Source organism: Strix uralensis, chromosome 3 (assembly GCF_047716275.1).
Source record: "Strix uralensis isolate ZFMK-TIS-50842 chromosome 3, bStrUra1, whole genome shotgun sequence".
In the NCBI taxonomy this organism is placed as follows: domain Eukaryota; kingdom Metazoa; phylum Chordata; class Aves; order Strigiformes; family Strigidae; genus Strix; species Strix uralensis.
Genome location: NC_133974.1, coordinates 101,537,576 through 101,825,933, shown reverse-complemented (window position 1 = coordinate 101,825,933; position 288,358 = coordinate 101,537,576). Strand labels below are relative to the sequence as shown.

At 39.8% G+C, this 288,358-nt stretch overlaps 1 protein-coding gene across 6 annotated transcripts; it reads left to right on the top strand.

Annotated features, from left to right (window-relative positions):
* The first annotated feature begins 104,199 nt into the window (after positions 1–104,199).
* Positions 104,200–269,486, top strand: EML4 (EMAP like 4). 6 transcript variants are annotated; one of them, XM_074863605.1, is made up of 24 exons: positions 104,200–104,402; positions 194,480–194,662; positions 205,944–206,073; positions 211,577–211,750; positions 213,857–213,985; positions 217,095–217,120; positions 217,572–217,604; positions 230,496–230,619; positions 235,718–235,867; positions 237,338–237,407; positions 238,769–238,879; positions 241,246–241,341; positions 243,471–243,605; positions 243,830–243,965; positions 245,789–245,940; positions 247,066–247,191; positions 247,309–247,440; positions 248,061–248,128; positions 254,305–254,393; positions 255,558–255,655; positions 260,260–260,347; positions 261,573–261,671; positions 266,022–266,152; positions 266,645–269,486. In XM_074863605.1, the coding sequence occupies exons 1-24, from the start codon at positions 104,378–104,380 to the stop codon at positions 267,107–267,109; spliced, it is 2,970 nt and encodes a 989-aa protein (XP_074719706.1). In that variant the 5' UTR covers positions 104,200–104,377; the 3' UTR covers positions 267,110–269,486. The 6 variants fall into 6 exon arrangements, with proteins under 6 accessions (XP_074719706.1, XP_074719703.1, XP_074719705.1 ...); XM_074863602.1 differs by lacking the exon at positions 104,200–104,402 and adding an exon at positions 173,361–173,586; XM_074863603.1 differs by lacking the exon at positions 104,200–104,402 and adding an exon at positions 174,606–174,675.
* Positions 269,487–288,358: the final 18,872 nt, after the last annotated feature.

Below are 288,358 nucleotides of genomic sequence, written 5' to 3'. Positions count from 1 at the left end.
GTGTGAGTGAGTGAAAACAGTTTTGGTTAAGGTCAGATTCCTCTTTCCCACTTGCAAAGTCTCATGGTTCAGCTTTCCATATTGCTACTATAATCCTGTAATACTAATTGCTATACAGGTAGCGTATTTGAGCTCATATCCTGAATGGCAAAGACATAATCTAATATGCCGTGAGACTCCTGAATAGAAAGAAAGGGGGAAAAAAAAGGGATATGATTTTGTTCTGCTCTTTTGGCAGCTTGAAACAAAGGAGGGAAGTTTCTTTGATACTTCTCTTCATCTTTAGATGTTACTTGTGGGCAAGATACCAGCTCACTATGAAAACAATACAATAAAAAGTATTGTCTATTAGCCAAGAATGAGCCCTGAGCCCAGCCATTAATCCAGAGAGGGGTGAAGCACCTGAAATGGCTAACAGTTCAATTGTTCTCTATGCAAATAGTTTGTTGGCCCTCAGAATATCAATAAAAGTACCTCTGTCTAAACATACGCAAACACACAAGAAAAGAATCTGTAATTTAATTGTTGCTCCCAGGAACTCAGTTATACATTGATTTAAATTTAAAATTCTAGGTTGCAGGTAACGCAAAATTACATGTAAGAACTGCCAGATGGTTTATAGAAAACCAAAGCTGAATATAAAAGAAAATGGTAAATTTTCAAGAAAATTCTTAAATGTCCTGTAGCTTTCCACAGCAATGCTGGAATTTGTTAGGATTACACAAGAGATTGGCAGACTTCAGCACACAGCATTTTGGTTGAGTAACTCTAAACTTGGGGTGCCGAGCCCTCCACATATTATCCTGAGTGATCAGTGCCAAGTCATGCTATCAAGCGGCTCCAGCCAGCCCCTACCAGGACAACGGCACCACACACATCTTGTGGGATCTTTAAAAGGGCAAACGCAGGGGAAAACTCTAGGCCTCTGATTATACCGCGTGTATCAATAAATCCATATTCAAAGAAAAATCCTGCATTTTGAATTTCAGGTTTGAAGCCCTCTCTCTCTGAGATTGATAGCCCCAGGGAAAGCTGCAGCTGGTGGGGGAGGCATCCCCCCCCCATCAGCCTGTGGCCACTGGGACCTGACTTTGGGAGTGGAGTAGTATGGGGTGATGGCAGAGCAGAAATAGTAGGGAAGAGCAGCCACTGTCCTTGGTCTGTGTGCACCACAGGCAGGGATGCAAGGAGAGAGGCTGCCTGCCCCGGAATGGTGGGTGACTCTGACCTCTCTGTGTCCAGCAAAACCCCAAGACTCCCTTAGAAAATCTGCTGCTGGTAACTCAGCCCACTGACTTGTGGTTTAAAAAGTTAATGATATAAAGAATATTATCCTCTCCTATTTTTGTTGTAACCTGTACTAGGACCCTTCCACTGTTCATTTCAAAAGCCAGTACGTCAGGACAGGTAACAATCTGAACTTTCATCTATGTTTCCTGTTATCTATAAATCTTTAAGGGAAGGCTATATCTGCAAACCCACATTGCAGGCAGTGTTATACATACCAATACATAAAGTATAAACTGTCTGCACTCTTTGTTTAGGACTTTTTGCAAATCGCGAATCCTATGAAACCACCTCAGCTTGCTGGAGAACATACACTTGCTGTGATGAATACCACATCCTCTGAGTGACCTGGGATGTTTGTTTTTGTTGGCTGGATGACAATACATGGGAGATAATGAATACTGACCACACTGTATAATGATTTGGTCCAACTACAAGGTTCTCTTTTTTCTCTTCAGGAGAAGCAGGAAAAAGTTTTTAGACCTTTCACTTTATGGCAAAGACTGTCTGAGTTCAAACTGAAGCGTCATCATAAATTCAGTGAGATGACTCTCTTTTCTCCATCCCACTGGTATACTTGAAATACTGTAGAGGGAAGAAAATATGTAAAGAACATACAATCTTTTGAAGACAATTATCTTTTAGCCTGTTTAAAAAATGTTTTTCATTAAAAATCATTGGGGTGTTTTTGTGGTTCCTCCCCTTTTGAATTACATCTTTGATACTAACCCCTGCTGGGGTATAGCTCTTTTTCATGCAATAACCTAAGATGGAATTTATTCTAAAATGACATCCATGAATGTTATATCCTCTTTGCTATTATCTCATAGTTTACTCTTATCTAATCTGAAAGGTATCAAAAAATGAAACTTGCTGAAGTCCATTCAATTATGCTTAATAGATACTCTTTTGTACTCCAAATAGCATTCTACTTGCATAAAAAGCAGTGTGTCTATCATCTTTATCTGTTTGTCTAGTTCACTTCAATATGCTGAGACATTTACTAAATCTTTCTTGTGAAAAATTCTTGCTCTCTGGATAATGTGATCTGCCTGTGGGTACTGTTATATATTATTATTCTATTACAACAATAGTCAAAACGTACTAGGTATTTTTCCAAATGTGTCACAGTGATGATTTCTGTCCCCAAAACCTGCAAGTTTGGGAAAGTTAATTTGATATCCAAAATGCAAGGCATGCTTGGCAAATGGGACATACCAATCACATAAGGGGGTCCCCTTGCATTTACAACTTCAGGACCCTGTTATCCACTTCTGTCAGCAAATTAATCTGCTAGATATTCATAAGAGGCTACCTCAAACCAGCACAAAGTCCACCTTCAAATTCACAGACTCTCATTCTTCTGAAATACAAATTAATCATCTCAGTTTTAATAACTCCTCACCAATCTGTTGTCTCCTGCACAGAGAAGCAAAGTTAAGTACACAGCACAGGCAAAGATGGTGACATCAGCATATCTGTTTTAGAAGATCTCACAGGAGCAATAGACGTTGGTTTAAGAGGATATTCTTGGACCATAAGTCTGGAAAAAAATGGTACACGTCAGTTACTGACACATTTATAGTTGGATGCAAGTGGACAAGGCAAAAGTGATAGAAGCAAAGTCACAGCACTAGGAGAAAAGCCATGGGCAGGAAGGAGACCCTACAGAGCAAAGCTGATCCCTACTGCTAGTGTGTAACTGAAATAAAAAAGGAAAAAGCTACTATCAGTTGTAATTTTCCTGCTTTGAAATACATATTACCAAAGTAAATACACACTGAAAGCACAATGGAGGAGTGAGGAGCCAAAGGATGGAGGAAAAATTTAAAGGTTCTTCAAGGAGACAGGGAACACAGTGCAGGAGATCTGATTATTTGTGCTCCTGGAAAAGTTCCTCTTGTCCTAAGATGGAGGCTGAATGAGAGGCAAGGTGAACTGTCAGAAGACCAGCAGAAAGGATACACTTCCCCATCACTGAAGGTGATAAAGTAAACTTCTTGACAATGTACGGAGCAGAGATTAAATAAATAAGTGATATTTTTTACTACCTGCAAGAAGTAAGACCCTAGGAGAGATAGCTTATGCCCAGTATTTTTCCCATGTCTGGCAGATGCCATGGGAAAACGGAGCACTGACATAGATTCAAGACCTATCTCTGAAGAGGCCCCACTTTCTCAATCTGTTGCTCGGCTGTGTTTTGCACTCAAGGTGTTTCACCAGAAACTAGCTTTTACTCCTAGTGGTACAGAGAGTAGAAAGGAGTACACAGTGGCTGCCTTGATTCTGAGCAGCCAGCACAAAGTACAACCAGCCATAAACAATTTATAGCTATGATCAAAAGGAGTTGGGTATGTACCTTTCAGACAGTGCAGTTTTAGCTACAAATCCTTAATTTGCAAGTTAAATATAAAGGTATGGACATGCAGGTCAGGCAACTAGGTTCTTACCTTCCCTTTGTGGTCCTCTTTTCCCCATTCATCCCTACCTAACCCTCAATGGAGTCAAGGCAACATACCTGGGCAAACTTATGTGTACTTGCCCATGAAGATATATGGGAAAACAAAACAAATTCCATCCCATCCCTTACACATTATTAAGGAGATTTATATCAGCTACAAAACTCCAGTTATGCTTGCCCTAAATCTACACTGCCTTGCACAAAAAAAGTCTGTGTTTTCCCTAAATTGCTTTACTTGCCTGTGCACTTGGAAAATGGACTGGTAGGGGAAGTCCCAAATTTATCACCACTTTGTAGTTCACAAAGATGGTGTTGACAGGTTTTTCCCCTGCTGGAATGAGCTGAGCAGTCTGCCTACCCTGCCCAGCCAGGCTTTGTGCATTTTCAACCATGTCTCTGCTGTGGAGCACCCACAAATAACAGGTCTCATTCTTTGACAGAAAGGAGTATAGCTGACTGGTGTCCAATGTGCTGCTCCATGTCTGCATGAAAATAAAATCGTAAGAAAGAAAGTTGATGCATGTGGTCAGAAGAAGCAAATGTCCAGGCCTCCGCTACCTGAAAGAAAGATGGCAAGTTGCATTCCAAATAAGTTTTAAAATATTGTTCGCATTCCCTACCCTCCCAGAGAATGACTGGAATAACTTATTACACCGGTGATTTACAGGATAATAACTGTAATAATTTTTCATCTATGTTAATAAATAGGCTGCCTGTATTCAAGTTAACAAAGTATGAGCAGTAATAGCTTTGATTTAACAACCTTATTCTTAGGATCACACACCTTAAGTATAGAGCTTTTTTAATTTTGCCTTGAAAATGATGCATCCACCCAAGGAAAGAAATAATTTGATTTTTAGTTGGTTAGGAGAAAATCACAGAATAACTATGTCCTTAGAAAGGCTTTTGATGCTGTATTAAATAAATTAAAATAGATTATAGTGGAATTGTCGTATTGGCAGTGAACAGATGAGTGAAATATTACTTTTAAATAGTAATTAGCCATTGCCCAGTCTTAAAAATATGGAATTGTTCAAGCATTATCTACCCAGGCCCAGTTTTCTTCAAAAGTTAATGTTTGGATAATGGACTGGAATACTATATTCTGAAAGGTGTCACAAAAGCTTTTGAAGGACTAAATTAGAATTCAAAGGATCTTGACAAATTGGAGAAATGGTCTAAAATCTGAAGGAAACAATTAGTACAGGTAGATGCACATGAGGTTCATGGTGGATTATGGATTAAACGTGAGTCAACAATGTGAGGCTACAGCAAACAGAAAAGTTATATGCAAGCTATGGGACATGATTATTATACTCTCCTCACTGTTGGCCAGATCTGAGCTGGTGCTTTTGGCACTTCATTTGAAAGAGATGGAGATAACTGGGGAAGGACCCCAAGGAGAGCAGCACGTATAGAGAGGGTTTAATGTGCATATTAATGAGATGGAAAAGCTGAAGGTTCTCTACCATGTCTATTCTAAAAGAGGAGATTGAAAGGAGGTAAACTGACAACTTTCCAGTGAGGGATGGCACATGCTCAGTTGTTCCTCCTGACCACAATAGAAAGAAAAAGAAGTCTGCTGAATTTGCATCAAAAGCCATTCAAATTAGACAGTAGGAAAAGTTTGTCTGCCTGCAAAAATACTGGAAAATATGGGAGGTCATGGAATTTCCCTTTTTAAAATGTTTTCAGTAGATATTAAAGCATCACTGACAGATGTCTGTCCTTGTCACTTTGAATTTATCCTTCTGCAGAAGTATAGACCAGATGACCTCTAGAGGTCTCTTCCAGTTCTTCATTTCTGTGAAGCTATAGGGAGCTCTCAACTAGCAGGCAAAGGAAACAGCAACAGCTACTGAGTAACAGCTCACTTCGTTGAAATATTTTTTCATCCCCGCCACTGGCATACATCCATGTTCTGAATTTACACACTGCTGAATTGCATCCAAATAAGTGTCTACACATAGTTACAAATATGTCCTGTAAGCCAAAATAATTGTTTCTTTTAATATGAATCATCTTGAAAAGCATTTTATTATTATAAATGAGAAAGTTTCTAAAAATATATTATGCCCTATTTGGCATGGTATTATAAAAATACCATGGTACTGGATTTGAAAATGACCCCTCCATGCCAAGTCTTACCCAAGTTGACTGGTGTATCTGAGGGCAGAATTTGGCCTACTGTAATTAAATCCAAATGTTGCATCAGAGTTCAACTAGTGCAAGACCTTGATTTTTGGTTAAAGACAGTGAAAATTTCTATTGTCTTTATTTCAGTGTTTCTGGGCTGCAACAGCCCTTCCATAGGTTTTAATCATATGATGGACACAATTCAAAAGTAATGTATCTTCCCAGCATGAAAGAATAATCATGGGTCAGTGGGATTAGAAAGACAGAATTTCCATCTAGAACTGAGCTCTCCCTCCCTACTCTCTGCTTTCCATGTTTAGAAAGAACAGAGCATGATGGTAGCTGATAGGGAAATACGCCTGAAATGTGTTGATAATGCCTAATACGAATTCTGAATCACCACATGTGGGTTCATCCACGAGTGCTTATACATTTCTTGGCTGTTACTCTAAAGGTAATTGCAGACCTTACAGTAGCTTGCTGTCAGTGGAACACACAGGGCTGGATTCTCCATCTGCTAAGTTCATTTTGCGAGCCTTACAGATTGCAAAACAGAATTTTCTTTGGGAACTTCATCCCATGCTTTTGGAAATTTTTTAGTGTAACACTGGTAGAAGGCTGTTATGGGATAATTACTCAATGTTAGCTAGAAAGAGATTTTTTTGATTAGCATTACAAAAAGGTAAATAGGTGGAGTAAGAAAAGAAGGGCAGGGAAGAGATAAAGATATGTGAAGGTAACAATGAAAAGAAAATTTGGAAGAGTGAAGCTCCACTCTGTTACAATCCCCACTTTGAGCTAGTTTGAGGTCCCAAAAATCTCTGCCATTTAAACTTGAAGCATAATACAGTAAGTTAGAATAAGGGATGTCTTTCCCCTTGAGTGTCTTTGTGCTTGGAAAGGAGTCTCCTTTTCGGGATTTAACAGGGCAAACTTACACTGAGTACAAAGAGAAGGGCAGACCCCTTCCATTGTATATTATTTATTTGTTCCATCAGGAGGGTTGAATCTGCTGAGTGAATGAGGAAATGATCCCTGGGGACCATAGGACCTCTCATCAGAAATTATATCCTAACATCTGCTTGGCATGGTTTTCCCATGGGCTGTGTCATTGCCCTTATTGGGGAGTTTTCCACAACCCTGTGGAGAATAAGAATAGGCTTGGTGATGTTTGGTTGAAAGTATACTCCCAGCACTGCCATGGCTTGGGCTTGGCTCAAAAGAATAAGTTTCAATGGGACTGACTTTTGAGAACTGCATCTTTACGTTTGGAAAAGTATATCTGGAGGCATTATCCAAGTACTTTTTTTCATGGAGGATAGCTGTTGGAAGCAAGTTGGCCCACGACATGGCTCTGTTTTGTTGACTTACAAAACCACTTTCCTCAGTACCCAGTATGGGTGGCAAATCAGGTAGAAGACTGTGGGATAAAAGCTGTAAAAGTTATAACATTTGGTCCACTGTGAGATAGAATTTCATAAAGGAATATTATAGGAATTGTTCTTCAAGCTGAAAACCAGATTCTGCTTTCAAAATAGGTGTCAGTTTGACATTCAAGTGAGCAGCAAACGTCATTGTGAATACACTGCAACTGTGAAGACAATCAAAGTCATGTGCTAAATGATAAACAGAGACTATTCACAAAAATTTCTATGGTACATGCCAATTTTCAAACCAGTTCTAGAACTTTATTATAATTTGTTTTCATAGCCTGAAAAAAAAAAAGGTTTAGCAAGCCAATTAGTGTATCATTCACCTTGTATACAGCAAAAAATGGTAACTCAGTAGAATAGAATAGAATAGAATAGAATAGAATAGAATAGAATAGAATAGAATAGAATAGAATAGAATAGAATAGAATAGAATAGAATAGAATAGAACAGACCAGACTATTTCAGTTGGAAGGGACCTACAATGATCATCTAGTAAACTGCAAAATCTGACTAAATCCAAACGCACCTATTCAAAGTGTTTGCCTTTTCATGGATCACCTCTATGTTTCAGAAACAATCCAGATCATAAAACTTAATTTAAATTTTGCCTGTTTTGTCACTCTTGTATGAAAAGTATTTAAACAGACAGCAGAACTAAGGTTATTGGCCTGCGATATTATTAGATGTACCCATTCATAACAAAGAGAAGTAAAAAAGTTAAATGATACTGTATGTTCCTGTTTCTATTCTGTATTGTTTATGAGAAGGCCAAGTCCTCATTCAAAAAATTTCTCTCAGAAGAGCTGATGGACGAAAGTCGACAGGTAAAAAAAAGGCTGTGTGGGAAACAAATGAGGCACTCACACTAACAGACTATTAAATCCTTAAAGATAAACAGAGACTGATATCAGAAACTGATAAAAGAATTTGACTAGTAGTACAAATACAGCACCACTTAAGGAATTCAAAAGAATTCCTGAATCCCCTGGATATATGTAAAAGGATATGCCAGGCAATGTAGGGTGTCCGTATCCCATACATTGAACTAGGAGTGCTAGAAGATCGAAGGAGAGGGGAAGTGGAGGAGGATGAGAAGGTTCAGCAGTAGATTATATTAAGACTTGGAAAGATGCCTCTTCTAAGTCATATTAAATACAGAAAAGGTCAAAATTTTTGGCATTCAGGCCAAACCTAAATGAGAAGGGTTCAGTACTGTGCAACCCCTGTAATATTCTGTCAGCTCTTTAGCAGCTAGAAAAGATGTTATCAGTAGAGGCAAGAATGCAGAGGAATGTTCTTGGAGGCTTAGGGCAGATAAAAGCAAGGAATAAGATGTCACATCATTTTTTTTTTTTTTCTCCTGAGGTCAAAAAGATCTAGCAAATACACAAATTTTATCAAATAGGTGCCGGAACAGAAAATTTTATTCTGAAGGGAATGAAAAAGAAAACCAAAAGATATCCTTTGAAATAGCTAGTCAGTCCATCAAAACTATTTCTCTCTTGTTCTTTCAGTCAGGATGCCAGTGACGTGCAGCATTAATTAGTATAAACACACAACTGGCCATGTGATATTCAGATGCGATAGTCTAGTCATAGTAAACTGAGAGGTGTAAAGAAGACACAGAAGAACATAAGACAGAATTAACCAAGACCTGCAGATTTATACTTCTGTGTAGACTTAAATGAAAATCATATATTTAAATGGCACCTTTGTGCAAGCCTGGAGATATAAGGCAAAGGTAACACTGTCAGCCTATATCCTTTATCAGAGCATGTGGAAGTGTCTTGGTTCACAGTAACTAACCAAGGCTCACTGAAAGAAGCAGCAGTTAACAGCTGCTTTACTAGGATAATAATCATCCTAATTACAGAAAAAAAAAAAAAGTATTTAAATTGTCTAGTTAGCACAAAAGTGGCCCAGAGTCTGGAACTATACTTCAGCCACTGCCCTTAAATGGACTGCATAGTAGGTTACAACAGCTAAACCTTTGCTTCTATTTTATTGCCTCAGTCACAAGGTTTTAAGCTCTATTTATACAAGTGGTTTCAGTTATAAAACACACATTATTACTTATAAGTAATTGAAAATAGCCTCCCAGACAAACAGAGATCTGGCCACCTGAACTGTAAGTTTGCCTAGCAAAACTATAATTTGATAGGTGTGCGACAAATGGTAGATATCCGGCACTAATTCTTCTGCATGTCATTTGATACAAAGATGTAAGGAAAACAGTAGCAGAGTATACACAGTTATTTCGAGTTTAAGTCACTAGGAAAATTATTGGGAAATTGCAAATGTCTCCCATTAACTTTTTAACTTTATTAGTATGTTTTCAATTTAGCTGACAAGCTCCTCCTTTCTAGGTCCTCCAGGAATCTGTAGAAAAATAAGGTACTTGATAAAATGTTTCCATGCAGAATTTGGTTTCAGCTATGCAGTAAAATGTACACACTCGAGGGCAGACTTAGCCTTTTCCCTCTTTAGGCTGATGGGAGCTGGAAAAGTTAGAGAAAAACTGCTTTGCTCTCCTAAAGATAGGCTTTTTTAATAATGTCCCTTACATACCTAAAGAGAAGTAAGTATGGAAGCTAAAATTCTCAAGAAAGAAAAATATTCACATTAAAAGGGGTAAAGAAATTTCTGAGTCTTCTACCGACAAATGACGCAGGACTTAATCCTGCTGCCGACGAAGTCAAAGCAAATTGTTTAAATCAAATTGGACCTCCTTCTAACACAGGAATAAGGGCAAGTACATCTGGAGTAACTCAAATAAAACCTATCCCAAAAGTGTAGAATTTTCTGTGGCTACAGAGGATTGCAGCCAACTTTAAGTCATCTTCTGTTTCTGGTAAGCCTGGATAAAATTTTCAAAGTCAACTGAGTGTCCTTGAAGTCTCACTCCTTGAAGGGACATAGGCACTTCAGAAACTTTTACTCCATACCTCTTTCCAAACCACTTTTGTATGTTTGCCTCCAACATATGCCCTTTAAATTGACGCCATGAGTGCACTTTGTACTGGAATGCAGCCGGCAGCCGGCAGTATAAATAGCTGCTCTGCTTAATTACAAAAGGAACATTGCTTTCTTTTAGACTCCTAGCATCAGTATAAAAATCCCATTTCAGAAAGTTTCAAATCTGAGCTTTAGGCGTTCATTTAAATACTTTCAAATAGGTATTCTAGGAGATGAAGCATGAATTTAAGTTAAATGTCAAAAAACCAGTATTTCTGTTTTCTTTGGTGTAGGGAGTGGTTTTCAGTAAAAACTAGGATAATAGGTCTAAATTTCCATAATCAGCATGGTTGCATGTCATGCTAGCAATTGTTTTAAGTGGAACTTCCCTTCAACTTCAAAGGAAAAGCCTGCTTTCAAGTTTTTATCATGATATTGCTCTACCCCAGTTAATACTGCCCACCACGAGTATTGCAAGCTGTGCTATAGAAGGCAACCAGCTAAGCCTTAGAACAGCCTGGAAGGGAAATGCTGCTGTTATGACTTTACAGATGGCTGAACGGAGTCAGAGAACAAGCTATATCCCTTTATGCTCTCTGTCAGATCATACTGAACACCACAGAGGTGACTGTTCTGCTCTGGGTAACAGAATTCTGTGCATATGTGCACACAGCCCATGACCCCTTAAAACCTAATTAAGATGCTTCACTCACTGAAAATAAACATTTTAGGTTTTGACCATCCTAAGCATTTCTCAGGCTACGGAACAAGTAAGACTTGAGCAGGGTTTGGCTAAGCAAGTACAGTTGGCACTAACATCAACTTTATTCTACCCTGTGGCAATAGATTAACATGGTATCCACATACCACTAACATCAAGCGGCAGATCTGGGGGCGACAGCCTGTTGTGCAGAGTGTTTCTTGGGCTGAAGCATCCATCCTGTTTGGAAGTGTTCAGGGCCAAACCTTGCAGCCCTCACTGAGGCACTGCTCCAGCTGGCTTCATCGGTGGTGTTGCCTGAGTCAGGGCTGCTGGGGCATTCTTGTTCATGGGAGCATTACCGCTAGCCCTTGCCCGCCGGAGCCCCCAGTAGGCAAATGTCTGCGGTCTTCAGGACCATGTAGGGGGCTCGACAATGGCACTGTTGCAACGTGTGTTACATGTTGCTTTTAATTAGTTGCAGGCAGACTTCTTCAAACAGAATGGGGTGAAATTTTCCCTCTTGGAAAAAACGCTGAAAAGTTCAACATTTCAAAAACTCTTTGGAGCCTCACTGAACTTTGGCAGAGCCCAAGTTTGAAAGGTGTGGTTTTCCTTCAGCAGTGCAAACATCTGAGACAAGGAGGCACTGAAGCTTGATTTCCAGACCAATTATTTCCCAATAAGCATCTGAATGTGTTAGTTGAACAAACCCTTTTAGCCTTTTAAAGTTTGCCCATCCATCCCTCAACTGATCTGCTCTTCAAAGTTCCGTGGTTATTTAATACAGTAGCATTCTGAAATCAGGCCAGTGAAGCAGGGCAGGATGCCTTAGTCACCACATGGTGACCAAAACTGTACTGCGCATGAAAGAGCACACACACCAGAACCACATTTTCTATTTGGGGTATTTTGTTTCAGAAATCAAACTGTGTCATTGAGCTCAGTCTCCTATCATCAGTACCTAATCTTAAAAAGACTACTAAATGGTCTGGACAGCTCTGAACATCAGAGCTGGGGTTACACCATGCTATGCAGCCAGCACCTGGGGACACGGGCAGCCAGGGCAAGTGGCACCACAGCTCTGGAGCTGAAGTCCTTCACCAAGTTCTAGATCTTTTTCACTGATGAGAGAGAGCATAATTTGGATCCTCTAGAGATTAGTTGTGCAGGACATGGTTTTTCTAGCCTAAATCACAGACCACTTTGCAGATGTTGTATCTGAGCTAACAATCTGCATTCTCTTTGTAGTCAATAGAGAAAAGAGGAACTTTATCATGATTTGTCTGTGATTTACTTTACATGACTACTTCATGGGGGCATTAACCATGCCCTCAGACTACCTCTTCTTCTGTACTGACTATAAAGTCCATGACTAGGTCATAGGTTGACAACTAGAAAGCAGTTGTGTGAAGTTATGAGCGAGGAATACATCCTCTCTGAGTAATTGTTTGAGAATGCCCCATTAAGGAGGCTGACTAGTTCAGAGATTGACACCTACAGTGAAGACATCTATATTTAGCCAGATTAATCTGTTCCATGTTTGGCCACATTCACCACTTTTCCTCATCGTCCACACCCTTGCAGCTTCTCCTTCCAGATTTTTTCCCCATGTCAAAACTCCACCTCCTGCTTAGGAAGCACAGACTACATATGCACATGATATATTCCTTGCTGTTGTTGTCAAAACCTCTTCCTTTCCTCCTTTGTCAGATTTATACCTCAGCTGATCTCTGAATTTAACAAAAGCTCTCCAAGACTTCATCTTTTGTCACTCTCAATCTCCATGGAGTACCATTCCTTCTAACACTTTGGACTACTTTGCTGTCATTAGCAAGCATTTTCTAGCTATTCAAAATCTTATTCACACACTCACTGGGACAAGTCACTACTGACAGGAGAATAAAATACCTTGGCTTTATGTTATCAGCTCTCAGAGTATACAATCACAGTTTACCCAAACTGATGCTTATGCATGGCTGCCACAAAGAATCACACTATGTAAGTTTTGGTGCCTGCTGAAGGCTATTCAGACCAAAAAAAAATCTCATTTTCTAGTCTTTTGACTAGAAGCAGTTTTGTTGCTACCTGTGGTACCTGGAGCTAGAAGAGATGTATTTGAGCCTTTGAGCCCTACTAGGTCAGACCTTCTTTGGATAAATATTCAATAGGACACTGAGGACAGAAGAAAGAGCTCTGACAGAAAACAAAAAAAAAGCTGTAGTCTCATTCTTTCTACTAATAGACAAGTACTAATTTTTCATCTATGGTTCCTCTCAGTTCAGGGAATGGACACAGCCTGGCAGGAATGGGGAACAGAAAGGCCACTTTGGGTACCACTGTCAGTCTCAGGATGAGTCACAGAGATGGAAAGAAACATCAGCAGAGTGTGATGGGGCATCCTGGGCCTCAGATCCTACTACAGCAGTTACAGGATCTGCATTTTTTCTTTAAAGAAAGGTACTGCTTTTAGTGGGGTGAGGAGGACAAACCCCACTCCCTCCCCCCAAAAAAATAGAATGTCAATGGCCAGAACTAATACAGCTTTTCTGGCTGTAAGGTAACTCTACAAATGGAGAAAGAAGGAATGATGCTGCTTATATTCATGCCATTGTGTCAAATGACTTTATCATACTCCCTTTATACAATGCATTACAAAAGGCTGCTGAGTAGCTTTTCGCAAATGTTATGCTATAGAGGAAGTTACAATGACTACAATAAAACCAGGAAAGATTTCTATGGAGAAAGGTGAGGTATTTGTAAATAATAAGAGAAAATAAAATCATGCTTACAATGAGAACTGGAACTTGGAAATAAGAGGTGCAGACACCTTCATCTAAAATATCAAGTCAAAGTATTTCTGACATTTTAGAAAGCCTAGATAACATAATTACACTTATTATTTGCCTATCCTGACATTTTAAAATTCTGGTGTGTTCAGGAAGTGACAAAATACCACAAAAGAGCTTATATCCTAATTTTTCTGGCTGATTGTGATCAGGGAAATACCAAAAATATCATGGGACATTTTTCTTACATTTGCAAACTGAAAAAGTAAAAAAAAGCAGCTCAACTTCTGCAGCTAGTCCTGAGTTAATACCTGTGATTTGAGGTTTCTTAGAGTTAAGCAGACAATTTCCTGATATTATTAATATAGAAAATCAAGATGAGAGATGGAAGATCTAACAGTAAAACGCCAGGGACTGTAAAACAGAAAGTCTGTGTTACTCTTCTTTTCCATCATTGTCTCGCTCTGTGACCTTGTGAAAGGGCACTTTCTCTCTTTGGTTAGCTCTCCTCTTGTGAAACAGGGACAATAACACTTTCCCACTCAACATAGAGAATGTTATTGCATGTAATGTACATCTTTTCATCAAATATGAGGATACTTGCAAATATTTTGATGAGTAAAAGATAATTAATCTTCTTGACCCAACTCTTGGATCATCTTGTTATTTGATTCGATGGCATTTTTTATGTAAGAAGCACTTGTTTTCAAATTGGACAGATTCAGTCATCCTATATGTTTATTGCTTCTGTAGTCACTTATCCCTGATTTTAATTACTGATGTCTCAAATATAAAATTTTAATAATGTCTGATAAATGCATGAGAAAAGAACTGATTTTAACCTAAAGTCAGCACAATAGGTATTTTTAATACAAGAATCTCTTTGCTAAAATCTCTCAATGTATGATATTTGTGTTCAGAGAACCTAGAGTCCCAGAGCCAAAATAACCTACCATTTGAGATGCAGCAGTCCAGGCTCGTTACTCAGAGAAACAACCACAAGGTGGAGATGTTAGAAGCTTTTACTAGCAAATATAAAGCATAGCGCCTAATACTGATTTTTCCAGTTTTTATCTAGGAAAATAGGATCGTATTTTAAATTAAAATTGTCTCTAGTTAACAATTATAGTGCAGTAAAATTAAAGGAAGTCTGTAATAGCAAAATAATGAAAAGCAAGGCCATATCTATCTTGACCTTGAAATTAGTTCCTTATATTTTATAAAATTTGATGATACTAACTTGATTATTTCTTTCTATGAAGGAACATGATTTATGATAGTGAAGTAAATTGTGTATTTGCTAATTATATAGATAGACTGCAAGTCAGATTTGCACAGTCATCCAAATATCCCTTAAGACCTTCACATGGCCATGCAGAAACTATCTCGACTTCAACTGTAGGAGGGAGAGTAGCAGAGAGAGAGTGAGAGCAGAAGCTGGAGTGCGCTGTATTTCAGCTCCTATGTATACATCTGTACGAGTGAATGCCACCACCTCTTGCCGTATCTGCACCATAGGAAGTGTGGCTAAGAATCGCATCAAGCTCAGGAAACATCCAAAAGAAGTAAAAGGCAAGATTCACAATCCATCACATTTGCAAGGATAAGGAAGAGAAAGAAATAATCCTGGCATGTTTATATTCTCTACCCAGTAGTCAGAGCACTATGTAGGCAAGGAAAATGTACATTCAGTTCCTTTCCTGAAATCTTTAAAGTAGAAATTTGAGTATGACATCCTGACCATCTGACCAGTTAGGAAATATTCTTACAAAATTGAAGATACAGATTCCAAACTCTCTTTGAATAAAAGACGAAGGTTGTCTAATTATTCTACTGGAATAGCGTAAAGGAGCAACCACCACCTTCTCCTGACCTACATGATTTTTAACTGCTCTTGTGAATTTAGAACCCAAATTTTAAATGAATCATCTTTATAATTTTCAGAAAAAATGATCTTTCATTGCTCACATTTTTGGTAGTACAAATATCAGAAGAGGTTTCTAAGATCACTCTAGAACACTGGAGTTTCTAGGAATTATAGGGTTTTGATACTCATAGTCTACCAATTTCTTTCCTCTTTTGCTCCATTTTCTAAATCCCTGCTTTTTGTATAGGCTATGGGGATACGTCCAGCAAGACTTTCCAAAATGCAACATACTCCTGTTGCCAGCAGTCTCAAGGTTTACAAATGCAATAAATGCTTTCTATAGGAGTGGAACTTAATCTGACTTGGAAAAGTATGACCTATCATCCTGAAGGGTTTTTACACCACTTTCTTGAGACAATTAAGTTGTATGAGGTATTTTGAGACATGAAAAAAATCTTTGGGGAGTAGTACTGGTGTTATCTACATCTGTTAAATTTAAAACTTCAGAGTCATTTAAACGTAGGCATAAGTCATCTATTCTTTTCCCAGAGATACAATCTGATACAGAAGGAACTAAGAAGTTCAAGAATCATCATAGTTCTACGTCTCCATAAAACATGTTACAATGCTATATAACTGTTGGCTAAAAGTTGTGTATATGTTACATATTCATTGGTAAGAGTTGTAAATTTATGTACAGCTATAACTTCTAGAGCCAACTTCTATCAAGCTCATCCTTCAAACTAGCAAAAAATATCCCTGTGGAGTTCTCATATTACAGAAATATTATAGCTATGTGTTATGGGAAGTAAAGAAATGGAAATTAAAAGAAATTTGCTTCTGTGTTTCACATATACTATTTGTGCCCCTCCATGTTCTTCCTCTGTAGTAATTAGGTGATTTTGAATTAGGATAATGTGGCTGTGTGTTTTATAAGTATATATTTATCTATATAAAAAGTTATTTCCCTGAATCATTTTTCAAAACAACTTTGTCATTCTTAGGATGTAAGAATCTTTATGTTGCAAGCACCTTGTAAAGCTTACGGTTCCCCTAACAGTAGTAGTATGTTACCACTGATAGTGTTAAAGCTTAGAAATCCCCCAGACTCACTGACTTCTAATTTAAAATGCTAGATTCTTACTTCTCCTTTATGGCCCTACTGTATACATTGGTTTGACTTTACAAACTGGATAATGGAGATAGAAGAATTGCACAATACCAAAACCAGGCTGTAAAATATTTACTTTAGGTGAAACACCCTTCCAGAAGCCAGAAGACAACTCATATATTGCTTAAGCGTATGGGCTGCAGCTGGCACTCCACACAAACTCTCTATCAAGCCCCAGAATGAAGTACTTAGGGCCAATCCAGACAAGTAAGGGATGGAAATAAGAAGAGGGTTACTGCAGGAGGAAGAAACATATTTGCTTTTTCTTCTTTTTCTGTTGGTCCCCATATCCACAGCATTTGCAAACACAATGGACCTAGTGGTGTCAATTTTTTCTTATTATCAGTACATAAACCCACAATTATGCATTCATTATGAGTCACTACACACTTCTGCATGAATAACTGTAGATAGACGTTGTTCTCTGGAAAATGTACCCACAGATATTTCTAGCCCAGTTAAGGAGGCCCACTGAATATATGTCTATGTGAGTTTAGATCAGCAAAGACCCTTACAAGGCAGCAAATCCTTAAAATCAACAAAAGTGTGAGCTGGTAGCTACTGTAATTGCTAGCAGTGAGTCATGTTAACAGAGAAATGGTGAAATATGGCCTGTTTTATTATTATTATGAGGGGCTATAGCTAAATTCAACTGAAGAATATAGGGCTCATGGGAAGCCTCATAAACACTAACATAATCAAGTATTGGTTTTAATACAAATTCATAAATTTTTATAGGTGTCGAGTTGTCAGGCAGATAATATATGACCAAACTCTGGATAAAGTATATGGAAAAAAAGCATTCCAGAAGGACTGCAAGTATAACATGATACAGTGCAATGCCACTGAGGACTGCAGCTTTGTTGGGACCACAGCTGTGAGTGAAGGGGTACATAAAGCGTTCTAGCCGGTGCCTTTGGAGGGCTGGCCTGCCTCCTGAAAGCCTTCTGTACTCAGGGAAAGCTTCCCTGAAACTGTTAACATAAGCTAGCAGAGAAACATAAGCAGTAAACGTACTGAGTGTATTATTCACAGAATTTCTTCATTTACTAAAGGCAACATTTCCCTTATAAAGAAATAAGAATAGGGATGGATGGGTTGGAAGATCTGCTGAAGGAAGAGATGGGGCGTTTCTCCATTAAGTCAGAAAGCTGGACTTGGTCCAGGGAAGTAGTGTTTTGTGTGAAGCTACTAGTGTTTTGTGTGCAGCTACTAGCTGTGTTTCCCCAGTCACCAGTGATGTATCACACACCGTGCGTGAAACACGCCTTGTAAAAGATGTCAGCAGAAGGAGCACAGATCACCTACCTCTCAGCTTTAGGAGCAGGCTCTCTAGCTCCACAGTCAACACATGCAATGAGTGAGTTGGAGGAAGCTTCAAACTGCTGCAGCTCACACTGGATAATGACTGGGGCAAAAAAAGAGCCTGAATGACCATTGTGGCAGCCAGTTTTACCATTGCAGAGTACATAAAGTGCCTAAGAGTACAGATGGCTGCAGCTTCTCCCTGACTCTCACATAGAAGAATGCAAGGCAGGGGCCCCTTTCCTCCTCTGCTCCATCACTGCTCTGCTTCCCTTGTAACCCCTCCTCGATACTGCAGTTTGCTGGCCATCAGCCACTCGCTGCTTCCCTATGGGCAACTACAACTGTAGTTGCAGGATGGGGGGGTGTCTTGCCAATTGTGAAATATTATATTCTGACATAATATAATCTCTCCATGTAAAATAAAAATGCATGCAATCAGCAAGCAGAATGGCTAATAAAATGAAAAGATGCAGGGGAGGGAGTCTAAGGAGAGAGAAATTCTAGCCTTGTTCAGACCAATGGCAGAATTCCCACTCTTTTCAGTGAGCCAAAATATTACCCTAGATATTCATAACCCTTTTTAGCTACATTTTAGATAGCTAGTTTGGCAAATTATACAGTGCTTCACGCTGTGTGTATAACTTCAGGATTCATATTCAAGATTAGGTTTGGAGCACTTTTACTTTGGTCACATATCAATTCTAGCCTAAAATTATTAGTGCATGTGACAAATTAGAGTTTTTCCTAAGAAATACTATCTTCTTGGTGCTTAGAAGAGGTAACATAGGTTTTGGGATGGCTACAAACAGTTTAAGGTGTTGGTACCCCAGGCTCATCATGAACTTCATGCAACCAAGGGCTTCTGTCTTGTCTTGTGTAGTTGATTGCCTTATGCCTGTCCCAGAGCAACCCAGTATAGTGGGTCCCTGACACGCCGAGACCCTGGATGCTACAAAGCAGCATCCACTCCAGTCTTCAGCCTTTTTGCCTCTTCTTCTGAATGCATTGTAAAGACCCATTTAAACACAGAAGTGATGCTGTAACTTCCTTCTGACAACTATTTTACATTTTGATCAATGTCAAAATTCATCTGCCATACACAAACCTCATCATGCACCGTGACAGTTCAGTGCATCCACCACATTGAGCTCTGCTGGTGCTCAGGGACATTAATAGATACATTTCAGGACAGCACACAGAGAGAGGGGCAGGGATCTCTGGAAGTTATTTGGTTCTATACAAATCCCACACTGTATTAAGTCAAAAGGAACTCAACTTTTAGAGCAAACGGTGCTTTCCACTCTTAGGAAGTTTGGTTGGAAAAAAACTGAGTCAAGTTACCAGATCCATTCTGCAATACATCACATGCCATAGTGCTGTCTTCAGTACAAAATTACCCTTCATCTCAGACTGGGAATGGTTAGCAGCAGCCTTTGAAAAACCTGAGGAGCAAATAATTCATATATAAGTTTGTGTTCCTTTAATAACTGAGTTTGTTTGATGAATTTGTCTACTTTGGACAGTGCTTTAATCATTTTTTGCTTCAGACTCTCTCTGAAACAACTTTATATTTTATACTCTTAAGGAGAGACAACCTTATAATTTATACCAGTTAAATATATATTACAGTACCTTATAGCTAACATAAGCCCTTTGTTTTCTCTCAGAACATTATAGCAATCCATATTATGAATCAATAAAATCTGTTGCCTTTTCCCCTTGTTCAACTGTATACACTTGGGGCCTGGGGCAGTGCCAAAAAAAATCAATACATACCAATGGAGGTCATAAAGAAAAAAATCTTGACATCTTCTCCTGCCACTCATTTTACCATAGTCTGGCTGGATGTATAATTTACTTTTCAGATAATGTGCTAGTTGATTACTATTGCTTACCTCTCAGCAGATATTTGGGTCAAATTTCCCAGCTCTCTCAGCCAATACTTCTATTGTGTGAATATTTGTGCTACAAAATCTTTCTTATAAAAAGGGCATTTTTTCCATTCTTAATTTGACCAGGAGTGAGAATTATGTACTCTGAACCCATTCTGCAGGGAAAACAGGGAAAAAAAAGCCATCAGTCAAAAGTTTTAACCCTTCAGGGATTTCTTATTGAAAGGTCATAAGAAATAGCATCATTTAGTTTAGGACTAAAGGAAAATCACTCACACAAAACATATGTTCCATGCCTAAACTGCAGCATTTATTAAATGTTGCCAACCATAGTTCATAGTGTATGTGCTTATTTTTATGGAGCACCACTTCTTCACACAAGGCTACGTTTTTGTAAGCAGACTGTCAACAGCAGAAGAATATTCACTTCTGAGTTTCATTTTCTAGACTGTTTATACTACGACTCCTCAGAAATTAACCAACTCTGTTCATGTTGGAGACGGTAACAAACATTGTATTTTCAACAGAAGCTGTTTGAAGGCTTAGCCAAGGTGAAAAACCGTCAAGAAAGCTGGATCTGATCTGAGACTGATTCCTACATTTCAACACTTCACAAGAAAACACTGAAGTTTCAGTGATTGGCCAAAGTGACTGATTTAACATCCCCTGAAGTCAGAGTCTTACTCTTGAATTCAATAGCATTGGACTCAGCCCATATGCCCTAATTCATAACTGCATCTCTAATTAGAAAAAAAACCATTGAAAAGTAAGTTTAAATAGTACTCTGGAAAGGTAGGCATTAACGTACATCTCTAAATGCTCCTTTGTATCACAGCTATGATAAGCAACCATATGAAGAACTATAGGAAACATGATTATAACTAAAATAATGTAATTCACAATTTTACAGTTTGGGGCATTTCTTTTTGGAAAATAAAGCATTATAAATTATCAAATCCAGAAACTTCAAAAAAATCTTCTTCCAGCAATGGCCTAACAGGGTACAGTAGTTATAATGTCTGATTTATAGATCTGATTCTGCAACAGAGCTACTACACAGCTGCTCACAGAATGGAGAAGTTATAGATGACCTTACTAAGTACAGTTCCTCTGTCACCTTGCCAGCACTTGCTGTATTTTTCTGTGGGTCCAGACCAGTCCTGTCATTGTGATACTCCTCCCATTGACTTTAACAGCATTGGAACAGCTCCATGCTAACAGGAAAAGTGCAACCAGAAGCGGGCCTTATGTTTGTAATACATTTCATCAATATTTCCTTTAAAAAACAAACCCCCATGAAAATGCAGAAAAAGTTCTTTTGATATGGTATGAAATATCAATAGAATAACTTCATTGCTTCCATTTGTAAATGTGGTTTGGTGGGTTTTTTAGACTGTAGTTGCACAAACAGTCCAGGTAGAGGTGAGTGAACAATTTGTTATAATGTTTTCCTGGGTTTTCATTCCCTCCCATTTCCCTTTTGTTAATTTTTCCAGTTGTTCCCATTCCACTGAAGTAGCTATAAATGGGTGCGTCCTTCTGCTTCTTTTGGGAGTGGACTCAGGCCCTTGAAGCACAAACCAATAAGGACACAGAAAGCCCTGAGCATACAAATAAACTGTTTTCTGACCAAATGACAGTGAGCTGCTCACCTTGACAATTCAAAAGGTTGTTTAGAACATGTTGCATTTTTCCTCTTTGCATTTTGTAATGCTGGTACACAAGAATATATGAGAAGCCACAGATGTGGTGCAGCCCTTCTCCCAGACAAGCAGCAGGGATCCATCTGGGTGCGGGGCTGCTTGTGAAGAGCTGCCTTCACCGCAGCAGACATGAGGAGCAACATCCCTGAGTCGATGAAGGCAGCTCCTTTGTCACTTCTGCAGCCTCCGTGAGACTGACAACCTTTTCCAGGAAAGCTCTTCATGTTTAAAATCTGCAAAAACAATACTATTGCGAGAAGGGGTAAATGCACTTTTTTTTTGTCCAGAAGAGCCGAATGTAAAGCAAAACATAGGATTTTAGCTGCTAGAGCGACTGCTGTTGGTCTGTATAACTGTGCGAAGGGTGCCTCGCTGATCTTTTTTGCAAGATGATATTTAGTTAATATACACCTCAGGATATTGCTCATGGCACCGTGATTACTTTGGAGCTGGCATCACACTACTCATTTCACACATGCTTATCTTGGTGCATTCACTGACTGGTCCTCAGACCATGCACCTCCCTCAAGGATATCACTGTTTTGATAAAAGGCATCTGGTAACAGGGCAATGGCAGGGACTAACCAGGCCAGGATTCTTCTGTGCTGAGAACACCAGCAGATGCCAAAAGCATCTTGGGTTTTTTAATAAACCAGGACTCAAATGATCGCAAGAGATAATTTTCTAATTACACCTAATTCTTACTGCTGATAGAAACAATTCCCACTGAACAGAAAGCACAATGTACAAGTGGATATTGAGCAGTAATTTATCTCCCAATCTTGCCTCTTCTCATTAAATAAATCATTTTTCCATTAATTAGTCAATGTAGGCTTTTGAATAACAAGTCTCTACATGTATTTGCCATTCTAAGTTTGCTGCACCTCATTAAAAAGGTTGAAGAAGCATAGCGCTTTTCTTCCTCTCCAATTTTCTCTTCAATAGCTGTCAATCTTCAGAGCCTCTTGGCAGCTGGCTCCTAGCCACACAAGTGCCAACTGCAGTTAAACTAACTGAAATGTTGCCTTCAAATGAGGGAACAGAAATTATAGAAAAACCTATCTTGACTTTTGAAAGCTGTGTTTCAAAGAGCTTTGTCTTTGTTTTAAAGAGATAGACATTCTTGGTTTATTTCAAAAAGTAACAAATTCTGAATTTGTTTTTCTCCCGTAATCAAGCATTTGGCCAAACAAATGTCATTAGTCGCACCAGGTTCCCCACGGTGGTCCCATGAAACAAGACACGTTTGGTATGATCCTTCAAGAGCAGGATCTCATGAAACTTTTTTTTCTGTTTCCCCCAGATCTTCCTCAGCTACAGCTTTATTGCTATAGGTAGCAATGAGAAAAGTTAACCTGATCCAAGGATGGGTTTTGTGCAACGTCCTTCTGTAAGCTGCCATTGCCGAAGGAACCTGGGGACAGTCCTGGTGAAGGGAAGCTCACTCTGGGTGGCACAACAGCTCAAGTCAGCACGCCCAGATCCCCGGCTGCCCACTGTCTCGTTTCCTCCCTGTCTCCAAGTGCCCAGGAGAGCTGCTTCCCATCCTTGCTCTCAGCCTGACGCGCTACTTCTTGCTCTGTTTCTGCAACTGCTGCATTTTGGGGTTGCTGCAAAAGTCCAGGGAGACTCAAAGACTAACAGCAGTAAAACTGGGCTGCTGCCTGTATGAAGGGCAGTATGCCACATATGTTCAAAACACATTTGTCAGATCTCCAAATGTCATCAGTTCTAGGAAAGCACTGGTGTGTCTGCCCTCAGGTGGGCACATGAAAAGTGTCTAATCAATGTTACCCTGCTGCCTTGCTGGTCTAGCGCAGCCAGCCCACAATAACTGAGACTCTGCAGAAGCTACCCACCATCTGGTCCTGTTCACCTTGAAGCAAATTTGAGTATTGCCTTTTGCTATGTGGAAGAATTGGAACATTCAACCTTATTAATCATTCTTTAAAATAAATTTCTAGTGCCAGAAGGTCTTATGGTGGATAACAAAGAATTCATATTGAATAAAATGTATATGTTTCCAAGAAGAATGAAAACATGTGTTCAGACAGGATAAGAAGTGTTCAGACAGGAGGAGAAATAGCATATTTTATTACCCACCCTAGCAAATAATTCAGTGCAAACCACTGAGAGAACTCTTGAAATGTATGTGCAACTTTTACCCCGCCGTAACTAAATGGCACTTCAGGACACTGTTTCTTGGTGCAGGATATCATTGTGATAGAAAATAAAGTCTGTTTTTCACTACTGATGAATGTAGGATATATTGGGCCATATTCCAATTCTTCATTTTCTCTGAACGGTACTATTTCGGTTAAGCTTTTTAGTCAAATTCTCTGTTTTCCCTGAAGTCTCCTGTGTTGTAAAATAAGAGTTATCCACCTAATTTTAAATTGATTGTTTAGAGGACTGGATTAATTGTGGAAGAGCAAGTTCTTTGCTTAATCTGCCAGTATGGAAAGAAAGCCCTGAAGATAAATGAGCTGTTGCAATTCCCCTGGGGCAAGATGGGACCCTTCCTTTCTCAGTTCTTTTCTTGTTGTTTTTGGAAAGGGTGCAACTTGGGCATTGCTTTGCATCACCTTATTGCAGCAGGCCTTTGGGGAAGAGGACTGGCAGGGGTGTGGCTGCAAGGATGTGCTTGCCAGATCCTGATGCACGGAGGTTCAGACGTCTGCAGGTTGGATAATGCCTTGGTGTCCAGGAAGCAGCTCTGCTGTTACCCTGTAACCGCAAAAGGAGATATCTTGCCTTGCTCTCCTCTGTCAGAGCTAGTTCATACACAAACAGAGATGGGAATTTGACTGCAACATTTCAGAAATCCTTAGAAGTGACTGATCTTTCATTTTCTCATCTAGTGCAACAATTGTTCTTAAACATATGGGCCAGTCCTATTGTAAATGTTAACTCTTAAAAATCGATCATTTGACTTCAGCAAATTCTTTGTATAGACAGCTTATTGTAATAATACTTGTGCTATTCTTTTAACGCGACTATGGCCACACACCCTGCACAAAACATTGTGGTACTATTTTTATAAGCTCTTTCTTTTTCGCAGCCAAAGACATTGGCCCTGGTTTGCACAGATAGTTGCGTAGGGCAGAGTCAAAGAAAAATCCTGCCAAGAATCTGCCTGTTTTAGCTCCAAATTTATTTTCATGCCTTGTAAAGCTAAGGATCATTTGAAGACTATCTCCAAACTCCCAGGAGAAAAGAAAGTGCCTGGTGGCTTGTAAATATAGCCTAGTAAAATAGATGGGATTTTTTTTTACACTCTGTAAACACGTGTACATTGTGCTCAGTTTGCAAACATGCAGCTGCATACTCGCTTTTTTTTCTTTAAATACTGGTGTTGGTTTAGACTGGAATAAGGCTGAGCAGTCAGATCTTCTATGTGGGCTGAAGTTTCTCCCAGAATCTGCTTTAAACCACACGACACAATTCCAGTGTGTCTGACAGAACGGTACGGGTCATGTTGGCTGCAACACTGTGAGAATAGGAAAAAATGAATTCAAGACAATCCTGATGATAACAAGGATAAAGCTTTATAACAACAACCATAAGAGCCACTGGATAAAGTGTAACTGGCTGTAACCTCGGGCCCATGTCACGTTACTACAGCCAGAAAAAAAAGATCATTTTGTTCCCAGTACTTCTGTGTGTCATAACATTATTAAAGACAGATTGCCTTACTTAAAAAGCACAGGATCCCTAAAAATTGAGCAAAAGGCAAGTCTTTTACCAGTGGGGTACCTACCACTTGCATCAGAGCTGTTTCTGCCTTTCAATGGAAAGCTCTGGGGCATAAATGTCCTTGCCAGGCAATCACAAAACAATCGCTTCAGAGACCAAATACATTTATTAAAAAATTTCTTGCCCTACAGCAGTCTTTTTACTTTCAAGACCCACGTACTGCCAACAAACCTGGGACTAACATAAAAGCCACCTCTATGCCTCAGGCTCGCTTTTTGGACAAAGTGCTGCACATGTCCCATGTCCAGTTTGGTCAACTGAAGAATGGACAAGCCTCACACCTTGCAATTCTCAGTGCTAAAGAAGTCTTTCTGGACAAACTGTGACTTTTGAATTAGATTTTCACCATCCTGCTCTTCGACTGCCACAGCAGCTCCCAGGTCAGAGGCAGCAATGACAAGCCCTCCTGAATACCACCTGAAGCGATTTATTTCCTCTCCAACTCTCCGCAGGGTAATATCACATTAACTTCGTCAGAAAACTCTGCATTTTTAAAAAAACCTCACCAACCACATACACAATGGCCTTCCAAAGCTGCTTTATGTTACTTCTGTAGGAACATAAGTCGTCTCCACACTCTGCAGCTATTTGTCGCTTTGCTATATGTAGGATCCACTGATACCCTCAGTTAAGACAACTTCATCTAAGCTTAACGGGACAGTTACCCCGGTTTTGAGAGTGCCAGCATCCTTACTTCATTCATGCCCTCTTATCGGTTCATGTCATTGTGCTTTGCTTAGTACTTGAGAAGCTTTGAAGGGCAGATTTAGAGTTGGTCCTTATTCATCTACTCTTGTACACCTTTTTCCTCTCTCTGAACTGCCAAAATGGAGATCTGGAAAGCAAATTGTTATTTTTATGCACTTGAAAATGAAGCACACACAGGAAATAATTTCTGGGGAAACAGTAATAGGCAAAAACTATCTGAAAGAATGCACCGGACCTCCTCCTGTTTTAAGTTTTTCCAGATGTTGGCCAGGTGTCCTTATCCATACATCACCAAGTGGATTAAAGCTCGATTCTGCATACTAGATATCAAATCACTTGCAGATATCCTCTATATCATGTAGCGCTTCAACATCCACCTAGAAATTCCTTCCAGGAATGGATCTGAGTGCTGCTCACTTCAAGCGCACATCAGGTTCTCACCCTTTTATCTTTCATTACTTTGTCCTTTCTTTAAGAATAACTTCATGAAAATTGTGAAGAATTTTCCAAATGTGCATTTTCATTTGTCTCTCTCTCCCCTTTTCCAGAAGTGACTCCTTTTGTGTTCAGAGAAGATTCATATTGGAAGGAATGGGAGGAAAAAATTTCTGCCCACACGTTCAGAAGGGGAATTGGCCTCTCTAGTATTGGAAGTGGCATGAGGATAAAGCAGAGCAGAGCAATGCTGTACAGAAGTCAAAGCTTTCTTGCTCTTCTGCCATTTTGCAATCATTGTCACCACCTACAATGGGAGCATTGAAGCTGCAGAAGGAGAACCGGGACATTTGCAGGGAGTGTTCCAACATCTCATCGTGGTTTCTGCTTTTCAAGTTTGTTTCCTTACTTATGCTGATCTCTATACTAGCACATTATTGTAAATAGGCATCATACTAACTTCACCAAAGTTCACCCATCACCACCAGGTCATTGTTTATCTTTCTCCCTTGCCTTGAACTTGGCTTCTTGCTGCAGTCGCTATGCCAGCTGGCTGAGTCAGAATGTTGCTGAAACCTTAATGTCTGTTTTGACTTCCTATCCCAAATATCATGTTTACAAAAACTGTTACCTTGCTTATTGTATCTCTAGGTTTGAATTAGCTGATGCACCATTTGCTGTTCAGTAACTTCTGCAAATGTCATCCAGCAGAAAGCACGTAGCTTGAACAAAATTGCGGGACAAAAAGAACAAAAATCTCATGGCTGCAATTTCACCTTTTGCCAAAAGAGTGGCCAGCTGTGAAATGGAGCTCTTCTTCCTTAGGAGAAAGTGTAGATTCAGATAGCCTAGAAAGGAACTGCCTTCAATCAATTCAGGTTAAGTGGGGAAAAGTGGAACATAATTGCTGATGAACAGCTAAGGACAAATCCAGAGAAAAACTGATTTAAAGGGCATTTTTAATGACTTGATCATAAAGACAGAAGTGTGACAGAAAACTTGGAACTTTCCATGTTTTTCACAGATAGACCATGAAAGCCATCCGCTTCTGTTTTGGCCATCATTATGATGAACCTCTCAGACTTTTCTGATGGGTTATTTCACCTGTACAATAGTTTCCAGGTCCTTACAGTGTAAGTTTCAGGTGCTCTACAATGTGTTCTTAGAATTACATGATGATTGCTTTTGCTTCATTTGCAAGACAAAAAAGGGTGCAGAAAATCTCTTTTCACTGAAGTTAAAATCCAGAAAGTTACCAATTTCTTCTTGCTCAAAGAGCTGCCATGTACTTGCACTCCAAATGACTTGTTTTAGATAAAATGGAGCATGTGAGAAAGGACAAATGTCAAAGGCCCCAAGAGGGAGTTCATTTCACACATTTCTTCTGGGACAGGCTGTCTCAGCTCTGTTGTGCAGCATACCAAACAAACATATTTCATTAAAGGGCTCAGTGTAGACAAAACAAAAGATGACCAATGATGAACAAAGCCCCACTGTGTAAGCTATATCTTACACATTGAAAGAGGTAAGAGACCTTGCCCCAAAGAGCTCACAGTCACAAAATATGTATAGTCACAGAAGTCTCCTTGTAGCACAAAACATTGCATGCTTTTCCAACAGAAAGAAGCAATTTTTCTCAAAAAATATCCTGTCTATAACAAAGTTTTCTACCCAGGTGATGTGTTAAAAAAAAAGAATGTAATCCAGACCTTGTGGAAGCACATTCCATAAGGTGTTCAGCAGGCAAAAAAATTTTCAGTAACAGCAGTGTTCTGGTATCTGTAAATCATCTCTGGCATGTTATCCTCCTAGCTCTTCCTGTTGTTAATTCAGCACTAATGCCCTTATTCTGTCATTTTGTGAGATATGTTATCCCTTTCACACCTTTGAGCAATCTTTTCTCATATGAAATGTCCTTGTAGCTGTACTAAACCACAGCCAAGAAATATCTTAGTCTCTTTTCAGATCAAATGTTTGTATACTTGATTTATCAATCATAATAGGTAGGTAGGTAGATAGATAGATAGATAGATAGACAGACAGACAGACAGACAGATGTATAAACATGATCTTTACATATAACACTAACAAAGCAATGTTAAAACATTACTCTCAAAGTCGAGAAATGAAAATCTAAGGCTTGGAGAGCAACATCTTTTAATCTGTATTTTTCATTACTATCTTATTTTATTCTCTCATGCTGTGGGACTGTAGGGACATGTTTCAAGGTACTTCTCAGAGAAGCAGTAATTCAAAATGCCACCCTGTCCCGTAAGAGGACACTGCAAGAGTCACAGACATTTTATTCTCTGGATTAAAATTTGAAGTTAGTATGTTGTAGACTGCACAGGTGTTGGCTAAGGTTTGAAGTCTCTCAGGTAAAACAGCTTGCTTAAAAAAAGCATTTGGCACTGATTTGGAATTTATAAAAATATCCATCAAGTATTTTATGCAAGAATTCCACATGAATTTGGCTTCACATAATGGAAAATCTTCTAAAAAGTCCAAAGTATCTGAAAATGGGTTAAAGGTACAACATGTCTTCAGCAGTTCTTAAGTGGCCTATATTTCTATAGGATTTTATATCCTGAAAGAGTCCAAAGTAATTTTAGAAATAATGGGAAGTTGTTGACTGTTTGGCCATTGGACCCTTTTGCCAATGTTATTCAGCATTTAGTCTAGCCACATGCCTAATGGAACCCCAGGTGAAACTTGGCCATTTGTGAGGTGACCCACATAGGAAAACTCAAGCTAATACAGGAATATCATGTACTGTTGAATAACTAGGAAGAATACAATACTTAGAATACAATAGCTCACATGGAAATTTGGGTAATACAATAAAATAATGATGACAATGAAATTTCTTCTTTTAAATGAAATTAAATTGATCTAAATGGATAGAATCTGGAGGTGCTGGCATTCCCTTTGCTGAGTGTGCAGACAGGAAGACTGATTTGATACTGTAGAGGTGGCCATTAGGTCACTCTCCAACATTTCAGAGTCCTGGTAGACTAGTTAATTCAGGTCAGCTGAAAAATGATACCCAAAGAAACTGCAAATCAGTTCAAACACTTCAGGTCACATTACACCAGCTGCAAATGCTGAGTGCAGATTCTGTGTGGGATCATTAACCAAGAAGTTTACAAAATTTTCATTAAACCAGAAAAAAATAAAGATTGACCTTGAGCTTCTGACAATGTTTCCTGGAGAAGTTGTTTTGAGTGTAGCTTTGTGACGACCAGATCGTGAAAATAACTTTGGATAACAGCAGTACTGCATCCACCAGTATCATGATGGAAAAGCAGTCAACAATTGCAGTTGGTCATGAGACAGTTCACTCTGCAAATCAAACCAAAGCACAGCCTGAACTTTATTAAATTTTAAAACGTAGAACATCAATTTGAAATTTTGCATGAAAGCAGATGTGATCACCCTTATATCACTTCTGCCATCAGAATCTGATGGAAAGTCTGTTTTCCTGTGCTCTCAAATAGGGATACTTAAAAAGAAAAAAAAAAAAGGTCAAAACATGTTTTCAGTTGGGGGTTTGGTTTTCCAGTTTAAGAATTTTCCGAAGCGGTATTCCCAAGGCTAGCACCAGCCATCCTGCACGACAGTCTCAGCCTAAAACTCTGTGTTAGCTCCAGCTACAAAATGTCCTGGGAACTGCTTCCCTTTAACACTGACTAGACACAGTGCCATGGAGGCCCAACCTCCTTCCTCCCATAACTCCCTTTTCTGTCTCTGTCTGGCTCTATTCACTAGACAATATATATGTATGAATGAAGGAATGATGAATGATAGTTTTTATCTCACTATCATATCCAGAGGTTATTGGGATCCTGCCTGCAACTAATGACTAAAAGGGAATTTTCTAAAAATGAAGAGGGCCTCATGTGGCAAAGTCACAGTCTGGAGTCACAGTAGCAGGTACTGGAGCACAAGGGCTATCTTTTGCTGCTATAAAAAGCTCTGGCCCATGCATACCTACACTGCTACTATATATATTATTTTGTTGCTTTTCCTTTGCTTGTGAAACTCCACTCACTTTACAGCCATGCAAGCTGCAACAAAGTTCTGCTCATACAATAATCCAGCTGCATCCCACTATGACAGTAATCCAAAAATCTAAGACCTCAAAACTTCAGCAGCCCTTGCCAGATTTTCCCTCGCCCTTCCTGGGTTAGTACTGCAGCCAGTTAAAACCACATTGAAATTACCTTTTAAACATGCCTTTAGGCACAGAGCTAAAGCAAAGGTTTGGCAAAGCTCATCCCGTTTTTAATGCTCTAATGCCATATTATTACTACTCACTGAAAAGCTTAATGCATTTAAACTCAACCATCATGCCAAAATACACTGACGTTATTTAAGAGTTTGCCATATAATTTGAACTGATTGCATATTTATTGTTGAAATAGTCTCAAACCGTAAAGCCTTCTGGTTTCCTCAGAAGCACTTACCCCTCTCATGCTTTGATAGTCTCTTCCTACACAATTGTTATTCACAGCAGGCTTCAGGGAATTCTTTATTTAATAAAGAATATTTACATTTCTTCTGCCTTCCATCACTAAAGTTTTAAATCTGGGGTTCAGAGATTTTTCTGCTAAAAAAGTGAGAACAGTCTGCTGCACCAAAAGATCTCAGATTCTTCTGCTTCAACACACTTCACCCCTGGCATGCCCCGAGGAGCAAAGGTGCCTGTACAACTGCATTTTGTGATGTGTCTATACATGCACTGCTAAGAGATTATCCCCTTTCTTTGTGGAAGCTGTTAAAAACAGTGTGAGCTGCAACAACTATGTTCTAGGGATATTTCTTTAATTCCTGATGCCATTTTTAATTTGAAAGACAGATACTGAGACACTGGATAACTGTCAATGGCCAGCCATTCTTTTAGAAAAACCCACAACCCAGACATCTGAAATAGAAAGGTGCATGTTCACACAAGATGAGAACATACAACAGAAGTCTCAGTATCAGTGTGAATAATATTTTTTTACCATTTCAGTTAAACTCCTCCTTGTCCTCATTTCGATACACATTTTACACTTCTGAGACAAATTCACAGTTGCTAGCAGAGTGCAGTCACAGAAAGATACACTTCTTGTAGCAATTATGGTAGATTAAGTACTGATAAATACCAGTTACACCCTCAAACTACACTTGGGTAGCATCCAGTGACAGTAGGTCCCTGCAAACCATTCAGTAGTATCTTCCCAGTTGACTCAGTCTCTCACAGAAGTGCTCCCCTCTTCCCTAGTTTTTCCCTTTACTTTCTGGTATCCCTACATATACTCCAGAACATCTAAGAATTGCTAACTACTGGATGCCTTTTCCCCATCTACTTTCAGGAAAGGCTTCTTTTCACTAAATTATTCTACTAGTTAATTTACTTGAAATACCCCAAAGTAAGCTAACTTGAAATAACAACGAAACACAGCCGTGCCTTGTATCATGGACATGAAAATAACTCTAGTATGGCAAAGACAGACAGGTTCAATAATATCTCTTCGCTCACTCAGAAAGGCCTCCATTTGGCTGTGTGTTTAAGGGGAGAGATATGGTCTGCAGCCAGCGAGAATAAGACCAGGTCTCAAGTGCCCATTGTCAGTTCACGAAGAGGTAAATGGCAGAAGGGAGAAGTGTGCTTTGTTACGCTAAAGCTCTCCAGCTGGCCTCTGTGAAGGAAGAGCAAGAGAAGCATTTGACCCTCTGTGTATTTTACAGCATCTGTGCCAGGAAAAAAAAAAAAAGAGCCCACACACAGACCACAAATTTATCAAGTAAGTTATCTTTCGAGAAGTTAGAAACAGTGAGTCTTTCTTGGGCGACAACTGTGTCTATGCTGCAAATCATCTCCTCCACAACAACATATTACAAAGAATTTGCATTTGTTTTCATTTTTCATTTCCTTCTAGGCTTGTAGTTCTCTTTGTGCCCTGCAAATGGCCAGCTCACAAGCAGCCACTGAGTCACCAAATCAGGCTTTGCTAACCGAATTTATTTTTCTTTAAAACTATTGATCAAGCAGGCTATACTATGCATGCGAAGATCTTTATGATGTGCCTTGTGCAAAAGTGAGATTATGAGAGTTAAACACCAAGGCCTTTAATTTTTCTGGATATTCCACTAATGGTGAAGTAAAATACATCTGCAGGCTGGGAGGTACTTTTAGATTGGAAGAGGATAGCGCTACTGAGGATAAGGGAGGCATGAAAAGAAACAAGACAGAAACCAGAACGTACTGAATCATGCTGGTCTATTAAAGAGTACAACACTGCCACCCAAATGGAGGGGAGCAGGAATCCACAAAACTCTCAGCTTCCACCGCATCCAAACAGGCGTATTTCACAATGAAAGCTTCTGTAGGGATCTGCAGTGAATCTGGAGCCACCCACGTATTGGGTATTTTGTTTGTTTTAAACTGACATGCTCCTTTCCTGGACTGATAAATGAATGGGAGATGGAAGTGAAAGGGAATAAATAAATCTCACATGTAGAAATAAATACATTTTCTCTCTTCATAGCATCAGGAAGAGAGTCCTTGCCAAACTCTGAAAAGTAGGATGGCAACTGTGTGTCATTTTATCATCTCTGAAGCTGATGGAGATGTTGTGAATTGGAAAAATAAATCAACTTTGTCACAAAGCCTCTTTCAGCTTGATTTCTTGGCACTATATTATCCAATACAAATGAACTTATGGTATCAATGCTCGAAAGTCAGAGGCCAAAAGCTACAACAATGGCCAAGAGATAGTATTTATTTAACATCTGGAAGTAAGGAACTACTCTTTTTCTTGAATGGCTTTTGTCAGACAGAACTGTTACTTGTGTCCCTCTTCCCACCCAGATGCCCCACTCTGCTGAATGCCTCTAGTATTATTTAACTTTCTCTTAACTAATCTCCTTCTCCTTCACATTCACGAAGGGCTCACATCTTCCTGCTCTCAACAAGGCAAGAGGTAGCCATCTACCCCTTAAAAGCACCAGAGAACAGATGTGGTTAAAACCAAACATTGGCAGGCAGTTCTTGGGGCGGGTAGCTGGGAGTCTCAGCATCAACCACGCTTGGAAGGAGATTTTTACTGACTCCTCAGTAAGGCAACTTTGTGCCTAGTGAAGAGATGTCATCCAAACAGCAACAGCACGTCGTGGATGAGTCCTCACATGTGAGAACAGAACCCATCTCCCTGGATCTTACAGCAGGAGCTAACAGCTCTGGTAAACCTGCTGCCATGAGCTCAACAAATTCTGTATTTTCCTTAACAGAGAGAGAAAATTACATTGGACAAGCATGTTAATACATTTGATTTTAAATGGTTCATCTGTGCAAGGACTGAAGAAAAGACTATGGATTTGGCCCATTTTCAGGATATTGTGATGATGACCTTATCATCATACTGTTTACTAAGCCATTTTCTGCACTCTGTGTGATTAACAAATTCCTCCCTCAGTGACTACCAATTCACATCCTATTTTTTAAGTTTCTTTTCCTTTGACAGATTTTCACAAAAAGCAAGTCATACCAACATTTCCCTGAGGTGATTTTTATTCCTGTTTCTTTACCTTCAGAACACACTACACAGTGTTTTGAGTTTCAGCAAATCATAAGAAAAGGAAGGATGGGATCTGCCATCTGGAAATGATTATGAAAACTTATTGTACTGCATAAATATGCTGCTTTTTTTCCCTGGTAATTCTAACACAAAGCAGTGATACTGAAACAGATGCCAGACTAAACAGTGGAGAAAACAATGCAAACATGAACTTTGTCACCATCAACCTAAGTACTCAGCTTGATCACAAAGAAAAGCACAAGCTGGAGTGCATGAATATTCTGAAGTGGGTGAAATGGTCTGCTAGGGAAAGCAAAGTGAAATTTAGGTAGGTATTTTTTTTGTTAACATAAGCAAAATTTGATATCACTGAAAACTAGCTGTTCTTAAGCTGCTGAAGTGTGAAATCACAGCAGAAAGATTTAGTTTCTAAAAAGGCTCTAGGAAAACATGCATCTCTAGCACAGAGGAAGTCAGAAGGAAATCAGCTACAAAGAATGTCTGCTCTATTTCCTCTGAGACAAAGGTATTTCTATCTCCAGAAAAGGGGAAACAATCGCAGCTTGCCTTGGGCCCCAGCTCCCTCAGCCAGCTCTTTTTTGGGTTTTGTAATTTTCCTTTTTGTTGTTGGGTTTTGAGAGATCTGGCATCACTATCAGTCTCTTTCTTAAAATATTTTTTTTTATTCAAAGAATCACTGATTCTTCCTTTAGCTGGTAATATGGCATTGAATTGCTTGAAGTTATTGAAAGTTTTTCCTGTGTCCTGCAAATACAAGTAATGTTTTGCGTATATTTATCTGACTTATTTATTCTTGATTCAATCAAAAACAAGTTACCAAGAATATCAACACCCTTCTAATGCCAACCACACAGCAGTCTGAAGCACAGACCAGGATCCACAGCATTCGGTGCAAACAGGTGCTCACCCCAAAGACTTTGTAATCATTGCATGTAGATGGGAGTGCACTGAGAGGGTGGGGAGAGAACAGCTGGGCTAAACATCTACCCAGGGTACAATCAGTTTACCAGGTATGCACTTAAAAGCACAGGGCTTTTAAACACTCCTTCCATTTGACACCTGATTTTTGTTCACACACAGTAAATGAATGTACCTTCATCTTACTGTCCCCTCTTACCAGTACAGAGATGTAGGCATGGCTGGCATGCAAAAGGCTGCATCTGCGCTTCTGATTTTCCCTTCAGCCTCTTTCTCCTCAGCCTCCATCTCCAGCACCTGCCACTGCCCTGCACACCGCTCAGCCCTGTAACCCCAGGGGACTTGCTGCTGCCCCAAAACTGTGGAGAGCCCTAGTAAAATAAGTTTACCACTGTTAATTAACTGAGGCTGTGCTTCTAGCTGTGGCACACCTCATTTGTAACATTGGCATACTTCTCCCATCACAATACCCATCTCCATAGTGGCAAACCGAGTCTAAAGGGGGAAGACCAAGCAACTCTTGTCCTGTTCAGTATCTGGTCCCCAGCATCAGGATGCTGTGTAACCAGCAAACACAAGACCCCCTCCTACCCATCTTTGTGTGACAGCTACACAGCAGCCCTCTATAATCTCTTTTGCCTGTGCCCCATGGGACAGCCCACATACACAAGATCTCTAGACTCTGTCCCTGCCTTTCACATAATCAGAAGCCGGACCTGCAATTCTACCCGTTATATTCAATTTTATGCACAGATTGAGGAGTTATTAACAACTCATAGGTGTAGAGTACTATAAGTCAGCTGACATAACAGCAATCTATAGATCATATGTATTAGGGTATAGGATATCTGTTTTTTTAAAGTATTGATATTAATCACGTGCATGTTAAAACTATCAGGTGGCTACTGACCTTATAAATCGTAAAAATTATGCCTCAGCTATTTATCACCTGAAATCCCTAGGATGTGATGTTATTCAATGTGATTTTCTATGTTTCACTGAAATGCCAGCATGAGAGAATTCTCTGAAAAGGTATAAAAAGTAGCAGATTATGAAAGCGTAAGAAAGCTATGAACATACAAATTTTCACTCTTGCTCCACTGCATTTTTCCAGTGTAGAAGGTAGTATCTAAATTTCGGAAATTGTTGTGGAAAGAGATGACATTGGTAAATAGACATGAAACAGCTCAGGAAATTGCTTGGCTAGGAGATGGCTATAAACCGAAGTCACACAAGCTATACCCCAGACTGTCCTCGTTAGCCGTGGCCAAGTGTGGCCTCAAGTCATTGGCCCAACCTGCCTAGAGTTCCTACTGCTTGGTTGGGGCATGGTTCAAGGTCAGGCTACTCCCCATGCGGGGCTTGATTTTTCCTGCCTGAGAAAACACAGTTGCTTTGCCTGCAGCCAAGCCGAAACATGAGCCAATAACAGGAAGCGAGGATGGTGGGAGAGCTTGGACTCAAGCCACCAGCCAACATGTAATTAGGCACAAATAGCGCCACGTCAGAAAGCACTGCTGAAACCAACATGTCAGCTCTGGCTGAAACCAACAGCCAGTTAGGTGTTATCAGGCAGTTATCTAGGCAGGTATTTTAACTGGAATCACATTATCATTTGACTTTTAATGCTGCATGAGGGAGGGGGTTGATTCCTTTTCTTTACAAATCTTTGGAGATGTCTGAATAAGACCCAGGAGTGAGCAGGTTCTCAGATGTTTCATCCTTAATATACTGACCCAAACCAGCAGGAATAGCTTGGAGGCAAGTTGCTTAATCTGGTCAGTCAAATATCCCCAAGTGCTGTATTGCTTTCATTGATCTGATCACAGAGAGGAGTTCAAGTGGGAATTTTCAACAATTAAGTGCTCCAAAAAATATGTTTTGAAATTGCTACTCAGCCTCTCTAGATTTCCAGCAAAGTCCCGCAACTTGTCAACCGCCAAAACTTCTGCATACATGCTTTTCTATTCCTGATGGCTTGTGGATACCAATTCTGCTATTGGCATCCAGGTGCCTGAATGGCCCACTGTCCTGATAATGTCTCAGAACTAGAGAGTATCTGGAGCTTCTGCCTTAAAGGGATGAATGAACTTTCAAACAAGAGCAAGCTAAGTACATGACCCTGAACAAGAAGGACGAATAGGCTCGGACAAACATCTCACGCTGAGCCCCAAAAGTGCCACAGCTGAATGGGAAACTGAGAAAGAAAAAGAAAGACATACACTGAGCAACATGTGAAAGAGGAGGAACGCCTGTGGATGAGTAAGGAGGACAAAAAGCAGAAAGCACAACACAGAGAAGGAAATTAAATTGGGACAAGAGGTGGCCAACGTGCTCCCAAGAACACTACTGCCAAAGACAAAACCTAATCCCAGAAAGGGCAGAGCAAATCTGAAGGAAAAGGTGGGTCAGCAGAAGTGAGGGAAAGCAAGCAAACTGAACCTTTAAAGCTTATACAGCAAATTGTGGTCTTGTAGTCCAATGAACTGTAAGACAAACGTTGTGCCTGAACACTGCTGGCACTTGAAACAAGTTTTAAACGCCACCCCACAAAACCAAACAGAGCAGCTCCCCTAGATCAGACAGCAATGGAGAACTCCTCCTGACTCCAAGCCCACAGTTTGCTGGTTCTGTTCAGTCCTAAAAATCCATTGCCAAGCATATCGAACATCTGCTTTGAGCTACTGCAGGCAAAAGTAGCAGGTCTGAAGTGTAGTCCAAAGTCTGTGGTCCCTTAGGAACAACTGTTTCTCTGCAAGCCTCTCAATCAGACACCTTCAGGGCTCTCCAACATAGGCAGTCCAAGCCTGGGCAGAAAGCTTTTCTACTACATACTGACTTTTAAACATGCAGCTTTATAATTCAAGCCCAGAAAACTACTGCCAGCCTAGTCATAGCCGATGCTACTATGAAGTGCAGCATCTGGTAAACAAATTCCAGCTCCTTAAGGGTATCTTGATAAGATTAGTGGCACCACACATGCCTGTCCTCCGGGGTCTGTACATTCACTGCTTAGCAGAGGCAATTTCAAAAGCATGTTGATAAATTAGAGAGGCTGCAAAGTGCTGAGGAAAACACTACAGTGAGAGCCGGTGAGTTCAATCTATACAGGTTATCAGACAAAAATGTGAAACACAAGCTGCTTGTCACATAAAAACTTTCAGAAAAGACAACAGCAGGCATTCAAGGGCTCTTCACTTTAAACATCAGAATGACTGAAACCTGCATGCAGCCACTGGAGCCAGTCAAAAATCAAATTAGATTGCTGGAGCACATTTTAATTGTGATGATGATTAACTACTGTGGCAAAACTTCAAAGGAAGTGGTGAGTTCCCCACGTCTTGCTATTTGTCATATCAAGGACAGATGCTTTTCTGGGGAAGATGATTTCAGTAAGCAAATTAAAAATTCAGTGCAGGTTTGGCTGAAACTCTGCAGCCTGTGCTATACAAAAGATCAGGCTAGATGATCTAATGGTCCCTTTTGGCCTCAGAATTATCTGTCTGTGGATGTATGAATCCCTCCCCTCAGCTCCAGTCGCTCTGTGCACGAACAGAAGAGAAATTCCAGTGCCTGCTGCAAACAGTACCAGTGTTTGCCCAGCGGCCCTACCTCCGCTGCCGGATCGCGGGCACCCCGCGCCCAGGGCCGCCGTTAACAACATGAACGCTGCCTACAGTCCCCCTTCCCCGGAGAGCCGGCCGGTGAGTGCTGCACAGCACCCTGCCGATAACCGGGAGCTGTGGGGGCCTACAGCTAACGGGGCGCTCCCTCTGCAGACCCGCCGGCCGTCAGTCCCCACCATCGACGGAGCTCACCGGACCAGAGCAGGAGAAATGCACGTAGAAAGCTTCCACATAATCTCACGCCAGTGCCCCAGCACACGGACGGGGTAAAAACTGGAGAGAGGTGGTTCTGAGCTCTGATCATTAGCTGGTATCAATCTTTACTGATTTGTAAAAACAGGCTCTTTACACCTAAAAACCACGAAGAGAGAACCGGTGGGATCGCCCTTTCCGGAAAAAAATCCAGCCCGCTCCCGGCGGGAGCTCAGCGCACCTGAGGAGGCGGGCGGCGGCCGCCGGGGCGGGGGACCCCGGCGGGGCCTTCCCGCCCGCCGCGGGGCTGCTGCGCGGCGCCGGCCGCCGGCGGTGAGCGGGGGCCGCGGGGCCGCCAGGGGGCAGCGCCGCGCCGCGCGGGCCGGGGCCGGGGCCGGGGCCGGGGCCGGGGCCGGGGCGAGGTGCTGGCGGCCCGGCGTCCCCCCGCAGCGCCGCCCGGGCCTCCCGCGCTGCGGGGAGGGCGCCGGAGGCGGTGGCTGGCGGGCGGGAGCACGGCTGGGCGCCTTCTTCAGCGCCTTCTTCCTCGAGCAAAGTTCCTCAACGGCTGTGGGCGCTGAGTGCACACCTGTTTCTTCCGCCATCGAGGCCTTAATTCGGAAACAAATAAGAAAGCAATGATAGGAGGGGGCAGTGCGGTTGTTTGCTCAGGAGGTGTTTAAAACCTGAACCTCAAATTCAACCGAAGAGCTGAAACCTGCAGTTTTTTCCCTGAACGTAGAGGCAGTGTAAGGCATGGGGTAGCAGAAGTCAACAAGGTGTCTCCGATTAACTCACACTTGCGGCATTTTAAAGTGATACAAGACACGAATGCGTTTGCTGTTGCTTTATATTTGCGCATACACGTACGCGAGGACAGGTTCCTGTGAGGAAAGCAACCGTCACACACACTGAGATTTATGTTCGTGGAGAATATCCATGGGGAAACAAAAGTTGTAAATGTCTAATTCTTCAGTTTAGCAACTAGTATGTTTTAGGAATTTACTATCCTTGTAAACTCGGAGGATTTGGAGCTTTCGTAAAACAACTGTTTGGAGAGCCAGACCTGCTGTCTGTGTCACGCTGAATTTACGTGCTAAGCGCCATTTCTGATCCCATAAATGCCAGTTCCAGAGTGCTTGCAAAACTCTGTAACAGGACAGTGGTTTTGCTCTGTTCCCTCTGAACACGGAAAACGTGCTATTTTAGTATAACATTAAATTTGGCCCTTATTTTTAGTGCATGCTGATAACTGGGCAGACATAGTGTGGCAATGAAAGTTTGCAGCAGAAACATCCATTGCCTTCCAAAGTGCTCAGTTGATTTCCAGAATTTGTACTTGATATATGGCAACACTTCAAGACGCAACTGACATGACACAGTTGTGATGGAAACATCCTAATTGCTCAGAAGATGAAGTTTGGCCTCTCTCTCTTTTTTTCCATGCTGTGACTTTTGTATTTATTAAGAGCAAGCTATCAGGAAATTAAATTTAAAATTACTGTGCACTCAATACCTATTACTGCAAAACCCAGTCATTAGACTTCTCACTGTTCCTCAGCTAAGGCAAAGTGAACGCTCTTTGCCATTGCCATTTTTCTTGTGCAGTCAAATCCACACCTTCCTCCCTAAATCCTGCCTGGCTGTTTCTCCTACACTGGTAAAAAGCATCAGGAGAATTGACTCAATTCTTTTACCTTAGGGTCCCTTATTTTCTTCAAATATGTTTATTCTTCATCCAAAAAGATACCACAAGAGTTGGACTACAATCTTCATGGGATAAGAATCGAGAAGAGGTCTTGCTTCTAACTTCATTTTCTTGTATCATGTCACTAAAGGTTAGTATTTTTTATGAAAGGTTAGTATTTTTTATGGCAAGTTTATAGTCAACAAAATAATTCCTTTTAATGAATAGTTTCTGATCGATGACAAGTTACATTCCCTGTGCTTGAAAGGGAAATGACAGCAAATAATTATTTTTAGAAGATAAAGTTAATTCAGCAGGAAAGAGCTATACTTCATGTGTCGTCTTTTTTTTTTTTTTTTAGTTTGTTGGTTATTTATTCCTTCTGACTGCAGCTGATGTGGAATAAAGGACTACATACAATATTTTCTAAATGAGTGGCTTCTTTAGTTTTTCTGGTATCTGTTGGAGATCCGACATCATGAATGAACAAAACAAAAACATCCATTTATTTTAAACAGTGTGAAGGGCCCTTCAGACTCTTATCTATTACTGTTACCTACTCACTGTCCCTTTGATACTGAAACAGTTAAAAATGTCTGAAATAGATTGGCTGGGCCAAATTTCTCTCTGGTGCAATTCCACAGAGTATATCAGGAATGAATTTAGCACCATTTCATCTGCATTATAAAAGCTACATTCAGTCGTTAGCCAGTTGATAAATTATTCAGATTTTCTTCCATGCAGCCCATTAGGGACAAAGAAAATCCTTTTTCAATCAGTCATTGTCTCCACTTTATTTTTGGTACTAATTTAAGAAAACACACCGTGTGAGCAAGTGATTAATAACATAGGCAGGCAGTCACCAACAGACCATTGCTCGTCTGTGTGCATGTGTAGGTGCAGCTAGAGCCTGTCCCATGTCCCACACCAAACACAAACAGCTCTGGGCTGAAAGTCAGACAGCCTAGAGTGTGCCCTCATTTACCAGCTCTGCCTGCCAGGAAGGTTTCGCCCCATGTAATCTGTGGAGTAGCCCCATGGTGCCCAGCTGCTCGCTCAGCTCTGGCAGCCTCTTTGGGGCTGCCAAGTGCTAATTAATGCCACTCGTGATGGGGAGCTCTGGTGAGCACAGATGTCTGCAGCAGCAAATCTGCACATGCCAAAACCTATAACTTTCCGTTACTACTGACAGAGGCCAGGGCTAAAGATGTGCGATGAAAACAAAAATGATGGTTGCATCATCGTGCATCCATCCACTCGGCTACACCCCAGCCTGTCATTATACTTTTTATCAGTGCTCATGATGAACTTTTTCTATTACCGACACTGTGAAGTGATGGGGCACTGGTCACTGAGCATGGCACACCTGGTTTTGTTGACAGTGAGGAGTGTGTGTGTCATTGCCACAGAATAGCTACACTAGTCACTATAGGCCATGCCTGTTAAAAGCACTCAGACATGCAGCCTTGACTTCAGGTGCGAAAATCCCACATTGCCGATTCTCCTGCTTCCCAAACTCCACAAATACCCATATTCTCTCAGCACCAGTTTCTGGCTGCAATGTCCCACAGAAGTACCCAAGGCCTGAATCCTTAGCTTGTTGAAGCCCTGTTACACATCCAAATGCTTTGGGGATTTCCCACTAGGACATTATGCCCATTTCCTTGTTATGCATGTTCTGAGAATAGCCAGTGAATGCAGTATACAGAGAAGGAGAGGGTGTTTTCCCCATTCCTCTCTCTCCAGCCATCAGCTCTTGAATGACTACAGCAATCGGCTAAACTGTCAGAGATGTCAGCTAAAATTTCTCTTCCACCAGCTGTTTCAGAACAGGACATCAAACTTTCATCTCCTATGGAAGACAGAAATGCCTCTCCCCTTTGTCTGCATCAAGTCTGTGGTGAACTAAACTCTTTGCTGAATATTTTTTGGTTTGTAGACATTTTTTAGATACAAATCAGAGGATGGGCAGGGATTGAGGTCTCCCAGCTGAATGTCCTGGACATGGGGCTATGGCCTCATTGTCCTTCAATGTAAATAGTTAACTGTATGGAGGATCTAGCATCAGACCCTACCATGAGCATCTGAGACACATCCTAAGCAGACAAGAGGGACAGAATTATTCATCATAGCCCAAGAACAATGGGATGAAGGTGGTTAAAGGTATTTTTCCATTTAACATCAAGAAAAAAACATGAAGAACTACACTTAACTGTAATCACAGAGTTTTATCTGGATCATTTAAAAGCAGGTCTGCCATGTAAATTAATATTGAATTGGTAAAATAGAATCATACAATTTATCTTTTCCTTAGTTCTATTGTTTCATGGTGTCTCTAAAAAGGAATGGAAAGTTTTTCATCTGCCTAGCAGGAATGTTGGGAAACTGATCTGCAGAAAATGGAAAAAAATCAAAACTATTCCTGAGTTCAGAAGTGCAGCAACTTGTAGGTCAAACATTCACATCCACCTGACATTTTAGGAGAACTCTTACAAAATGTGGGGAAGAATTACAGAAGTTTATAACAGGCATAAAGGGAAGTATGAACTGTACTAAAATTGTCTTTATAAAATGTCATTAGTTTTATCCCTACTTGAACTTGTGCAATTCTTTTCATATAGTCTCACCACAAGATGAATACCTGACCCATTCTCTCTTATAGGGAAAGAATAAGTAAAACCAACAGTTAGGATATGTCTGTCATACCAGTTTGGGCTCATTGCATCAGGGCCCAAAAGATAATGCCTAGCTCTGCAGCAAAATACTTGCTGCTCTGTCACGCGGGTGAAACTAATTCACATTAGGAGATAGAGTTACACACTCATAAAGCCAGTAACCATGCCAAAGCTTTGATGCGTTATATAAAAACTCAGTATCAGTTTTCACTCCCCTTCAGTTCTGCCTCACTTAAAAAATTCCCCACTCAGATCTGTTATTTCCAATCCATTCCAACACAAATTCTTTGCAATATAAGGGAGCACAGAGCACAGTCCTCTCCAAAACTAGATGATATTTAAATTAGCTTCATCTATTTGCTTATTTAAAGCAGCATGACAGCAGGGATAGCTGAGCTCCACCTTGATAGTATAATAAACTTGAACTTAGCGATATGTGCAGGGGATTGATTTGTGCCGTTGACAGATTCTAGGCTTAACAATGACTGTGTTAGAGGGGATGTAAAAGCAAATGGCCACATGGTTTCCTGAAGACATGAGTGCTCCCATGGTCTTATACTAATCACTTCCACATTTAACTCTTAGTTTTCTCTGTGTAAGCTCCCTGGTTTTCACAGAAAGGTTATGACCATCCAAACTGAATGCATTTATTCACCAGATCAAAGTCTTTTTGAGTAATAAGCACCAATTAAAAAAAAAAAAACACCACCAAAAAAACCCCCCAAAAAATTTCACTTTCAGATATATCCCTTGAACACACCTTCTAATATATGTGTTAGACCACAACCCTGACTAAATGCAAGCTGACATGGGGTAAAAATCAGTATAAAAAAGTCAACCTGTGTTTTCTGTGATGATATAGATACATTTGTACTCTTTTTTTCACCATCTCCAAAAAACTTCCATCAGAAACACACAACTGTGATGACAACTTAAATTTTTGCCAAAAGGTAGCATTGGTTTTCTCCCTTGTTTCACCAGACTTTGTCTCTCTCCCCTTCTCAAGAACCACAGGACAATCTTTAGTGCCTGCTCTCAGACTGGCTTCCAGAGCCTGGGTGTTTTGCTGCTGGCTTGCATTGAGCAAAAAAGTCCCAGAGATGTTGTTACCTTTCCCCAGAATTCTTGCCTTGCTTAAAACAAAACACAGATTTTGAGTTACAGAAAACCTGTTAAAAGAAGGAGGAAGAGGGGAAATCCTGATCCCTTAGCGTTACAATTGCCCATTGAAATATGACTCAGTTCTCATCAAGATAGCACAGGTATAGCCATGCTGACAGCGTGGTAGGAAACGCTCAGCTCCTTCAGCTTCCAGAGCCTAACACACCCACTTCACAGAGTACTGCATGCCACAGCGCACAGCTCCTTCCCAAAGCCTGTCTCATGCAAGCAGGCATCATCAGGGTTGGTCTTTTGAGGAAGGAAATGACCTTGCCTATGAAGGGGCAAGGTCGCAGGCAAACCACCAGCTGCAGTTTTGCAGAGGAAGTACCAAGTACGCAGCTGATGTTACCTTTTCTCTTCTTGATTCTTGCACCAAAGGAAACAGAAGCAAGACAAATTTAGAGGATTATCCTGGCCAGCAGTGAAGTAATTCTTGCAGTTTGAGCTTCTGCCACAGCTCCTGGCAACTTAAATGAAATATTAAACATGAAAGGCTTGACCTTGCATGTAACCGGTGTATGGTATTGTGAGAAAAAAAAGTAATGGAAGGACAGAGCTGTCCATACAACTCCAGCTTGGCAGGCAACAAATGCACATACCTGCTAGCTGATAATAGCCAGCAAGAGGTGCCCACAGTTTCCAGCGTAAGTTTATTTCCTTGTCTCTTTGTATTCAGCCTTGCCTCTAGCCCTGTCCTCTTCCCTTGTGCTCTGAAGGGAGCAAGTGCAAATGCAAGGCTTTTCCCAGTTTCTCTGTGGAATCAGTAGTCAAATCAGTGTTACAAATTTGTTGTTTGTCCAGGCTCTGCTCAGGAGCATTTTGTTGTCAGAATATAGAATACATCCTGGGCTCTGTTTGCCCTTGATTTTGAAACTGTTGGTGTTATTTTCAGCTTTCCCCTAGAGACATTTAAGCTAATATGAGTTTTTCTGATGTAGTGAAAGAAAGAAAGAGATTAATGCCAGGACTCCAGAAAATGGAGTCTTAAAGAAAAAAAAAGTCACAACTTTCTCACAGTACTCTTGGTAAACCTGAGGTGCTGCATGTCATGCAATAGCCTTGCAGTCTCTGCTGAGCTATGTAAAGACCCACATAAGCAAAGAGTTGGTTTAGCAACACCCAAATTACAAAAAGCCAACCTTCCAAAGCAAAACAGGAAATCAGGTCTCTCTACGCCCGCTACCTGACTCACAGCAGTGAAACCATTGGTAAAGTGCTGGTCCAACACCCAGTCAGTGAAGACCCTCTCACAAAAAGAAGTATCAATGACCCCAAAAAAATCACTACTTTTTTTCTTATTCTTTTTGCATTATGTCCTGGTTTTATTATTTAGGACAGATTTACTTTCAAAGATTTTTATGGGCTATGGGGAAGCCTATTAAACCATTACATTACACTTCCTAGTTCTTATGCATGTGCCTTTATAAACCTGAAACCTCACGATGTTCTCAAAGCAGGCTCTCTATTTCTGTTTTAGAGAGAGGGAAGTAAATTGGGTTGCCCCAGCCAAGGCTGGGAGTCGATGTCTGAGTCATGATTAGGACCCTGGACCTCAGTGTGTTGTTCAGCCCCAGGCAGGGCGGGTCTTTGATGGGCAGTTGTCCATCGTGGCAGACCTGGAGGGCAGCATTTCAAGCTTCAGCCAGAGGCTGCTGGCAAGGCGCAGTTCTCTATGCAACTGGGAGAAGGGTTCTAGGTTGCCAAAAGTTAAACTAAAATCAAAGTTATAACCCAAATGGAGAGTAAAATCACAATTTCATTAACCTCGGCTGTTTCTGAAAGACAGCATCAGCCTGGTGCTAGAGTATACCACAAGTTCAGTCACCTTAATAATGCCCAAAGAATTCATAGCTTGGTCGGCTTTAGAATTTAAAGGACTGTTGCTTGTGCAAACTCTGCTCAGAAGTGTTTTACTGTCAAAAGTTGGAAGATATCCTACAGACCGAAACTTCAGACGCTGGGTTCATTTCCCCAGAGCACAGTCCTGGATACGCTTTGTGTGACCCATCTGTTTGAAGCAGCATGTGCATCATTCTGCCTGGAAAGCAAAGCAGAGTCACAGAGGGTTAGGAGCTGGACAGTGTCAGAAGGGCAGGAAGTCAGTATCTGAACAACTGAATCACAGACACTGCGCTTCAGTAATTAAATTGAAAGAGCCAGCAGGACTGCTCTCCTACCAGAAGCTCTTCATAACAGGCAAGAGAGATGAGTAAAATACTTCATTTCAGATTTCATTCAGCTCTAGTGTTTCTTCTTCTAACTCCAACAGCCTGATCAACACTCAAAACTGTGCATTTAGCTATTGTCACTATTGCAAAGTATCTCAAAGTTGTGAATGCTTTGTATTAAGACATTTAGCATAGTCTAGTAATTCTTTGGCTAGAAAAAAAAATCCTCCTTTTCTAGCATGCTGCATTCAGCTTAAATTTTACATTCCTCTTAACTCTCGTTCACTGCATTGTAGCGTAATGGTGGAAAAGGATATAAAGCACCTCCTGGTATTTCAACTTCTCACCATCCTTGCTGTAAATTTCCACGTGGACAGCCTGGACCCTAGCACGTTGAGTACTGTGTTTTTAAAAATAACATATATCCTCACAGAAGAAGTTGCATATGCTCCTGAAGAAAGAAATTAGTTGAATACCCATGCCTACAAGGCTATCACTTTCCAAATATTTTTAATTTTATTTATGGCAATATCATACAGCTTCAGCAATTAATTACCTTGCTTAGCATTATACAGTTGCTTTGACTTAGGAACTGTTTGTTCATATTGTGGTCGCGGTCGAAACCCAAAACAGGTATCCCTAGAAGAGTCCAAGATTCCTGACCTTAACTGTAGGTGGCATTCTTCATCTGTGCGTCTGCGTTATTGCTCAAGAAACAGACAAGTGAGTAATTTTCATGTACCCCTGATTAATGTTATCAGCCCTCTCCTAACTTTAATTAAATTGTACTTTTAGTTGGAAGGAATGCAGGTTCATAAAATGTGAAGTTGCGTAACTATGTTACCTGGAAAGATTAAAACAATTTTCTGCTGTTCTTGCCCTAGAAGCTGAGGAAATGACATGTGTTTGAGTGATTTGGAGTGTTTCCAGAGAAATTCTTCCATCATGTGCTATGAAGAAGAAAAAAACGGTAATGCCCAAAGGTTTATCCATGGTCGAGAGACCATTTTCAATTACCTTGCAGCAATAGTGAGTAAATCCAACTACATTTTAAATTATCAGTGTTATCTCTGGAGAAATCTCAAACAATTTCCTTTAGTAGAGGGATTTTGGCATGCCCAGAATTCCTCCTGTGTACTGGGTTATCTGAGACAACTCTGAACTCTTCCAGCAGCTTTAAAAAGGTTGCAAGGAAAAAAAAAAGAGGAAATTTTCTTCTTCAGCTTAGTGAAAAATTTAGTGAGCTCGAAAAAGAGAAGTAATCATGCTCAGCTAGATCCAGACTGAACTACAAGCAAGCAAGTAAGTTATCTTTGAGTATCCCATGCAGCTCTAAGTACATTTTGCTTTCTGAGCTTTTCCAGCCTTGATCCTTCTTCTGAAGCAATGCCATCAGTGGTACCAGACTGTGTGCATCCTTCATTGATGCAGGCAAACGTCCACAAAGGAGTAGACTAAGGACACAGGGTTCATCTACACTTGTGACCTGAGAGAGTGCACAGCTTCTAATCCTGCAAATAAATCTTCCAAATAGAAATGCAATTCAATTAAATTATTCATTTCCCTTCTCAGCTTAATCAAAGATTAAACTACAAGAAATACGTACTTGTGCCAGATAACTGAAAACAGATGGCTAAGATTCATTTTGTTCATCACAGAAATTGGTAGGTCAAAGATACTGAGTCCTTCAAATAGTAGGCTTTCTTCTTTTTTAAAAAAAAGTCTTAGTTTGTGGGTGACTCATTTTCTTTTCTTATTTTTATTTCTGTCATGACAGTGAGGTGCAGTCAAAATTGTGAAATGAGCTGTTTATCCACGTGGCTGAGAGTATTACAGGAAACATTTCACAGGGATGTATTAATTTTTCCACATTTTTTCTGTGTGAAATGTGTTACCAAAATGTTAATTTCAGCCTTCTATATGACCGGGTTAAAACCAAATATTTTAGTCTTATCCAAGGGGGAACACTCAGATGAAGCTTAAATCAGATATTCTGGAAAGTCTGATTTTTTCAGTGACAGTTTGGGGCCCAATGCAATCAAAACAAAATACTGAATTCAGCTGCAGAACTGATATTATTTTTGATCAGTTCTAAATGTTATTGCTTTCTATTTCTACAGCACTTACTGGCAACAAACCTGAACGAATATGAATTTTTCAGAACTTACAAAAGTTTAGCTGGATGGAAGTGCTGTTGTATTTCCTTTGTAGAAAAATAAGTGATTGAAAGATAAAAATTATTTGACAAAGCCCTGTCCAGGAGTTGTGCCTAGATTTTACTTTACCTTGTGTGGATTTTCTGAAGACAGTGAAGGGACACTAAGTGAACTGTACTTACCTCTTTCCCCTGTCTCACATCCTCACTGCTTGGGTCAATGTGCCTTCACTGATACATGACAAAGAAGAAGATGTGATGAATCTTGTCCTTCCTATTCACATTGTTGCTGGGTTCAGCTTTAGCTGATAAGATCAGAAGTACAGATCAGTCACCACGAGAAAACTGTGAAAGCTGTTGTTATGGTTTAAACTTACCTGGTTGGCTGCTGGGGATCATAAGCAGAAGTATCTTTAATTAATGGGCAACTTTGCAGCTATTTGGACTCTACCTTGACAGATTTAAACTGCCTTGGTGTCTTTCCCATGAACTGTTAAAGGTCAAACTCATCTTCACATAAACATGACCAAGACCAAAGCAAAATCCAGCCTTACTGGGTATAGTTAAATCCCACCTCAGTCATATCCCTTGAAATTATGGTCATAGATTCCCCAGGATAGTCAAACGGTTGTAAAACCTCCCTATTCTGCACATAATGAAATGGAGATAAGATGGTCATGGATCCTCCACAGCAGCCCAGGGACTGAACTAACACATCAGGGCAGCTGCACTTCATGTTCTATGCCATGGCATCTGATCCTCACAGGTGGCTCTAGGAATTAGTTTCACAAATCCTTTTTCTTAGTTTTAATAAAAGGATTTGACTAAACCAAAGGTCACCATATAATCTGGAGAGAAACATTCAGAGAAATCCTCATCACGTTATGGATTTACTAATCAGAAGCTTCAGGTGACCCACCTGGACCACATCTTTGCAAACCTTGCTTTTTCCAAATCAAATTCATTCAGTGCTTTGGAAGAGTGCCTTGGAAAATGAAGTCCATGATGCTTCTTGTATCATGTGGACAGCGCGTAGGCATTTTTTCCCATACCATAAGAACAGATAGCACATTTTCCCAGTCCTCTAGAAACTGAGTTAATGCAGAATGACTAATGCATCTGTTTGGACTGTCAAAATGCTCATTGTAAACTCAATGCATCATTTAGCCTAAGTACATTGCAGCAAAGGATACAGTCCAAGGAACACAGTTTCTTTTCCCTTGATTAATAAAAGCTTGGAAATCATGCTTATGAGCATTCTGTGGTCCCTCAAGGTCAAGAAAAAGATGCAATACTTAGGAATTAGAAGTGGTTCACTAAGGCATTAAGCAGTACTTTAGCTCACCCTACATTGCTCAATAATTTACTTAAAAAACTTCCATGTGGCTTCATCTACCCTTCCCCTCTCGCTCTGCAATGTTTTGTTTTGTTTTGTTTCCCCTTCAGGACGGATAGTGCAAGACCCTAGGGCTGACCACTTAGTTTTCATGCCATGGGCAGCAGTAGTTTGGCAGAGCTGTTCATTCTTCTATGAAGTATCCACTTCATGGGAAATGTTGTGCAGACCCCTGACAGAAATTAGGACAACAACGCAGATTTATTCATCTTTTATGTATGATTTCTTGAGTTTGGAATTTGCCACCAGATAATGCAAGCTGACTTTGCAAGGTTGCTATAAAACATAAGGAAAGGTCAGGTTTTGTAGGAACTACAAGGTCAAGTTTTGTAGGAGCTATATGCAGCATCATCAAACATTTTCCTTACAGCCTCCTTCTCAGTGATTTATTTCCAAAATAAACTGCAGTGATTGTGTCGGTACATAAACGATCATTCCCCTGACTCGCCAGTGCTAATAAACTTTCTAATACACAAGGAACAGAGGGTGTTCAGGCAAAACTAATCAGTGTTTTCTGTCATAACACTGCTGAATAACAGCAAAGAGAAAGAAAATATTTATGAAGAAAGATATCAGACCAATGAACATCACTCGGGACCAACCCAACTGATGTAGGAGACAAAAGTTGGAGCAAGGCACAGTACACACAACTCATGGGGACACGGTGCTGTACCCAATAGCACTGGCAGAATTCAAAATTCTATACCTTCCTTATGCTGTTTTGGTGTTTTAGCCATTTTACAGAAAGACAGTGATAGTATGGTTCAACAAGGTCTCCTGTATGTTTGTTTTCCCTAACATCTTATATATAACTTAGTATAATACCTTTGAAGAACTTGGCTATAAATGCTTTCAAATGGTTTCTTCAAACAGCAATACACTGAAAGTACTATTTTTCTCTTGAGAAAAAAAAAAGACTTTGAACAGCTTATATAATATGCAGCATTGAATGTCTTGATTAATGAAACCCCAAGGGATATAGAATAGAGCTCATATCACAGGAGCAGTTCTAAGGCCCAGAAGCCTATTATTTTATAAGAATTACTATGGAAATACAAGCATTCATTGCAGCATGTTCATTAGGAGCATTTCGATTTTATCATCTTTGGAATACTCTAATATCTGCTAGTCAACTCAGGAATGTGAGATTGCTACAGGAGGGAAACTATTTTTAAAGGATGGAAGATACTCATTCGTCTATCTCAGGAGCCAGTTTGAACATATCAGGATAATATTGCTGTCTAGAAAGGAAGATGTTTGGAGCACTAGAAAAAAGATGAATGGCAGCTTCATGTTTGTCAACATAGCACCATAAAATCATGTATTTCAAGTACTCTGAATGGAGAAAAGGCCTGTGTATCTCACTTACCTTCTGTTCATCAATAGAAGAATAAAATTTTTAAAAATGGGGGAAGTGTTTTCACTGCAGTTATGAATTTGAAATATTGACTGACAGCAGCTCCAGTATATTTTTACTGCTCCTTCAGTAATTATCAATCAGCTTAAAAAGAAATTATAACCACAGCTTTGTGGTTAGAGTAACAGCTGTAACTGAGAAACAGTAAGAAAAATAGGTGTCAATAAATAAATTAATTTCACATTATAACAGTTCACTCTTATTTCCAATATATCTCTGTTGAAGCCCACAGTTACCTAATTATGTACAACTGAATCAAAAATAGAGACAGATGGTCTAACTAACTTTATCCAAAAAATACAAGGACTGGCAACAGCAAAATACTATGATCAAGGTAAGGAGAACAAACTGAAATACTGAAAAGTAAAGGAAGCTTTAGCAAAAGTATGCAGTGGAAAAGAATATAGGAAAGAAAATTTCAGGAAAAATACAGTAAAGGGGTATAGCTAAAACGAATGAGAAAGAAAAAAAACCCAAGGAAAATGTTGTTTAAAAAAACAGAGCATGAAATATAATATTCCACCTTCATTGAAAAGAAATCCAGTGTCTACTTCTTTTATGCATTGAAGCGTAAACACTGGCTAAAACATGCTGGCTTCCAAACACCATTGCCAACATAAATACCACCAGGAAACACAAGCTGTGTGTAGTGCTTGCCCCATAGTTAATTCTGTTGTTCTGACTTCTACGGGCATAAAACACTGCGCACGTTGTTCAGTAATGCTATACCTGAAAAATGTGCATTGAACAAAACACCACTGGTGCAGTCTCAGTGCGTGTGGGGGGTTGCTCAGCAAAGTGAGAGAAACATCCACCATGGGGCTCCTCCACGGTGCCCTGTGGGGCACCGGCCACAAACCCACGGGCTCCCTCGTTACTGCTTGTTAAGTTGTTCAAATAACGTATCTTTCAAATTTAGCATTTCATCTTTGAAATGCAGAAAACCTACACTGCATCATATTTTACATAGGTGTCCCTCCACAGCTAAGGATAATCTCATAGCTGCACCCTCAACAGCTGGAATCTGTGCTCGGCTCTGCGCTAGCTGTGTGACCCATTTCCCTAGCATCTACCCACACGTGGTTACAACAAACTACCTGTGACCAAGCTTCCCTACTGATTTCAATGGTTTATCATAAAATACTAGAGTGTGAGAACCATTGGGAAGTGTGAGGAATTTAAGCAGATCAGGTCAGTTAGAGGTGGCATGGTTGCTGAAGGTGGTGGACTACCTGAAAATCCTGCCCACTGGGGCACAGCTACCAGCATCTGCTGGGAGTGGACATGTCACCTTCTGAAGGCTTTCTGACTCTGGTGGTATCCTTTTGTTTGGTGACTTCTGCCCCTTGCTAAGGGAAGAGGCAGAGTGGTGAACAAGTGGTTCTTACAGTTTATAGACTCTGCATGGGACCCACAACATATGCCTGACGTACCACATACCTGTTCTTTCTGGGGCTGGCCTTATTCAGTGCTGACATCAGTTTATTTGCCCTCACTGTGACGAGTGAGTGAGATCATGTCTTTGCAGCTGAAGAAGACCCAGGTTGAGACAGCCCTCAGCGGGCCTTCCCAAGGCTGGCATGTGCTTGGTGCCAACAGTCTGTCCAGCAGTGCCCATGGGCCAGTCCATGTCTGCCAGTACTGTTGGGACAAGATTAAGTAAATACAAGGTTGTTTTAGGTTTAGAATATCACTGAGCCTGGATAAAAGTCATGTTTCTTTTCCCTTTCTGAAGAATTGCTGTGGCTCCCCCAACCCTTAAGACACTCATAATTATTTGGGGAGGAAAAGATATCATGTTTTCACTGGTTTAAAGAAAACCTTACATGTCATGGCTTTGCCTTAACTATTCTTCCTTTGATGTAGGAAAGAAAGGTAACATCATCCTGGAAGTGTTTTCATAGATGGATGTAAGATATACTGAATTTGTGTCAGGAACAAACATTTCTCCCCTTCTTTCTTGCCTCACCAATTAATTTTGCAATGAAATGACAACATTGTCCTTATTAAAATTTCTGAGTTTGTGGTACAGACTTATTTACAACTAAAAGTGTGAGTTAAAACAAACATATCTTGACTTAATCACTGTCTCCTATATATTTGAAAAGGTAGTCTATGAAGATACTCATTGAACCAAAAATACATAGTGAGCCATGGATCTCTCAAAGCGATTTTTCCCATAGTCTAGAATCTGGAAATTGGTTCAGGCTAGGAAACTCTTAGATACAGCATTTATATAGGTAGTAAGAACAACTCTCTCTAATGACCTTTTAAGGTTCACACACTGCTCAGTATTTTCTTACTCAAGAAACAATGTTCAGCTGTCTCAGCTCTTGCAATGAGGTAGCAAATTTCTGTTGACAACTATGAATGCACTTGCAACTCAGATTTCCCTGAAGGCCAAGTCTTGACCCCACGAAACTATGTCACAAGTGAATCAAGTAATTGATGTTAAATGTATAAAGGCAAGTGTTAGAAGTTTTCAAAAATGCAAATGTGCTATTAAGAAGCATAAAAGTATCAAGAAAAAACAGATAACAGTATGTTTCAATTAATCAGTTCACAGAAACAAAGTTCAGCTAATGTTTGAAATGTTGTGCAAACATTGCACGTTGACTGCCTTTTAAAGCAGAAAACTAGGGGGTGAGGTATCCTGCAGTTTTCATTTGAGTAGACACCAGTGATTTTTATGGTGGAGAAGATAAACAGAAGACCTATCTCAGGTATCTCAGGAAGGGACTGGCCAACCTGTTACTGAACAAAATTAGTGTCAAAGTGTCTTCCAGAATGATAGAATTATTTTCTTGTTTTTTTCCGTATCCTATCTTGGCAATGAACAACAGGCAACAAGAATGACATTTTTAAAACTGTCCAGTGCTAATGTTTTGAACATACCAAACTTCTGAACGTTAGAATTAAAATGCATGCATGCATACATACTTAGATGTTCTTAAGTGTAAAAATAGAGCACAAAATTAATGCATGACACACTATGCAGCCCCTGGGCAATTTTAGGAGAAAGGACATGAAGATCCCTGACTTTTTTCCATTTATCCTAAAATACATGAACAACATTTCATGAATTTTTCTTCTGCTTACTTGGTTATTGTTGTTTTCTTTAACTACTTCTACGTTTCATTCGTTAATAGGTAAGCATTCTACATTCCCCCCCCCCCCCCCCCTTTTTTTTTTAAAGCTAGGCAATGTAGACCATCATCAAAATAAGAGCTATTTGAAAAGAAATACAGGCTGGTTTAAGTCAGAAACTCAAGAGAGTCAGAGTAATGGTCTCCAGGTAGCAAATTCCAAATCTTTCTGCCTGCCCTCCGTGAAAAGTTAGTGGTTGCTATTTTCTCCTTTCCAAGCAGTCTGACAATAGGAACTTAGAACAGTGAAAATGCAGAGTAAATACTCCTGAGAGTGCATGACAGAAAAACAAGCCGTGTCTCTAATGGAAAGCTTAAAAATACATTTTTAAATGGCAGAGATTTTGCAAAAAGTTTGCTCTTATAAGCCAATGATTCAGTAGCATTTTCAAGATCAGGAAATCCTTTCTCTACAATGGCTACATTGTCATGCCAACAGACAGATCCAAAATTGCATTGTGACTCATTCATAAAGCATTCAAACATTTTTATTTTCTTCAAATGTCTGGAGTTTGAATCATCCAAATCTCCATGAAAAGCAGCAAGCAAGCACTTTCGCCTTTCAGAAGGGATGTTTTGAGGAGAGGCAATGCCTTTCGCTGGCCAGTGCGGACACGTGTGGCACTCAAAGGTCAGTAACAGCAGTCAGCGGTGTGTGCAGTATCCTGGGCGCTAAAGGGCTGCTTACCAACTTGTCTCTACAGATTTTTTCCTCTAATAGATCCTTTCAAAGAACAAAAGTAGTTTGGCTGTGGCAAGGTATGTGTACATCATAATGACTTTGTACAAGCTATGTACCGTTGAAATTAATCTGTTTAGACAAGTTCCTCATCTGATTCACAGCTTAAGTAATATACCCTGAAAAGGTTTTCATGGGGTTTTATTAATTTCCTGTGTTGCTTCTATTCAAGTATTGCTTATGTAACATTTTTTAGATGAACACAAGAACAGCAAGATCTTCATCACTGTCATTCATGGAACTCCACAAATTGCTTTCAAAAGTGATTTTATTCTCTGGAATATTCCAGAAAGCACCAATAATGAGTTCACAGGGGGTTTAAAGAATTAGTGCACAGATATTTTAAGTCAATGTTCACTTCTGAAATCTTACTAATAATCTGTGAGGGTTTTTTTAATTCCTGAGAAAGGCTGTCATGTTCATTTTGTTTCTCATTTGGATTATCTGCTGCACTGCTCACAGCTGAGCACTTTTCACTTCTGAGTAGTGGAAAATGGAGCCATAAGTGGAGAAAGATAGTTTTGGTGTCTTCTCCCTTTTTCTTTTATCTGAGAGTGATAGGGTTTTGGTCATAAATTTAAGTAATTACTGCATATAGTGAATTTAAGATGGGTATGAAAAGTACTACACAGGGTAAAGGATCAAAATTTTTGCTTTTTCAATCCAGTGCAAACCATACTATGCCATTTGCTAGTTGGGAACAAGTGCATCAGTCACAGGGAAAAACTAGTCAGCTCATACAGTTTGAACCAAATCAGTATTTGAAGGGGCTGGTAGAATTACTAACGGCACATAGTTAATCAGTGATTACTGAACTGTAGATTCAGTATCAATATTGATAATACAACAGATACCTCAATACCAGGCATTTATGAAATGTTAATAAATGTTAATACACACCTGAAAATTTCTAAACACATTTCTAGCACATCTGTGGTTACTGCTGTTTCCAGCCCAAGGTCTCAACACCAGCTACAAATCTTCGTGCTTCTTTATAGACCATCCACCTTTTCCAAAACTTATAATAACTATTAGTAGTTAAGAACTGTGAAATATCTAGGTTATTGCTTACAAGCCAAGAAAATTAACTACGTTGTTACGATTTATTCACTCAGCTGTCACTGAAACGAAATATAACACCTCAAATTTCAGACTCTGACCCTACAGGCTCCTACAAGCCCCTGTAGGACTGCCTAATTTTACCATGAGGGGCAGTTCCATTCGGTCACTGACATAAAGAGAATAATGCGAGTAAAGCAAACATATGAATGTACGCTAGATTGATACTTTATGTCTTAAAAATTGGTATATTGAAACAAAGGTATTCAGATTCATTTAAACCTGTTGATTACTTTGTCTTTATTTTAATGATAATTCAATTTTTAGTCTCTTCATTGCAATAGTGGTTCAGCAGCTGTTTGCTACAAGCTTTACAAACTTTCAGATTATCTAGAATTACACCATAGGTATTTATTTTTATTTTTCAGAAAATAGGTTGAATATTTGATTAGAAACAATTTGGTTCACAAAGTTTTAATGCACACAGAAAGATTAATCTGTAATGAGGAAATATAAAAAAACCCAGCTGCTCACACAGCCTGGGAGCTAGTATTTTCAAACTCAAAAACAGTGGCACAAAAAAGCATACTGGAGATTCCAAGCCTCAGCTTTTCAAGATTTCCAAGCATTCAACCTTAAAAAGCCTTATGAATAGAAAGTACTCCACATCCTCAATACCTGCTTCTGACTTTTGCAAAGCAGACACTCAAATGCTGTGAAGACTGGCATACACAATTGTCAGTTAATTGAACACATATGCCATGGCACCTATACCATGTATCTGTGTATTTCCACAAATGGCGTATATCTGGCTGTAGAAAGATTTTGGAGGTGCTAAATATGTAATTCCATATTTTGCAATCTAAAATTAGAGAAAATTTTTGCCATTTCTGTCAGTTATAATGGACTTTAAAAAAACTTTAATCTCCACAGTGTAGTTCTATCACATCTGTTTCACCATCAGCTAAAACATTGCAGAAAAATGCTCTACCTTTTTCTACATCAGACTATTAATCCAGCAGAATTTCCTTCTCAGATTTAGAGATATACATGCAATATAATATTTCCAGTCTTTGTTCACCTCTGTTCAGAGCTGGAACAAATCTATATAAGAACTGCCAACTGGAAAAATACTGGTAGGACAACAGATTTGCCACGGGCTGGATTACACTATGCAACCATAAAACCCCCAGGAGCATGTTTTAACCACTCTTTCTGGAATAATTTGTCCTTGTCTACTGTAGCAAGTCTTATTAAATATAGAGCTAGTTCAACAGCAGTGTTTACTGACACTCACCAGGAGCAGAAAGTGACATTTTAAGGTAGATCATGACTGTGAGCAAATCAGTCTCTCCCTCTGGAACGCCATTGACTCCAGTGGACAGAAGGCAAAAGAAGGTTTGAATCTAATTGCTATTTTTGGGAAAAAATTATATTTGAGAACTATTAAATGGCAAAGTAGGTTGTCACTTTTGCTTTAGATGCTGGTGTCAACCAGCATCAGGCAGCATTTTGACTTCCAAAGGAAAGTTACAGCCAATGAAAGTCACTACTACTTGCCACTGCCTTGCAGAGAAAACTGGCCCTTCCACAGTATTATGTACTCAAATGCCATCAGGGTGGATGTTTTCCTTTGTGTGCATTTGCAGCCCATACCTTTATGAATACTCACGCAATAGCAGATTGAAGCACGGCTTATTGAATTGAACTGTAAAACACAAACTTCCCTGGAACAGGATATCCATTAATATACCAATCCATCTTAGAGAGCTTATGAATGGCTGTCACTTTGAATAAGAAACAAATAACTTCTAAACACCCCTCCAGTGGAAGCCAACCATGAAGTCTACATAATAGTAAAGCAAACAAACAGAACCTACTGGGAAGGAGCTTAGGTTATCACAGTAAGCCATGTCACGTATTTTCCTTGCTATCAGCCCTGTGGACCCATGAAAAAGAAAGAAAACATGATTAATGCCTCTCTGCAGTCCACCTGTCACTATGTACCAGACTGTCCTTCTGCGCCTGTTGCTTGATAACACATGCTGGAGTGGAAGTCAGGATTATCTCAGTTATACCAAAAGAAAATCAACCATCCCACTGGAGGAGGGAAAACTACAGTCTGCACTATCTCTGCTCATCCTCCCCTGTTCCTACCAGCTTAGTCAAGAAAAGTCCTGTACTAATAGGATATGCAACGCAGAAGATTCTTTTTTGATTTGAAGCAAAATGTGATGGAGTATACCAGAGTATAGTTCAAGACAAACACAGAGCCCAGGAGTATTACTACTAAAATGCTCCTCCAAGGGGGACAGATGGGATTCTGCAGTTCTAAAATTAGTTATACACAGTATGAAAACACACATGCTAATGACCAGGAAGTTAAGTAAGAGACTAACTTTTCAAGCTCTTTGCTCAGTAGGAAATGTTTAATGCAACACAGTTACATTTACTGTTTTACTGCTAACAAGAGTGAGCTCTCTTCTGGGAGAAGACATTGGCAGTTTCTTTGGCCAAAAGACACATGACAGCAATTTCCTTCAAGTACTCCAGACTGCACAGTGATGCCCATTGACCTACCAGTCCTCCCAGCTTCAGTGTTACCCAAAACAAACTTCTCTAGGGATGTAGAATGGGAGACAGGGAGTGAGTGTCCACCCAGATCCAGCACAAAGCATCTCTTCTGAGCTGATATCAGCATAGGCAACTGGCAAGAGGTTTCCTGTTTTAGAGAGAGTAAGAAGATAACCAGAGGACTAAGAAAAATCAAAAGCAATTACTCATAAACCTGTCATCAGTCATTTACGGAATGAGATGGCCATGGAAAAAGTTACCTTTTACTGTATGCCTGTTTTGACCAAACTCTTATTTTAGAAGTCCTGTCATACTGTTTTAGAAGTAGGCATGACATGAAGAGCAGCTCTGGCTCCTACCCCCATGCACTTTGCCTGCGTAATTCAGTGGTGTCTGAAACACCCAGAGGCTGCTGATGCCTTCGTACCTACGCACACATCCATGTCCATTACAACACCCAGCAGTGCTTTCCTTTTGGGAAAGCAAAAAATACTCAGGTGAACATACTCAAACCAGGAGAGAGGAGGTAGAACATTTCGAGCATCACTTACTTTCCAGGTAGCCACTGCTGGTTACTGGTGACTATGGGCCATCTCAAACCAACACATAGTTTCAAATGGATTCATCTTCTTGTCAGACACAAGGCAACAGGTTAACAAGGGGCATATGAGAAACAGTGATGGGACTTCTTCAGCAACAGCCCTACTTAGGAAAAACATGTTTTTTCACTCATTCTTTCTTTGCATCTTATTATGAGTGCTAAAACTATCTGTTCTGTGAGCATCAGTAATTGCAAAGCAAACATGTCATGTAATCATGCTCGATGGCTCTGTTTCCTCCATGAATCTCAAAGTACATTACAAAGGACAAGATATATTGCTATTCCTATTTAAAGTGGATGGTTCCTATTTCACAAATGTAGTTACCATACCACACAGTCCCCTCAGACAGCAGTAATGCTTCCTCGGTGTAGCTCTAGCTATAAAGAGAATCAGCCCAGTGATGCATTTGGACCAACACACACAAGAGAGATGAACACATGGCTTGAAGCATTGTATTTCAAACTCTGTATCTCTAGAGGACATATGAAGATTAGAGAATATCTTTCTCACGGGCACACAAGCCCAAACACCTGTATATTCTTTTGGGTTTATTGTATATAATGATTTTTCTTTCCATTCTGTTTTATTAGCACATCTTCCTGACAACTGGAAATGGTTAGAAAACAGCAGGAAAATGGGGGTGGGAGAGAAGCAGGGGAAAAAGAGAATATTTACATGCTGCTTTAAATTTTTTCCAGATTTGAGGTTTCAGGGTGGTGGGAGGAAAAGAAGGGGCCTGTTTTTCTAAAAAGCATGGGAATGCAAAAGTCCAAATCTTTAAATTTCCAAATGCCAAAATTCAATGGCATTAAGTCAAAACATGTTTCATTTTGGTTTTGCATTTTAAAAATGGATGTAAGTTTGAATATTGTCATTTCATAACAAAACATTCTGTTTTTAAAAAGTGCTATAAAGAACTCCATTTTCCTTTTACTTGAGTTTTTTTGAAAGAGTTTTCCCCAGGGAAGTTTCAACAGGAAAAAAGAAGGGGCGTTCTGACCTCCTCTACCTCCAAGCTTGCCTTTAATCTGCAATGAAAACAGCTTGCCTCATGGTCTTTATTATGCCGGAAAAAGACGACCAAAGAAGGTGTTAGAATATTCCCTATTGGACATAATGATGATATAATGAATTATGGGCATTGCAGACACTACCTTTTACCACTTATAATTTATGAGGGAACAGTAGGATATAAAACTGAAGAGGAGGAGAGTACATTTTTCATTTTACAATGTAGGAATTGCAAAGTATAATTTTATAGCTCTGGGGTGTCTTTATTTTGTATTTGTTTTTCCTGACAATTCTTTTATAGCATTTAATATACTTTTAATGATCAATATTTGACATTTTGCATTTTAGTTGCAATTTTTGAAAGATGGTGTTATACTTGAAAGAACCTTAGAGCAGTCCATGCAAATATACATATTTAGTATATGCAAATGTACATACCTCTGTATTTTCATTTTTAATCTATTTTAATGCAGCATGTCTTCAACACAAAGGGGCAAAAAGAATTCTAAAGACTGATTTTCCTTGGCTTAACTGTTTGCTATATTGAAAATGCTGCTTTGTGAATGATATAGTTGACATATTTGCAAGAAAATGCAAAATCTTTTATAAATTTTGAAACTAATCACCTCACTGCTGCAATCCAATTCCCTCGTAAAGATTCCTGCACCACCGCAGTAGCATTTATGCAAATATGCCCACTGAGATGAGACTGAAAGACTGTAGAGCAGTTAAAGGGATTTTTTGATAGAGCAGATAAGAGTAATCTAAGAGGAAGAAAAATGCAGTTGCAAACCAGAGTTAACAGTGTGGATCCTGTGTGGGGCGAAGGAGTGGGGAAGGAGAGAAGGGAACATATGCCAGAGGATTCAAGCTAAGAAATACTAGAATTGCTTTGCAAAAGGCAGAAATAGCTCGTGTGCTATTTTTGTCTTTTGCAAAGTAAGTCTAAATAGCACACTAGGGCCCAGGGTCCGATTTTTTAAAACACAAAGGATGTAGTTAAGACACTTTGGGTGCAGAGAGAAAAAGTGTGTTATCTGGCATCTAACTCCCACTGCAAATCAGGAGGCGAGCAACCCATTTTAACTTTAAAAAGTCAGCCCCCACCTCCACATGCAGACAAACAGTGTATGAGGGAGTAGCATTTCCTCGTTAAAATGTTTTTCCATAACCCTTCAAGCAGTGGTAGTATATGAGAACTCTTTGGCAGAGGGCAGAGTGGAGCAGGAGCACTGCAGTACAGCAGGACATCTCTTTTGACTATTAAATCTGCACCCTCAGCTGTCCCTTTATAATACAGTGCAAGAAAATACATCCATTATGTTAGGTTCCTTCATAGCTGGGCTGAGCCTGTGATTTCATGGGCAAGAAGAAAGCCCGCAGCTTTCTGCTCCCTTCATCTGGACCTCTGCTGCACACTGTCTGCAGAGCTAGGGCAACTTTCTTATTCATCTGTGAATTACCAAGAATCTGATTCTTGGTAACTTCAAAGTCTGGTGGGGTTCATTTACCCAGAACACCATTTCCTGGGGGTGACAAGGTGGCTCAGGGAGTGGGTGAGCTGTAAAACCTGGCTCCACCGGGGAGCCCACACTTGCTCTTTGGTCCCGGAGAAGCAGCAAGGTGTTGCCCATGGCAGGGATGGGGATGCAGCATGTGTGAGAGCTCCCTGCATCTGCGTTGGCTCCATCCCAGGCAGTCAGTGTGGAGCACATTGCAGAACAACGCTATGTTTACAATTAAATGTATTAATTAGCATTACTGTCCTTGTGCTGGCTCTTGATTGCGGTTGTTGCCTACAGGAGAAGTAAATCCCATTTTATGATGGGAGAGTGCAGCTAATGTGCACAAGGTTGCTTTTAGTCTGAGACGGGGCAAAGCACTTCTGTGCTTGGAAAAGGGTGGAAACAGAACAGCAGCTGTGGCCCAAAAAGCTCTCTCCTTTTGTTTCCATTGGGATATTTTCTGGTATTATGCAGCTTGAAGAATAATCGAAACCAAATGATTCCGAGCAGCAGCTAAATAAAGTTAAGGAAGAGGTTAATATAAACTACACGAGAAAGATACACTTTGTACAGAAGAGTTTTCAGTGTAAGCAGACAAGAAGGGTGAGACAGTGAGACATAAGGAGAGCACATATTTCACTCAGCATCGCACAGGGAGCTGGTGAGAGCAGTACAGCTTTCTGCAGTCCAACTTGAATCTCACTCCATTTCTCTAGCTATAAAACCATGTGTACAGTCCACTGTGCCGTTCTTCAGAGGCTCAGGAGTGAGTCTTCAGTTCACACATAGCAATTCTCCAACTTAACTTTTACTGTTTGGGTCAAGCTTCCCCCACCTTAAGTGTGTGGTAAGATAGGTATTTCTGGTGTTTCAGCACCGGAGTCTTATTTCAGTGCTTACTAATATTTACAGAACACTGTTTACGCTTCTCTTAACAATTACAAAATCATTGTTACTCAAAATGGTGGCCTTTTCCCTCAGAATTGGCACTTTGAGTTCTTTTTTATCTTTCTCTTCATCCTGTTCGCATTCCCTTTACTTTCCAAACCCATCCTGTTTTCTCTTAGGCAATTTACAAAGAAAGTCACTGACCTACCACAGTTCAACTCTCGTACAAACTGGGTTGATGGAATCATGGGTTTTAGTAGAGGGGTCTGACTGCTTGGCTGACAGTGCAGCTTCCCCAGAGCTCTGGCTTGGGCTATGCACTGTTCACAGAGCTAGATGACATCGTTACACACCATTAGCTGCCCAAGAATTAAGCAGGTTGTATCACTATGTTCTCAAGAAATTATTACTTCTCGACAGTCCCTTTGTTTTGACGTTAGCCTCTATTTTACTATAACTGATTGAAGTATTTCTTGTAGCATTTCATCATTACTCAGAGCTGAACAAGTGCAGCCAGTGATTAATAGCACCTTTGTTGTGGGTCTTGGATACCTGGTGATCTGCATCATGGTGCTTAGTTCCCAACATCTGCTACATTCAGAAAACATTGTGAAGAATGGGGCCTTTGTAATGTTTCTCTGAAGGTTTTTAAGCATATTTGCTTGCATTGTGTTTACAGTAATCACGTCTGTTATTCCTGTGCTGGTGGAACTTGTGAGCCCTGAGCTATGTCTTGGCACCTGCATGCAGACATTGTATAAATATATACATAGCAGATTTTTAGGCTGCTCAGGACTGGACTAGCTATTGCTTCCTGGCAATATCTTAGCAAAGCAAGTTTATTGGCACAAATACTCATTTGTGCTTCAAGTCTGAAGTGGCTTTTATAGAAGTCTATTTTGAATTGGTATCATGCAAAATCTCCATAGGAGCCCAGTTCCCTGAGGTATAGACATCTGATCGAGGAATGTGCTGGAACACTTGCATCCAGCAAACACACGCTCAGCTTCAAGCTTTTGTATGATATTAAATACTTGCAGTGAACTGATATTTTGTAGCGCCACTCCCCATCCGAAAATTCCTTGTGCTTCCACTACAACATCCTGCCTAGTGGGCTTTCCATCAGCCAAGTCCCCAACAGGAGAAGACCTCCCCCCAGAAACATCTCACAAGGAGAAGAGATGCTGGTGTCTCTGCTGCCGGGGTTGTCTGGGGCAGAACTGATGGATTGCAGCCCCAACAAGCAGCTTCTCTCCGTCCCTGCTGGGGGAGAAGACAGGCTCAGCTGCAGTCTGCTCCACATCTGGTTGGCTGCTCCAGCTTTTGGCATGGAATCTCCATGGATATTTGCAGTCTGTCGAGTGGTTTGATGAACATGTCAATACGATGGTCAAGCACATCAGTTTTCATTTCATGTAGCATTGCCAAAGTATGTTTTTATTTAAAGTAATGCTATTTTGAAACTCCCTTTCATTCTTCCATGATGGCTCACAGATTACTGAAACTCATTTTTGGAAGGCTTAAATGGCCTTTACAGCTTAACCTTTGTTCTTCCCGGGCTTCTCAGGGAATCTGCAAGCTTCTCCCCACCTTGAACTCTACCACAGGCAGGTAGAATGGCTTTAAATGTTAAGCTTTCAACATACAAAAAAGACCCCAGCAATGCTCACATTTTGCAGTGTTTATACATAACTGCGGAACAAGCTTTCGCCCTGTTGGAAGCAGCTGGGCAGGATCCGAGAAGTGTAAGAGCTGTCCCACAACAGGGGAGTCTTCTTCAAGTGAAGATAGTACACAACAAGGAAGGAAAAAATAAATCTGTTTGAATGAGCCTGTCTGTATACAAGGGTTAAAATCTGCTCACTTTCTTCCTTGCTCCTGTCACATTCCACCCTGAATCATGCTTCTGCAGCAAATCCTTCCTTAGGAATAAATCCTGCTCCCATTCTACTACTGAACCATTACAGTGGGTCTTATTTCCCCCATATCAGTGGTTAGAACAAGGATTATCTGAAGGGACAAGCAAAACAAGTATTACAGGAAGGCTATAAAGCCTTCAAAAGAGGGGGAAACAGCTAAGCCATGATACTGGGTGAAGGTTCTTCAGAAAAAGAAAAAAGAGCTGTAGAGAGGGCCATCTCCTTGTCCACTTCTTTGTCTGTAAGATCCCAAGGAAGAGATGTCCGCTCTGTCCTTCTTTGAGGCAGCTGGTGAGGGTGCCTGGAGGGGCTCCGCATCAACCGGCATCACCTGCCAGCCAGTATGCTGCGCACCCCGATTAAACCTGGTTCGAATCTCTCCCTTCCTTCATCTTCTGCACTAGTCTTTTTGAGGGGGAAAAAAAATCTCACCAACTTCAGAGAAAAGCACAGTATCGGCCTAGTTAGCCCAACAGTTACTACCGGAGAAATGTCCCAACATTGTTTAAGTTCAGGCTAACCTCTGGAAGGTCTGTGTGCTTGTACAAATGAGGACACCCAGGAACATTAATCCTTATTTGTCTTTAGAGTGGATTGGTTAAACTAAACTCCCACACAGATGCTTTTACTCTTTCAAAGGGAATAAGCACTGGCCGCCACAGTGGTATGTTTAACACTGTCCACAGGGCAGTTTAATTCAATTTAATTAATTCATTTTGGAATTCACTCCTTTAATTAAATTTAAGCTCACTTTCTAAATACATGATTTGTTGACAAGCCCTAAATGAATAGCCCTTCAAATGAGGTTGTCTTTTTTGCTAACCAAAGGATCTGTAAGAGGAGCTGGTACAAAGAGAGTGCTTGGCTTTGTTTCAAATTACGAGCCTTTCTATGACATTTCATATCACTTTTCTATTCCTGCTTCAGGTTTCTAAGGAAGAGTTCAAGATGCAATTAAATGATAAGAATATCTCCTGGTTCAGTAAGGAATCATCCAGTTTCTATGGATCTGTAATGACTTGAAACTTATCAAAAGCAAGACCAAGCATACTGCCTTAGAGAAATGTGTTATAAATGGAGCATTCTCATCCCAAGGCTCCATCCCAAGTACCAAGAATGGACAGAAAGTATTATATTAATTTTTACACAAAGAAACGCCAGCCCTTTTGGTTCAGTGAGCTCAAAACTCAGAGAGATCCAAGACCTGTTGCATGACTGGATGACTACAGCTTTTAAGGAAAAGAAAAATAAACCGATAACATAGGGTGATTAATGACTAGCGCATTCATGGTACAGTTGTTTATGGTCTGACCCCCCAATCTGTGGGTATTTTCAAGATGCATGAATACACTGGTGCATAGCAACCTTCCAAAGTCTTGTTAAAAGGCAGATGCTGAGTCAAAATCTTCACTTTCTTGAATTGCTGTTTATTATCTGAGAAACTTTGGGCAACTAAGATACGATTCTCCAAGGGGTTATTAGACATTATCTTAATCCAATGAAGCATTTAAGCACCAAGCTTAAGAGCTCTGCTGTATCTTTAAGCCAGAGGGCTCTGCAGCACCTTGGTTATCAAGCCCCAAGTGAAAGCTCCTCAGTGAGGAACAGGAAAATAAAGTGCTTCCAGCCCACTAAGAGTTAAAAGCACAGCTGCAGCATTCCAGTAATAACATCCGGGAAACATCAGCTCCCATAAGATCACATTGACCACAAAAATCTCTCAAGCTTAAACTCTCAGAAAATTGATTACTGCTACTTTTTTAAAAAGCCCTGTCTAGTGACAGCAGGTTTATGAAGTAGATTTGTAGCCGCAGTTATGGCCAATATCAACTGGATTTCCTCTCTGGAAAGAGAGGATAGCAGCAGGCACTGTTCTCCAAAGGTCTAAGAAAATAAAACCTTGAGGGATTGTTCAAAGACTTTTCTCTCAAGTCCTCAAGAAGAGGGAAGGTGAGCATTAGCAGTCATCACCTTCCACAGTTGCACAAGCTCCAGTTCACAACCCCACACACAACATTAAGCCAATTTTCAGACTGGTGTACCAACCTAGAAGTGCTCTAAATATGTCTCATTCAACACCCAAGTGTTTCATTCAGTCAGATGGCTGGGTCATCAGTTTTGCTTTGTAACAGTACGGTATAGATGTGTACATTTTTTGGAAGCATAAGTACAGATCCATCACAGTCCAAGATGCATGAAGTACATTAAACAGCTCTGTGGGTATTCTGGAAATTATCCGTAAAGAGGCTGATTGGTTTTGGTGTACACACCCATGGTGGTATGGGTTCAAATGATCTTTGCTAAATGTCTGGCTGCTGCCTCAGCTTTCCCTTTCTGAAGAGATATCCCCTGAATTTCCCTTTCAAAGAAAGGAAGAGTCTGAGAACACAATTTAGGTCAAATGTCTTATCTACAGATTTTATATGGGTTGCCCTAATGGTCTTCAGGAACTCCACTGAGGGCCTTCCTGCCTGGAGGGTGATGAAGTGCTGACTTATGAGGAGAGTTTTACCTCACTGGTTGCTAAGGTAAACTCTCACATCTCCTTCACATCACTACTTTCTTCTGGTCCCATGTGGTCAGCTGTGTACTTTACCCCTTTTTCACTTCAAGGGAAGCAGCTTATGAGCTAACACCACCTCCTTCTCCTCCAGTTTCTACCTCAAGGAGTACATTGATCAAAATATATGTGATATCAGTGATGGCTGATCATTTCCCCACCCCAGCTCATAAATACACCACTTCATCTTTTCTGCAGGCCATTGTCTCCACCATCTTACATGTTTCCTTAGCTTCTCCTTTTATTAAAAAATCTGTTTTAGAGGTTGTGTTCCTTGCTGCCTTTCTGCTACCACTGCTCCTCCGCAGTCCTGCCCGAGGCACTAGAGCAGTATTGTCCGGCTGCTGACCTCTCCAGAAACCTGCCACCATGCTGCAGCACAGTGACTCTCTGGGTTGCCATCACAGCCCTTTCCCCTGAGGATTCCCTCCCCGGTGAAGCCCAACATACACTGGCCTTGTCCCACCACTGCACTCTGCATCCAGCCTACAAGCCTGCACTTGCTGCAGGCATGATCAGGGAGGAAAAAACACATTGACACTGTGTAAGTCTGCGTCTGAGCCTTGGTTTCTGTCCCAGGTCAGGGCTGTCCCCTCCAGGGAGGCAGAGAGAAACTTTGGGTGAGTGGTGGCCAAGCTGACAGCCCCACTGCAGTATGGTTGAAGCCGAACTGCAGAGAAGGAATGGGGGATTAACACACAGGATAACATCTGCAGCAGGTGGATAACACCAGGCTGATCTAAGAGGCTGAGCAAGGTTGAATGGCCCTTGCAGCCCACGTTTGCATGAAACCTGCTTCTGATCCAGGCTAATAATGAAACATAAGTGGGTAGATCTGAGCTCAACGTAGTTTTAAGCACCAGAGTACCAAACCCCACAATCTTAAACAATGCTGTAGCACTTGTAGACTAACAAGGAATTAATTTTTCTCCTCCAGGACTATAACTTGGGTTTATTGTCCTCAGCAGAAGGTGACTTGTGCTCCCATGCAGAGATATGCAGGGTGGAGAAGTTACCGTGCCTCCATAGATGTCTGTAAAATGGGAAACTGTCTCTTCCCGGGTGGTATCGATTTCAGCATCTCACCTTACTGATTATTCCATGGCATCTTGACAAAATTCAGATTTATCTGCACATCTGGCATTAAATATTTCAAAAGCATGCATAGGCCAAAACCAGCCTGAACGAAACTGTGTGATCTAAAAAATATATGTATTTTTCCTATTTTTGAGATAGTTTCTCTCCATTGTTAATGATTACAGCCTCAGATGTTAACAGAGCACAGAACGTGGAATTTAGAGAGCAGTGATTATGCGGCAGTTTAAGCAAGGTCTGTAAGCAGAAGCAGTACATTTTATTAGACTTGCTGCTGTTACAGGAAGAAACAAATAAACTCTGGCCTTGTGTGCACTGAATGCCTCTCAATATCTTTCGTTTACTTTTCCTGCTCTACAAACCATGCTTTTCTTACAAGTTATGTAATAAAGGTAGGTTAAAGAAACAACGGGTAAAAATAAGAAGACAAAGTTGGTTCCACCAGAAAAAAAAATATAAATAATTTTTCAAATTATAAGATGTTAAGTAAAATCCTGAATTCAAACATGGACAGTCTACTCCCTCTCGGGTGTTAACATCTGAAATATGGCCCAGCCCATTTTTGTGACTTATTGCTTTCAAATTTTATGAAAACAAAGTAGCCCAGAAGCTCATTGCCAGATCATCTATTTGTGCCACGCATGCAGAAAGGAGATCCTTTTCTGATTGTTCTGATTTTTTCCAAGCACATCTTAGGTCTGTTTAAATCTTGGTAAATATCTATTCTCCAAAGCATTATAACTGCAGAAAATAAAAATTGCAATCACAAATGTGAAATATTTAGATTCTGGTTTGGGATCAATCTGTAAGTCTAGATGATTTCTCTAATTCTTTTTTTGAAACATATGCAAGCACAGATGTAAAAGGAGAGGAATTATTTAAAGATACCAAAACTCAGTGGTAACTGAATCTCACATGATTCCTTTCAACTTTGGCCAAAACCTTTGCCTCTGCTAATACCAAGGAAACTTGAAGTATGCAGCAAAATAATAGATGGAAATTCTTGCCTGGCAATTGTTTATTTAAAAGCCGGTTCAGCACTGCATAATAATAATAACAATCTGGGGTAGGTGAAGAAGGCACAGCCTTACTCTCTTGAAAGGGCAGTTGAAGGCATTACAGACAAATACACTGATCACTGAACTGTAATTTACAGCTTAATCTAAAACTTTCCACAAACAAAACCACAATGGGTGAATCAGAGCTTTTGCCAGGGTACCAGCATTACCATCACTATTCACGCAGGAAAATGTCTTAATCCAGCAGCAAGCCAGAGCCTCACCCCCTCACTGACACTGGGAATGCAGACACGGAGAAGGACACGCACCAGCATCAGCAATGACCCAGGTCCTGGTCCCCATGGTCAGAGGTGGTCATGCTTTGGGTCAGCGCTGGTTGAAAGATGGGGCGATCAGCAATCCCTCCAGACTTTTGGGAGGTGTGATTGAGGGATGACTCAGAGGGAAATGTGCCACCTACTGACTCTTGCAGCACCTGGGATTTTCCCTGAAAACTGCAAAAATTCACATGGAGCTTCACTGATTTACGGGTAAGGGAGCAAATAAGACAAGACTCATCACACAGAATGAGAAACTAGATCAGCTAAGCTACCGTAGATGTCAGAGAAATCTTTGCCTGAGAGGAACTTGGATGGTGCTGCTCTGCAGTACTGTGCAAAACAAACTGCTGTTTTCCAGTGAAATAATATTAGTTTCAGGTTTATGGGATCATTCTGCTAATGGCCATTCCCACGGATAGAGCCTCTGTGATTTGTATACATTAGCTTCAGTGGACTTCTCCTCAGATTTGTAGCTGTCTAGAATCAGCTTCTTTCTGTACATATTGTAGAAGCTTTACACCACTAAATAGCCCTTAATGATGAATAATGAAAGAGTTCTAAAAAAATTTTTTTTATGATGCTGTTCTTTTACCTCTTTGTCTGCAGAGGGAAATTACTGTATCACTTTTTTTGTGCCAGATTCTGTTCTCATTTACATTAGCGTTAATTTTTAACAACTCTATTTAAAATATTTTGTTTATCTGTATTATCATTTGTATTGCTTTCAGAAGAAACTGAAAGACTTTTTTTGACAGCTAGTGAGCCGAATTGTACTTTGGTACAAGACCATGCACCTAAAACGAACCCTTTCCAAAATCCATTGCATTTAGCAGAGGTAGCATTCTCTCTCACAATTTTCATTAGTGATTCCAAAGTCTTATTTTCCGTAGCACGAGATAACAGATCTCACTTAGATCAACTTGAAAGAGTCTTTCATTGAGAAGACAAAGTGTCAGAGCCATTGTACCCATTTAAAAGCAAATTAAACTGCACAGTGGCACTACATGTTTCCTGTTTCTGAAGCTGTGTAAAAAAAAAAAAAGGTTCTTTCTTTTCTGAGTGTGGTCCCAAATCTTTTCAGGATACTTTGTGGCTGTTTCATTACAAATTCAACTTTTATATTTCAGAGGATATAGACAAATAGATAGCTGGGTGAAAAGCTGTGCATACATTGCCTGGCCTTCTGGCAAGATACCACCTATGTTTTCCACAAACAGACAGAAACACCCAGAAAAGAGCTCTGCGCAAGCGCCTGCTGTGGAGAAGGTGAGTACACTGGATTTAGATTTAATCACGTTCTGGTGCATGTTCACTCATGTAGCAATTTGTCTTTTTGCATCAGGAATAAAATATACAAGCTGTCAGTTTAAAACATGCATTTTCCCTTCTGCTTCTGTTATTCTTTCACTGGCAGGCCCCAAAGTCCATATTCTGAAATGAATTTCCAGAGTTAGAGTATGGGTTTTTTTGGCAGATCAGATTTCAAGGCTTTTCTCCTACGCATGTGAGATCTGAGGTTTTCTGAGACTTATTGCCTTAAAAATGGGGCTACAAAGAGGGCATAAGAAAAACTGGAGTAGTCTGTCAGAAGAAAGGGGTCAAGTACCCAGAAAGAGCATGGTATCTGTTAAAAAGAGTTTTCATGTTATCACATATTCAGAGCCTATTTTAGTTACAAAAATGACCATCAGTGAGATGTTTTTCTGTTGTCACAAGCAAAATGTCTTTTGACTTCCTTTCACTTTCAGATATCTCTGACTATCTTCTGCCAAAACCAAGTGCAGTCAAGTGTCTAGAAAGATCACTTGCTACTGATGTAGAGCTTGGCAGTGCCAGATCCTTGGTATCAGCAGCAGGGTTCATGGCTACCCCTCCTCTGGAAGGGATGAGAGGACCGAAGGACAGGAGAGCATGGAGAAACCGGTGGCAGTTTATCTTTCCCCAGCATCTGGGCAGATGCACTCCTTCCTCAGTCTACTCACTGCCCCTTCACTGGGCATGAAAAGGCTGAAAGTTTATAAAGCTGAATTTAGAGAAATGTCAAACACAGAGGAGATAAGATGGAGGAGGAGAAGACCACCCTCTGAGTAATTCATTCAGTCAGTCTCCTGATAACACCCAGTATCTTCCTTATGCAATGCAATCTCACACCCTGTAATTCTTCATTTCTGCTCTTTGTGCTGTCTGTGAATGCTATGTGCTCCTGTTCCAGCAATTTGGAGTCACCTCCCCCCACAGCCTGTTGAACAACTACAGCTCCCCTCAGAAGAATTAACACCACTTCTAGCTTCACTGAAAGCTGCTAAATTAATTCTTCAAGCATCAGCCAGCACATAGGGTTACTTCCCATTTTTGTCAGCATTCAGCTTTCTGTCCATATTCTCAAGCAGCTCAGTCTCTATCCTTCTCCCCTCCAGCCTGCTTTTCATTTCCTGCCACTCAAATCCAGTCCCCCCAGCCCCCTTACCGAGAAGGAAAAAGAGAAAATGAAACTATCCTAATATCTTTTCACAAATTCACGAAGAATAAACTTATCTGCCAAATGTCAGGCACCAAAACTATCCACATCTAAGACACATTTTTATTTGCACACTGAGAAGCAATGTATATTACCTCAGAGAAATGCAGAAAGAAGGGGTATTTTTGCAATATCTGCATTCCCAGCTGTATATTTATTTATTTAATTTTTTTACTGCAGGGATATTTAGTGCAATTAATATATAAAATAGTGTCATTCTTTGATCTACAACCACAGATATATTTGAGCAGGAAAAAAAAAAAGACAATTTCCTAATAGCCACAGGGAAAAAAAAAAAAAAAAAAGCCTATTAAATAGCACCAGTGTTGATGAAAACAGATTCCAGTGACTTGACATTTACATTGTCTGTTGCTCATTACAGCAGCACACAATTGTACCGATTACAGTTGAGACTCTCAAGATTTCCATCCTGCACCACTTGACCAGACGTGTTTGCTCTGGGCTGAAATGTAGCATGCTGGACACGGGGCATCTTTTATTAAGCAAACGGCAGTTGAAACGGTAGCAAAGCCTTAGCCAGCATTGAGTTTCCCTCACAAACCCATGAGCCCATGCAAACTACTACTAAAAGCAAGAGAGAAGTCTCCTGCAGCAACAAGGTGCTCTTAGAGCAGCCAGTCTCAAATAATGACACGTTGTTCACCACAATAGCATCTCTCAATAACAGATTGTTAGTGCTATGACTATAAGCAACACAAGGCAAGGCTTCTAGGGAAAGACAATTTCTTTTGTTAGACTAGTTGGCATATTTGGAAGAAACGAACAGGCTTTGAGGAACGCAAAGTTTTCTTCAAGGCACCATCTGAAATCATTTTCATCCCATTCTTTCCCCAGCCACTCCTCATTCCTCGGAGAGGATTTTTTGTTGTTCAGGGAAGTTTAGAAGATCATTAAAAAAGTTACCCTTTCACTGGATTTTGTTCTGGCAGATTGAGTTTATGCTACAACTGTTATTTGTATCATGTAGCTATGATGTCTGCAGGGATCAGAGAAACTCTACAAGAGGGCATAAGTCCAGAGGAAACTGATGGTGAAAGTTTTGGTATAAAAAATCACTAAAGCAACTTCCTGGCTTTAGTGATTTCTTAAAGATTTTAAAGATTTTAAAGATCTTAAAGAATTGTGTTAGCTATGCACATTAGGATGCACACTGTACGTGAGAGGAGCAGTGGCTGGGAGGGAGGTCTCCTGCCCAACCTGCTACTCAGGGCAGGGTCCCAGCTGGGCTATTGACACACACATGTCCCTGGCCATGGGCTGCTGGGAGTGTGGCCTTGCCATGGCAGTGAGCACCCCAGAGGCTGCAGGAGGAGGGGGGCACCTATGGGGACAGGAGATGGGTGATGCTGGCATGACAAGAGGGTCCCCTGGACCAGGAACCCACAGGAAAGCCACATCCTGAGACTTTCCCCTGATGTTACCCCCAGGTCTTTCTCTGGGGCTCCCGGGGGACTGTCATTCACAGTGGTCCGGCACAGGTGAAAAGCAGCAGGTAAAAAAACAGACACAGAGCACCACCATCCTCCTGATCTCAGGAAAAGCCACCCCTCACCCTGCCCTAGCCCTAAGGGACTGTCCCTTCCTGGCCATGTCATAATTCTCCCAAGGTTCAACTCCTTCAGGGCCCTGCAGGCTGCATTTCAAGTCCCCATCACACATCTGAAGTAGGGAATTTTTCTGGATGGCTATCGCAGGAAGGCCAGGTAGGCAGGGCTGGCTTACTGCTGTCAACTCCGTGATGGGAAAGAGTGCTTCCTTAAGGATAAAAAACCCGTTTTTAGCAGTGGAAGAGCTCCCATCATTGCAGCAATGCACACGCCATGTTTTTGACGAGAGGAGTGGAGGACATGTGTGACAAGGGCAGTGGGTGACACAGCCTGGGGCAGATGCCACCGTGCCAGAAGCACTCAGACTCAATCCCAGCCCAGCTCCCCAGGGCAGGACGCAGCTCACAGTGAGCAAAGGAGCAAAGCCACTGCTTACCCAGCACGCCGGGGAAGAGGCCACTCCGGCAAGCTGTCACACCACAGTCTGCACGCGTTTTCTTCATTTGGGAGCCAGCAGCCACCTCCAGCGGACTGTGCACTGCTCTACCTATGCCTTTAACATACCTTCTTGGTTTAAATGCCAGGCTTGAGTTGAAACCACCTCCCAAAGCCTTTTGGGTGCTCTTTCTCTGAATGCTGAATCTTCCCAAATTAAGCCTGTTGCAGCTTGTGTGCATCGTTCTCACTGTACTTTCCATCCTGAGGTCTGACCATACAGACAGGTTAGCTTGCATAATGTTATCAGAAGCTCATGCAGTCTGTAATTTTCCCAAGATTGCAGCTCTTGGCACACAGCAAGGTTTTGGCTTTCTGTTTTATTAAGTACAGTTCTAGCCTTTACAGAAGTAGGAGCTTTGAAAATGAAATGCTGTCAGTCCAGAAAATAAAGGGCAACCAAAACAAGAATCCATAGTTATTATTTTAAAAAATACATGATGTCAGACCATCTCAAGATTTCTGAAGGCTTGGGGTTGGCAATACAAAACCTGCCTCTAATTCCTTGAGTCAAGAGAGATGTATCTGTATTGCAAAAGCACAGCAATAGAGATTTCATTCTCATCCTGTTATCATCCATCATCACTCTGCCAGGCACAGACACACACACACCATTTCAAGCAGTCTGGGCCACATCCTTATTTAGAGAATAGTCTCAGCTTCCTTGTACTTTTGCTCGGTGCCCACTCATGCCATGCAGCACATTAACATAACAGCTGACAGAATTAATCAGCAGTAATAAAAGCACTTGCATGACTTGACCCATATAATCTATTTGAAGACATCTCTGTCTTGCCTGCTCTTTCACTCACCCTCTGCTTTTATGTCTAGCTCACTTATTTTTATCCGTCATCTGCAGAGCAATTTAAACATGCTGCAGCGCTAGTGTGATTACTGAGCTACACAGCAGAAGTTACTTTTGGCAGTGGCTACAGTACAAAGCAGGTCAAATATAGCTGCAAAGCTGTTCTTGGGTAGCCTTTTTTTTTTTTTTTTTCTCTAAATGAAGATCTGTATTGGAAAAATGTCATTTAATGTGAGACAAAAAAATAAATCCAATTAAGTTTTGAAAAATATTAAGAGGTAAAACAAAAAGTAAAAAGAGGAAATAAAGGGAAGGAAAAACTTGGAAATCACCACAAGAGTTATTATGCATGACAGGATATGTCACTTTTTTGTCCTGGTGTGTTATTGTTGTTAATGAAGTATATTTAATCTAATCAAAGGATGCAAAAGCGAAATGTTCAGACTAGGGCAATGAAATTTTTTACAGACCTGTGGGCCTTCCTTATGAGAAGAGATGAAAATGCCTGATTTTATTTCATGTGCAAAGAAGTAAATGATGAGGACATGAGTAATTCAACAAAGCCAATTGTAAGGACCATTCAAGAAGAAATAATGGTACAATTACAATTTCAGCTATAATCCAGGTAGAAAGATGGGTCCCTGCCTGGGCTGATGGTGGAGACCAGGCAAGTCAAGCAACAGGAAATTCCTTCTCATATAGCTACACATATGCATGTTTTTCCCTGGGAATACTGTTTTATTTTACTTCCTGAGGGGTCATCGCAGGAGATTTGTATCAGTGGGATCATCTGAGGAGTGATACTGCACACTGACCACCTCCATGGCATCTCAGCTGACAAGCTGTGAGAGCAGGTATCCAGCACTGGGCTGGCTCTTCCTGCTCCCATGGGTGCAGGTGACATCCAGGATGTACTAGGAGAGTCTGATATTATGACTGACGTAGAAAAGGATGCCTTTCTGCCCCTACCTTCTCACGCACAAGGTGTCACTGTCTAACCTTTATCAGGAAAGTTAAAGTACGGGCAGATGCAACTCCCTATGCTACTTCTAAATTTGAAAGTATGCAAATACACATGCAAGCAAGGCATGGCCCAGGAGGCCTCATCTGCTGCCAGGGTACAGATGCAAATTTGAGGGAGTTCCTCTATTAGGCAACTGCATGACTACTCCCCTTAAATAGGCTAATGATTATAAGATACCTTCTCCATCTGAGTCAGAAATGTATTTCCCTTCCTTCATTCTGCGTTGTGATAGACCCCACTTGCACAATTTTTGCCTATAAATGTATCACAGGGAGACAGGAGAAGATGAATAAATGAAACCGTACCTTATTAAATACACTTTCTACTTGTTTAGCCTATACACTATCCATTTCCAGATGGCAGTTTTTCCAACTGTGTTTTATTGATAAATTTTCTCAGTAGCTCTCTGATTTCATACTTCATGCAATGCCTGTGGAGCTGCCCAGATAGAGTTGTGTGAGGCAGCGCAGAAGGCATAATTTCTGTTTGCTGGCTGTAGGAGATGGGTAAGCTTCAAAAGAAAAGGAAAATGACCAGGTCAGGTTCTAGAAACAAGTTCATTAATTTGAAATGTGCAAATCTTAATACTGGTAAATCTTCGCTGTTAGTGTGTTGCAAAAAGCAAATCTGGAAACAGAATTTCTTGGTTGCTTTACTGAGCTCAAATAAAGGGAAAGGGCTTTTGGTACAGATAAACAAATTTGGAGTGGAATTTTGCTTTTGAATTTTTCCTGTGTAGCTCCTCCTTACAGTCCTTAATAACAACTCTCCCCTGAGACTTACAGCTATTGATACTAATTAGATTTGTTAGAAATATCAGCTATTTTGGATAGGCAGTCTGGTATCTCATTTGATGTTTGAACTAAACCATTCACCAGCTGAAGAGGTTCTGCAGTAGCTGAGGCTCTGGACTATACTGCCCACCCTGCATACCATGCAGATGTTTCCAACAACTCCTCTTTCTGTGCCTTGCCAATGCATGAAATGCCATCCCAAGAAGAGTTCTTCATCTCTTTGTAAAATATCATCAATAAATTATCAAATGTTCAAGGCTTCATGGACAGGCCTCTATATTTGCATGTGCTTCTCAATGGTTTAACTTGCAGTTCCCTACACTCAAGATGTTGGTGTTTCTCTATTTGTCTATCTGCATTTTAGTGAAACAACAGAGGGAAGCCTCACATAAAACTGAATTGACTGGCAAAGTTTCAGCCCTTCTCTATATAAGTCTTTTACACAGTGCCTGGCTGAGCTGTGGACCTCTGTCACAGGGTGCTGTGGTTCCTAAAGGAGCTTTCATAAAGGTAGTGGATTAAGATATATAAGTAAATATTTGGGGCTGTAAAAACCAAAACCACTACCTCTAGGATAGGAAGACTCCAAGCCAAACTTTTCTGGAGTTGGAGGAGATACTCTATGGAAGTTCTTAAACTTCTCCCCAGGATCTGCTTTTGGCCACTGTCTGTGGGAGGACAGAGAGCGAGGCTATACAATCTTTGATTATCCCTTGTCCCTTATCAACAGATGCACCAGATAAGTTCTATAGGTATTTTAATTAATTTAAATTTCCCAAGTTACCTCTGTATGCAGTCATACAATGGCCAGTAACAGTGCTTTAGGCCCATCATGTTTTCTTCCCTGAAGCCAGTTCTTGGTGGTTCTGCTGAGCCTGGACCCACAGGAAAGCTCCAACACTACCTAAGACCAATGGAGAAACTGAGGGGCTCTTGAGAAAACCTATTCAGAAAGCATCACTTGCTTCAGTTCAATGTAGAAAGAATTGGCCAACAAGAAATTGGCTGGGAGGGTAAACTATATACATCTAGGACACGGAAGAGGATCAGCCTACTCTTCATATGGTGGAAGATATAAAATAGCAAGCAAGCCATGGCCGTGAAAGGGAAAAGAACTGGGTAAAATTCTGCATAGCTGGAAGACTCATGCAGCATCAGTAGCACAAAGAATGTAGAAAGCAGCCTTGAAATTTTAAAAATAGCAAGTGGAAGAAATAAGGAAGTTTATGATAAAAATATGCTTTGGAAATGCGTTTTAGCATTGCACTGTAAAAACTTGAAAAGGGAAGCAAAAAAATTATGGCCAGCACAGTTAAGAACAGTGAGAAGAGATCTTTAAAGGATTAGGAGTGAGAGGACTAAGACATTCAGTGCATGTATTGGAACAAATGGTCAACTTCGAGAAAATGGCCAAATTTTCAACAGTGATAAACAAGCAAGAATGTCTGATATTAGTGGGAAGGCTTGGACAACTTCTATTCAAGAATTTTACAAGAACTGGCTGAGGACTTTTCTGAACTCCCTCCTCGAGTCATTTTTGGTTGTGGGTTTTTGTTTTTCTGCAGCAGCTGTTGGAATGTAGAGGAAAACCTGGGAAGAGACATGAAAATCATTTAGGATTGTGCCAATATTTAAAACAGGTAGGTAAGATGAAGACTATTACATGGGTGCTTGTCTCTGAATCTTGAAGGATATATCCATATATCTCTCATCAGTCTTAAAGAGTATATCTATATGGCACAGTACAGCTCATTGCTCAGATAGTATCTTGATTTCAGGAACAATATAGCTGTATCAGTTCAGCCTCTGCCCCATTTTAACTAGCCTGGGCATACCACTGTGCTGATGCAGCTAAACTGTTCCCAGTTCTGGAGCTGGTTCAGTTGGAGTTATGTCAGGTATCATAGCATATGTTGATGTTGCACCATAAAGACAGAAAGGCTAGATTCCATATGTCTGGCCATGTAGTATATTGCTCAACAGAGGGGTCATACCTGTAACAGTAATGAGAACTTCCTAGAACAGGCAACAATACAACATAAATCTCATCAGCTATCCTTCCAGCAGGGTAATTTGTACTTGTCTCCAGCAATCGTGCACTAACAGCATTACAAACAGTGATATATGAGCATTCATGTGAAATATAGTTTAGGTGTTGCCACCATATCATGAAATACTTTGCACGAGACTTCTTAGTGCAGATGAGGTCAACAGGAAGGTGCCAACCATGACGATTTATGCACACAGAACCAAAAGGGGAAAAAAAAAAAAAAAAAAAAAAAAAAGAGAGAAAACTCTCAATTAGAAGGGGAAAGAAAAATACTGAAGACATAAAAAATCATCACATTCTAGAGCATGGTTTGTTGAAGACTACAAAATGGGATCTCTCATCTGTGTATCATTTTGGTTTTCTTTTCTGTAGTTGGAATTTTTTTTAATGATTTCTCTTGGAGTCTTATGGGACTTCTTCCACAGTAACTGCCCTGGAAGCTATTATCCTAATTGCACAGATAATTCATGCAACCCACGGGCTAGTACTTGGACTTGGCTTTCCCTTCTGCCAACTTTTTTTTTTTCCCATCAGATTTTCTTCCTTGTTTAGTGCCACACTCCTCATCTTTCTCTTTTCCTCCCTGCTGTGAAAATATGTTTCTTTTCTGCTCTCTCTAAATCTCCTCTCGCCTGAGAAGGAGATCTGGGATCCTGCAGAGCCGTCCACAGGCTGCTCGTAAATGGGAAAACAGCGGTTGCAGCAGCCCCTTGCAGAGTTTGCTGGCTGCCCAGGGCAGTACCCTCCCAAGGTACCCAAGTTACCTCCAGCAAAGCCCTGCTAGCTGAGAAGCATCAACAGTTATTCCTGGAGGAGTGAATACATGGCTATCCTGCTCCATGAAGCCAGCATTCCTGCTCCCGTGTACCATTATGATACCCAGTGAGTGACGCTTGGTGCCATCATCTCGTTGCAGCATGTGTCAGGCTCCAGCATAGCCAGTGCAGGTACGGCTGTGCCCTGCACAGGTGTCTGCTGGCACAGAGGAAACCCTCAGCTCAATATGTATATGGTCCCTTTGCTTTGAAGAACATCCACGCCCCAACTTGAACGTATTTGATTGCTTTTGTCATTAAAATGACAAGCAGATAGGATTCATGGGAGCATGGACTAGAGGTAAACCCACCTGAGCACAACAACTGGCCCTCCCTCCTGTCTTCCAAAACATAACAGAGATTACAGACGCCCACCAGTATCTGCCCTGCTGTTGCTTTGCCTCTGTCCTCAACATTCATGAACTTTCACTTCTAGTTACAAAACATACCTTCAATATCCCTGGATATGCATGTAAAATCATAAGAACAAAGCCATGGGAAGAAAGAATGAGAAAGAAAAAATATTTTCTGTATCTATGGCTCCTTCAATGAAAAGGGAATAGAGAGAGGTAAATTACAAAGGGAAGCTGAAGACTATTTCATGGTGGCAGTAGGGCTTTCCTTCCCAAGCTAACACCCAATCTGCTTCACTATGAGATTAGGGAAGAAAGAAATACAGTCTTCATGATTAGTTCCAAAATTTGCAGAGAGATGCTTAGCTCTCCTCTTGTAGAAGGGCTTTTGTGTGTATGCCTATGCTTTTTAAAGTCTTTGGCAACCTCCCATCACTACAATAGATTCACTGCAAGCATATGCAGAGTATTAGTAAGCTATATTGTCCTTTACCTTCCCTCATCATGTCAGCAGTATCAAGTTCTGGAATTAATTTGATGTCCTCTTTCTTCATTCTAATTGTAATAAACCAGTCCTTTCCAGCTACTCATGTAATATTTTGAGCATGATATTTCTAACCCTTACCATTTGAAGGTTTGCTGTTTGTTTTTTTTTGTTTTTTTTTTTTAAAACTATGGTTTCTAGAGTCATGTACATTTCATTTAAAAATTAATCTGCCCCTGGGATTGCAGAGAAAAATTGAAACAAAATTGAAAACTTCTAACAATCTAAAGCAAATGAAAAGAATTGCACAGCTAGTATTTTTCTAACTATCTCATGATTTTTAGACCAATCTAGTGATTTTTGTGACCTGCCTTTCATGTTTTGAATGCATAGGGCTAGTGCTTCAGTCCCTGTTGCGCTGAGGGGGCATGCTGTTCACATGCTGTAATTCTGGCACCTCTTAGGGAAGAAACCTTTTCTCTTATCAGGAGATAACTCTGCTGTGTAGTTCAGGATGCTGCCTATGTCCTGTAAAGAAAGGATCAAATACTGGGCAACAGCAGCTCCAGCTGAAGGAAGGGAGATGTTCTCTTCTCCATCAATAATTAAGGGTGGATTTTTGTTTATTAGTTTTCTGCCTCTGCTTCTCATGCTCGCTCAAGCATTACTTCCCAGCCTTTGCTCTGCGAAAAGCTTGCACAGAGCAGACATGAGTTTTCACTTGTCAGACAAGGACAGCCCATTTCCAATTTAGATCTTAACTTCACTGGATCAAAAAAACCTTACTCCTGATTTACACCTTTACAAAGTAGGAACAAATCAGGTTTATGATATCCTGTTTCTCCTGAGTTTTTTTTGACAAGTGAGGTCTTGTTACAACTCTGTAGGCACAGACCAGGGCCCGTCAGCACAAACTACTTATTTATCTGTCCCGTGGACACCCGCATACTGCCAAGTCTCAGCTCTAAGCCAGTTCCCAATACACAACGCTGTACTATGCAGCCCAGTACATATGCATAGTTGAAGTAAAATAAGTCTTTTCCTGCATTCTCTGCACGTATTGTGTATCTCTGTTTCATACAGCTATGGTAGAAGTTATTCCAAAAATGAAGGTGCTAAAAATATCTAGGCTTCAGAACTGAAATGGCATCCACATACTGCAGCTTTTTTTCCTCTAGGTATATGTCCTTCTTATCAAATGTTAATAAGACCCCATACATAACCACATTACAAATAAAACAGTAGCACACATCTTTTTCATAATACTGTATTTTTTAACAGCATATACACAGACATCTGGCTAATAACATTGGAAGACATGGCACAATAGTACCCCAGTTCTTGCATTTATACAAAACGCTGAACCAAAAGGAATCTAGAGGACTCTTCCTCACTTTCATAAATTAAATACTTAACATGCCCCTTCTGGAAAATGCACACCACATTTCCAACATTTAGTCATAATGAAAACCAGAAGGCCACAGTCTGGCTGCTCTGGAGTGTGTGTGCACTGCGGAGAGAAGGAATAAGGACCATTTCCTCTGTTTGTGGGTCTCTCACGAAGGAGCTGAAGTCTCTGCAAAATGGTGGGGTTGAGAGGCTTCTGGCTCTATGTCCTGAGGTCCAGCCCTGCAAGCCCTGAGAGGTTTCAGCTCCAATGGACATCAGGGCCAGGGGGGAAGAAAAAACAGGGGAAAACCCAGCTTTTGTACGTGAGCAAAATCTGATTGTAAAAGCTCCGGGATGGAGGAGTAGGAAGTGTCTGTCTCATCTCAGCTGCATGTTGATGCACATTTTGGCCCCAGAATTGAGGGCTCCAGAGACGATGGGCACTGGTGGACAACTGGGGTGGCCTTGATGTAGCCAAGCGGTGTGGGGAGTGCAGGAGAGCCCCTGGCTCTGTGGGCCCTCTTGCAGAGGGGAGCCCTGGGGCACTGCAGGCTTCCCCACCAACCTCCCGTCTCACAGGTGCCTGGGGACCCCCTGCTGCCACCACCACCTCCACTTCCACGGGCAGCAATGGGAACAGGGACCTCCTGCCCGCAGCACAACTCAGCCACCCGTGAAATGGTGAGGAAGTGGCAGTTATGGTCCACAGAGGTCTTTTAAAATAATTTTTTAAAATTGGGTAGGAATATAACACACTGTTAGCTAATATACATAAGAGTCAGCTGAAGCCACTGGAGACAGCCAAATCCTTTTCTCCCTCTGTAAATACATATGATTTCCCTCTGTCTGTGAACAGCACTGCTGGATAAGAACAGCCACAAACTGTACTGAAATGTACTTTCCAAACAGTAATCAAATTTGTTTAATTTATATCCACATCCTTTTTGGATCCTCTTTCTGAAAACATCCTGCTAAAAACCTCTCTTTTTGAGACCACTTGTCTTGAAAGAGCAAATGCTGTAGAAATTAATGAAAAGACTAGATTATGTGGGGATTTGTAATTGCAGATTTGCAGAGACTAAGGGGTAGACTGAGACAAAACAGTGTCCCAGGCAGGTATTGCTGGGTTAGGAGCTGGGTGTCAGACTGGCACTGCTAAAAAGGTACCAGCAGGAGCTGGTACTCAGGTGTCCCTCTTTCACTGGGGGTCTGCCTATGCAGAATTCCACATCCTGCACCTGCAGTGAACTGAAAACATGGGATGACTGTATGGAAAAGGGAGAGAGGCTGAGCCAAACATAAATAATTAACTCAGTTGTCTCTCGGGGAGACTATCAGCCCTTTCAGGCTACAAGTAACACCATTAAAGACTGTGACTGGAAAGAGAGGTATGTCATGGTGAGGGAAGGATTTGTTACCTCCTCTGCATAACAAGTGGAAAACTATAAAGAGGGGTGAGCACTAAATTACGTATGCAATCTGCTTGAGGAACAGTTTGGAGACATGGAAAGTCAAAGGTGATGTACTGTTGACAAGTAGAGCACAGGAAAAGGAAAACACTGTCATGCTAAACACATTACACAGCTCTCCAAGGGCCTGCAGGAGAGAACACTGAATTCTCCAAAGGTTGCCCACATGGAAGCAAGTAGGACCAAAGTTTATTTTCTAGGAAGTTCATCAAATCCAAACATTAGACTTTAAAACAATAATAAAATTTAAAAGACCACTGAAATAAAAAATAATTCCTAGAATTGTGTCCAATGAACTATGAAACAGAAATTAATGGTGTGACTGGTGCATCCAGATCAAAACTCCACATCACATTGTTTAAATAATAACTATGGTTATTTTGCTAGCATAGAAATAGTTCTTGTAAAATATGTTCTTCATAGATAATTAAAACAACCCATACATTCACAGTCTATGAGGAAAATGAGAACTACATTGTAAGTACAAATAAACGCATAGCTTTGGTTTGACACTATGTGCTGCTGAAATATGCTTAAATTTGCATGCACCAGAGGTGGATCCAGGTTCCAGTGATTTTTAATGCTACTTGATGTTAACTGGCACAGCAGATCTGACATTGTTGCCATATATTTGCCCATTTGGAGCAATCTCTTGTTCAGCCACACTTTCTGCAGTGGATTAGGAATAAAGATTGGGTTGCTGTCAGGGTGGCTGCTGCAGAGAATCCACTGATGTCATTAAGGTATTACAATGGCAAAAGAGGAAGAGAGATTTTTATCTAACCATTATCTCTCCAGCTTTTTCTGCCAGGTAGCATTTTTGTATGCCAGGTAACATTATCTGTTTTTCACTTTATAACTATATAGCACTTTTTTCATCTTAGATAGACCTGCCTTAATATGAGATTAAGGATAACAGCTATATTTAGGAGGATTTGGAAGACATCTATATTTATAAAAAAATCTTGGGAATGGGAGCTTTAGGAAAATGTTAAATATATAAGATATGGCCAAGCAAAAAGCTGTTAACACATCTAGACAGAGAATTTTCTCATGAAAAATGCTTATGGAGATTTCATACTTATGGCTTCACTACAAAGGGAGGATATGGTGCAGTAACGGAGCATGTGAATTTATAGAGCACCAATTATCCACCACTAGCTTCCTGCTTGGACATCCCTAATGCATAATGGATGTGAGGTACCTTATTCCATTTCTTACAGTAAAAGGGGTAGCTTTCCTATGAATACATAAATCCAAGACTTTATCTTCCACAACAGAGTTATTGGGGGAGGGAAGAGGCAGTTTGTAGAGAAATGCCTGTTACTAAACTGTTATCTCACGCTATGTCCTAGATGAAAGCAAGGCACCTGGAATGTTCACAGCAGGTACTGAGGAGGGTTCAGTACAATACCACATACTTGTGTTTGACCTCTCTTATGTTGTCCAGCAGTAGATGCACAGTGCTGTAGCTCCATTTTATTTTCAAAATGAGACAGCTAACATGCAATAAGAAGAGGCTGATGCTTCATCTCTAGTGTTAGAAAGGCATATTTTTAGTGTGCTTCATTTCCCTTGCACAACCTTTGTGGGTGCAAAGCACTGAAGATATACTGGAAGGGTGAAAGAGGTAAGGTGAGCCATCAGTAGCTATTGTGCTGGACTGTTCTTGTCTTTAAAAAAAGACAGCAAAATCTGTTGGTGCCTCTTCTTCACTGATACTTTACAGTTATATACAGTTATATACAGTTATAACAACCCCACTAGCACTAGTTGTCTTGTAGAAACCATCCTCAGTGCAGTGAAGAGAAAGAACCAGGTAATGTGAACTAGTAGGAGCACAAAGCTCTAGGATATGAAAGGGGATAGTTTCTCCAGACAGTAGTAAGACTTCAAAACTCCTTAATTCAATGCAGAATTAGCCCAGCAATAGCTTTCAGCAGTCACACATATGTCTTCTTTATGCAGCTTCTTGCTCCAATTCAGCTCTATTCCAAATAAAAAATTGTCCCATTAAAATTGTCCCTCTATGTGGTTTAAAAATATATCTTAGATTTTGACTGATAGTGCTTGATGAAGAATAAATTCCTCTTTTGAAAGAAGATAAGAAAACTGATTTGACAGCCAACACAGAAAGAGGAGCACTCTTCCTCCCAAAATAATATCACCAAAAGGACTGCAAGAATTACTGTGGATATAAATAAAAAAATCCCCAGGGACTGGAAATTTATACCTGATATTTTTCTGTGAGTTCAATCGTGACCCCTTAAAAGGAAGGAAGGAAGAATAAGAAACTTTAAGGTTCCCATGGTATCATTTTAATCCTGTACTGCATATCCCACCAACTAAAGGTAGAGCTGTAATGGGAAATAGGAGTTCGGAAGTTTGAAGACAGTGAAGGAATGTCTTCTACCACAACATTTATGCAATGGAAGGGCATAGGCTAAGTCATTATGGTTTTCCAGTACAGGTAAATACCTAGAGAAATAAATAAAGCTAACACAGATTAGGAGGTAGATGTTAAAATCTTCTCCTGATTTTTTTTTTTTTTTTTTTTAATGTTCATAATGTTCAGTGCCTGAAATGTGAAACCAGCCTCAGATTCAGGTCATCTTGACAACTGATGGCCATCTCAGCATTGCCCTGGGAAAAGAAAAAAGAAAAAAAGAAAAAAGAAAAAAGAAAAAAGAAAAAAAAAAGCAGAAAAAAAGACGGAGCTGATTTTAAACAGTGAAAGTAAAAAATAATTTCATTAAGATATACAGTGTCCTAAGAAGTTTTCTTGAGTATTTCTCTCTTCTGTAGGCAAGAAAATGTACCTGTACAGACTTTGAAAGCTCTTTTAAACAATAATGTGGAAACACTAGTCATTACATACACAAAAATATAATAATATAATTTGAATTGAATTCCTGGCAGAAGGTTATATTTGTAATCACTGGCATTAACACTTAAATAAAATTGAAGATTTGTCATTGACTTCAAAGAAGTCAGGATTTCAACCTTAACTACATTTTTCAAGTGAAATTATAGGGTCTAATGCAAAACCTTTTGAAGCTAATAAGAAAAGACTGTGGTTGATGTCAGTGGATTTAGTAGGAGTAGGTGGTAAATTGAGAGTATATAAAGGAACTACTGAAAATATGCAAGAATATTCCCCAAATCTTCTAGAATGTCTGTTTCAAATTCTGTATAGTATATTGGTTATTCAGACATATATCAGTAAGTGTGGGTGAAACGAAAGAAGTGTTTTAAGGTTTGAGCCTACTGCTTTTGGAGTAAGTGAAGATTTGTCTCATTTTTATTGGAAGTCATCCTAGTCCTTTCCAGAGCAGCAAAGCAGAGCAGATTATGATGTGAATTGGCGACACAGTATTGTTAAGGCAGGTTTTTTTAATGAAAATTATTTTTGTGGTCTAGTGTCTTCTAAACACAGCCCTTGCTTCTTTTTCATGTAGTTTATCACAGAATCTCCTTACCTCTGAAATGATTATTGATAAATAATATTAAGCCACATTTCATTAAACACTCAACTGATAGTTTTAACTGCTTCAAGAAAGGTTGGAAAAGCACATTCATGGGTGGAGGGTGTGGTACCAGATTTGATATCTTCGCTTTACTTGTTCTTACTATGCAAATTTGTCCTTTTCAAAGAGGTGATGAAGAGCCACATGTATTAATTCCAAATAAGATCCAAAGTCAAGGGTTACACTCAGCAGCCAGCCTGTAGTCCTTTCTCACACTGGATGTCCCTGACTTCCCTGGACTCCCTCAGGCAAGGCTGTGTGCCGGATGGTGTCTGTATCAATCACAGCCAATTCTTCCTCATAAGGCAATGCTGCTGTGGTGCAACTGATAAATAACAGGTGGTTAGTGCAAAGGAATGCAGGCACATAACAAAGGCTGTATAGGGTTAAAACATTGGGATTTTGCCTGCAGCTGTCCACAATAAATATGCATAAGTTCATTTTTTGTTTAGTTATGGATTCATCCACCTGTTTTCCTGAGAGTGCCAGACATTTTGTACTCTAATTATTACCAGGTCCTATCCAAAGTCCGTTTAAGTTGACACAAAAGAACTTGTCAGTGATCTCAGGGAACTGGGATCAAGTCATACGGAGCAGTTTCACTAGCATATTTATATTACAGGTTCTTAGTTTTGACCTTACAAGAACAAGGCCTAGAGAAAAAAACATTCATTCTTTGTGCAAGGGACTTACAGATTCTGTGCTGTTCTTACTTCCACATAGTTTTAAAAAATAAACTGGTGCTCCTGTTAAATCATTCCAATAGATGTCTTTGCAGAACCACAAAGTCAATGGAGGGTTCAGAGCTGCAGCCCCAGTCAGCAGAGACTGAGGTTGCTCTGCTGATGGCTCCCACCTCCGTTCAGACTTCAGACCTTCCCAGGTCAGCTTTCACACTCTCTCCAGAGCGGCTTCATCCACAGCATGCCATTGCTGGTAAAGCAGATGAAGCGTTGCTGCCACAGAAATGAGCAGATTTCCTCCTTCAGACCACCAGTTTGCTCCCCATTGACACTTCTGATGCTTGTTGCTTTCTACCTGTTCTCTTTGACTGTTATCTTACCAGTTTATGTCTGATGATTTTATTTCTATTGCCTTTGTACCCAAGTAAGACCATAGGGTATCCTACAGGCATAGTTAATCAGTGAATCCACAGGCAGAATAACAGCCCTCAGAAACACAAAATTATCAGGAAAGTATCTATAATCCATGAATGCTCCAGAAAACTTCACATATAGGGGGAAAGATTTACCAAACAAAAAACAAACCAAAAAACAGCAACAAAAAAGGAATACCTAGAGGTAAGTTCCCATAGGCATAGTTCAAAAGTCTGTAGATAACCAGATATACAAAGTATTGAAGTTACCAGTTTCCAGTAGTTTCAGGATCCATTTTATAAATCTGGATCACATAATATACTTAATAATACATTTAATGACGTAAGCCATCATATTGTGCAACCTGGCCTTCTCTATACTCCATTTTCCCTCTTAGTGAAACAATCAGTGAAGCAATTTCTTGAACTCAGCACTGAGTGGCTACTCAGAATCATTAAATCTCATGCCTTATTTTATAACAAAACCTGTAGTTCATCAGTATCAGACTTATCTCTTTTTATTACTGTCTGGTATTTACATTGAAAATGTTGGCTAGTCTTGAAACTAAGGCAGTAGAAATGTGGTTTGCATTTAAAAAATGAACCCATGTTCACTGACACCTCTCTGCACAATTATTTTCTGGTGTGAGTCCCTTGGGATGGAGATCCTTGTCAGCCAGGTTTTGGGAGGTTCATGGATATGATTAGGTGACAGTGTCCCAAGTGGCTAGCATGCACAAAACAATATGAAATCAGTCTTCCAGTCTTGGCAAGTAAATGGAAGAAGAGCTGGCCTAGACTTTTTTCTTTAATATGTCTTTAGCTGTTATTTAAATTTCTTCATTCCTACTTTATACTTACGTTAGCAGACTAAGCTAAAATTTTACAGGTAGTTTTCCTCTCTGCGATACTGTAATTTGTAGTGTAGACCTACTTATGTGACCTATCAGTAGCAGTCAATGATTTGGAGCTGGAAAAAAAATAACCAAGAAGATTATTTCCCCAAATCAGTTTGCTTGTTAAAGACTGGAACAGAAAGTTTGAAGTATCTACTCTTAAGATCACATTGGTGAATCAAGATGTATTTGCTTGCTGCTGACTACTTTTCACATGGTATTCTCATGACTGAGTAAGAAGAGCAATAGGGCCCCTCTGATCCCACATGGGATGGGAATCCTTCTGTCAGATCCAGACGCGGAGAAGCAGAGCTGCTTGCTCAGGGTGCCCCAGGAGAGGCTGAGGAGATCTTAGCTTTTTGTGGTCCAGGTCAGTGCCTACCCAACTGACCCATGTCCTCTCTTGCTAAGTGCTGTGTAATCAAATCTAAGATCAGATCTATTGCCTTGATAGATGTATTTTTCAAAAACAGAATTGCACTATGATTATTTTGGCATAGAAACACTGTGCAGCATTTTCTGCTTCTGAAAATTGCTGCAGCTCTGTGGATGTCTAATGATTTACTCACCATTTTTTTGAGACATCAACATTTCAGAAAAGACTACATAGCCTAATTATAGATTTTTAGTGCAATATATTGTATTAAAATACAATGTATATCATAGAATATACATTGCATTAAAATATAATAGTCAATACATTATTATATATCTATCATATCATTACTCTTGTCACAAACCATTAATATTGTAAAATTGATGGTGAAATCAGAAGTCTTTTCTGAAGTCCTGAAAATATGAAATCTGATTAGAAGATAATTTCAGGTATCAGTTAAAAGCAATTTTCATATCCCCTGGTGTGAAGAAAGCTCAAAAACTTAAGTTGAATGCAAACTGAACAGACCAAAAGAGAAGAAAAATACACATATTTCTTAAAGCCTTCTGTAAGCTGATTTCATTCAGCAAGTAGAAGCCTGATAAAAGTTGATTAGGCACCTGATTGATTAAAAATAGTAAAAATTTCTAGCAAGCAAAAATTGAAATAATTCTTCGCACAGGTATGTAGCCTATTATTGAACGCTGTGCCTGAATGCCTTCCAGCCTTCTCTGGTATGGCCGAGAAATTTTAAAAGCCACATTTTCCTTTTAAACTAATATTCAAAAGAAAATAATTAAATAGAACTTCCAGAAAATAATCTCCTGGGAGTTGGATAATGTTTTTCACTAGAGTTTGCTGCAGCAAGTCAGACTGTACTCATTATTGCTTAGAATTAAAGAGGTAATTAGCAAAAAAACAGAGATGCCTAACTGGGTGAACCTGTACAGCTCTGATGCAATCCACAAAGACTGCCAGGACAAGGTGAAGACAGAGTTAAGACTTTGCTTTGTATTTTCCTTTGATATACAAATACATGCACACAAGATTAAAGCTACATTTTTAGTAAAATCATATAATACCGGATGCAAAATTGCACTCGGCTTTAAAGGCCTGGCCCGCATCATAAACCTTATGTATGAGAAGTTAATAATTGATTTGGCTCTGTATTCAAGACAAAGCCTTATTCCTCAGAAGCATCAGCATATGCTGTAAAGGGATTTGAAGCTTATGGGAAAAACATGCATCACAGAAGCATGCTGATTTTACCATAAATGATCTGCCTCAGGAAAAAAGTTCTGCAAAGAAATATCCCCCGAACTTAATAAAAATATAAAGTGCTTATTCCTAGTAAGTCTGAACTTTTTCTGGTGAGATTATCCCATGCAATAAATTTGGCAAGAATCATCCCTTAAAAAATTAACTAAGCATAGATAATAATGTATTTTAAATCTAAAACATATGCAAAGAGAGATTAACTTAGCAAAAGAATTCTGAATTTTGCAGCAAATTATTTTCCTTGCAGATGAGCATCCAGAATAATTTCAGTGTAAGTGGACATCAATAACAAAAGACTTCATGGGCACTGAGCAAGAATTTATTCTTGTTTTTCATAATACTTCATAGGTAATGAACCTAAGAACCTGGAATAGAATAAACTACATCGTACTAATGCTAGGAAAAGTAGTTCTGTTTTATCTAGTTAATGGTAGTAACAGTGCTTGCAAGTGTGGATGCTGGTACTTTAATGATAAAAAAAGGATCTTTGGAATACTTTTATAATTTAAGTGTTCTTTTATTAGTCTTCAAAGAGCTTCAAATAAATTTATTAAATTGGGGTAAACCTAGTTTAACAGTGAAAATCTTGATGGTCTACTGTATTTGATATTTCTGTGTGTCCTGAGACACTATGGAAAGATTTTGATATTCAGAGCCTGAAGAAGTAAATAATTAAGTATAATTCTGCTAGCAGATGCATCCACTATTCACTGGTGCTGACTTTTCATCATTTTGCACCTGGTGTAGTCATTTAGAGATGTGCAGAGTCAGTGCAAAACATTACAAAATTAGAATCAGGTTGTTCCAAATCCTTTTATGAAGGTGCACAAAATGTAAAGGCAAGAAACTGGAAAGTCACTCCCAGTGTCTTGTGGATCTCCTGCTGATACTGGGCTGGATTCTAGTTTTATTCAAGTAAATTCTTCAGCTCTGATCCATTTTACCATTAATTCACAGTCAAAGATGAGATTTATGGACCTGACCTCATAACTTCAACCATGTACAACGTGGCTTCTTTGAAGAAAACGTAACCAGCAGTAAACAGGGGGAGACCCTCAATTAGTCTCCATGAGGGTTTTTTTCAGGCATTTGATAGAATTCATACAGCAAGAGTCTGCTCTGTGCATTTTGCTGGATAGAATATGCACAAAAATATTTTCAAACTAAATGCAGCTGGTTCTAATCCTCTGATAATTCAACCTACAAGCATCCCTAGCTTTAACATTAACCAAACCATCTGTAAAATGTTAGTCACATTAGAAGACACAAATCTAGTTTTTGACCAGACCCAAGCCAATCAATATGATTTTCTTTCTTTGATCTTTGTATTTTCTGGAATAATGGCAAGAAACCAAACAAAAGTCACCACAAAATCAATCCAGGACATAATGCAGTCTTAAAACTACTAGGCACTCTTTTTGATGAGGGGCTTCGTTGCTGGTAGGGTTTCTCTGCTTGCCACATGCATTCCAGTGGTGATTTAAATTCTTTTGCCGAAATAAACTTGGAAGATAAACTGTACTTGCAATCATATAGCAAGCAGTAGGAATACTAAAAAGGAAACATGAATTTTATCTTAAAAGGCATATATGGCCCTCCTTGATTTTTTCAGATGAAATCCAGATGAAATTTGTTTAAATAAGCAGTACATACAGACAATACAGGAACTGAAGGCTGGAAAAATGCTGAGAAAAAATAAAATGCAGCCAATTCCAAATACACCAAAAGCATTTTATTCATATTGTATGTTCACATTACATTCAAACTATGCTTATTCCATACTCTAACATTCCAGCTATAATGTGGTTTCAGTAACGATTACAGATAAGAGTTTGTATTTAAAAAAACCCTAAGGTTGTTTTATTAAAAAGAAATTTGTTCGCATGACAAATGCCATTTTTTTGTGAAAGTCCCTTTATGTATCATGTAGTTTTCCTCCATTTGTGAGATTCATATTCTTGGGTCAGGATTTTCACTATCCTACATTTATTTGTCAGAGCTAGTTGGGTAAGAATGGGCATGAAGGACTGCTGCTGGAGTAGAGTAGTGTTTTGATTTTGCTTGGTGCAATTGTCCATGTATTGGACAGATGAGCAGAGTCAGAAACTGCTACTTGCCCACCAACTCCTCTCTGGGCCTTGGGGAAAGACAGTAGCACCTGAAATACACTCGAGTAATTTTTTTGGCTACAAAGATGATTCAAATGTAGCTCTTCACTTGCTGCCTGAAGCACATGGCATGTTTTTAGCAGTATTCCTCCTATGAATCTAAACCCATAAAGCATAGAAAACAAGAAAAAGATGACTAACTTGACACCAGGTCTGCTAAAGAAAGGCTGCTCCATTCCTCCCATTATCAGGCATAATTAATAAGTTCTCCTCCATGGGGTTTTTTTGCATGGTTGCTGCAGCCTTGTATTTCTCTTGCCATTTTATTCAGGTTTATTAGCTTTAATCTACATTTTTTGCAGTCCTCAAGATCAGTCACTCTTTTCTACTGATGTGGAACCAGCTAGAAAAATTAAAAGCCGTTCCAAACACCGTCATCACAACCAAATTTTACTGTTTCATTTACCTGAAACCCTTATAGGCTAAGTAGAGATATTTTCATTTGGACTACTAACCAAGGTCTACTAGTGCCTGATGGTGCTTTTTGCCTTTTCCACTTAGCTGTAATCTTTATAGTCTCCTCATAAACCAGAGGACTGGTTGCTCATCCCCTTCTTTCATGTTGGTAAAAGATTTGGGAAGTCTCCATCCTTTCAGCTACTCTACTGGTGCAGTGTGCCACGGCAGAATGGGTGGAAATGATCTTACCCAGTTATATGGTCAGTACAGGTAATCCCTCTGGTACTCCCAGCTCTGAAGGATGCTGGAAGGCTGACATAGGTAGGGAGGGACATAACAAAAAAACATTCAGTGCTGATCTCCTGGGCTTCAGAACTTTACCTGGAGCTCAAAATATAGTAGCAATCATATTGGAATAAAAAGAAGAGAAATAGATCGATTCCCCTTTTCCTATGCTGCCACCTGTCCTCTCCCAGCAAGATTCTGGTTTGACAGTCTTTGTAGAAAGAACATTTAAATCAGATTTTGATCTCCATAAATTGTAACAGCTGGGACAGCAAAATATAAAACAGCTCACGATGGTTTTCCATATGAAGAAATGCTGGAGACATCTCTAAATCCTTTGATTTGGCAGAGAAAAATAGTATGTTTAGCCAATATAGTCCGTCTGGTGCATCTTTTATTCAGAAAGAAAATGTCATTCATTATCATTCATACTTCAACCAAAGCATGCAGAGATACAGAATGAGAGAGGAAACCTTTAAAAGACTTATATAGGAAGAGGAAGAGCACTGTAACTTTGAAGTCACAGTTTGAAGACCAAAAGAAATGTTCTTGTTTAAAGCTAAAATGAAGAACCTTCAGAAAATCAGTCAGTTGTGAACTGGGACTGGCAGGGCCATCTGAGCCAAAAAACCTCTTACATCCCACAGTAGAAAAGAACATGGTGAAAGAATTAGCAGAGTAAAGAGAAATTTAGAAATATATGGCTCTGAAGAGGACTGGGTTGCCTGATCCAAAATGTGGTAAAGGCACCTACAGAGTATGAGACATCTGCATAGCCAGCATATAATGTGCAGGAAGAGTAAGAAAAAGCTTCATATAAGAATGTCCATCAAAACAATGGGAGTGGGGAACTTGCTCAAGTAAAAAAAAAAAAAAAAAAGACATTATTCATAATGTCACAGAAATTGTTAACTTGAGACTTTTTTGCTAAATTTGACTGTGCTGTCCCAATGCACTTGCTTTCCTCAGCTATGAAGCCCTAAAGGAAACGTGCCTTTCTCACCATTCAGGCTTTATTTCCTTAAAACATATACATCTGCAGAGATGGAGCTGCAGAACCTAATGTCAGTGCCCTGAACTACCTGTGGAAATCTTACCTCCACTGGCTGCTGTTTAAAGGATGAATTCATGAGCATCTGGACATTATATTAAACTTCTGGTTTTAATGCTTGTCTCACAACTTCAGCAATATTAGTTTTTGAATGACATTTTCCTTTCTCTTTTGAAAACCATTGCCTTTGCCTGTGACTCCATTTATTTATCACATGATGCTCAGGCAGCAGTTTTCTCATATCTTGTCTCCAGTCTAATACATTCTCTGCATCTGGCAGTAAACACTGAGAGTTGTGGCCCTGACACATGAAGCATTTTGTCTGAGAAGCATGTTTAGAAGGAGGAATGTTCCTATTCACCAATATTATATTTAAAACAAAATAAAAAGATCGAATTGCTCTGGGCACTGACCTTTGCCTTCAGCACGACTTCTCAAGCATTATAAACCACATAAAAGGACAAAGGATACTTCAGTGCCAGGCCAGAGAGACTTGAGCCAAGAAATACCTTTCCAGGATGAAGATCACAGATATTGAGATCACATGCCTAAAAGAAAAGGGAATTTTCAACTTTCTTATATTTTTATGACCAACTCGAAAAGATGTTAGCCAAGAACTGATTCAAAGCCTACCCACCAAAGCGAGGAAGGCAAACCCCAGATTTGGATGCACACTGTCTCTCTTGCTGCCATCTGCTGTTTTCATGTGGAAGCATGGACGATTTCAAATACTACATCATGATTTTTCCCTCTACTGACTGCATTAACCCTATCTGCAATTTGGCAAACCTTCATGGACCACGTGGGGAGCAAGCACAGCTCTTCGATTTGCAGAGTTACTGACAGTAGCTGCTGTTACTGAAGATGCCGGATTCAGATCGGCTTTGCTCGTAAGCAGCAGCAAGAAAACCAACCCGTGGAAAGGCTAACACTAGCTGAAACGTTCTGCAGAAGCTGCTCTGTTAATCCTTCGGGAGCAGAAGGGCACCAGAGATACACTAAAAGGCACTGCTCAGGGAGCTGCAAATGTTGCTGTGCATGGTACTATGGTCTGACAAGAAACTCTTCATGGATGCTGCATGAAAATTGTTCCTGCGCTTAATAAGAAGAGTGCATGCAAGAAAGCTTTTGGAAGCCATTTTTTATGTGTGTTTGTTTGGAAGTGCTTGGTAAATTTTGCTCATTAGCTTTAAAAGGAAAACCTGAAGTAGTTCATGGTGCTATTATTAAATGATTTGCTTTCTCCAAGATATGGGCCATCCTGTGACAGAGGTGGCTCTATCCTGTGACATTTTTCTCTCGACATGAGGGGGAGTTGGTATTGTGTAGGATCAGATCACGTTTTTTCAAATTTTAAATGCAATCATATAAGCAAAAATCAAGGGAATGCTTTCATTTCCCCAATTCTTTATTTAAGAACTGTAATTTACTAATTTGAGCTGAGAAATTTTCCTTTACTTTTTGCTGCCTATTTCAGGATTGGTTTTGACATGAATTCCCATCTGGGGCAAAGGGAAAGGTTGTTCACTTCTGCTGAAAAGCAAAGCAAGCAGATTAATAGGGGAAATAATGTATTCATTCTGGTGTATTACATACTTTCTATGAGTAAATTTTAACTGGACGACTTGCATAAATGGAATGTAAATGTGTCTACAGCACAGCATGGGTCTGGTGCTTTAAAAGCCAAAGTTCAACTCCTGATGTCATTAATTAGGAACTATAATTTGTAGATGTCAGCTAGGTAAAGGAAATTAAATCAAATGTGCTTTATTAACTAATTCTTCAGGCACAGGTAAATCTATTTGAAAATGAGTTCGCTCACCCCAGCTATACACTGCATGCCTAAAACAGCCTTATTATGAATAAATTAATAATCTACTGTCTTTGACTACAGAAAATCTAACTCCTCTGGTTACATCTTTAGGGACCCATGTCCAGGAATCATGGTGCAAGACAGGTTTGAAGCTTCATCTTTAAGTCTCTACAGATTTGGTCCAAAGAAAGCTCAACTATCACTGCCCCCATTACACTATCTGCCTAAATGAGTTTGAAGGCCTTCTCAAAGCATGAGATATTAAGATGAGACATATGTTTTGATGACCATTAAGAAACTAAGATTAGAATTTTTATTCTCTTGATTGACAGTGATGGTCCTGATATCACTAATTCACAAAGATGCAATCAGATATCTCATTAGACTTTGCAAGTAATATGCTATTTCTGTATGACCCATCCTGCAAATGCAGTAACGGTGTAAGTGTGTCCAAGAGCCTGGCAGAAACCTCCTTCCTAGATCTACATCTTCTCATGGAGTAGTAAATTAAATGTCTGATACTGTAGACATGGAAGATATCAATGCCTAAAAGCTCAGTTATGCACTGCTGGTATATAGTGAGCAGCTTTGTCCTTAATCCAAGTTATCTATATATAGATATTATTGCAGGATTAATATATTTTAATGGGAATAGAGTTTCTTTCCACTTTATTTGTTTAGCCTGTGCTGACCTGGTTTTGGTCTTCATTCTCCAGCCTATGGTCTTACATTAATGTTCTTGTTGGTGTTCTCAGTCTGTAAAACTGAGGATGATCACTGTGCTGCTCACTGAATTTGGGTGCTAACATTATCATTTCTAAAAGAAAACATTGCACACCTGCCCCCCTAGCTAATAAGCAGGCAATAGGATGGTTGTAACAGCTTAAAAATGTAGAAATGAAAATGGGAAAGAATCCCAAACTCCCAGAGGGGAAAAGGCCAAACATAAGAGAGAAATTTATTGCTGAGTATGGCACAGCTGAAAGACAATAAAAGATTCCTTAAACTGGGCATAACAACAGGACAAAAGAAAAACAAAACCTCCTAAACCATGTCTGTTCATTTTTATTATGGGGTCAGCTGCAGACTGCCAGCCTGTTTTAAAATCAACATTTCACAGCAAGAAACTATACAGTAATGTATCACTTCTCTGCATGCACTTCCTTCCACTGACAAACGGTTCAAACGGAGTAATAGCTTAAACAGAATTGCACAGAGGGGTGAATGGCACTGATGAAGAAGGATCTATATGAGTGTATTTATTTACAGATACATACACATGCACACAGGCTATTGTGCGGACCAGCTTCTTATTGTGGATAATGATCTGTATAAATGCAAAGCTACAGGAGATGTTTTAACAGTCAGGGGAAACAAATATAAATTCCACATGCAACGCTAATTTACTCTGTCCCCAGGGGGGATATCCATAAGCCAAAAATCAGCTCCTCTTCCAGCAGTTTTACTAGTTAGCACCCCTAGTTAACATCGCTAACCTGCTAGCTTTACCTTTTCCTAATTTTTCTAAGTAAGGAGAACAGAAAAGGGATTGCTCCAGAGCTCATCATAGTGCTCCCGAGTACAAGCTGAAGCACATTTTTTCCTGAGGCAGAGAATAAACTGCACCCTAATGTAAATGGCTGATACAAAGCCAACGCACCAATTTATGCCTCAGCTAAATCCTTAACTTAGCACTTATGTAAGACATTAGACTTTTATAGCGCTTGGACCAAGGTATGAATTTCATGAGGAGCTCACTAATTTGAGAAAACAACTGAGTGTGCTCTTTGGTATGACAAACCAGACCACTTATCCATTGGGGAGAGATGAAGGAAGATAAGAGTCTATTTTTCCAGCTTTCTGAAATGTTTTTCAGATTTCCTCATTTAATATAAGCTCGATACAAACAAAGTTTCAGAATAAAATTTTTAACCTGCTCTCTAGATAAAATGCTAAGCCTTTCCCCTCATGCGAAAAAAAAATATTGTGCACACAGGGTTTCAACTATCTCTGCTCAAATTCAGCCAATTTTCAAATGCTTAGGAATCACACTGAATCTGCTCATTCCCCACCAGGGCTGGTGAATGAATTAGCACTAGAGCTCTGCTATTTTTCTCTTGCTCAGTAGTCACATTTCTAGGAGACTGCCATTTTCTAAATACATTAATGCAATGATGTGAAATTTAGCTTAAGCTAACAGGGTTTTGTAGGTTCTACTTTTGAACCAAAATGCACATTTAATGAGGACTCCAGGAAATTATGCAGTTCTTGCCAAAGTTTCATTAATAGCTTGGAACTGTAATTTTGGGATAATCAATAGAAAGCAGCAAACTCTAAGCTTGATTTTCGGGAAGTGGGTGCTCAGCACTTCCTCAAAATAAAACCATGTCTGTTGAGTCTCCATTTCGGAGGCCCTCACAAATCCTTAATATCTTTACAAAGTATGCTTTTTTTTCCTGTCAGTAAATTATACTTATCCTATTAAATGAAGACATTTGGGAACAACTTTGCAAACTGTGTTCAAAATCTATTTGCAATAAACTGAAAAACTGAATGTGGAGAAGTAAATTAAAGATCAACTATATATAGCTGCAAAAGTCAACCCTGACTCTTTATGAGCTTTTATATTAATCAATAATGAAGTAGTAGCATTATAGAAATAAGACTATGATCCATCCTGCGACAAAAAAATCCACCTAACCAGAGTTTAACCACTTGAAACCTTTCAGCAAACTTTGCTATTTTTGTTTCAGAAGACAATTTCTGCTCCCACTTTATACGACAATGTAGGAAGACCAGGAGACGCTTAAGTATGCCTTAACCTCAGACCTGTAGGAATAATTTGCAAAAACTGAGTGAAGCAGGTACACAGCAACATCAAGACTGGCTTCTAATATGTATTATACAGTAGCAGCTAGGCATCTTAATAAAAATTAATGAGGATAGACACAGCAGTTAACAAATTCAGCCCCATTTTAAAAACCCTATGTCATCTTTTCGTTAAACACATAATTAAAAGCTTTAATGGAAGCTCTCTAGTTCTTCCCAAGTCCCTGGAAAGACTCCTAGTGCCTTCCAGCCCATTCAGCATTATAGGTGCTGATTCATGCCCTTGGGTAATTGAGAGGGACTGAGCCTTAGGCTGCTTCTGTGGGGAGGCAAAATCCCAGCCCAGAAAGAAAAACTCTAGAGACTCTGTGTTGGAGGTAAGAGGAGTACCCTCTATAAATCAGGAAGGAGTAATTTAATCTTCTGCTAGGTCAGGCATCAAATTTTTTTCCCTTACATCAGTGACCCCTGGGAACTTGTTATAACTTCAGAGAATTAACAATATCCCATGCCTCATGGCAAGCCAAAAAAGTTGTTCCTCTTCAAAACAAGGCACCATAAAGAACCCCACATATCTGTGAAGGAACAACATCTCAAAGGAGCATGGGGAGTGATCATACACTGATTACACCACCCCCAGCTGCGGGGCACAGCTGGTTACAAAGAGCAGCACTTTTTCCGCTCTTCTAGCTCTGCAGGTGGGAGCAGGGGAAAGGCAGGACCAGACCTGTGGGACTGGAGCTCCCTGGCTGCTCCTCGCCATGCATCCAGGCTCTTGCCACTCACCCTGAAGAGGTGCACCAGAAAAACTGCAGGAGAGAGATTTCCTTCAGATGTTTCCACTTTGGTCCAGGAAACTAGACACCACTGTAAGTAACAGGAGACGAGTACTGTGGGAAGCAGATTCTGCTTTCTAATGGGTAAAATGAAGCAGCTCATATGTTCAGACTCCCAACTTTGTGTACAAGAATCTCAGCAATTTCATTTTCAGTTGTTAATCATTTTTATGTTTCCTCAGTGGAAAAATGCTTAAATATAATTTACATTCAAGCCACCAAAAAGTTATAAACAATTCCCGGGCTGAATGCTGCCAAACTATGTCAATTAAAAAAAAAAAAAAAAAAAAGGACAAAACAAAGGTATTCTTACATGAAGTACTGTTCAAAAACCTGTAGTCCAAGGAAAATGTGCCAGAGAAATGAAACAATGGGGGAAAAATAGCCTATTTCCTCAAGGGCTGGGTAAAAATCTCTGGAATGTGTGTAGCCTCCACTGTGTATTTCAGGGTGACCTCCTTCCGTGGCTCATGTTTTCTGTAAGTTCCTTCTAGTAAGAGGGAGACTCCACAGGTATGCCCAGGCCTCAGCTGGGGTACGTCAGCCTTGTCCAGTGAAGTCTGTAACACCAAACTGATTTGGGAGCAGCTGAGGCACCAGCTTATTGCTCACCAGCTACTCCGAGCAGCATCAGGCAGGCTTTGTCCTACCCCAGCACCACAAGGTCCAGCCGCCTCCTGCATCAGTGGGACTTGCAAAGGGTCAGGCTGCACTGCCAGGAGGAGGGGAGGCTGCAGGCAAGAAATTTGGATTTCCTAAACTGTGAATCTGTCGAACTGGTGTAAAATTCCTGCTCTGCGGTATTGCACTTGTCTTTCTCTATTTACCATCTATATCTGCAATAAAGCACTGGATGTTTAGCTGATTTGAAAGTTGAGGTGAGATATTCTAAGTTTACTCCAACCCTGAATCATGGAATCTTTCTTTAGCATCAAAATGTAAACTAAAAGGAGACAATCACTGAGCTTGTTAAAACTTTGTGACAACTCTTTGGTTCATGTTTTTGAATCATTGTCAAGTAAGAAACAGAAGTTAAACCCCTTACAGCACTGTACAACTCCTTCCTCCTCCAAGTTAAGCACTAGGTAGTATACCAGAGGTGAGAAATCACCTTGTCCTTAGGGTTTGCACCTGGAACAGTCATACTGTTTATCAGTCTACAGGCTATACTGAGTAATTTGCCAGTACCTGTCTGAAACCTACATTAAAAAAAAACCCAAACTATTTTTGCTTTAGTTGTGAGTTATTCTGCTCAACAGCCAAGTAAAATTGTTTAAGATAATAAACACACACCCATGTATGTATTTACTGCAGATTTTTTGCTAAAACTCCGATTGTGTGTTGTCTATACCACAATTACATCTATTGTCTACACTGTAAACACAACCAATAAATAAATTAACACTCCAACTCCTGTGTAAATTCAGGTAGCATTCAGAGCTTGGCTTAGACCGAAGAAGGTAATGTAAGAATTTAAAAGCTGGAGTTTGCTATGTTTTGTTAATTCCTCCATAGCATTTACTTTTCAGAAATTCCTAATTAACAAGTCACACAGAGATAAACTTCCTTGTTTTTTTAATTTCCTTAATTTTATTCAGTTCCTTAACTCTGCAGCAGTTATAGAGCTTAGTTTTAAAAATGTTGGTTCCAAAGTTTAGGTTTTTAACAGTACTTGAGTAACAAACTCTTCTTCGGTTTAAGGTAAGATTATGGAGAACTAGCTTTCTTTGCAGCCCTTAAATTTTTTATGTACTTTTGTGCAAGCTCTGCAGGACCCAGATAATAAAAGGCATTAATTCATGCTCCTAACCACTTTTAGTAGGAACTAAACATCTAGATAAGGATCCATGCTGTTGTCTTCACCTCTGTGCCTCAGTTTCTGGTCTATAAAAGAGGCATCGCTACTTACAAACCTGAGGATGTTTTCAATAACTCACTCACTGGTCTGTCTGAAGGATGGTCCTGCTAAGAGCTCAAGAAGGCGCTGGGCACGCCTTTTGTTTGTTTGGGGCTTTTTTGTTTAACAAAACAGCATACTGAAGTACACAAGACCCACCTGAAGAATTTACATAAAGCTTCACCTCAGAGGGAAAGAGCCGTTTTCTGAAGGAAACTGTCCACAGCCTCAGAATTCCCTGGACACTTTTTCTAGCTAGAGATTTGTATCTGTGTACTCCCGATGCTTTAAGCATCTTGAAAACCTGACCTGAGGCAGGTAATAAATGGGGGATGGGGAGATGGGACTGGAGCTGTAGTGACTTGTTGTTCTTGTTTTTGTCTCTGAAAGAAAGTATTTTTGAGGGACTTGTTGCTGGAGTGACTGCAGCACTCCTTTTGCCATGGAAGTAGGCTATACAGAGTCATTCTACAGCAAGAGACCCCATGAGCAGCTAGGAAGTCTAATACCTGCTAGTAATTAAAAACTAGAAAGAATAAGAACCAAGAAACTTAGTGGCTAATGATGTCCCATTTATAGCAGATCGACTGAAAGGCATCTCTTTTGACAAGACTGCAGGACGTATGGATTATTTATGTAGTTTCCAGGCAGCCACACTCAAATTCATTGCTGTGGCAGCTGTTCAGTAAAATCTGCTGGACATTAGGTTTAGATGAAAAATTTCAAGGTGTTTTCCTCTAATATAAGCAAGCATAAACCTCTCAGGTTTATTTTATATTGCAGATCAGCAAGATAAGGATGCTTTTGCCTGAGTGGATGGAAGGTGCTGGGGAAACGGGCGCTGCTACAGCCAGGTCTGTGCTGCTCTCCAGCACCACATTTCTCCCCAGGCCTGTTTAAACAACATCCACAGACTGTCATCAGAGGGCATGGCTGCAAATGCCAGGGCCGTGCTCAGGAGGCAATTATCCATTTCTCTGTACGACCGCAGCACTAGCACTTGAGTGCATTACAGGAAAAGACTTAGAGCAAAACAGGATGTTGCAATGGGTACGTAGCTTTTCCTGACCAAGGGGAAAGCACTGCATCACACAGCTTGATGATGTTGCTTAACATATGAAACACTGGCTAATTGATGAGATGGTAGGCAGCATGGCTGACTTGAATTTCTGGTTCTACTTTCTATCTTCCCTCCTCATCAAGCACATGGCTGGAAGTTGCAGGAGGCAGCAGGGAGTGTGGCTGACTGGAAGCGGAGGGAGAAGTCGCCTGTACAAAGCTGCAAGAAACATAAGGTTACAGAATTGACAGTTCCTCCGGTTTAATATCCAGCGAAGAAAAGCTTCCCCAAAGTAGTTTGAACGAACGTTTTTGGCCTAATCTAAGAAAATCTCTATTTTGATTGCTGGGATCATTATATTAAATCGCCCAATTAACCCTCCCACAAACTGCCCGAGAGTATAAACTTCCGAACGCACATCGCGATGTTACTCCTAACTGGCTTATCCTGGAGAAGGTGTGCTGGCACAGACCGGGGCCTGGCACCGGTCCCGCCCGGTGCCGCCACCCGAGAGCTGCGGCAGGCAGCCCACCGCCTGTGCCGCGCCCACCCCCCCCTCCTCCTCCCCCTTCCCCCCCCCCCGCCCCGGGAGGCCCTTTGCCACCCGCGCTCCCAGCGCCGCGGGCGAGCAGCTGCCCGGGCCGTGACGGCGGCGGCGGGGGACCCGCAGGCGGCGGGGGCCGGGGGCTGCCGGCCGGCGGGGGCCGGGGCCGCCCGCAGGGGAAGCGGCGGCTGCCAGGGCGGGCGGAGTCGGAAGCACGACAGCGCGGGGCGCTGGGGCGGCGCTGGCGGCGGCGGGAGGAGCTCGGCACTCGCTGCCGTGCTGGGTCGCGGCGCAGGGACGGAGCCGGGCAGCGCCGCCGCCGGCCCCGCAGCAGCAGCAGCAGCAGCAGGAGGAGGAGCCGCCGGAGCCGCCTCCCGCCGCCGCCGAGCGCGGGGAGCCGCCGGAGCCGCTGCCCCGGGGCGGCTGGTGAGCGCCGGGCTGCGGCGCCGCCGCCTGCCGCCGCTCCGCGGGTGAATGAACCTGTCCCGGCCGGCGACGGCGGCTTCGCCTCGGGCTGCGGCACCGGCCTCACCCCACACAAAATGGACGGTTTCGCCGGGAGTTTGGGTGAGCGGCGGCGGGAAGCGTGAGGGAGAGGGCGGGACGGGACAGGGCGAGCGTGCCGGCAGCCGCCTGCCCGCCCGCCCTGCCGCGGGGCCGGGGGCGCGCACCTGCGGCCGGGGGGGGGGCCGGCCCCGCCGGCGGGGGCTCGGCTGGAGCCGCGGGGGCTCGGCTGGGGCCGGGCGGGCGGCGGGGACCGGCCCGGGGGCGACGCGGTGCTGGGGCCGGGCCGGTGCGTGCAAACGCCGCCTGCGGCGGGAGGGAGGGAGGGGATGCCAGCGCGAAATCTGGTCAGCTTCAAACCATCTGTTGCGAGAGCCCCGGCTGCACTTGCCTCCTTTGTTCTTCCCTCGCCGTGGGCTTGCGCTTCGTCCGAGTTAGTTGCTTGGGCTGTTGGTTGTGGTTTGTTTTGTTGTTGTTGTTGTTTTTGTTTTTGTTTTTTTTTTTTTTAATGTTACGATTTTATTTTTCGTCCCTCCCTTTTGCTCCGGGGGTGGGAGGGTCCCCGACCGGGCGCCGCGGGCCTGGGTGCCGCCGCGGGAGCCCCGGGAGCGCCGGTGCTGCGCTGCCCCGGCAAGGCGAGGAGCAGCTCTGCCCGTGGCCCGGCCCGGCCCGGCTCCGCCGTGCTGGCTCGCACGCCGCGGAAGGTGGGAGCCGTGGCCGCGGCAGTGTCAGAGGCGGCGGGGGGGGGGGGCAGTGCTCGCCTTCTCGGTGGGCGCGCATCCCTCGGTGTGCCCCGGGAGCCCGCCTGACTCCCCGAGCGCCGGGTTCCTCTGCCCGCAGCTCTGGGGTGCGATCGCGAATGTTTACCGCTTGTTTAGCCGCACGGTCCCAGAAAAGTGGCAGGCTGCGTTCTCTTCAGTTCTGTTAAGGCTGCGGCAAATTGTCGCCAGTTTCTTTAAGACAAAATACTTCGCCAGCCCGCTTTCTGAATGATTTGGAGGACAGACTGCATGTAGTATGAAGTCATCCTGATTAAAAGTGTGCATCCAAATGGAAGGGTTACAAAGCCTGTGCATTCCTGTGTATTTTCTGCAGCTTGTGCGGGTACCAGCGGTCCGAGCGTTCCCGTGCCGGGGGGTGCCTACCTGCCGCTCCCTCCCGGCGCCGCCTCTTCGCTCCCCGCGCCGCTGCAGCTGGGCAGGCATTTCGTGATCGAGCTCACTCCATCTTTTGTAGAAGAATAAATCTGGACCTCTAAAAATTAGATTAATTTGTTTTTACAGCACTCCTGTGAAATCTGTAATAATAGTGAATAGTTCTCAATTTTCTGGAAAAATTGACTCATTTAAATACTTCTGAGTGTGATCCTAACCTTTCAAGGTTTTTGAAATGTCAACTCCAGCATTTTGGGCACCTGTCCAAACCAAACTGGTGCACCGTAATTAACAGTACACTTTGGTAGTTTGGCTCTTTGCCTGATACGCTCGCCTTGCTCAAGTAACTTCCATGGTCATTTTATATCCGACGATCAAAAAGCGAGGCACGGAGGAATTGTACAGGTTCTGTTCCCAGTTTTCAGAGGAAAGATTGTGCCTGTGGGTGACATATGCAAATGAGCCACGGTTAATATTTATGAACCTCTTTACCCAGTAGTGCAACTGATCACCATATCAAAGGGCACCGATATTGCTTTTAACTCATGCGGTATTGGCCGCGCTGAGGTCGGTGTTTAGAAATAACCGTTTTCTGTTGGAAGTGGAAAAAAACCTATTATTTTGAAATAACAGAGCATCATTTTCCTGTGCGGAGGTTGCCGGCTGAGCAATGGCGCGGGCTGGTTGGGTGGCCCAGCACCTTGCTCTTTGGAGCATCCCGCTTGCCTTATTAAGGGAGGCTCCATCTGGACCTTTAATTTGTTTTGCTGTTTGGTGGGGAAGGCACTGTAGTTTTATTAGAATTTAAAGAAGATTAAACTCAGCTCAATCTTTTCAACTGTGTATCATGATATTCACTGTTAGTTGGCCTTTGATTTTGTTTTTATGGCAAGCACTGGTGCATGGTGGTTTTCTGGACTTGGCCTGAGGAGAGAGCATTCCAGAATCTTTAGCTTTGAAGTATGAAACTTGATTTGACTTTCTTATTTTCAGGTTTGAATCGTGCTGCTTAGTCCTCTTCTATATTTATAATCACTTGTTGGTCGCTTTAGCTGCTAACAAGCATGTAGTGTTCACAAAGACGTGTGAATTGTCCTGACTTCTTTTTTTTAAACATCTCTAATTAAAATCTAATGGCTTGAATTTAATTAGCTGTCTGCTAAACGTCTTTTAGGAAGGCCATAAATTAATGTAATTTAGAATGAAATGTAAAAATTAATTAAAAATATTGTTGGCAAAACTGTGCTATCTATGTATGTGCATGCTCTACCAGTCAAGCAAGCTTATTAGAGAGCAAGTTGTCCTTTTAATGCCTTTTGTCATTATCTGGAAGGCAGAATGTTATTACAGATTGTGCCCTCCAGCACAGGCAGAAATACCTTCTTACATGTCTCTTGTAGTTGAAAATACTTCACGCAGCTGTTTTCTTTTGGCTTCCACATTGAAATTTTTATGAGAATAAACAGATGAAAGAAACCATTTTATATGTAATTTAGAAAATTGTTTCAGTTATTGGTTTAGTAAATGCTTATGTAGCACTCTACTTAAGAGTATACAATTACTGTATACAGTAAAAAAAAAAATCTATGTAGGATGAGTTAACTTGCACAGCCGGTGCACTTGCACAGAAATAGGTATTGATTTACTCTTTTGATAAAACACTGAGTTATTTCACATTTGCTGGGACTTCAGTAGCTTTCGAATATCACCAGTAGCAAAGAGGTTATTGAATCCCATTTATTGTCTCAAGTAGGATAGTCATACCTTGCATTTGGACATTTCCAACACGATGGTTGTCAGAGGGCTCAATGGATTTTGGCCACCACTTTTTCAGGTGCATCCCTTGAAGTGAAAGAGTGTGCTTCTGAATGGGAACAAGAAGTCCAGGAACTTGGACTGAGCGCCTGGGCTCCTGCCTCCTGTGCCCTGGCCGAGACAGGAGCACAGCATGGATGTCTGGCTCTGGCTCTGCCAAGTTCTCTCTTGTCTTAGGGTACTGTTCAAAACAACCTGAAGGCGGCATCTTCAGGGAAAACAAAACACTTAATTCCACCACAAGAATCAAGCAGAGAGTTCTACCAAACAGAAAGCCCATGTGGGAAATAGTACAGCCAAGCCTGTCGGTGAGGGTCATGCTGCTTTAGCCTGCTCTCCTCTTGGTGCTGCACCATGGCCCCATATCTCTTCCACCCTCACATTGGTGCCTGTGAGCCCATGGTTCAGAGATGCCCATCAGAGAGGCTGCAGGACTGTAGGAGACTGACAGTTTTGCAGCAATAATTTTGATTTTTACATATCATCATGGATTATATTAATTTACAGCCTTCCTGCTCACCCCAGCTGTTTTGAAGAGTTTCTGTCTAAATTTGCTCGTTAGAGGGTAGGAGAAGTGGGACAGGTGGTGGGAGGGAAGTGGTAGGAGGCCTTGGCTGAGGGTAGGTGGGACGTGGTGGCACTGTGTATAGCTGACAGCTCTTGGGTTGGCTCTGCTGTGTTGTGAATCTGCTGCAGTGTGGAGGGTGATGCCTTTCTTGGGCCTAAAATGTAACTTTCTGGTGCACCTAATGTCTGCCTTCTGAAAGGTGTCTCAGAGTGCTGTCTTAATATGAAGCATTTGTCACACTGTCACTTCTCTGTGGCACTTCCTAAGGTGTTCATTTATCTTACTTTCTGTAAGGTTAATTGGCTAAGGCATGAGATCCACTAGATTTAGGCTTATGAAGAGGAAGCTGTGACCGACTGCCTGAGGCTGGTAAAGGGTGCTCTTTGGTGGACGGTTTTCCATTGCTTTTAGCCGTCTCATTGTTTTCCCTTCTGAGTAAGCTGCTGCTAATTGAGCTCTGTAACAATAACTCATTGTAAACAAAGATATGGAAGCATTCATCAGATTATGTTAAAAAAATGACTACAGCTGTTTCCAAGTTTGTCACCAGCATATGATAACAACATGGTATAAAGCATTTCGATAGGACTCTCTCCAGCGATGAGGTCTGTGGCAGAATAGTAGCTCATGAAAACAAATGAAGAAGTCTCAACTTCTGAATTCTAACCATGGGTTTTGTGCAGCTGTACAGGATGCCCTGAAGCTTAGAAGTAGTCTTTATTGGAAAAGTCGCTATGATTGAAAATATTTTCACAGAGAAATTAAAATCAATCTCTTCTTCAAATCTCAGTCAAGCAGAATAGGTTTTTTTTAAAGAAAAGAATAGTTGAGTTTATGCATTTTTTTCAGAGAAATAGAAGGCAAAGGAGAACTGTAACGACTAAGTGGAGACCAATGTTTTGCTCTGCTGTTGATGTTATTGGAGGGAGAACTGGAGAAATAATACTAATTTTTTCATTTTATATAGGATCTACATATTGTGTTACTGAACATGTACTGCTACTATGTATACTGTGTACTTCTACAGTGTATGTACTAACCACTTACTGGAGGGTTGGCATGTAGGTCAGTTCCTAGGTCAATTTCCCCCCCCCCCCCCCATTTCTTTTACAGGGTATTGTATTAAAGTGGTTGGGAAACTTTGCTGTTTCATAGGTATGTCAGGTCTGCATCGGGTAGCTACTGAGGCAGTGTTATGAGTATGTACTGCTTCTCTGCACTGGAAGAGCCAACAGTGTCTGTTGAACCTGTGGCTTTGCTAAAACCCAGTAAGTTGTCTTCTCTAAAGCCCCCCCTCCAGTGATGCACAGGCAGGTGTGCTGGATGGGTCAGGAGAGCTCAAGCAGAGAGAATCTTGTGGTCACCAGTGCTCTGAGCCTGGGGAGCATGTGTGCATCATGATTCATCTCTGGCTGGGTTCAGTACCAAGAAAAATGAGCATGTGGAATGACTAGCTACAGCAAGTTGGGGTATTTGTCATTTATTTGGGCTAGAATGTGAAGTTTTATGGTTGCCCGTCTAGACTGCAGAAGTGGCTGTGGTGCTGCACTACAATTGCTCATAGTGACAGCGAGTCCAACTTAATTAATGGGGCTCTGTTCGTGGGATCGCCGTGTGCTATTGTCAGTGTGCTAGTCTTCTTAAAAATAAAAACTTTGGCAGGACATCAGTCTATCCTGCCTGGGAAGGATGGCCTTGGTTGGTGCCAGGGGTGATTAAACTATAGAAGCAAAGAGAACAGGCTGTTTGCTTTAGAAACTCGGTGGTGGCCCACCTTTTGCTAAAAGGGTCTTTAGTTAATGGGCACTGAGGAGGAACCCTTTACTGACGAGGAACCCTTTGCTCTCTAGCCAGCTGAGAAGCAAACGATTGTGTGTTTAAGAAAAACAATCCTTTTTTTGCACAGAGCAATTGGCAATATTTGGCCTGCTTGTGAATAACACTCTTGCTTTTAAAAACAAAAAACCCCCAGAATCCCAAACACAGGAGTCTGTATTAGAAAGACTCTCTTCTCTCTCCTTTAGAAAGGCTTTTAATGCCTGGGATGCTGAGAAGAATTTTTGGCCTCACAGTGTGTTTTTCGTACTCTTTAACTGAATATTTTTGATATGGGAAGCAGTTATCTTACAGGATTTTCTCTTGCCTGAAGAGCCTACTGTGAAAGGATTTTTCTTCTGTGCTTTATATCTTGAGGTATGCAAGAGGGAAAAAATTGGTCAGGAGCAGTTCTCTTTACAAACCCTCTGAAGCATCATTTTGTTTTGTAAGTAGCATTATGTTGCTAATTGTGGTGTTAGTTATGTAGGGAGATATGTATGTCACTCCTTGCTCTTCAGAGTAGCTGCTTCCCTTCTTGGTGTGGTTTCTATCTATTACTGAGGTTTATTTTCTCCTTCTCTTTTTAGGTCCTTGCTAAATCTAATCCTTAAGGAATATGATTTTAAGGCCAAAAATGTTGTTCCTGTTTTACCCACACATAATATAGTAGGAAGGGTGTTAGAGGGTAATTAATTTTATAGCACATGGCATGTATGATGACAGTGAAAGTCTCTGCTCTTGCTGGTGTTGAGCATTTCTAGTAGGGACATTCTTCTGTTTAAGGAGTTGAGAAGCACCTGATAACTTTTTATAAGCTTCACTACCTTTTCAAGAAATCTTTCTGCGGTTCCTTACAAGCTCAGGTGGAGTCACTGCTCTTGTGGGTTTTCTTCTCTGTAAGCAAGTGAGCACAGGCACCAACAATTTAAAAAGGAATGGTTTGCCTTTTTTTCTGTCATCTGCTTGTTTAAATGGATGCAGAATTTTGGTTTTCCAGGCTTTTCTTTCATCAGGTGCTGAAGGATGGATACCTGGAAACACCATGTGGTGATGTACAAGCTCTTCTGAGAGTTTTGAGTCATCTTCCGGAAACACACATGCATGCACTCAGATTTAAAAAGGCTGTGTTCATGGAGAAGCTTGCAGTTTGAGCTGATAATTCAGTCAGTGGAAGTAAATGGGTGGTGCTGCTGGAGGGGTGGGATGTGAAGAGACACCAGAGTCATTAAAGGCCTGAGTTTATTGCTAAATCTTGGAACATATGAAATGTTTTTCTTTTCTGGTTTTGCCTTTTTTTTTTTCCCTGGTTTTTGTTTTTCTTTTCTAGCTCCTTCCCATTCTCCTTTGCTTCTTCCTTTAATTTAATTTTTTTTTTTTTCTTTTTGCTCCATGTTGTAAGTATTCCTGCTACATCCCATCAGTGAGTACTACAATATTCTTAAACGTTCTGCCCTGAGATTTCTTACTGAGTTGGATGAACTAGGGTTTTTTTAATTAGTTTTTTGATTGTTTTGCCTCTCAGTGGGTTGTCCCTTCTGCTTATCCTCAATAGTTTCAGCCTAACTTGTTTACTAAATATAGCTGTGTCTTGATGTTCTTTAACTGCTGGTTTCCCGACTACTCTCCTGACTTTCTGCTGTCTGTACTGATCTACTTTGCATAACAGTGCTGTTCATTGGGAAGGACAACTTTTTTTTTAGCAGGTGTTGGAGGATCAAGTTTCTTTGGTTGGTGGTCTACACTGCCTTTCTGCCCCATCTAATGATGTGGATTGTGTGCTCTTGCAGCTTTTAGGCAAGATACTTTTGAGTGTAAATCTGTTTTATTGTAGAAGTTGGCTTACTATTTGTATTTAAATAAATTTTCCTTAGCTTTCTGGAGCTGCTTGCACATGTGAGGGACTTAGGCATAAGAACAGTGCAGTGGAAGGGGCAAGAGATGAAGTAACACAGCTATGCTCTATAAAGAGTTACAGTATATTTTGGAGAGGTACAACTATCTTGGATTTCAGATGTTATATTAAATTAAAGAAAAATACGCGCTGTTGTCTGTTGCCTGATTCTCTCTTGCTTCACTGAAGCTCAGCTCATAGCTGTGAATGCAGTGCTCCAGCCTGGAGTTGGTTCCCACTTTTCCTGCCAGTTTCGTTGGGCTTAAAAAAAAAAGGGGGGGGGGGAGGGGCTGAAACCAAACTGCTTTATATTTGAATGTATTTTGGATTTGTGTAAACAGTTTTAATGCATCAAGCTAAATTGGCAGGCTTTCATAATCCTCTGGGAAAATTGGGAGTTTGAAACCCAGTGGATAAATTAAAGTCACAAATGCTTCTAAGCCCCAGATTTGGCTCCCTAAAGGGACGCTGTAAATTAGTTAGGCCTAGAAATGTGGTTTAGTTAAAGTAAATGAAAATGCTTTTTCATGAGAACTTTATAATTTTAAAGACAAAAGAGTTGGATTTCTTTATCCTGAGTTGAGGGCACAAAAGCAAAAAAATTGCTATTAACAGGAGAAATTTATATTTGCTGTCCAAACAAAAGAGGTAATGATTTCACCACTTTTTATGGTTTTTAATGAAATTGCGACATAAGGGTAATAGAAATTTTTTAAATGCTTAATTTCAGTCAGTGGCTGAGGTCAGCAAGCCCTCACATGTGTAACTAAATTAACAATCCCAAATATATGTAAAATGTAGGTAGAACTATTAGTTTGCTTACGGTTTACTGTATGTTACATTTTTTTCCTCTTTTTGAGAACAAAAGAAAGATGTCGCTTTTACGTCAAGGTTCTGATGAGCTTTGCGCTCATCACTGTACAAAACAACAGCAGTAGGGTGGGCTTGAGTTTGTTTCCTTCCCCCTTATTCACAGTCACAAGCAGACCATGCCATTTACTTAAGAGGTTTCCTGTTGTGTGCATTATATGGATCTTTAGTTAATTAGACTTCTGGATTTCATTGGCAAGCTCTGGTTAAAAACGGCAGAATAAAGCCCAATCTTGCGGGTTCAGTTTTTGAGGATGGACGTCACCTCCCCAAACTGACTGGTTTTTTTTAGACTTTTATTATACATGTTACAGTACCTCTGGCTTTTATAACTAGTAGACAAACTTTGGAGTGACTTTGAATTGTAGACGTAATCCTTTAGGTAGGGCATGGCTGACTGAATTCCTTTCTAGGAGCAGTAGATACTGGAAACCTGACCATGTAGAATGGAAGGAAGAATATTGCTGTAAGAGATTTCAGGTTTGAAGAAATGTGACACATTTCTGGTTTGATGTAGCTGTGGTGGACTCGTGCATTGAGTTGAGCAGTTCTGAGATGACTGCTGCACAACATACATCTGGGCTTCTCTGGGAGCAAAGTCCACTTCAGATGTGTTAATGTGATTACAGCTGTTACGGTTTGGGGTGGTTTTGGGTGCAAATTTCAGGAGAGCATTCCTAAAAATGTGCTTCTTGGTATTTCCAAAGAGAGGGGTGGAGAGGAGGAACCTTCAGTGGTAGGAACCGTAAATTAAACTCTTTCAGCTGCAAGAGTCATGTCAATACTCATGTCTGCATAGTATCACTTAGCTTTTTTAAACAAGAGCTCTAACAAGGAGAAAATGACAACTTTGTTTAGCTATGAAGTTCTGCATTGAACTGCTATCACCTCCTCTCCCAATATGTACTGTGCAAATGCCATCAGAAGATCTAGCAGGAAATCAGTGGTTTGTGTGGCTGTAATGCTTGCTTTCTGAACTCTAAACATGTCCATTGAAGTCATGAGGCAAGGGGGACAACAATAACAAGAAGTCCAAATGCTTTGGTTTTTTTTTTTGGTTTTTTTTTTTAATAGGACAAGCATGAAAGAGGTCTGAGTTCCTATTGACAAGTTTGTGATAGCTGTAATAAGCACTGCTTTGAGTTGGTTTTAGACTTGTGTGCATTGGGATTGGGAATGGGGAGGATTTCTGCATGTCTATTTTTTAAACACTTGACATGTGGGATGGCATTTTTCCATGAAAATGATATGTCATATTTAAGAAAGATGATTTGTTGGTAGTGGTCTTCTCCAGATTTGGATTTTTTGCTGTATTTTCTATCATCTGTGACCATAGTATTTTCTGAAAGATGCTCAGAGGGGTGAAGCATGGGTAAGGCAGCAGTTAGCCTGTGACCATACTAGCAGACTGCTACAATTCTTGGACTGAATCCTCGTTAGAGGAGTGAATGTATAATTACTATGAATATCTAAGTTGCTTTAGTAGGTAGATATGGTAAAATGCTTGGGAGCTTGATTTCTTTGAGCTTATTCTTTACACTAAAGAGCCAGAGTAATAAGGCCATTTATTTAGCCAGTGTGGACTTGATGGTGGTATTCTTGATGTAAATGTGATTTTTTTAAAAAAGTATTATTTTTTGAATTACAAATGTGTTAGGGGTGGTGTTGTTTCTATCTGTTAAAACTTTTATATCGTTTTAACTTCTTTTTAATAAAAGTTAAAACTAAAAAAACTATCTTGTGCAAGTATTTAGCCTGAAGCTAAGAAATACCTGAAATCTTGTTCTGAGTTTGGTATGAGTGTTTGTTTTCCAGGAAAAGCTTCCTGGAGGATATATGCCTTTTCTGCAGCATGCCTCCCAGGTTTTTTTCCTTTTGTTTCTAACCCCATACCAGAAATCTGTTGTAGCTGACATGGCTGAGGACTCAATTTCTGACAGGCCATGTTGGAGGGAATAGGAACTGCACAAAGATACCGTGTTGGTGCAGGATTTATGGTGCAAAGTGGTAGGCTGAAGGTGCAGTGTGCCCAGTGATGATGAGGACAGATCCAGTAAGGCAGTGTAGTATAGGTATTTATATAATTCCTTGTGATTTCAGGTTCTGCCTAACAGCATAATATTCTTTAATTCTACAACTAGACCTGTGTTTCCTAACTTCCGTAAGCTAATGGAACTGGGTTCTCCCAGTTTGTACTGTTGGTTTATTTTTTCTTTTCTAAAATTTTTTTCCAAGATATTTAGCCTTGATTTGTACTTCTTGTTTCAGTTCTGTTTGATTTTTAAAATTCTGTGTACATTCATGTATTATTGGTATTGTGAAGTTAATGGAAGCTATAGCTATGAAGCGTTTGGTGGCTCTATAAACAAAGAGGTAGGCAATTTGAGATATTTTCAGAGTAGCTTTAAAAAAGAAATTGCTTGTTTTCCAGTTAAACATAGAGGAAAATGGGTGTTATGCGTCGCAGTAGAAAACCGTAAGCAATTCAGATTCTTGGAAAAGTTTGGGGTTTTTTCCGATCGTTTGATCTGGTTTACTGGTGTTTCATTAGAAATGATATTCCAATATGGTACTATTCCTGTGCTGTCTGCTAGTACAGCTAACCTGAATGGTTAGGTAAAAGCATTAAATAGGTGTGCATCCATATCCATTACTGCTTGTGTGCCTCTTCAGTTCTGGAGGTGAACGTGCTCACCAAGTGGCACCTGTATGGCTGGGTAACTGGGATGCTCTGTGGATTGTAAGCTAAGGAGTGTCAGCAATGTGCCTTTTCCAGGGGACTGCAGCACCACAGAAATGAATCATCTCAGATGTCTTGTGTGCGAGTGTGAGAGAGTTGGGAGCTGCTGCGTCAGGAGCTCTGTCCTCAGCCTGTGGTGAGCTTGGGAGGAAAGGATTGCTGGACCCCCAAGTGCAGTACTGCCTCAGGTTATGCATCTCCAAAATCTACCCAGCACCTTAGTAACTGTATTACAAATTGATATACATTTTTATGATTTGATTTGAAAACTTTCAAAGTGTGGAGAGTACAAATAATTTCTATGGGAGGTTAACATCAGGCCTCAAGCTTTTCCATGCTAGATGGTTTAGATGCAAAGAAAATGGATCTAAGCTTGCAGTCTGCAAATTTATAAACCCCGATGTTTAGAACAACTGCAGCCAAGAACTGAAAAACAATCCAACGTTATTCATGATGTTGAAAAATATATACTAGAAGTTACTGTTTAATTGTAGAGTGGTTTGGGTTGGAAGGGACCTGAAAGACCACCTAGTTCCAACCTCCCTGCCATGGGCAGGGACACCATCCACTAGATCAGGTTGCTCAAAGCCCCATCCAATGACAAATTTAATTCTAAAACAGACTTCCAGTTTTCATTTTTAGATGCCAAATTTGTAGATGTTAATAGCTGTTAGTTATTTAAATAATGTTGCAGATGCAAGCTTTTGTTTTAAGATGCATCATATGGAAAGGACCTATTTGTAGTTGATGACTGCAAATACACCCTATGAGTTGCTTAAAGACTTAAGTGTAATAAAAGTCTTGCTGTGATAGCACTGCACAAGTCTTACTGTGCTAGCTTTGGAGAGAGGAAGTGGGGAAAAATACTGGTGCAGGTTAAGGAAGTTAAATATTCCAGGTAATTGGCCTCAATTAATTTTTCAGAACTGTTAGGTACATAGAGTGCATGGTCTTTTGAGTGTCCTGGTCTTTTGAGTGTGACCATTTAATACATTTGGATTTAATATTTGCAAGAGTCCTAGCTGTAAGAGGGGGTAGCTCTTGTTATGCTGTTGCATGCCCTTCTGGTCTTGTAGGCCAAACATCTTTGTCACTGTGGGTCTTGCAATTATTTGGGGTGTGTTTTGGACAACTTATTTGAAGATAACTTGATGTATGGTTCTACTTTCCACTCTAATGCTATTTAAGTAGAGAAATGGGATCCTGTGCTTTGGTGCATCAGTAAACATCCTACTAAAAGTTCTATTTAAAAATTATTTCCAACTAAATCCTAACTCTACTTGGCTTTTTAGTTTCTTTTTCTGTGCCAGGTCAGCAATGATTTATATGATATTAACATGTTAGTTTCTGCTTACCTGATTTTGTGGGCCCTTTTGCAGTAATACTGCTTTTTCATTGGGATAATTTGTCAGTGAGTTGTATGGTATTGGGTGGGACTTAATCTGGCATCCTGTTTTCTGAACTGAGATGAGAGACAGGTTTTTTTAATATCATAGAATACCATGTTGGAAGGGATCTCAAGCATCAACCTTTCTTGGCAAAAGCACGATCTAGACAAGATGGCCCAGCACCCTGTCCGGGTGAATCTTAAAAGTGTCCAGTGTCGGGGAATCCACCGCTTCCCTGAGGAGATTATTCCAGTGGGCAGTTGTTCTCATTGTGAAAAAAATTTTCCTCTTGTGTCCAATCAGAATCTCCCCAGGGGTAACTTGTACCCATTATCCCTCATCTTTTCCATGTGACTCCTTATAAAAAGGGAGTCTCCATCTTCTCTGTAGCTACCCTTTAAATACTGCAACATGGTGATAAGGTCTCCCCTAAACAGTCTCTTCTCAAGGCTGAACAAATCCAATTCTCTCAGCCTTTCCTCACATGGCAGGCTTCCCAGTCTTTGATCATCTTTGTGGCCCTTCTCTGGACCCTCTCCAGCCTGTCCACATCTTTTTCGTATAGTGGGACCAAAACTGAACACAGTATTCCAGGTGTGGCCTGGCAAGCACTGGGTAGAGTGGGAATATGACTTGTTTATCTCTGCTGGTGATGCCCTTGTTGTCTTTCATTGCTGCTGCAGCATACTGCTCGCTCATATTGAGTTTGTTGTTCACCAGGACCCCCAGGTCCCTTTCCAAGTTATCTGAGTTTTAAGCAGATTTTTAATCATTCATTTTGTATGTGTGTGCCAAGCTTGTGGTTCTGCTACAAAAAAGGGTTTGTATGTGAGTATTGTGCTTTGCTCTCAGAGCAATATATGCTTGCAAGAATATTTAATTTGAATTTTAATAATCAAACGTTGAAGTGGTCATCCGCCTCACCATGAAGAGTGTAAGCTGTTTACTACTGTGTTAAGGTATTTCAAAACACGTGTATGTAACGGTTGTAAGCTGCGCAAGCAGCATCTCTTTCTCTGTACCTGCAGAAAGCCTTACAGCTTGATGTGTGACCTGTCCCTGAGTATGGCTGGAGCTGTAGGAGGGAGGGGAGGCTCTGAGCTGCTGGGTGAGCATTGCTGTACCTCTGTGCTCTGAACCCAGGGCACTTGCCTGAGACCAGCCGGTTGTTTTGTGAGAGGGAGGAGATTACTTAGTGCATTGAGCAAGAATGTCTCTAAATGAAGTGCAAACCTGCAGCTTCCCCCTGTACTGGGAATCACTCAGCGTTTTTTCCTGTTGCTTTTACAGGGGGCTTGGACCTTTGATGTCCCTGTATTCAGTCCGTTTCCTCCCATGTATTCGTCAGGTCTTCTATTTTAGGTCGTACTGAAAGTGTGGGCCACCAAAGAGTTAAACATCTGTCCTTTAATTCAGGTATTTATGGGTTGTAACCTATCCATTTGAAACGCCGTCTATGCTGAAGTCAACCGTAAATCAATAAAGATCAATAAAGTGTTGACAGAGTGGAGATTGTACCTATTGTCCATTCCAGTCCGTGTCCTGCTCCAGTTCTCTGAGTTTTCTCCTCTCGGCACAGGGAGTCCCTGTTGGCCTTTGTGCCCGCAGAGCTGGGTACAGCTCACTTCCCCGAAGCCTCACAAATTCAGGGTAAAGGCTGCAGAAAGGTAAAGAGAGGAGGTGATGTCTGTGCAGGTGAGGCTTGAACCCCAGGTGGGACTTGACTTACTTGATCATCCTCCCCCTCTCCCCCCTCTCAGTATATCGAAATACGGTGATTTTGAAACCTTCAGAAATACGAAAATGAGAACTATGGTTTGTGTGCTCTCTGGTTATCAGTTCAGTTATTGCCTAGCTAAATAATATGCAGGTATGTGTGTAGGAGTTCTTGCTAACATGCTTGTAATTATCTGCGTTTACGTAATTATTATTTGCAGTAGAAATTTCAATTTCCTGTTCCTATAGCTATAGCAGCTTTACCGGCAAAAGGGCTCTAACTTGGCTGTTGTTTTTATGAATTAACGGCAACATTTGCTGTTTGCTTTTCATAGACCACAAAGGGACTTTTTTCCAAAGCTATATATAAAATGATAAAGGGAATTACGAGAAAGCAAAAGGGAATTGACAAGAAAGCATACGTAGAGTATTTGCAGCATATATCATGTATTGTATTTATTGGTATGTGAAGATTTGTATTTGATAAGTGTCACTTACATCTGCCTTTCAACCTTTAGTTGAAGTTAATTTAAACAGATAAAACACAAATAGTCCTTATTTTTGTTTCCAGAACTAATTGGGAAGTTTCCAGACTCTGGTGTGTGCTTATATATACCACCACCACCTCCCCCTGCCCCCTGGTTTTATTTAAAGGGACTGAAGTCTGGTCATTTTTAGTTCATAACTGAATATTTCAAAGAATGCCATTACAGTTTGTTCTGCACCTGGGTAATAACTTACATTTTCAGCAGCATCTACAACAGGTCTTTTTAATTTCTACAAAAACTGCATAAAATCATTACATAGTGCTCCTGTAATCTCATTAAAGTATATATGCATTCTTCAGTTGAAACATTTCTATTGCATTATATAGCCCTATTTTTGGGTACTTTCTGTATGTATGATTAATACATGTTTTAGTTTCTTTTCAGTGTTATTGGGTCTGAATTATGCATTGCAGTATGTATTTTGATTTTGCAGAACTTTTAAGCTAACTTTGAAGTAGCTTTTTTCCTTTTTGCCATATTGTTATTTACAAGACTTTTGCATACAATGTGTGGATTAAAACTTAAATACCTTTACATTTAAACTAATTGGCAGGTAAAAGAAGATAGAAATCTTTACTAGAAAGAAGTGACTTTCCTAAGATGAACAAGAAGCTACATTTTGGCAACCAACTCTTGTGTACTATCATATGATCTTTGTGTATGTATTTTTAGAAGAAAAATGGGTAGGGTTGATGTCATCTAAGAGTTGCCTGTTCACTCTTAACTCTTCTTCATCAGCTTAATTGCCCTGGGATGTTTTGGACTATTGAGTTGCAGTACTGGCTGAACAGCCTTGGGTACTGGCTTCTGCTTTTGATCTGCATCATTCTCTGTTGTGGAATAGAGGTGAAATAACCATTTCATAGTGTTTTTCATCATCTGTTTCATTGGCTTTGATGTGTATGTGTTAATGTCCCCTGTCCTGTGCAGTGCCTGGTACATGTTGTATCCGATGTTTTCCTCTACACTCTGTGAGGAGTGACTGGTTGGTGGCCTTGAGCCACGTGCTACCCTTGAACACCGTCATGCTGGGAAGCAGAACTGGGTCCCTGCTGGGGCTTGGGGTAACCCATCTGGGGGAAAACCCTTGAGGTGTTGCTCAAGATGGAAACCATCCCTGCGGCTGTTTGCTAATCCCACTGCACATGTGGTCCTAAGTGGTGTCTGGGGAAGCTGGAGACGTGTTGTGCGACAGCAGAGACTTCTGTGTACTTGCACGAAATAGGGGTAATGTTAATCATCAGATATTAAATGCAGGTTTGGCTTGCTGTCAACAAGCAGTGTTGTAGCGGGGAAGGGAAAGGCAGACACCTGCCCCTGGAAAAAAGGCCTCTGATCAGAGGCTGTGGGAGCCACCCTTGGCTACTCTCTGGGAAGTGTCACTGGGATGCTGTCAAGCTCCGCTGACTGGAGTGGTGCTCTGCAGAGCAACTCCTGTTTCTTCCTCTGGAGTTAGGCTGCCATAACATGTGCTCCTCACTGTAAATACCTAGATTGTCCAACACTATATAATTTTGTAAAACTTCTCCTCCCACCCACAGTATCTGTATAGATGCTTTGTTGTAAGTTGTTTTTTTTTAAAAAAATTTTGTTCCTCGTGGGATACTCTTTTTCTGTTTTTCACTGACTGCTATTTAACTTCAAGTTTTTGCTGAAAAATTCTTGAGTTGGGTCCTGAGTATTTTTGCTGTTAGCCGCAAGGCTGCACTCTAGTCCTCCAAAAGGAGGCGGGGAGAGGTGACGATCATCCTGCCAGCATAGTTGATGGCAGAGAAAAATGGTACTGCAGTCTTCCTTCACAGTGTCCTGTGCTGGGGGAATGGTGGAAGTGAGATGCAATTTACATTTCTTTTTATAGATTTAAAAATACATAAATTGTGAAATGGGGAGGCCGTCCATGCTGTCCCCAGCTGATGACTGCACTGCTGTTAATGTCCTGGCTTGGGATCCTTGACAGCATGTCCCCGACCTTGTGGTGGTGACAGAATGAACCTCAAACCTGGGGACCACTGTGATGTGTAGACAGCAGGGCTAGCACAGCTCTGCTCTGCAAATAATGCTGTTTGTCCAAATCTGGTGGTGCACAACATGCACCCTGTGTTCTCCTACTGTGCTTTTGGTTGTGACAGGCTATTTTATGTCATGTCACTCTTTTTCTAACCTGTGGCCTCCTCGGATGCTGACTTTTAACAGTTTCAGCATTACAGAAGTGGTTTTCTGTCTCCTGGAAGAAGCTGTTAGAATAGGTTTTAGCAATTTAACTTTGTGCTACATTAACCATCAATATTCTCTAAAGGGAAAACTGAATAATGTTGATGCGCCGAGAACCCGACGTGTTGCTGGGCTGCTTCCAGGGAGCTTAGAGCAGTAGGGTGCTGCCACTGCTGCACTGTACTGGCTATTCAGTCCAACAAGGACCTTTTCTTCAGTTATCTTCTAACCAGTACCATCATCCTTATTATGTTGGCTGCCCTGTGGCTTTCTTCTTTCCCTTCTTTCCTTCTTTTAATTTTGCATGTGTGTTTATGTACTAAAACTGTCAGGAAGACCATTTTCCATACTAGTATAACACTGAAGGTAGGTAAGTTTCTACTTGTTTTTAGGGACAGTTTACTCATAGCTTAGTGAATTAAGAAAATATTTTGTTGGTGTTTGTAAATAGACTCCTAGAGTTCCTGAAGGCTCTTACATTTGTGGGGTCGTTTTGATGTTTGGATTTTTGATGCTTGGATTCTTTTGTTTGCAGAATGGTTAATGCATTTTAAGGTAACTAATTATGGAAAAATAACACAACTTGTTTTTCCAAAATAGAGCTATGCTTTTTTAACATGTAACATACAATCTTATTTTAAATGCATTTACATTGGAGAAGAGTTATTTATACTGTAAGGTACGTTCCACTTCTTTGTTAATCATTACAGTTTGATTATTTTGTCTGACATGACTCATTTTTCCAAGGACTTTTATTGCAGCAATTACACATGTACAACAGGAAACCTAGAAGGAAGTGGAACATCAGATCACTGAAGATTCTGTGCTGCTCTTACAGCTAATTTTTATGTTTTGTGGTGTTAAAGTTAATGATTTCTTGCTGTGCGTGTTCTGTTTCACATGCATAGTGTATATTGTGTCTGCTTTATCACTGAGAATATTTTTTTTGAACCCACACACGTCAACATAATTAGTAGGAAACTTATCTTTGGTTTTGTAATTGAACACACAGTTGCACTTAAGTGCTTTCTAGTGCTGCTTCTTTTGTAGGTCTAGGAAGTCATCTGTAGTAGCCATATAAAATAGTTATGATTATCAAGAGGTAGTGCAGCTCTTCTGCTACATATTGTGATCTTGTTATTGCCATATGTTGTCTTCTACAGTTGTTTTCCATTTGCTCTTTCTGCTCCATTTTGAGTAAGCCTTAGAGAGGAGCTGCATATTCAGCAATTCAGCTACTTACTACCTACCAGAAAAAGCTCATTTTTAGTTTTGAGGCCGATTTATAATGCTTTGGTAGGCCATTGCTTCTGTTTGTATGAAAACATTATAAAAAGTGTCAGCAAGGGCAAACCAGATGGAGTCAAGTTCTGGTTGCATTTTCACTTACGTTCCCTTCTTGGTTGACGAATGATATGCTGCTGCCTTTGGGGCCATGCTTTGCTCTACGTGTGTAAGCTTGTCTGCGTGGTACTGTGCTGTGCTGGACCCAGTTTGGAGGTGTTCTCTGAAACTTGTGGCTCAAACCATATGGTGCATGAGGCTGTGTTGGAGGACTGCAGAGGGCTGGTGAGAGGCACCTCTGGCAGCAGAGGACAATGGGCTACCCAGTGCCATTCAAGGAGAGGGTTCCTGAGCATGGCTCTCCTGCCTTGGGAAACAAAGGATTTTTTTTTTTTTTTTTTTTTACTGGTGAGCTTTTACCAAACCCTTTTCAGGTGAAGACTGAATAATGGCTGCATTTGAGGGCAGAGGGATGAGAAAAATGAAAGGTGAGTGCTTAAAGTCCAAAGGATGTCTTGTATAAAATATTTAGGATTAGTTGTGCACTGTCAGCATGATAATGGGTACATTTCTGCAGAAAATCAGCTAATTAATGATTTGGGTTGCCAGACTAGATGGTTTACCCCATGGTAACTACTGTCTTGCATGTCCAGGGGTGGCAGCGGTAACTCTTCTATCCTTTCAGTCATGCTGGAGAAACCCTCCAGTCTTTCTGAGGAGTTTTGAGACTGAGCCTTGTAGGTTTAGCTTTGCCCTCCATGAGGAGTCCAGGTGCAGGAGGCAGAGCCGGTGTAGTGTCAGCACTGCTGTTGACCTCAATGGATCACTGTTAGTGGCTGTATAGGAGGTTACTGGGAGAATCAATTTGTCATCTTATCTCTGGAGGACAGAAGACATGGGTCTTGGAAGGGAGCGGGCAAGGGTGGTCTGAACCCTTAGTTTGGAAACTGTAGAGATAACACTGTGCCTCTGCCCTTTTGAAGAGCTCTTGAATTGGGGGGAAATTAAAGAAGGTGCTGAGCTGTTGTACATGCCACCTGGTATGGCCAGCCTGTGGTCTGGTCCTCCTTTGCAAAGACCTGTCTATGTCTGCTGTGGAGCCTCTCTCTGCCAATGTGGTGAAGTTTGTTCACTTCTCACCCCAAAGCTGAAAATACCTTCTTGAGGCATGGCTGCAGGGCTGATGCTGCAAGGGAGAAAAAACTACTTGGTATGGTGGTAGAGCAGTTAGAGAGCCAGCTGGATGCTATTGAACATCCCTGTTCCTCTCTCCAAAACCTAGCAGCTTTCTTCTCCCTCTGTTCCTTTTCCTCCATTTCTTCTCTTCCTTCTTCTTGTCATGCCATCCTCAAAAGGGTGTGTGAAAAGAGAGACCAGGTGCTTCTATCTTGATAATGGATTTTCCTTTCCAAAGCCTTCTGAAAAAGATGGATGTGAAGCATTAGGCTATGTCATTGTGTAATCTCAAAAATCACATATAAACAAATATATTACTGGTTTTTGAACCAAGCAAACACCAATCTTGAATGCAGCTAATTGATATAATTATCCCACTTGATTATCATTATTTGTCTAGCTGTCATTGTTAAGGCAGTTATACATATATTCCAGATGAGAAAATGTATTTTAATTTGGTTTTACTGTTGCTGTGTGCTAAAAGAAGAAATAAGCCAACCTAATTCAGGCTCTTAGCATGTATATGTTTTAGGGAAGGAGCCTCAAATTAATGAATTAATAACTTCAAGTTAATATTTTCTTTAAAGACCAGATTGCAAGCCCCATATTCTAAAGCTAGTATGTTGTGGAGCAGCTAATCATAAGAAAGGCAAATAAATATCAGATTACAGAATATTTCTACATTAAAAATATGACCATATGTGTGTTTGAATAATTCCAGATGGAAGGCTGCTGGTTTATAATTTGTTGTTTTGGATTTAATTTCTTCATAATTTTTAATTTTTTTTTGTAAACAGGCCGATCCATAGGTATATTACAAGCAGAAGAAAATAGAAGAATGCATTTGGTTTGCTAGGTGTATAAATCTAAACTCTTAACCTATCCATTCTTCCACCCCCCAACATTTTAGTTGCATAGCTGAGCTATCAGGGATGTGTCAAGTTTCGATTGGTTGTGTAGACCTTTCATACATTATCATTATGTAGTCCCGAAGTGATCGTATTTTACAGTATGATTATTTTTAAGAAGCATATTCAGATGCTTATCGAGAGTATTCCCAGAGTGAATGTTAAACCTTTCAAATAACAAAGTAAATATTTGAGAGAGTTACAAACCTCTAAAAAAAATACTATAATGGAAACTGTTTTGCAATGTTGGCTCTGACTGCCAGCACAAGTGGACCCTACAGCTGCTTTTGAAAGAAACGTACTCTGAGAGCTTACCAGTTTATTCTCTTTAATGATTCCCTTCACAAAAAAAGAAAATTACTTTGTGTTTATCAGGTAATTTTAGAGACCCTTTTATTACAAAAGGAACCTTTGAAACAGGCATAAGCTTGGTTCGTGTCAAAGGCAGTGGTTAAATATCCCATCTCAGTAACTGCAGCTGCATTTTCATCATCAGGTGAGAAAAATGCACTTCTGGGTTATAATTAATGAAGTTTTAATTGTTCCTGTGTCCGGTCACTTGGGACTCCCTTGCTTCAGGAGTGGTTCCTGGATCCTCCAGTGCTGTTAGCTCCTGCCCCAGGCAACTTGATCATTCTCGATCATCAGGGGGAATGCCTGAACCATGTTTCAGGTCCTTATTAGTCCTTGTTTGCTTATTCTTTGTGATAAGGCACTAGGATATCCCAAGGTAATTCAGGATGATCATTGCAGTTCTTACTCTGCATGTCTATTTGTGTTTTCCTTGGGGGTTTTTTATTTACTACTTCCTCACACAGTTTTAACAGTATTTTATAAGTCAGTACTGTAGGAAATAATAACTATACCCAAGTCAATAGATTCTTTATTTTTAATTTCACTTAGAGCATCACGTGGGGTCCATGCGTGACCTATTAATAACAGATGATGGGCTTGGCATCAGAAATGCCTTTTCATTTTCATCCTCATTTTATTTCTGCTGCCACAGTCAAACTTATGAAGCTTAAGAAAGGCTATGTACTGTATTTACTTCATGGCAGAGGAAGGTATAGGATTTAGTCTTGGCCATGACAATTCTAAAGTCAGAATATCTGGAAAACTCATTTTCATGGGTGAGAACTTTATCCTTCTTTTACTACTTCTTGAGGCTAAAAATATTGTTTATTGATTATTCAAGAGTCATGTGAAGTATAAAATAGGACTTTCAGAGCCCTGGGGCTTTTAAGCCTTTCTAAGCTTGTCCCAATGACTTTCAACTGGTCGTTAAGTAAAGACCTGTGCTTTGGTGAGGCATTAGATGTTTGTGTCTGCAAAATGTGTGTTTTCTTTCTGTAATGTAAGAAAGCAGAGTTCTGTGATATGTCCTTTTTACAATAAATATAAATGTAAATAAAATAGGAACTTTTTTAAAAAATCAGATCAATTTCAACCAGTGTTACAAGTATGTGTGATTCAAGATAAATCATCTTGATTTTTCAAGAAGCATCATCTTTGTGGAAAAGTGCAATTTGAGTAAAATAGCTTCTGGAGTACAGAACCTACTGTACGGTGCTATTTCTGAAATATCACTAGGAAAGAGGCCAGGATTAGAAAGAGAGCAAAATTTAGCAGTATGGAGGACTAGGATTGCTAACGGTAAGCAGTTTCTCATGCTTGTGACTGTACCATTTTTACACAGCAGTCCTTTAAAATGTTCAGAGGAAGGATAATGTGATATGTCTCTTTAGGCTCTAGTATTTCTGTGGTTATCTTTATCTGTGTTTTAGACTTTTTTTGGTTTGAATTCTGTATTTTAAAGGGTTTTGTCACTCTTCTATGAAACCTTTGCCCTGGCCCTTCAACATCTTAGATGAAAACAGTACTGTGCATACACAGATATTCCTGTAGACTGGCTTCTATCTTGCTCAGTGTGTAAGTTTAAACATGTTCACAAGCCCTTGTGTCTAAGGAGGAGGGCATTTCCATGCAGTTGTTTTGAGAAACCAAGGAGTGAATGAGCTTTTGCAGTGTTAGGCTTGTTTGCGCAGTTGCTGTTCTAAGAACCCCTCAGAAATGCTGCTTTGAAAATGAAATCCTACCTACTGTTCAATTTGTTTTGGAATTAAAGACAACTTATTTGGTGAGCAGTTAACCTGGAAAACTTGTCTTACGTGTAAGGCTGGTTAACATGTATGGTGCAGTGTTCTTTGTGTGCATTTTTTTAGTTTTTAAACAGCTGATGTAGAAGCAGTGAGGCACTGTCTGGCATTTTTTAAGCTCTGTGATCATTTCTCTGCGTGAGGGTTTCAGGAAGACACTGTCACCACACCCACAAGCAGCTCCCTCTTCTCTGGGGACTCCTTTTCCTCGGATTTCCTATGGTGGCTGTGGGATTCAGCTGTTCAGAAGTATCTGTTCGACTCATTCTACGAGGTGACAGGATTTTGCTCCAGAGTCAGAAGCCCTTGAGCAAAACCATTTCAAGCTGACAAAATCAAGAGATGGGAAGCTGGTGGTGGTGGGGGGGTGTGCACCTAAAATCTTGGAGTAATTTGTGGTAGAAACTGTGTTTTGGAACAGAAATGTGTAGATTGCTCAGTTATGTCAGCACCAATTTTCTGTGCAGAGCATGAGGAAGATGCTGTGGAGTGGGTGCACAGACAGCTTAAAAAATGGCTGAATCAGTTACATTCAGTTTTCCTACAGCAAGTACCTTTGGGTAGAAATTGGGCATGAAGGGCACAGGCCCATGTGGAAGTAATTTGCTGGAGCTATGAGGAATTAAGATTTGGAAAAAGGAAAGGAGGTGCTCTAACAGGAGCTGCGGTTGCCTCCCCTGGTGTATCCTTCCACACAAACAAACAGTGTTCCTTCAGGTGAATCGTGGGCTATCAGAGGGCAAAAGGCAGCATTATATCTCAGACTAAACAGTTAAGCATTTAATTAATATACTGAATTAATCTATGTAAAACTGAAGATGTGTGGAGGAGAGGATGCATTAGGAGCTATTACAAGGCATTGTCAATGCATTCCTAAAGGGAGATGGCAGAGGTGATTTCTATTTGCTTTAAGAAGTAAAGATAATTGAAGAAATACCAAGCATTATTACAAATATGAGACCCATGCTGTCCTCTCCTGCAGAGCAAAATCTGTTACGTAATTATGGATTTTTTTAATATGTAGTAATTTCTATGCTATGCAAATAGTATGTAGTCTCACTTCTCTATAGTCTGGGTTGCCACAGGCAATTGCAATAACCAAAATGTGTTGAAAGATAAGGTGATGCATTGCATAAAAACTAGAGTATTGTTGAATAACAAAACTTTGTGACACAGTTAATTTCTTCATAAAGAAGTTTCTCTGGGTTACTCAAAAAACATGCAATGGCTTCTGGCACAGATATATTTATAAATGGATAATATTTGGCCTGAAAGGCACCATTTTATTACTTTGCTCTTTCTATATGGGTGTATTTGAAATTTTTAGTTTTGAGACCTCTGAAGAGGAAAATGGTAGGTGTGTTCTTGATTCTGCAAAAAGTTGATGCACCTGAGTAAAACGGCTAACAAGAGGAGCTGTAACTGTTTAAAAAATACCTGTAGGCAGGTGTTCTCAGGTTAAAATCCCTAAATATATAGAAATGTACTTTGAAATGTTTCAGGGTTTTGTCTACCTAACTGGATGAGACAATAGTTTCTCCAACTCTTTTTGGTGGTGTAATCTGGTTACTTTGATTGTCCAAATAAGAAAAATTTGAGTGACATAAGGACACCACTGTGGGACAAAAGACTGCCATTGTACAATTAAGTTTTCTTGATATTTTTAGTAGACACATGTAAACCTCTAATCTGTATAACCTTCCCAGTTTAATGAACCATGATATCAATATTAAATGTGACTACATAATTTCTTCAAATGTCTAAATGGTTATTCAGTTCTTCTCTATTTTCTAAATGGATTAACCAGATGTATCTATTTAAATCCTGAATTTCTGATGCCACACTATCTTGAGTCATCAAGTGTGTTGTTCACTCAGACTGCATTTTCATAAATGACACTTGACAAGCCAGCAGACAGGAATTTAGAAACTGGTAAGTCTTGGCATCTTCAGTCACTGATCAAACTCTGCCATGCTTGCTCTCTCAAAGCGTTTTAATATTCTGAGGGTTTTTTTTCCTCCACTTACATCTGTTCATACAGGACTTATTCTTTGCTTGTTAGCTGATTTGCAGACATATGTTAGTTCAGTTATTTTTGTGATTATTTCTTTGCAACCAGGGAGCTAGCAAAAACTGTTGGAATTAATGTGCATTTGCACATTGCTTATGTTATCGGTGTAGGTGGTTTTGTTTTACATTAATGTAATGCATGCTCAAAGTGTTAATTTGCAACTCAGCAAGAATGGTGAGAAGTTTAGCATTTAACATCTTTCCCACGTTTTTTGACAGCATTCCTGCAGTACCTATTCAACACATTTGAATACATTCCTTTCATCAGATGTCTCAGAAGACTTAGCATTTTGGCCAGGAAAATAGGGAATTGTCTATTGAAATAATTTTTTTTCCTTTTCCTCTTCTTACATGTATGCTTATATAAATTGCACCCAGCTCATTAACTTTTTGTACAACTCATGCAGAAACTCTTACAACAGAGCCTATGTTTTCCAAATGTCAGAATTGACATTCTTGCTAATGGTTGAGTACCCTCTCTGCAACATGTCTCAACCTCCATTTTTGAATTACAGACCTTTCAGTGCATAAATTCTGCAGTATTTTAACTTCTGAAGTTCCTTTTACCCAAGTATGGTCACCTTAGTCTCCTTGATTTGCTCATGGGCTTCTTGCTTTCAAATGCCCCCAACTTTAAGCAACATGGAGTGAGTGAATATTTTTTTGGTGGTATAGTGCTGGACAAGCCTGTTTGTTTTTATCTCCCTTCCTTCTCCACACCAGGCTATCAGATTTTCCTTTTCCAGAGAAAGGATAAGATTTAGACTCTGCAGTTAAGAGCGCCCTATTAACTCCCTGAAATTCACAATCCCCAAGTGAGAACAAAATTCTTCAAAATAGTAGTTTTCAAATGAGTAGATGAGCTGCGTCCTTGTAATTACAGGAAGCAGGAAGATCAGTGTATGTGAGAGCCAGCTTATTGCTGGCTCTCATCTTGTCTTCAGGTTCTACTGGCACCTAAATTTTTCACCAGTGTAGGTTCCTCTTGTTTCACCTTGCTAGGACACCTAAATTATGGCCAGATTCCAGTCTTTGTAATAAATTTCAGTTAGTCTCCTAAAGCTAACATGGACTTCAGTTACACACACAGTATTTTAATTATATTTATTAGCAAAAGGCAATAGTTACTTCTGTATTCTATGTGTAGAGTAGACTGGTTTTACATTCTTCAAAAAGGTGGCATGCTTCCGTCCACTCCCAACTTAAACTATCAGACATTGAAACAACCAAACAACTTCCTGTTGTGAGGACTGTCCACCAAGATAAATCAAAGTACTGAAGCTTTTTCAACACATGCAACAAAAGCACAGCAGGCCAGATCCACTCTTCTTGATGGAGTTCTGTTGATTAATATCAGCTGAATTTCTGGCCCAGCATGTCCAGTGCTTTCAATTCCCAAACATAGCTGGACTGGCTCTGTGAGACACCAGGAGGACATTTATATTGGAGGAAAGTTTGTTGTATCAGCTGTGTTACAGAAAATCTATTTTCCCTGGGCTGTTTGTTACAGACTTTTTATTGTGAGTTTGGCTAGCTATCAGATGCTTCTATTGAAACAAACAAGTTTCTTCCCTAAGTTTTTCTCAAGATGTTCTGCAGTGGATTACCTCTGACAGACAAAATGGGTAATACCTACGTATTTAATAAGTGACATCAGTATTTCTTCAAACACATTAGTAAATCAGTCATTGAATTGTGACTTCAGAGTAGGTTCTAGTGGGAGTAAACCAGCGGAGGGCATCTTAAAAAAGAAAATTTCCATTTCAGAACACTCATCTTTTGCCCCAGATGTTTGTTCCCCTTCAAGCCAGATCTGTGCTGCCTATGTCTGTTGCTCAAGGGTGAGCTGCAAAAAGATATGATCTGCTGTATATAAGGTAGAGGTCCTTATGTACAGGTATGGCAGAACAACTGTGTTTGCATTTCAGGATTTTTTTTTTTTTTCTTCCCCTTGCCCATTCCCATTAGTTTTGACCCAGCATTTTGGAGCATCTGCTGACAAGGGTATGTAAAAAGACTGTAGAGTGGTATCTTCTATTCTTGCATTTTGGCTGGCAGTACATTTTGGCTTGCTGGTATATTACATTTGTAATCCTATACCGTGCATGCCCTCCTAGAATAGATCATCGAATCACTGAAAAATGTAGGTTGGAACCGCTGGAGGTCATCTGGTCCAACACCCCCCAAGCCTGGCAGTGCTGGCTTCAAAGTCGTATCGTGTTACTCAGGGTCTTGCTCCAGTTGAGTTTTGAATATCTCCAAGGAGGGAAAGGCTACAATTCTGGATAGAAAGGAAAAAAATAATTATCTGGATTGGAAGTGGTTAAGAGCTAAAACAGGTTGCTGAGTTGGAGTTTCCTTTGTTGCAACTTGTGATGGTTGCCTCAGGCATGCCCCTTCCCTTTGCACCTCTGAAGAGTTTGGCGCACATTTCTATGTAGTCCCTGTCTCCCAAGGTAGTGAAGAGTAGAATTGGATCCCACTTTGGCTTTTCTCTAGGCTGAACAAGCCCAATTCTCACAGCCTCTGGTCATATATGCAGCCTCCTTACAATCTTCATGGCCCTCCACAGGGCTCTTTCCAGTTGGTCAATCTCCACTGTACTGGGGGACCTCAAATTAGACATTGGTCTACCTGCCACCCAGAAGGGAATAATAATTTCTGCCAGTCTGTTTGGTACGCTTCTGCTCATACAGCCCAGTATGCAGTCAGCCTTGGCTGCTGCAAGGGTGCCTTCCTGACCCGTGTTCAGTTTGTCCACCTGGATCCCCAGCTCCTTTCTGCTGGTCACCTCAGTCTGTGCTGCTGAGTGGGGTTATCCTGGTGCTGCTGCAAGACTGCATTTGTCTTTGCTGAATATTGTGAGACTTCTGTCAAGCTAGTCTTCCAGTTTGTCCTGATGCTGGCAGCCCTATGCCCCACCATTTTAGTCTTCCCCCAGTTTGGTGTCATCCACAAATTGGATGAGGGTGTGTCCATCCCACTGACCAGACAAAGCAGTATTGACTGCGGTACTGACCCATGAGGGACACACCACTTGAAATCAACTGCCATTAAACCACCATTAGACCAGAACCATTGACCACAACCACTACATTTGAAGCCTGATGACCCAGCTAGTTTTTCACCCAACTTCTAAAAATGATCATGTGTCTTCTTCTATCACCCAGTCCTTACATTTCAGAAATGCAAATGTAATAAACAGATTAGTGGAAAGCTGAAAAGTGAAACAGAAATTGTTTATATTGTAGATTTCTAAAAAAGCATCGTTGCTTTAAGAAGAAAGAATTTTTAAGAATTTTAAGTCATTTTATGTATGACTTTTTTCTTTTATTTTTCTTAAAGATTTGGAAGACTCTTCTCCGGAGGTGGTGGTAAATTATTGTTAGTCAGAATTTGCTTTGTAAATTGTTCTTCATCTGAAAACGAACTTGGGTTGGATTGGATAACCCCGAGGTCTGTGGGCATGGCGGTCCTGAAACACCTGAGCTCATCTGAGCAGTGAGGTGCGGCACTGGGCAGGGTTTGACTGGGGCATGGTGCGTGCAGGGCGATGGTTTTCCTGCACAGTGAGACAACCATAGCGGGTGTTGGTAAGTCACAACTGAACACCGTGGAGCTGTGAACTTGCTCAGGAGAAAACAGCATGGGAGAACATATTTGCAGCTCGGGAACAGCTGATGTCCGTGAGCTTCATGGAGCATTTTCCCACCATATGAATGTGAGGAATGGAGCAGGGAAAATGCTCTCTGGGCAGAGGTAGGGACATGTTGCACAGCAGCTTAATGCTGGAAGACTTCAGCCCGACAGTCCTGTTTTAAGTGAGGATTTGTATGAAAGTCCTGTGTTGTGCTGATTGGAGGGATTTTATACCTCTGTTGCTGCTCTCCCTCCTTGATACCTCCTGCTCCATCCCCCTCCCCTCCTCAGCAACAAACCAGCACCCGCCACAACCTGCTGCATTGACGGGCATGTGTTCAAATGAGTGTCTTGTATTTTAAATATATACACATAGCTGTGCATAGTTTGGATAAATCTTACATTATGCTGTAGTACATTCATTTTGATGACCTCATGAGATCCATTACTTACAGATTTTTTCCTTTTTCTGTTTGATTTGGTCTTGGAAAAGTTTGTGCAACAACAAAGGTGTATTTGCATGCCTTTTAGCTAAGCCAAGCAGCTTTGATTGTCAAAAGATACACAAGTATGTTGACTTCGCAAGTGGACAGGCATTTGGTAGGTGAATTAGATGGATCTATGGAAAAACTCTTCTATGAGGCATCTAGATGAAGGAACATTCATTTTCATTATGCCACAACTGACTTGTATTGTGAAATTTAATGGTCAGAACATCACCTGCAAAAGAAAATTTGTTGGCAGAGATCAGAACTAGTGTTCTGGAAATGAGAAAAAAATTCTTATCAAAAACTTGCATATGAATTTTTTTGTCCTAAGTGTTGATACAATTTGTGTAACTGTTATAATAAAATTGTGTATGACTTTCTCTCCAAATAGTGCCTTTTTTTTTTTTTTCTTTTAAAAAAGAAAACAAACCAAAAGAATTCTTGCAATGAATTTGGAAAAAAAATTCCAGGTATGAATTTATACAGCTGTGCATGGTACTAGAGATATTGACCTGTCAAATACAAAGGAGGCTGGAGATGCATTGACCTTTTAGTCTTAAACACTCAGGTTTGCTGGAAGCACAGAATAAAATCATGATCTCTTTCTTAAGGTGCTGGATATATAGATTGATGCCAGCAGGAGTAGTTAGAATAAAGAGAATGCCTTCAGTTTTGAGTAGAAGCCTGTTTGCCATACCTTGAGGAGTAGTCACTCTCCTAAAAATAATCTGCTGTCAAATACGGGGAAAAAGTGAGAGCTATCAACTTGCAGCCTAGTTTACCTAATAGAAGATGTGTGACTTTTTAAAAAGATTATTTCTTTTCATTGTTGAGAGTGTAAAGTGAGTGGGTTTTTTGTTTGTTTGTGGTTTTGTGTGTTTTTTTTTTTTTTCCCCCCCTCTTTACATGTTGCCTGAAGCTCATCTTGCTGTGGTTGAATGGGGAAATGGGCAGCGAGCTGTATCTTCTGGAAGGAGTTGCAAGTTCACCTTTAGCTGCTGTTGCAGCAAGAGAGGACTTTGGTGTTGGGGAAAATGGGGCAGGGTTTTGAGAAGGAAAAGGACGTGTACAGGTGGGAGTTCCCCTTATGGTGCTGCAGGCAGAAATAATTTATTCTGTTTTCACTATATATGATCACTGGAGATCTTCGCCTTTGTAGTGACTTAGTCAAGATCATGTGCAATCTTCAAGTTTGACACAAGTCAGTAATTGTAGTTTGAAGAAGACCACTTCTAAGCAGTTCTGCTGATCATCAGGTACATGTGCCCCTGGCTATAACCCTTGATTTGCAGTTACAGAGGTGTTTAAAACATCTTGGTCTGTCAATCTGAAATTTAAAAATCACGCTAATATTGGAGAATATAATTGCTATTCTAATATGCTTTGCAGCTGCATCAGTTTGAGGAACACTTGTGTTGAGCTTTTGATTAATTTGTCTTCTGTGCTGTTAGAAATAAGCACAAAAAACTTGTAATAAAAATCTGACCCTGATCTGTAAGTTTCTTAGAGAGAACTAGTGGGGTTGAGTATGAACAGAGCAGTTTGACTGCATGAACCAACAGTGGTGATGGGCTCCAAAACTTGCAATTTTTCAGCACACAGCTGTGTAAGAAATTCCAGAGGAAGAAACTTTATCGGGTTGCTCGTGGAGTTTTATACATTTATTTTTTTTAAGATAGAAGTATCGTTAAGAGGGCAGCTTGAGAGCTTAGTTTTTTACTGACAGCATCACATTCATGATAGAGGTCTTTAATCAAAAACCAATTTAGATGTGAAAATATACCTGTAGCTTGTGCATGTGATACTATGTATAGCATGTTACCAGCTGATGTAAAAGTTTTGCTCTTTCACTAATCTTTTTAATATCTTTTTCCCCTAATACAATAAACAACATGGTATAAATATTGTACTCTTTTTGTCAGTTCTATAGGTTTAAATCTTAGTAGCAATTTTGAGAAAGACAATTGCTAAAAGCAATTGTGGTCCTCCAAAACACCCTGGTATCTCACAGGATACTGAGCCTTAAATGCGTTGTTCTGATTATGTATGGCTCTTTTTTTTTTTTTTTTGAGGCTATGATGTAGCTTTCTGCTTGGCTTTTTTAGTAGCTGGTGTTCTTGTAGATAAGATTTTTTTTTGGTAAATTCAAAGCTTTGCATAATTTCAGCGGATTTTGTGGTTTCGGCAGGTATAAGGCAGTGGATTCTAACTAAAGCACTTGAACTCTGAAAATGTCAGACTATAATACCTTGTCAGGAAGAAAGCTGGTGATGAATTTAGTATGAATATTGATCTTGTCTTTGTTATTAGTTGCTGAAGCAGAAATGAAAAGTTTGTATGTTGTTTTGGAACTGAGATTTACGACTTTCCAGTTATGCAGTGGTTTTATCCGAGATTGCCTAAAGCCAATTCTGTAATGTAGAAGCTCTTAGGGTTTTCTGTTGTATGGATGCAGCAGATCTAGAGCCGGTGTTCAGTCCCTAACAGCATTACATTTTACATTTAGTGAACAACATGGTACAACAGAAAGAAGAAACTTCATTTCTGCAGGGAGCAGAAAGCCTACAACGGAAAAATACTGTTTTCTTTGTTTCTGTGAATTATATCAAGGAATGTCCAGAAACTGTCAGAAGAAACAGGAGCATAGCTAGAGTTAAAATGAAAGAATAAATGGAATTAAAAACAAGGTCAGAGTTAAATTAAAGGCAATTTAAGAAATCTGTTTACTGATTTCTGTGTGACCAGTCCCCAAGATTCATCTGATTAGACAGTTCAGTCACTTTTACCACAAAGCAAAAGAGAAATGCAGAAGTTCCCACTACTTTCCTGACTGTTTTTTCCCCTTGCAGATTTAAAGTGCTGACTGAAGTTTAATCTGCTCTGTGTGTGTACATGTGTGTGTCTACGTGTAAATAAAATTCAGACTGCAAATAATACTTTGTAGCATCAGAACTGAAGAACTGGAAATCTCCCTTGGTGATGCACTGCCCTTTTCTCCCACACCATCTCTTACTGTGCTCCATCCCTCTGCTCCACTGGTTTGGCTGCTCCATTTATTTCCCCCAGGTGCAGGCAGGTGCTTAAAACAACTTGCTGGCAGGGACCGACAGCTTTTTCCTCTTTGTTGGTGGGATTTGGTGAGATCACATGGGCACTTGCTCCACAAGCTGGGAAACTGTGTTGCAGTCTGTTCCAGTTAGGTTTTTGAGAGTAATCCAAGCTTCCCATATCTGTATTGTCTTAAGGTTTTCTGCTGTTAATTGATTCAGTTGCATGAAGCTGTGACAGCTATGATAAGCCTTACCATTTTTACTTCCAGTGAAATATTTATAAAATGTGAATTTCACTGTATGTGGCTTGAAAGTCAGTTGGTGAGTCTCTGGCTGTATTTGTTTAACCATCTGTAGCCAAGTACAATTAAAATGTACTGTAAGTGCAGTGGTAATTAACCTGTCTAGAAAGCATGCAGAATTCTTCCTTACTGGAAGATTATTTTAATATTCCCTTGGTTAGCTTGGGGCGGCAGGGAGGTGGATCCCCATGCTAAAAATAATAAAGAAAGATGTGCATTTGTGTGTTGCATCAGCTTTCAGCAAGCTTAAAATAATGTGTTCTGCAAGAACATGTTTCCTTCAGCTGATTCTCTACAGACTATTGACAAGTTTAACTTCTTTGAACAAACACCCCCACCCCCAGTGTACGTACACAGAAATAGTTCATGTGGAGAAAGCTGTGTTCACCATTCAGGTCATAAAATAACTCATCCATTTTTATGTGTTGTTCTAAATTCAGGAGGCACTAAGGAAAGAATCTATAAATAATATCAAATGGTGCAAGTAAGAGGTGACTTTAAATATTTCAGGGCAAGACAAGTTTGCTTGCTGAATGAAAAGGCTAGCGGTTTCTTGATACGGAAAAGAAGAGATAGTGTTAACTTTAACTAAAATATAGTATTTTGAATTTGATTGATTTGGTGTGAGCCCTGCTTTAACTAAATAAGTGCTTTCCGAAAAGGTTGTTCAGGTGTCCATGTACTTCCTTCGGTTTCTTTGTTCCCCAGGGAAGAGAATTGGAAAATGGATGTGTAATGTGAAAAGGTTTTCTGGGGATGGGGGTGCGGTTGGATGAGGGGGAGTTTAAGTTGTTTTTTTTACAAGTGAAATCATATATGGATGTTTTGGCAGTTTTGGAGTTCTGGGAAGTCAAGGCTTATTGTATTGCTTGCTTTGGAAATGATGCAGTCTTACTGCCTGTTCACAGGGCAGGACAAAAAAAAGTTAAGGAATTGGGTACAGAATAGGGGAGATCACTCTGACACTGAAGTACTTCTAACCCTCAGCTTGCTGTTTAGGGAAGAGAGAACTTGTAAAAAATGTGTTATTGTAACTTTTCCAAGTTGAATGGATTGTTGCACTTGTTGATGTTTGAGTCAATACTGAAACACAGTTTCTAATATCTTTTTATATTGGCAGTGGAGCAAAATGAACCCATTTAATGGAAAGACTCACTGTGAGCTTTTCTATTTTAACTTGCTGTAACAGGACTGATCTGAAATTATACGTCTCTCTAATTCTGTGTGCTAGAGCCAGAATCTCTTGATTGCAGCCCTTGGAGATTCAGCATAAATGCATCCTTCCTCAAATACCGGTTATGCGTTACTGCATGTACTGGCTCATAAATTGACTAAAGGAACTGTAGTATGAAATATCTTGTACAACATCCACAGAGGTGCTTAAAAATAACTACGCATTCCTCCTGTCTGTTTTACTTTAGTTGTAGAATAATATTTTTGTTCTGTGCTTCGCCGAGTTTTGTGTTTTGCTTCAGTATAGTTGATATTTAAAAAAAGGACATAAATGGTTGTTCCAGTAGGCTAAGTAGCTATTGACCTAAATGTTTAAAGCTTAGCTTGGAGATGTGAGATTAAAATATAACTTCCATAAATGAACGACAGCTCCAATGTTTGAGACTTTTATTTCCTGCTCTATTTCTCACTGTGATTTTTTAGGTGTAAAGTAAAAATAATGGCATTAAGAGGAAAAAAGCAATGAAAGTATAATTCATATCTGTTAAGACAGTCACTTCCACACAAGTTCTTGTATGCTGTTGCCAAGCAGGTATTTTCCTTCTGAGGCATCTATCCGCTCAGTTGGACCTTTCGTAGTGTTGTACATCACTGCCTGCCCCGGTGTTTCTCCCTTTTCTTCTAAAACAGATGGCAGCTGGCTGTAAACCTTATCTGTAAACTCCCCAGGACCTTCTGTCTGTCCGGTGCTTATTGCTCTGATCTTCATCCGGCATTTCCTGGGGCGTACAAATATCTAAACTCATTTGGTCTGTTTTGGTGATTGGTCTGTTGGAAATACACTGCAAATACATGTTGCTGTATAGGATTACATTTAAAGAGCATCAGTGGATAGCAGTGATAGTCTGTACTGTCCGTTACTTTGTTGGAGAGGTACTGAATTGTATAATATGTGTGCTTGAAAAAGCAGAATTACATTTAACTTGGAAGAGAAAAAAGAAGAAACTGAATAAAATGTTTTGGAGTGTGATTATAATACTACAGAGGAGGCACGGTGCATAAAATTTTGCCAAGGTGGTTTATTCATGGCCTCAGAGTCAGGGGATAGGTAGGCATGAAACAGAAGGTCTTTACCCTCTAAAATGTTAAAAAGAAACTCATCCTGAATAAGGTGATTTTTGATTTTTTTGTTTGTTTCTTTTAAGGAGGACATGTATATGCTTTCAAAACTTGCATAAAGAGCTGATGTTTCTGTTTGTGCTTTTGTAAAACACTCTGGCATGTCCAGCAAAGTGAATTGAGACAATAAGTCAAGGCTATTTTATGATAATTATTTTCTCTACTGAATCAAAATCTGAACTTGAGTGTAGTCCACAGAATAGACTTAAAAGTACAAAATTGATTTTTGTCTCTAAATAAGTAAAGGCTTCCAGATATTACCACATATGGGAGTCTGAAGTTACAGTACTCTGTTAAACTGCATTAAAATACTGCAGTATTAAAAAACAACGAATCCATATAAAGGTGCAGAGTAGAAAGGATACTGTACCTAGCTGACTGTTGATATTCTGATGAATTTTACTAGTCTACAGTTAAGGTTAAATAAATATAAATCAACATTTGACTTTCTTTTGTGGCTTGAATTTTACATCAAATTATATTATAAGGAGTTTAATCATAAGTCCATTGCTCTTTACCTCTATTTTTATGTAGAGTGCAAGGTCTTTTAAAAATAAATAAATAACTTCTATCTAAACAATGAATGTTCCCAGCCTTAACTAATTACTGATACAGATAGTATCAGAGGTATAATTCAAGTTGTGTACCTTAGTGTTTGGTTGGTTTTTTTTTTTTTTTTGTTTGTTTTTTTTTAGCTTATGGCAAATGGAACATTTTCTCATACTTCATTCTGGTTAGCAGTAGGATTTTAAATCTCTTACCTTTGAACAACACTTTTCCTTTTTGTGTTTTGCAACTTTGTGTTTTTTATCACTCTGAGTATGAAGAAGGAGGATTTTTTTGCCAGCATAAGAATTATTTTATATGATTCTGCATTAGAAGGTATCTACTGGATTTCAGTAGTACTTACTGATCTGGACAGATGAGCTAAGCTGTGCAACGTGCTTTAACAGGTTGCTGCAGTTTTGAATGCCTGCCTTTCATTTGCACTAAGTACAGAGGCAGCTGATTGGGGTTGGCCAAGTTCTGCTATATCAGTTGTAATTTTTTAAACTTAGACATGCCAGCAGTGATTTAAAAGAAAAAAAAATCAATTAACATTTTAGAAAGGTCTTCCTCTTCTATCTTCTCTCCCTTATTTAAAGTGAAAGCAGATTAGCTCAGAGACAAAAATGTTTTGAAAATCTTTGTCATAGGCAAAGGAAACTAAACTGTGATACTTGTCTTTTTTACATATGAGTGGTTTTTCTAGATATTTACCTAAATATAACGTGCAAGAGTGCTGCTGAGGTGGTAACCCTGACCTGATAACTAATGCCATGCCCAAACAAGCCCAGTGAATTTGTGGAGGAAGGATTTAATTCCTGCCTTCCTACCCATTCAGACAGAAGTGTGCCATCAATAATTTGACTCAGGAAGCAAAGAAACTTGACTAATCAAATTTAGGCCATAAAAGTTTAAGTAACTTCCGGTCTCAGAAAGGATACATATGTCTGGAGGGGAAAAAAAAAAAAAAAAGACAGACAAAAGGGAAGCAGGAAGACAGAGTGGTACACCAAGGTTAGTCAACAGAGACCCTTCAGAAAAAGGGAATTCAACCCTAACGAAACCAATACAGAAAGCCATAAAATACATCAGACGAACACATGGGAAGGAAATCAGAAAGGTGATAACTCTATGAAGCAGATGGTCTACTTCATAATGTGTCATGTTACAAAAATAGAAAGTAAATGAAATGGTTCCTTCTCCAGTAGGTAGTGAAAGGAAAATTTTAGATGGGACAGTTGTGGTAAGTACTCTAGTTTTGTGGGGGTTTTTGTTTTTTAATCTTGTTAATGAGAATGAATTACCGTCAGGCTTTAGGATGTTAAATAAAAAGATGCTGAGGCTGGTGCATTGAAGCACAATAAACTGTTGTGACCAGTTGGATACGTCGAAGAATTCTGGTAGAATTTAAGGATGATGGGCTTGCTTTGTTCCAAACGTGTGTTTTACTGTCAACGTGAGCAACGTGCTGAAATGACAAAAAACGTATAAGAATAGTCAGTTATTTAGTTTGGTTAAGACTAGGCAGGTTTATGAGAAAATACAGAGTAACCTGATGAAGCAGCATGAGTGAGCAACAAGGAGACAAGGACAGCAGGTTGTACTAAGAGGATTTACAGAGGCTTAATTACTGTCTTAGTTTGTGAAGGAAGGGGGCAGGACAAACATGAGTTTACAGATAAAAGAGGACCTTGATGTAGATTCTAAATCCAGAATTGGGCAATCAAACTGTAAGTACATAGAAGAAAATAGATTGCTTTATCTTAGTGCTCGTCTTCAAGGGATCAAAAAAAAAAAAAAAAGGGGTGGGGGAAGCATGTGAAACAATGGAAAGGTAGAACATCTCCTGTGAACAATGAACACTCAGCGAAACTAAATCCAAGGAAAGGGAAATACTCCCACCCACTCTTTTTTTCCTTATCCTTGTTCTCATAGAATTAGTGTTTACATTGAAAAACACATCTCCTTCAGAGACTACTGAAGCCGAGAACTCTCCTGAAACTTGAGATGTTTTAGACATTCCTATGAGTAGCAAGAAGGAGGTGTTACAGTAAATAATTTGTTTTTAGAGAAGTGTAGAATAATCATGCTTTTGAGCATAAGCATGTTTCAGAGGTGTGGGGTTTTTTCCCCTTCAGAAGAAAGCATCTCTGAATGTGTTACTAATGTAAATGGAGAAGCAAATGCTGTCCATTTTTAGAAACATGGTGTAGGTTAGATTCACTAGTCGTCTCACCAGAGTGAAATTTTTTTCTCAAGTACAGCCCTACCGCATGGGCAGCTTGTGACCTCAGTGTGTGTCAGGTCCTCCTGAGATGGGAGGAACATTTACTGACTTCCTTTTTTTGTTTAAAAAAACCCCAAACAACACCAAAAATCAAATGCTTTGATTTGTATATTGCTCAACTTTTGCTTGGGAAAACCATCAGGAATAACTTGTCTTACAAACGTACGAGTACCTTCTTCTCTCCCACTTTTATGAAGTTGATATGAGGCTGTATCATCAATGGAGAAGTCATGGGCTCTTAGCTCTGTGAATATAAATAGAATTAAACAGCGATTGCTCTGGCTGGAAACTGAACTGTCTTAGCAGTTCAAGTGCTTCCAAGTGGTATTGACTGTTGGAGGCATGTTGCCTTCATCTGCCCAATTCTGGCTACTTTGCAGCCGCTGCTGTCACCAGGGAAAAGACTTGTGAGAAGCTGAGATCTGCCCTGTAGCATATGAATTTCCATCTCAGATACGCAAATAAAAATCTGAGGGCTGAGCAAGGGCTGGTGCAATAGAGTCAGTCTTGAAACTGTCAAATACAACTCTTGACTTCTTTCTTCTCTTACTAAAGAAAAATGTAAGTCAGTTGATGTCAGGTTGGGCATGTTGGATCTTCTTGTCACTCCTTGAGGTTTCTGAGATCTGTTGTGCAGTTTTGAAATACAATGTAGAATTTATAAGCTGAATTTGTAGGACATGGGTATTTTGGCAAATCTTGCTGGAGAACCATCTAATTTAGTGCAGATGGTGGCTGGTGGTCATGCCCCCTTCTTGTGGCACAGGGAGCTCTGTAGTTTGTGATTGTGAAATAACCTTTTCTTTTGACGGTCAGATTAAATCCTAACCAATTGCCATTAGTAATCATCAAATGGAATGAAGTACTTTTTCAGAGGGGGTTTAAACTTTATAATGCACTTAACAAGTATCCTTCTCTCATTCGCTCTGTGTTACAGAGCACATCTGCAAAGCAGTTTACTGCGTGCCTACTACGTTTATACTGGATTTGTTACATTTTTGTACCCACGTACATGTGTGTAAATCCTTGATGTGTGAATTGCTTGTACAGATGTGTTAAAGTAGAAACTCCACACTCCAAAGTCTGTATGTTATGGATGTAAAGTACTTTCTTGGGCATGAGGAGGCCTCATGTCAGTGTTATCTCCATACATGTTTCTAAGGCTTGCAAAAGGAAGGTGCTTAACTGACTTTTCTGCTTGGGGGAGGAAAAAACCCACCTTTTATTACTGTTTGCATTGAATTACGGGAGTTAGTCATTGCTCACGTGTGTATGTGCATTGAGAGAGACTGCGTTTGTGGATGGCAGTAAATCTAACAATTCAAGTTGTTTTCTTCATCTGTTTCAGTTGTTTTCTGTGGTCTCAGTGAGATATTCAAGTATGATTTTCCTGTGTTAGGTGCTTTGAAAGAATTTTTAAATCCAGTAACCACTGGTGAACAATGTTTTACCAAAACTGCTCTTATAATGTTTGGGTAGTCTTGTGTATTCTGAAGCACAGTAAAGCTGAGGTATAGTCGTGCGTGCTAAAATATAGTTAAATCTGCCAAAGCATTAGACATGACGACTCATACATTTGTCAAAGGCAAAAAAAAAAAAAAAAAAAAAATACAGCAATTGCATCATTTTCACTGTCACTCATTATTCAGTTGGCAATATTCAAGTTTACCCTAACTGAAGGATGAATACACAGGTGAATTAAAAGAAACCGCTGTTTTTAACAATTGTGTTGGAAAGTCCATAGTAATAGTTTCTACACACCTGGTGACCTTCAGTATGAGAACATACTGTTGTCTGTCTAGTCTCATATTGTGTATTTAACTTCAGGCATCATCAGCTGATTTCAAGAAAGGTGTAAAACCTCCCTGCCAGAGAAATGTGGGATAATCTTCCTCCTTGTTCTTAATTATTTTACATCCTTAAGAAGGGTGCTTTGTATCTCTTTTAAAGCACTGGTGTTTGGATTTTTTTATACTCTTACCTATCATGTCTGTTTTTAAAACTGGGTTTTCTTTGTGTTTTTTTTATGCCTGTTTTTGTCAATAGTAATCTGAATGTATTTATTGCCCTGCTGAAAAGAACAAATGGCATTTGTAGGAATGATTGCAACTTTTGACTTTGCATTTGTTAAATGTAAATGTATTTGTTAATATAAATATAACAATACTTGTAATTAGAGTGCTATTTTATTTTTAAGGAGAATATTGATATAGCTTACATAACCTAACATTAACAAATATGAAAATGCTTCTTTTCCAAATATATGTTCGCATTAGAGTTCCTAATATAAAGGAGAGCAAAGTCCCTGGTGAATATTTTTTCTTCTATTCTTAAAATTGTTTTAAAGACAACATTTTCTTCCACCAAAATTATTAAAACCAGGCATTTAATTTTGTTTTCCTTTGCCAAAGTAATACAAAAATAATTCTGGTTGTAAAGAATGTTAAAAATAAGGTGTAATAGAGAAGAATATGAACCTCTGAAATACTGATTGCTTTTTTAGTGGATCTTTTTGTTCATGTTTATTTGTGGTCAGTTGGAAGGAAGTAAGCACTTTGCATCCTGCTAAGCTGGAAAGCTTTAAATATGTATTGCTTGGTGTTAACTTTTTTAAAAACATTACTTATGAGTGACACATCCTGGTGTAGTTTGTTCTTCCCGCTAGTGACCTTGAAAGCACGTCTGTGCCATAATTGCTTATTACTGGAACAAAAGATAGTTCTGTCTAAGATTTGTTTGAATTCAGGAAGCCGTGTTTGCCAAAGTAAAATCTTGGTGACGCAACTATGTCAGGTTTCAGCAGCCACACCTCTGCTAAGCAGTTTCAAGTTTTCATTTTTAACCTTTGTTCATAGCTATATTCCTTTTCCAGCAGAACATCTGAGGCAGTTTTCTTTCTTTTGCAATGGAACTGTGCTAAAGAAATGCAGAATTTCAGAAGTAAAGCAGCAGCAAGTACTGTTGAGGTTTGCAGTAGTTTTATGTTAACTGGTCAGCAGAAGGATAAATGGATTCTCTTCCCAATAATTGTGGTAATGATAACTCTCAATATTCATAAGTACTGAATGGTATAGATGGTGTGGGTTTTGCAGAATACAATTTCATAATGAGTTATATTTGATACCTGAAAACCAATGCGAAATGCCATCACTGGGTTTTGATTGCCTTCCATTGTGAAGGGATACTGGATCAAACTAAATACGTACGTCTTCACTGCCGTAATACAGTTTTCAGCATGGCTTGGGGGTATTGCATTAACATTTGTCTTTGGTATTGGTGTTTAATGAAAGACTACCTTTCTAATGAGCCATGCTGCTGAAAGTGCTCCCTCTAGGACTGCGTGAATAAAGTTTTCACTGCTTTTATGATGAGGATTTGCTTTTCTGTAATTATGGATTTGTAAGAATCCCTTCAATATTAATAGTTTTTGGATAGCAATTATAGTTCTGAAGTTTATTTCACTATTAATGTGCTGAGCTGCTGAGTTGGTTCCTTTGCCTGTGCTGTACCTGTGTATATTGACCTCTGTTCCCGTGCTGTACGTGCTCCTGTGAGTGCAGGACTGGGTCTCTGATTAGCCTAATTTCACACCATTATCAAACTGAAAGTGAGCATGTAATTACAAATTAGCTGTTCTAATTGCTTTGGGGGAAACCCAGAGTTTTGAAATCGAGTCCTGAAGGATCAGCATGTCAAAAGCAGTTCCATCCATTTCTGCCTGGAGCTCCCCATATTTATGCGTGTGCATACACATGCTGCGTTTAATTACCAAAGTTTTATACCAGGACTTATGAAATTTGCCACTCAGATGCAAATGCTAATTTTTGTCAAGCCTGTAAGTGCTGTAGCCTCCTTTTTGAATGTTTGCTGAACGTAGAGGGCTGAAATCAAGAGCCCTGGTCTTGGAGAATGTTCAGTGCATCGTTAATCCTCCTCTTAAGCCAGATGCAGTGCCAGGGGTTGAACCCTTGTTTGCAGCAGAGGTATATAAAACAGTCTTTTTACAAATGGCTTGTGAAGAAGTGATAGTAGTAGTGTCTGGAGCCTCTTTACTTTGTCATTGTGTTCAGCTGTGCCTCATCTTTGTACTGCCCCGATTTACTGCCAAATTATGGGACAGCTGCCAAAGACCCTCACTGAAAGCAGCTTGTAATCCTCTTCTGTGGTGAGTTACCTTTAAATATGGCACCACGTTGAGTACAATGTAACATTCATCAGCACACTCCACTGTTGATGAGTTAAAATGGGGATGAAAAATTCATTACTTATAAAAATACACATTTTTTTTTTCCTCTAACTTGCCCAGAATGCCATGTTTCTTTCTCTATGTTCCTTCTTTCTGACTTGATTTCTTCCAGGGTTAATCAAGACTACACCCTTCCTAAGTCCCTTGGAGAAGCTAGTGAAGGATATAGGCATATTCTGTCCCTGGAGGGACTAACCTGTAGTTTCCACTAGGCATGGACTAGGAAAATGAATTTAGAAACATAGTTTTTTTTCATGGGCAGCACTGTCCCACTAACTCAATTGTCACCAGTGTCAGAAACTTTTTTTTTCTTAAGATTTTTATATGATTACTAAAATATTTAGTGTGGCTTTCCATTAAAAAAAAAAAAGTTAAATTTCCTCATTGAATGCACTCCCAGTCATTGATATGTGCTGACTTGCCTGCTGCAATGCAAATAGGGATCTGCTGTGATCTGTGTGGTCAGAGCTTGCATCTGTCTAGGAGACAGTGACTATCTGCAGAGACAATAGCTTCAGCTTTCCTTGAAGTAAATTTGTTACATGATAGAAGATACTTGGAACAAGATTCAGATGCTCAAGGGTGGTGTCTCCCAAATGGTAAATGAAAGAAAACTGTGCATGCTGCAAGTGGTTTGGGGAACGTTACTTCCACCAGGAATCAAGATAATTGCTCAAGTTATATTTATTGAAGTTTCCTTGAAAAAAATTTTTTTTCCCCTGTCTGTATAATAGTCAGAAATTGCAGGCCTCAAATTAAAATGAAATAAAAAATGCTTGCTGGAAGAGGCAGTGGGAAAGAGGAGATACACAACAGCTGTTACAGCTGAAAAACCTCTTTCAGCTTCCAGGAGATTGATCCAGAAGATTGACTGGCTGTTACCTTCTCCTTGGGCCACATAGTGGTGAACACTAAGGTGATGTGAAAATGGGATGGTAAAAGGCTTGAAAAAACATGAAATAATCTAATTTAAGAATGTTTTAATTGGTCATTGGTTTTCTGGATGTGTTTAGCTATAACCAATGGAGTTTACCTGGTGTGTGACAGGTACCTCTGAGAAGGGCTAGGGTATGCTGTGAGTTTTTTTGCTTAGTGAGGAAATACGTAAAATTAAGAGCATTGATAACTGAGTGCTTAAATTTATTCTATGCAGAGATGATCCTTTTATTGAAGACAGCTTTACGTAATATTCACAGCCCATAAATCATTCTTGCATTGCCTCCCTGCGAGACTATTGGCAGTAGTGGACGTTACTGAAAATATGCCTGTTTTCAGTTAGCTCAAGGAAAATTCTCTAGTCATGGAAAGAACATCCATCTCTATTACCTGCCTCGAGAATTAAACACCCAAATACATTTGCACGAAGATTACCAAAGTTTACTCTGCATAAGTAGTGATAAGTGCTCATTTTTAAATAGGAGAGGATAGGAAGATTTAACAGACCTGCCTTTGAAATGTTTCAGCATTGTGATCGGTTGTGGGATAGCTCCTAAGAAATAGAGAAGTGCAGCAAAAAGCATTTTGGCCTTGGAAAACAGGGAAGATTTCAGAGAGCCATCTGTAGCAGGTAGGGTATGTGCTGGAGCTCCTCAGTCACTGCTATGGGGTCAGGCATAACGGCAAGGCACTGCCTGCTCGTCCTAACCCACTCTTCTCTTCTGGATGGGAGACCAGTCCTGGTATTTGGCTTTTCCTCTTCAGCAGCAGTTTTCTGTACACTGTATACAACCTTCCCCCTTTTTATCTCTGCAGTGGGGGGATTGAGAACTTTTTAGTTCTGTTTTGTCTTGTCTTCTCTCTCTATACAACGCTTAAGACACCTTTGCTTCTTATTTGTGGCTTTGCCCATTTCATTGTGCTTTGGTTAAAAAGGGTTGTTTGGTCCTTGCACTTAACGTGTCTCAGCACAGATGGTTCTGTGCTCTCACGGTGTTCCTCCTATAGCTGGTTCCACCTCTCCTGCATTGACTTTGTTCTGTTAATTGGAGAAAAGGCAAGAGGCACTGCCAGCTTTCACTAAAAGCTCCTTTTCTTCCAAGGGGAATTGAAATAGTTTCATCTGTGACTTTTTCTGTTGAAAACAAGTTCGTGTGAATTAGCATACTTAGAAATGAACAATATCCCATTAATGTGGTCAATCCTAAATCCCTTTTTGAAGGCAGAATAGGTGATCTTGATTTGTGTGAGGTTGCCAGAGTAAATGTCAGTTGAAGTCTTGTGGCTTGCACTTAGCTGGAACAATATACCTGGCCTTTAAATAAAGCTTTTTTTCATGCCTGATCCAGGATGAAGAGCTAATTTTATTCTGTTTTGCTGTTAGTGAACAGACTTCTAAGGGTACTGAATCAATAGGCACAACTGTTTTCTATTTTTCCAATGAAAGAGGCATTTACTTCAGCACGTACATTTTGATGTGTAGAACTTATGGTGAAGATAACATTTTTAGGAGCATCTTGCCAGCCTGTTCTAGTGGGGAGTACAGGCTGCTTGAGAGAATGTACTTGTGTGTACAAATTTGGAGGAGCCTGTTTTGTGAACGTACGTCTACTGTTTGTAGAAAGTGAAAATTTCCATAAAGTAATATCACTACATGTGTTTAGATTAAAATCATGGTGTTGTTTGTTTGGGCTGCTAGGGAAATGCTGAGCAACTAATAATTTAAGTAGTCACCTTTTTATTGTGGTCAAAAGAAGTGGGTCATTTTGCAATGTGTGTAAAATGGAGAGCAATATACTGTGTGACAGGATACGTTGAGGCTTGTTGCTCAGGCACACAAAAGATATAATGTTAAAGAAATACTTCTATACATATATATATACTCTACTGGGAATATTGAAATTTTTGTTTAATAGCACATAAGTCTGCGTTTATGAGACTTTAAAAGTACTTTAGAGATCTTCACGCAGTTTATGGCTGCACAGAGAAGCTCTGTATGTAGCTGTGTCAGTAAAAAACTGGGCTTTTATTAAAGACTTAGTAGACAGTTTTGAAGTGGCTGTAGTTTATCATAGCCTGAAGTGCCTGACAGAAAGATCTGTTGTGGCGGATGCCCGTTAAGGGACCTTCGTCTACTGGTATTAGACTTCTCAAGATGCAAAATACTTTTTACTAAACTTAAAAATCTGGCTGTGGGTTGTTTGGAGGTGATGTTTGGAGGAACAGCATCTTTTTTTATCATGTTTTTAGCTGGAAGGTGAGGATGGCAGAAGAGGAGGAAAGCCCTGACCATGATAAGCTGACTTGTGTAGGTCATGAGTCAAGGGGTATCAAGTGTCATTTTGTGTTTCAATTTTTTATGTTTTAAATATATCTGTGGTCTCAGGCTTTTGAAGGCTCAAGCAGACTAATGCCCAGTCTTTATGAGTTCATGTACTAGATGAGTAGCTCGCTACTGAAGAGCTTCTGGACAATGTTGTTTATCCTTTACTTGCACAATAAAAAAAAAAAAAAAAAGTAGAACTGGAAACAGATTATTTATTACTTAACTATAGGTTCTCTGCTTTAATCAGAATCATATGCTTCCCTTTTACAAATGCTTTTACCCTTTTGACTGTTGCGTCCCATCTAAACACCTTCCACTTGAGGAAAATTTTGAACTTCCAAAAACCCACAAGTTTGTGGCAGGAATAGGAAGGGAGTATTTTAAAGTGAGACCCTGTATTTTTTATTTTTTTTATATGTATAAAGTTATTTTTAATATATAGACACATACAAAATATGTATATATCTATAGATACATATAAAATATGTATATAAAATATAGATACAAATATGTATACATTCATTATATAGTACATATTATATAATATATAGATATAAATATGTATATATTATATCTATGTGTGTGTAAATATTTGTATTTTTTTTTCGGGCTTGCTTCAGTAACAGTTGGTAAGGTGGCTGGTTACTGGAGTTAAACCATTTCTGTACAACTCGAAAGGGACCATTAGGGTTGCCTCTGTACCTTTCAGGAAGCAGCCGTAGGGAGCACAGGTGCTCTGGCTGAGCAGTACCCAGGGAAGAGGGAAATGCTACCATCACACACAGACACCTGATGCTGTTTGGTGTGCCAGGCTGTTGCAGCACCAACGGCCAAGTCTACTTCAATTTGCTAATAATAGTGTTAGATAGACTTGAGGCTAACAACTGAGAGAGGTCCTGATCCTTTTGGAGTTAGTGGGAGCTTTGCCCTTGACTTCTGGAAAGGAGAACGGGTGAACTCCCAGAATAAGTTGAAACGTGTGTAAAGCTAGAATCATGTGCATCTTGGATGCCTTAATATTTTGTTGCTGTCAGAAGTATTTTTGAGAAGAACTTTTCTGAGGGATTACTAGATTATCGCTGCAGCCCTAAATTAAAGCTGTTTAGGATGGGTACTATACTGAAATGTCACAGCAGGCCATGAAAGGTAGGCAAAACTAGCAAAAGCTTTGGGTTGCTTTTCAGGAACAGATGACGCTCTTTCAGAAGCTTTTTTATGCCTTCCAGAGAGCGATTTTCGAATTTAAACATCCTGTCTCTTCAGGTTGTTTGCATACAACTCACACGAGTGGAAGGAGAAGAGAATAGATGCCTTATGCGTGAGGAAGCGCTCTGTTTAGCAGAGTCAGAGGGTGTTATGTGCCAAATACATAAAAGCAAGAAAACCACTCTTTATTACTGAGAGATTATGTATTTTAGAAAGGGGAAGAGGAATAAAAGGAAAGAAAAAGTATGATGGGTTTCTTCCAGCCCTGACCGATAGAATCTCTGTTGCTTACATAATTTGTGAAAAGGAAATAGTCCTAATGGTTTTTCATGGATCATTGGTTTATGGGCTTGACTCCAGAAAACCTTGTAGAGAATAATTTAGTTAAAACAGTGACACTAATCAGGTGAAACTGAGAGGGTAGATGCTCGGCAAGTTCAATAACAGGATGTTGATTCTTTTGTTGATACGGTCTCCCGAGTCCCCTAACTGTGGGCTTCCCGGTGTTACTTACTTGACTTTCCTAGGTGGCACATGAGAGCTCGATCTGACCTTTTTGTTTGTTTGTATGTGTGGTTGCATTTGCCAGGAGCCAAAGACCTGTGCATATACCAGGGTTTGGGCTGGAAGGCAGAGGATCCTCGGTAAGGCTTCTGGATTTGAGGTGGTGCTTTTTGAAACTCGTTTTCCTTAATCTGTGTCTGAGCCACCTTTAGCTCTAGCAGAGACAATGTTTTCTAGAGGACTGAGTGTGCTAGCACCAGGTCCTTCTAACTTTCCCAGAGTTAGGAGCAGCAGCAGACAGTGCCCAGATTCAGCAGAGGGTTCTTGGGTCCCAACCCTATATGTTAATGGCTTTTTCCACCATCCTTGGTGGTCTTCCCCTAGTTTCCCTATCATCTCCCTTTTGCAGCGTGGCAATGAATGCAGTTCAGGAGTGGATCAGGTCAAGAAAGCCCTGAATTGTGGGACATCTGAGATTCCCAGAAGGATAAAATTCTTGTTGCCTAAAAGGTTTTTTTTTTTTCCTCTCTAAACAGTATCATAGTTTTCCAAATGAGTTCCTTTTTACTGGTAGCTCTGTTACCATTCCATGAGCAGTCTTATTTTCACCAAGTTGCTAGCTTGAGCTAGAAATGAAGATTTTGTTCCTTTCCCCTGATGTCAAGCTCCCTAGCAGGTCTCTAGTGCAGAAACAGGTGGTACCACCAGCTGGTATGAACTTGTGCACAGGAGATGTTGGGGCTAGCAACGCAGTGGGGTGGCAGTAGTTCCTGGAGCTGATATTGCTGCTAATCACAATGTCATGTGGAAAAGCTGTTGGTGATAGCTAGGTGTTTCATATATGTTTTAAAAGCACGCTGTGCATGAGTTTAATGTGAGCAGTTAAATACTAGGGCCAGTTTGAAACCTCCTCTGAACTGTGCATTGACCGCTTCTTCCAGTGCCGTGAAGGTACAACATCTGCAGGGTGGTTCCCATAGGGGTGATGCCCTGCTGCACTGGGCTGTCACTGACACACAGCGCCGATGGCACTGATATTTAACCTCTGGTGGCAATATACCCCATGTTTAACCCTTTACATTTAAAAAATACAATTTATTTATCAGTTTTCTGTGAAAATTTTTAGAGTATCAAGTGAATTTTCCTTTTCTTCCTACTGCTTTGTGAAACCAACAGCTTTGTTCAGGAAGTTTTTTTTGCTTTTTGGTGTGTGTGTGTGTCTGTCATGTTTGCTTTTGCTGCATATAATCCCCAAACAAAATTAACTTGCTGTAGTATATTTTCAAAATGGATTTATAACAGACAGAACGCGTTAACGTGCTGTCAAAAATAACCACATGTTCCTATAGAGGAGGGAAGGAAAGGACAGAGTTCTTGTAAGCGGGACTAACTACATACTTATAAGACAGGGAAAGCTGGTGAGAAAGGAATATTAAATACTCTGAACAGTTTTGAATAGGTTGTATACCGTCTTTATTTATGCTTTTTTTTAATAAAAAACCAGCAAAATATCCACTGCTGCTCTGTAAAGAAGGTTTTGTGAAACATTTCTAGTGCTTCTACTAAAAGCAAAAAAGAAAGCAATTCCTTTGCAGTTAGAAAGTCTTGACTTTTTTTTTTTTTAAGAAATCTGCTTGTCCTACCCAGCTGCTTTTCTTGTATTCTTCTTTACTTTATCAGGTTTTGAACAGTCGAAACGTAATCTTTTCTTATATACTAGTCTTGCCAGGGCTTTTCAGTGAGGTTTGGACCTCATCATTTATACATAGAAAAGAATGAGAAAATGAGAAATGCTGAAGTGGGCTTAATATAACTTTTGCCATTTGTTCTTCCTTTCAGTTATCTTCTTTTTTTCTTTTTTCTTTTATTGACTGTAAAGTCACCATCAAGTAGGGATAAAATCAGAATCAGTTACGCAAATCAAGTGCACTTTCCTCTTTTCATAGTTCATCTTACTGCTTTGGACTTGACAGTAGCCTGCTGCTTTTGGACAAATACAGACCATTTTCTACAGCTTACCATTACATAATTTATTAAAAACCAAACTAAACACCACTCCTATCCTTCTCTACCCCCCCACCCCCAATTCAAAACAACTAAGGATGGAGAGCTGAAGTTCATTTCTAAATAGGGTGCAGTCATGTTTACAAGTGGGAGAGGGGAACTTTTTTTCAGAGCTAACTACTCCAAAGTCTTATAGCGTATGTCAAGCTGAACCCGTCTTAAGAAGAAGAGCAGAAAGTGTGTGTGTGTGGGGGAAGATGGCTAGTTTGCTAGAAGACTGCCATGCTTTCAAGTAGAGGGTAAGACTAGAGGTATAGTACATGACAAGTAATATGTAAATTTGCCGAAAACCAATAATTTGGGGTCATGCATATGATTTCTATTGAAGTATCATATAGTTTAAGGATTTACAGTTTAATGATTTACAATTTAATGATCAAAAATTAATTTTAGATGCTACAGTATTGTGCATACCCTATCCAGTGCACGTAGTCCTGTTTGCTGGATGCTGTGCAAACGTGGGAAGAGAAGAAAAGTTACCGTGAAGCATTTCTACCAAATGAATCCGAAAGAAGTGTAGGTTTCGTTGGTCGTCTAGGACAGTTAAACAAACCAAAGGTGTTGCCAGTAAAATGGGATTCAAATTCACTTTGCAACATCTAGAGTTTATGTCTGTGAGCTGCTAGACTGTGAGCCTGCTTTGTGGTGGGATAAGTTGGGAGGAGTTCCAGTTTAATTTTGAAAATTTATTTCTGTTTGAAATCAAAACCTAAATAAATATTTCTTTTTGCTTTCAGCACTGAGATTTTTAGCAGAGGGGAACTTCTTGTCAAAGTGCTTAGTGCATACCTTGTAATGGAAATTGTGGGAGAATGTGAATAGAACAGAAATAGACCCAGCGTTTATCTGATAGTTCCACAAAAAGTAAATATTGAGATTTGTTTCTCTTCTGGTAATGGACTATTAAAGTACAGCTGACTTGGGAATGGAGGGCTGAAGGGGAAAATTTGCCCAAACAGTCATGTAATAAAAGTTTAAATCTAGGTGGGCCTGTTGCTTCCTTGCCCCACGTGTTCTAACAAATTTAGAGCCTTAATAAAAGACTGAAAGAGTGAACAAACTGTAGTGTGCCCTAGGGAGACAGCAAAAAAGATCAGAGACATTTTTTCTACATCCCTGTTACAGTAGGGAATGTACTAAATATAAATGTCTAGCTGAGTGGGGGAACAGATCATACCTAAACTACAGAAGTCTGGCCCAGGAAAGATTCACTCAAACAGTAGTAAAAACATGAATGAGGTGCTGTGCAGACCCTGCTGAAGTTTGTTTTCATGTTGAAGTACAGCTTGTCTGTCATCTTTCCAGCTGGAGGGATGCTTGCCCCTCTTGCTTCCGGGCAGTGAGAGCCCTTCCACTCCTGAGCCAGACAGTGGGTTGGAAAATTTTTTTTCTGTCTCTCTGTCAATAAGTAGAAGCTATCAGTACAGAATTTAAATTACTATAACATACTATGTTGTGTATTAACGAACCTTCTTTAAACTGCCTCTTAGGAAACTGGTCAGATTGAACACCTGAAGCCTCAAAGCAGGAGTGCTTGGGTCGCCTTTGTTGCTCACATGTTTGAGATTCTGTCTTGAAACAGTTTTCGCTCCTTATCTGCCCCGACCAGTTTGACAGGCAGTCACACCCTCTGCGCTGGGACCAGCCTCTGCTTTTTCCCCTCTAATCAAGCCTTCCTTTTCCTATGAGGTTTACTCTGCTTTACGCAAGACATACCTATAGAGCTGTGTTGCTTTCGGTGCTGAATTGCTTGGCAAGAGCATCCTAAGTGCTTTAGCTTCCCTTATACAATAGATTTGCTCTATGCTCTATCTTCTGAGTAGTCTTCTCTGCACCTGTTTCAGTTAAATTGGTTTTGGGGGAAGGCATGTGGTTTTATTTTGCTTTGGACTAGGTAGCCACAACTGTTTATATAAAATTACAAATATAAATTTTATATAAAATTGATCAATCCTGTTTTTTTACTAAAAATACCTTTTTTTTTTTTCTTTTGGCATGTAGAACCACTGCAAAGTATCAGTATCAAACAGTTGTTAAGAGGGCTAATAGGATGCTCTGACAGCTCCTGTTAATGGGTCCCAGATCATAGTGGAAGTTGTTATTCATAATTGTCTTTTACTTTATATGCTTAAATTTCATTGCATTTGTGTTGCTCCAGCTAGCCCAAAAGACTGTCTGGTTTCTGTGAGATGTTTTCAGGAACAGCGAATTCTCCAGACTTTGGGCTCCCAGAAGGTGTTAGTGGATACCTGCCTTTTTATATGGTCACCATGCAACTTACTTATTAGCCCTGATCTCACAAAACCTTCGCTTTGTCTGGATATCTTATCTTTTAATTGTCTGTCTTTTAAGCCAGTGTTTTGCTCATCTTTAAAGTTTTACAGGTCTGTACCTTAAACATTATTCCATGAGATATCACATCAGTTCTTGCTTTAACTCTGGATTAAGTTCACTGTTTTATTCTTTTTGAAGAATAAATTACCCAGGTAAAATCAAATTTGCCTTGCCTTAATTTCACTGTTCAATTGCATTTCCTTGATGACTTTTGTTCAGATCTTGTATTATCAAGGTCATACTTATGCGCTTGTAGCGCCAAGGTTGTTTTTCCTTCTTTCCCCCAAACTACTTCCTTTTGCCCTCCCTTCTTTTAATGACTTTTGGCATATCTGTCATTGTTATGTGTGCCAGTTATTTCAGTACTGTGGGGTGGAGATTATCCAGATCCCCTTATTTCTTTATTGTAAATGGTCTAATTTTGTTTCCACACTGTATGTGGTAATAACTATTATCCTATCCTCATTTTCAGTGTATCATTTTATTGTCTTTATTGAAACAGAAAGTAAAAAAATTACTTTGGTGTTTGTTCTTATTTATTTTTTCCTGAACATTCTCTTAAACCTCAGTGTGTAGTTAGCTGCCTTTCTCTTCCTCTTTTGAAGCTGCAGTGCATAGTAACAGTGATGCCCCCGGTATTTCCTTTGCATGGTTCAGCTCAAGCAGACTCCCAGTTAGTTTAACTCTTCTGTTTGTACCCTGTAACCTCTGAAACATGCTTTTCTTTCTTCAGCTTTTTGCTACCTGTGGAAAAAAGGTTTACTGTTTGTTTTTAGCATTACAGGTCAGGTTTTTATTCATCCAGGTAGTCTGGAGTCCTCCTCACCAAACTTGTTCTCTAGCTTGGAAAACAAACCCAATGAGTGGAAACAGATTTCAGTTAGAGTGCAAATACCCTCCAAAATCTGTCCACCTCATCAGCCCCGTTAACAAATTCCAGTTGTTTCTTGAGCTTTGCCCTTCCCAAATTCCAGACTGCTTGATCTGTCTCTGGGAAGTGATCAGAAATGGTCAGGATTAGTTTGTAGTCTCTTCTGTCCAGCAGCGTGAACTGACTCTGAGACAACATCCCTGTTGAGCAAAGGAATCCCTCAGCTATCATATCCATGCCATTGCTAACATTCATAGTTTCTGGTTTTTTTTAAATAAAATATGTTGGTTTCCCAGGAGTTCACACTTTTCATCAGTATTTTATGAGGGGTAATCTTTGGACCGCAGTCTGTATTCAGGTGTAAATCTCTGTAGGATCCCAGTTGCTCTCCAAAGTGATAATTGCCAAAAGCCTGTTATATTCCAGCTGTTCTGTATTTCTTAACCACTTCATTGATATACAGTACATCCTCATTCCTTTATTTTTAAAATTTTGTTTTATCCAGCTTGAATATCTTGCAGCCTTTGGTGCCTGTGTTGAGGTTGCCATGGGTGTGTAGAGGATATATGTTGCCAATGTGCTACACAGCAGCTGGTTCTGTGTTCTGCAGGCAGCCTCATCCTTGGCAGTCAAACGTAGCAAGTCGAGCTCTTAAACTCACTGACACGGTCAGTTGCTCCATCTTTCTACACTAGTTGGTTTTGATGGATGGATGAATCCACTGAAGAAGATTTGTGTGTGTTTAGTACCTCTCTGCCTTTATTTTTAGTCCTGTCTTTTGACCTTCCTACCTGACAATTTTAGCCTTTGTGTAACTAAGTATTGGCTACCTCTCAAAGGTTATGTTTCTCTTAATCTACTTGTATTTCATAATGTGGCAACGGCTTGTCTTCTGTGAGACTAATGCTTTTTCTTTTGAATCTCTTAATTGCTGGCTGTGGCAGGACAGTACAGTGCTAGCGCTGTCATCTTAATGTGGAAAACGATTCATCATGCAAGAGAAATGTGTGGCTGAATTATTTTTTGCGTGTGTTTAGAAAAAACTTTTCTGCAGGAGACTGTTACTTTAGGACCAAAGACTGTGTGGGAGAGCTGAAATTGCTGGAAACATGTTTATAAGGGAAATGCTGGCAGATTTTTAACTGCCATAGAAGAAATGTGGCTGTTTAAAAACCAAGAAGTTGTACGATTCTTTTTCCAGACATGGTCCATTTACCTTTAATTGCAATTTTAGGATATGAGATGGTTTAGGAATGGAAAGACTTGTATAAAATGTCTAATCACACCAGTAATTAACTCGGTTTGTTTCTAACTCCATGTGCACAGTAATGCATCTACTTGAAGGTGCATGTACTGTATATGCAATTGATAGTGGTTCCTCCCTCTAAAGGGGGAGTGATAGATGTTAATCGTGCTGTGAAATCATGTAAGCTTTGAATGGTTAAAATTCACTTGTATGTCTGGATCTGCTATATATGTTGGTATACCATTTCTGTGAGTGCTCCCTTCATTGAGTTGCCCAGACCGTCTTCCATACTTGCTGGGTTTTTGTGGCTTTGTTCTCTGTCTGTGTGTGTTTCTTTCTTTCCCTTTTCTCTCACCTTTTCCCCCTCTTTTTTGTTTTGTTTTTATTTTGGCTTTTTGTGGTTTTTTTGTGGTTTTTTTGTTTAGCTTTTCTTAAGCTCCAGAAGGGAAAGACATCGTCAGGTCTGTTGATTGTGGGTCTGTAGGCCTGGGTATGCAGAGGGTGTGGGATTTTTTTTTTCATTTGTTGTTTTATTCTTCTGAGTTAATGGTGAGGAAAGATGGGCAGAGAGGGAAAGCATTAGCAATTTGTGATGCCTATCAGGGTTTGATTACATTTGAAATAACTAGTTGTCATTTCTGTTTAGTTTTCAATGAGGAGGAAGAGGAAGTGGGACACGTCCTGCCTAATAACTTCTTGTAACGCTCTATGATTTCTTTGCAGCATGTGCAATAATACAGTTCAGATTGTTTTCTGTGTGAAAAATGTTCAGTACTGTCAACTCTTGAGACTTCTACCTAATATTGTCTGTGCTGGTGGAAAATTCCAGTCTTGATCATCTCTGTAGACCTTTGTAGTTTAGTAGCCCCAGGCATATTGTTGCTGCTGCTCTCTTAACAGGTGAGTGTGTTTTTAATGTTAATACCATCAGATACAGGGAAGGGTGTCAAGCGATTCAGAAGGGGCAGGGTGAGACAAGGTCTCTGTTACTCTTTCTAGAGCTCTGCAGAGATGTTAGTGTAATCTCCCCTTGACCAGTGACTCATACCAGAAAAAGGATCTCAAAACTTTTGAACCCAGGAACAACTCATTTATAAATATCGTTTTGTCTTCTCACTTAACACAGTACTTACTTCCTCTCCTTTATGATCACTGAACAGACGCATCACCTGTTAAAAGTCAATTGCATTTTACAGTAAGCACTCTATACCTTGGTGCTAGGTGTGTCCTACATGCACCCTGAGTGAGCTGCTCTGAGGGGCCAGGTAGGTACCTGGCTGTGTAGGTCACAGATGCATGCCTGCATCCATCCATATATATATATGTATGTATGCCAATTGGACTTGCAAGCTGTTTTAATCTATGTTTGGGGTTAAGTTGTTTCAGAGCCGTGGTGGTTCAAGGTGCTGCTGACCTGGTGTGGCACGTTGCTCAGTGGTGTCAGTCATTGTCTGTACAGCTGGTGTGCCCTGGGGAGAACTCCCCTTGTCCACTGTAGTGTGAGGTTGGGGGTGCAGCCAAGCCTTCCCTGGGGAACGTGCACATACCCACCTTGTCAGAGATGAAGGATTCCTCTGTAGGCAGCTGCTGCATGTGAGGGCGTCTGTCTGTAACTGCAGTGGGGGAATAAGATACATTGGGGCAATAACTTCTTAAAGAAGTCTGCTAAATCTTGCAGGCCCCTTTTTTGTCTTCTGTGCAGGTGAGAACTTGTTTGCTGCTCTAAGGAACCTGCTTAACCCTGTAAGCAGGTTATTTTTAAGATGACTTCATGCTGAGATCTAAGGACTGTTGTAACCAAGTCCCACTTTGTCAAGAAGGGGAGCTTTTAACCTTTATTTGGGGAAGTGCAAATCTTGATTGAGTGTTGAGTTCTATTATTTGCAACATTTGCCAGGGTTAGTGCCAGGTCTTTGAACTCTCTGCTTTTAAGCTAGGGAGAAGGGAGAACAAAGAGAAATAAGCATTTGAAATAAATCTTGTTTGCTAATCCAGGTATAGATTTCATTTTTATGAAGGTCCTTTTGGGGAGTGGAATGAAGTGTAGATTTTAAATCTCTTCTCTGTCTGTCCTTTTGATGCTCAGAGGGGGCTGGATTTGTGTATCCAGGAGAAATCCTGGACTAAGGGTGTATGTTTCTAAGCAGAAATACTAAGAGAAACTTACGAGATTGTGAAGTGAAAAATACCCTTTCATAATAAATCTAAGCACCTCTTTTAGCATAATAGGATTCTCAAAACAGTTCCTATCATGAACAATTCATGCTTTAAATAGGGAAGAAAAGCAAAAACAGGAAAAAAGGAAATATTTAAAGGAAATAAAGGTATTTTGTTGGCCCTCTGCTCTCCCCTCATTGCCAGTATCCCCTATATATTATTTCCTGCTTGGTGCTTAGTATCGAAGTGCCCATGTTATGCCACTTCTGTTACCAAAGCTGTGGAGTTACCACCCTTGTGCATGTTGACAAAGAGGAGTGAACAGTTTTAGGTCACTATTTAAAGGCAATCCCTGGAGGAGTTTGGAAACAGACCCTTTGTGCAAGTACTGCTTGGGAGTTTGTGGCATGTCCTTCTGTGGTGCTCCCAGGAGATCATCACTGCTTTGAAGAGACTGCGGGGCTGGTGTGTGTCACATCTGTCACAGAGCTGGAAGCGGCTCTTGTCTTGTGTTTGCGAGAAAAGCATTGCAGCTAAGGGTTCACCTTTGGAAGGGCCTTGTTCAGTGCAAGGTTTGGGAAACAAAATACTGGCTGATAGAGAGAAATCCATCCTATCAGTAGGAGAGTATAGGAGGGTGTGTGGGGTGATCTGTGTTCGTGTGGCTTGTGTTTTGTTTTTTACTTTGTGTATCTGGAATACTGTTGTGTACCTCTGAATTGTTGGGCATGGCTAATAAATTACTACTTTGCTAGATTCTCCAGTGGATTGGAAATATGACTGTTTCCTTAATATGGAAAAATTTGTTTTCATTGATACGCTTTACTGCTTTGTTTTCATGATCTATGAAGGAATTATAAAACTGTAATGGGCTCAAAATTCTGAGGTACATCTAGAAGAATGAATAGAAGCAAAAATACAGTCTTGCCTGTCTTACACTGAAACTTTAAGAATTTTGCACTGACAATTCAGATGTGGGGATTTGCTGTTAATATGCAGCCCCTCCTAACTGTGCTGGGAATAATCCAGCCATGTCAGCAATGCCTAGAGCAGGCTGTGTGGTTATTTTTTAGGAACCTGAAATTGTGTTCATCTGTGGGAAGGTTAGAAAGGCAAACTCATAAGTCTTCCTTATCAGTTATGTGTTTTGAAATGACTTTGGAAATGTACCTGCCCATATATGCAGCTACAGGTTATTTTGCAGAATGGCACACACTTCAGTCCTTTCTGATACAGCCACTTGCAATTCAGACAGGTTAAATAGAAAAGAGTTTTAAAGGCTCTCTGCTTAATGCTCCAGTGCAATTAAATCCTGGCTTTGTTTGTAGAAGATACGATCAGCATGCATTAGAACAATCAATATGACCCATAAAAATAAGAGGCTTTGTTAATTTGTAATGAATGTTTGAGTAAGTCAAAATGAAGTGAGCTTTACGAAGAGCTGTGTATTCAGGGGCTGAACTCCAGCAATCCTCCTGGTAGAGGAGGCCTTGTAAAGCTCCTGATGTGGGTTTTTTTACAACGTCAGCAGCTCTATTGCTAATGGGTATGACTGTTGTGAATGTTTCAAAAGTTTGGTTTTCTTTAAAGCTGCTCTTGATGAAACTGTGAAGTAGGAGGAAGAGGATTTCTGTGTTTGTTCAAGAGAACTGGGAAGTTAGCAGCCCTCAGATTTGCAAAAGGAAAAACCATGCAAATTAAACATCTCAGGGATGCAGCATTGAGGAAGAAAGAAATATCCTGAATTAACAAACACAAGATGACCAAAAAACATTGCCCCCCTCCCAGTAATTCAGCGTTCTGAGGTTGTCCTTGTATTTAAGATCTGCTTCGTAAATTATGAAAACTTGGATATCTGTTGTATAATATGTGGTTTAAACAAACATTTAATTTAAACTGACACTGTTTATAGCTGTTCTGTTCAAGCTGCTATCTCACTGAACAGATTCTACTATCTAGTGGCTATGCCCAGCAGACAACCTCACTCACCTCTGGGGGGAAGCTTCACTCTGCTCCAGCTACCCCATATGTTGAAAAATATTTTTGCAATTGTAGAAGAAACTCCCCCCCCTGCAACAGAAGGCTGATATTCCTCCCCTCCACATTCTCTGAAAACATTGGATCATTTCAAAAGCAAACCCAGAGTACCAGTGCATCAGTGGTTTATGTCAGCTGTGGTGAGTTCAAGCGAACTTGAAACGCCGATTCTCCTGTACTTCTTTCCTGTTTTGTGAAGCCAGCAGAAGGCTTTGAATAAGTTAGTGCTTTGTGTAGGATGGTGCACTGTCTTGCTTATGCTGCTGAAGTTAGATCATAAAGAAACCCAAAGCAATGGAACATTTGAAAAAAAATATATTGAGAAATGGAATGTCTTGCTTGGGGAGTTAGTTTATATTATTCCATAACATGAGGGGTGGTATCTACAACAGTACTAGGTCAGCAGCCTATAGGGGGAAAAGATGACTTTCTGTTATTAACTACAAAGATACTTATTTTTCAGACTTCAGTTACACCATCTTACTTACTCTATCTAAAACATAAATGACAAATCAGTGACATTTTCTTTCTAAGGTAAATGTCTTTGTTAGTAACTAGTGTTTCAGATTTTAATAATGAATTAACTGATGTGGACCGATTTTCAGGTTTAGTCTCCTAGGAGGCAAAACTGTCCTTAACATATTACTATATAATACAAAATAATTTTAGTACATACTCACATAGCATTTTAATACTTATTAGTGGAACTCATCTGGTGAAGAAGCAAGTTAGTGAAACCTGTGCTGGTCCTACTTCATGGGGTACTCTAAAGCAGTTTTTTCTGTGGAATTCTATTAAGTCAGCATAGTTTTGGTTTTGTCATCTTTATGAATTAAACATTTTTCTAACAAAAAAGTATGAGAAATCAAAGTACTTGAATAATTTTCAAAAGCAATTTTTTTAAACTGGTGGAGTAATAATATTAATAACCATTCTTTTTATCAAAGTAGCTCTGATAATCATTGGGAACGTGATGCTGTAAAAGAAGGAATGACAGTATCATACAATATTTACTATAGCCCAAGTTGTCCAAATGCTATGTAGGTACAGATTATTAAAATGTTGTTTTTCAAATGACACTTGTACCTACGAGGATGCCATGCTTTACTACATGGTTGGAATTGCCATGTTATGTTAACTTGTATCAGAGTAAAGGGTATAATAGCCTTGAGGCTATTCTCTTTTCAGCCAGCTGGAGTTTTCTCACTGATTTTTAGCCTGTCCAGCATCTCCCTTTGGAGATGGTCTGTGTTCAGAGCTGTGTCCCCCTTCTGCCCAGTGCCACAGCTGCCAGGCAAACTCCTCCCTGCAAAACTCTGCAGCAGGATCTAAAAATCTCTTTATCAAATCTTCCAACAGTGAATCTAGTTTAAACCACTAATTTGCTAATGATCTAACCAAAACTCCTGATTCAAGAGGTTTGTGCCAAGTATGGGTTATTTCCACTCTAATCCTTTTACTGAAGAGTGGTACCTTGAAAGCAGTTATCTGCAAGCATTTTCTGTCATGTTTTCAGGGATGTCTGGATTCATTCCCACAGCTGGTGCCTGGCTCCATCCTATCTGTAGGAGAAAGAACGTGTGCTGAAAAGCCACCACACTCTCCCCACCTGCATCAAGGTGCTCCACACCATCTGTACACGTGTGCAATACCGACAGCCCAAGGTGGTGCTTTGGGTTTGAAAATCATTAATGTCTTCTTATACAGTGGGGGACTTTGCTAATTAACATTTAAAAATTATTGCTGCTACAGATTCAGGCAGCTTTTTTTTTTTAAAGAAAATAAATGTCTAAGTTTTCTGTAGACTAAATGCTCATGGCATGTTGATGCGTGATGCCCACGCTCAGTGGCCGCAGATGCAGTCTACCTCTGGACCATTTTGTCATGGCTCTGGGGGTGGGTGATTAGGATAGGATTGCAAATTCAGTTTACTGTTTTGCTAGTTTGTTCCTTCCAATGTATATCCTGCCTAAGGATAGCAATTGATTTTTAAATGAGAAAAGGAAGGAGACAGTGCAAATAAACCGTGTTCTCTCACGTCGGTTTTAATGTTACAGACCTGATTTCATCAGTGGAGACAGAAAACAGCAAGATGCTTCCTCCAAATCGTTGTTTAATTTAATCCTCTTCTCTCCACTTCTCCCCACCTCCCTCCAACGCACATATCCTCCATGGGTTTTGAGGATGCTGCAAGAACAAACTAATTTTCTCTGATTGCAGGTATGCTTTAAAACCTGTAATTTGCCTTAATGGAAGGTAATGCTGACCACTTGATAGCAATGAAGCAGATAAAATCGGTTGCCTGATTACCTATCAAATGAGTTACTCATTAAATCAAATACTCCTCCTTTGGTGAAACAAAATGAGTGATTTGAATTCTGTCAAGAGATTAGCAAAGAACCATACTGAGGTATGAATCCTCTGTTAAGAAGATCTTGAAAAGTATTAAGTATAGTAATTTGCAATCCACAACTGCTCTCTCTCGACCTTGTTTTAAAGGGGCTGGGGGAGCTGCCTCCTTGTGAGCCACCTTGCAGGTTTTCAGCAAGGAGGTGTATAGTGACAGGAAGGAAAATGCAAAGCAGTAATTTTGAGGATTGCTTCTGATATACAGATGTGTTTGTGTTAAAATGTAAATATCCTAGCTATTCAAGTGTAGGAAAGCTGCACAAGTGACTTGCAACAATTCATTAATTCCTGATATTGAGCATTTTGACGGAAGAGTGGAAACCTGTATTTTTGATTGGATGATGCCTCTAAGGTTGCTTCAAATCTGTTACGTGATAAACTGAATGCATCCTCAAATGATGCCTGCAGAGGCACACACCATTTAGTGAAAACTTCAGAAAAAGTGACTGGAATTTTCTTTTCCTTGCTATTTTGGCCTGTCTTCTCATTTCTACCTGTACCATTCCTTTTGTTCTGGTGTCCTGCAATATAATTTGGTGGTGTGTGCTTTCCTGTAGGAGGATTTTCAGTTATGTTGAAAATAGAAAAAGCATGTTCATGCTGTAAATACAGCCAATGAAGAAATATAATAAAATGTCCAGCATTACAGATTTGTTACTTTCAAGCAGATGTTGCTGCAGGCACTGTTATGTTAGTAAGTCTCTAGCACTTGGTTGAAGGAAATAGCTGAGCCTTCCTGTTTATAGAGATAGCAGACAAAACATTTCTACTAAATAAAACTTAAGCTGAAAATGTAATTTTGTCAGTTGCTCAGTGTCCTGTAAGCTCCTGTGCTGATGACAAATTTACTGATAAATAAATCACTGTTACAGTTTGTCTTCTGAAGCTTTGTTTAGACAAAAACTTTTAAAAAACATTTAAGTTCTTTTGGCTTGGGGATAGAAAAAGGAAGAATATGGGAGGTTTGGGGCTTGTATACTGGACTGAGTATTTCAGTGGTCAGATGTGACCTATGGTATGCATGATTTAAAAAAAAAAATATTTTTGTTAACTATTTTAGAGCACTTCACTAAGTTTTGGGTATCTTTTATGTCTCAAGGCTGTCTTGGGATCAAATCTCACTTTAAAAATTTGAAATATGAAAAAAACCCATGGACTGTGAATATAATGGTGCTTTATTATGTCCATAATTTAAAAACTGTGTAGCCATGTGCAGTTACAATTCTGTGATCCTCCATTTGGCTTTGTGGAGTGCTTTAAACATCGTACAAGCTGATAGGTAAAAAAGTGTTTACAGCCCATCTTCCAGGGAATACATAATTCAAATCGAAGTTGTATGTTCAGGTTGTCTGTAGGTTAGAACTTTGGGTCAAGAAAGTAATGCACACAAAAAAAATTCCCAAAACTTGGATTAAAAAAAGCTATGTGTAAAGGTATTTGCCAGGTTTCTATCTAAAAATCCTGTGGTGGAATTGTGCTCATATCAGTCTTGGTCATGTAAACTTGCATGTAAGCAGTTAGTTACATGAAGCCTACTGACTTCATGGATTAGGGATACCCTCTCGTCTTAAGACAAATACAAATGCTGCTATAGTCTGTATTTCCAAAAAAGGCAGGGGGAGTAGCTTTTTATTCTTTTAGTTTATCTCCTATGCAAATAGATATAGATTATTCCTTATCCTAAGACCCTGGTAGCTTAGAGCAGTCAGTACTTTTGTCTCTTCTGATAGTGAAGAAGTTGCTTTTAATTACGGTCCTATCACCCCTGGTATTTTATTCATTTAGATCATGGACTTTTATCCTTCTCAAAGAACAGAGGGGTGAAGTCTTCATTTGAGGCTTGATTAAATTCCTGTTAAAGTTGTGACATCAGTATGTTTTGGATTGTTCTCTTGTTTTCCAGCTCTTATTACGTGAAGATGACTAGGTAGATCTGGAGCACAGAAGTGTCTTGTGGTGAAGTAAGGGCATAGAGAGCCCAGTCATATGCAGCCATAACCATCCCCACCTCCTAGGGCCGGTGGCTTTGCAGTGTATGAAAATGCCTCTTACGTAATATGATACCATCAAATTCCTGCCGCTTCTGACCTTTAGTAGGTCTCTGAAGCTTTGGTAAGCTGGATTCTTGGAAATTACAACTGTGTTTCTTAAAGCCACCAAGGATCTTCTCCGTTTTTCTTGTGAGGTGTTTTCCCCCATAGCATGATGTGTCCTTGTCTACACCACAGCTGTTTAATCTGTCAGCTCAGTTAGACTTCTGCTGCTGCATGCCAAAGTTTCCCCTCTCTCATTCTCCCTCTCTCTAGTTAACCTGTTTGTTCTTTGCTTTGACCTTTAGCTGTCATAACAGGATTGGTGATCCAGAGGAAGAAATTATTTTTCCTGACCTATAGAATGGTTTGCTGGCAATATCAACACACCTTTCAGTAGTCAAAAGTTGACCTCAGTCTTGACCTGTGAAAGAGCTACCAGTTAAAATGGTGGGTTGCTTGTTGTCTCTTACTGTCCTTTGGTTTTTCTCCAGAGGGGCTAGCAAAGGTATCAGTTGTGTCAGTTTTTTGTAACATTACACCTTCCTCAGGAAGAATAAACTGGAAATCAATACCTAAGTTTGTGTCATTAATGTTATTCAGACTTTCAAGTAAGTGTGATTTCTACTCTGGGAGATTTCATTTGTTGACGTAGTTGAAAGGCCTCTTTTGACATCTGTGTGTGAACCAAGCTTGTTACTTCTAATGACAATTTGTTATCAATTCATGGAAACAGTGTGGCTCGTTCTTCCCATTTTATATTCACCAAGTTTTAAACTGAAACTGAAATGTAATACTGAGCACGTTACTTAAAAACGAGAGAAGTAAACAGGAGTTTCCATATTTGTCTTTTTTTTTTTAAATAGTATATCTTTTAGGTTTTACTAACAGCATGGGCCATAAGCCCTACCTGAGGATTTCACAGCAGTTCAATCATATATTTGTAAACAAACCATGATGTTTATTATTGTGACCCATTTTACTCAGCATACAAAATCTACTGTCAACTAAATTTAAAGGAATGACATGGATATCAAACCGTCTTTACAGATTCCCTTTAAACCACTGTTTAGTAGTCTGTGCCATTGGAAGGCTAATTAATTTATGGACTGTACAGCTGTTATATATAATATGTCAAAACTGTGTGGCTGTAAATGATCTTTTGATAAGGTCAAACTCTGAAGTGTTGTAATAGTTTAAGGTCTGACACCTACATCACATTTGCGTGTACTAGATAATATTTAAATTGGAGGTACTGTGTTTATGCAATGTGGTCACAAATGGAGATGATCACCCCACCCCTCAGGTGGAAGGTTTGGGTTCTGCTGGTGTATGCAGAAGTCTGGAAGCTGAAAGGTGTTCCTAGCCATTTAGATTAAGCCAGACTAGTGTCTCTAGTTTTTCTTCCTCATTTACATGTCGTACCAAGACATGTGGTTACATCTGAGCCTCCCTCTGGGATGCATTTCTCATCCCTGTCTGCTGCCCACAGAGTAGCTTTCTGTTCACAACAAGGATTGTGTCATCCCAGTGCACTGCTGAGCTGGTTGCCCTCTGTGAGAGCTGCAAGTCTTGTGCTGGATGTCCTCAGTAAGAGTTAGTTTTGTGTGAAGGATTGCCCTTTTTGTTGGTGGTGTTTTCATAAAGACTTTTCTACTTCCTCAGCATCTCAAAGTGGATAATAAATGAGAAACTCTCTGCTCTCTGTCATAGTGGACTCAATTTCTGTTGTGGTTTTTTTTTTACACTTAGTTTATTTTTCGCTACTTTTAAAAGTGGTAAAAATAGTCAACATTGCAGCAATATGTTAGTTGAAACAGCCAACATTTGGAGATGTTTTGGTATGCAAGAATGACATTTAATGTTTTTTTGAAAGAATATGTAACTCTTAAGCAGTGTAATATTTCTAGAAGTAGATACTTTATTTTGAAAGTTCTTTGTTAGAAAACACTTTTGCAGTTGGTCTCTCGCCCCCTCTTTCCCCACTTCTGCATGGCAAAAGTTAACATTTTTCTTTCTGTTAGCGTGAGCTAAATGATTAGACAGCAGTTACTTAACTATAGCTAGTCCATAACCATAGCTTTGGTATGACTGAGGCTACCAGTTAGTCATTTCTATTAAGAGCCAAACTTCTGCTAATTGCTTTCAGAAAATGGAAATGCTTCATATTTAACAACCTTGTATGATTTACCTGTAGCTTTAAAAATTTCACTTATGCAAAAACTCTGTGTTTGAAGCTGCATAAGTTCTTGACCAGAGGCGAAACTGCAGTTACCTCCACAAAAATGCAAACTGCACCTAACAAGGATGCTGCTGTTCAGACTCTTCCTTTTCTCAGCGGCAAGGTTGCACACTTTCATGGGCCACCATATGTGGTCTGGAACATACGACCAAACTAAAGTTCACAGGTGAAACCTTTTCATGGCTGTGTTTTAGGTTTAATACATTTTCATCTTGTTTGCTGGCAGTTTCCACATTGCATTTGATGGGTAGGCGGGAAGGCAGCTGCAAGCAGTCTGCTGTGCAAGTGCTCCAAGCAGGCAGCGGAAGGCATGCTACAGCTGTGGTTTGATGTTCTGCTCAGTGAAATACCAGCCTTAAACATTGCCACCCTTCCTGCTCTCCACATCAGCCTGCTGCCACCTCCGTCATGTTGGTGCAGCTGCCTCTTCAGGTCTGTGACAAACTAGAGTAAGCAGCTGATGCAGCAGAAAAAACAGCTGACAAAAATAGACATCCAGGTGGTTATTCTTAAAATATGCATGTGCGTTTGGAGGGCCTTTTGTTATTTCTGTTTGTTGGGGGTTTTTTTCGTGTTAGGTAATGTGGTTTTGGGGAAGAAAAAAAAAAAATCCCCCATTCAGATTCTTTTCCCTGGATAGTTGACCTGGTGGACATGTGTATGGTTTAGTTCCAGAGGACAGCCTCAGGACAGCTTTTAAGATGTGTTGTACACCTATTGCTTCTTATGTTTTCTGTGTGCTAGCTCTGTTTGAGAAAAATGCCCGTAGGATGAAGGAGCTCAGTTTAGCACCTGGGAGGGGTGATACGGGAATGGCCTCTGGCACGGCAGTGTGCTCTCTGCCACATCCTTGGCACTGCTCACTTGGGGACTTCACTGTCTTCTGTATCAGTTCTTATTTTGCTCAGTTTTCTGGCAAGGAAATGTGATTTACAAGCATAGTTGTTTCACAATCACCTTAAGTCATCCACGGGCAGAGCTGCTGTTGACGGGCACAGTTCCCGACACTCTTTACAGAGAGTGCTGCCATCTCCCAGCTGCTGCGACATGGTTCATTGTGCCATACGACTGGCCTGGTGAGTTTTCCTGTTTTGGTGTTGGTGGGTTAGTTTTCATGCTGTTCAGTCTCCCAGTGTGCTTCCCTGGGCAGCCCCGTGAGCGGTTGCGCCAGTGACAGGAGCAGGATGAGGATGGGAAGGATGCAGAAGGGCAGGGATACTTATTTTAGCAGTAACGCTGCCATATGCCAACTGTAAGTGACCTTAATCATAGCCAAAGGTCCTGCCTTCAGTTGCTCTTGGTATTAATGCTTCAGAGAATGGGGCTTCAATAGGTTTTATTATAGTGCCAGCACCTGGAGTGAAGAGGAAGAGTGCGCAGAGGCTGCTGCATCCTGCAGGTGTTAATGAGAGCACTGGATCCTGCAAGGCTGTCCTTGTCCTTCATAGCTTCCTAACCTCTGTACACCCTGCAGGTCCTGCTGGAAACAGGCCTGGTGCAGGGACCGTCCTTAACTGAAGTGTGTATTTTAAAACTGCTTAATTATTTTTGTCTTATCCGATGAGATGGTTTTGATCTGTTGCGCTAGTTAGGCTATTGCAGACAAAACATGGTTTCATGGTTTTAAAAACAGTCTGTTGATTTCAGAAACGATTCGCGCCCCCCCCCCCCCCCAAGGAAAAAGGAATAAAAGGCTTCAAGTCTTTTAAGAATTGGGTAGTTATTAAAGAAATCATTGTTACTCTCTCTTTTCCGTGGGGTAAAGGTAATACTGGAGCAGAGATGCATGCAGCTGCTGAAAGGTGACACTGTTGTTTGGCCATGAGGTTAATTGCCAACTGAAACATTGCTGCAGTTTCTTTTCAGAAAGAAGAAAGCAAAATAATTGAAGGATTGTTTGCCAGTGGAAACATGGTTAGTTTTATACATATGAAGAAAAAAATTAACTAGTGCTGCCCTCTTGCAGTTCAACAGCAAGACAGTCATTAAACTAGTCTCAGTACAGTTATCCCTTTCTATTACATAGCTACAGGCTTCCTGAAGGAAGGGTAGGTCGGGAGAGTTTCCAGTAATCCTTTGGAGGGAAGATAACAATGGGATGGCCTCCCGCTGCAGCTCTTGGATCTACAATTTCCTAAATTTGAAGGACATAGAGACCCTTGTTCTGTGAAAACTATTTTCCAAATTTCATGTAACTGTAGGTATTTTCTTAGTAGCAGGATCACTTGCCAAAGGAACTCAATCATAATCTTTCTCTTTGTTTTTTAATTACTAAAGGTATCCTGAGGACAGGGTGTCCTGCAGTCTGTGCAGCTGGGGTTGTGGTGACTTTGGAGGGGGCGCACCCCCAGTTTCCTTGGCTGGCTCTGGGTCACCAGAAGGCAAAGGCTGGGGTATGGGGCAGGGGACCCGCTGCTTCCTCCTCTTCAGGGGGAAGTGATGACTCCAGAGTTCATGCCTTCCTGCAGCTCTCTTCAAAAGCTGGAGGAACCATTGGCGCCCATCTCTGAAGAAAAGGTGGGTTGAAGTGGTTTTTGGTGCACAAAAACCCGAAGTGTGTCTAAAATGATTCCTTTTGTAAGTTCATAATCTGACTGATGCTGCTGCAGTCTTTGAGACATCTGCTGTTCTTACTGGATATGTAATGTTCCTAAATATCTGTATGTTGGGGGCAGGCAAACAACGAATGAATCTGTACTTCTGTAATGTGCGGAGCTCTGTTCCTGATCTTTAACTGGCTTTATTATGTTAGATTAAAGAGGGTTGTTTTTTTCATGGTGTAACATTGTACTTTGCACCACTAATATTATGAGAGGTTTTTTTCCTAGGCAAAGGTTACTTGCCTATGTCATATGTGTTTTATTTTGGTCTGTGCTATATTTTAAGTACTTGTTTCATCATTTGTGCCTACCTAAAATGCTGAAGAAGGGTACCTCCTCATGCCCCATTATTCACATTAAATAACAGCAGGGAAGAGAAGCCTGAGAGGGTGCTTAAACCTGAAAAGGATGGAGGTAGACAGCTGTCGAAGAGAGCAAGATTGCTTAGCAGGATGGGTACAGGCCAGAGCTAGAAGAGTGAAAAATCCTAATGAGGAGTTAAGGCTTTCATGAGAGATTTAAAGGCAAATCAAGGAATGTTGATCTAAGTCCTTAGCCCAGCAGGGAACAGGCGATGGATGGGTGGATTGAGACTGCTTCTGCCGTTTCAGGGTGAGCTGTATACAGTGGGCCATCTGAAATGTTATTTCAAACGTTAGCATTCAGAGGATCATTCTGAAGGTGCTCTAACATTTGCTTTGGTTCCTTCTGCCTTGCCCTGTATGCTTTTGATTCAGCAGACATTAAGCTCTGTTTAAAATACTGCTGTAATGCAACTTTTTTTTTCAGTGCTGAAGAAATCCATTCTTTTTAGAGCTAAAAATTAGGGTCATAGACGCTTGGAAATATCATTATTTCATATCCTTTTAGTACAGTAGGAGATCTTAACTTTTTTTATACAAAGTGTTTTACTTACTCTCAAAATGAGACATTCTAAAAAAAAATTTATTAGTTTGAACTATATTGGATGCTTCTTGCCCGTTGTATGTAATCTGTCATTGTTCGGAGCACTAACGGCCACTTAAAATTGCAAGTCAAGTCTCCTTCTGCTCTCTGTGCCAGTCTTTGCCAGCACATACAATGTCTGTTTGGCCTCATGGAGGATTTTTGCCCCCAGTTTCTTTCAAGGCTTCACAGTTGTATTAGGAAGGATGTTGAGTTTGAAGGGATACCGAAATGTATGTCCATGCATGTTAAATAATCCTGTGTGTCCAGCTCACCCAAGATAAGACTCAGTGTTTCATCTTGCAATGAAGATTGTTTAATCTAACGATGTGATGCAATGTGGTGGTTGGAACAAGTTGAAAGCATGGGTTCTTGGTCAATCCCAGTGCCTTAGCTGCGTGTTGAGGCCTATGGTTTCATTAGGGCCCTTTTCCTTAATTGCGTGCCATTGTGTTTGACCCATTTTTATCTTCCACTGTTCAGTTTCTTAGTCCCTTCCTTTTATTAATCATGGTAGTTGGCTGGCTGGCTTCATACTGCAGAGCTGTGTTCAGCTGACTGCCTTTCTCTTTTTTTTTTAAATCACTGCAGAGGTCGATTCCTCCAGTGTGTCGGGAGTTGCTGGAAAAGGAAGGTACTGCTGAAATTATGTAGATTGGTAATTCTGGGGAAAGCACACAAACCCCATTGTGTGCTGTATTAACTATATGTGTTGTTATGAACCCTCTTATCAACTGTTGTGGCGGTGGAAAAAAGTACTGCCCCTCCTTGTTTTTTGAATGGAGACGTGGACTTCCCAGTGTAATTTTTTTTTTTTTTTTTACTATCCCACTGTTGTCTGGAAATCAAAACTTTAATCCAGAGTTATTTAATATGCTTGCAAAGCTTGAAAGTAATAAACTATTTGAAGTATGATAGAGCGAAAAGGCAAAATATATGCCGTACATATTCACAGATAGTTTTGTTTTGACATTTATCTTGCTGTCGTCATTCTGCCAGTTGGCTTCAGGCACGGCTACCAAAAGAATGAACACATGTTGCATTCATTAGTTCTCATCTGGCTGTGCTGCTTCTTGCAAGACAGACAAAATCATGATCATGCTAAATAGATTGTAATGCGTTCGTAATACGAGTTCCCTTCTGCTGAATAGAATGACAGCTTTGCAGAGCTGCTGCTTTTTAAGCCACGATATTTTGCTTCGTTTTAATAGAATGGATAGGAGTATATTGCCAGTAATGTCATTGCTTTTTCGTCCCGAAAGATGTCATATGAAAAATATTCAAATAGAATGCTAAACAACCACCTTCTTCCTCTTCCCCTCCCGTGTGAACTTTTCATGTCACGTTGTGCTTTGACTGACGTGAGATCTGTGGTGTTTCTGACACACAGACCAACACGTTTGGAAACAATAATGGTTTATCCGAATCGACCGAGTATAAAAATCCCTTTCATCAGCCATGGGTGGTGGTTCTTTATGCTCAGACGGAGGGCTGTTGGCTTTTTATAGCTACTGTCACAAGTCTGAGCCGGCCGTAAGCCCTCGCGGTGTGGCGGGGTCGGGCGGGCCGCCTGCGCGACAGCCCCCTGACCGTGGTTTCCCGTGGGAAGGGCGCAAGCCCCGGCCCGCCCGTGAGCGGCAGCCGCTTTCCCGCTGGGAGGCGGGTCGGCCGGCTCCGCTTCCCTGGAGAGCCGGGCCGGGCCGGGCCGGGCCGTGGCGCCTGAGGGAGGGACAGCCGCCTTCCCGCGCTGCCCGCGCGCCGCCCGTGCGGGTGCGGGGCTGACGTCGGAGGGTTGGCCACGCCCTGCCGCCGCGGTGTGTCCCCGTCCCACCCCCTCCGGCCTCTGGCGCTCGCCGGGACTGCGGGGAGCGGACCGGCAGCGGGACGGGGACCGGCAGCTGCCAGCACTGCTGCGTGTCCCGGCGCGGCGGGGGGCTCCGCGGAGCCGGCGGCATGCCGGGGCGCGGGGGCTCGCCCTGAGCCGCACCGGGAGGGCGGCGGGGGCCGCGGAGGGGCCAGCTGGGCGTCGCGGGCGGTGTCGCCGGGAGGAATGGAAGACGGTTTGCCCTGTCTGGCCGCAGCCGGCGACCCCTCGGCGCTCGTCGGCTTCTGCGCGGGTAAAGTACCGCCGCCTGCCCCGCGCGGGGAGGGCATGCGCGCCGGCGCGGGCTCTCCAAAACCGGCGCCCAGCTCCTTGGGGTCAGCAGTTCCCGGGAACAGGGGGAACGGGGGAAACCTCTGCAGTAAATACCGGGGGAAATAGTTACCGGTGTGATGAAGTGAACCCCGCGCCCTCCTCAGCAGCCGCCAAGGTGCGCTTACTCGGAGGCTGAGGGGACTCGCTGCCGTGCAGCACCCTAACCTTCAGCAAATTAAAAACATAAGATTAAATAAAATATTGATGTATGTGAGTAGCAGAGAAAACGACAGGAAGAGAACGACAAAGTTACCGCTTTGCTGGGCGCTACCCTGGGCAGCGTGGGGCCCGCCGGCATCCCGGCCCGGCGGCGGGGCTGGGAGGGGGAAGGAGTTTGTGCCTGGCAAGAGACCCTTCGCAGCCGCTTCGGTGTGCCCGGTCCTGCATTTCGGCCTCCCCGTTTCCCGCGGTACGAAGGAGAAGCGAGGCGAAGCCGGCGCGGGGCTCAGGCAGGAGGCAGCAAAGGCTCGGTCAAAGTCGGGAGTTCAGAACCGTGTCTGCCGCAGCGTCAGCTCTGCGCCTTGCTGTACTTTTTGTGTGTGTGTGTAACGTGTGTTTGCACTTTAGAACTAAGTTCCCCCCTCACCCACCGCTTTATTTTTACTAGTGTCATCGTAAAAAAGAAATATTTCAGCACGTATTTCCTTTCTTCAAACAGCTGCTATCGAACCAGCCCCTCTTGAGCGTACATCGGGTGATTACTCACAGCGTTCTAGCTCTATCGACCAAAAGTATACGAGTTCACTCTTAAAAAGCGCAACCAAAAAACTAACCCCCACCAACAAATCGGATCCCAGATAAAATGTATTGCTTCTGACGAGGGTGGAGAAGTGCGTTACTGCGAGGGAAACAAACGTCACTGAGCAGCTCTTCTTTGTTTGCCGATTCATGCTGTGTGGTTTTGATACGAATACAGCATCTCGCGTAGAAAAATTTACACTTCTGGTCCGAAATATGATGGTCAGCAGGAAAGTTTGTTTAAAAAGAAAAGAAAGGAAAAAAAGAGCAGGTATTTAATGCATGGATTTCTGTGTGTATTTAGTGGCAGAAAGGAGTGACCTTGCTGCAGTGTACTTCCTTAAAGCGAGCAATGCACTGACTTTATCTGCTTTAGCATTCAAAGCATTCGGTTTAGAATTCAAGATGTTGCAACCATCGGGAAAGAGGGAGGGTGAATTGGAAATTTTAAAATTACAAGTGCTTTATACAATCTTTTGCAAGCTTGCAACGATTTTTACAGTAGAAACGAAAGGCTAATGTTTAGCTGTTTATCTTCAGAACAAAATTCAGAAGAACAGCAAATTTTATGGCTGTAGCTTGCAACTTTGTTACTGATGAATAGAAGTTTATGTTAAGACATTTCCATTGACTTTAATGGCTTTTAGCAAGAGTTTCTGTGATTATAAAAAATATAGCAGTGTTTCAGACTTGAGGCTGAGGCATATCTTGATTTTCAGAAATGAGTGTGACATGATGGACTAACCTTCAAGAGTTGTCTAGAAATACAGCAGAATAAGGTGCAAGAAATAATTTTTTTTCTCAATTCATGTGTTCTACTGTAATTTCTTTCTACATCTTAGAGAATAATTTTGACTAAAATCTTGATACAAGACTGAGGATTTTGCTGAATAAGAGTTAAAGACAGAATTTGTAACTAAAAGAAAATGTGGCTTTGGATACTCTTAGCAGTGTAATGTATTCTGCTCGTTTAAAACTTGATTCCTACTTAATATCATTAAACCTAATGTACCTTTATATAAAGTTTTCTGAGGAATATGTGTTGGCTGGCAAGTAAATTTACAGTGATAAGAAACTGGTATGACTGAGAATCAACAAGTGCTTCGTTCATATGAAGTTTCTAAGCTCGTCCTTGAGAGCTCCTTGCCTTGAGGGCTTTTAGCAACATTATGGTGGTCATAAGTAGGAAAAAGCCTGAGATTAAGCTGTAGAAAGAATTAATTTTTTTTTTTTTTTGGCCGTACTTGCTCATTCTTGCTTTATTTGAAGGAAATTAAGGCTTTGTACTAACAGTAGGATATTTTGGGTGAGGTTTTGGGGGATAACTTTTTTTAAAATAAGTGACCTGTACTGATATGGTTTTCTATAGGAACTTCTCTACCTTACCTTTAATTGTGATTTGTTTTGTGCACAGGTAGCATTGTATATACATCCAATTACTTATTTCTTGCCAAAGCTAAAAATAAATTCCCAATTCATCAGTGAAGAACTAGCACTCCCTTTTAACATATGGGATATCGGTGCTGGCAGGCACCTTAATCAGATTTTTAAAAAAGCTTGTTCGATGTCAGTACATCCTTTCTTTTTTCTACTTGTATTTAATTAGCCTTTTATAACTAAAGCTAAGGCAGTGACTTATGTCATAAATGTCCCTTCAAGAAGACCTTAGCTATCAAATTAGATCTGGGCTAGAATTTAGCTTAGGTGATAGAGATCAGGATAGAAATTTTCACTTTGACCAAGGAAAATATTTACCTGCAATCAAAACTTTAGTTTGGCATGCTTTTTGGTTAAATATTTGCTTCCAGTTGGCATTGTAAACACTGTTTATAAATGGAAAAAACCCCCACCCACCAGTGTCCCCAGATTTGTAAACTTTACTGTTTTCAGGCTCTTAAATTGGTTTGGATACATTTATCTTTAATGGTAAGACTATTAGAGAGTTGGCTTTGGTGGTGTTTCACGGTGGGGATTTGCCAGTTGCTGGAGGTGTTGATGGTGAAGGTGGCGGTGTTGTGGTGGCTCTGCAGGGTTTCTGCAGGGGTGAGGCCGAGTCTTCCTTGGGCCTGGTGCCGCACACCCAGGGGGTGTCACCAAGCCTGAGAGGGCACCTTGGCCGGCAGAAGCGCTGCCCTCCGCCTCGCTGGCAGAGGGTGACGGTGACTGGTGGTGCATGGTGCTGCTCCTGCTGCCTTGTCTCCCGGCCCAGGCGCTTGTGGAGAAATAGTACTTACTTTGAATTAGTATCCAATGTAAGGAACTTTGCTTTAAATTTAGATGTTAAAAGGGCTCTTTTCTTTCTAGTGCCTGTTATGTAGGCAAAAATAGAAAAATTTGACATAGAAGTCTTACTTTCAGCTTGATATTTTACCTAAAATGGTTAGGCAACCAGTTAAATTGACCAAGTATCAGACTGTTTCAGGGGATTACATCTCCCTGAATAGTGGTTTTTCTATAAGCTTGGACTGCCATAACTACAACGTTTATGTTGATGCAGTGAAGCCTTTTTAAATGAGGTGACTTTTGCTGTAATTGCATTGAAAACTTTTGAGCTAGCGTTAGTCTAGGTGCTGACAATAATAATAACAATGATAATGTAAAACTCCATATCAATATCTTAATACTTTTTAAAACACAAAATTAAAAAAAACAAACTTCTTCAGACTGGGTATCTTCTTCACCTAAAATGTTACCATAGTCAGTGTTTGTTTAAAGATTTAACTTGCTGTAGGTTTCAGTGTATTTGACACACGATTTGACTATTTGAGAGTCAGTGCTGTCATAGCTAGTCTTAAAACTACTTTAAATAATTTTTTCTGAGTAATTGTTAAGTAATTGGTCCACATTATCTTTTCCCTCTCCCCAAAGTATCAGACTCAGAGCAAGTGCTCCTCCCTTCAATTGATACATTTTACAAAGGAGAGGGTATGCAAACCGGCTATTTCAGAAGAGCTGGAGCTCTTTCTCCCCAAGGTTCTGGTAGTCGAAATGCTTTAGGCTCTATTTTGGGAAAATTCTGTTTTCTATTGACCCCCAACGGAAGGGCAAACTGATTCCTACCATGAGGAACAGCAGTCGCCAAGAAATGAATGCAAAGGGTTGCATTTTTGTAGATGTGGCCATTCATGCTTGTAATTGAAGGACTTAAATGCCTGGAAATGGGGCTTTCCAAATGTAGGGATGGGTGGGATATTACTCTCCTTTTGTATGCTTCTTTGCTTATTATGCCGTACTTTATAGAAGGAAATGATGACAGCCACTGCTCTTTACTGGCATAATTTTCCACATCAGTTTGACATCTTCAGCTAGGATCCTTGTCTTGTGTCTAGAGGTGAAATCCCATCTCATTATATTTCACGAAAATACCATTGCTGCCTCTTATGCAGCCATAAGTCTACTAGAATTTGCAGGATAACGTATACTTGTTTTTAAGTTCTACTTCCTTATCAGGTTAGCATAGTTTTACTTACCACCTTCTACTAATTTGGCAGAGTTAAATGAATCTTTTATTGAGTGGTTATATTGAGTAATTATAAGCACAGTTGGACTAAGCAGTATTTACTTGCTTCATGAGTTAGCTGAGCCTGTGCTTAATGAAGGGAGCTGGAAGCTAGATAGGCTAGCTGTTTCAGGGCTTGATTACATTACATTTCTTGTCAAAGTGCTATTTCCTCTTCAGATACTACCCCCTTTCCAGGTAACCAAGAGAAGGGATGTACCTAGTCTGACCCAGCTGTGCACAGTACAGGCTGGTGCGGTGGCATCGTGCAGAGCTGTGGGGACGCCTCTGTCAGGTCAGACACAGCGCTTGACTCTGCGCGTTGCTGACTGTAGATGTGCTGTAAATGTTTGCATGTACACACCTCATTAAAAATCTTTCAATGTATGCCTCAACTGAGAAACAAAAAAAAGTATATTGTGCATACTTTGGTAAATAATTGCATTCTTACTCTGTAGCATGTGACTAAATACCTACAGTATTGCACTGTAACAGCAGTGCTGTGTAGATATGACATAAAATTACAAATATCGTAAAGGTCTGTATGGGATTTCACCTCACACTGTTTAGAAGGTTAATACTTAATGCTGACTCAATGGAAAAGTCTAATTTCTTTAACTTGATAGTTACCTTTTAAAAATGTAGTTACATTTTTTGGTAATGTTTCTTCTGCTTTGCCTGGCACCTCTATCTCACTTTTAACAGTTCTAGGAATATTATTAGTCATCAAAAGTGGGTTAAGAAGATAATGATGACTGTGCAGGGTAACGGTTAGCATTTTCTTAGCAGTCACAGAAACTAATTGCAAGATGAAGTAACTGCAAGCCACACTCGAAGTTGCTGAAATATCAAAATTGGTGAAATATCAAAGGTGCAGTTGATGCAGCAAGCTTGTCATTAAAGGTCAGATAAAAAAGTTCAGACTGCACACACTTTCTCAGCACTGAGTCTTTGCTCTCAAATTTTGAGTAATGCCCAGATTAAGAAACCTAAGAAAGTATCTTTGTGAACCCTGTGTTACACCCCTGCTTCACGCAGATAAGTAAATTAATCAGGAAGGCAGCAGCATTGGAAACCTCCCTTTTGCAGCACGCAGAACTGAAGTGCTTCTTCAGCCTGCTCCTTCTGCAGTGAGACAGAGCAGCTCTGAGAGCAGAACTTGCAAAGAAACGCAGAAAAACTGCAGGCCCTGCAGATCCCAGTGAGCAGAGAAGGAGAAGGAGTGACCAGACGTGAGAGTTATTAGTTACAGTTGTTTATTGTGTGATCAGAAGATATTCTGATGTATCATCAAAACAGAGAGAATTTAGGTGCCGTGTCTTCTGCCTTTGCTCTTCTCTCCCCGCACCCTTTTTGTCCTTCGTATGCTCTAAAAATGCATGAATTTATTGGGTTTTGCCCTTGTTTGTCTGTGGTGCTCTTCAGAAGCATTTAAAACCATGAGAATGCCCACAGTCAGATTTCTGATAGCTATGAAGTGCATCAAAGGGAGTGTTCCCTTCCACAAGAAGCTGATTGAGTTGGTCTTTCAGGTTTTTGCATGCTGCTGCCACCATGTCTTTTACCTCGTTGCTCAATGGCTTAAGTGGCACGATGTCTTGAGCAATAAGGTTTTTGGGGGGTTGGGGACAAAAATCAGAGCTGGCAGCGGCTTTTGATTCCAGAGTAGCTTGCGCTGATCATGTGCAATTTCTGTATCAGGGTTACGTTACATGGGCGGTGGTAGTGTGGCCCTGGGAGCTGTTGGGCAGGGGTTTGGTAGGGGCAAAGCCACGCTCTTGGCCCTGCTCCCTCCACACCAGAGCAGTAATGCCACTGGGGCAGGGTCACTCATCCTCTCCACCTGCAGGTTGGTGCCGGGAGGTCTTCCCCAGCCCTCAGAGGTGTACAGGCTGCATTTTGTGTAGCACTCTTGTACAAGGACTTTTTGCTATGAGGCTGCAGGTCTCAAACGATGGTTACATCTAGAGTGTGCGCTTGCACATGAGTTGCAGAGGGCTAAGTGAAGGTGGATACTTACAGCATGTTGACACAGTAGGTTAGTAAATGTGGATTAGTAGGTTAAACAACCTGGCATTTAGTCTTGTGTAAGAGCTAGTTACTACTTGGAAGCTGTGATGTTGTTAACCCCCTCTTGGGCTCACTCCCTGGTAGTTTATGTGGCTGTACCACAGGCTGTAGCCCATAGAACATGCTGATACTAGCTCAGTTTTAATTCTTTCCTGCTAACACTGAAAATAAAGTTTGTAAAATGAGATTATCAGAAAGGGTAGAAGATGCTGAAAATGTGTAAAACAGTTTTGTTCGTCTTGATGTATTCTGTTGTGGTTGGGATCCTTTTCATGCATGAAGGATCCTGTTAATATGGCTGGCAGTATTATGCAGAAATAGCATGATCCTGGATGGTTCTTTTGTATTTATAAATAGCTGAATTATTATAGCTAATGCTTAATAAGTGTATGTGGAATTAATCTTAAAACATAAGCATTAAAGGAATAAACTGTGTAAATCTGTGGTTTAAGATGATAGCTGCTTTCAGAATAACTGAAATTTTTTTGGCCTTAGATTGTTCCCCCCACAGATATCAAAGAAAGTAATACAAATATCCAGGATTTTAAGAAGGGAAGAGAACTGAATTGCAAACACTGGAGACCTACAATATATAGCTTTTTCCAGTATATTTTTCACTTCATTAGTTTGAAGTGTATTAGTATGAAGCTATAGATTTTCTTTCCATGGGCTGCAGGCAGGCTTTACCTAGCATTGCTGTTCCTGATCTGTTATCAAAAGCTGGAAGTGATACCCAGTGTACTGAAGAGAAGAGCTTTGAGGTAGGTCTGTGAGGGCGTGATGGTTGACGTGGCAGTGGCAGGTTGAGTGGCAATGTAGAGGCTGTTAGATTGCATCGGTGCTGGTGTACAGTTGCAGCAAAACGTTCCTGTGTTTTTTGAACTTGTTTACTTTAGCACATAAAGATTCTTTTTTTCTGAGGAGGCTTTGATTGATTTCATTTCTTGATTAGTTAATGCCTTGGTCTGGGGGAAGAAGGAAGAAGGAAGAAAATGGGAAAAAATGGAGCTTATTCCTGGTTTATGACACTGCTGTTACTTAGTCCCAACTGAATTTAATTCTTGTTTCCCTGCCAAGTATTAGTACTTGATCATTTCTAATATCAGACACATCCATGATCAGTCCTGTCTCCCTTGCCATTTGTAGGGATGTTATCTTTACCTAAAAAATGTTGCTTTGGAGCAGATAGTGGGAAAAGAAACCTGAAGATTTTTTCCACTTCAGAGGCTCCATCTGTGGAAAAAACAGATAAGTAATCTGTTTCTGATACAAAATGTGACGTGTTTAAACAGCTTTGATAGAAATATGGTCACTTTTGAGTTTACAAAATTTGGCAAACATTTCACGTAAGAAATGCATGTGTTCTTCTACAGGATCCTTTGAGAAGGAAGGAAGAGATATCCCTGTGAAAAGGCTTATGTTTTTCCCATGCAGGCAAATTCCATGCATGCATTCATGATGGTTTCGTATGATCTATCAATAGCAATTGTGACACTTCGATTTTCTGTAGGACTTGTACATAAAATGTGTTCAAGGTGAAATTTTAGAAGGTCTTAGCCTGCCAATGTTGTCCAAAATGTTCTGTTCAGTGATTTGTTTTTTCTCTGGAAAGTTGTAGCATCACGTAACATGTTTCTGCGTGTCTGTGTTTGCTTGCAGGTCAGTCAATTCTGGAACCTGCTTTGTGGCTTAGCCTAAATAAAGATGAGACCTAATTCCTTCCTTTCCAGCCGAGTTTTCCATTTTAGGCATAATAGTGCCAGGATTATCAGCTGAAATTACCATTGAAACTGGCTTCATTTTTATGTATTCATTTCTGTAGAAGCAGCCTTACTATAGCTTTTTAAGCTATATATAGTCACATATATAGAAGTCTGTCATGCTGTTCAAGAGTTCTTGCTCTTCGTGAATTAAATTAGTTTAATTTCACAGTTACCTCACGTTTGTAGAGCATTTGTGGAAACTTACTGTTGATAGTGTCCGTGCTGAGGAAAACATGGCAACGCTGGATCTGCAGTCTGAATTGTTTAAATTGTATCTTTTTTTGTAAAATAATAAACATTAGTAATAAATATTTCTACAGCTGTCCAGATGCAGTGTGTTGCAGAATGTCAGGATGGATGATGACCAGGCAGTCAGTTTCTTGTCAGGCAGCAGCAGCCAAAGCAGCAGGAAAGGTGGGAGCAATGCTTTCCACCCACACCTTGTTTATAGGTGTTAACTTCAAAGCTTCACTGGGGCTGTTCACTTGCTAACATAATAAAACAAAAGGAGCTCAACTAAAGAACTAGTCATTTTTTTAGTTGTATTTATGCTCAGTTCCCCTTTTTGAGGATGGCTGTTGACTTACAGCTCTATAGATATTTCTGCTTGCTGTCTGGTCTGAAATGTTTTCTGTGACACACAATGTGCAAATATTCTCTCTGTTTCTCCATACTTGCTCCTCTGTAGTAACTGAAGTAGAGATTGTGACTAATGTGCAATGAGTAGTTGCAGATACCACCTTACAGGTTGACTGTGTGGGAGTCATGTAGCTTGTGCTTTATCCTTGAAACTGAGCAGATAGCTTAGCAGCATCTATACTATGCCTAGTCTGTACAGAGATGTTTTAGTTGTTTTCTATGCAAAAAAAACCCCAAAACTGCTGTTGATTTGGTTCCACCTGGAGTAAGCATTAGCTGTTGTAGAGGTGGTGTTCTAGTACCAAAGCCGCAAGCAGTTGCAGAAGTTGGGGAGGCATCTTGGAGGTACACAAAAGTGGGATTTTGACTGCTGCTGTTGGAAGTGTCATCTTGGATCTAGCTTGTGATTAGAGAGATTTAGTCTCGTGCTCCCAAGAAACGATGGACTTTTAAAAATATCAAAAGCAAACCTTATGTCTGTTCTTGCCCAAAAGGTTCAGGGGAGGTTTAACGACTGCGAGATTGTATCCCCTGCTGCAACAGCAAGTGTCATGTTTTATCCCAGCAGAGCTGGGATAAGGGGTGCCTTCTTCAGAAGATGCTGCCCGCTGGGACGGAGCACAATGGGCATGCAAGCACGTGTTGCCCTGGCCCCACTGTGGCAGCGCCTCAGCTGTAGTGCGTAGTCACTGGAGAAAACTTAACACTGGAATTAATACTCCCTCCAGAAGGCTTGCCTCTTAATAGAGCTTATATTTCACAAGGGAGGGAGCGTATTGTCATCCTTAGCTTTTGGATAAGAAAATGCAAAGGAGGACAGTGACTTTTCAAGGTCACTTTAGCTTCTCCGAGAGAAAGTTGGCATTTTACTGAATGGGCTCTGGTATTGAGAGGTAATAAAGCTGTGGCCCCATAGAGATGTGAATAAGTGGAAGGAATTGCTATACCTGAAATACCAGAAAACTACGATAAGGCAGTGAGTTGTGAAGTCTTTTCCAAACAGATTTTACCTTTATCTGAAATCACTGTGTCCTGTGACATGGAGAGCTAAGAGCTGTCAAATACACAGCTGTGTATACCAGCCCTGGAGCCTCTCCCCTCCTCTAGTGTAAGCACATTTCTGCTGAGCACAAAAACCTGCCAGATCCCTTTCTTCCCAGCTGAGCTGAAAGGGAACTCTTCCCCCGTGGGGGAGAGGAGCGTTTTGGGAGAGGGACTTCGAAGGCCCAGGGGGATGCCAGCACCATGAAACCAAATTGCAGTGGGTTGATGGCCTGCAGGAGCTGCCAGCCTCCCTGGGAAAGGGGGTGCAGGGCTCTAGCCTGTGGAAATAGCGTGGTGTCCTGCCCTGCTGTCCTGGCACCCATGAGAGGTTTGCTGTGAATTTGGGAGAGTGCTGATGAACAGGGGTGTCGAGTTTGCTTTCAGGCTGAATTTTGAGCCTGAAATGATTCTGCGAAGGACAGGCTTGGGCAGCTTTCCCTTAAGCACAAAGGAGGGTGAAGATGATTGAGAACAGCATTTGCTATGCTCCATGTTTAATATTGATATCAAGAAGTGAATCTCTTCAATGGGGCAATACCCTAATACTGATATTTTTATGTGCATGTCCATCATTCCAATCGGGGACTATTCTTGTTGCGTAAACATAATAGTAAATCTACAAGATAACATCCTATTGCCTGTGAAACACAAGCAACTGCTGACAGCTGCACAACCTGTACAACCCAGATTCGTAAGTGGACAGTATGAACAAAAACATATTTATTTGGGAAAGAAAATAAAATAGGCCAGGTCTCTATTTATCCTGACTTGATGGAGTTTTTCATAATGGCATTTATGATAGAGTGCCTTAGAATAGCACAGAATGAGATCAAAGAAACTTAGTTTGTACAGTGATATTTTTGATGTTACAGATTAGTTATTTATGAGTCCTGGGGGAAGGAAGAAAAAGCAGCACAATGAAGCAACCCATACAGCAAATTTCAGAAATGTTCCAACACTTTTATTTACAGACATAATGTCTAACTTGATTGCTAGATAACAGAAGCTGGAGATTATTCATTTGTGTTTCAGGATTTGAGATGAGTAAAACTTTGCAAATAAACATTGCATGGTACAAAATAAATTGTATCCATAAAATAAGAGGGTATGTTGCTTTGCCTGATGTTATCTCACTTAATGATTTCAGTGCTTTTCTGTTTTGCTGCTGAAATTATACCCTAGAATTGATGAGAACATAGCAAGCTTAAAGAGTAGAAACAGCTTTCCTCCAGGGCAAAAATGTACTTCTTAAAGCACACCATAAAAACTCAGATAAGTTTGTTGCCTGAATAAGCAATACGTATTTAAGATCTTGGCAGGTTTCTGTAAATTTCAGATTAAAAGTATATTGATACTACTGAATTCAAATGTTTGGCAGCCGAGGAGATGCACTGCAGTGGTAGGGAGTGTTGGACTTTCCCTTGTTGTGCAATCTAGAGATTTAATGTTTTGCAAACAGGATTTTATTTGCATGTTACTGTAAAAAATATATTGGAAATATATTTTGGAAATATAGCTTGGAAAATCAGAGGTGACCGTATGAATTGGGCCTTAAATTCTGGAAAAAAAAATTATCCAAAATACACAGACACTTCTCTGAGCACCATCACTCTGACAAGAGCAATTAAAAAATAAGTGTCTCCGGGAGGAGGTAGGGTGCAGAGAAAGGTGGATTACTGTGAGTGCTCTTTTTGTTTTCTTTTTTTCTTTTTAAATTCTGCTCCCCCCCCAACCTCTCCTGTTTTTTTTTCACATTTATAAGCCTTCACACCAACTTCCTTGTCTGCCAGGTAACTGGTGGGTACCTGTCTGTGTGAGTGAGTTTGCAAAATACTCCAGGAAAACCAGAGTGTTTCAGATGATCCCTTGTTTCTCTGTGAACTCTCTATGACATTTGCTGGACTTTGTGATGGTTTGGATAGCAGTATTTTTGTCCGAGCCTGAACATGGTTATTATAATCATTCATTGTTTGAGCAGACCAGAGATAATTAATGCTGCTGTCTTTTGTAGATTTATGCAGTAATGAAATACAGTTAAAGAAAAGTGTTATGAGTGAACATAAAAGCCAGAATTGGGGTAGTCCTTCAAGCCTACATTTAATCTTCTGGATCATACAGGTATTAAGACACAGCCTTTAATTGCTTGATCATAGTCTTCCCCAAGTCAGTCAGTACTCCGAAAAGGTGATTCTGCCTAAAAGGCGGTTGCTCAGTGTTTTGAGTTGCCTTCATCTTCTTTGCTTGGCTCCGTGTGTTATTTTTATGCCAAGGCTTTTAGGCTTCTTTTTCAAAGAAATCCATCAATTTCAACACTGACTTTGCTACAGCACTTATGGTAGTGCCTTAGTAGCCCACAAGTGTTAATTAACTTTTAGGTGGTGTGGGATGAGGCTTACACTTAACAGATGAAGAGTGAAGTTAAAAAGAGATTAAGGTCAAAAGCATTTGCTAATTACCCAATTTTCTAATTAAGCAATTGCCCAATTTGAAACTTGGAAGACTTGATTGTCCAAGTGCCTAGGTAGGACAGCTTTGTACCTTTCAAAAGCCTGATTGCTGCTGGTGTGAGGTTCCTGGGAGAGCTCATCACTTTTCCACGCTGATGTCCGGTGTTTCAGGTTAGTCAGAACATGCAGGTTTTTCCTCCATGTGGCCTTGGAAGTGGGGGAGGGATGCTTTCCTGCTCTTGGTGTCCTGCTCTGGCCAACTTGGAGACCCAGGGAGTGTCTGGCTTTGCCTTTATCGTGCCAAGCTGGGGCCCCCTGAGTTTCTCCATGGGGTGGCTGGGGTGCCATCCGCTTGTGGTGTGGGGAGGTGAGCTGTGGCAGAGCCCTTGGTGAAGAGAAAGACCTCAGAGATCTGGTCCCTCTTCAACATGTGAAAAGTTGTTTTCTTAGAAAATGTTAACTAGGTCAGTTTGGGTATGGGGGAGGATAGGGGAAAGGAACTCCAGGCACTGAAATCTTTAGACTGTATAGTTTCATGCTTGGCAAAGTTATGAATTTGGTAACTTCAATTAGCATTTTATCATGGAAATGTTCTAGCACTTCTAGCACAAGATGAAATATTTTCGACAAAGGAATGTGTGCTAAAGTGTTATTTTTAATGCATGTGTAACTTACAATAGAGCAGTTCATTGCAGCTGTCTCCCTGGTTGCTATGTGAAATTCCAAGCATATGTGTTAGAAAAGATGCTCTCTGCCCCTCTCTTTCTCTTACTGTGACACAAAAATAGGTGACATCAGATACTAAAAAGAGACTGGGGTGAGTGGGATTGCTGCTGAGGGAGTTATAAGGGAGATCCCAAGCAGGTGCCTGTAGCCACCATGAATTCTGTCTATGGAGTGTAGAGGTCGCTCATCTGTTTAGCAGAAACATCATTTTGGAAGGTAAGTGCGTGTCCTGCTGGCAGAAGGCCAAGTGTTGAGGAGTCCTGAGCTTCAGAACAGTATCAGGAGTATCAAGAGCTAAGCAATGCTAGGGGAAGAAAAATACTTAAAAACCACAAGGCTTTTTAAGTAGTGGGTGGTGAAAATCCCATGAATGGTTTTACTGTTGATGTTCCTTTTAATGGAGGTGGAACTGATACAAAGTATGCAGTTAGGGAAGGATAGATGAGAGCACCAGCATAATTACCTGCCTCTTCGAGTACTTGTATGGATACCAATGACAAATACGAGAAGTATGTATAAGTCTTGGCTTTCTTTTGTTTTCTTGGTCTATGTATCAAAACTAGTATCAGCAAGTATAAAGTCTGATCTGTTCCTTCTTAAAACTTGTGTGCCCAATAAATAATATAGTTACTGGAAACAGGCAAGCTGAACACTCACGTTGGTCAGATACATCATGGGTGGAGTTGTGCCCTGTGAATCTCATGCTGATATATTTCTAGATTATCTGTATTAAAAATAATACTAGTGTTTACAGCAGCAGATGCACAGGATTATTGCAAAAAATATTTTTGTCATAACAGCTGTAATTTGTGGTTATTATGAAGTTATTTTTTCAGGATGTTTTTGTATCGTCTTTTAATCTTTCTCCTTCCCTTGCTTTTTCATGTCAGCAAAAAAAGAGAAAGATCTGAAAGCCTATGTGCACAAATCTGTTTAGCATACACAAGTAGAACTACTAATTATTAGGGATGAACTGGTAGATCGTCTTATGTGTCAGACCAACCCTTTAAAATGAGATTGCCTGAAAACACTGGTGGTGTTCTCTATAATGTAATGGTGCAGGTAGTAGGTTCACTCATGAGTCATGAACTCATTTCAAATAAACCATAAAGCAGTTCACAAATAGCAAAGATCAGTAGCGATTATTGTATTGCAGAATGGTCATGTGCTAGGGTAAAATCTTCTCATGGATCATCTACCGACAGACCACTGCAGTTGTATGATGTATATATATCGTGCTTAATTGAAAAGTCCTAACGAAACTTTGCCCAGTGTAGTTATATATCTTCTTCTTTTAAAATTTAATGCAGTGCTTCAGTGATTTAAATCTATAGTTTATGACTTTTTTTTTTTTTTAAATTGAGTTTGGGGGGTGTATGATTATCTATACAGATATATGCAGATCTGTATAGATCTATTCCAGATGGGACAGTTTACATTTATTCAAGTCATGCATAAATTCTTAACATCATAAATTATATTCCTTTCAGGGTTTTGACTGAGATTTTTAAGTACAGTCTAGATTTTCAGACTTGAGTGACGGTTGGGGTTTTTTTTTGGTTTGTTGGGGTTATTTTTATGGCCAAGTTCTGTATCCATCAGTTAACATGGTAGATTGCACTGCTGTGTTTTAAAGTGAACAGTAAGCAATCTTTTTACATGGTTTATGATTAAAAATGCAGTTTAGCCATTGGGATGATCAGTTTTGATGTTTAAGGCACTATCCACTAGACGTTGCACTCTCATTTTATGGTCTGATTCTGCAGTAAGGTCTGTGCTAATAAAATTACTGCTTACTGTGGACTTGTGTTTAAAGTGGCTTGTGAAAAGCTAGTGGAGAGTAATACCTCTTTTTTAATTAACTAGCATGTAGGGGACCAAAATAAGTTTGAAACATTGAACAATCTAACGAACTGCACAAGGAAGACAGTTTTGTCAGCATGATGGTTCTTGTGCAGCATCAACCGTGAGCAAATAGTGGTGTGTGACAACATACGTTCTTCCTGAAAACCTAACAAAATGTCTGTGGAAGAGAAAATTACAAGCTTAGCTAGTGTTGGAAGTACTACCATGCTGCATATTTGAGAGCCATGAGTTGGGGACCACTGTCTGCAGTCGGTGACTTATGTGTACCCATGTCAAACCACCTGCATTATTGTTCTACAGGAAAGTACAGAAGGAGCTTTTACCTTTGTCTCCAATAATTAATGTGAGATCAAGTAATGCATTGTATTTAATTCAGAGTGGAAAAATTGAGAAATTAGGGAAAGAGAATGAAAAAGTAGGTAAGGAAGTAAAAAACTATGTGGAGTAATCCAGAGTGTTAAAGGCTAGAGTCTTGCATTTGCGGGAAATGACAACTTGGGGACAACTTCCCACTCCACTTCCATGCCACCAGATCTAGCTTCTAGGGACACATCAGAAGTTAATACAGTATCGTTTGGAGGTGGGGGGAGAAACTCTTTTAATCTTTCATGTCTGTGTTGTGTGTTTTAATTCCCGTTCTCATGTTCCTTCTATGACTCACATCCTTTACAAAACCAAGATAATTTGTGTGTGTGCTGGCACTTGGAGGAGGTAGAGGAGTTAATGTAGGCAAAAGTGTAGAGTCTAACTTTTTTTTTTTAAGAAAACTATGTATTAAAAATATGAAACAGAATTACTGACCTTTTATAAGCATCTTTCATAAGGTAATCTTAAGACAAGCGATCTGCAGAAAACTGCAGAGAATTTTCTTTCACTTAACATGGTAAGAAAAACAAATTTGTCAGTTATCTCCCTGGAAATATAAGCCTCATCCAGAGTCAAATTATTTACTGCTCTTCAGAATAAAAATTGCAAGTTGTGCAAATACATACCTTCCCGCACACATGGACAGATCACAGACCTAGTGAAAAAGGATTCTTTAGGGCCAATTACCTCCTGAAATTGTGAGCCAGAGCTTTATACCAGTCCAAGTAACTTCTGTTTTATTTCTGTGATAAAAGACTCATACCACTCTGGGGAAAACATAGAAAACTCTGTGGGTGCCTTGGCAGGCAGGGATTTAAAAATATCTGTGGTTTGTGTGGCTTTATTGGATAAAATGTAGGATTTTCCACCCTGTGGTTTAAATTTCCATGTGCTGGAGTTTGTAGAATTTGTTTTTCTGAAATGTTGCTTATGTCTAAAATGAAGCCCTTACTTATGTTTAGTTGGGGCTGGGAGGAATTGACTCAGAGAAGTGATAATGGATGCTCTGGAGTTGTTGAGGGGCCTCCAGAATAGATGGTTCAGTAGTAAGATACTTTTAAATGCAGCCAGTTCAATTTTCTCTCAGGCAGTGAGTGATGAAGGGTGGTACTTTTCAAATACTGTTATCCTCACGTGCCTGGTTGGTGACATATGAGTTGAGGAGTGATATGTGGGTTGGGAGGTTTAAGTACCATCTCTATGTACTGGATACCCCTTTCAAAGTTCCTGGCCAAAGTCTAAGGGGTGGTTTGAGCTGCTGCTTTGTTCAATCTGCTGCGAGTGTTTCGATGCATGTGACTGTGAGGAGTCCTACGCAGCATAATGTGTCTGTTTAATGCTGTTCATTGGCTATGAAAAATGAACCCTAATTTTTAGGGTCATCCAGATGTCTCATGAGTACTGAATTCAAGCATCCCATATAATCTCTGCTTACTCCAAAAGGAGGGGAAGAATCGATGTTTTAATGGCTAAAATTAAAAATCAAACTAGTGAACTATGATAAAATAACAGGACATCTTATTTTGAAAGTTACAGTACTCCATGTTTAGACCTAGCATGTTTTTGCTGTCATTTGAGTACCAATACTCTTACTTTAAACTACTTTGTAAGATTGAAGGACCTTAGATCCACATCTGTGTGGATGTCTCCTCACCACTACTGGTGAGCACTGCAGATGGTGATTCTTTCACAGTGGATCTTGTTCCCAGTGCCTCTCTCGAAGGCATAGGTCATGGACAGCTTGGGAAATGTGACCAACACATCAGAAATTATGCTATTTGGTTATAATAACTGGATAACTAAACAGGTCTCTTTAAAATGAATGAAGTGAATGAGTCAACAGTCAACTGCACTTAAATATTTCTTGCTATATTCCCATAACTGGTTACCCTCTTAAATAAATAAATAAATCTCCCTTTGGTTTACTAAATTATGAGTGGCTTATGGAAGGCCTGGATAGATTTCTGTGACTGCCCGAGGGGAAAAAAGGACAGATGTTTAGGAGTGGCAGAAGAGGAAGGGAGGAGGTGGACTTCTGCTTTGCAAGTGACTGCCTTTTTACTTGCATTTTCCCTTCTGAAGGGGGAAGGGCATGCCCTTGAAGGAAGCTTTTTGTTTAAACTTCAAAAGAAGTAGTTCTTTAGGTTATAAGAGTGTATTTTTAACAGAATAAGAAATCTGGAAGAGATTTTGAAAGCTTCTATTAAAAAAAAGTACAGTTTTGCACAGTTTTGCATTGTGCAGATTTGTCAAAATGATCTGAAGATTTCAGTTGTGTTTACTTTCAAGGCATCTTCTTTTAAGCTAATCCCTAGTTGACTTACTTTTCAAGACACTGCCAAGAAGGGCATGTTGGAGTTCAGTTGAATATTTGCTGTCATGGGTGAGGTATTTGGGTTGGGAATCATTCATTTTAATTCCCTAATAGTTACCAGGGTAATATATGACTGTCATCACTTGAAACAGATGCTGCTTCTGTAGAGTGATAAGAACAATAAAATGTCTTCCCAGTGTGCTGTTGTGTTCTTTGATCAACCAAGATATTCTTGATTGCCTAGTGATCTTCTTGCTATCCAGCCTCTTTCAGCGGCTGTCTCATGTGCTCTCTCTGCAAAGCAAAGTAGATGCTGGTGGTTTGAAACCTCTTTTCTCCCGCTGTATGCACACAGCCAATTTTTGAATCAGCTAAATGGTTTAACCTTCTTGTTTTCCTACTTGTGCCCTGTTTATACAGCTACGACCACTGGCAAGCTGTTGGGATGAAGTTGAGTTTGAGGGTCCTTCTGCCTCTCCCTGCCATTTCTAGGGGTTAAGCCTCTATAGCACAGGTCACAGATGTGAACATTTGCCAACTCCTCTACCATCTCATTTAGCATGTTGAGGAGGTCAAAGCATTGCAGCTCACCCTTACAAGGCAGAAAGATTTGCTCTCCTGTTCTCCTTTGAAGTTTCTGATTAGTGACATAACTGTGGCTTTGGGAGCTGCATGAGCCATCTAATGTGCCCCTTTTTTGGGGTGCAGGGGTTCAGCAGAAGCAGTCTAGTCAATGTTAGTAGTTGGTGGGAAAAAAGATGCCCACGTCAGGCAGAGCACTTGCATCTGTGTTTATCAGACAGACAGATCGACAGTGGAGCCTTTCCTGCTTTAGTAATTACTATTATTTGGACTCCACGCAGGGAACACAGTAATGTCTGGCTTTTAAAATGATGATTTGACATAGTTAGTTACTTCTTTTACAAATGTTTTATAGTGATCTGCTGTATATTTATATAGCCTGGGAATTTATCCATCATTTATTCATTATAAGACCTTTTAATAGTTCATTAATTGAAGGCTTTGGCAGACAAAAAAAAGAAAAAATTAAGCTTTCCTTTTTTTTTTCCTAAGGAAATGTCAAACTTCTCTCTTCTGTTTGGACTGCTATCCAGTGTAAGATGGGTTATAAAGATTATAATAATTTGAAAATAATTGTCATTGTTTTCCGCTGTATTCATTTTGACTGGTCCACTGCATATATTTAAAGGCTAATACTGTAGACAGCAAAAGTATGAATCATATGGTGGTACTTCAACTCCATTTACTTCCCTAAAGTAAAAGCTTTTCTTCGTGACAATGTGAATTTACCTCAGTTCCTTTTTATGTGCTGCATAGGTACATGTGCTTGTAGGAACTTCTCCTAGCTCCTTAAAAGAGATGGAGTTGCATGTTTTGCAGAAGGGGGTTTTAAGAGAAGTATTTTACACAGTCCTTCCCAACCTGGGGTAGCTGTCACTGGTCTGGCTTTGTAAAGTACTATTGAGAGAGCATTGGATGTACTGGGCTGTAGAGTTGTTAAAATAACTTTTCTGCATATAGGAGGTACAGTTATGGCTGGTGATATTAAAGACGTTTTGTTCAGAGTTGTTCTGATATGTTGTCTCCGGATCTCAGTCTGATTACATGCCTTATTAATTCCCCTGCAGTTCTTTTTATTTATTAGCCTGAATGAATACAGTATTAACCATGAAGTGATACACATCTGCTTTTGGTTTAACCAAATAGTGAATTAAGTCAATATGCAAAGCTGTCTTCTTGTAGGAGTTGTTTTATCAATGTAATCTTAACTGTTCCTTTCAGCTTAATAATAATTGCGAATATATTTCACTACTAATATTAGCTTGTTTTACTAATTCCTTGTAGGAATTTTGTTAGTGTTGTGAAAGTATTACTGTGATTCTTTATTTTGGTTGGTTCAATTCTTGGCCTTCGTTAGTGAGTATTATGTTTTAACGGAATGAAAGTTGGCATTAAACTCCTTAATCTCTTTCATATTTAATTTACTGGAGGGGTTTGGCTCAGTGTTTCTTTTGCTTACATTTATTTTAAAAGTGCCCTTATGCAAGTATTTCAAAGATTAAGGATTTTTTTTTTAGTGAAAACCAGAGTTTTAGGATTGTGGCTTATGTTAGCTTTTTTTCCCCTTGGTATGTCTTCTTAAGATTAGTGAACTAAAGTTTAGATTGTATATAATTGTAGTAATAATACCAGCTATTTACCGCTATGTGTAAATTAGCTGGTTTTATATATTTCATAGAAATATATACAATTTCATATATTTCATAGACTTATACTGTCTGTTTGTATAACACAGGTAAATTTTGTAAACCTGTATTAGAAGTTCCTTCAGGAGTTTTTAGTAAGCCTAAATCGGGAAGGATAAGGAATTCAGTACCTTGTGATTAAGCAACATATTCTTTTATGGGGTTTGTTTTTGGTTTTTTTTTTTTTTTTTTTAGTGGTTAGCCTGTGATTTATTGGAACAGCCAAATACAAAAATCTGTTATGTGTTATTTTGGCTTGGCAGAAATAATGCAAAGAACTGTCAAAGGCAAAGAGTATGAAGAAGCTGTAATTTCCTTTTTACCACTGAAGAGTAGATTTGGCTGGATTATGCCTTCAATGCTAATCTATCTCTGTGTGGCCAAACAGATTTTTGGAACCTTTTTGTAGCGTATTTATTTTTTGTCCACTTCAGGCCAAACGTTATAATGTCATATGGTTTTTTGGCACATACAGGGTGGCTATGTGAAAAAAGTTAAAGAGAAGGAATTTGAAGTTACGAATTCTGATCTAGACCATTTAAATTGAGATTGCCACTTAATGCAATTAGGTCATGGCTAGCAATACTTGTATGTTCAACTGTATTTTTTTTTTTTTTTTTTAACTTTACAGCTTGCTTTAACATTAAGGATCATAGTTAAAATTCTTCAAGAGTTCAAAAAAGAATATATTGCAAAATTTTATCACAGTTTTATACCTTTTCAGTTAGTTCAGCTGGCTATTTAAATAAGCTTAATTTCAGTCTTTCTTCTACTGGTAGGCATGTTTTTCTTTCTATACTATTTTAACAGAAAGTACATTGCCTCCTCTGATTTTAATAGGGCCACGCTCCTTAAGCCTTGTGTCTTAGCTAATGATTAGTAACATTTCTGTCTTGAAGCATTAATTTGATGTGTTTAACATAATACCTATTCCTTATTTGCTTGAACATGACTGTTTGAACGTCTTCAGTATTTCAAAATGATGGGACAGACCGTACATGCTTATTTCTGTGGCTTTTAGTTTAGAACAAAACAGTTAAATGCCTCTTTCTACTCTGCTTTCCCACTGTACAGATGACAGCATCTCAGCTGCGAGCACGTCTGATGTCCAGGACCGTCTTTCAGCCCTGGAGCTGAGAGTACAGCAACAAGAAGATGAAATCACTGTGCTAAAAGCAGCATTGGCTGATGTGCTAAGGCGTCTTGCTATCTCTGAAGACCATGTAGCTTCTGTGAGAAAATCGGCACCAAGTAAAGGTAAGCCCATATTTGTTAAATTCTTTCTAGAGTCAGAATGTTATAATTTAGAATGTTCTTTATTGATCACTTCTTTTTTCTCTTTTCTGTCTCATTTGGAAAGGCAGGTATATTTTGATCTGGAGGGATTAGTTTTTTTAAGAGTGGCTTTATAGTGTATAGCTAATAGATATCTGATATATGCTTATTAATCTCACTGTTTTCTAACATTTTTATGTACTTAACACCCCTGAAAATTTAACTTCCTGTTAAAGGGTTCCTGTTTTAATTTGAATGGTGAAATGCTTTACAGCTTCAGTCTTTAACCTGCCACTGGGGGTTCTGGGACTTCTGGGCAGTTTTGAGTCTCAGCTTTTACTTCACCTAGAAGTTATTCAACTGAAGGGGCATATTTCCCCCTGCTCCTAAATGAAAAACAAAACAAAACACCCAAAACACATTTCCACCAAATAAGGAAGCTTTCTGGATGTAGTTAATTTCTGTTTATCTACAGAGATAATTTACCACCAGTAGGTTTCTTGTAAGAAGTGGCCATGTAGCCACTCAGCAGTCTCTTTTGGTTAGTGGCTAGTAACTTTTACACTGCAACTTTGAAATATGTAGGATTGTTTAAAAGTAAATAAACTAGATGCTGTTTGCACTAATTTTTACATACTTTTTTTTAGCTCATGGGCATTTCCTTTTCTATTCTATTTGAATTTACTCCAACTTAAAATTGTGTGTTCAGAGAGAACTATGGCTACGTATGTTTGTGGTGTATATTAGGCCTCTGATTAAATAAAAGATTAGGTCATATTTCAGATAATTCACAGTTCTAATTCACCATAAATGCACGCATCCCCATCAAACCATGCAATGCAGAGCTCCCTGGGCTAATCCCTGTATTTCAGCCTTGAAGTACACCCATTACACCAATGCCAGTAAAATACTGAACTGACACATCATAGCCTATGTTTGTTTGGGTGGCTGCATTATACAGGCTAAAAATGCAAAAGCTGAAAATGCTGAAAGTTTACATTATTTTAGATGTGGCAGAGAGATCAAATTCCTTAATTAAGTGTTTTTGCAGTCTCTCTGCCAGATGTGAGGAAGTGATGATGCTTAATTGGCCTGGGCTCTGAATCCTGCCATTCTCTATTGCTTGCTAAATGGTAGACTATTGTCATCCCCGCTTACAAATGCGGCTTTTATCTACCCAATATGTGTCTCTGGTCTCATCAAGATTGAGACTTCCTTCTCTAACTCTGTGTAAATAGAGCTCTAGCAAGTATTTCGACTAAATCACTCTTTGCTGTCTGCTGTCCATTATGACAAAAAGAAAATGTCCAAGTGGAAAACTGGGCAAAACGTGTTCCACAGAGGACCTTATTCTTGCCATTTAAATGCAGAGAAGCTGCGATATGCACAAACATGGCTAAAGACCTTTGGCTTGGAGCTAATTCCCAGCAAACTCCGTGCACAGGCAGGGCAAACTTGCTGTCTTCTGCAGAATGCCCTGGGCCATCTCCTTACTGGGACTTTGGGGGTCTTGGGGCCATACCAAGTTCCGCAGGTGAATTTGTTCAGGGAAAAATAAATTAAATTCTTTCTGGGGGAGAAGGGAAGGGTGGAATATCTAAATATCTTCAGCTTTGTGCTGTTACATTTCTACAATTAATGACAGCAGCATGTTACTGTGAAGAAAGAGATGAGATCATCAGCAGAGATGTACACATACGAGCTAATACTCTGAATTTAAATGAGTTATGATGAATTGGCACTGTATTTAATTTGTGGTGGATGTGTCCCCATTGTGTTCAGCTACCCAGTACCACCAGGCAACATGTTAACTTCACTGTTCATCATGAAGTCAGCTGCATTCAGATGGTATAAAGATGTCACAAAAGAAAATGTTCACACATGGTCACTGGAATTTTATAGGAGTCTAAAATTAGACTTGAAGAATGATCTTGAGATTAATATTGATTTAAACCTAAACATCAATATTTTAATAAATATTTCAAAATAAGTTTGTGCATAGCTTTTTGCAATACCTTAGGTTTTACTTTTGATTTCTGTATTTTAAATTCATTCAGCAGATAAAAAACTCTTGAAATGTTTTAACAAAGAGAAATGTATTCTTTTTGTGAATAAGTAGGATTGGCAGAAGATCTGAATTGTCATACAGAAATACTCAAGGAACTCATTGTTAATTTTTCTTTGAAATTTATGGGTACATAACAGGCTCTTACTAGTCAAGTCATGGTTGCTGCAAAGGTAATTGTACTCCTCCACAACTCTTTTTGGTGTTTGTGATCCTGTCAAGGATCTGGATTTCTGCATTACAACAATTATAGTTTCATGGTAAATATTATAGGTAGGTTTTCTTTAAAAAAATGCCGAGGCTTTGATTCACAGAAGTATTTGCAACAGCCCTTAAATACATACTGAGATAAAAAATGAGTAAAGAGAATAGATGTGTATGTATTATGTGGATACATTGAAAGAGCTGCGTTTAATTTGAAGTATGGCTACACAGTGAGATAAATACTTTTAAATAAACTGAACTTCAAAGAATCGTAGTAGCAGAAAAAGCCATCTTTAATCTTTCCATCAAACAAAAGGGTTTTAATCTGAGTAAGAGACAATATCTAACCTAATTTGAAGGAGTCTTTTCTACTTGCTGCTCAAATGAGCTTTCTAAAACCTCTCCATTTTTTCTCTTGTTGCTACCTCAGCAGTGTCTTTGAAGAGGGGTTTTTCATAGGCTAAAAATAACTGTTGTGAACAGACTGTGAATCATGCGGAAAGAGAGAAATCCTGATCACTTTTTCACTGATTTTCTCATGCTGAAGTTGAGCCCAGTTTACTGCAAGAAGAAATCTCTTCATCCTTTATGTTAGTTTGTCTGCATTGCATATCTCATGAGCTAATTCTGTTCTTATTTTTCTTATCCCTTTATTTTAGATTGACAGATTGAATCAACCATAGCTGAAGATATTTTTTTTTTCATTATCTTTGTACTCTTTGTTTTTCTTACAGCTCTGTTGCATGTTTATTTTGAACTTAGTCCAGTCTTCAGTGAAAAAATTCACATGAGCATAGGTAGATTTTTATTTCTAATCCATGGGCTATCAGTCAGGAGGTTGCTACCTGTGATTTTGTCTGTCTAGCCCTGTCTCAGAAGTCAGCTGTTCTTCATGCAGGGTTAGGTGTTCTTCGAACTGCATGAGATAAGAGAAAGGGTGAGATTTTTTTTTTTTTTTTTTTTAAGACACCTTAGTGCCTCCTAGTAAAGCATGAAGTGGAGATAATGTTTGAGGGAAATACCTCTAGTAGAGATTGCTACAGAATTAGCACTTGTCTGTTACTGCACAGTGAAAAGCAGACTGGGAGTGTTCACATGGGGCTTGTTTTCCTCTTTAGTATTTCTCAATGCAAAGTCATTCTAAATAGAGAAAATCTTTTCAAAATAAAAAGGCTATGATAGTTCTTCTCCATCTCTGCACACAACTAGGAATACCTACATGAAGGAGAAATTACCACGTTCAAAGATAGTGTTAAGGATTAGAAATGTGAAGGGACTTGATTAGGGAACAGGTCCCCAGCAGCTACAGGGTTTGGGGGGATTGTAGTGTGGCAGTGCATTTATGTTTGGTTTTTTTTTCCCTTTCTTTCTATCTTTCTCTCCTTTTTTAATAGATGGCTTGGTAAGAAGAATTTCTTTGGTGGGAAGTTTTTTGCTTTTGGCATCTCTGCGATCTTGTTGCCACATGTCTCTGCTGTTGATGCATGGCTGATGCTGTTAACATTCACAAAAAGTTCCAAAAACAAAAGATTACCTGGACACCGAAGAAAAGGAAAGCATAAAGCAGTCTGGTACTTGCAGCTGCCAGCAAGATAGATTGGCTCACAGCTGGTGCCTGGTAAACCTATTAAAATCTTCCAGGGTGTCAAAATGTATGTAACAGGAGAATTCATCCCTCAGGCTCTGGGTGTGGAGGCAAGTTTGTGGCACACAATGGCACCAGTAAAATATCTCAGACTAATCATGTCACTGGGGTATGAACTCTTGCCTGAAAAAGTGGCCATCTACCAGAAAGTACATCTGATGTCTGCCCGTAGAGAACCAAAGAGTTCATGTCCTTTTTCTGGACTCGGAAGTGATGAGGAGGCTTGTCACAGGTTAAAGCTTTGGAGAAACATTTCCTATTGCTTGGACAAGAGTTGATATCAAATAACTCATATGCATCAACTCACAAGGTGAAACTGAAGCAGTGGATGACAGTTTGCAGAGAGGATCTCCCATGACACTGCAAGCTGGCAGACTGAGAAGCATTTATTTTACCTAAAGCAGTGATCTTGGGGACCTGCAAAAGCAACTATGTACCAGAAATGCAGATATTTATTTCAAATTTTCTTTTTTTTTTTTCCTTTGTGCAGTGGATTTTTATAATAGGAACCCGCAGAGTTTTCCTTGCTTTCCCGCTCCCTTCTCTCATGTGAAATAGTGTCTCTCTTCAGTAGGAAAAGTCCTAAGTAGCATCTCACATCAAATTCCATCTCATTTCACTAATGTAGTCAAAACACTTCAGGTTATATTTTTACCGTATCTCAACAATAGTTTCATTTCAATAACATGAAGTAATTTTGTTTTATAATGAAAGCATAAGATAGACTTGCATTTGTGGTTTTAGTCTTAACATATTTTAATGTGCAGAATTGTTCTAATAACTGGGGACATGTCTAATCAGTAAATGTTAAAGGAACAGAAAATAGAAGTGTTGATAGGAAAATCCTTATGGTAGAGGTAAGACATAGGCTCTTATCCACACTACTAAAACTAACCTGGCAAGCTTGCATGTGTGTCATTTTACTCATGGGAATAGTCCAATTGAAGTCTGCAGGCTGTATGCTCGCGTAACAAATAATGATACTCTTGAGGTCTTAATGGATTTTCCAGGTATTGGTTTTAGTGGCATCTGTTCTTTCTGCATTAAAATTATTTTTTCTGCATTTCTTCCCCATTTTTTCCTATCTTCTCCTCTGTCTTCTTTAGTATTTTCTTTTTCTTCTATTATACTTACTATTCTTGATGTTCTTCATGTATTTTCCTTTATTCAAAGAATATGGATCTAGAGAGCATTAATGAACTAAAGATCACTAACCAGCTAAACCAAATTTAAGTAAAGAGAAGTGAAGAAGAAGAAAGTTCAATTTTTTTTTTTTTTTCTAACTTCTGTAACTTAATTGTGTTCACTGGAGAAGATATTCAGAGCATTGTAGGGGAGTGTTTTTCAGTTGTGGTGATAAGTGTCCTCATACTTCTTCTGTATGCTTCTTATAGTTTTGGATGTGTTTTGTGCATTTGTGTGCTTTTTTTAGAACACTGTGGGCAAATTCTCCTGAGTGGTACTCTGCTGTTCTCCATGATGCTTCTCAAACTAAGAATTGCAACGTTGGAAGAGTTAAACGGTGCCGCTTTTTCAAATAAAAACTGCTTGTTGTTTATAGCGCTTGAGTAGCTCTTTCATCACTGTTTGCCAGAGTATATGAAATTATTTCAGATTACCATAGTTAAAATTTTATTTCTTCTGCTTGGATATACGTCATTTGGCCGTTGATTGAGGAAGTAGATGGTGTTCTGGGAAAGTATAGCAAAATTATAAGATGGTAGGGCAGGAGGAAGAAAAGGGCTGTGTGGTTTGAATAAGCAATTGGCTGTCCCACAGCAAAGAAGTCTTCAGTTTCCCTGGGTAGTAAGATTTTAAATGCCTGCCCAAAGAGCCAAGCGTCAGAGCAGGGGCATGGCTACCCTAGACTCTCCAGCTTTAAAGCTGAAAAAATAGTTTTATGTCTCTAGGAGGATTAGTTACAGTTAGAAGTGTGTGCATTGACAAGTTAAGTCACTAGCTATAAAAATTTTGTAGGAAATCTCTAAATAAATATTTAAATATTCTTAACATTGTAATTAGTTTATCTGCTTACTGGGAGAGATTCACTTGCATCTCAAGATGTTTATGCATTAGCTATACATTCTCAAACTGTTGCATATTAACTTGCCTCTATTCAGATAGTTGTCCCTTTAATAGGAGAAGACAAATAATAAAGGTTTAATAGCTAGTTGCCAGTTGAGATTTATGAAATTTGGCTTCAATTAAAAATAAATGTAAAAAGGATTGGGTTTTTTTTCAGCTATATATAATTATTGTAAGAATAATAAAGTTTGTCAAAACTTAATTTTGCCTTAAAATTGGATTATTAAACAAGATTAAGTATGACCCATAGCTAGTGAACCGAATTATTTTTTACTGATTTATATTGGTCATTATTTGAGAACTAGTATCTCGCCCTGAGCTGTAATGTTTGTTCATGTGATAGAAGACGAGAACATTTTTTCTGGTTAAAAATTCTGAATCAGAATTTGACTCTTACTGTGTAAGTGAAGTAGTTGAATAAAACAAAATGCTGAAGAAGAATTTCCCTACCCTTCATAATAGAGTACTCTTTTTGAAAAGAGTCTTAGTACTTCCAAGCTATTTCTTTGCCAGCATCTTCCATGAGCTGAAGGACTTGACATCCTTTGAAACTGTGGAAGCAGAGCAGTGACTGCGGTTAGTTGCTTTGGTACAATTTAACATCTTGAAGTAAGTTTAGGATTTGTCATAATTTCTAGTTTGTTTTTGATGTCTTTATTTTAGGAAGGAAGTGCAGATAAAATCATACGTTCTGCTACACTTAGAACTATTTCAGTCTGTTTTTCTGCGGCTCACCTGTGTGGGTTCTGTGATGACTAATAGTGTGGTTGAACACACACACTGCATGCTTCTTTAGTAAGAGTACTAAATTGGGTTTTTGTCCTTCAAGCCATCAGTTTTATTTGCACAAAACCCCTAGGCACGTAATAGATTTGAAAGATAGAAATCCGTGTAAAGTTTTGCTGAAAATGAAGTATTCTAAGGTTGCTGAAGGACTTGGATGTTGTATGCCTTCTTGTAACCCCCCCCCCAAAAAAAAAAAAAAGCAGGCTTAAAAAAACCTGGTACAAGTAAATAATTTTTTCTTTAATATGTAATTTGTTGAGTGTTTTGTTTTAAATCCACTTGAATGAAGTGTCCGGAGAAATTATTTTAATGTAGCTGCTGGTACTTACTTTAATTTGAAACTACCCAAAGAAGAGAAAGAAGGGTTTGTTTTTTCTTTAGAAGAAAGGCAGTTTACCTGTCAGTATCGCAGCAAATACAAAGATATTAAGCAAATCGTTGTTCCAGTTAACACAATTAATTACATAATAAACTATATTTTAACATAAAAAACTGTAACTTTTGGGTTTAGGAAGAAGTGAATTACTAACTGATCCTCAGCTCTAGTACCTTGTATGTATGTTTGGAAAGAAAAGCTCTCATGTTATCACAGGACACACATTTTCAAAACTTACCACTGTCTCTTACAGCTTGGCTGGTTTTTCCCCTAGCTAATCAAGGCTGATAAAGAGTTGAAAATAGATTCTTGGTTTATTGTGGTCTGTTTTTTCTAATCCTACTTATCTTTCATTCACACACTTGTATACTTGACAGATGTTAATGAAATACTTCTTTTGAACTCAACAGATATGTTGAAATTTATGGCAATTTATGAAAATTATCAGAACAGAGATGAATCCATTATCCATAAAAGACATTTTTTACCACTTTGATCTCTGACAATTTGGCTTTAATCCTGGTCACCATACACCGGCTTTCATTTTGCGTGAAGTTTATGTCTGGCTTTTGTTCCAAACTAACAGATAAAGCTGAGTGCTATTCAGTCTGAAAAATTTCAGACTGTTTATGCTAGTAGGTGACGTATGACATGATATTGGCAGAGATGTACAATCCGAGGGCTGGGAGAACTCAATTGTTTTAGTTTATTGATCTGGAATTTGTGTTCTCCTGTGCCGCTTCATTATTTCTGTGAAGCGAAGTTGCTTGACTGCTATGAAGGATTATCTCTGCAGTGAGGAAGGTTATAGCGTTATTAATTTTTGACATATTTTGACTGTAGAGGTGCCCTTATTAAGAGTCGTGAAGAGAGCTGCATGGTTTGGACTGGTGGGTCAGCTTCCCTGGGCTTCTGACCTGGCTGGGAAGATCCCTGTTGTGTATTTCTGACCCCGTGGGCAGCCAGGCTTCACTGCTCCACTGCCTGAGATGTGCACAGGGCTTAAACTTGCCCTTCCTTCTCACAGTGTAAAATTTGAATGCATTTTCTATTCATATAATAGTTTACTTGTTTTTTTGGTTTTGTTTTTTTTTTTTTTTTTCCCCTTTAAAAATAGGTATTCTGAATGTCATTTTTGAATAGCTAGTTAAAAAGGTATATAGAGAGAGTCTGGAGGGGGCTTGCTTCTTAGGGGTGTTGGGTTTGGGGTTTTTGTTTAGTTTCTTTTTCATTGTTTTTGTTGGTTTTTACATTTTATTGCGCACTGAGTGCGGCACACTCAACTGTGACTGACCAAGATTTTTTTCTGGCGTGTAAGAAAGCCTGATATATTTTTTGACACTTATAAAAAAAAAAAATCTTTCAATACAGTTTTTCATAGTTATTGATGTTTTGGTCTGTGTCCAAATGTTTCGGTCACTTTTTCAATAAGTGAATGATTGAAGAGATCAGGGATATGTGTAATTGTTAGTCATTTTACAAAAATTGTTCTTACTTCGATTCAAAAATCTTCATCTCAAACTTAATTTTACATGCCACTTGTTGAAATTAGGAAGTACTCTGCAGATCTACCATCAATATCCACTTTATTGAAAAGCAAATAACTCAAAAACTGCCATATGGATCCTTTTTTTTTAAAAAAAAATTATTATTATTATTGCATTCATCATTGCATGGAGTAGTGCACGTTCCTGTCATAAGTATACATTGATGTACAGTTTTATTCATAATCAGTTTTGTCCTTGGACGTAATCAGGAGCTAACACTTTTCTTACCTAGTAGGGGGAATTATTCTAGATGTTGTCAGTGAACAAAATAGCAATGTGTTCCTTGCTTGAGAAAACTGACCAGTTTGTTCCCCATTTTATTAAGTTTGTGTACGCTGTCTGTAGCACTGTTCTTTCAACTTTCCACAGAATGCTTTCCCCACCCTACTGAGAATTACCGCTATTGTGTCTCCTGATTCACGTTTCTGGAAAGCCGTGCTAGTGCTGGTTGGAGAGGCATCGATTTATTACAATGAGCAGACGGAGCTGTTAAGGTCATACGCAGTTCAAGAGTGAAGCATAGGCCTTGATATTATGCATCTCCACAAAGAAGATGATTTACTTTGTCACTGAAAATAAAAGAAGCTAATTTATAGGCTTCTAATACTAAAAGTTCTTTTTAAGGTCATACGCTTTTGTTCTTGCATCTAAGTACACAGGGGGGGTAAAAATCTCATAAGCTTTAGAGGTTTTGTACAGTATATTAACTTTTAAAATAAAATCTGTATTCCAAATGTGTATGTTGCAAATAAAATGATCTCTAAGAAGTACTGGTTGGAAGGAATCACACTAAGTTGGTTTATGCACAATTTGGGAAGAACAATGATCACTGCAGTGTTTCTGTATTTAAGTGTGTCTTTACTTTCTTCAGATTTCCTTTATTCTCATTTCTGCCTGGGATATGCTCCTTTTGGTTTTCCTGATCTGAATTTCAGATGTGGTCACATGCTGCTTGGTGCGTTTGAAGCAGTATATGGTTAGTGCAGGTCAGCCCATTTCTGCCATCTTCCAAGTAGTTCTGAAATCTAATATTCCCTTGATGGGTGTATCTCGTATGTAAAGTGCTTGTTTAAAATAAGAATTAATTTGCCTCTCGGCCTGCCTGATAGAACTGCTATGTGACAAATGGACCAAATGCTGGTATTGTTTAAATGATGCATCTGTGCGAGTTTACGCTCCGTGTGCTGAGCAGTTGATTCTGCCTCACTGCTTTTTTACTCCTTTCTTTTATCTTCAATGCGTGGCCTCATGCCTTATCTATCTCACACTATTCCAAGCCTGCCATGAACACAGACCTGTTATTTTCCTGTCAGTCGTGTCCTTCGTGCTTGTTGTTGAAGTCAGAGTGAGTGGACATCACGACCCATGAGATGCAGTAGCAACTTCTGTTTGTGAAATGGGGATGTGGCACAGACAGAGATGGGTGTCAAAAGTGACTGCTGATTTTTGGATGCTTACTGTGAGATTAGCCCAGGGATTTTCTCAGGGCATGTAATGCTTCAGAGGGGAAAAGCACAAGTTTAGCACTTGGGGCAAAGGAAGGGGCAAAACTCATTTTCTGAGTAAGACCTTAGAAATAAGACAGGCATGCAAAAAAGGAGGCACACACACAACTAGTGGGAAAGGGTGAAATGTCAGGTTCGAGTAAAATGCCTTGTATTTCACTGACGGTCTGTGGCAGAGGCAGGTCTGGGAGCCAAGTGCCAGGCTAGCATTCAGCTCTTTAAATAGAAGAGCCTTCACTCCTCCGTCTTCCTTGCAATCCCCTCCCACATTCACTGCATAGTTTCAAACTTCTGCAATGAGTGAAGTGGGCATCTGACAGACAACAGCCTTCTTCACATATACAGTCTTGATTCATCCCCAGAGGGAGTCTGTAATGTTTGCTGGATGTAGCAGATGTTCTGTGGAGTGAAATATATCAGAAACTTAATAACTATGCCATAGTGTGTATAATCAAAGGTCGATACCTTTTTAAGATGGAAGGGGCAGCTGAAAACAAGCTGAAAAACTTCATTTTTGAATCATTAGAATCACAACCCTTAAATAACTTAATTTTTTCCATATAGAGAGGGCTTCTGTCTGCAACTTCTTTGAACTTTAGTAAAAACCAAACCAACTGAAAGCAACAAACCTTGTGTTATCTGAGCTGTGATGGTTTTGAACAACAGAGTTGAAATAATCAGATTGTCTGTCCAACAGCTGTTGGAGCTAACCAGCTTCCAAAGGCTAGCTGTAATCTATAATTCTCCCCGTGGATCACAACTGGAAGAAGATGTGGCTGAATTAATGTATTTGCTGGCAGCATGGCAGTAGTTGACCACTGTCAGAGCATATTCTTGCTTGTCTTAGTGTCCCAGGTCTCCTATCTCTAGCTTCCTAGATTAAAGGCTGTCATGAATGTCTGTCACTGGATATAGGCTAGATGGTTGTCCTGAATGCTGGGGCTGGTGCCCTGTGACACCAGGTCCACATCTGAGAGCTTTTGCTTTTTCAGATGGATCTTTGGATACAGCTGTAAAACCTCATGTTCTTCAATATTACTTTTTTTCTAGGTCAACCAAGCCTCCGAGAAGCTATCTCAATGTCCTGTATAACTAACGGGAGTACAGGAAGCAGGAAAACAAGCCATGGTTCCTCTGTTTCTGTTGCCAGAAAAGAAACTCTTTCATCTGCTGCAAAAAGGTACCGACTTGTTATTAAAATTGAAATTACTATTTTTTAAAAAACAAACAAATAGAGCAAGAGCTTGATTTTTACCTCTGCATGACCCTCAGCAGAGCTTCCTGAAGTCTAGTAGGCACAAATAAACTTTGGAGATGTACCATGTTGTTGGGCTGCTTGCAGCAGGGTTCTAAAAAGAATTCATAAATAGAGAGTATTTCTATAGTGTATAGTGTCCAAAATGCATTCTCACTAAGGGACAGAATGGGCAAATGTATTTCCAATACAAATGGAAAATTTTTCCTTCTGGTATTCATCTGCATCTTTATTTTTTTTCAAGGAAATTAAAGGACAAAACTGCCTCCATTGTCTGGAGGTTAATAGTAGGCAATAGCAAAATAGCTATGAAACAATAGTGAATTGTGTAAGATAAGTGTTTACATTTTAATGTAGAAAATCTTAACCCAAAATATGGCTACTTAGTCTTTATGAAGAATGTCTGTATCAGATCTCAAATGCGTAGAAATAACACTGCATGAGTATTTGTAAGTCAGATGAGCTTAGCACCAAACAATAGCTTTTCCCCCCATGTAATGTTTTCAGCTGCATACAGTAAACAAAGTGTTTGTATAACTACTTTCTTCTATGGGTCTGTTAGATAGTGATTACATGGCTTCTTTAATTGGTAGGTTTTGCACCTATTTCTGTTTGTTGGGAAGAACAGGCTGCCTGACACAGCCCCAGGACAGAGAATACTCTAATATATAACTGTGGTAAATTATGTGAACAAATTCTTGGCCTCTGTAGAGTACTCTGGTAACTCCAGTGGCTGGTTTATCTTCTAGTGTGGATGTAATACTGTGCTATACAACAAGACAGGGAAATTATATACTTCAGGGAATAAAAATGCTGTATGCAAATATAAACTGTACGAGAACAAACCAGAAGAAGTTTTAGCGCCCTTTGGAATTTGGAAAGCAAGGGTAATGCCCTGCTCTTTGCTCTTCTCCATTGCGTAGAGTTGCATATCTTTCTTTTTATTGAATCCTTATGTTTACTTTTTAACAATAAATCAGAAAGTGATCACTGTATGTCTCTGTCTGCTAGTGTGACAGGCACTGGGACAAAAGACATTCCTGCAGGAAGGTATTGCTTAGCATTTTTCCATTAATCTTATCCCTGTGACTCTTGGCACTTTGACGAGAGCCAGTCCAGTTCCCGTGGTGTTAGGCTCGCATTTGCACTGAATCACCTTCTTGATTCATTGGCTGCTCAACACTTGACTACAGAAGAAGAGCAGAGTAGAGTGGCCGGCATCCCTTTCATCTGAGTTAAGGTCTTTAAAAGGAGACCTGGATAGGCCAAAAGAGGAAAGCCTTAATATGCAGAGGGCAGCTCTCCCCAGGCACCCAAATAACTGTCCAGGGGAGGTTTGGTGCTTCCCATGCATCTGAAGATATGTAACTCCCTTCTTCAAGGCTTGTTTTAGGAAGGCTTAAGTCCCCTCTTTAGTTACCTTTTCAGCAGTTCCTTTCACTCTCCTGTCTTTATACACTCCCATGAAATTGTTTGGTATTTGGAAGAAAATAGACTTTCCCTTTTGTATAATTACCAGTTCAAAAAAGGTGGAAGAAAATGTCAGATCTTGGGCTTTGTAGTTGTCATTTTTTAACAACAGGAAAACTGTTCAGTGCCAAATAGCATTCCTAGGAGGCAACATATGTAGGAGACATTTCCCTAAAGTTAGGGTAAACGTGTCTATTTCTGACATTCTTGTCACTGTTGAAAAGGAGGGAGGCCAAAGGAGAGTATCGACTGGTCATGGGATGCTTCACACCAACCTGTCTGGGCTTTTCTTCAGGCCAGAGGTTGAACTGGTGCAGTAGGTGGACATGGTCATCTGCTGATGTAGAATTACACTTAAGTTACCAAACAGCCCCCATAACCTGCCTATAGTTTTTCATGTTCTAAATATATGTAGCCACACATCTAGCCACAAATAACAGAAGGCCTACTTGTGTGCAAACTGTGATTGTCGTTGAAGTTTAGTGTCTGTATTTTGTGCAGTCTTAATGTTGTACATTTCTGGGGCTTTGGCCTCTATAGACCTGCCATCTTTGAGAATTTCTTCTGTTTTATTTCCTGGACTGTTCAATCCTTGTTCTACCAACTTGAACACTGAGATCATGGAGATGATCTGATGACTCGATAGCTGCACAGCAGCAGCATGTCTCATTTCAACAAAGGTATGTTAAAATATCAGCTGTTGCTAAAACCAGAGCCCAGGCATACACCATGAACAACAGGTAGATGATGTCCCATCGACAGAGACGAAATCACGTACATGTTGGGAAAATTTCATCCCTATAGTCTAGAACTGACTTGGGATAGAGGTGTCAAAACACTTTAGAGCAAAAACCATGCTGCATACCTTGTATTATCACTAGAGTTGGAAACAGGTTTGTACTGCATTCTACAGGTGACTTTCACAAAGACCTGCTTGATCATTTTCCTTAGGACTAAACATTCTTCTGAAAATGGCTTCTGGTAAGAGTAGTCTTCATGTTTCAGAGTGGCCACCCTTCACAGTAGCTGCCAATGTGTTGTGGTCCAAAGGATGAAACATTGCGTTAAGTGAAATTAGAGTATCTGCAAAATTAGGACAGCTAATAATACTCACGTGTAGATCAAAAAAATGCCTCATCGAATTGGGATTTGGAAAGAATTTTTGGATGCTTTAAATGATTGTTTCCCAGAACAACTAGAAACCCACAAGAAAAGGTGCTGTTCTTGATTTGGTTTCAGCTGTTGCACAAGATCTAGTTCAAGAGGTATTAGTGGGAGAGCTGCTCTGTAATAGCAGTCATAATACAATTAAGTGGAAGATTTCAGCAGGAGAGAGCAAACAAATTCAGCACAAAAAATATTCAATAGCAAGGCTGCCACATACCTACATAATTTACTTTCACATTAAAATGGCAATCAAAAAACAAGCCCACTTGCAACCTGGTGGTAGATGAAAACACTGTGTTGGAACCCAAGGTATACCTTGTGCCGCAGCTCGGAGAAACCAGAGTGGTCCAGTGACTCTCGTGGCCCAACAGAGAAGTTAAGGAGTGAACCTAATGGCAGAGGTGTGAAACATAGTCCACAGCTGACAAGCTCAGTGAAGCCATTGAAGAGATTCCCACACTGAACCAGTGGTTTCTAGGAGATGGATCAGATGAGCTAAATGAATTTAGGTAAGAACATAGAAAATACGAGACCAAATTGCTAAGTTAGATGATATGCTGCTGTCAGCAGGTGGCATTCACCTGAGCGTGCTAGAGGAACACAGAGGGGAGTTGCAGGATTGCTGGTGTGTCATTGTAAACAGGATATTACAAAAAATATGGGGAAAGGGACTGCAGGTCCTCACTGATGAGCTCTTTTATGCCACCATCAGGGACAGAACATGGTAACCAGGTGAGCCATTGTTCTGACCAAGTAGGACCATTCTTTGTAGGCTTGCAAGCTGGAGTTATGGAAGTCACTATGTTTGTGTATTCTCTCTCCTCCTGCATCCCTCTGCTCTTTTACTATTATTAGACTGTATTTTGAAATCCCCAAGTAGAGTGAAAGTGCAAAAAAAAAAAAGAGGTCTCTCCTAGTGGATGTACTTTGTTGTGAGAAATCCTGTATTTATGGACGAATTAATGCAGAGGTCTATGAGTGTACCTGTTGGATTAGAAGTAGCGACACTCTTCTCTAGTGACTAGAGATTCCAATAATTTATTTAGCTACACTGCATTTCTTGCCACAGACTGTGAAAAGATTAAGATTGCCTAGTGTGCTTTTGCATCTGGCAATGCAAGCTAAGTCTTCTGATTAAAAAAATAGTAAATTTTATGCTTCTAGCTAATCAAGGACTTCTGGCTATAACTTATTAACCAAACCCTCACAGTTCTTCAAGCTTTCTTCTCTATGATAACGTGCCGTCAAGAAATGTGAAAGCTCTTTCTGTTCTGTTTCCATCTGTTTTTCTGTAAGGAAAATGTAACTTTGATGGATTATATTGACATTTTTAACTAGTTAATACGGTTTACAGAAGAAATCCTGAGTGATCCTTATAAACATATTTTGGGGTTTATATTATTTTTCATGTTTTGACCTGTTCTTCAGTTCTTCTTTGGAAGCATTTAGAAAAGTTGAGGGACTTGTCTTGGTGGTAGGTGATATACTTTAATGGAAATAAATGAAACAAAAAGAGGGTCCTATGAATGTTATATTAAAATTAGGGGCCCATTTTTATTCATTTATTTTGAATATCGTCTTACTGTTTTTTATTGTTTCACGGGGAAACGTAAATGGTAACACAAATAATTAAGATTATACAAGGGTTGGGGGGGATTGGTGTGAGGGAATAGAAATCTGGATTTTCCCCTTCAGAAAGATACTATTTCTTTTTTACTTTGTAGGTTACTTTAAACCTAAGAGAAAAATCTTCCTTTTTCTTTTTTAGCCAGTGTTTGTATCTTGCTTTGTTCACTGAGAAATTTATCTTGGAAGATTTTTTTTTTTAATCTTAAAAAAAAAATAAAAATGGACTGTACTACAGAATACTCTTCTCTTTCAGATCCTGCCATTGTTTCTGTGATTCAGTATATTGCCAAGCATGCTATTTTATAGAAGAGCCTTTTAATTAGTCTTTCTGTTTACTTAGCAGACCTTTGGTTAGGTTGTTAGTGACATGTATTTAAAGCTATTTCAAATGTTAACCTAATAAATACAGCACTATGAAAACAAAGATGTATTCTCAGCTGTCATTTACTGAAGGCATTAAAGAAGTGGCAAGACAGTCTGATGTTACTCAGCTACAGTTCAAAACAGCAATGAGTTTTCAGGAATGATTTCCTTTGAACTCTGGTGCCCCCAGGGAGAGCCTAGGGACCAGCAACAGCATTTCACTCTTGGTGACAGCGCAAAGATGAGCAGTATCACACATATGCAGAAATACAGAGAGACAGGTATAGTTTTGTGGCAGGCTCAAGCTATTTTGAGATAGTGCAAGTCGCACTCCTGCCTTTCGCTTGCACTGAGCCTTGGCTGGCAGCGTGGTGAGGTAGTCAGGGAGCTGCACCAGACAACGGTTTTTTTTGCTCTGAGGGATGGCAGACTCGTGGTGCATCAACTTGTGTCAGCTTTGAATGCTGTAGAAGCTCCCGCAGGTGTAAGACATACTGAAATCAGTCGTATTCATTTTAAAATCAGAGTAAACTTAGTACAACTGCACAGTAAAAATAAGTACATAATCTTCCATGCCCCCCTCACCTTTTTTGTTTTTGGAGCTTGTGACTACATCTTATTTCAGCAACGTGCTAACCTGAAAAGAGTGAGTAAATGATCAATGTTCTTTCAGTGTTTATATATAGTAAATTGTTACATGCTTCTCCCATCTTTTCACAGAGGGCATTTTCTCCCATCTTTTTAATTTATTTGCTTGTTCTTTTTTGTTTTTCCCCCTATGTTATACTTTATTTTACAGCAGTACAGAAAAAAAGAAGGAAAAACCTCCAGGACAGAAAGAAAAAAAAGAGGAATCTCATTCTAATGATCAAAGTCCACAAACTCAAGCATCACCTTCTCCCCAGCCCTCCTCACAGACTCTCCAAACACACAGGCAAACTCAAGAAAGCAAGAGTTCTGCTCCAGCTAAAAGGTTTTCACAGTACCACACTACAGAACTGGAAAATTATTGTAATGATAATGAGTTCATATTTGACAAGTCATCACATGAAATAGTTTCAATCTCATGATCAAGTTAATAATGTTTGATATTTTTTGTGCTACAGAAGATGCATTCAACATGCATTGAAACAGAGCAAATATGTAAAAGTGCAATTTTTCTTGGAGTAAATTTTTAAGATTACAAAGGGTGTTTTTTTGTTGTCTGTGATTGAAATCCTGATATGGTAGATCACTTATAATCAGTCATTATTCCAAAATATATGATGACTGACTTGATCCTTCTCAAAATATGCTTCACAGGTAGCTGAGTTGTGGAGTGTATTTTGCACATGGCCATTTACTATATCTTGTAACAGCATTTTTTAAATACTAGTATGATTGCAACTCTTCCTTCAGGAGTTTTTCTTCTCAAATTATTGTAAAGTGACTGCAGTTCAGATCTCTTTTACGGCCCTTCCCTTTTGAATTCCTTCTAGGTTTCAGGGTTGTTCGCTTCATTTTTATTTTGATTCTTTACATGAGTGAGGTTCTGTTTTTACACCCAAATCACAGAACTGCTTGACTTGAGTGAATGTAGAAGTTTATTTAGGATTGCCTCGAAGTTCCCACTCATTTCAGTGGGAATTAGACACAGAAAAAAATGGTACTTTTTTTTTTTTAATGGATTTTTAAAGTCAAGGAAATGGATTTTAAGATTTGGGTGATTATATCTGACTTTCAAAACTATGCAGATCACTCAGTGTGGTTTCTTTTTTCTTTTTTTTGGTTCATCGTCACCTTACTGTTTTGGAAGGTGTGAAATTTTCTTTTATTGTTTAACATTTAGGAGACTGAAACAAGCTCTTAAATAAATGAAATTTATTCTCCTGTAATTTACTGTAGTTCACAGGATATGTTGTCTTGCATTGCTTGAATTCACAGCTCTAATAAATATTTGAACTTTCACTTGACTGATGCATGTTATAACACTCCATAGAGGCTCTGTCTCCATGTCTTGCACAAACTCTTAAGTTGTCTGAAGCTGAACTTGCGGCCTGTTCTCCTGCCTGGTATCTCACTGTAAAGATGTTTGTCTGAAGTCTCGCTTACTAATCTTTTGCAGTGTGGGGAAAAAAATTAAATGCCTTTTTTTGTCTCCTAATGGTTTAACTTGATTTGATTAACTTGTTTGTCACAGGACCTTTCAGCCTCTTGAGGTGCTGTGGAAGGAGCTTGCCATTTCTAAGGTTGCAGTTCAGGACTTACTCCTGCAAAAAGCATTTCTGACAGGATGAAGTATGATATTGTTAGCAGGACATATGCAGACTCTAAATCAGATGATTGAGGAATAATTTGGACTAGATCACTTTTAGACATGTTTTCCATGATTAAGATGCGTGTGAAATTAACAAACTAGTGACTGCAAAACTTGCAAGTTTCCATTAGTGTAAATTGGCTACAATAAGATGGCTGAAAAATTATATCAGAATTCATGGATTTAATAGTCTGTAGTATTGGGCCAAACCTAGCTTGCCTTATTCATGCAAGAAGTTTGCAGACATTTGTTTCAAAAAGATTAAAGTCATTAATGTGGTTTAGAATGTGCTGTCTGCAAAACAGCCATATGAAACTGTAATCTGATAAAACTGTTCTGTCTCAGAAATCAGTGTGTTAAAGTTGGTGAACAGTTAATCAGGGAAAAAAGTTCTACTTTTCTTTGTTACCTTCTTAAGCTACTTTTTTTTCATAATTTATTCTTTAAGGCTAATATACTGTAGCCTCATTTTTTTTTCCACTTTTGCAATTTGTTAGCAATATAGTAATGAAGTGCAGAGTTACTTTGTTCAAGTTTTTATGTAAGAACATTTGGAAATGGAAAGGAATGGATAAAACATTTGGCAACTGTCTTGCTCAGTTGTTTTCATTCATCCAGTTAGAACTTTTTGACTAATCTTTTTTTCCTGTTTCATGCTTCAGCTTGAAGGAAGACCTAGCTCTGCTTTTGTCTCCTGCTGCTTGATCTGTCTGTTGCATACCAGTTCCAGTTATGATTATCTTATTATCTTGTAATTCTAAAATATATTTTTGTTTCTTCTAGCATAAAGAAATCCTTGACTGCTGAAAAACCTCACAGCGCTTGGGAGAGTTCAGATGACAGTCGTAACAAGCTGCTGAGAGTAGCATCAACATCTAAATTAATATCAAAAGTGACAAAGAACGCAGATAAGTATGTATCAGTTTGGTAGATAAAAGCAAGTGAACTTTAAAGTCAAAATATTATGAAATTGCATTATTTTAGTGAATTTATTTATGTATATGCTAAGACCATTTGCATCTTTGTTTTTACCAGGAGTAATTATTTGCACGGCCTGCCAGTGTGGCACTCCAGGTGCCTGTGGAATCTTAAAATTATTTTAAAACGTGAATGCAGGATTTGAGTGTAAATATAGTTTAATGTTGCCTGTTTGGGTTAGAGTAATTATGCACTATGAATTAAGATTTATGGCTTAATGCCACTGTTGTGAAGCTTCCAACCAGTTTTTTACTAATTAAAACTGATTTGAAAATGTAAGTGCATTTCCTTGAAGTTAATTTACTGGATTTCACATAGTATGTATGTTTCTAAAGCAGACTGTAATAGTAAGAATATACTTTTATGATTTCAGGTAGGTCTCTCAAATTAACTGTTTAACAGCTTCCTGATTAAAGGTTCTAGATAATAGGCAGGGATCTTCCTTTCAGCTTCACCTTCAGTAGGTGATGTGCTGTAGCCCATCATTCCTCTTGGGCTCTTCTTCAGCAGCAGGTTTTCTCAGTTTGTGGTCTTCAGTGGAGGCCTTGCTGGGGCTGAATAGCACAGAATAGTTACTTCTACTCCTGTCAGCACAGGACAAGAGTGCTTTTTGCTGTAACTCCACATTGTTGAGCCTTACTGTGACCCACATGTTGTCCTCCATACTCTTTGCCAATTGGGCTTCTGACTTTGTATTCACACGCTTAGTTTCTTTTTATTGACTTTGTTGACATTTTGTTGAATTTGTTGAAATTGTTGTGTTGACTTTTTGACCGACCCCTCTCGTATTTGCCGAGATCCCCCCAGCATGCTGGCAGCTTCTCCCAGCTTGATGTTGTCTGCAGATTTCATACATCACCTCATTAATCTTCATGCAAATAGCCATTAACTGGTCCAAGGCAGAACCCCTCCCTCTATGACAAATAAAACTCTTCAGACCCTTCAGAGTAATTTCCAGTCTTTTTATGAATGTGTCTGTAGTGCTCTCCTTAGCTTGCATATAAGACTGTCAAATGCATACTTAGAGTCAAGAGCCGTGCAAGTGCATTCCTTCTTTCCTAGGAATGGGAAGAACAAAAACATCTTAAATTAATCTTGGGTGTGGATATCAGCACATTTACTAAAGGCTTTATGTTTAGCCTGAAGAGCTCTGCAGAGCAATGAAGTGTTGTGTGTGAAGGATTACGGGTTATGTATTTTGCAAGTGTTTCTTTTGCTTTTGTAATTGGTTTTCACCGTTGGAATTTAAAAGCCCTTTGGCAATTTAGATGATAGTAGGGTACTGCTAGATAATATTTTGGAATGAGAAAATCCTCTGTCTTGATTTCTACTTATCAAGTTTCTTTTCTTGGCTTTTGTTATGCTACTAAAATATCTTTCACAATGTGGTATATACTTCAAATCTGCTAATGATTAAAAAAAATTACTTGTATTGACATTTTGTATATTGGTTCAGACATGGTCAAAATAGATGTATCTTGTTTCATTTGCCTGTGATTCTGCTTATTTTGTAAAAGACTTTAATGCTGCCCTTCTACAGTCTAATGTAGGAAAAAAAATCAGGTATCTAATAAAAGAGCTGACAAGGGAAGATTAGGATTAGTTATTGTTAGAGAAAGTTGTCTGTTCATAACCTGAAGCTGTTGTAAAGTATTTGGCAAAAAACAAAGCTTCAAACATTACCAATTACCAATTGCAGGCCATCATCTGATTGAAGGCTGGGTGTTGTGTTGTTTGGGTACCTTGTTCTTATGCTCAGATTTATAATAAAAGCACTATTTGCATTCAAGAGCACACATTAATGCTTATTTCTTACTCACATCCTGTGTGCCCAGTATCTAAAGGAATTGATTATATTGGCATATTGTTATAGTTTATTTATTGTTCCCAATTAAGAAATGTTGGCCTAATCTGCCTGAAGTTATCAGTCTTGTGCAAGGGAATAGAATTCAGTCCCTAATGTGGGCCCCAGGACAGAAATATTTTACATATGCTTTGCGCTACCAGCCCAGGATATGAACTTTGTTTAGTAAGCTCAGTCTTTAAGCCAGCACCGAGCTGTAAATCAGTCTGATAAAGCCATAAGAAGTAAGAGGGTTCCCACGGCAGCCCATCAGTGTTTTTCAGGCAAGACTGGGAATCCAGTTTTAATTTTTCATTTGGCAGTGTGGCGGCAATTCTACCAATAGACAGAGATGACTTTCCTCGTGCATATGCTTGACCCTTTGTCACTGTTACAAAAATTTGACCTCCATCCAGCTAAAAATACTGGATGCCACTCATACCTTCCTGCTGCATTTCAAATGAATTCAAGAGGGGTTTTTTATGCAATACATTCTCCTATCAAGGAGTGTTACTCTGGTAAGAAGTAGCTCTGATGCTGGAAATTAGTATTTCTTCCCTCTTCACAAAAAAGGATTGAGGTTTTTTGTGAATAGTTCATTTCTGGTTCTGGCGAGGAAAGACATCCCAGCTGCACTCCTTTGAAGACTTTGTGTTGTATATCTAGTAACACTGCATGGATCCTGTTTAAATGAAACTGCAACTTGCTTACATTTAATCCATGCCTCCAACAGGGTTAATTCCTAGAAAAATTTGTGTTGTTGTGTGTTGACAGCTTATTTTGACAGGTGTTAAATGCTTTGTATGCAGGCCTGAGGGTGTTTGGCAGCTTAAAACATTTGGTTTTTACAGGTTTGTTCTCTCAAAATGGAATTTTCCGTGCACAAGGAATATGCCCTCCATAATTTATTTTTAAAAGCTTTTTGTATTTTGTTGTTATCACAGTAATGCTTAGGAACCCTTGCCACAGGGCCAAAGACTTTAAGTTACTCAAAAGATAAAGTGAACTGCATAGAATAATATGTGGGTAAAATACACTATGGTGACCAAGATTAGTTATTTAGCATCCTATACTACACAGTTACACTGTACACAGAATCTGATGAGATTGCCAAATGCAATAATGTATAAGAACCGGATGGTAATGGTTTGATAAGTGTTTCACATATTATTAACTACATTATTTTGAATTTTTCCTCAGGCACAAAGATGTCATCGTCAGCCAAGGTAAATAAAAACATTTATTTTTAAATACTGGATGAAGTTGAAAAGATTTGCTTTTGACTGAGCAGTATTTCATGTAAAAAAAAATACATTGGGACATATGCTTATGAAACACGGATATAGACCTAAAATAGCATTAATAATTACTCCAAGAATTCATCTGGCCAAATGTTACTAAAGGCCTGTATAAGGATCTTCGTAATGATGGAGAAATGCCTCATCAAATTGGATCTTTAGGAAGGATAGAAATTTTTGGTGGGTGGTGGGAGGATTCATTTTACTTCTGTGAAACAAAAAACCTTTTTTGATTATTTTCTCTATGTGTATGTGCATAAATAGAGGTTTTGAAAACAAAAATCTAAAGCTTTGACCTATGTGCCAGTCTTCATCCAAGCAGGTGTGAGTGAGACTTTAGAAATAGTTTTAAGATATTTTATTTCTGTCCCATAACCAGCAAAAATGTCAACTCGTGAAAAAAACAGCCAAGGTAAGAATTGAGCTATGCCCTTTGGTTGCTTTCTAATTTAGCACTCTCACAAATCTTTTATTTGGCTTTTCACCATCAAAGAGCATCAGTGCATGATCTCTTAAAAACTTTGACCATTCAAATAAATATTTCAACTTTCTTATTATGGAAATACATATGCATATACATGTTGCAATCTATGGGAATTATTTGGGGGTAGCCTAAAATAAATTACTACATGCATAATTGCCTCAGAGAGGAATGTGTGTTCAAAAAGGTTCTAGAAGTCTTGCGTTATTGCCTAAGATATCAGAATATTACGAACTGCCAACTAAAAGATTGTTTTATCTCAGCTTTCTGTCTTGCCAATATTACAACATATACACACTGATCAGACAAGAACAGAGACTGAGGGTTTTAATATAGTCTCCTAAAATGAAAAACAAGTCTCTTCTAAAGTGTGTGTCTTTGCACCGATGAATCTTGCATTCTGTGGCTACCTGCTGCTGCTGGCTCGTTCAGACAGGAAAAGGAGCCATCTCTCTGAACATGATGGGACCTGACAACAAAAGAAATCTATTACTTGTGTCGCAAACTAGTCTGCTTTGATGTCCTGCAAACTGTACTGAAGCATGCAGTTTCAAAAACTAAAGCATGTAACCCAAGTGCATGCTGTACACAACATATATCTATGTCCAGAGGTTCTGTCTCATGCTTTTTTGCTGCTAATTAACAAATCTGTAGTCTCCAAATTCTGTGCTGTAAGCGAGATTACATTATACACAGTTTGATTACTTTTGGTCTTCTCTGGATTTTCTTTCAAAACAAAACAACACTCAATTTTTTTGGAAGTTAGTATATGAATTGTTGTAATGAAAGCAAAATCAACTTGAATCCAATTGCTTTATCTTTCTCTAATTCATAGAGAAATTACAGATTTAACAATATTCTAAATTGATGCTTACCAAAAGCACACTTCAAAGACAGAAGGGGTGAAAGAGGGTGCATAAGAATCAGGAACAAAAAAGAAATGTTTCTTTATGCCAGGTTGCTTAACACCAGCTGTGGAACGGTACATATGTGCAACAACAGTTACTGTAAAAAGAAAACTAATCAGTAGTGTCCAGACCAGCTGCAATTTAGTTTTGCAAGAATTAAATAAAACTGTTATATTAAAAATACCTTTTCTACCAACACAGCTTTTCACAAAAACAAGTTGCATACAGCTAAAATACCTTCAATACCAATTCTTTCCTTACAATGTGCTTCTGCAATTCTATGTGTTCTGCCAAGAATGGGCCATCCTTCAGTTCTCTCATCCTGGTAGCTGTAACTTCCATGGCCTTGATGTGTACCCTGCTATCTGTTGAATCACTCTACAGATGAAGTGAGCTTTCCCTGAATGATGAACGGGTACCTGCCGTGTGTGTCGTGCCATAGCCTGTTCTGAGCCTAGCTGAAATGAAAGAGAAATATGATGCAGATGACAGTGGCCCCACATGTATGGAAGATGGAGAGAAAGTCTTGTCATAGAAAATGCATTTACTAACATTTTAAACATGTGTAGTGGCAAAACATCATTCTGCCTTTAATATGGATGAAGTTGCGATTAGCAGGATTCAGGCTCCCAAGATTTAATTTTTTTTAAATGGACCAATGAATGTATTTTTTGACAGCTTTTAGAGTATGTGCCTCTGTGTGTCTGTGTGTAAGGCGTGTTAGGTTTTGCGTTGTGTTTACTGCCACAGAAGTAACCACCTGTTAGTCCTCCCATCCTTTCCAGTATAAGCTCAGCAATACTCAGCCAATTCTCTGTAGTACAATGTCCTGTTCGGGACAGGTGACTTTAGCCTGTTTTGTACTTGATAGTTGCCACATAAATAAACCAACCAATTTCCACTTGGCACCTTGACCCAGCCCGTCAGAGTGTTGCACAGACAGTGAACATGGTTTCTGGAGGTAAATTCTGTGCAGCTGGACAGGGTTGTCTTGGGCAGGGTGGGATGAAGGGTAGCCTTTGCTCATGCTTTTGTACAGGACCTTCCTGTTCTGCAACCAAAGGCATGAAAACTTACAGCTGCTTTAACACTCCCTTGTGACTTGCCAGCCTTTGCCTCTAGAAGCGAATAGTCTCTTGCATGGTGTTAATTAGGTTACAGCAGCTCCCCTGAGCCGCTCATTTCACTGGGCTGTACGTGAAACACCACGTTCGCCCCCGTCACACACCTTCCATGCTAACAATTGTGTCAGTGCACTTCCTAGAAATAGTGTGAAGGGCACTCTTGGGAAGACTGCTGGTGTGCAAACTGTCAAGCTTCAAAGCAAATCTATGTAAAAATACCTCAGTGTCTTTATACACTCATAAAATAAGTTTGGAAACACAGTGAAATTGCAAATTATCATAGCAGGTGTTTGCATGGGATAATAGGATGGAAGGTGGCAATTCTGTGTAACTTTGAACATCCTGGAATCACTTTGTTTCCTTTTTTTTGATTCAGCTGTTAAAGAAACTGCTTTGAAACACGTTAGTATAGTACAGTACCACAAAACATAGAGAAAATGTTTTTGCATGTTCTGTTCTTGGAATCTTATTTTTCTAGCAGCAGAAGTTACTGCAATATTACCTGTATTGTGACCATCTGTGCACATTCGTTGTGATTTCTGTTGAGAGTATGTATTAACTATTAAAGTGAAAGACTTGAGGAGCAAGTGGGAATCTTAGCTGAACTTCAGTAGTGAAGGCATTACCTTTGATGTCTGAAATGACATCGACATTGGGTATGGAGTCCCCCAGAGAGTGTGTGTAAATGTCAGACCTAGGCAGTCCTCTTCTCCTGCCAGCAGTAGCAGCACAGGGAGCCGCAGCCTGCAGCTGCCTTGTGGGCAGGCACTTGAGTTTTCTCTGCTTAGCACCATGCCGAGGCCTGGTGTGCTACCAGCGTTCGTCACATACCTTCTATCTCAGTACCCAGTTTTGTTCCCTCAGTGCCTCTACTCCACATTAAGGTCAGTCCCTGAGCTTTATGCATGTGGGTGTATGCTAAAGCAGAGGTAATACAGACAGAAACACCTTGGTGATGCCAATCCAATGAGGGAAGTATTATACAAACTTCCATTTATTTGCTGAAGAGATTTTTGGGTTTAGGTTTTTCAGCTGATTTTTGAACATTTAGTTGTTTATCCTTGTAAACCAGGACAACCTTTTTACAATAAAATCCAGTACTGAGGAGGTATTAAAATTCTGTGAAAATCCAATAAAGCTATGAGTGAAATGAACAGGTGCTTACGACAACCTTAAAAGGACTCTAGCTAAAGTTTTTCCTTTAAATTCTTTACCAGCAGGTGTTTATAATTGCCTATAAAAGCCATCTTGCTTTTCACTTCAGCAGAGACATTTTTAAAGCATTAATCGTAAAGCATTCATATTTTTATACCCAGAAGTTAAAGACCTGGCTTATATTAAGATAAAAGGTATTTTTTTTCACTGAGATTCCGTGTTTGAGTTTGGTTTTCAGTGATAGCAGCTCCGTATTGTGAATCACTTGTTCTCTTATTGCTTTATAATAAGTGACACTTAGACATTTTTGGATGGCAGTAAAAACCATATGTGAAAGAATTAATGAAAAACATTCACTGCATTCCTAACTTTCTTTCTTTTTAGATTGTGCTTTATTAGTTTCCTGTACTTTTTCTTCTGTTAGTTTAACTGTGCTATAGTTCTAGCTTCACAGAATGGGGCAATCGTGAAGCATACAATGGAAAAATTTACCCTGCAGACAGTGTGTCCTCTCCACTGAGAGTGCAAAATTCAGTAACTACCTCGGATCAGTTTTTCATCAGACACGTATTTTCTGTCAGATGCTTATTGAAGTGCTCACGTACCTGAGGGCAAATGGAGACCCAGTCTACCTCATTATTATTGGGCTGCTTGCTCTCATTCAGGCACAGTGCATATTATTAAAAACTATAGATACTGTCAGAAAAACAAATTCATATTTGGGAGTTTTTATTATTCATTCTTTGTGAAGTCAGAATTTTATTATTTAAGCAGGAAGCATTTAGATACAGTCTTATTCAGCTTGTGTCCAATGCTCCTTTTTGAGTCCTTTTTTTTTTTTAAAAACAAAGCTGGAGTTTAATATTAAACTTGAATTATTTTAACACAAATGGTAACTGTTGTTAGTACCCAGATTCTTAATGTCATCTGGTATGTGCAAAAAGAGGGTTTTAATTGTGATTTACCTATCAAGTTACATAAAATTAATAACCAGAGATCTATTAAGAAACCACAAGGCAAAGCTATAAAATCGTTCCAAACTGAGGCAAATCACTTGCCTCATCTGCTTTTTTCAGCTGTTTGGTTTGCACTGCACCAGCGCTCAGTAGTGACAGTGCATGTCTACTTGTCAGGTTCAGCAGGCATTGACGCATAGCTCAGGGTGAGAGATGGCAGACCTGCAGCCGCATCTTAATTCCACCATAACTTAAAATTTAATGGTCTGGGCATGGTGGCTGAATTTGGTTGTATTTGTGTCTGTGCTGTTAGCACTGATTTAAATTAGAAACAGGTTTGTAAGCCTTTGTCCTCAGGTTAGTGGTCCTACAGAGTTCTTGGACACAGGCCTGAAAGCAGAAAGCTTGTGGGAAAGAAACTATTTGTAGTATTAAAAAGCATAACTTCACTGGTCAAGCGACTAGAAGGTGAAGACAGATTAATAAATGTACTCTGGATGTGGTAGTTTATTGTATATTATTAGAGAGTTCTGCTTGGCCAAGCTAGTTGGAGTCTTTTGGGGTTTTTCATTGGCTTGTAAATCACTTTAAGGCTAAGATTCAGATGCTAAACTGAGTTAGTTTAGAACTGAGATGAGGATTTTGATGCATCAGTCCATGTTGCTTTTTCAAATTAGATGGAGTGGAACCTACTGAAAAATAGTCACTAATCATTTACAAGATAATATTACTGTAATGATTTCTTAAAAATTAAACTTATAACCATGTAGAAAACCAGATATATTTGTTATGTATTCACTATTATCTACTCTGTGTGTGTGTGTATATACATATATATATACAAAATACACTGTGCTCATTAGACTTCCCATTATGCATACCATACACTTGCTAGCTGAAGAGCAGTTATTTACAGCACAGACTTGTGGGACTACCTTGGGGTCTGACTAAATAATGAGGAATAGTGTGATATAAAATACATTCTTTTAATATTTTGTCCAGTTTTGTTGAAGAAATCAGTAATTGAGGATGAGGGCTTCTCATATGCTTCTGCGAAACTACTGTGTATTCCTTGACAATTTCATTTTGAGGCATGTTTTTGAGAAGCCAGGCAGAGTTTGGTTTTGTCATGTCACTGTCTTCAAATTTCTGAAGGATCTCAACAGTAGCTTTTATGTCTCCTGAATTGCTCTTCTCTGTAGATACTTCTGAGTTAGTCTACAAAGACTTATTTGATCTTTTTTTTCCCTCCTCCTTTCAGTTCCTATTATTTTTATTATTTTCCTCTGAAAACCTTCCCTATTCCCCTAAGAATATGTATCACAGAAAATAGTAAATTGCTTAAGCGTCATTGTATGAGTCTTTCTGTGCTGACTTCATGGAAGCACTAATTTCAGCTTTTTGCATTGCCATATCTTTGCTATCTATTATTACCTGCAGTGTTTTTCATTGGTCTTACCTTCCAGCTTGCTTTCCCTGAATTGCTGGGATTTAAACTTTCTTCCAAGAGCACGTTAATAGGCATCATTTGAACTTTGTGTACCTTTGTGCTGCTTTTTTGTTTGTTTGTTTGTTTTTTGGGGGGGGGGTATTTGGTTTTTTGGGGGGGGGTTCCCCTTGTAATAAGTCCTCATTAAGAGCTTATTTATGTTAACAGGAATCTCCTTTTGATACAAGGAGGCTTTGCAAAAAATTTTCAGCCACTGTCTACTGTTTGTCTACAGTTTTTTATTTGGCCTTAGTTTTAGTCCTGGATTCTTGGTGTTGCATGCTTTACCAACAGTTTCCTTGCATGCAAGTTAAGTACGCTGGCTTACAGTGACTGTCTGTGAAGAAGATGCACTTGTTTCCTTGCAGATCAGGCAGGCTTCTAGGGTTCCCTCTCAGTAGCAGCACCTTGTTTTCACCAACATATTTATTCATCTTTTCTCTAGCAGGCTATAAACTATCAAAGAACCTGCAGTAGATTCTCTGGTTGCTAACATCTGCCTCCAGCCTGTTGGGACCTATTTGGCTAGTGTTTAGACTAATGAACTTAACACAGGAAAGTAGGGGCGCTGATGAAATTTCACTGATGACATGAAGCTGAGAGACCAAACTGGTACAGAGAAAGCTGAGATTTTAATACAGTAAGACCTAGATGTTCCTGAGAGGCCTAGAGTAGTATAAGACAAAATTAAATTATTCAGTGTGAAAGATCACACATGCAGGAGTTGCTAGCAATGTTTTAGCTATAAACAGGGTGTCTGCCAGAATTAAATGGTGAGGAAAAGGGTTCTAACATGCTAGTTAATCATACAAAGATTGAACCACTCGCTTATTACAAAAATAAAAATACAATCCCAGGATGTATCAGAAGTAATTCTAACAGAGATACACAGCCTTATGGAAAATGTTAATGCATCAAAACCCTGGTAGGTTCTCCTCTGTAACGCTGCATGCAGTTATAGCCACACACAATCATAAAAGGTAAATTTGTGGTGGTGTGGAGACAGACTGAAATCTTATCATACAAAAAGACAGTTAAATAGCTGGAAGTTTTTATTGTTGCAAAATGAAGGCTAGGAGGAGGAAGGGCATGACTGCTGTTTTCATGCTCACCTGATGTGCTTTCAGACAGCAGATGGACAGACCTGTGCTGAAGTTAACAGCTATGCTGTCAGACGCACAAAAAGTAAACAACTGGGTCATGCTTTACTGTCGCCTGGAAGTTGAGAGTTTCCCATGTGTTAGGAGAAGGAGGCTTTTGGACAGTATTCCGAAATCAGCAGACCATGTTTGTGTGTATCCCAGTGACAGCCAAGGTTCTGCTGTCCAAAGCGAGTGCTGCAGTACCTTGATGAGAGTTAAAAACCAGTGGTGCAGGCAGAGAGAGGGCACTTGGTGGGCATGTTGTGCATCCATCGGGCTGGGCTAGGATGGGCTCAGATGGGATGTTCCTCCAGCTCATGACCTGGGTTTGCAGAGCCTTGTGGCTGATTGGCACTCAAGTCCGCCTTTAGGTGGGTCACCACCAAGTCACTGGGCTCTGTCTTTGTGTCATTCTTACTGAGCAGCGTTTTGTGTCCCTTCAGCTGACTGCGGCCACAGTGTAGTCAGATCAAGTGTATCTCTGGGGCTGAGTTAGTAATTTCCTCAGACCTCTGGGAGTCCCACAGAGAGCTAGGACATGCAATGAAGTTTGCTTGAGTCCAGCACACCCAGGGGGCTCCCATGTGAGGCTAATAAGCCTGAGCCTGGGAGCAAAAATTGGGAGTGCTGGTCCTGTGTCCCCTGGCACTTGTGCAAGGAGATTGTTGAGACTCCAGGGGTGAATTATTGTGGAGCCAAGCAGAGTTTGGCAAGGGCTGTGAATTTGAGATCACAGCTGCCCAAAAGCAGCTACAGCTGTCCTGGTGAAGAGCTGGTCCCTGAAGTGCTGCATCCACTTGATGCTGCCTTTTGTAGCAACCCTGGGCCTGAGCTACTCCTTTTTGTGTGGCATGGCTAATCCACAGCACCTCGGTGTGCTATCTGCAGAGCTTCAACTGTACTTTTAGGTTGGTTTAATCCATATTTGAAAGGATTTATAGGATTTCTGCAGTTGCAAATTAATTAACTTAGCAAACACTGAGGTCCTTTCAGGTATGCCCTCCTGCTCCTTCCCCCCGCCCCCCCATGCTTCTTCACAGTGGGTAGTGGGATCTGAACAACTCTTTATATGGGGTAGAGAATTTTTATTTTCATACCTACTGTTTTCAGTCTGATAGATACCAGAATTGTTGAGGATTGTTTGTTTGTTTGGTGCACACGCCCCCACTTAAAACTTCTAAACCCCCTTACCCACATATCTGTTACGAGATGATCAAGGCTCTTTTATTTCAAAAGATCAAGTGAGGGAAGAACAGTCCTGACATACTGCTTTGTACTTGGAAATAGTGAGAATGCAGGGAAGAAACAGATAATTGAATGGTCAAGAGCATTAGACCGAGCCAGTATGCTGTGAAGGAGTTAAATCACTGGTTTTCTTAACTTGCAAATACAAGAATTTGGCCTCAGGCAATTAGTTGCTGTTAGAGAATGGTTTTGTTGATATGTTGCCATCCTCTAGTATTTCAAAAGATTTTTACATTAATATTATATCTGCCCTACAGGTTATTTTGACGAAAGGAAATTTAGTCGTAGTCAAAAATCTTTCAGTGGGTTGTCTCTTTTTTAATCCTTAACTCTTCTGTAGGGAGAGGCTTGATCAAGTTATACCTAGGCTATGTCTCTCTAACAAGTGTGTTAAATACGTATCTTCAAAGGTAATCTTGAATAACTTGCAGCTAGCTAATAAAAGCAAAAGATGTTATTTCGTTAATGGGGAAGTTCAGAGAGCTAATGTGTAGCTGAATGCCCTGCAGATAATCTTTTCCCTGAGCTCCAGGAGAGCCTCTTCTTTTCTGGCCAAAGACCTGACTAAATTCCTCTTGCACCAGGGGAGGCTTAAGTTGGGTATTAGGAAAAATTTCTTCACCAAAAGGGTTGTCAAGCATTGGAACAGCGCCCAGGGAAGTGATTGAGTCACTGTCCCTGGAGATACTTAAAAAATGTGTAGATGTGACATTTAGGGGCATGGTTTAGTGGTGTGGTGGACTTGGCAGTTAATGGTTGGACGGGGTGATCTTAAGCAATTCTGTGATTCTATGATGTCTGACAGGTGCAACGGCCTCCATACATATGAATTTCAGTTGCAATTTATCTCCACTGTTCTAAGCAGCGATGAGAAATTTGATCCTAAATTTGTGGTGTCATTTTGCATTGATCTTGTGGAACCAGAAGTGCCAGGCTCAGTGTTAAATCAAGAACTTGACTTGCACCAACAAATGATCTTTTCTATATACCCTCAGGCTACATTGTGCTTGAATTTCTAAGAGTGTGAGCGCCAGATTTTAATAGAAAGTTCATTATTAATACATTACTCTTGGTTTTGGCCAGTGTTATTTTATCTCTGTAAAACACATACTATAAAAAGAATATTTTGGTGGAGAAATGAGACATGTTACTAGTTTGGAGTAATTAATCTAAACATTTGTGTCAAACTAGTGACAACACTGATCTTTAGCTTTTCTCAGCAATGCAGTTAAGCAATGCACATTTAGTAAAATAATTATTATTTCTAATTTAGCTACTGGGAAGTGCTTTTTGTTCTTCTTTGATATTTGGTCTGAGGCAAGTTTTCTACTGTTGTGGATGGACTCAGGGTTCTCGTTCAAAGGAGCTGTATTTGTTCTTAGATGTGGGACAGCTGTTTTTCATCTTTGTATTTGTTCCTTTGATACTGGACTTAAATGGCTCAACTTTCATTGTATTGATATTTTAAATAAGGGAAAACCTTTATGCATGTGTTAGTTTTACGTTGCTCAATTATCATGATTTCTGTTCATGAATTATTTTTTGAGTCTCTGGGTTTTTTTTTTTGCACCAGCTTTCAGCTGTATTTGGACTGTCATAGGAAAACTCTCTTCTTTTGCCTCCAGTGGAGACTAAACCTACTATTAAGGGTCAAAAGCGACACAAAACTCAAGTAAAATGAATTCTTGATCTCAGAAGGTTGATTCGAGCACACCAGAAGTGGAAAAGGAGTCACCCTAATCATATCTTTTAAGTCTGGGAACTTGGTAAATTTAATAAACTGTGATCTGTTTCACCAAGCAATTAAAAAAAATTGTTAAAACATTTAAGCATCAAGAAATCAAACTATAGTGTGTTAAGAGGAAAACCAAAAGTTTTTGACAAATTAAGCTATATGTGTTGTGAAATCTTCAAAATGAGTATCATGCATGTAGTAGAATACTTTTAACTAGCTTATGTTTAGGTATGTGGATTCATTGACCTAGTTAAGCTTGAGCAATGCTGTGGCAAGTGCTGTTAAAACCACACAAGCTCATGGGTAATTCTTTCTCTGACTAGGAGTTACTGAATATATGACATGATTTGGTCACCATAGATTTTTTTCCCGTATGTGTCAGTGCTGTCCAAGTCATTAGTGTGTGCTAGGATCATTACTGCTCTATTCAAACTAGTGCTTTCCAGTGTTTTCAGAACTGGTGTGGTGTTCCACAGAATTTCACACAACGCTGATATAATCCTCTATGATCACAAATACTTCTTTTAAATACCCTAGAATATTCACATTTTTTTTTCATTAGACTGATGATTGTTGGTCTTCTATCTTGTCTAGTTGTCGAAGAAAGACCTTGACTGTCTAGAATTCATTTCTAAACTTTGTGCAAGACTGCTTTATAGCTTAGGTGAATGAAAGTAGTTACAGGGTTTTCATTTCTCATTCTCTTCCAACTGTAGTAATACTGAATATGTTTTTGCAGTCTGTATAGTAGGGGTATTTCAAATTTAGAGAAGGGTAAAGACCCTGGCTTAAGGTTGGTCTTGCTCACAACTTTGATTATTTCTTGATCTTTACATCTTCTAAAATGTTTCTGTAAGCAAGAAAGAGTCTACACTGCTTCTGTTGTCACTGAAATGATCTTTCTCTTGCCTTTTTAGATCTCCAAGTTTGACTTGAGCTGTTAAGTTGTAATTCTTTGGGGATGTCCGACTTTCTCATAATTTCAATTTTAGATGTTTTAGGGAATGCAAAACATAGGTTGCACATTCATACAGTCTGAGTAATAATCTTAATGCTTAACTGGGGAAATATTTACAAGTATTCCCTGGACATTTGCAGGGAGGTCTGCCTCATGTTTGCCTTTTGAGAGAAATACAAAAGTAATTGTTTAAGATCTTAATTTTAGAGCTCAGTATTGGTTGCGTCAAATGCAATTAGAGATTACTTAATGCTGTATTGCTAATTCACAGCTATTCTTCCACTCCAGTCCTACTCAACTATTTATATTTTGGTTTGAAACTCTGAGTTCCCTCTGGCTGCTGTGATTTTTCAAATCCCTACTCATAAAAAATATCAGAGTTCCAGAATCATGGCAGATTTGGGTTTGTGATATTAGTTATATTAACAATGGTTATTAATTACTAAAGAAGTTGAAGAGTGATAAAAAGTTACCATTCAGTGATGCAAAATTAGTGAAATACTTGGGTCTTTGTCATCAGTGGTTTTTGAAATAAAACTCCTGTGTCAACAGTGTTGAAGGCTGGCATTAATTATTGTGGATTTGAGGCCTGATTTAACCATAGTTAAACAGCACTACAGTGCTGGTTGTGCTGTGTGGGTAGGACATAAAGGCTTTTATAAGTCTCCAAGAGCTTTTCTGGTCTTCCGAAGTTAGAAAATTATTAATCTATTATCCACTGTCATAGTGTGGAGGGGAGACTCCTGTAGGGTGCCTAATAATACTAGTCACAATCATGTATTCCTTAAATCCAGATGATTTACTTTCCAATGACTAGCTAATGTGTTTGACCAAGCCACTCAGCTACTCTGTAATTAGTTTTCTCTGGTGGAAAATAATCTCATGATCCTTGAAAAGGAACTCCTAAAGGCTTGCGAAGTGCTCAGATGCCCCAGCAGAGGTATACATGTATTTTGTCACAGCTACAGACAGTGTTATAGCTGGAGTCATTAGGAGCTGTTGCTTCCTTCCATACTTCAGGACATGATGCAGTATGCAATAGTATGCAATTGGGATTAATTCAAAAAATTAATAATTCAGATTAGTGTATTAGTTTGTGATGATACATAATTTCAGACTATATTCCTCAGCAAAGCTTTTGACACTTTTTCCTGCAGTATCCTTGAGTCTTAGCTTGGTTGTTATGGTTTTTATAGGTGGGCAGCAGAGTAGGTCAATGAACCACTTGGATGATTGGCCTCAGAGCATCGTGGTTAATGGGTCATACTCTACCTGGTGGCCAGTAGGTAACAAGTGGAGCCTGCAGGGGTCTGTCTTGGACTTGTCCTGTTTAATATCTTTAGCAATGACCTGGAGCAGGCAACACAGTACACACTCACGTTTGCAGATGACAGCAGACCAGGGAGCCTAGCTGATATGCTGGAGGATAGAGCTGCCAACCAGGGGTACCTGGGCAGGCTGGAGGGATGGGCCTGCAGGAACCTCACAAAATTAAGCAGGGACAAATGCCAAGTCCTGCGCCTGGGGGAAAGAAGAGCACCTGGCAGGGATACAGGCTGGGGACAGAGAGGCTGCAGGGAGCAGGTCTGTGGGACAGGCACTGGGGGTGCTGGCAAACAGCCAGGTGCCAAGAGAGGTTGTGCCATCTCCATCCCTGGAGGTTTTCAAGACTGGACTAGGCAAAACCCTGAGCAACCTGGTCTGACCTCATGGCTGAGCCTGCTTTGACCCAGAGGTTGGACTTGAAGGCTTCCTGAGGTCTGCTTCAAGCTGAAATACCTTATCCTGTGATTCTATGACTACTTCTTTATTCAATTTCTGATTTAAATTTGGATTTGAAATTTGCCTTTGTAATTTAATTTGCATGTCTAAAATATTATATGCTCAGTCTGTTCTTTCACAAACTCAACTAACGCTTACCATGTGCGTGTGTGTTTTAGTCTTCTGTTTTTTAAAAAAATAAAATCTGGGCCTTTACCAAGCTCGCATTTCAAAAATAATTGTTCTATCACTAGTATTATTTGCATCTCTGTGCTTATTACTCGTTTCTTTTGTGCTTATTTCTTGTGTAAACTTGCCACATAATTAATAAGCTGTTTTGTTTCAACAGAGGGAGAGTATATCAAGATGTTCATGCGAGGTCGACCAATCACGATGTTCATTCCTTCTGATGTAGAAAATTATGATGATATTAGGACAGAGCTGCCTCCTGAGAAGTTAAAACTAGAGTGGGTGTATCCTTGATATCAGTAACTACTTGCTGTTCCCTTTTTGTCTTTTTGTCTTGTCTTGCTTTTTTTTTTTTTTTTTTTGCTTTAGAATCTGGTCTTGTGACTTCTCTGTTCAGAGATAAAAATTACCTAGAAGTGGGGGGAAATGTTCAATTTAATATAACAATTGAAATGGTTTGCAGCTGCTGTATAGTATGACTTTAAGCTGCAGAATATGTAGGCACAGAAAAGCCGGACTTTTTGTTTGCTTTGCTGTTGAAACTAATTGCAATTTATTTTTAGTGTGAAAGAAAGTGTCTTTGGAGAGCTACAAAGTTTCAGAAATACTGCAGTCTGCCCCCCACTATATTAATGTAGGCTTTGGGTTCAGGAATATTGTTAGCTTTCAATCTCTGCTCATTTTCAGGAGGTTTTAGAGCTATGGAAGATCTTGAATTTCTCGTTCTCGTTGTCCTTACCTATGGAGCAAGGATTGCAGAAACAGCCTTCCTTTGCACTCACTGCTGCTGTGTTTCAGCTCCAAAGTGAAGGGGTTAATTTCTTGGAGACTAGTTTTCATTAAACACACTAAGTAAATTTATCATTTGAAGAGTGGAGTTGGTGTGTGGCTGATGACAAGTCTCCAGGCTTAGTAGATCAGGCGTTAAGTTCATTATGAGACGTGCTTTTGCACACGTTTAGGTCTTCCTGTCATCCCCTCATCTCTGCAGATTCTTCCAGTAAGCTATGATTGTATAAGTAAGGTTCTTAGCACTTCAGTTAAATAACATGTCTAGGCAGCACTTGAGTTGGTGTAATAATCTCAAGTTTGATTCTTCTGATGTGGCTGAATGCAGGAAGATTTTTAGGAATGTTGATGATACACTGTTCATATGTTAAGATATGTACAGAGAAACTGCCCCTACCTCTCTCACCATATATGTTAGTGACTTAAGGCATACATATATTTTAAGCCACCCCTTGTTACTTGCTTTAGGAAAGAAGATTTCTCTATTATTTTTCCTGCCTTTATTAACTAATAGATGTTTGAAACAGATAACGTTGGGTACTTGGTTATGAAGAGCAACTGTGGAGCTCATGTCCTCTGAACTTTTCAGTGAGGCTGTGGAAGCTTAGATCACAACGGAGGAAAGTTTTAGATTGAAAGTCTGACTGGAAGGAAAATGGAGCTCTTGGTCATGCTTTGCAAAGCTGTGGCACCCAGCTTTCCTACTGTCACAGCTCTTGGATGCTGATGCTGGCGCTGATATTACTGTGGAGTGAATTGGGTCACAGATCTGGCTGAAATGTAATCTTTTTTGCAGAGCTAACTTTCAGCAGGATCAACTCATTAATTTGATTTGCCCCACAAACGTGCAAGGGCTGGAACTGTCATACTGGAGGAAGATCAGATCTACTTTTTCAGCAGGAGTGAGCACTTTGGACTGGTGAAAACTGATCATGAAAACACACCCTCAGTTAAGTAGGTGCAAATCCCAGTGTGGGCACACTTATTTAATGTCCAAAGACCTTAAGTTCAGGTTAAAAAAGTTTCCTGATGAAGGCTAATTAAAGTGAAATAAATCTAATCTAAACAGACTGTCCATATGTTTTTGGAATCTGTTTAAAGAAATGTCATCCTAAATCAGACCAGTATATTTTTGAGTGTAGGGTATCTTTTGGATATGATGATGAAGAAAACAATGAGGAAAAGGCAGTAAAATTTACGAGGACTGAATATTGGTCTCTATGAAGTTGCACTAAGGAAGATACAGTGGCAGAAGATCTTGTGCTTCATACACAGGTTTAGCAAGGGGAAGAAATCTGCAAGCCAGCCGTAACTGCTAAATATGACAGCAAACTGAAGCTTGTACAATTTCTTAAAAAGTCAGGGACAGTTATTCACAGAATATTTTAGTAATGTTTGTTTTGCAACTCAAAGGTCAATTGAGTGTTGAATTGTTCAATCTATAAGTTTTGTTTTGAACACCTTTAATTCTCCTGCCTTCTGGATGATTGTTTATAATTGGGTTTTCCTTCAATATTACTGTTTTGGAAGATGCCAATCAACTATGAACAACTTCCAGGGCAAGAACAGAGGGTTTTTGGGGTTGATTTTTTGTTTGAGTTGGTTGGTTGGTTGGTTGATTGGTTTGGGAGAAGGGGTGTCCTTTTTAGATGAACTGTGTCCTACCAGGTATATTCAACTACTGATACCCAGTACTATAGATTCAACAGAACACACTTAACTTTTGGCTGTTCTGCAGATTACTGTCAGTTGAAGAAATACCTGAGCTGCTTGGCAAGATAATGTAGCTCGTAGGGAAATCTGAGCTCTTGACTGTGTCTGGTTCCTGAGTGATTTCATTTAAATTTAATAATTTAGTTTGGGTATCCCTGCTTTGTAGTGCAATTTTTTGTACTGCACGTCAGAACTGGTTAAAGCATATCTGGCATTCCTACTAATAGTGAAATGGGCTTATTTAGCAGCTACAGAGGTCCCAGTCAGTGCTGCTGTTGACAGGCAGTGACTTTAGCTGAGTTTCTGAAGGGTGTTTCTCACTCTGTTTTATAAAACTAGTTTTAGCACTGGTGCTCTTCTAAGAATAATTGAAGCCAGAGGTAAATACACTATTGAATTCTGGTGTACAGTGGATCACTTTTCATGAGGGCCATATTCTTTGCCAGTTAAAACCAAAAAAACCCCAAAACTAAAAGCTGTTAAGCATATCAAATGTTGTGACACAGCAGTCCTTGTAATGGGTGAGAAGCATTTGCAATATGAAGACAACTATTTCTGAATTTCCCTGGTTGAAACATCAGTCTAACTGAAAGATTAACATTGAAATTTAGTGGAAATTAAGTGTCAAAGTTGTGTCACTCCTTTTTTCTGTAGAGAGAGACAGTCAATTATTGTGTTAACATATCTGCTGCTTTGTTCTGAGTGTGCAGAGAAGGAAAGAACTTCTGTGGAGCAACAATACTTCTTATTTTCTCTCAAGATATTCTGGGATGGAGAGTGAAGAAAGCAAAAAATTTCTCCCACGAAACAAGTTGTTCCTTTACATGCTCCTAAAAAACACAGTCCTAGAAAATGCAGCTGCTCTTTGGTACTTTATTATGTAGGAGGTGTAAAGGAAAGGAACAGACTAAGAAAACTTAACCATTTTTTGCAGCCTCATGAATTCCAGAGCTCAATGGTGGGTGCCAAAATACTTAGCCTTAGTTTTGCATGGAAGACTTCTGCTGTGGAAAGGCGTGTTTGCGTAAATCAATACTTTTCTAGGATGAATGTTCAAAGATGTCAATCTTACTAAATCCTTACCAATACACTCCCTGCTGTGTACAGCAGATTAACAAGATCTGCCTTTCTCCTCTGAGAAGGTATTTAGAATAGTGTTCTTCGTGCTTCAGGATAGAAAAAATATTTTCATTGGTTGGTAGCCCATCATTTTTGAGAGTTCAGTGGTCTTGTTGTTTTCATTTGGCTTGTTCTTTTTATAAAAGGCCATTTTGGCGTTTCTTTTTGTTCCATCAGTGTTTAAAAGAAGAAGAAAGAGAGAAATTTAGTGGGAAAGTAAATAGTGATGGAGGAGAAAGAGGCATATTTTTTTTTCTGCCCTCAGCATTGTGTTGTATCAGCATTTCTCTCGATATCATTTGCTAAGCAAAACAGTGAATAATCTCTGCTTCAGAGGAGCCATTGTGGTGTTCTGTAATAAATGGAAGACAGCAAGATATAAATCTGTTTTGTTTTCTGTACTCTTTAATTGACAACTGAATGCAGTGTCCCCCTTGGAACCATTTTTTAGTTACAGCATGTGTTTAATTTTGCAAATGTTCCTGTGGTATAGCATTCCTGCAGTATAGCAGTCCTGTGGTTTGATGGGACTGCAAAAGAGGAAAGGTGGTGTGGTGGGATTTTTGGTAGAAAGGTAGCCCTTTTCCAAGCAGAATAGAGGCCAGGCTGTCAGCTTAGGAGAAGTCAGTTTAGATATTCCCAAACTTGGACTGCCACAGCTGCTTTCATTTATGAGAAAGGGCCAACTCCATCCATCTAGCTTTCTCCATGTGAGTCTTTGACTTCCTTTTATTTACCTGATTAACCAGGACCTAACAGTGGAATCCTTTAGCTAAAGTTGCTTAATGTATCTACCACATTTTCCTTGCTGTTGCAGGTGTATTGGAAGTGAAGAGCTCTCTAAAGTACAGGACATAACAGGAAAATTATATTTTTTGAGGCTACAAAGCTACTGTTAAAGTCTGAGTTATGATGTTAATCGTACCTAGTGACACTGGGAACTGAAATACAGGCAGGCAGCCACATTAATAGTCTCGATGAAGAAAATTGCACCTGTTTCAAAGAAATAATGAGTTGTAATAACAGTTGATCAGTGCTAACCAAGGCTGGTTCACAGTGTGTAAAACTTCTGAATGTCATTAGGAGTCATGCAGGTTTACTGCAAAAATCATCCCTTTTATATATTTTGGGTAGGCTTGGATAGAATATTTTTCACTGTGTCAGTTCCTTCTGGGTTTTGTTTGTTTTAAAAATACTCTAAAACAGTCTGAAGAAATATTTCCTGAACTTGGCAGCTGCTGTGCAGAAGCTTGCCTTTTTCTAAAGGGCATTAGGAATTTTCACACGCTTGTTTTTAAAAGGCCAAATGAAAGTAATACTCTGGTGCCTGGGGTGCAGATGCACAGTTCTGTTCTGTAAAAAATGTTAAATCAGAACAGTGAGACCTGCTGTTACCTAATGAAACTTCACGTGGAGGTTTTTATAAAATGATAACAGTGTATTTGTTTTACTTCACTGTGCCTTATATATTTTATTTTTAACATCAATGAGCATCACCTTTTAAGGGATTTTGTTTCCTGAAGTCCAATTGTATGAGGTTTGGTTTTTTTAAACTGTGTAACTGAAATTGTGCTATAGTTCCAGAGGAAAAACTTAAAGGGCCTTTGCTGACATGAGGGCTCCCCAGGAATCCTTTTAGAAAAAAAAAAAAAAAAAAACAGGTGTGTTTTGTTTTTTGTTTGTGTTGGGTTTTTTTTTTTTTTCCCTGGTATACACTGATTATGAAAACCTTGACTTTAAAAAAAAAAAAAAAATGTATAGATATGGGTATCGTGGAAGAGACTGTCGAGCCAATGTTTACCTCCTTCCTACCGGAGAAATTGTATATTTCATAGCATCAGTGGTGGTACTATTTAACTATGAGGAGAGAACTCAGCGACACTATTTGGGTCATACAGACTGCGTTAAATGGTTAGTATATAACATTTGCATGTAAGTATGCGTGTAATAATGCAGAAATGTGGGTTTTTCTCTTCTCTCCCACTGTATGTATGAGCTCATTAATGTCACTGTAATTGTAGTTATTTTCTGTTTCATCAGTCCCAGTAGATTTCACTGTAGTAAACATTGCACAAACAAATGGTGCTAGAGCAGTCTGTGCTAGTTTAGGATTTCTGGTTTATTTGTAAAACAACAACAGGATATATAGACAATCTAAGAATGCCAGATTAGAGAAAGAGTCTTTGTGTAAATTATTCTAAATAGATGCTCCAGAAATTAAAAATCGTCAGCCTAATTCCAAATCAGTTATTTACAGGCAGTGTGGCAAAGGCTTAGTCTTAAAGGAGAATTAGAAAACCAAATGGAAAACACCAATAATTTTCTCATTTTTTAATAGAACAAAGTATTAAGACTGTCTGGGAAATTAGAAGGGTGTTTGCAAAACAAAAGAGAGAAGCAAGGAAATTGAAGCCAACATCATTGTGGGTGAAAAGGCAGTTGTTGATTTTACGATGTTAGTCTGAAGAGTAATGGTGAACATAAGCTCTCTACTGTACCTGAATGGAGAACACTTGCCATCTAAACCTCTTTTCTCCTGGCTGTGCTTTGATAACTGTAATTGCTTCCTGTGGGAGGAATGCTGTCAGTCTTGTGCTCTTCACTTTCATTCAGAAAACTAGCTTGAATTGTAAATGTGTTTGGTGTCCATCATTCTGACATCTTCAGACTTCCCCCTGGTCCCCCTTTCCTGTTTTCATGGCTTTCTTCACCTTTGTAATTTTACAGAGAAAGCAAATAAGAAGGTCGGTCAAAAAATCACAAGGACTAAGAGGATGTGTACTCTGAAATCTGTTTTTTCACATCATCTCCAAAGAAAAATGTGATAAGCAAAAGCAGATTTTTACTTACACTAGTAGTGCACCATACTGGAGAACTTCATTAGTACAATTACATCAGTAATTCATTTCAAGTGGCAGTAATCCCTGACTTCTGGGTGCACAAGCCCTCAGCCAACTTTTCAGCTGTTTTTTCCCCAGGTTCATGCTATCTGTAGGTTTGCACATAACATATGCTGTAGTGTTTATAAATATGGCACATAACTATGTGTAGGAAGTTCATCATGAGACAATATATGTTTTGTTACGGTGGACTCCTGATATAGTGCAAACCTTAGATTTGTCACAGCACATGTGGAGGTGGCTCTTCTGGCACTCCTGGTTGTGTGCCAGCAGCCATCACAAGAGCCTGATCAACCCATCAGCACAATGTGTAATGAAATAGCCTGATGAAAAACATTCAAGCTGACTCATTAAAAGTGGGATTAGGATCATAAGTATCTTCACGGGCTTCTGTTGAGAAAGAAAAAAAAAAATTACAAAAAACCTCTCAGTTTTGAAGACCTATGACAGCAAAAGCAAGTCATATTTCTGTCTGTCTTAGTCTTGCAGTTCATCCAGACAAAATTAGAATTGCAACAGGACAGTTAGCTGGAGTGGATAAAGATGGAAGGGTAAGTAATAGAGCTGTTGAGCAGTAGTATCTTGTTTTGAAAATCAGGAAAAAGTGTTTGGTTTTTTTAATCTCATCATCACCTTCTGTTTGCAGTTTATTTTATGCACTGCATTTACTGAGATATTTTGCTGTTTCTAAGGTAACAGCCTATATCTGTAGCGTAAGACAGTAACAACTAAGAACTCAGCCATCATGAAAAAGAGCAGAACCTCATAAAGCTTTATCTGTGACACAGGAAACTCAATTTTAATTCTTCAAGCAAATGTGAAGCTTGTAATTGTTTTATAAGGCCACATAATTTCTGTCATATTTCTTTCAATAAGTCTTCTCTCAGAGGAGAACAAGTCCCCAGTTCTATGGGTCAGTGTACTCTTAAGGCTTCATGGAAGAGGAAACCCACTTTGAGAATTCATGGAAGGTGTGTCAAGCTTTCTTAAAACTTGCTCATTTGAGAGCAAGTGCGTTTAAATGCTTTTGTCCCTGGCTCTTGGCAAACTCTGTCAGAATTTGAATAATTGAATTTTCTTCATGAAGTTAAAGAGGGAAAAAAAGAGGCGGGGGGGGGGGGGGGGAAGACAGATACTATGAGGTGTAGAAACGTGTAGACTCTAACCCTTATTCAGATGTTCAACTTAATTTCTTAGATTTTGTAAGAAATTGATGTGGGTTTTTTGGTATAGATGTTGTTATGATTTCCACTGAACGTTTGTTGACTCTCTTGTTAGGGCTGGTTTGTTTGTTTTTCCATCAGTGGGATGATTTATTGTCACTTTTTATGGTGAATGCTGTCTTAAACCAGCTTAATTCCCACTTTTTTTGTGATTGTTTCACATTTATGAAGCTAAGCTGGTTTGGGATAGTACTTGTATGAAATACAACCATGGATATTTTAATTAAGTGTTTGGTGATGGTTAGGGGACTTGGTGCACCAGGGTTTATTTTTTTTCATTTTATTTTTTTCCTACTTTATTAAAAAAACCCATGGTTTTATCATTATTTTCAGTTGTTGTATAAGATTGCTAGGTCTGGGGTCTGAAATGCAAGATGACTTCCATTACTTGTTCAATGACTTAAATTGGACAAGTATTGATTTTCACAGCTACCAAATGCCACCATACTTAATTTCCTGCCTCAACAGCACGACTGCCATGTTTGTAGCCCAGACACAGGGAGCAAGATTGTCTTGACTCTCACCTTTGGAGCTTCAAGATACTATCCAGCAGCGTCGTTAACTCAAGTCATCCTGCATTTTGGTCTGCAGTTTGTAATTCAGTTAGCATCTACTTAACCAAACTTGGCACCTGCATATGATGCTTTCACTGTTGATGACACTATTTGTCCCCTTGCTTTTTCACACAGCCTCTGCAGCCCCATGTTAGAGTATGGGACTCGGTGAGCCTGGTGACACTGCAGGTTATTGGCCTCGGGACTTTCGAGCGTGGAGTGGGGTGTTTGGATTTTTCAAAAGCGGTAAGATGGATGCAATTACTTGGCGTGTTAAATAATTCATCCAGTCCTATGTAAACAGGAAGGAAATCTCTGGAGACTTTGTATGTGGTTGTCTAGCTGGTCTGTTTTGGTATTAAAAGTGTGTCAGTAAAGTTTATGTATACTTTATAAAACCAGCTGACAGAAAGCTAGCTGGAAAAACAGGAAATTGCACATGCAAAATTGTGGTAACAAACTAGTACAGTGAATAAATATCAGGCAAGAAAAACTGTAACTAGAAATTGAAGTCTGTGCTGGGTTTGGTCGTTTTGTTTTGTTTGAGGGGCTTGTTTTTCTGTTTGGATGTTAAAAACAAGTTCGTTAGTGAGGCTCACAAAGACAAATTTTAGGGAGTTCTGATGAAAGGGTAACTTTTCTGCTTGCACAGCTGGAGTTGGGTTTTTCCAGCAACAGGAAATTAAAAAAACCCCAACACATTATCTTGTGCTGTTTTTTCCTGAGGAATAATTCGTTCAATTTGTGCCTCTACTTTTACATAGGAGAGGAAAAAAAGAGTCTTATTTCTGGGCTCACAGAATTTATCAGAAAAATGGAGATGTGCTACTTGGCATTGATAAAGTTCTCATTTCAAAATTGGCAATGAGTTTATTTTTTTGTAAAATATGTGTATATTTTAACCTTTAAGCTGCCTTTTTATTTTCACCAAATCACTGAGACATATCAGACCTCCTGAAAACCCAGGCTGTGATTCTTGCATCCCAGAGAAGAATTAATATGTCTTAAAAATAAAAAATGCAGAAAAAGAATGTCTACTGTATTTTGCTAATAGAGGAAGAGATTCACAGGACAGTTGAGGTGGGAAAGGGAGGTGTGGATATCACCTCATGCACCATCCTGCTCACAAAGGCTCAGTCTGAGCAGGCTGCTCAGGGCTGTGGTCCAGATGGGTTCTGGGTATCTCCAAGGATGGAGACTCAATGGTGTCACTGGGTGACCTGTTGGAAAGAAATGCTTACACTCTCTTGCTGCAGTTTCACTTAACACTGAAATGTTGCTACATTAGTTATATCTAGGTTTCGTCTTTTAGTAAATAAGATTTCTTTTTACAGATGGGGGTAGCATAAATAAAATAATGTGAAAGGAGTACTGTCATTCCTGTCACACTAACAAATCAATAAAATTTCTTAACTCTGATACTTTATTTTTTTCAAGATGAATAAATATATGTTCCATCATTTTAAAAACAAAACAAACGAACAAAAAAGCCTAAGGAATTTTTGAGGACTGTTTTTTTTTTTTAGTAGTTCTATTTTGCAGCTGAAACTGGTTTTGATACCTTATTAGTCTCACATGATTCCTCAATAGATAGAAATGGTGAATGTTCAGTATTTAAGACTGTGTTTTTAACCACATTGATTTAATTAACCCATTCAAGAGCTGTGTATATCGCCAATGCTGTCTTCAGGGTTTCTTTCCATTTAAAAATCGACATGTATATTTGCATATTACTGCTCATAATAGTATTTGGGAATAAAAATTTCAACCACCTCTATTTTCATAATTTGTTAGAGGGTGAGGTTGAACAGCAAGAATCGAATTTAAATAAATAAGGCCTCCTCCAAATCTTTCTACACATGCCCTTGAAACAACTGGTTTGTGCAAGTATGTGTTGCTGTGAATAAGTATGGTTTTGTTCTAAGATTTTCTGTCTCCTTTTTTAATTCCATATAGCCATATTTATCATTTTGTTATAAAATTGTTCAAAATCAGCCATTTCAGTTATTCAATACGTTGATGCCAGTCTTTCTGCTCTGTAGGCATCATTTATTCAGAAAGTGTTACCTTTCCTGCAGTTTTACCAACTACATGATGAAACTGCTGGTACTTAATGCTCCAGAAGGAAAAAATGAGATGCATTTGCAAAATTCAATAATGTAAAATTATATGTATATGATGGTGACATTTAAGAAAAGAATGCAAGTCGAGCTGTGTGTCTGTCCTCTGAGACCTGAGGAAAAATAAAACACTTGCAGAACAGAAAAAGGGAGAAACCTCTTTGCTACTAGCGTGCTATTGCAAACAAGAGAGCAAAAAAAAACAACAACAAAAACAAACTAAAAGGGAAAGACTTGATAAGATACTTTTTAAAGCTTTCCTAGAATGTTATTTGAAGCATGGTCATTTTTTTGTGAGATTATGCTAAAATCTATGTCTGTCGGTAAGAGAAAAGGCAAATACCAGATATATCGAGCTTATAATTACTTTAAAAAGACTTGTTTAATTTATATTTCTACCTTTGTGTTTTTTTAAAATACTACTGCCCTGCCTTGTTTCTGGTGGAGTATGATATCACTTTGTTAGCACTTCCTTTTTTCTTTTTCCTTTAGGATTCTGGTACTCATTTGTGTGTAATTGATGACTCAAATGAGCATATGCTCACTGTGTGGGATTGGCAGAGGAAATCAAAAATAGCAGAAATAAAGGTAATTATTGCACAAATTAACGTTCTGAAATACAAGTGGTTTTATTCCCATAAATACAACAGTTTGAGACACACAAATTTGATCGTCCTTGGAAACTGCAACTGTGTTATACTGCTGGCTTGTGTAAGGGCAGAAAAGAAATGTATTCTTAACCTGTATATTGGAAGGGTTTTGAATATTGAAGCACTTACAATTACATTTTACTCACCCCTAAGAGGCAATCCAGATAAAGCAATTCTCTAATATTTTCCTAACAAAAAAAAAAAAAAAAATCCTGGGAACTTCAAGAAACTGAAGTGATGATTCAGTCTGTAGTTGTTTATTAAAAAAAAAATAAAATACTTTTAGACATTTCTTGTTTTCATTTTTGCCTGAATCTAGTTCCAGACATTGATTCTCAGTACATGTGTCTCTTCTCATTTGAAGTCCTTTAGTACTTTTGTAGATTGCAGTCTTGTCTGCTTTCCTGTTTCTTTCATAGTCTTCTAAATTTCTGATTGATGAGTAGCATTCAGAGGTGTCGTGCTCAATGTTTGTTCAAAGTTTATTCCTCTGGAAACACCCAATCCAATAGTAACTTGCTAATGAAGTCCATATTTTGAGACATCTTGCTTTGCATCATGCAATATCAAGCACGGAGCTATTACATGGATGTGGAACTGAGTATTTTTAAAATTTTTAAATCATGAATCAGACCAGCATATATGTCTATACGATTACAAACTTGAAATTTCAGATTGTTTTGACCCATTTTCTTTAAGTTATTTTAACCAATACTAATTATATTCTATTCTGTAAGTTTTAATGTAATTCTATGTCAGTATTTTAATTTCCTTGCTGATATTTCATGTGAAGCTATTTGGCATATGCCTTGTATTTCCCCTTTTATTGACATTGGTTTTGACTATTTTCACTCTCCAGGGACTTCCTTGGTGTTTCAAAATTGGCTAAAACCAATTTGGCAGGGACAGCTTGCCCTTCAGTACTTACTCACATTTAGAACTTGATCTTGCAGTATCTCAAGTGCCTTCCTCAATAAGTGGTAGGAGCAGAGTTTCATCCCTTGAGCTGGGGTGCAAAACAGAAGCCTTTTCTCAGCTGAACTCCACTGAATTTTTCAGTCCTTAGTTTTCATACAATTTTTGGATATAGCAGATCTGCTCATGTGGAGGAAACTGTGTGTGAGAAGCTTAATTCAATAACTATGACCAATAACAAAAAATGAAACTTAAAAAGGTTATTTTCCTGAAGTGAGCCCAAGTGGTGAAGTGGGAAAGGGTACACCCACAGGTGCTGATTCAGCAGCACTTTTGTGTACCCTCCTTTAAAGCATGGGCTTAAATCCCTCAGAAGTAAATGCATTGATGCATTTACTTAAGTGTTTTATAGAGTCATTGCCTCCAGGAGATTGTCTTCAAAGACAGTATGGTTGAATATCTATTAGAGGTTAGATAAATGACCAGTTAGTTTGTTATGTTTGTAAAATCTGTTGGTAGAGGATAAAATACTCACTGAGGTGTTAGTAATTCAGTAAGAGCCTATGCAGCCAGTAAAAATACAAAGGTGGGACCCTATGTTTCAGAGTTTTGAGTTATGCAGGCTTCTCTTTTTTGTCCTCGTGAGAAGGAAAGGAGAGGAAAAAAGAACCCAAAGGAATTTCTATAGATTTTCAGAAAGAGAATGATGGATACAATCCTACTATGTTACCATTGTTTCAATTGCCTCTGTCACAGCTTTGTGATCCAGAATAGCAAACTAGTCTGTGTGAAGATGAAGCAGATATTTCAACCCAGAAAAGTGTCTTTTATACATCATTCACTTCCCATGGCAGAAGTCTTAGCTATTCCAGAGGTTAGGAGCTTTTTGTGACTTAAAAAGTGAATGTAACACCCTGAGTTTTCTACTGCATTTTTGTAAAGATCTCTTATGGATGTAAAAAATCAATATATATAAAACGACATGTGCGGTCATTCAGACAGTTGATTTCACATGGAACACTTACGGATTCTTTCAAGTATACAATGAGCTGTCTGGTTCCTTAAATCTCTGTTCTGAAACTTGGGATTTTACATGTTTTTCTAGTAGTTAATGTGCCATCTGAATAAATACTATTTCTGATGTTATTTCAGACTACAAATGAAGTTGTTCTTGCTGTAGAATTCCATCCAACTGATGCAAATACCATAATAACATGTGGCAAATCTCATATATTTTTCTGGACATGGAGTGGCAATTCATTATCAAGGAAGCAGGGGATATTTGGGGTAAGAATGTCTTGATATCAGGTCAGTTTTAAATCAATGGAATGATCTGCTCACACTTTCTATAAATTTGCTCCATTGTTATCACTCACTGAGCAGAGAGGTAAACAAACAAAAAAGGTTAAATTCTGCTTACATGTATACAGGGTGTATGGGTGTGAATACATTATACTAATTATGTAAAGAGTACAAGCAATTATCCCTTTCTTTCACTTATTTTGTTTCAGAAATATGAAAAACCCAAATTTGTTCAGTGTTTGGCTTTTTTGGGAAATGGTGATGTGCTCACTGGAGACTCAGGTGGGATAATACTTATATGGGGCAAAACTACTGTAGAATCTACTCCAGGAAAAGGACCTAAAGGTAGGATACATTCACAGTTAATCGCAGATGTTAGATAGTCTGTAGAAGGCAAACATAAAGGATTGCATAAGAAAAGGAGTAGGGAAACAGGCCTGAACTAAGGGTGTGCACTTCCTATTATTAACAAGTGGTACTAAACTCCTTCAAGCCTCATGAATTTGCTGACTTAAGAGAAATCTAGAGTTTCTCAATAATTAATGAGACTGGCTGAAATAAATGAAAACTACTTTATCTAAAAGTTTTGCATTTAAAAAAATGTGCACTTAATCAGCTTTCCTTTCATCTTGAGATTTGAAAAGGGCTGTAGGATCAGTTTGAGGAATTCTGCAGGCTACCTTTGCCTCTTAAGGCATATGTTGTACCATGCTTTCTCTCAGAGGAATACCATTAAGTGTGGAAGCTGATGTTATTATGACTTGTATGTGAAGGAAAGATATAATGCTTAGTTGTACCAGTTATGCAAATAACAATATCTGGTTTAGCAAATACTCATCTTGGCTGTAAAATATACTTTAAAACCCATCTTATTTGAAATTTGGGTTAAACTTACTCTTTAGGGCAAACCTTTTGTAAAAAAGAAAGGAAAATGATTTGTTACCCAGCATATGCAGAACTGGCACAGTTGAGCCCTAAGGTAACTTCTAAATTCAAGGATAATTTATTTTACTTGGCAGCTATTTCAAACTGTCTGGTTTAAATTGGTATGCCAGGAAAACATTCATGTAAAAAGTAAATTTTTAACGGTAAGTCTGTTTTTGTAGGTAAATCTTGTTCTTAGTCTTTTAAGCTAACTGCAATGGAAAAGTAATATAACAAATTATCCGATGTTTAATTTTGAAGTTCTTGTGCAAAAATAACCTTTTCGCAGTATAATCTTAGAAGATATCGAGTAGGACATTTATTTACTTTGGCTTAATTGAATTTGGGATCTTTTAGTTGGTTTATCACATTAGATTGGTCACAGGACTTGATCTCAAACTCTTTTTCACAGTGTGAGAGCATGCTGACGAACTGACTTGAGCAGAGTCAGCGAAGTTAAGCTCGTATTTATTTGGGTGTTTTAGGCTTTTTCTGTGACTGCTATTTGAAAATATGCAAGTCTCAAAATACCGGATTCTTGCTTTTTAAAAAATATACGTTCCTACAGCAGTTCTTTTTGACATGAAGACCTGATTAGGATGCAAAAGGCTTCCTTTGCTACCTTTGTTGTTCAATTTTCTCATCTCTCTTTCATTCTTCCTAGTGTTTTCCTTTGGGTAGACTGCTATATTGATAGATTCCAAATGCTGGTTATACTATTTTTAAATGAGGCAACATCCAGCATTAGATATTAGATTCATGCATCCTGGAAACTTTGCTATAAATAATTTGCTTTTTATTCCCATAAGACTCTAGACAACAAGTCTTTGAGTTTCTTTTAATAAAATAACTTTAATTCTTTTCTAATGATGACTTTCTAAATATTTATTGACACTAAAGGACAGTTTTTCTTGCATATGGAAGAACTGTGTTCCTTTGGATAACAGAGAAAGGAAAGCATTTTGCAAATAGCTGTTGTTCTTGCCTTCACAAGTTGTAGGACAATCAATCTCCAAAAAAGTGTCTGTTCAGAAAGGCAGGCCCTTTGTTTTATCTTTTAATCCTGCAAGAAAACACTACCACCTTGTGTTTGCAATACTGATGCAATACTAATAGCATGACAGTCCAAATGTAATTATTTATTATACAGTTACTTTATTCTTCTGCCAAAAGGCACAGCTTCTTGTAAACCCCAGGTGAAAAAACAAGTGGTGTTCTTTATTGTTTTCTTTTTGTGCATGTAGGAGTATATCAGATAAGCAGACAAATCAAAGCTCACGATGGCAGTGTGTTCACACTCTGTCAAATGAGGAATGGGATGCTGCTAACTGGAGGTGGGAAAGACCGAAAGATCATCCTGTGGGATCATGATTTGAATCCCGAAAGGGAAATTGAGGTAAGAAAGCAAGAGTGACAAGGAAGTTGCCTTGAGCAAGTTATTGACTAGCAAGACCTCCCCACCCATTGGAGGTTGGTAGTTGGGGTGATAGAGTATCTTCTGGTTGCTGTCTTTTTAAGTGGATGACAATGTTGTATTGTAAAAGTGTTTAAATTTTCAGCCTATAAATGAGCTTATGTGAGGCTTCAGTTCTCCTCTGTTCTTAAACAGTTGTTCTAATAATGGTTTACTCCACTTACCTAGTGTCCATTTATAGCAGCATTTGTTCCTTAACATGTATGTTTAGTTCCATCTAGAGTTTGTTATTACCTTGAATCTAATATTGACCTTTAGAAAACATGGCTGAGAGCAAGTAAGCATTGACTATCATTTACAGCTCTTAGGCTTAAGTAACACACTATTCATATCAGTGTCTCTGTTTTCCTTTTGTTAATAATGTTATGTTAAAGCTAATTTTTTATGTTGAGAAATATTACCAGAACCCTGACAGACAATTTTGTGAATGATTGCATTGGTTTTCTATCTTGTTTGGCTAATATTAGTGCATTTTCTGAAGGTAAATTGTTTAGAAAACCAAACAAATGCATACTGTAGAATAAAGCAGTGTATTAGAATTCAAGCATGCAATAAACAGTGAAATTCAGAGTCATTGCTGACATAAGGCATATGAACATTTACTTAAGGCTAATCAGGAAGCATTAAAAAATTCAGGAAGCATTTATTGTGGGCTAGAAAATTTTTCTTATTTTGCACAACGTGTTTTGGAGAGTAAACAGTAACTATGTATTATTTCTATCCTTACAAGATAGGGTGAGGTTGTGGAGTGCACTTGTTTTGTGTATTTCACACTTAAAAATCCATGTAATTTAATTTGTAATTTTTTTCTACTGAGACCTATTCAAATGACATAATTGTGATTGCTTTGGAGTGAGATTGTCTTGTATGCTTGTACTGAACAAATAAATGAGGTCAAGTCCTGATCTAGTGTATACACAATTAGATTGTTCCTTTTTACTGGGAGAACTGCTGTTCTGGTACTGCCATTGTGCACTATTTGCAGCCTTCAAAAATAAGCACCTGTCAAGATGCATGATGTGGTTTTACAGATGTTTCTTTTCCTAGGTTCCTGACCAGTATGGAACAATCAGAGCAGTAGCAGAAGGAAAAGCAGATCAATTTTTAGTGGGTACTTCACGAAACTTTGTTTTGCGGGGAACATTTAACGATGGTTTCCTAGTAGAGGTACAGGTGAGCACAACTTTTTTTAAACTATTAACCCAAAAATGTAAAGGCTTTCCTTGCTGGTGTGTTATTTGAAGATTGTTTATTTTATTCATTGGTAAATCGTATGTGTTTTCTTTCCAGGGACATACAGATGAACTGTGGGGACTGGCATCCCACCCTTTCAAAGACTTATTTTTAACATGTGCCCAAGATAGGCAAGTTTGTATGTGGAACTCTGTGGACCACACACTGGAATGGACCAGGCTGCTAGACGTATGTCAACCCTTTAATGTTAAATATAAAGCTGGAAATTAGGAAAAAGCATTCGTTTTCTGCAACGCCTTTGTCCCATCTGATTGCAAGAGAAGCAAAGATCCTGTAGTTACAGATTTAAAAACAGCTATTTGGAATCTTTGAGAGACTTACCCAGGCTCATCAGACATTGTATAGACTGTAATCTGGTTACCATTGTCTGATGCCATTCTGACAATCTGCGTTGAATAAAACTTAGTCCTTTGTTCTTGTTAACAGTTTAACTTTTTTCCCAATTTTTCAAACAATCTGAAGAGGATATCATACAGTTGTGCAAGGTTTGACTTTAGATGTCCTTCCTTACTGTTCATTTCATATTTTAGCTAGATCTGACCTAACACCCAAGCAAAAGTATCTTTTTACACAGAAGTTCAGGCTTTCTACTTTCAGGGAGGTCATGTTGTGCATGTCACTGATACATTAAAAGAAAACCTGTCTGAGGATTAGAAACATGCTGCTAACTGATTGGTTTTTCCTGTGTCAGTTCACCTCACATGTTTAGGGTAGCTTTGGTGTAAGGAGAGTTGTTTGACCGTAAGGGAGCGGGCGGGTGAATGACATGTCTGTGCCTCTCTGTTCAGGAACCGGGGCACTGTGCTGACTTCCATCCCAGTGGAGCAGTGGTGGCGATAGGAACGCATTCGGGCAGGTAAATGCCTTGCGACTGAGTTGTGATGATTGAAAGTTTAAAGGAGACAGTTTGATACTACACATATTATAATTGGAATTCATTTGCTTTTTATTCTTTTTGCTTGAGGTTATATAGCCTAAAATGCTTGGGGGAAGGGGGCAGATCTTTCTTACATGGGTTAGATGAAGACAGAAGGATTATTTGAGTGTCGCTAGGCTATTTTATTTTCTTAACTACTCTTCGAAAGCCGTGATCTTGATTTTTTAAATTTTTTTTTAAACTATGTTTTTGCAGGGGTTTCCATGAGCATTCCTTATTGGCTTTACCAAGTATCGTATATTTTAATATTGTGTGTGTATGTTACATTAGTTTATAAGACAGGTACATTACAGATCTTTCTCTTTCACGAATCAAACACACTTGCAATCTTTTAAATTGATGTGGAGGGGCAAATGAACAGGCTGGTATTTTGATTTTTGTGTAAGCAGATTTCAACATGGCACGTTGCTGCAATGAAGTGCTATTGAGCTGGTCACGTTGTTCCTGAAAGCATTCCGTATTTGAAAGCTATCAAAACACAAGCTGTCTCTTTTAACTCAAGCTCCTTTCAGGGGTGGAAGAAAAATTGTTTTAATTCCTAGTCAAACTCTGGCTGGGTATCATCTCCCAAAAAAGGAGTCTCATGCAATGGATTTTTAGCAAGTACCAGTTAAAAGAAAAAGCAGGGTACTCATAGTATTAGAAAGGCAAGAGGAGCAGATATTAAATCTGGTAGCATTTTTATTCTGTTTTTCAGTTATACCTCATGGTTGACAACTTGATGATAAAATAATGCATAGTGCATGTAAGAAAATTGGGATTTTTTTTTTGTATTTAATTCATCCTCTAGAAATTATTTTACACCTAACCTCATGCCTAAAAATCATTTGAAGTTTTCTTTTTAGAAAGTGCTGAGCATGTGCAACACCGTTAAACTTTCCTGAAAAAAGAAAATGTTCAGTACTTTTTAGGGAATTTCCTTCTTCAAGATGAAGATGCAGTCTGCACTGAATTCATTAGGTGTAACATCAGGCTAGAAAACCTAGTTTACCTTCCTAAGAAGATCTTGCTGAGCTCTTGTATATTTGGTTTCCATGTTGTACCTTTCCATTTTTTCATCTAATTGTAGCATTAAATTGAACAAGTGTTTCTACCTTCATTAAACAGAAGATACAGGCTTAATAGTCCTTGAAACAGGGAAAAGGGAAAAGAAAGTCAGGCTACATTTTTTGAGAGTTATTAGACTTTTTGAAATTGCATCAAAACACAATCAAGGCATATTGAGCAGATAAAGCATTCAGTCTGTTGTTTGATTTTGATTGACTTCTTTTTTTCCCCCCTTCCAGAGCATTTAACGTTACTTTTTCAGTTCATCACTTTACAGTTTAAAATCTTATTTTTAAGTTATTTGAGGCAACCAGTTTATACTGTGTTGGAAAAGTTTATGATGGTGGCCTTGGGGTTTTGTGTTTTGTTTTTTTTTTACCCTGTTCTTCTTGGAACTAAGCATTATATTTTCACCATTATATTTTATCATCTTCTGAAATTGTGATTCAATGATAGGTTTGAGATATACAAATGAATCTGAATTGAAATGAAGCCTGGTAAGTGTACAAGTGCATGAGAAATAAATAGAGTTGCGAATCAAGATAAACAGACCATTTTTAAATTTACTGCCTAACCAGTGGCATCCCATGGTGCTTTCTCTGCCAGATAATCTGGTCCAAGGGAGTTATTTCCCAAGGAATGAGCACTGCAAGATGTATCTCAATTAATGTAGGAGAAAATAATCTCAGACCCATAACAAGTCATTTAGTAACTTGATTTGTAGCCCAAAATGCTAGTTAAATGAGTCTAATCTGTTTAGGACTCAATAAGCCCAAACCTTGGATGTGTCTATCTGTTGCCATTCTAGTGCTGCTCTGATTCCAGTATGGAGGTTAGTAAGACAGGGGTAGGGAATGGAGCTTTAAGAAAGTTGGATTTGATGGTTAAAATTGTGACATCTGAAGAAAACTAAATTTTCTACCTCTTTCCCCATTCTTGTCTGTTGTTTCACAGCGGTGTGTTTTTATCAGGCCAACATGTCGTGGTTTTGGTGTGTTTTTCATGTACCAGTTCCCATGATGAGTATTTCAGTATCATTTCCCTTTTTGGGCTGTCTGCAAATGGCCTGTTGCAGGTTTTGTCACCACTTCTTTGAATACCTGCTGTGTGCCTGATCATCAGTTGTCTGGGATTAAGCCTGGTTTGGAGAGAACTAATACTTTTTGTGGATCCTGCTGTTTTCTGGAAGTGCACAGCTGGAAAAGGAAAAAGGACTGGCAAACAGAAATCCTACCAGAAAACAGGGTTTTTCAAGGCACTATACAGATCCTTTTGCCATGCTGCCAGTGGTATTTTTTGCAGGGTAGTAGACCTTTCTGTGACATACATAGAATATCTTGAGTGCTATGCATGTGAGTACTCAAAAGCATTGCAGACAAAAAAGACTAGTAAGATTCTTACAAAAATACTAATATTATTACGAAAACTGAAGGCTGAAGGACAAGACCAGTGTAAGCCAGAGCCACAAGGAGATAAGTCAGTCAGTAGAGCTATTGAGATTTATGCCGTTTCAGCATCTGTTGTGGTATTAAGATGAAGAAGCCTAAATAACCCAGGGAACCAATCTTTTAAGATGGGTCCGTTTGTTCACTCTGATTAATGCTTTGCAGGTTCAACATTCAGTATTAACTAAGCATGGGAGTTGCGAGTGTTAAGTGCAGAAATATATTACAACTTTGGAATACCTTTTCCCTGGTGATTTAATCAGAAAAATTCAACATTCACAGATGTGAATTATCAGTAATAAATGTCTGCCATGGGTCAGAATTTGTTTTTCAAAAAAGAGTAGTCTAAGGGTTTTTGTTTCTAAAAACATTTTTTTTAAGCAAAGGAATGGGAAGACAAGAAACAGATGAAAATGGCAGAAGTTCTGTCTTGTTTACATGAACTCACAAACAAGTTAAGCATGTTATCTTTGGTAACAATTGGGAGAAAAATCAATAAAAATCAGAAAAAGTGAAAGAGCCACTATCTTACAGCTGGGATACCACTTGTCCATTTATTTAATCTGATCTACAGATCAGAAGTTCACTTGGCAGCCAAGCTTTGTGTTTCACAGCCCTTAGGACTTTGTCAAGGTCATCTGTGGTTTGCATGTTGCATACCTTCGTGTTGGAAGGAAAATCCTCTCCCAAAACGCAGTCTTGAGGTGGAGCCCAGCTGTTTGGGAGGAGGACCTGTGTGGGGCATGTTGATGAACTGCTGTAGCTGCTAGACTGAAGACACATTTCATGGAGACGGGCTTTCTGGCTGGCACTTGCAGTGTTTGCCACGGCATTGGGAGAGCTTGGAAGATAAAAGAGAGCATGTCTGATTACAGCTTGTGGAAGCATCCAGAAACAGCTGAGCTAGATGTGACCAGTGCTTCCTTTCTTAAACTGTTACCAAAATTGTCACGGTGCACTGACTCTTTCCATGGTCAGCTAAGATTGCTGCTAGTATCTCCTGTTCAGAATTATTTCTGGAGAAGGACTGATGTCACAAAATGCTGTTTCCTGATGCCAAATGAAGTTCAGCGTGCACTCTTGAGATCAGCAGAAGTTTTGCGTTATGTTTGATACCACACAATACCACATCTGTGCTTTCAGTAAAATAGGGAAGTTTTGCATGTTTTAATGTCTGCATTTTAGGCTTTGGGTATTTTTCATTTTACATAATATTAACTGAAGGATTACCTGGTTCAGGTAACAGCCTCAAAAGACCAACCTAAAGAGCCGGGCTCAGGGCCAGCATGAAGAGGCAGGTCCCTGCCACAGCAGCCGCCCTGCCCTGCCTTGATTGTGTGTTTTGGGACACGGAGGGCAGAAGCGCTGTGCAGCATGGTCACCTGTGGGAGGGCAGGGGAAGGGGGTACCCATCCACTTTGTGGGAGAAGGCTGCTTTTGGTTGTTACTGTGCTGATCATCAGTTTTTATACCCAGGCACAGCAATTATGTTGTTCAGGATGAACAAACAGGCATCATTCTGTGTCATCTTGCTAGAGAAATAGATTTTACAGTATAGTGCTTAAGTTTTCTGGTAAAGCAAAAGGTCTTCGTATCTCCTGTTTTGCTGTCTGGGCACAAGAGGTGTGTCACCCACCTGGGCTGAAGCAGTGAGGAGCCTCCACCCTGTGCTGGATTCAGGAGAACACAAAATAAGAATGAGACGATGGGGCATTGGCTTTCAGACCTGCTTCTTGTGTTGCTTTGAAAACCGGATGACTTCAACTCAGTGATGCTTCCACATGTTCTTCACACTTCTCTTGTCATCCCATCAGGATGTACTTTTAGAGCAGTTTTGCTGTCATGATGGAGTGATTGTTTTTCTTTCTATGGGGGCCAAATGTCATAGGTACCCTCTCTCTTGTCCCCTGCCAAACCCTTTTGTGGTTTTGCTTGGGTTTTTTATTTATTTATTTTGTTTTGTTCTTTAATGTCCACACCCCTATCAGGGTTATCAGCCAGGCAACGTTTTAGTGAAGCATTTCACAGAGCCAAATGGGGGATAGTTTGAACTAAATAGCAGAATAACAACTTGTAACTCCTAATGTGTTCAGAGAACCTGCGAAGCTTCACTGTGTAGATTGGAAATCAAAAGTCCACTTTCAGCAGAGGATTACAGCAGAGAAACTCTGAGCGTAATTTCTGCTGCTGTCCAATGCAAACATATTAGCTGGTTTCCACTGGTTCCATCTGTCTTGCACACTGATTACTCAGCAGTCTGTGGCATGTGGGGCTGGGTTTTTTTAATGTTTCTGTCATTTAATTTCTTTCATGTGGTTCTCTAACCACAAGCTGGTTTTAAGCCATTGGGACCAGGCCACTTTCCAGATACCTAGCTGCTGGACACTGCATCAGCACGAGCTGGAATCTCATCTCCATCCATAGAAAGAAGTGATGTGTGCTGTTGTTCCTGGAGTTTATTTTAGGTTATATAAGTTTGTTATGGAATTAAATGGTCCTAGCTTTAGCAGTGTTCCACTGAGTTCACTATGAGGCAGCAGGTAGAATTGACTTACTCGTTTCCACAGTGTGTGAACTTGCCATTTGCCACTAGGGATGGAAACCTGGCTGTGGCATGTGCATATGGTTGTGAGATCAGAAGTTTGGAGCAAAGAAATTAAATTCTGAGTACAGCTTTAATGTATTTAGCCATGTTGATATCTTACATTTTCATGATATGCATGTATGTATATATATTTTTATTAAGTTTTCGTTGTCTTTGTTTTGTAATGTTCACTGAATGTAGGAGTTAGGTGGGCATCAGAACCACTGCAAGATGCTCAGATTCTGCTGATCTTGCCCATCTTGCTGTCAGTGGCCATTTTGGTGTACGGGACACTGAGTTTTTGTAAGCTTCTCTCAGCTTTTTACATGCACCTCATAACTAATATTGCAGGTTAAAAGTTATTGTTAAATAATAAAAAATGCCATTTATCACCTTAGTTATAAACCATTCAAGCAGAAAATTAAAAATAATGCTAGGTTATGAACCATCAAATTTCAGTAAATGGTTATTCCTTCTTAGTTTGATAAAATTATTCATAGAAATGGAAAGGACTGAGGGGAAAGTACCAAGTTAGAATATACTTTGTGTTTAAAATGAGTGTGGAAGTGTTTTCCACTCCCTCCTAGTGCTTCTACTTTTAATTTTTTTTAACTTTGCTTCATAGAAATTGAAAGATCAGTTTTTATGTCAAAGCTGTTCTTCAAATGGGGAAGTAGGAGTAGATTAAAATTTAGCTGTAGCCTTAGGGTTTCAGGTGATAAAGTGCAGTCATATTAGCTATCTGGTAGCATGTTCATCATTCAGTAGGCATTTTGGTGATTACTACAGTGTTCAAGGGAAGGGGGAAAAATTGGGCTGTATTTAGGATCTTGTATATATTCTTCACTGGAATTTGTATCACTTTGTGAACCAGAAAAGCGTTCCATTAAAAACAGATGTTCACTGTGCTGCCCTTGAGGGGCTAGCCTGAGAAGATGAAGGCAGGCAGTGATTATTGCTCTTTTGCTTGTTTTTTTATTTAGTGGAAGTGGTACTCACTGGAATTCTCCTCTCTCTAGGTGGTTTGTTTTGGATGCGGAAACAAGGGATCTGGTTTCAATACACACCGATGGCAACGAACAGCTCTCAGTGATGCGCTACTCAGTAGGTAGGCAGACTTGTACATTCAGAATAATTGCTGATAAGTGACATGTCTGTTCTGATAAACGGTGTTAAACTACTCAGTCACTAGAAAAGGCAGAGCTTTGGAAAAAAATCGTCTAAGATGCTTGATATATAACTGAACACTAGCTACAGGTTGGTTTGTGTATGCTAACTCTTGGAGTTCTGTAACTGCAGATGTTACAGTCGCCTTTCTCAGCCTTTCTTTCAAGTTGAGCTGTACTGTTATAATAAATGTTAGTTTTGCTCCCAGAAAAATTAAAAGTTCTTAACTAAATAGTTGACAGGTTAACAGAAAAGTCTCTAAAAAGCTTAGTATATCTGTGATATTTTAATATACTTCTTAGTTACTTTTGAAGTTTATTAATACAAAACCATAAAACTAAGCTCAGGTCTGTCTGCAAGTCAGAGGTGTCTGTTAAGTATTTGCTATGGGATTATATGGAGTCTAAGCCAGTATTGAGTCTCCTCTTCAGACATGACGTGACAGATCATCAGAGGCCGACTCCTCTCTGTTAAAACTGGATGGAAGAACACTCTCGTAACTCTGTTTCTGGTTTGCATTTGGATAACATGCCATGTCAGTGGGCAAAATGTTCCTCTGCTGCTGCCACATCTGCCAAGCACAGCAATTTATTTTAAAGCACTGATGTTCATTGACACTGGAGGCGTTTGATCACGATTCAAGGCAACTCTTGTCCATATAATTTGTTTCTTAAATGGAGGCAACACAGGTTGGAAAACTGTTTAGAATGCTTGAATGCTCTACTTCTTTAGGCATTATTTAATGCTGATTTATATGCAATCTTCTGCTCCAAAGCTAACTGTAGAGTTCTGCATTTTTTGTGATGCAGAAAACTTAAGCCTTCCCACTGCCAACAATTCCACAAATCCAGTGCAATCTGAGGATTTATACCCTGTCCATTGGGCACTTACTTTAAAAAAGCATAAGTAAAAGACCTTGCCCAAAACCCATACCCACAAAGTAAACAGATACTGGCTGAAAAACAACATAATGTAAACAGTTATGTATCCTTAAATGGAGTTCGTAAGCAGTAGTTTGAGACTATTGTCTTAGTGATAAACTGAAATCATTAAAATTTGGAAAACAAACAATCCGTTGATTTATATCAAATATTTTGTGTTGTAGATGGCACCTTACTTGCAGTTGGATCCCATGACAACTTTATTTACCTCTACGTAGTAACAGAAAATGGAAGAAAGTATAGCAGATACGGAAAATGCACTGTAAGTTTTGGAGCAAACATAATCAACAGTTCTTGCATTTTGATGTTATACATACACTAAGATGTTAAGCAGTGGAACTCTCTCCAGATTGATGCTTTTCCATTTTTAGTTTTGGTTATACATTTTATGGGGTTTTTTTCAGCATTTGATTGATTTTAAACTTCAGTCTGATGGGTTCTGCAACCGTTAGTGTTAGGCGAACACTTGCATCAAATATGACTGATTTCTCAGACTATTGACTTTTTTATTGAAATGGGAAGAGCACTAGGATGGAGAAATGCCTTGTACCTATATGCTGAAACTCTTTTGGGGAAAATATTACACTTGTTTGGGGGTATTTTCACTCTATTGGTAAAGTACTCCTTGAACCAACATGACATTAGATGGTGGAATTTCATTAGAATATGTAATTTTGGAGGCTGCAAATATGCACTGTTTTCAGCTGCAATTGTTACTACAAAATTTGGAGTTGGGGGATACGTTAACAATAAATTTCTGGCACAAGGTAAAGAAATCTAAGTGTAGCACAAGTAATGGAGTTATATTAGTCCTTACACTCACATGAGGTTGTCCCAGTGCTGAAAAGACATACTTTTTTTCCTTAAAAGGTGTTTAGTTATCTAACATCCTGGCCTTAAGTTCATCTGTCTCTTCAGGGTAGTGGGAATATTTACATAAATAATATCTGAACCTTAATGGAATTTGCAAATGATACCATAAGAATAGGTTCACATTTGAAATGTGAATTTTTTTTTAAGGAATGCATCCCCTACTCAAAACACTTTTCATATGTTTGTCACCAGTTGCATTTCTTTAGTTTTAAAAATACGAGAACTTCTCAAGCTGCTTTGTTAATTTGAAAATGGGAGGTAAGGGGACTGTAAGGCTAAATTGTGGGAGTTCTGGGGTTTTTATTTCTAAGATTATTTTTTTCTACAACCTTTGATGCAAGACTTGCAGTGGAAACTTAGTTAGGGGGAAACAAACAGGCATTAGCCGGTCATTTAGTGCCACACATGGTGTCTTTGAGAGATTTCACCCATCATTTGGCTGAGGACACCCTGCATAGCTAGAGCATGGGGGTGCAGAGCAGCCCGTGTCCAGCTGCTGCCAGGGTGGTCAGCAGCAGGGGGTTTGCCCCATACCTGTGGTGTGCAGGCTGGTGGGGAGGGCTCAGCGCTGGCACGGGATGCAGCTGGGGGAGAAGGCTGTTGGGTGTGGTGGAGACTCCCCAGTGGCAGGGTTGTGGCACGGGGTGAGCCAGTGTCCTGCAGCCCCCATGCAGGGTGGTGAGGGGGTTAGCTGGTAGCACAACGGTCGTGAGATGAGAAATCAGATCTGCAACCTTCACGGGGAGCTCAGGTGGTGGGGAAGGGGCTGAGCCTACAGGGAGGTCAGTGGGGAGAGGAGACCAGTGGGGCTGGTGTGGACAGCAGCGGAAGGCTGCACTTCAGTACAGCATTTCACCCCATCACTTATTCTTTAACCATAAAAGATAAAATCACTCAGAGATGGCTAATCTTAACATATATAATATTTAGCTTGCTATGTACTTCAAGGTCTCTGAGCTCTTTGAAGATGTATGAGATCATTTATTTCTGTATATCATAGGTATTATGTATCAGGAAAGAGCACATTGTAATTTAAACCAGCATCTGTCTGTCTGTCCCTCTGCCTTGGCAGGAAAGGGGTTTGTAAAAATTGGGATGGGAGAAATGAGCATTGTTATACTCAGGCAGAAGCATTAAGGCTTCAAAGCAGATTTCTGTTAACCATTTTTTTCAGCCTGAGTGACTGCATGTAGAAGCCAAAATTAGCAACCTGGTTTCTGTCGGGGCTGAGCTCCCCTGACCCTTCCAGCTTGTGCAGAAGGCAGCAGCGTGTTAGCTGACCGGAGAGCACCGTCAGGCTGCTGGGCCGGTTTCAGGTGCCCCTCACCCCCCCTCCACCACCCGCCAGAACGCAGGCAGGACCCTACCAGCTTGATGCCCAGCGGGGAGGCACCCCAGCACACTCGGGACCCGGGGTGCTCCCCTGGCCGGTGCCTGGGCGCTGGCACCCTGTCTGTCTGGCGTTCTGCTGTCGCTCAGTGGCCTCGCGGGTGACCTCTGACTAGTATGACTCAGTCCTCCTGGTAGTCAACTTCTGGTTGTTTCTTCCAACTTCAATACATTATATGAATACTTTCAGAGGGATTTTATCTACTGAACCAGCATCAGCTTGCACATAAGGGCTGTATGCCCACTGTTACATCTAAATCCCCTTCCAGTCACGACCAGACACTCCGCTGCTGCCAGAGAGGCGAGTCTCTGACCTGCGAGCGTGTTTCCACAGTGAGGGATGGTGTTGGTTGCGATCAGAAAGAATTTCAGATGAGCTGAAACAACCGTTTTGACTAGCGCAGCTGTTTTTTGAGGGCTCCAGCTATGCAGACAGCAATGTGAAGGTATGGGCTGGGGTATGAACTTCCAGCGTGTCAGCAGCTCCAGGGTAGCTGGCGCTGTCTCCGTTTGCCTTGCATCAGAGATATCTGTTAGCAAAGGAGAAGCAAGTGCTGTGCATTTACCCAGAGGGCTGTGGGGTGAAAGCCACACAGGCAGCCACGCTGAAGTATTTGATATACTGGACTTAACCTGAAATAATTAAGTGTGCCTGTCCGATAGGCTGTGGGCGTTTTGACCCTTGCATGACTTAAGTCTGAAACAAATAAACATTGCCAGTGAAGGAGAGGGTTTCCATTTAGTCAGATAGTTTTATTAGCCAGTGATAATACGAGTAATTATGTTCATTGTATATAAAGGTACAGAAAATGAAAGAGTAAAATGTTACGTTACCATTGGGCAGCTACCAAAGAAAGATTTTAATAGAAAATGGGATCGTCCTATTGAAAATATTACGACAATGTTACGTTCGTTCCAGTTCATAGTTCAGTGATCGCTTGCCTGAAGGGATTTTGCAGCATGGAGCCCCCTGGCCAATTGCTTTGTTCCCTCCCCCGCCGCCCCCAGGAATTTTAACAGCTGCCAAATGTCTGGCAGGATTTAGTAAATGACTGACCAATTCTTTTCCATGTTGGAGTTTGCTTGCAAATTTGAAGACTTGGAAAATAAGGTGGGGGAGAAAAAATCCTAGCCAATTGTGCATTTATTTTTTTTTCAAAATACCAAGTTTACATGTCGATATCCTATATCCCACCCCTGACTGCAAAGCAGTTATGTCAATACACAGTTCCTCTGCTTCAGGCAGAGACTAGTTCATAAGTAAATAAATCTTAAAGGCTAGCTTTTCTCCTAAATGTTTTTGCAGTCTCTCACAGAGGACCTGGGGACAGGGAGACAGACACGGGTGTAATTCTGGAAGCAATCAGCATCTGGTAGAGCTCTCTGTGAAGGAAGCTGGCGCGGTGGGTGGTGCGGCAGCCAGTGCAGTGCTCCAGCATGGCCCTGGCATGGTGGGTGCAGGCTTGGCCAAAGGACCTCGTGGGGGGCCGAGGGACACCATCTTCATAATGCCCACTGAGAGAGAGAGATGAATTGGTGTCTGTCAATCAAGAAAGTGGCGTTTTGTTGCCTGGCAGAATGACTAGGAAGGGGAGAAAATGAATGGTCTTACCAAGGGGAAGAGGAGCAGTAAGAAGTAATGGAAGGGAAGATAAAGAAAAAAAAAGTGTGACATGGATGTCACTTTTTAAAATTTCCTTCCCTTTCCTCTACAGAGAAATAATTGATTCCTACCTTATACAAATTTGTGGCTTCTCTGGAGCCTCTCAGCTTTATTATTACAATTATTATTATTACTACCAACAAAAAAGTTCGTGCAGAGGAAAAATATTCTGACCAGCTGCATTTAGGTTCTCCCTCAAAAACAAAGATGGGTGTTTAGCCCTCAGTGTGCTCCTGATGGTGATAACTAAGCAATTAGGCCAAAGTGTTTTGATTCTTGTAGAGATGAGCCTGTGCCTATAGGGAAGACTCCTTTCAAAGCTGGCACTAACATACACGCAGTGTAAGAAGCACAGCAGAAACTTTCAAAAAGCTTACGAAGGTATTCTTGTTACACCAGTCCTTGATCTTGTAGTTTTACATGGTGGTTCTTAACTGAGGTATCCTAAGTTTATAGGATGAGCAAAGGTTATTTGAATGTGGGTGCATTTAATGGAAATTATTTTGAATGGATAGAGAAATAAAATCGAGTCCCAGCCATCACTTTTCTGTTGGGATCTAAAAATGATCCTGTGCAAGTTACTTGCCTTTCTCAATTAATAGCAACGTATACTTCCTTAATTCAAGTACAAATAAATGTGAGTTCATCCATATGTTAGCAATGTACCTTGTAAGAGTAAATCGTTCTGGGGTCCAAGAGGGACACAGTTTACAAGTGTGCGGGGGGAGAGGCACAATGCCCAGCCTGCATTTTTTTAGCTGTTAGCGACTGTGACACTGTGGAGTAAGGAGCCTGTAAAGGAGTGCAAGTGAATTGCAGAAGACCTGGGGTGGGTGGGGACGTGCTTTTTTGCTGTTAACTGTCCTATCTGTGGGTGCACCTCCTGCTCTGTTTGAATTAAAATAAGTGTTTCACATTGGTGTTACTGCATTCTTCTCCAGGGACATTCCAGCTATATTACACACCTTGACTGGTCCCCGGACAACAAGTACATAATGTCAAACTCAGGAGACTATGAAATACTATACTGTAAGTATGAAATTAAATACACTGGTAACAGAAGTACATATTAGCTGTCAGAATATTTAGAAGAGTGTGTTTGATCAGGACTGTACAAAATGCTTACTGACAAAGGAAGCAATTTGAACTTGTGTAACCTGATATCTTGATGTTATTCAGAGCTGCATATTACCTAATGGCAATGCTAAATATAGGTTACTTCTTTACAAGGTCATAAATCAGTTTAACAGCATAGAATTTACAGAACAAGTGGCACTACGTTTTGATGTTGGCCCAAAGTTCTGTAGATTGAAAATAATATATACAGTTGTCTAATCAGTGTCAACAATACCAGTTATTTTGGGGGAATAAAATCAGTGGGTCTGTGCCACTGTTCTGTTCTGGGGTTTCTTTTTAAAAATTTTATATTGGCTGGTATTGTTGAAAACTAAGCAAAGCAATAATACTACTTCAATGAGTTCGTGGTAATAATGTTTTTGTCTTTTTTCAGTATGTGAAAATATTAATGTAACATATAGTGGTTATGTCAAAAGTTCAACTTGCATAGTGCATATCAGTCTGATTTTAATTTTTTTGTGTGTGTTCTTGTCTCTGTGGCTTTAAATAGATCCAAGAGGATTGTAGTTCTGTTTCTGTACAGGCAAGAAGAGCCAGCAGTTTAAATATCTGTCACCTTAACATGTTCATTCTGCCTGTCACAACTTAGGTTTTAAATCTGGATAGTGCAATATCTCAATCTACCAAAGGGAAGTATTGGTGCCTGTATAGGGAAGCAAAGAGCTGTGACCCATTAGTGTTGGGCTGGTGTGATGGAGAATCTTTCCTTCCCTAGTTAGAAGTCAAAAAGCAGTCTAAGGCTCTCTCTGGCAGTAGTCACTCACTGTTTTAAAAGGAGAGCTTCCTGAGTGATTGAATTTTAGCACGTCAATGGAGCTGGTAGGAAGGAGAAATTATTCTATTACAGACTTTATTAAAGCATTTTATAGAGTAGGTAGCAGGGGACTCAAGCTGCAGGGAAGTGTTTTTGAGGTATGCTGGTCTGAAGAGGGAAATGAGAAGTAAATGTCACTCGAATACCAAGCAAAGCTTGGAGTGTCTGGAATTAGAAAAAGGTATTGCTTTGTCTTTGCTTCTACAGTGTGATTCTGAATTGGTTTACTGTCTTAGCACCTTCGAAGAGCACATATGTAAATATAACTCTATATTACATAACTCATCATTCACTTTTTTACAGGGGACATTCCAAGTGGCTGTAAGCTAATCAGGAATCGTTCTGACTGTAAGGATATAGATTGGATGACATACACTTGTGTGCTAGGCTTCCAGGTGTTCGGTAAGCACCATTTAACTTGCTTTTAAGCTGTGCTTTTGTGTTTTCTTTTGCTTCAATTTGTCATTAGAAATATGCTGTTAATGATTATTGAGGATGGTGCTGAGATGACAGACCAAAGAAACTGACCACATTACTTGTCTGTGATACAGAGCACTGGATGCTTTATAGGCAATGTATAATTGATTTCTATTTAGTCTTTAAGTTTGGGATTTGATTTTTCGGCTGTCGCATTAGGCTACCAATTTCGGAGGCACTGAAGCAAAAAGCTTGTATTTTAAAGTGCTCATATGGCACATGTGCATTCTCCTTTGCTTACCTTGTTTTTGGACAGGAATAAGACTGTGTGAGTGTAGGTTATAGTTAGTGACTTAAAATCATGACAGCACTTTGCTACCTGTAGTCAAAGGTGAGTAATATACGCTGTTTCTAAAGAGTAAAAATGCTTTAAAGATTAAACAGATTGTTTACCTAGTAGTTTATTTTTAAAATGTACCAAAAAACTTACAAAGCTGACAGATCTGATTTTAACAGTGCAGTTTGAGACTATGGCCAGACAGTTCAAACTGCTTTTGCTGAAGGCAGCTCTCTTGGCCATAAATGAGGACCCCATCTGTGAGGGGTTGAAAAGTATGGCCTGTCAGTGTTGTAAAACCAAGTTGTGTGAGCAGGATGCTGAATGTCTCACTTCCACTGCTGAGATCAGATACTGCCTCTGTTCTTCATGCTGGAAACATCAAAAGCAGGTAAATCAGCAGATTCTTTAGAGGTGAGGGTTAGGTCTACAAATCTTTTCTTCACAGCTACTAGGAGTTCAACTTGGAATATCAGTTTATATGCAGGGTAGAAGAAAATCAGTGAAGTCTGAGTGCTTTCTGTAGATTCTGACACCTATTGTGCATATTTTAGGACTATTGTGCTTAATGAGCAAGTAACCTTAAAGGATTGCAGTTGATGTGTGGGCTAAGGCTGACACTCTTGTGTGGCATATTGGTTGGGTGGAGGGCCTTTGGTGCCTATAACCAGGCTTGATCTTCTTTCTGGGTACCAAAGATCTGAGGCAGAGCAGGGAAAGTAAAGGTGTCAGAGAAGGAAGCTGACTGGTTAATAAACTGCATAATTATTCTTCAGTTGTTCAAAGCTTGAGGTAGGTAGCAGAAATAAACAGGAGTGTGCTGTTTCTGGAGCTGAATACTGTTGCTTATTGCTAGTTTGATGAAAGTATTGGCTCCCACTAGCCTGAGAATTGTAAACTGTGTTGTGTACGTGTTTATTTTTATTCAGTCTGAAGTAGAGAGTGGATGGCTGGTTTATCCTGATGCTCTGTGCATGTAAGCCTAGGCTGACAAGGAATTGGTCCACAGCAGTCGTTTCCTCACTGTCTTTGCTACTGTGACTGAAATAATGCAACACAAATACCTTTTTTAAAATGGAGTATCAGAAGATTCAGGAGATGCTAGAGAAAGTGAAAAGCAAAACTCTGATGCTAATATGACATCTTTCTGCAGGAGCAGTGAAAACACTTTAAAAGGACTGAATATTCCTTCTGGAATAGCCTTGGAGCTAAAGCCATTTTAGATTTTATCAGAGTGCTTAATTCTACCAGAAACATGGAGGTAGTGGATGGTGGCTCTGTTGTTACTGAACTTCTACCACTATATTTGGTGGTAGAACAGACAGAATAAAGAGAGCAGCTCTCTGAATCCCGGTGCTTTTCCAGAAGTGTCTTTTACTCCTGACCTAAGGAGATATGGTGTGGGAGTGCAGAAAGAGTTTGGTTTCACATCTAGACCATTGGCTTTGTCTCTTTAACAGCTGTCAGATAGAAGCTACTGGTGACTGGGGCTAGGCTGGAGATGAGCAGCTCCCATAACCACTGTTTTGAGAAGCCTTTTTACTTTTTGTTTTTAAAAAGTGGATAAGTCTGCTGATCCTTTTTGCATTCCCTTTTGGATTAATACAAACTTTAACCATTCTGGATTAAGTTTAATTAGTCTCAACTGCTCTCAGAATCCTCAGTGTGCCAGAGGACCTGGGAATGAGGTAGATAAAGCAGATAATGTGATCTTATTCTGGGTCAGAACAGAATATATTTAAACTTCCCAGCCAAGATTCATCATGCCTTAATTTTATATTGTCTGGTAGTCTGACACCCTTTGCAGAATCTTAAAATTATGGCTCAGTCTCAGACAAAGGCAAGTATTTTCCCATTAAATCAGACAGTGCAGCTAAGCCAACCTAGCAGATATTTGCTGCCCAAAGAAGTCTGGCTTTGACCTGAGGGTCAGCTGGCTTGGGGATACAAACAAGCCCAGGGGCTGCTCACTTTGATGTTCAGGGGAGAGGGTTCAGTGTGTGGGATTTGGGCTTTTGGGGTTATGTGTTTTACTAATTTGGCTCTGTGGATAGTGTGTCCATAGGCTCAGGCATTGCACTGTTGTTAGCAGAAGAAAGAGGATGGAAATGCACGGTTTGGATGAGAATAGCATTGCTCCTTTTTGGCAGTTGATATTACTATATTGGCTCAGCAGTATCATTAGTCTGCACCCAGAGCACTTGAAGTCACTGTCTCATTTACTGTACATTTCCCACACTTTTTGTCTGATTCTTATGAGAGGCTTACTGCTGGCTAGCAGAATTTATTAAAATTTAAGTGCTGCTGTTGTACCTAATAACAAAGTCCCATTATTTTGTATTTTTGTTATTTTTACAGTTAATAAGAACTAAGAACTTGGTCATGTTACTGTCTTGTTTTTTCCATGCTTGTCTGATGCATTGAAAGCAAATCCTGCTGTCTTATGACAAAGGGTTCTCTTACCTTTAGAGCTGCTAATTTGTGAACACAGAAGCTATGTTTAATAAGAGATGCAATCTTGAATATTAGTATTTTTAATCTTAAATTAAAAAGAAGAGGAAATAGCCTAGCTGTTTGGCACAGTCTGCCTAAGGTGGTAGCTGGAACTTCAGGAAACTTAGTTGAAGTTCATTTATTACTCTCACCTGATGACAGTATTTTATATATAGAATGCAGGAGAGAGTTAAAATTTGTTTTGAGCTACTTGAAAATTCTTAAATTGTATATATTTTTCAGATTGATTTCATTGATGTGAGAGCACTAAAATGTTTCTGAATACTTTCCTTAACATTTCATGGTTTTATTTAGTAAATTACCTACAATGTAGCTTATTGGCATTGTAACAAGCTTAACAAGCTGCCTTTGTTATTCTTCAGAGAAAATAAAGTTCTTACTCCACCCACTGAAGAATGGAAAAAAACAACTTTAAAGTTAAATGCTATTTGCCATTTTGGTTAAAAACAAGAAGAGATAGTGTGGGAGTTTGAAAAAGACAAGGCAGTTCTAAGTTGGTTGTTTGTGCTGTATAAAATGGTGGACAGCACATGTTTTTTATTTTACCAAAGTCAGTGATTGTAAGGGAGGAAGAAGGTATTTTCATATCTGATAATGAACACCCCTCTCAGTCATTTGGACACACAGGTTTTTTTTTTGGGGGTGGGGGGGAGGAATTCCTCATAACTCCTGAACTCAGAAACACAAGTCTGACCTGTACAAATATGGTACCTTTGGCATAAATTAATATCTTAGAACCCCTTGCTTACCTTTTGTTCAGCTTTTCTTGCAGATGTGAATCATCAGTTTTGTTATGGGAATCTCTAGGGTCTTTATTTTTTGTAAAAATTAGAGCCTCCCCTCTCCCCAATTTGTTCAGTGCTTTTCATCCAGGCGATGTTGTTATTCTTTTGTCTAGACATATCTGTGTCATTCTTTTCGCTTAAAAGCATATTGAATTGTACTTAAGCACTTGACAGCACTTACATCTATGAAAGTCGTACAGGCTGGGTTTCTGTGCAAAGTATCATCAATCAGTTGTCTCCTTTGAATCATACAAATACTAAGATTTAAAATAAAACCAAAAGAAATCTCTGCATAATCTACAGTACCTGGGCTTGTTCTGTGCTTCGGCATCATTCTTGCTTCTAAAACATTTGTGCATGAATGAAAGTGTTAAATTAAGAGTTGCCAGTTTTAGCAGCAAACTTAAGATAAGCTTTAAATAAGACTGAGGTTTTGAACAGGAAATGTACGTTAAGCCCGAGAGGTTATCTTGGCTGAGGCTGAGGGTTTGGGGGAACAGGGGGTGGGGGAGTGCTATTAGACTAGCAAAATATTAATGACATTTAATGCAATGCATATTCTATTTTCCAGTTGAATATTTACCTCTTGTTAAGCTTGCCTTTTCTCACAGCTTTATAGATTTTGTTTTTGTTTATGGGTTGTCTTTTAATTCGTTTCTAAAACTATCCTCATTAAATATCTGTTCTACTCTATCCTAGGAGTTTGGCCCGAAGGATCAGATGGGACAGACATAAATGCCCTTGTCAGATCCCATAACCGAAAAGTGATAGCGGTTGCTGATGATTTTTGTAAGGTCCATCTCTTTCAGTATCCCTGTTCCAAGCCAAAGGTAAGTCTAGACCAGTCTAGTCTATGTGCTTGTTTGCATTGCATGAAGCTTTCCTTGCCAGATACCTGCTTCCAGCTTGGTCGTTTTGGAACCTGGCAGCCAAATAGCTCATTTATATCTGAGAACAGTGCTAGAGACAAAAGCATGGTGTTCCCCATTCAGTTTATATATAAAACAGAAAATATAAAATAATATACCTAAAAGGGAAGTGGCAGTAATTATCCTTAAGTTCTGGAGCAGAGGCTTGACGCTTTCTGTTTGCTGGCTTTGTTGTTAAGTCCATTACTTTGTTCACAAAGATCTAAATCTGTCCCAAGTTACAAGCCTTATGAAAGGATGTATTGTGGGGGGAAACCTAATGTAAATATAATTCATTACTCATATGTGAATGAAGAGATCTCTTGAAGGGCTAAGCAAAAATAGTTTTAGATTTCGGTATCATGTGCTCTTCTTGTCAAGTATGTGATTTATCTTTCTGCTTGTTTTCAATAGGCTCCAAGTCACAAATACAGCGCTCACAGTAGTCATGTGACAAATGTCAGCTTCACCCATAGCGATGGTCACTTGATTTCAACTGGAGGAAAAGACATGAGTATTATTCAATGGAAACTTGTGGAGAAGGTAACTCTACCACAAAATGACATTGTTGTAGACATCGGTGCAACCAAAGTGCCCATCCCTGTCAGTGAAAATTCTGTACAGTCTCCTGCACCTCTCTCACAGCCTTTTAATGAAATGAACCAAAACGAAAGTGTAACTGGCAGCTCTCCAGCCTCTTTGGAGAGCAACTTGGAGCAGTCTGCAGAGGCCAGCGAAGAGCAAAGCGAGGAGCAAAGCGAGGGGAGCAGCCTGGATCCTACCGAGCCGGGCTATGAGGAGCCCTCCAATGAGATGAGCGAGGAGCACAGTGAATCCACAGTCACTGAAGAGCAGCAAGATAACTCACCGGTGTCTTAACACTCCCAGCTCAGGCGGTTGTTATTTTCCCTTGGTGTGCGTGCTTTCATTACAGGGTGAGGGTTCAAATAGAGAAAAGTAGCTGAGAATCATGACGACTCCAGCTTTTGAGTTTCAGTGAGATTTTTTAGTCTGAGCTTCAGTTCAATGTGTGGAACCATCCCAAGGGCCTGGCTTGATGGTCTGTGTCAATATCTGGTCGCAGTTAGTAGTGGACATTACCATAGATCCATTTCAGTTCTGAAATTGCTGTCAGGAAGTGGCATGAAATATATACTGGAAAAAAGTTAGCTCTGAGAATTAGCTGAAGTAGACCACCTTAACTATGTGAAAGTGCTTTCTGAAAGAGCTAAGCTGATGGGAAGCTCTGAGCTGTTCCAGCTGGAGAGTACTGTGCTGCGTTTTCCAGGTGCAAAGACAAACAAACAAAAAAAACAACCAAAAAACTTTGTAGGGCTGTCTTCCTTTGTTTTTTCTCAATGAGAAAAATAGAGGAAAAACAATGTAACAATGCCACGTGTATGGCGATGCCTTCTTGATCTAACACATATGCAGTTTTCTAACACTACTAATTCCTAGTGGAATCTGGATGTGTTCACAGTTGGTCTGCCCTGGGTGCTGCTAGTTCTAAGGCAAATCCTGTCAAGGAACAGTGTTTGCTGTTCCATTTTCACAGACTATTCAGTTACAGACTAACCAAATACTGGCGTGTTTCACTTTTCATGACCTGAAAGTTGATTTAAACTGTTGTGGGACATAACTCTGTCTTCAAAGAATTGCTTGTCTAGAGAGTTTGCAACTTAGAGTCTTTACAGTGACTTTAATGTGAACAACAGAGGAAGCGTGGCAAGAACACAGAAGTCAGATGGGCTCCAGAGTTAAATGTTAAGCCTTCAAGCAGAACTTGCTCCATCCCTAGTAGGAGAAATATACAGTTAACTTAAATTATTAAATCGGTGCTTAGGATTAGTGTATTAAGTTGGTAATTTTTTTCTTCTGAATTTTTAGAGGTAACTCTAAGAATCATTAAACTGCAATCTCTACTTTTCTTCCCCACCCCCCCCCCCCCCCCAGCTCCTTTAGCAATTGTGATATAAGCATACAGTAATTTAGACAATGATGTGATTTTTTTTTTTTTTTTTTTTTTTTTTACTTTTCATAGACTTGCTGATCTGTTGTTTTTGTGATTTTTGTTTCTACTCCACCCCTCCCCAGGTTGCTCTAAGTCATGCAGCTCTCATGTGGCTATACCTGGCCAGTTACAGGATACCTTGGCATTTGTTATGCATTTGGAAAGTACTTTTTTTACAAAGTTTGTCAGATAGCTACATTTTTTTCTTAAGTGCATACGTTTCCTACTTTAAAAAGATATAGATTTACTGACAGATATCCATTTCCTATGTACTTGTTTATATTTTGATTACATAGAATTCTCTTTTTTAACTTGCTGCATTGTGCTGGTATTTTAGTTCTTAGTTAGAATATCATGTTTAGAAACTTTGGATGAGTTCATAAGTCTTAATTGTGCAAGCGTTTACGTGATTGTGCCATTCCAAAGTGCATCAAAACTGTCATTCCCTTACTAGTATCTTCTCAGGAGAAATGCTACAGATCAGGTATTTAGTCATCATTTGGAAAGATAAAAACAAATGGACTCCCAAAGGACATTTAGAACATTTATATATAAAATATATAAATATATATATACACACATATATATAAAAATAAAAAAATATCCTCTTGTTTACAACAGTTCCAGAAAACCTCAAAGTAGTTCCCTTCAGGTGGAGGGAGATATGGATTCCAAGCAACCCATCTTGCTCTGTACATATTTACTGGAGAGCTCTAGTATGCCTGACTTGCAAATGTGCCAGATAGCAGCAACGGAAGATAAAGGTCAACTCATCAAAGTCCTTGGTTCCAAATGAGGAATATGCTGTAGGTTTAGAAAATAATCTTAGTAAAGGAGAAAGGATTTTAGAGCTAATGAGGCACAGAGCTCTCTGTATCATTTTTATGAACTCCACATAAGCAACACATTTCTTTTTGGAACATCTGTCACCTGGGGTTGCCATGTAAAGTGAGAGTTATAGTTGTGATATTCTTGTGTTTGTAGTTCAGAAGACTCTACTAATATGCAAAGCCTTACAGCTTTCAATTGCTGGCAACTACTGTTTAACAAATAATTAAATCTGTGATAATGGATGGAAATGGGTGGGATTATGTAACTGTAGATGTTTTAGAAAAATAATTGTGAATGAATTCTGATTAAGAGTGTTTCATGTGAAGATGTTTGAGCCATTTCTATCTATCATGCATTCCTGTCTCAAGGCAGAAAATTTTGAAGATTAAAAAAAATAAAATAATCAAAACAATATATTGCAGTTTCTTTCTCTGTTTCTGTTCTGGTTCCTTCTGTATATAAAGTAGATGCTGTGATCACAGTTGCAATGTCTGGGTCTATGATTTTGGAAGAACCCTTTTGCTTTTTCAATAACCTCCTAGACTGCCTAAAAATAAGTTAATTCAGCATTGTGAATAATGCTGGCACTCCTAAATTGTTCTTGTTTACTTTTCAAGTCTTATGACATTTCCCTTTTCCATTTTTGATTAATAACTTATTAGCATTATCCTACTATAGCTGATTGAGAGGTCGCAGGGGATTACAAATCGGTATTTGTCCTGATGCAAAGTGCAGTCTACCTTCCAGGGTTCTGCCAGAAGCTTTCTTCTGGAAGTCATGCAAAAAGTACAAGCTTATTTTGGATATGTCATGTTAAATACCATGATGCTTCCACGTTCCTGATAGTCTCTGTCCAGTTGCGGATGTAGAAGGTCACAATTTGCTTAATATATTCCTTGTGAAAGATTCTCAGCCTTTTAAAAGGTTTTGAATCATCTCCATTTCTTGCAGCTGGTTTCTGTCCTTTACAAAAGGGGAGGGTGGGGTAGAGAAGAAAGAAATGTGCAACACAGACAATACCTTATGTTTATTCTCGCTTAAAGAAAAAACAAACAAAAAAACCATCGTTGCCACCCCTGAGTTGTCAGGAGAATGCTGGTGTTCTAACTTGAGCAACAAGCAGATGTCCTAAGGTCGTGCTGTGCTGTTTCCAGTGCACCCACCACATCACGTACCACTTTGCCCTGGGGGCAGCTGTGCAGTGGTATGCTTTTCTAGGCTCTGCTCCCTTTCTCTCCAAATTCAGCTTAAGGCTTTTGCTACCTCTTCTGGGATGCTCAGTAAGGCAGGAGTCTTCCTGAAGGGTAGGTAGGCTGGTCTTCTGTGAGCCTCCCTTATGGTGGAGGCAAGAGTGGGCAGGTGGAGCCCTGTCCTATTTGGGCCAGCAGCATCTGCTGTCAGTTTAGGTAGCTGCAGCAGCGGTATTTGTCATGTGAAGCTGAAGTTCAGTATGGAAGCTCCGCTGAAGGCATAAAACTATTAACAGCATCCCGTTTTACATGATTGAAAATGGAAATTCAAAATCTGCATTAAAATGTTTAAGTTGCACAGTAAAATACTTGAATGTTACAAAATGGCAAGCTTATGGATTCTTGCAGTATGTGTCCATGCTGGGTGCACGTCATGCAAAGTGATACTAATTGGGCTTTACATAAAAAGGGCACTTCTAAGGACATGGCCACAGACTTTGGTTTGGTTTCTTTTTCACCATAGAAGTTCCAGGATAGGTGAGGAAGAGGCTGGGGGTGTGGATGGGTAATATTGAACCAAGCATTTATTCGGTTTGATCTTACTGTAATTCTCATTAAAAATAACAAGTACTAGCTTTTGTGTATGATGCGTGTCAAGTTCCAGCCTCTTTTTTAAAATCATCCCTAGAATGCATAATTCTGGCTTTGTCTTTGAAAATAAGGCAAAATTTAAATTTTGAATGTTATATTAATTATACTGAACAATACGTTACGTTTTCTACTTTGTGCTTCACCCCGTAAGATGTGTTACACCCCCTTATATTTCCTTCAGTTCAGTGCAGTATTTCAGTTGAATCAGGATAAAAGTAAGTAAAATGTCCTTGTGAAATATAAGCTTGGCCGAGCCAAACAACAAACTCTCCTTTCCGCTGCCTCATGCCAATAGAATTGGTTCCTGGCAATGAAAGGATTAATATTACATGAGGTGGATTTTACTTGCGCGATATTTGTGCTGCTTGTTTGATTTCCTTCTGACAAGTCTGAGCCCATTGTCTAATCTTTATTTCTGACAGATGTTTTATGTACTAATACTTTAATCAACTGAGAATGAAAAACTGCTTACAGTAGGATTATACAATTTAGAAGACTGGGCAGTGTACACATTTTAATGTATTTAATGTGCATGGTGTGTCTTTGTGAGCATACATGTATGCAAGCATCAAACAGATGTGGCCACTCAAGGCTTTTTTTTTTTTTTTTGCTTGAAAGAGAAATGTGGATGACTTCACACCGCAGTGAATTAAGAAGGTTTAGGAACATAGGGGAAAAAAGGGTTCCTGCCAGGACAGCAAGACAAGAAAACTGGTTTCAGGCAAGACAACTAGGAGAGAAGTTGCAGTGGTGGGACAGTGGTTGTACCAGAGCTGTGTTTCCTAGGTTGGGTCACCAGTACCCTCCTGGGTGGGTCTGGCTGTTCCCCTCTGTCCTGGTGGACTAAGCTGAAGCTCCTGACATGCTCCCTAAAGTCTGAAGTTCCCTAAGCAATATTTCACAAATTCACAAATAAATGAAAAGCCCCTTCAGAGGTCTCCTAACTTCCATACCTTAAACTGAGCACAGACCTTAGGTTCCTGTTTATAGAGAAAACTTGAAATGGGGAAGTTCAGCTGCCTCCTGGCATGGCTGAGCGTGTTACAGGAGTGCTGGGGGGGAGGAGGCTGAAATCTGCCATTGAGGAGAGACTCCAGTGGATGGACTCCAGCTGCCACTGAAAAAGGAAGGAAAAAAAAAACAAAACAGAACCCTCCCGATACTGTACTTAAGGCACTGTGTCAAGATGCCTAAAATGATTTTAAGGTAAGAAGGGGATATTATCAATGGACAATTCAAAAAAAGAAAAAGAAATTAACTCTTTTCCCCATCCCACACCCAAAATTCCCCTCTGTTAGGTTTTGTCTGCATGCTAAAACCTAGAAAAGCTTTTGCTTCTGTTAGATGTACTGGGTGGTTACAGTGTGGTTTTGTAAGAGTTTGTGGAGATTTTCGCTGGGTTTTATTTTTAAGAAACAATTCTAGAAAAGAGTTTTCTTCCAAAAAAGTTCTTCTAACCAAAATATGGGAAGAGTCTTACATCTTCAAGGGATATGTTTGTCCTTGTGGTTGAAGTGGCAGGTTTTACAGCCCAGTATCCTCTTCATCAGGGGATCTCTGGGCATTTTGCAGCTCTCACCAGACAAGTGATCTCTGGAAGAGTCGGCAAGGCCTGTGCCTTGTTAGCAGCCTCTGCTGTGTACCTCTGTGTATGTCATGTTATTTTCCCCTCAGATAACCACCATGCTTTGTTGGTTCTTTGGGACAGCTGTAAAAAAGCACTTTCTGTAAATTCTGAAAGACTGCCTGAATTGTAGTCAGCTACGTTGTCCGAGCTTTATATTTTGATAAAGTGCCTTTAAGTTGCTATTTCTGGAACATGCTTTTGTATGGCAAGCCAAATAAGTGCTCCAGATAGCTCCTGAGATACTCTGTTCCCTATTGTGGGGTGTTCCAGCAATTTGATGTTTCTGTCATGCATCATTTGTTTTGCCAGTCAACCTTGCTCTTGAATCCTCCTTGTTGCACACCATGCTCTTCCTCCCGTGTACGTCACTGCCCTCCCAGGCTAAAAGCAAGAGGGGACATTTGCTCTTAATGCTGCTTCAGAATTTATTTCAGCTTCCTTCAAATACTTTGTCTTGTCATTCCAGTTAGTGTCTGTTTGTGTGTGTGTTTTTCCCCTCCCACAGCTCTGTCAGAGAGCAGTCCTTGCTCTGGCAATAATTTTTCCTTCTAGTCTCTCAAGTCCATTCACGCTTTCCTGTGTATCTGTAACTGCATACAGGAAAATCATATAGAGAAGGAAAGTCCATAAGCTGTCTGCATCAGACAAGGGATACAGCTTCAAAAGCTGTCTAGCATGTAAGTACAAAAAATCCCTGATATTTTGTATTCTATAAATGAGCGTCTCTGCTGGTGTGTGGACACTGACAGTAGAATTTGTAACTTAAAAAACTGTACGTCCTAGGTAAAAGGAACTTGGAACAGACTTCATGTTATCGCTACATCAGAGAGGCCTGGAGCCTCGCCTCATAGCTTAGGAAAACAAAAAAACAAAACCCAACAACTAAAGCCTTTGGCTTTGGCAAGACAGACAAAAATGTTTTAAATCTGACAGCAAAAGGAGAGGGAGCAAGCAGAGCCTAGGTGGTATTGTGTGTGCAGAAGAGGTAACTGTATGCCAAACTTGTTCTTATTACATTTCTTCTGGCCCAGAGGCGGGTGTGAGCTGCATCCCTGCTGTGGGTGGGTGGTCTCTTATAGTGATGCTGCAGATTCTACTGTAGGCAGAATTTCTGTAGAAAACCTTGTTTTCAGCATTGCACTGATTAGAATTTTTTCTTGAGGAACTGGACAATGCAGAATTAAGATTTAAGAGAGGAGTCAACACACACAGGTACCCTACACTGCGATTTGCTGTGAATGTTTAACATGAAATGGCTGCGGCATAGACAGGGTGCTTGAAAGGATCCTGTTTGCCCCAAGTTTAGCAAATGGAAAATTAAATGTCAGTTGAGTGTGTGAAGCTGGGTTTCTTGTGTCAAAAGTTGCAATGTATTTTTTAGATTGATGCACAGATCAGGAGATCTGCAGCCTTGTGGATTTTCTGCCAGCTGGGAGGGAAACAGATGTGAAGCATTTTAAACTTTCAAGAAAGCATACCTATGAGGGATTTTTTTAGAACAGATGTCCTTTCCACCCTTTGCCAGGACCATACGGATCTGCTTACGTTATATTTTGTGTGTGTGTACATGTAAATTCTGCTTATATTGGAGTATTTTGAATTCAACTCAATAATTCTCTAGAAAAAAATCCAAAACAAACTCCATGAATAATTTTCTTCCAAATTACTCTATCAGAGGCCTTCCTAGAGTTGTGCCTCTGAAACATCTTTCCCTGAGTAGGCCTCTTGCTCTGACAGATTTTTATTCAAATATACATAATGTTTCAAAATGTTTTTTCTCTCTTAAGAATGTGATGACCTTCCAGGTTATTTCCAGCAATTAAATCTGTCTCCCTAACCATCAAAGAGGGGAACAGCTACAATTCATGTAGGCCTCCTGTCTTCTGAAATTTTGGCTAAGGCTTCAGCTGTCAAAGTTATCCTGTGCCGATGTTGCAGTTAGAGATTGAGTAGGGCTGGTTGTGTATGTAAGTAAATGCGTATCCTTAAGGGGTGGCCGGGGGACGGCTCTGCAGGGCTCTCCAGCCCGCAGCAGCTCATGGAGTGCCATTGAGGTGGCCCTGTTTTGGTGAGCACCGCACTATGGCACCTCATCGTTACCAACCCATGTGATGTTCCTGGAGCAGTTTCACTTCCTCAGATTATTGTCTCCTGGAGTGACTATTGCAATCCATAAATTTCTCAGAGAGGAGGAGAAGAAGTTTTTATATGCAGCGTTCCCATTTACTGCTTTGATTTTCACTCTTTTTTTGTTTCATTCTTCCACAGATTTAAATTTGTTTGACCGGAAATGGGTGAAGGAACACATTGTCACAAAGCCTGCCCCAGATTTGACTGGAAAGCTTATTTCTATGTTTCCCCCATCTTGTTGGAGCCTGACCAATGTCACAGATTTTAATGTCACAGATAGCATGATAGAAATTCTGGTTTAGCTCTGCTATAAGAAAAGACCTAGGGGATCTATGGGCTGTATCCCATTTTTGGGTCCTGAATTATTGCCAACTGTAATATCTCCCCACTGCATGCACTATCTCCCCAGAATCACCCCGGGGAATAGATCATAACTCTACTGCAAAGAACAGGAAGGATTTTTGTGCGTAGGGGGGAGGGCTGCAAATGGGAGGAGCTGCCATAAACGGCTTACTTGACGCTCCAGCTTTTTGCTGAATTGAAAACATTTCTAGAGACTTGTCTCACTGAAAATCACGGGAATCGGCTCACGAGTTTTAGCCTAGATACATCAGCATGAAGTTGTATGCGCAGAGAGCTTGGCCTGGGGGTGCTCTGCTCTGTGCACGTGTTTTTGTTGCACATCTGTGGTGCCGTGTCTCTATAAAATATGTATTTAATGAAATGTCCATGAAATGGAGGGAATGAATATCATGTGTGCAAAGGAACAGGCAATTTTTTGATCAGCCCAATATGCAACTCTTTTGTAATCCTGAACCTGATGTGTTTGTTTTCCCTTATTCCTTCAGATTTTCAAGATTTTCAAATGCTTTCCATGAGTTTGAACTGGAACTCCTTGAGAACTACCAGGAATAAAGTAATTTTCAGGGCAGAGCTGCATTTACACAGCAATAAAATGCACCACTGTTTTCTCCTGTGATCCAGAATCAATCAAGGTACTGCTGATAGTTCGATGAAACATTGCACTAGGGAGGCTCCATAGTTACTGAATATAATAGTGAGAAAAAACCAATCAAAATAGTAATGTCAAAAGCCAAGTGCTCTAAAGGCATACCCGTTCTAGTGTAGGTATGTAGACATGATAATTAGATTTGTTTGTCTTTAGTAGTTGATTTGTCTGAGTAATGCTGATACTTGTTTTTCCTCAACTCTCATGCACCAGCCACTGACCATTTATGAATATAACGACAGTTCTTGCCTCCTGACCTGTAGTGCTGCATAGGAACTTGTGGTTTTTTGTTCATTTGGAAAAGGATCCTCCCCTTCTTATCGTGAATATGGAAATTTCACACCAGGCAAATTTTAAGATAGCATTAACAAATATTCACATAAGAAATTTCATGGGTACAAATTTAAGCTTTGAAGTGGGAAGGTGAATCTGAGAGTTGATTATGGTAAGGAAATATGTGATCTCATATGACTGACACAACAAAAGAGGGAGTTGCACCACTGAATTTTCTTAATCATAACACACAAGTGGTCTCCAAACACTGGTATAGGTAGCTGGGTTAGTTCAGCAATGAATGTATTTTAGGAAATGATATGTTTCTTGAGTAATTTGAAAACTGAAAGGAGGGAGGAAGCTGTAAAAGGGGATTTGCATGGATGGGTCATCCTACTTTTCTTAGCAAAGGAGCATGCTCACTATTGCAGAGCATTGCAGGCTAGATGGTGGTTTTGTGATTCTCACTCTCTAAACTACAAGAATTTGACCTTTTAAAAAGGTCTTTTATATTCTAGTAGAGAAAAGGCAATAGGAAGTATGTTGTGCAATGCTTTGTCAAAACTTGTTACAAAGCAGACTTTCCTAAAGGATTCTCCTTACTGATTATTTTTAACCATTTTTTTTCAGTGCTCTTTTTTTCTAGGGCCACTAGAATTAGATATACTCTTGGTAGTGCTCCTAGCATTTGTTTACAACTCTTGTTTTCCAATACTCTCTTTATCAGGGAATGTATTGCATTAAATAAGAGCCCGTGGAGTCAGTGTGTGGATAGAAGCTCTCTGTTCCTCAGAAATCATGCCCTCACCCTCCACTGCACCCTCCAGGAGACTTGGATTTCAGGTTCTGAATATCTTCCCTCCCTCAGGTATTCTGTGCCTCTGCATTAGCATTTTTCTTAACATATAGAACTTGGTAATGGTTAATTTGACCATTGCCCTTAAAGGAAACACATTGCCATTGAGGAATTACATATTCAAGCTTAAGCTTTTGAACTTTGTCCTCCAATTTTCTTCTGAGCATCCCATCTGTTATACAGGCTGTATAAGCTACCTCTGAGATCCTGGGATATTCTGTTTTGTAGCAGTGGCCAGTCCTGTTCTTCCAGCTGTGCTATAGTGCCCCTTATTCATCTCTGACCACCACTTCGGTATAAATTAAAGCTGGATTGATAACCAGCTGTGTTGGTGCCTTTCTTACCGGCAGGTGAAAATCTGCCAGGGTGGAAAAATGCTTGCACCTCCCAACTTAGACCTGTAAAACTCCTGTACCCAGTGAAGACAGGAGGATATGCAATGATACTGTTTTCTTTCTCATGTTGGAGCTAGTGTATAGCTTGGGAAACCCTACAGCTTTGCAGAAATTTCTACAAAGACATTTCAGATAATTTTTTTTTTTTTTTTTAGATTTTTCCCCATTTTTGATGAAGTATTTTGATTAATTTACAGTACTTTTGTTATAGCTGTGATTACCTAAGTTGGCTCTGCAGGCTTGTACTAAGACTGCAACTAAAGAGTGCTGCACAGTTGCTTTTTGACTTTGGAAATGTTTTCCAAAAATATATCCTGTTCTGGATATATTGTTCATGGTTTTCTAATTTTTACTTTCTCGTTCACTTGCAGAACATCTGGTATTTCTCTTTGCTGCAGGTAGAAACTAATTATTTAATCTCTCTACCAAAACTTTGGTAGATGGTACCAATCATCAGGACATGGTGAATGATATCTGTTGTCAAGATCTCTGGCCTGAGCAGTGGCCAAAAAGGTATTTCTTTATTTTTGTCAGAGTGTGAGTATGTGGAAGTATGATTTTACCTCTCAAGAACATTTAGAGATCAGTTTTTGTTGTCGGTGGGGTGGGGGGGAGGTTTGTTTGTTCTTTTTTTTAATTAGCAAGTTGTATTTTGATGTAGCTGGTCTATAAGGCTCAGATTTAAGCTACTCATTTTCTGGGAAGGGATGCCACAGGTATCCTGCTAGCACTGACTGTTTTGTTGCCATGTTAGCTTGTGAGCACATACTTGCTTCTAACGCACAAGTTGCTTGCTTCAGCTTTTTTGCTGAAGGAGGAAGTAAACCATATGTCCATGGGTCTCCATGAAGCTGTGATGGTTTGCGCCAGCTCCAGATGAGGCTGGAGAGAGGCGGTGGTGCTGCTGATAGGGTTGAGGAGCCCCAGGAGGGAGGACTGTGCTGGTGCGAGGCTGAAGGGCATAGGAAAGGTCATGTACAAGCTCTGCTTGGTGACATCCCTCTTCCTATCAAATCCAAAATCCAGACACAGACCTTCCAGAGGCATGCTTGCCACGGCTGCATGTAGGTAGCTTTTGAACATTTGTTTTGTTTTCTTCTGAGTATGCTGCACCTTTAAAATTTCCAGCTGAGGCCCTTGGAGGAAGACATGTATTGATTTGTTTGATGAACTCTCCTGATGGGGAGAAAAGTCATTTTAATGCGCAACTCTTACTCTGTCTCTCCTAAAATGGGAAAGACTGACTTGGTGGTGAATTATTTGTCTTATTTTTCTGAGGGGACCATGATTATGTGAAGTAGTGATGACTTTTTGTCAGAGAGCACAGCACTGAAAAGGTCGAGTTTTATAGAGAAAAGGTCTATGGAGAGGTCTGTCTGCATACACATGTGAAATCAAACCTGCCATCCTAAAACTGCTGTGAGGTGGGTGAAGAGTCCAGCACAAAGAGGGGTCAGGGACCCTCCTAGCCCTGGTCTGCCACCGGTCAGCTCCAGTTGCCATCTGGACTGGTGGGGCTTTTCCATCCCCTGCTCTTGGCCCTCCTACAGTGGTGGGTTTTGCAGCATTAGCTACAAGGGCTTACCCTGAGCTCCGTGATATTGCAATAAGTGTTGAAACATTAAGACACTAGGGATATGACTCAGATGCCTGTGCCAGATACGTGAAAAGAAAATAAGAACAAAAAGTAAACCCTCCAGAAGGAGGGGAGGGCCTGCATGCATATTTAATTGAACAAGAATCAGGCATTTTAAAGTCTTTCTGAGAATAATAAGCCTAAACCTTAAGCTAAAATGCTATACAGCCATTTTGAAAGCCATTTCCTCCCCTCCAGATGATATAATAACTGGAACCAGTTTCCACCCCCGTCCCTCTTTTATCTGTTTCCCTTCAGTAAAGTTTGAAGAAAGTATTTCCGCTCCCTCACCCTCCTTAAACCAAGAGGCTGCCTGATATCCCCTCAATCTCCGGGAAACGGAATGAAAACTGTGATGGGATGACTTGTTCCGTTACAGAAGTGCACAGCTCCTTATCACCAGGATACAGGGTGCTGAAAGGTGACAGTTCTGTATGTGACTGCCTCAAAAACCCCTGTCTGAAATATATATGTTGTGGGAGAGAAGCATGAGGTTTTTAAGCACACATCTTTGAAAATATGAGAGCTTAAGAAGAATTGGGTCACATCTGACTGCTACCATCTGGCCCACTTCACTCCAAGATTACCCAGGAATGTATTTCACATGTGCCTTTGGAACAAGATTGTGAGCTGCCAAAAAGAAAATATTTTACAGCTGAGCATTGCGTTTCACTCTGAGCAGTTCAAATGCAATAACCCAAGGAGGAGGATTCCACCGGAGAGTATCACGCAGGCAGTTGAGGCTCAGCCCCTTTGTTCTGTCTGCACAGCTTTGTAAAACGGGACTCCTCGCTGATTGCTGGACTGGGTTTAAAGGCCCTTGGTTGGGACAGTAGATTCCCAACAGAGAGCAGTCTTTAAATCGGAGAACTGGGTAGGTGACTGAGCTTGTGTTAAACTGGAGCCCCAGCTTAAACAAGGCAGCTGACCTTGTGCAAATGGCACCTCAGAAGCGCCAGTGGGGAGAGCTGCGGCTGGGTGGAGACACCTTGGATGGAGGCTGGAGACATCAGAGTGCTGCTTCCAACTCAACAGAGAGGCCTTTGCCAAAGGTCTTCACCCTCGCGTCTCAGTTTCCCTGCATGTAGAATGAAGACATCTCACTTCTGTAAAACTGAGGTGTGCTGCCCTGCCAGAAATATATATATATTTATATAAAGATCAATATTATTTAATAATTGAAACATATAAAAATAGGTATTGTGGTGATGATGATATTTACTTGCAAAGATGCACAAATTTCTCCATGGCAAACTGGCATGTGGGCCAGGAACTTACATGATGAAAGAGCACTTTGCGCCTGTTGTACTTGGGCTGAAGTAGATTCATTCCATGGAACATGAGAAGTCTTCCTTAGTAAAATGGGAAATATGAGGGACAGCAGCACTTTCCTTTGCCTCCATCTGGGCATCCTGTAAGAGAAAAGGGAGCTTTTTGCGAATTACTCTAACCAGAATGGAGTTAATCCTCTCTCTGCCTCAAGAAAGAAGGTTTGCAGGACCAGAGAGCTGAGCCAATGATAGAGGTTTCATATCTTGCAGCATGCTGAAGATAGTCGGATGCTGAGTTTAATGAAAGATACAGGCTCTCTTGGGGACGCTGGGATAATCCTGAGAAAGGGGTGGAAGTGCATCCATCCACTCCCTTTTTTTTTAAAAAATAATTAGAATCAGCCACAGTTCAAGTTCAATTTTTGTCTTAACTATTAGTTTAGGTTTTGAGTGAGGGGAGTTCTGCTTTTTAACTCTTAAAAACCAGGGCACTTCCATTTACGTGTAGTAGATGAGCTCTGCCACACAGAGTGCAGTATGAAACTGTATGCAACACTTGTTATCTGGAGCCACCCATCCCGAGCTTTGAGGGGGTGGGAAGGTATGTAGTGGGACCAGCTTGATGCTTCAAAAGGGTGGTCATGAGCAAGTCTTCCAAGGCCACTAGCCTACAGAGGCATCTCCACACCCTGCCTGCTAATGTGCTGCTGGACTTGCACCAAATTCTTCCATCATGGTAACAATGGCTACAAATAGGCATAGTCTCAGCAGGGTGGCACCTCTCTCGTCTTTCAGGATAAGACTTTTAGGTCAGAGCAAATAACTTTTGGTTGCAACATGAGGAAAGTAGTTCATGTTGCTTTTGTTCATACAGTAGTTGCACAGTAGACAAAGGGTTCAAATTGCTACACCTGTGTGTTTCATCCCTCTCAAACTGGACTGGTTTTAACCAAAAAAGAAAAGAAAAAGCAACTCATGAATCATGCTAATTTCTCTCACTGCAATGGTGTATTTGCTGTATTTGGAAACATTTATGTTTGAAATCTTATTTGTCCTCTAAAAGGGAATAATTTGATAACTTTTATGTTGCAGTCTGTACTTGTAAATTATAATAGGCTCAAAATACCAACGGTGAATATGGTGTTTCATGGCTTTGCTGCAGTCTGAAAACACTGAACGGGATGAGACAAGAATCAGAATAATAATTTAGAATAATCCATTGAATTATTTCTTGACCCGCTCTGCCCATTTCTACTAGCCTAAAGATAAGCTGTGTTTTTTGTAATAAATGTCAATTTATCTCAGCTTTCTCTCAAACATGCCCAAGGAAGAAGACAGAACTGAGCAGCAAATAGACTTTACCTCAGACTGTGTTTTCCTGGGAACATCTGCGCTCCACCCCAACAGTCTGTGTGAGCCAGTTGTTCATAACCATGTGTAGGGCTCACCCAGAGAAGGGACTGAGATTTCTGTAGTCTAGGTATCATCTTCTGGGAAATCTTGTTTTACAAAACACCTGATGGTGTGTGTGTTGAAGGTATAGGAATTTTTTTAAAAAAATTTGACACTTCTCAATGTTTCCTTTGTTAGTCTCAGAGAAGAACATCTACAGCATGGGAACATCATCCTAGACAGGGAAATGTTTTCCCTAGCTCAATACTAGGAAATACTTAATCTCTCTCTGAGCTATCGGGGATCTCCTTCCTGCAACCACACTCTGCCAGCCTAAAATCTCCCTTGGAACATCAGTAAAAGCATTTAGGGAGCAAAAACTTCTGTCTCTCTCATCTCTGTTCATGTCTAAGGTCATTTTCAGAGCCCACAAAGCAGAGTTTTCACCTTGTATCTCTTCAGGGAGCTGTGGGACATATAAAGATTTCGTCTGATGTTTGCTGGGGTCAGTAGGTGCCTGTCATCTGAAATACAGAAGACATTCCTGGCCCTGTGTGATGTGTTTACTTCAGCAGGGGATTTAGATTTTATCTTGGTGGGACAAAAAAATAAATCCTATAAAGCAAAGTTTGAAATAAATAGGACTTCTTTTTTTTCTTCTCCCTCCTCTCCCTCCATTCTTGGGCATTTCTAGAGCAGTTTGAGCATATTTCTGTCACATTTTCTTCTCCATTCACATATATCATGTGCTAAAATCTAAAGCACAGGTAACAGTCTAAATACCTAGAACTGCAGGGCTTCATTAACGGCAGAGCCTTGTTTACAAAGAACATAATTAGTTCAGGCTCTTTTATAATCTTTTATTCTGTTATTTCATATCCTTTCCTTGCACCCTCTCAGAAAGGGTGTGTTATACTGCCAGTATAATTGAATAATGAATTTTTGGTCAATAATTTCTTATAAATAAGAGCATGCCTTTTGAATTCAAACCTGCTTAGCACTAGGTGGCACTCTGCTATAACCTAAATTAGTTTGCCTGAGTTTTGAAGTTTGGTAAACATTTTAATAATAGGAACAGCAAGAAGAGATTAGATGCATCAGTAAGTTACTGGGATAGGCACCCATCTTGCGAAAAGAGGGGAATTTTAACTAGATCGTAAATCTGTCTAAGCCTCTCTAATGTCCACTGGATGAGAGAGCAGGGAGGAAATTAGATCCATGTACTTATTTTACTAAGTTTGTTGTACTTACTGCTGAGAAATCAGTATGGTGTTTTGTGGGGTAAATAATGTGGTGCCCTTTGGGGAAGCATTACAATCTGAAATAATTCAAGGCCACATCTGTAGAGAATAGGATGGGGATTGTGGGACACAATCTAAAAAATTGGCAGTTCTGCCCCATTTGTCCTTAGTACATTTTGCACCATGGAGGCTAGGAGAGGGGAAGCTGTGCTATTTATAATTTTCACAGTTTCGCATTGCCATGGTTTCTTTTTTTTATTTTTATTTTAATGGACTGAATCTATGGTGTGTGTGGAGGTTTTACAGTAAGGTGGATCTCTGTGACAAATAGCGTCTGGATGGGTGCAAGGACCAACTATTGGTCGGAGGGAAGGATAGAGTCCTGGTAGTGGGTAACAATGTGGGCATGTTTGCAGAGCAAATCATTAGAGGAGGAAATGAAACCGATGGATGTAGGGCTTGAGCTCTGGAACTCAGTTTCTAGAGATAAACAATAATCTAGAAACTCTGGAGTGAGGCATTGTTGATCCAAGCTCTAATTCCAGGAAGGGATCTTGTCTGGGAATGCTGCTGAAGTTCTCTAATGACATCAATAACATGACAAATGGAAGAGGAGTGTCTCATGCACCACACACCTGAGAATGAGCTCTGAAATTCTGTCTCATGGGACTACCTATGGGCAATAAGACAATTTCCTGGAATATGACTGAGTGAAAATCCTCTGCAACCAAATATTTTAGGAATGGGATCAGATGCCCTAATTTCAATTAACAGAAGTTGTGTCTATGTTGAAAAGTAATGCAGCCCAGCAGAAGCAAACCTGTGGATCTAAACATTTGGATCTGAACTCCTAGCATCCATGCCTTGCAGATTTTAAGTGGATATACTTTGGGTTAGCTCTAGCCTGGCCCCACTGAGTGCCCTCTACCAGCTGGAGGATGTTAGGTGGCCTCTTAAGGCTCATTTTCTTAGCAGGTTTCACATGAAAGGAACCCAGTTTGCAACCTGTGAGACTGCCTGGGGACGTCAACTGAAGCACACCCAGGTGATGACAGTCAGGAGAGTTGCTTTAGAAGTTCTCTTCTGATCCAGGTTAAAAAAACCCTGTGCCCTAGCACAGTCAACATCTAGAAATGGATCCCTCCTGCTTCCCTTGGAGGTGATCAAAGCACTGGAAGGTGTTACTGTTCTTGGTAGCTCCTACCCCATCCCTCCTCACGCAGCTGAGTTGCATGTCATAGACCATCAGCTAGTATCAGTGATCAGCCTTGAGCAGAGTAGCACAAATGTCACATATGTTCTCTGCATACGTTCAAACCCTTTTTATTCAGGGATGGGACAGACTTTGTATTTGTGCTGCTCATCGGGAAGAAATAGTGTTAGAAAAACTCAGCTTGTGAATGCTGTTAAGAAAAATATGTGACTTGGAAAATGACTGTCAGCTGTTGATCTTATATCAGTGTTACTTCTGGCCAGCTTCAGAGGAAGGGTGACCTATTGCTCAGGACAGAAATCCAGCCCTGGGATTACTGCTTTGATGTTTGAAGTCTGATGATACAGACTTCCTATGTGACCATGAACACTGAAGCTGGATTCAATCAAAGGCTCAGCTGCTTTAGTGTAACTCATCCCCTAACTCACAGAGTGTAGGACCTGAGACTCTACCACCAATACATGATCAGAGTTAGGATACGAGATGGGCAAATGAAGCATCTCTGCTCCTGACCAGAGAAGAGAGAGTTGTTGGCTAAGTTGAGATAAGTGGGGAAACTTCTTGTGTTCAACAGATCTTAAAAGTGTGTCTGAGGCTGCTGGAGTTACCTGTCCCCTAGGGAGCCAGAGATGGGTCCTCCCAGCATGGAGGCAGCTGAAGGCATTTTCTGAGAAAGCTGACCAGAACTCACTGTTCGTCCTTGAAAATGGGGCTGGCAGAGGAGGAAAAGGGCACGAGGTTTTATGAACTAATTTAGGTGTTAGAAAGTTCCACCAGATATCTTGGGGACCCTGGGCTGACTTTCTTCCTTGGCACGTGGAGGCGCATGTCCGGATTTGCTGTTCATTGGGAGAGAGCTGGCTGTAGCAGCTGCAGGGCTTCCACCTCCTGCTTGAAGCAATGCTGGTGGGCAGGAGGATGGTGGGAGAAGGGAGAGAGTCTGGCCCAGACCAGTGCTTAGTGCATTTGCTCGGGAGGGAGGACTGGGCTTCAGGTGCCTCTAAATGTGCAGAGCAAATGTGTTTCATATAAAGTGGGTGTGTGCCTGTATGTTTCTTGCTGGTAAAAGCTGACTTTTTAATGCTAGTCTATGACCTTTGTGGTTTGGGTCCTATTCCTAACATTAAAGGCTCCCTCCTGAAATACCTTTTCTTGTGCTCCACATAGACCTGTTGTTATTGCCCCAAGTGACTGGTGCCATTTTCCTTGGCTATCTGGGCATATAATTTGTTTAGCAGTCTTCTTCCAATAGTCAGTTTACTAGGTTGGGGTTTTTTCCCCCTGAAAAGCCCAGGGCTTTCTTTGTGCTCTAAGACAGCTCTGATATTTTGGAATGCTTTTATTATTTGCTCCCCTTCAAATACTTGCAAATAATTACTTAAATTTCTGTTCCATAACAGGTCTTTGGTTGTTGTAATGGCAAAAAAGGGGCATATTCTATAGATTTCCTCGTTTATAAGGGGAAAAAAAGCTCAAAACTTCTGCATTTCTGTCTGGAGACATGAGTGCAAAGAAAGATAAAGCCAAATGAGAGTAAATGACTATCTGTACACACTTGTGTAAAGGCTATTATTTTTTCTTTCTGTGAGCTATTGCTTCCCTCCCTGTAAAGATTACATTACAAAAATTTCCATATAAATTCAAATTCTTCTGAGGTGGTTCGTGGTGAAATGTGCCCCATTTAACTGTTCTTTGTGGTGGAATACAACTGCAATTGGTGGTTTCAAATCAGTCCAATATGTGGTGGAGTACTGGTAAAACACACTGAGGCAGCCTGTCTTCCAGTGTATATTTCTGCTGGCAGAGACCCTAGATCTCCTCGGCCAAGCATTCAGTGCTGGGATATAATCTAGATTCCCAGCAAATTCTCAGTTAAGTGCAAGATGTTTCTCGAGCACAGAGCCAGAGATCAAACTGAAATAAGGCTCACTCTCAGAAATATCTTGAAAACTGTTTGAATAACCTAGTGTATACAAATATTTTAGGTCAACTATCATATTCTCTCAAGACTTGTAGGCGTTTCTGTATGGGTGCCAGCAGCACTGCATCTCTAAAGAATGGAACCAATGCTGATTTCGTACTTCCACTACTGTGTCAGTGAATCCACCCACGGCTTGATAATGTCAGTGCAATGTGATGGAAAGTTTTAATTATCATTTGGCTCTTGTGTTGTTTTAGTGATTTTTTTTTTTTTTTAATTTTTTTTGCGTCAGCATTGTGAGAAAAAGGAGAGGGTAGTATCCAGGGATATGAATCAGAAAGTAAGTCATCCAGATCTTGGAAGACAAACTCACCTGTTCTCAGTTTGCAAAGTGGTGCTGGGAGCCAGTCTTTCATTTTTTTCACCTTTAAAAGCTTGGCCTTAAATTAGAGAATAAACAATCTTCAACAATGTCTTCTGTTGCATTCCTGAAGGTCTATAGCATCACATCTGTGAATAGCACACACCCACTCAAATGCCTTCCTAGAGCCACAGACACATTCGGATACTCTATTGACGGGAACAAATAGGACTTAGGATGCATTATACTGAGAGATGAGCCCAGATCAACAGACTGTACTGCTAACCAGCTACCAGCTTGGTTAAATTTGTGGTGCAGACAGAGCTTAAGCTGGTGTCTCACTTCATCACAGTAACCACTGTGCAGTCTGCTGACCAGCTATATTTAAGTATTTTGGCAGAATCCTGTTTAAAATTGGAAGGAATGCTTTTAATAGTCTACATTTCTCTTGGAGGCCTGCATTAAGGATATAGTTGCATCCCACACATACATAGTCTGATTGGAAAGCACGATATGGCATGGATGTACATTGCGGCTATGGGATGTCAGCAAGACAGATTTAAAGTACCATTGGCTGAATGACAGAGGAAAGATTCAGACATTTTAAGGTTAGAGACCAGATTCAAATCTTTCATATATGAAAGCAGCAGCAACATTGCTGGAAGTCAGTGGTGTTACTGTGCTGTAATGAACGTGAAAAAATTCTGCATACCTAATTATTTGAACCAAAGCACATCCGTGCTTTTATGTCACTTTGAGATTTTGTATGTGGAGCTGTGAACCTCCTAAGAAGCCACTACACTTGCCAGCTGCTGTTAGCTTTCACACAGGAGAATTTAGCTCATCCAGAATTCATGCAGCAGTTGAGAAGATGAGAAATCTGTTGCTACTCAGCAATCTATGGTATCTGAAAAGGGATGAGGTTTCCATACACCTCCAGTCAAGTTTCTGAGGTTACTGAAAAGATACCTGGTCAGCTTCTGAGTTTTGGGCAATTAGAGAGAGCTCTGTGATTTGCACGTATAATGTACAGGTCTCACTTTGCATAAAATGTTTGCAAATACTGTAACAGGGCTGTGTCAGTATGTGGGTTGGATAAAAGAGTTGTCAACCACAAGAATTCACAGCTTAAGCATTAGTTCCTTCTCCCCCTGTCTCTCCTCCCCAATTAAATTACAATAAGGAGAATTTCTTTTCATATTAAATATTTTGGCTTTTCAAAAATTTTTTTCTGGCTCACAAAATGAAACGATGCTCTTGAGTTATGCAAAAAACCTTTCCTTTACAACTACCAGGACTAGAAACTTATTTTTTAAAAAAAGTGAAAATGTGACCAAGAGATGAAAGCGAGGATCTTTCCAAAAGTTGCTGATTCCTGAAAGAGGCTTGGGGGAAAACATCAATAAAGAGACCACCAATATCCAGAGCCTATTGATAGGACTCCAAGAAGAGACAATAGTGAAATAAAGGATGTCCTTGTCTTTTTTTTTTTTTCCTAATAATTGCATAGAAGCTAAAGCATGAGCAAAATGAGTGGAGTGTCAATTATGCCTTGAGCAGGAATAACAGTTTCCTGGAAAACAGTGATACGGCTGGAAAAGGGAACATGTAAACTGTCATCCCGCCCATTAATTTTGGTGAGCAGGGGCAGACATATTCTACCTGGCGAGTAAGAGGGTGCATTGCTTCATGATACTCTCTCTTTCTTTGAAGGATCAGAGAACATTCTACAGAGTGAGTCTACTCAAGTTAGGTGGTGTGGATCCAAGCTTACCCTTCAAATGGGAACTCTGATAGCAACTTAATGTTTTGTAGTACTTAAATATTTTTCTAATGCTTCCATGCAGAATTATGGAATCAGATGTTGGTCTGTGCTGTGGATGTGGCTTCTCTCTTGTATATAAAATTTCTCTATTAGTTGCAGTGAGGAACTTGAATTGTGGTCATCTCAACAAACCTGAGTGTTTTCAAAGACTGCTGACAAGCCTTTGAGTAATCTGTATTGGATATACACTGACTGCATGTTGGCAAAACAGCTTCTAAGTATAAAAAGATGTGTGAATCTGTAGATAGGTGATGTCATCCTTAGAAGTCTTAGTAGTGAATTCTGCAGCACACCC

Excerpts from the sequence above, each read along its gene's own strand:
- EML4 (XM_074863602.1), top strand. The coding sequence starts at position 173,520 with ATGGAAGACGGTTTGCCCTGTCTGGCCGCAGCCGGCGACCCCTCGGCG. Across the intron at positions 217,121-217,571 it reads AGATGTCATCGTCAGCCAAG|CAAAAATGTCAACTCGTGAA; the intron begins GTAAATAAAAAC and ends TCCCATAACCAG. Across the intron at positions 261,672-266,021 it reads GCTAGGCTTCCAGGTGTTCG|GAGTTTGGCCCGAAGGATCA; the intron begins GTAAGCACCATT and ends ACTCTATCCTAG.